This window comes from Salminus brasiliensis, chromosome 16, assembly GCF_030463535.1.
Source record: "Salminus brasiliensis chromosome 16, fSalBra1.hap2, whole genome shotgun sequence".
Taxonomy (NCBI): Eukaryota; Metazoa; Chordata; class Actinopteri; order Characiformes; family Bryconidae; genus Salminus; species Salminus brasiliensis.
Genome location: NC_132893.1, coordinates 4,875,677 through 5,120,774, shown reverse-complemented (window position 1 = coordinate 5,120,774; position 245,098 = coordinate 4,875,677). Strand labels below are relative to the sequence as shown.

The 245,098-nt window shown below is 43.5% G+C and overlaps 1 protein-coding gene across 3 annotated transcripts; it reads right to left on the bottom strand.

The window, feature by feature from the left end:
* Positions 1-3,754: 3,754 nt before the first annotated feature.
* sez6a (seizure related 6 homolog a) lies at positions 3,755-207,675 on the bottom strand. Of its 3 annotated transcripts, XR_011977612.1 has the most exons (18): positions 207,326-207,675; positions 113,097-113,789; positions 111,105-111,238; positions 69,217-69,409; positions 48,322-48,507; positions 42,916-43,084; positions 41,670-41,836; positions 40,379-40,573; positions 40,069-40,207; positions 24,999-25,195; positions 24,228-24,422; positions 19,925-20,116; positions 16,527-16,721; positions 15,272-15,307; positions 13,842-13,950; positions 12,592-12,691; positions 7,634-7,711; positions 3,755-4,283 (listed from the first exon to the last, which is right to left on the bottom strand). XR_011977612.1 is itself a non-coding variant. In XM_072658151.1 (17 exons), exons 1-17 carry the CDS (start codon positions 207,408-207,410, stop codon positions 4,254-4,256), a joined length of 3,015 nt encoding a protein of 1,004 aa, XP_072514252.1. In that variant the 5' UTR covers positions 207,411-207,675; the 3' UTR covers positions 3,755-4,253. The 3 variants fall into 3 exon arrangements, 2 of the variants coding, with proteins under 2 accessions (XP_072514252.1, XP_072514251.1); XM_072658151.1 differs by lacking the exon at positions 7,634-7,711; XM_072658150.1 differs by lacking the exons at positions 3,755-4,283; positions 7,634-7,711 and having other exon boundaries at positions 7,719-12,691.
* Between the last annotated feature and the right edge of the window lie 37,423 nt (positions 207,676-245,098).

Genomic DNA, 245,098 nt, shown 5'->3' with positions numbered 1-245,098 from the left:
ATTCGGTTTATTGAATCGGACCATTAGAACGAATCGGTTCGTTAAGGTGATTCGACCTCCCAGTCTCTGCTTCGCTCGCTTTGGCGCAAAACTTGCGTGGAACCGCCTTTCTGCACATGCGCGGTGGGCCAGCCGCCTCGGAGCCATCTTGGAGGAGCTTCGGTGCTGCCTGCGTTCAGGAGGCATTTTCTGAGCTGCTGTGGCTCCGTGGCAGCGCCGCTCTTCGCCGGGTTGAAGCCCGGCTCTAGGGTGTTGTTTATCCGGGCAGTTTGGGCTGCAGTACTCCTCGCTGTAGCGCTGCGGTGTGTTTGAGCTGCAGTGGACCGTTACTCCCTCTCTTATTGTGCAGTAACGGTCCTCTGGTTCACGGTCGAGGGCGCTGTCGTTTAATATCCCACCTTACTGTGGATGTCTGAGCATACATGCACTGTTACAGCGAGTAGCTGAATGAATAATGAATAAATGAACCCTCATTTATCACTCAGGTATCTGTGGCTGTTTGCAAAGTGCCTGAAAGTCTGTTGTAGCAGCTAGTTAATATTGCAATAATTTCCCAAAACAATAACAATAATAATCCCATTATTTCATATTTTTGTATAATTTATATTAATTTACAACACTTTTTTTGCACCTAAAATAAATTAATAACTTACATTTTAATAACTTAATAAATTAATAACTTAATAAACTGTAAAATGGTATTACAGTATTGGTAAATTACTGGTAAAATGACTAAATTATGCACAGTGTGTCTGAGTTTTAATGCATTATTAGGGAATTAATAATAAAAAGACATTCAAGTCATAAAGTAAGTTTGGTTTGGTTAGGCCTTCTGCCATGCTTAAGGCCCTGCAGGCCCCAGACCTCTTTTACATCTACACAAGTCTAATGCTGCCTTTAAGTCATGTTATATTTATAACATGTGCATAAATTGTATGATGCACTATATGCCAACATGCTTGATTGACTGCTTGATTGATTGAGTTTCCCTACCAGTAAACATGGATTTCATTCACCATCTTCTTTTTTCCAATACCATTTAATCTATAGGATTTTAAATTTATTTATTTATTTACGTATGTTAGTATATGAGTCAGTGTGTCACATGGTTCATCACAATGCATAGCAACATCATCCAAACACATTTTATATATTTTATTTACATTCTGCAGATCAGGCCAGTCCTTTCCACGCTTTCCTCAGGTCAGCTTCACGGTGTCTTGCAATTCAGTAAAGTGAGCATGAAAGCTTCATTAAGGTGGGTGGTCTTCAAATGTTACTTATTAGTTATTCTAACCTATAATATGAGTAATCAATGCTGGATGTTGACTTGTGTTTGAAGTTCTTTGATCATATTTGTCTTTATTATGATGTTGCTATACCACATCAGCCCTCTGGAGGGCAGTCTATGAGAGGCAACCAAGCAATCTCTGCTTTGTAGTAGTGTGCACTTCTCCCAGAGGTTATACAGCAGGTATAACATCTCCATTAACTCAGGACACACAGTATTGGACAGAATAGTGTGTTTTCTGAAGTTTGCTGACACAGCCTATTTATTCATTTATTTATTTATTACCAATTTCTGCCAAATGCTGCTGTGCAAAACTATAAATTCAATGATTTTCCTTACTCAGCATGTACTGAGCAGCTCTCTGTCCAACTAAACACGATTCATTTAGCTGTAGTCTTGATAAATGCAGTGTCTTTTAAAGAGACTATCCGGCCTAAATTAAAAATCCATCCCTGCCTCTGTTATAAGCTCGTTTTCACCTTAAACACTAGAAAACCCCCTTCTGTTGATGTATTTTCCAGGTGGGAGGAACCTTAGAAGCGCTTTACTGGTCAACGCTGGAGGACGGGCTGTTTGACCCCTGTGTTTTTACTTCATGCCTATCAGCTATGCTATGCTACCCAAGTTTGCTGCAAGTTAGCTGCGAGAGCATTCATACGGTCAGGTACTGATGTTGGATGATTAGTTCTGGATCACAAATGCCACCATAACTCATCCCAAAGGTCCTGGGTGGAGCTCCATCCCCCCAGAGAACTCAGCTCCACAGCTCCACAGCTCCACTGCTCCACAGCCCAGTTCATACACTTCTAGCTGAGGCTTGGCTTTGGGCATGGTGACCTTAGACTCTTCAAAATAAAGGGAGGGTAGGGGATTCCCTGGGTACTGTAGTCAAATAATATAAAACAGTGAATGCTATCAGTTCAAGCCTGCACTATTGAATATTACACAACACAATAAATACAATTTCACTGCTGTCCAATGAAAAACATGTATCTTCATTTTTTTGTCCATTTTAAGTTTTTTTTCCCCACATGGTTTGAACCCTGTAGCTGCTTCTGTACACTGTGTGAATAATTCTGGACAAATGGACAATGGAGAGATCAGAAGATTTTTACCCTTTCCTGTAAAATCAATCATTCTGGAGATACATGTTTTTTAAGTTGGACAGCGACGATATTTAAAGCTATTTTAAGGCCGAACTGCTCCTTTAAGGACTGACTACTTCAGTACTACTGTAATCCCAGAACGGCAAATTGTGACTAGGGGTGGCTGGATCCCACAACCTTCTGCTGATACTGATAGCAAGCCAATACAATCCAAGGCCGATTTTGCGGGATTTATTTAAATTGTTTTTTGAGATCTTGACATAAATTGGTCTCTTATAAATTTTTATAATAATAATAATAGTCACACCATGTTATTTGTAGGACATTATATGCTAATTACATACATCTGAATTTCAGATATTTGAGAAATATTAACAGTACAAGTTTATCACACCTTATTTCACACCTGCAATTGTAGTGATTTCTTGTAAAGACTATAAAGGCATGGTTGGATAGGGTCAGTCCTGCTGCTTGTTATAGTATGTATATGAGTCTGTAAGTTACACTTATCCTGAGTTATGAGGCCTAGAATAACAGCATGTAGGCTTGAAGCATGCATTTGCGCAATAGTTTAGTGTAGAAATGGATTTACGTATTGTGTGTGGGCATGAACACCACAAAAAGGACGACCAAGGGAATCCAGGGAAGTTCCAAAACTCGAATTTATTATCGTCCACACCAAAAAAAGAGAAAAGAAAGTGTAAAAAAAAAGAATAGAAACATTACTAAAAAGTAAACCAGTACATCAGGACATCAGACCACCATTCCTCGCTCATCAGATACTGCAGTCCCTTATGAATATACATCTATCCCTGGCTTCTCAGCAGCACAAGGCCGCCTGTACCACCCTGTCCTCTCACAGGTCTCTTTCCTTCTCCTTTTGAGCCTGTAACCCCAACCCTAATCCATATCTATTTCTTTATGCATAACCGGTACGTGAGCACAGTTGAACTTTACTAAACCATAAATCTCTGTCCCCCTCAGGTACCCCCCCACCCCCCCACACTAATAGTCAGCTGAGGGCACTTCAACTACTATAAGGCAGGAAGCAGATTGGGCCACCACTCCTACCGGGAGTTCCCCGCGAGGCGAGATCAGGCAGGTGAACCCAGTAGTAAAAGTAGCATCTAAAGGGGCAGGCCTTCTGCTGACCTCTTCACATTTAGGGTCACATTCCCCTTGATATCTGATCCAGTGAGTTTAGCCAGCATCGGACCAATACCGACATTGAGTATCGGATCAGCGCACCTCTAACTGTGACTGATTTCTTACGATAGCAATAAAATCTCACCCCTACTTACCCGGCCTACTCCGCATCCCCTCACGGGTTATTTGCACACAAAGGACACAAAGCGTCTAGGTTTTGAACGGTCAGTTTATTTACAAAGTGTTTAGGAAAGAGAACCCCCATGCAGACATTCAGCGGCACCAATGTCGTAAATAGACTGAGTAACGATGGTATTAACACTGGTCTCAGAGTGTCGCTGTGGCGTAGTTAGATAACTCTGGGCACTCATTCACTCTCGAGTCCAAAGCACATCCCATCTCCTGTGGATACAGACCTGGAAAAGCACTCTGATACTGTCCCTCTGTCTGTACTGTCTGTACTCTCACGCTTTGTGCTCGTTGAAAAAAAAAAAAGAAGAAGAAGAAGACATTGCTGAAGCGCTACAAAAATAACGTTATATTGTCCACCATGTTTCCAGTTTTTGCAGAAGTCCTCTGGAGGAACAAATTTACTGTACAAGAGCTCAGCGGAGGGAGGGGACCGAGAAGCGTTGGGGAAAGAGGAAGGAGGAAGAGCTGTCATTGAAGAGGAGAAGTGTAGAACACAGACAGCCACTGCTGAACAGTCTCTAAATGGACACCTCATATTGTCTCGTGTCCTGCAACGATAAACACATTCGTCAAAGACTTCATCATCAAGGCTAAAGTAAAGATAAGTAAAGTGGGCCTACTTGAACTGCACTGTATGTCCAAAAGTTTGTAGACACCTGCTCATTACATTAATAAGTGTTAATAAGGAGTTTGTCCGTCTTCGCTGCAGTAAGGTTCTCTCCTCCTCTAAGAAGGATTTACACTAGATGTTAAAACATTGCTGTGCTCTGGCACTCCATTGTAAAGATACACAGAGAACACAGCTCCACTGCTGGAGAGCTTTATAACCCTTTAGCGAAGGCTTAGCATTGGGGCATGGTGACCTTAGGCTTTTAAAACAGTAGTACCTTTGGTTCGCTAAATAAGCTTCCAGTGAGGGTGCTTTGGAGACCCATCCAGTTCTCAATCAGTACTCAGGGACCCCCAGATAGTCCACATTTTTGCTTGAAGCACAAATCTGGACCAATTCTGAGGATCGCCAGGAACACAATATTTGAGCACACACAACAGCTTTAGAGAACAGTTTAAGGAACCTCCACATAATGCAAAGGTTCTAAGAAGAACCCTTAACCTGCTGTAGAACCTTAACGTTATATCAGTGGACCTTAACGTGGCTTAATTTACTAAGACAGCGTTTACACCTGGTCACTTAATGTGACTATTATCTGGACTCATCTGGTACTCAAATGCATCTTTGGTGAGTCAGACTGAAATCTGATTGCTGTGTGGGAGGGAACATGCACATGGTTGTACTGGGAGGGGTTTTGGGTGTGAATATTGTCCGATACACTGTTTACACGACTCAAATGCATCTCAGATCAGATTCCTTGGAGAAGCCTTTCATTTGAGTGATCGGATTTGTGTCTGGTTTTAATGTGTCGGGTGCGTTTTTACACCTGCATTTTTAAGTGCTTGGCCTTATCCAGATATAACCCTGATACCTGAGATGAATAAAGTGACCAGGTGTAAACTCAGTCTAAGTGTGTCTGGATGCTTTTGGACATGCAGGGTATGTCTGTTTCAGATTGATCAAACAATCTGTACAGTAAGTACAGCAACTCTGACAAACTCAGTCAAAACAATAGGCCTTATTCACCACTAGTCACCGCTTCTTAAGAATTTTCTTACATTTGTCCTAATAACAGTCGAATAACGTCCTAATAACATCCTAATAACAGTCGAATAACGTCCTAATAACAGTCGAATAACGCCCTAATAACAATGGAATAACGTCCTAATAACAGTCGAATAACAGCCTAACAACATCGTAATAATCGAATAACGTCCTAATAACAAAATAAAAGTCTAGGTCAGATTCATGGTGTGTTTTTTAAGCACAGAATTGTTCACAGCCCTGCTCTGATGGATCCTCATAAATTGAACAAGTCATAAATAAGAAAGCATTGCTGAATGTCAGAATCTTTGTAAAAAAAAAAGAAAAAAAAAGTGTGTTTTAATAAGAAATTCTTAAAAACGGTTGGTGAATGAGGCCAACAATTTTCTATTACGATGCTTTTCTCTGGTAGATACAAAGTGAAGAGCCTAATGATGATTTCACAAAATATGTTAGAAATCTCACTGAAATTGGTTATTAAACTTAAACCCATCTGTTGCTCAAGTTGACTTTATTAAAACAAACAGCTTAAACACATAATCTGCTGTTCAAAAGTTTGGAATCAGTGTCTTCATAAAAAGAAAGAACCCACATGTCTATGTCTTGTATTTCAAAAGTGCTGATCATGTTTTGAGGCAGAAAATGTTAAAATAGATAATTACATGATAAAATACATGAAATATAATTACATACATATATTTATTATATATTTAGACATTTCTGTTATGTTGAGTCTGGAATATTCCATAACAATCACTTTAAATAATTTAAAAAAATTATATAAAAAAAAAATTGTTGTTCCTAATCCAGTGGTTCCTGGCTTTTACCCCCAATGCCGTAATTTAGGAATGCCTCAGTGCCTCAGTTTGCACTGCTTTGCCTGTAGTTACCGATTACTAATAAAAGATAAAAGATAATAAATAGAACATAAGGGGTTAATATGACTAGTGATTCCAAACTTTTGAATGGTAATGTATTTGATAGAAGCAGGTCTCGCATGTAATGAATGTGTAATATTAATCCGACGCATCACATGACTTCTAACATAAAGCCACGGCCACACTTTTTTTGTCTGTGAATTCCTGCATACAGAATCCCACACATTTCAATAAGATTCTCCAGGATGGGCAAATTACACATATACGACCTCCGGGTGAATAATTTAGGCTGCAAACTTTCGCATCAAATTCAATGTTGGTGAATTTGACACATGAATTTGCCCCCCGACCAATAGCGCTGCAGCTCTGGATGTGTGGCCTATGACACGCTCGGTGCTGTCTCTGCTCTGTCTGAGCCAACATGGAGGAAGCGCTGATTGTTACGATTTCAAAAACATTCGATTTTCTACAGCTCTTTTCGTGCAGATTAGAAAATACAGTGCAGGCGAGGGACGGCATGGTACTCAGTCAGTTGGGGGGGTGGGATTAGAGGGTAATTCTCTTTCCTTCTGGGGTTTTTAATAGCTCTGATAGAGCGTTAGCTGGTTTGTGAAACTACTGAACCTCAATAGAGGGCTGTTTACGCCAATGATTTACGGCCCCACTCACAGGCACGTCCAAAAGGCAGTGTGATCGTGGCTTAAGGTGGGTGCAAACAAACAAACAAACAAACAAATAAACAAATACAGAAAAAATTCCCTGATGAAAAGTAACAGAGTGCAAAAAAATTAAGACATAAAAATGAATGAAAATGAAAACTTGACTTGCTAGAATAATAATAAAAAGATTATTATTGGTATGTTTTTGTTGTAAATACACAACCCATCAAAAGCATGAGGTCTTTGGCCTTGCCTTCTCGGCCTTGAGTAACGTTTGATTTGTACTGTTACTTTACAATAAAAGATTCAGGACACAGAGCCGAGATTGGTGACAGTCTAAGTCCAGTGTTTGTTAGGAGTGCTAGCCTAGCATATCTAAACTAAAGAGGCAAACTTCAGATACCGAACCCGTCTAGACTGGTCGACTACATCTGAGATCAGTGATCAACCAGGTTCATCTGATGTTTGACCCAACTATTCCTTTAAATTACTGCAAACCGACAAAGAAAACAAGCTTAATAAAAAAAAAAAAAATCACAAATTCCAAGTGTCCCCAAACTTTTGATGGGCAGTATTGCAGACAGTTGTAGTGCACGTTTTGTAATGGACAGAAGCGACTGGAGGACACGGTCATGCGGTGGCCGGTGGTGATCAGACAGGGATGCCGTGCCTTAGTGCCGTCATGCGCCTCCATCAGGAAGCCTCACCTCATTGCTCTTCTGATGGTGCGGTCACACAGGGACAGACACACAGAGCCGTTAGTTATTATGGAAGGCCAGTCGCGACTGATGGAGGAGGGAGTATGGGAGTGGGGAAGGGTGCGGGGTCCGGCCAATGGTGGTCCATGACGGTAGCGTAGATGCAAAGAGAGATTAAGACACATCATGGGAAATCTTCAGTTCTCATAGTTCATGGTCCACAGCCGTGCGTTTACAGCGGGACCACGAGCAGTGCGGTAGACCCCACTCAACTCTGTTGGCCTGTCCCAGCGTTCACACATGCGTTTGGTGTCCCTGGGGTGTTCAGGGGCCTCCTATTTCCCATGGACACTCTAAGTAATCTACTGTCCGTGAATTCCCATGCATTTTCATAATATTCGTCTGGACGAGTAAATTTGCCCGACCAATAGCGCTGCAGCTCTGGCTGTGTGACCTCTATGTCATACTCTGTACTAGCAGGACCTCCACCCAAACAGCTCATTTAAATTCAGTAATCAGCTCTCTGTCTAGCATGCTGTCACTGATTAATCATATTTCTTTACATTTTTAAAAAATATCCTTTTTTAAACTCCTTTTACGCACCAGGGAGGCAGAGCTCTGATGCAGGTTTCCAATAAATATCTAAATAAATATCTAAATAAATAAATAAAATCTATTGAGTATATTCTTTGCTCTCTGTCGTTCATAAACGTGATTTACAGTTAACAGTTAGTTCCGACCACGCAAGCCGATCGGTCTGGAAGCGTTGCTGTTGTTTCACAATCGCTGTATCACTCCGCTGATCAAATAGTGCTAAGAACCCAAGAAGGAACGTAGCTAAATGCCCTGAGCTAAAGGAAACACTATAATAACAACAATAAATAAGACGAGAAAACACAATAACAACAAAACAGTGGTGGTTCAGCGGTTGGAGCGCCGGGATGTCGATAACAGGGTTGTGGGTTTGATTCCCAGGCTCGGCAAGCTGCCACTGTTGGGCCCTTGAGCAAGGCCCTTTACCCTCTGTGCTCCCCGGGCACTGGAGTTGGCTGCCCACCGTTCTGTGTGTGTGTACTCACTGGCCCTAACTCACTAGTGTGTGTGTGAGTGTGTGTTCACTACCACAGATGGGCTAAATGCGGAGGACACATTTTGCTGTGCAGTGACAAATACGTGCACCTTTACAAACGGACAAGAAAATACACTACAGGTCGGCCTGTGTACAGAGCTGAGGAAGGTTACGCGAGTGGAGCATCAAGCTGCTTGTTAAGGAACTAGAATTTGGCGGAAGGATATGTTAACATTACACATATTAGCTAAATTCTTCACAACCATGCTGTCAGTTCAGGATAACACACTCTGTCTCCTGTCCTATTGTTTCAATATATTGGGATAACCTGTTAGCTGACTCTTAAACATAAAAGACATTTAGGCCACACCCACTTCTGAATAGAGCTACAGACACTAAGCAAATACAGATAGGGATAACGGCACTCTGTTAGACCCCTAAGAGCTACATTTTCACACACTTGCAGCCGCAATGAGCCCTCACACACTTTTTAGACTTTTGGAAATGGGTCCACCTGAATAAAAAACACCATCCGCAGGAGTGGACTTTAGGACAGGCCTTTTCTTTTTACCTCCTGAGCTGACAATGAACATTTATCCAGTGAATACCAGATTATTGCTGACACGATTAATAGACTCATCACCTGTACTTTAATGAAAAAGATTGTAATGATTAAAATACACATTCTGCAATGATAACTTGCCATGGTTTTACGGGGCTAACACATACGCATCTGTGATACAGTGGGACGCAGTGCAAAATAATATGTGCATGTGAGCGTCTGAGCAGTAGGGGTTTATTTGTTGAAGAATATGCAGAATAGAATCAAGAGAAGATAAACAGATAAACAGGGCGTAGCGGTTTGATGGGTGGGGGTGTGTGTTAGCTTAACCACTTCCAATCCTCTCCAGTAGGAGGCCAGTGTTTCCAGTTCTAATCAGTCCTTCTTTGGTGGAGCTTAGCAGATCCATACAGTGTCCGGAGTTCACTGAGAAGATCAGCACCCAAACCTGTGCTCTTACATTTACATTTACATTCATGGCATTTATCTGACGCTCTTATTCAGAGCGACCTACAAGGTAACTCGTATTACAGAGGTGGGCCAATGCAGTGTTAGGAGTCTTGCCCAAGGACTCTTATTGGTGTAGCGCAGCACAGTCACCCAGATCGGGAATTGAACCCCAGTCCCCCACATGGTATGGTAGCTCACTGGCTGGTAGTGGTGTAACCAGTTGCTCCACACCAACCACAGGGTGTGCTCTTCTGTCAACAGCACACCCTGACCACTGATTTTATCTGCATCTTCATTTAACCTCACTGCTGAGACTAAGGGTGTAAAGTCTTTGGTAACGCTTCACTGTTGCAATGCGAAGAGCCACTACTACACTATACCTACACCTACATAAGCCTTTCACTGACAACTGATATGAACATACTGTACATAAACATAGCTTATACAGGTTCGTTCTAATCAGCATCAGGACACTTTCTGGCCTGACATCACAAGACATCACGACGGACGAAACTGCCCTTCTGACAATGGGCACTTTACTTAATAAGCCTTTATTAATCCCTTATGCAGCCTACGTCCCGCCGGTGGGCCGGAAGTGTTATTACAAACCTCTATTAGCAGAGAACAGCCCCACCAGTTTGTGAGGAAGACCCTGTAGTTACTGAGTAATGAGTAATACACCTCAGTGTGTGATAAGCCTTGCTGTGTTGAGGGGCCCATGTTAATGTATGGTTAAAGTCAGTTGTTATAAAAGGCTTATGTAGGCAAATGCTGCCCTACAGTAGTTTTACGTTTTACTGCACGTGTTAATGATAGTGTCTTTTTAAAGGATCAGCTCATAGTTGAGCTCTGTCCAGTAAAATATCTGCATGGTTTGTTATTAATCATTTAAATCTATTTGTATTATATGTATTTATTTATTGGTTTAGATTGTATTGTTAACAGAATAATCATCCAATCAATCATCAGACTAACTAATGACTGTATTACTGTCTGTCACAGCCCTAAACTAAATAATCTATAAGTTCCTATAACTGATTGAAACATATTGAAACTGCACTTTTCATAGAAAGCTGTAACTTATAGAAATATTATGGAAATTAACACAAACATGCACATCATCACACCCCACTGCCCTGTTTTAAAGGAATCTTTTGACGAGAAATGAGATGAACATGCTTGATCACTGACCCCAGACGCAGTCGACCAGCCTAGACATGTTACATAGGCTAACATTGCTAAAACACACTGGACTTAGACTGTCACCAATCTCAATTTACTTCCTTAGTTTTATTTGTTTGTCAAATTTTTCCCTTTTTGTCCCTTTTTTATTTGGAACTGCCAGTTTACCCACCCGTTCGTAGCTCTATCTAGCACCAGCAATGCTCCCGACACAAGGAGGGTAAGAACTTAACGCATGTCTTCTCGGATATGTGCAAAGTCAGCCACCGCCTCTATTTACAGGAGTGAGATTGAGTCCAGTGTTTGCTAGCAATATTAGCCTAGCATCTTCCATTCTGAACCGTTGTTCAGGGCTGTGGGATGTGAAATGATGTATTATAATTTTATTAATCCAGTTTTCTCTTAAATTTTTAAATTAAAGGTTTATCCATCAAGTTTTATGAAATTATTTTCTAAAAATGTTTGACGCAGCTTTTTGATAAATAAAAAATTAAAAATTTAAATTTGACCAATTTCACAGTCAATTGTTGTAATTGCCAGAACGAAATTGGGATAAAAAAGGTAAACAAATGTACAAACAAATAAAACAAAGGAAATAAATTCAGATTGGTGACAGTCTTAGCCTAGCATCTCTTGTATTCAACTAAAGAAAGGGTGGTCCAGCGGACTGGTTCGGATCCCAGTCATGCTGCTAGCCATCAGCAGCCGAGGCCAGAGAGAGCACAATTGGACTTGCTCTCTCCAGGGTGGGTAGATGTCGACCCGCACCCCCCCCCCCACTTTGGTGCGGTGCTGCCTCTGCAGGCTGGTGCGTTGGAGCTGAGTATGCCCGGTGGTGTTGCTTTGGCGGCAGTTTGTAAAATTAGTGACTTGCCAGTGTGTGCTAGTCCGCCCTCAATAGGGAGATTATGTACAGGTTAGGTAATTGGTGGTCCAAATTGGGGAGAAAATGGGTGAAAAATAGGAAAAAATGAACCAGTATTGGGTGATCGACAGCATCTGGGTTCAGTGATCAATCATGTTAATTTCATTTTTCGTCAAACTATTCCTTTAAAATCCACAATCATGAAATGAACACAAACACTGAATGATATGACTCATGGAAAAGGTTTAAAAGACCACAAGGATCTGAATAATGGCTGCGTTACAGGCTGGGACTGAACAGAGAGGATGGGTTTGTTCTGCTGTCTGAAAAACGTGGTAAAGAAGGGCAGATTTTAAACTTTCGCTCCCTTATGCACTCTTGTTGCACACTTGGAGGAGGACCACAAGGTTTAAGGTGCTGTTTCGGACACCAAATATCAAAATATCAAATATCACCACAATCGTGGTTCAATGTTGTTCTTGACTCCAGCCTTCAGACTAAGAGTACTGCCATGAGAAATACTGAGGAAACATTCACCAGAGGAATCCAGCCCCTTCATCAGACCTCAGAGTGACAGCTTAGTAGCTTCACAGACCACCCAGTCTCCAGTTCAGACAGAACAGGGAACGTCTTCTTAATTAGAGCTGAACTGATCAGTAAAGTGATGAAGGTGAGGAATCTCGGATGGGGATGGAAGTGAAATGAAGTATGTCTCCCTCTGCTGCTCATGCGATGGTAGGGCAGGCGAGGGAAGTGGAGCTGGAGGTGAAGAACAGTCAGGAAAGGACCACGGTGTTCTGGGAGTCCACGTCTCGGAGGTTCAGGGCGTCCATACTTACTCCGGTCTCGTAGATGGGGTTGTCAAAAGCGGACTCCTCTGTCATGTTGTCGTATGGAGGTAAAGACGAGGTGGGCAGGTGAAGGGTCTTCCCCTGGAGTCTACAGCAGAACAGAAAGGTCGAAGTTTACGTTTGGCCTTTATTGCCTGATACTTACACCACTGTTCAAAAGTTTGAAACAATAATAGAAACCAGTGACTTAATGGATAACATCAAGAATTATAGTTGAATAGAGCTATAGAATTTCTACATTATATGTATGTTATCTGCTGACTGCTTTGACAATCAAGAATTATAGTTCTAATGCAGTGAATTTCTACATTACCTCATATCTACAGTCCTAACTTCAGTATATCATTTATCTTTTTATTTTATTTTATAAAACTATTTTATATGATTTCATATGGATTAATATATATATTATTGATTAAGTAATTTGAGCTATAAAATTAAAATATCTTATTTGTATTTTTAATTTATAGATTTTTTATAAAATTTTATTTTAATTTATTTTAATTGTATAGCTTAAATCACTTAATTAATAATACATATTCATATTTAATAATATATATAAAATAATATAAAATACAGTTTTATCAAATAAAATAAAATGATAAATGAAACTGAAATTAGGACTGTAGAAATGAGGTAATGTAGAAATTCACTGCATTAGAACTATAATTCTTGATTGTCAAAGCAGTCAGCAGATAACATACAGTTAGTTTTTTTACTTATTTTACTTACATATTAAACTAAATAAATATAAAAAAAAACATTTGGCATCTATTAAATAATATAAAACTATGTTCAAAAATAAAACTATTTGCACTCTGCCCAGATAAATGGCTGTACATTTGATTTTTCATTTTCTTAGATGCCCCGTTTTAAGCTATATATCGTCACTGCCTTGTATCTCAAAAATGTCAACTTCACAGAGAAGGAAAAGACCATTATAGAACTTTATAAATTCTTCATAAGTTATTATTAAGTCATTTTGGAGCATTTCTATTGTTCTGTTTACCATGAAACTTTTAAAAAAGAACAACTGCCAGATTCACATTTTGTCAAAAAAGGTGAAAAAATGTGGAAAAATGGCCAAAATGGAGATACAAAGCTTTTTGTGGGACAGGAGCAATATCTAACACTCCCAACAAGAAAAGTGATTCCAAACTGTTCAACTGGAGCAAACGTTCAGGAACAGATAGCTATAATGCCTTCGAGAAAGAAACCGCTGCGGTGAGGCTACTCACTTTGAGAAGTAGAGGTAAATGCCCAAGATTACCAGTAACACCACCGCAACAGGAACCATGATGGCGATGGCAATTTTGGTGCCCTCAGCCCCAGCGTCCGAGCTGACCACTAGATGAAAACAACAGACGTGTAAGAACTGTAATTCTACACAGATCAGGGGTCAGATCCTAGTTCTGTGGACCCCACAGCTTAACCTGTTGTGTTTCTTTGGTTTCTGGGTTGCTTTGCGTTTACGTCCACCTCAGGTCTCCAAGTCCAATTAGTCAAGTGTTTTCCACCTCTGGCTTCTCTGAGCCAGTGATGGTCTGTGGTAATGGACAGTGTGACACAGATGCAGCACATGAAGACTAGTTAATAAATCAGGTGTAGGTTAGATTTCCTTTGTTTTTTAAAAAAAAAAAGCCTTGTCTTAAACTTGTCCCAACTATTACATGCTAGAATTATTAATCAAATTCTAATATTATTAAACCTACACCTGCACTATATGAGGCAGTAGCAGTAATTCTAAGTTAAGTCTTGAAATTATGTATTATATTTCTATTAATCCAGTTTTCTCTTAGATTTTAAATAAAAGGTTTATCCAGACAAGTTTTATGAAATTATTTTCTATTTTTTTTAATGCAGCTTTTTGCTAAATAAAATAAAACACATTAAAATTTGTCACAGTAAATCAATGTAATTGCCAGAATGAATTTGGGACAAAAATGTACAAACAAATAAAACAAAAGAAAATAAATTCTGATTGGAGACAGTCTAAGTCCAGTGTTGGTTAGCAATGTTAGCCTAGCATCTCTGTAGGCCCTGATTAATAATTCTAGCATGTAATAGTTGGGACTAGAAGTTTAAGACTAGGCTTTTTTTAAACAAAGGATATATGAGGCAGTAGCAGTAATTCTAATAAGTGAAACCTCTGAACCGTCTCCCAAAACACGCCTGTGAGCCAGAATCATTTGATTAAGTCTTAAAATAATGTATTATATTTATATTAATCAAGTTTTTTTAATGAAAGGTTTATGAAATTATTTTAGATTTTTTTTTTGATGCAGCTTTTTGCTAAATAAAATAAAGTATATTCAAATCTGTCACAGTCAATTGGTGTAATTGACAGAATGAAATTGGGATAAAAAGAAACAAAAATGTACAAACAAATAAAACAAAAGACATAAATTCCGACTGGAGACAGTCTAAGTCCAGTGTTGGTTAGCAATGTTAGCCTAGCATCTCTGTAGGCCCTGATTAATAATTCTAGCATGTAATAGTAGGGACTAGAAGTTTAAGACTAGGCTTTTATTTTTTAAACAAAGGATATATGAGGCAGTAGCAGTAATTCTAATAACTGAAACCTCTAAACTAGCTGAACCGTCTCCCAAAACACGCCTGTGAGCCAGAATCATTTGATGAAGTCTTCCATTGTGAAAGATAACCTTACCGTCCAATCTGCGCTCATTAACATCTCCCCCGGCAGCTACGAAGGAGAAAAGGCAATTTTTAGAAGTGTAATTGAAACACCGGAAGCATATAAAACCAGCCTGAAAAATGAATTACTAGCTAAAATCAGTCTCTGCGTGGAAAATAAGATGATTTAGAACGCTGACAAGACTTAAGGCACTTAAAATAATGGAGACTATTAAAAGAGGCCTTTTGATTAAGTGTTCTCATTTCCCCCCAAACGGCCTCTCAGCAGCAGCGTGGTCTAAACGGTGCTATTCAATTTGCGACAGCTTTAAGCAGGAAACATCAGTTGAATCAGCTTTCGATTAAACTAATGACTTCAATTAAAAATGTAAGAGCTGAGATAGCTTGATAAAAACAGCAGTTAAAAACTTCCAGTTAAAAAAAAAGTGCTCTTCCCTCCAGCTTATTAGCATGAACTGCTTCCTGTGAGCGCTTTAGCCTTTTTAATGTCCTGGCCATGTCTGAATCTCAGCCTCACACTGTTTGACTTTTAATCTCGCTGGCCACTTTATTAGAAACCCTTCCCTTAGACCTCCAACCTGCTGGTGTAGAGATTGTGTCAGCTGTCCAGTAGCCCATCATCAGCGGTCAATCTCTGACCACAAACCCACTGTTGGCTGCACCTACTTTTAACCTACAGTATATGCCCAGAAGTTAGTGGACACCCCATGTAATTCACCCACTGCTGACACCCAGTCCCTGTAGAGAAGTACTGGCAGCAGAATAGAACTCTCTACAGCAGATCATCATGAAACTATTGGCACCATAAGGCCTAATGAGGCTTCAGGCTAGAGGAGTATAAAGCCCCCCAGCATTGAGCTGTGGAGCAGTGGGAGAACTGTGTGTGTGGTGGGTGGTGCTCCATACTCTCAATACTTTTGGGATGAGTTGGGGAGGATGAAGATGATGATGAGGTAAGATGGTGATCGTCCAACATCCTGACTTCACTAACACACTATTGTTGCTGAATGCAATCAAATCCTCACAGCAGTGCTCCCCAAAAATCTAGTAGAAAGCCTTTTTCTTCCCTGGACAGTAGAGACAGTTCCTCCAACAAAAGCAGGGTCAACCCTTTCAATACTCTTTATTTCAAAAGAAACAATAAAAGATCAGGTGTCCCAATACTTTTGTCAATGAATGATGTCATGGATTTAATACTACACCTCTATGCTGACCAATATAAATAAATATGAGGTAGGTATTTCGAAAAGGGTGGACCTAGTTCCTACCCCGGCATGCAGGGGGCTGCCCGCTCCACTGAGAAGGATGTCCCGGAAGGCAGCGGATGGTGGCCTCCCCCTGGAGCTGATAGCCAGGGCGGCAGGTGAAGGTCAGCGTGTCCCCAGCCTGGAAGAAGGCTTTCTCTGAGTTCTGGATGGCAGTAGACGGAGCACCGGGGTTACTGCAGGGTTCGTACCGCTCAGCTGGAAAACACATAGGACATACAGGACATACTAGTGAGTTTAGCCCAAGAGCAGCCTGATGCAAAATGGGCCCCAACAATCCTACAACATCATCACAGGAGTGTAGTGTAGATGTTCTCTGGCACATCTCTTAAGCAGATGAACATGAACCTACTGGCACCATGCAGCCTAATGTCAGGTGTGGGCTAGAGGGGTATCACACACCCCCCAGCAGCATTTAGCTGTGGAGCAGTGGGAGAACTGTGTTCTCTGGAATGATGGTGTTGATGCTCCATCCAGTACTTTTGGGATGAGTTGGGGAGTTGGGGATGATGAGATGGGATGGTGATCATCATCCAACATCCTGACCTCACTAACACTTGTCGCTGAATGCAATCATATCCTCACAGCAACGCTTCTCCAAAATCTAGTAGAAAGCTTTGTTCTCCCTGGACAGTAGAAACAGTTCCTCCAACAAAAGCAGGGTCAACTCTTTTAACACCCTCAATTTCAGAAGAAACATTGAATGAGCAGGTGTCCCAATACTTTTGTCCATACAGTGTACATAATTGTGTTGTAGCTAAAGGTGCCACCAAGGGTTCTTTGAACGATGTCACAGATGAAAAGCGTATGTGGAGGTCTTCTGCACACTCACCCACATCTTGTAAAGGTTTAAAGAAGCTCCACAAACTATAAACCTCTACATCTCGTAGAGGTTCTTCAAACTTTTAGAAGGTTCTTCACATTCAGGCATTCACATCTCGTTTGACAGACCCTCCATATTGCGGTGCTGGCCTACAGCTTGTGGAGGGTCTTTAAACTTTTAAAACTTCAGGAACTTCAGCAATCTGCTGGCCTACTGATGGAGTCCAGAGCCCTCTCTTGTTTGCTGGTCTACTACTTTTGGTCTCGCTGGACTAGATTTTACGGTGATGTTAGTTGATTTACCACGTGACGGCTCCTGCCAGCGTTTACACCAGCTCAGAAACAATTGGGGACTCTTTCAGGGTCCCAAGACCCCCGTTTACGGGTGTGTTCATCCTCGTCATGCTTTGGTAGGATTGAAATGAACCCTGGTGCGACTGCTCTGTTAGTGTGGCTCATTAGAGAAAGTGTGAAAGCTGCCTTTCTGGCTCCCTTTAGTGCTCACCAAGCACGAGTCTCGGCCCGTTTCTGAAGGAACTCTGGTTCGGTTCATATATAGGCGGTCCTGTGGCTAGAGCTGAGCACGGTCGGGTCTCTGGGTGGACCTGCCCATGTTCCTGAGCTTTAACTCCGGGGGCTGTGTCCCAAACCACACACTACTACTGTGAGTTGGGATGCTGCCACGTACATCGTACATCGGACATCGCTCTTTGGCAATAAAGAAAACAGCATGTGTACGTTATTAAATATGTGGTTTAATACTGATATGAAGACAACATTATTTAATTAGACAGGTTTAAGGATCCAGTGTTATTGCATAGATCACACAGGACCTGCGGACAAGCCCACCTTATGCAGACCTCTACCTGCAGCCATACGTCACCTTTTACCCTAATTTTGATTTGACTGCAAATATATCAGTGTGAACACTCATGAGTCTATTATTATTTTAATCAGAAGATCAAATGTTAATCAATGTTTTTTATAATCCTGTTTAAAAATGTCCACTGAAATCCACTAGGTGGCGATAGAGGGTTGCAATATAAACCTCTGCAGGCTGTGATTTGCATTTCTCTGCTGAGCGATAATTATAAAAATTATATGATTTTACTGTTACAATTATTTAAGGAGATCAGCAGTGTGTGTGTGTGTGTGTGTGTGTGTGTATGTGTGCACTCTTCTGATGTCCAATAACATAAAACATTCTGGTTGCTAAGGAATGGATAAAGTAATTCCCAGCACCTTCCCAGATTTCATGTAATAATTAAGAGACTGGGGAGTTATAAAAATGATCAAACTATATAGAAGAATATTATTTAAAAAAAAATGCATTTCTAAAATTGGTGCTGGAGATGATTCTGAAAAGACTGAAAAAGCTGCAGAACATCAAGCTTTCAAATTAATCAGTAATGGCTGTAAACAGATGAACAGTAAATTATAGATCATTATATAATATTACTAAAGGTTATATAATATTAAACTACAAATAGCTTTACTGTTGCTTCCAAGAAAGTTGAGATATTGAATAAAACATCTGAAACATACCTGTTGATGTCTAGTTGTTATTCTGTACATTTATACATTAGTTATTATTCTATATATATAGAATAAACACTATTAACAGTCCTACAGAAAGTGGTGGTGGTTCTCCATCACTGTGTTCATCTTTAGAACATTTCCAAAGTTCTCATCATGGAGTCTAGTATTATTTAGAGTTCTCATCCTATCAACACCTGGTTTGGTAAATCCTTTATATATATATATATATATATATATATATATATATATATATATATATATATATATATATACACACATATACACACACACAAATTGTGCACATTCACAATAGCCATGTTGCAGAACATGCAATTTTTTGCACAAAGTTTTTGTTCTAATTTGCAATGGCATAATTACCAAATACCAAATCTACCAAAATCTAATGTAAATATAATTTACTGTACTTTCTAATCTTGGATACACAGAGCACATTATTGTTATGCTGATATGTTGAATTCTGGTGAAATCTGTTAACAAATCCTGCATTTTTGCAATATATATTTTGCAGAAAAAAGATTTTTTTCCAATATCTAATTTTCCTAATTATATATACACAGTCATCACTGTCACACTAAAACCTTATATCCCAAAACTGGAAACTTTACAGTAGATGAAAAAAATCTTTCAATGGACTAATATTTATTGCTTCAACCATTTTGGAGCATTTCTATTATTCTATTTATCATATAAATTTAATTCTGTAATGTAAAGAACAAATGCCACATTCACATTATGACAAAAAGCAAAATACAGAAAAACAGGAAAAATGGAAACATGCATAGAAGCATTTTACTTAAATATATATATATATATATATATATATATATATATATATATATATATATATATATATATTACTATTATTATATATATATTACTATTATTATATATATACTACTATTATTATATATAAAAGCCAGATACAGAAGAGATATTACCTGCGTCAACAGTTTGTTTGTGTGTGTTTGTGTGTGTGTGTGTGTGTGTGTGTGTGTGTGAGACCCCTTTTCTGTACTTACGGACACACTTCGGCAGCCTCTCACTCCACTTGGGGTCGGCAGTGTCGCGGCTGTAGCAGGTGAGCACTCCTGGGCCGGACAGCGAGTAGCCCTTATTGCACGCATACTGAACACTGGAGCCCACTGTGAAGCGGGACCCCGTGACCACCCTGCGCCCATGTTCCACCAAACCAGGGTCCTGACAAGTCATCACTGCAGATTCATACACACACACACACACACACACACACACACACAGACAAGTAAATTTAGACATGCTGATCACGTGTTCGTGACCTCGGTCAAATATGCATAAGTCATTTAACCCCTTAAACTATAAAGGGTCATTTACACTGAAGGCCTTTGACTGGGGTGATTCTAGTGTGTTAGACATGGATGAAATATGCACCATGTCCAAAGGTCTGTGGACACCCTTCCTCATCAGTGAATTCAGCTGCATTCAGCTGCACCCACTGCTGGCACACGTGTTCCCACACATGTGCCCACACAGCTTGTACTGTAAAATCTCTGGAGGAGAGCAGTGCCAATAGAATGGGGCACGCTGGAGCAGTTTGAGGTCACCGTGCCCAATGCCAAGTGTCAGCTAGAAGGGTATAAAGGCAGTGGAGCAATGGAGCTGTGTTCTCTGGAGTGAAGGAGCTCCATCCAATACTTTTGGGATTTGGGATTGAGTTGGAATGGCAGAACTACTTGGAATGGCTACCACAACCATGCTTAACAGCTGGTCCAGCTTTCTTTTGGTTAAATGCTTCACCTTTTTTTCTTCTAATGAGTCCACACTCCGGTTCCTCGCTCTCAGAACTACTATATAACATTACTAAATCATTTATAGTAGCTGTTCCATGAAAGGCTTTATGATTAATAACTGAGTGTGTCTGAAGTGTAATAACGGGGTTAATTAAACTCAAAGGCCGCCCTTCGTCAGAATCTGAAAGAAAACTCTCTGTAAACTCTGTGACCCTTCCGTACCTTCTAGAAGGTGCGTAATGTGGGGGAATTGTTGCTGTCCACTCTCAGAGCAGCCCACAGGACACAATATGCCCCACATTAAAAATGAACAGGCTGGATATTGAGCCCTTCCAGCTGTTGCATCAGACAGTTTATGAAGAATAAGGGAGAGTTGCTGTAAACACAGGTTTCTTACTGTGCTCTCTGAAGGTCAATCTAGATGGAAGCACATTCTTTATTATGAATGCTTTTAATTAGTATGTGAAAGAATGTTCCTCTAAACTGACCATGATGAGAAACCACTGTTTACAGGAAATAAATCAAGGTGAAAAGTAAAACCAAGTGAAAGTAAAACCGGATCTTATCTGGTCAGGCTGGAGAAGCATTTTAGTGACTGGTCAATGTAGATCCAGATACTATCCAGATACAAAACACATGTTAATGGCAGGTATAAACAGGCCCTTGGTGTCACAGGTGCAATCAAACTTCGAGAGGGATTCTCAACCCAAAGTACGCCAAGTTTGGACTAGCGCACTTGGTAGTTCAGAACTTGGCAAGTTCGACATGCGAGTACAAACTCCAGAGGACGGGAAGAACAAGTACTGTCATTCTGGAATTGGAATAGTAGCTAGGTGTATAGTGCATTCTGGGATATTTGGCTGTGCCAAGTCTACACAAGTCACCTTCAGATGGATCATTCGTATCGTGGGTAGAACGAGAACACACTCTGGACTGTACTTAGCTGGATGCAGAGATGGAGACAAATTCTCAATTCAAAGTAAAGTTTGGACTAGTGTACTAGGTAGTGCACACTTGGCAAGGTCAACTAGCGACTTTAAAATCTTAAGTATGGAAGGACATTATATGGTCATTCTGCATTAGGAAAAGCAAGCAAGATCTCACATTTCTGTAAACATCAGAGCAGATTTTCAGGTTGGGTCTATCCTGATAAATGATCTGCATGCTTAGTACATATAAAAGTATGGGAGGGGAGGATGCTGTATGGTCACTCTGCAACTGGAACAGCATGGTGGTGCAAAATGCATTCTAGGATATTTGACTGTCCCTAGTCCACACAAGTCACCTCCCAAAAATATGCATCTTCGATAACATGGGCAGAACAAGAACACATCTGGGCATTTTCACTGTACTTGGCTAGATGCAGACTTTTGAATGGAACAGTACATGGACAGTGGACAGTTCTACAAGTTCACGAGAACACAAGTACAGATAAGAATATAGATTGCGAATGGGCCACGACAAAGCCAAGACAAACAGACAGGGCCTACGTACACAGAGCATAGACAAGAAACAGCTGGGAGCAATGATGAGGGGGTGTGGGTACAGACAAAACGCAGGTGAGGGGAATAGTGAGGGTGCTAGTGAGATTACACTTCTCTTATATCAAAGTATGTATGTGACAGATATTCCCTCGGACGTTCATTTGAGATGCTTATCTGTGCGTTGAATACTCACTGATTTCACGTATCTGTTGTTTTTATTAGTGTGCGATGATCGCTCAGCCACATTTATCACATCAAGAGCCAACAGACACAGTGTGATTTTGATGGAGCACATACATTAACGGCAGTTCTGATGCTGCAGCCGTCTAGCTAAGTGCCAGGCATTAATGTACAATTTCTCAGTAAAGGGAGAGTCTTTTACGAGAATAATTCACCACAAACGCTGCCGCTGAAACACTGCACGACTGCAGATGCGCCTCCACAAAGCCCACGGAGAGATAATTTAATCACCATTTAATGACATCTCTCATTAAACTGAATGCCTTTTGAAATGACTGTGATCTGAATGGTGTATGAGTAAGAGCCATATACACAAGAGTGCTTTACAATGACTACTGTATGGCTGCTTGGAACGCTTGTGAGTCAGGAAGCGTGAACTGGATGCTCCATTTATCAGCTAGTTAGAGAGAGCTGCTGTGGGTATTGTGCCGTTGTTATATTACGGGACATCAAAAAAATCTACACACGTTCCATCATTGTCACCCAAACCTTCGGAAGGTCTTGTGCAGCCCATACCTTGCTGGATCTGAGCCGTTCTGGTGGCACGAGGGGGACCTATGCGATATTAGGCAGGTGTTTTTTGTATTTTCTCCATAGTTTAGCTGAGCTAATTAACCCACCCACTCACTAGGACCCTCCCCACATCACTCACAATGCTCCCTAGGAGGGTGAGGACACTTTCCAAACTGCCGCCAATACCAGTGCAGCATTACTAGGCAGCCTATGCACTCGAAGGAAATCCGCCAGATCACCGGCTCTGATACATCAGCCAAAAGACGTGTGAGCTAGCCAGCATCACAATCATAGTGATGAGGGGAGAGAGCCCTCGCTCTACCCACCCAGAGACAGCATGGCCATGTCTGCTGCTCTCAGGCCCCGGCTGCTGATGGCGAAGCTGCATGACCAGGATTCAAACTTGCAACCCTTGGGCCACAGTGTCCGCGTCTTAGTCTACTGAACCACCCGGAGCACCGGCAGGTGGTTTTAATGTTATGGCTTTTAAATGAGTGATGATTTATTGATGCATTACTAAGATGCATTGTAACTTCATATAACTTATATATCAACTACAATACCCATAATGCCATGGACAGGAACTGCAGCCACAACACAGCAGACATCCTTGGTGGTCTAGAGTAGTGGGATTGTGGTAAGTAGGTGGATGTTTGCTTTTGATGGAGTCTCTACTGTCCAGTTGCATTGCTGTGAGGATTTGATTGCATTCAGTGACAAGAACTTTAGTGAGTTCAGGACACTGACCTCACCACCCCGCCTTATCGCCAACTACCCAACTCATCCCAGACGTATTGAATAGAGAATTACCATTTTCGAGAACACAGATCCACTGCTCTGCTGCTCAATGCTGGGAGGCTTTGTACCCCTCTAGCCCACGCCTGGCATTAGGCAGCATGGTGCCAATATGTTCATGTTTACCTGCTTCAGAGAGTCCTATTCTATTGGCAGTACTTCTCTACAAGGATTAGACAAGCTGTGTGTGTGTGTGAATTTGCAAATCTGTGTCAGCAATGGTTGCAACCTAAAGTAGTTGACTGCATTTATTGGAAGGGGTGTCCACAAACATTTGGACATATCTAAAAGTGAAGGCCCTGAAATCAGTATAGGTAAAATCGCCATCGGCTGCAAGATTTGTTGTGTATCAGCATCAGTAAGGCCCAAATAAACAGATATTGCAGGCAGCCTTTCCCTTGTCCATCAGAGGACAGAAACCGATTAAAGGTTAATGTGCATCAATCAGATGGGTTACAGTCCCTCACTGTTGAAAAGTGCTGGTTGTGTTCCTCAGGAATTCCTGACTGACCGTCACCACTGACCTTTCTCACAGCTGGGCACGTCCCCGCTCCACGTGAGATCCCACTGACACATGAGGATTTCAGAGCCCACCACCTGGAAGCCCGGATAGCACTGGTACGTCACCACCGTCCCATGGATCAAGTCGGGATGGGACGTGCTCTTCCAGCCATTGGAAATCTCTGGCAGCTCGGAGCACGTGTCATTCCGGGCCACCTCTGTGGACAGAAGCGGGGGTTAGCATTATGCTAATCAGGCTATTTTCGAATTGATTGACTGTCTGGTCAATTTTAACCGGATCGTTAGAACAGGGCTGAACAGTACTAGCAATTTCACAGTTGGCCACTGACCGCGCTGACCCGCGCTGAGTGCCAAAAGCCCGGTGCAGCCGAGTGGACAGGCACGGAAAGGAGGCATGGCACTGAGGTGACACAGCGTGCACCATTTTGCATGTAAACGAGTCCACAGCCAGAGAGCACGGTGCCATCCTTTCACAGTGATTGTTCACAGTGCTACGTGCCAAGGTGGGGCACTGCCAAGCAGGCTGGCAGGACCAGCGCTAGCTGTGACACCAGCGGCCGAGGGGGGCCACCGCTCAGCCAGTGTGACATGTTTGGGCAAAACAAGCCACAATGGGAATGTCATTACCATCATGAGGCTTCTGAGAAAAAAATGAACTGTGCATCTACTCACCTGTTAAAAAATGAATTAGCGCCCCCTTCCTGCCCTTTTTATACTACGCCGGTTCATAACTCGGAATGTCAATGGCGAACATTTCGGAAAGAGCTACCTACCAAAGAAATGCACCACAAAGCCGTTGTTGTAGCCGTAGATGTTAGTGGCTGGATCGGACTGGAACTGGATGGTCACGTCAGCCATGGAGGTGTAGAGTCTGAATTTGGGGAGGGCACCACTGTACTGGCCCAGGATGTTGGCTGTGAGGTCATCGCCGTCGTAAAACGTCAAGACGTCATTCTTACCGAGGTGAAGGCTACGAGAGGAGAGGCAAAACCATTGTTATGTAGGGTGACCATCACACAGTGACCGTCACCTTTATTGGTAACCCCTGCTTTGTCCTTACATTCACTGACCGCTTATGTACTGGACAATTTCAGACTGTAGGCCATCCTGATTAGATTTTGGATTTATTAGCCATCCTGCATTGGTCAGTTCCTGACTACAGGAGCACTGTAGATGTTAGATCCGATATGGACTACAGATCCAGTGTCAGTGTTATTATTTGGGAGGTGGACAATTTTCATCTGACTTGGACAAGTTTACGACATGTGCCGACAGGGCGCGGAGACGAAGGCCAAGAAACTGACCTTTGATAACTACTGATAATAAAGTGGGAACTGCTACACAACAGTATATCCCACAACAACCTACAATATGATCCATGCTGAGCTGAGCCTAAAAAACATCAGTAAATGAGCTGCAGCTGAAACTGATGATATACTGTGTACGATGTTTAGTCTGTGGCTCCGCCCCTTCAGTCTGTTTACTGTATATTCCCATCTGAACGTTAGACCTCCCCCTATCGCATGATGTTCCCAGCCTCAGAGGTTTTTGCCAGTGGAGTGCTGAGGCCTTGCTGGGATGAGCAGCAGTTAGACCGTAGGGCCGGTGTAGAGCTGATAAAGCTCTGAAAGTGCTTTATGACATGAAAACAAAACAAAACAAGTGAATTAGGTGAGAAAGTTCACTTTTCCGGTCTGCTTTGATGTCAGCGATACCTCCTTTCCAGCTATCCTGTCCCAGTGAGATCTGCACGAGAACACTGGGCGGGAATTCTTTGTGCTGGATCTAAATCCAGAGCCAAATCGAGGAGCGGCAACTTGAAATAAACACTGAATAATTCAAATTTTCTCCAGCTAATGAATATGTAGAGTTCCGCGCATGTATTTGCGTAATGGGAATAAAATGATCCATTTATGATAATGCTCCATTTTAGCCCCATTTGACTAGCTTACTCTCACCAAGAACGCAGCAGTAGCTTCAGGCAAGCTCTCCAGTCATTAACCAGCCTGTGTGGAATCGGCTCTATTTGGCGTGGTCTGTCGAGTCTCCGGGGCAAGCCTGGTCAGAGCCGATATATTCACACCGCCCTAGTTCAGAGTCATTTGCATTTTGATGAACTGCTTCAGAAGTTGAGGCTATTTGAACTGTTTACTTTTAAGAGCGGCCCACGTTTGCTCAGATAAACAGACGCGGCCATCTCGTAATGCAGAAGAGGGCGTCTGAGGGCCTGCATTTGGTGCCCCTTTCTACCACTTTTGAATAATTGGCGTTCAGCGGTTTCCCCGCAGTTATAAATGAACACTGTGTTTATTTGAACCTGCAGGGGAAATGATAATAGGCAGTGGCAGAAATAGAAAGCTCAGGGACTGCGTGAATTCATGATTTGGGTGGTGATAATTGATCCATCCATCCTCCACCCAAAATTCGTTCAGCTGTAGAAGAAGCTTTAGGGAATGCTGGCAAAAGATCCAGTTCATTGTAATATATCATATTTGTTTGTTTTTTTAAAAAAGAGGACACTGGGGACACGCAGGCTTCCATCGAGGATGGGATGTTGTGGCTAAGGGGCTTTGTGTAGTACTAAGTTGTAGAACCGCTGGCAGTGGGCGGGTGTGAGGGTGGTCGTGAGTTATAGATCTCGAAACCAGGCAACTGTGTTAATGAATAAACTGTATTAATTAATAAACATGTACTTATTTAGCAAAAATAATTAAATAGCATATATGATCAAATATCTCCTATCATGTCAAATAATGTGTTTTAAAATAATGAAAATAATTAAATATAAGTATTAATAAGTAAAATAACTACTTTTATGACCTGATACATAACATTATTAATATTTTATCTAAAAAATAAACAATACATCAACAAAAATAAACATGAATACACTAATAAAATAAAATCTTTGAAGTTCCCAGTTCCATTGGACACTGTTTAGTGTGATTGCCTTGGTGCTGTGGTGGGAGCCAGTTTCACCGATGGTTGACGTAGATTCAGGTACATATAGACCAATCAGGGTGGTGAGAAGGCGGGACCTTATTCAATTGTTGGAAAAGTCGTTTTTACAAGACGAGTGAACAAGAAAGCCACCACAAACTCGAATTTACGAGTGGGACAGTCAGACCTTTCTACAAGCCCTGACTTTCTGAGTTGGGGGCATGTCCAATGATTGAGCAGGTGTCCCAATACTTTTGTCCATGTAGTGTACACATATACACAGCTGTGCATGTGCTATAAAGTTCTTATGTAGGAAGCCTTCAAATGGTGGCAATATGTAGTACCTTACCATCCTACCTAGAAACACCTACACTGGAGTAATCCAGAGTAATCCATCAAACCACTGCTTTGTATTTTTTTTTTACAGCAGCACTCAACATTATTCAGCTTCTACAGAAACAATTTGTGAATTTTTCCAAGAAAACTCTCTTCCTCCAAGTTCTGGAGTCCTGGGGACGCCCATCCCTCAAAATCCAAACACCCTCGCCCATGTAAATGCAGTCGGGGCACAGCGTGAACGGTGGCACGGATTTGAGGGGCGCGTGATTGATGGGTACAAGAGGATTGAGCTTTTCTGCTGCTATCAGTTCTCTCCAAAGTGCTCTTCAGGTTCGCTGGTGGTGAATATTAATATGGGCCATCCTCTGCCTCTCCTGATGCCTGTCACAGCGTGCCTGTTCTGGAGTGCCGTCCGAGAGCTTTTCCCCTGCTTATCTCGTCATTTGGTTTAGAGGGTTTTTTTTTTTTCACCCCCTCCTCTCCTCCTCTCCTCCTCTCCTCCTCCCCTCCTCTCCTCCACCCGGCCTGAATAAATGTCACTGTTGTGTAAATGCTCAGCGCGTCCCTGGCCGGGTCTCCCTGACCTCACCCCCCTGGTAAAGGTTAATGCACTCCAGAGTCGGGCCCATGGGTGGACAGTTCAAGCTGTGCTCGGCTTTGTCATATCACAAAGAATCAAAGCTGACCTAGCCAGGCTCCGCCCACTTTTGTAGCTTGGACAATAGTTTCCAGAACTCTGGACAGCTCCCCATTTCTGCTCATCTAATAAGAAACTGTGATAGCATATAGCGTTAGCATACAGCATCAAACCACAGCAGCGCAGTGCTACACGGTAGCGTAGCATTTTAAGCTGTGAACTAGAGATGTAATCCTTCACACGGTTTATCATTTGACTTGCTACTGAACAAAGGAGGGCCTGAAAACGGGCCTTATATCAAAACCCTAGTAGAAATAGCCTTCAGTAACTTCAGTGTGTTATTCTAAGCCATTTCTACTGGCCAGATTTAAACAGTCAAAAATTGAAAAAGATTGAAAACAGCACAAATGGACAAAAGTAAGGGGACACCTGCTCACACTTTGTTTCTTCTGGAATAAATGATATTAATAATGAGAATAAATGAGTTTGTCCTGCTTTTGTTGGAGTAAAAAGCTCTACTCTTCTCTACTGTCCAGGGAATAAAGCTTTCAACATTTTGGAACAGCACTGCTGTGAGGATTTGATTCCAATTAACGACAAGAGCGTTAGTGAGGTCAGGATGTGGGATAATGATGATCACCAACCCACCTTATCATCCACAACTCCCCAACTCATCCCAAAAGTACTGAATGGAGCAGCAAACCTTCATTTCAGAGCATGAAGAGAAAGGGACATAATCAAAGTCATCAAAATAAAACTAAATTATAATAGTAGTAATAAAGAAAAATGAAAAATATATCAAATATTTATCATAGTTATTTTTTGCCCGCCATGGAGGACTGTATAGACTTTTTATGTATTTACAGAAACAACAGAAATGATGTCCATTTACTACAGGAGTAACATGTATATAAGTATAAGTATAGGGGTCTGCATAGACAGATGAACACACATGAACAAGGGAACAGAAACTATATTAAGGGTTAGATATTTATATACATTGCATGTGTAATATGTATTGCTCTCATTGCGTGTGCTAGTGGTAGTGTGCTGTGGGGTGGAGGAATTCTAGTGTGTGGATTTGGGATTCTGGTACTCATTACTGAAGCAGCTCTGTGAGGAGCTTCTACATGGGTTTGGTGAAGTCCAGATTAGTAGATGTCCAGTGAGTGATGGACATGCTATTTTTTGACTTCCAAGTCATGAGAATAGTCTTTTTGGTGATAATCGGCTACAATGTAGCCTTCCACTAAAGTCCTGCTGAAATTCGGAAACACACATTCACTCAAATCCAAACTCCTCCAGGCTTGAAACTGTACCTGTAATGACAGTAAATGCAGCAGATATGGTCTGGCTGCCAAACCTCAGACTAAGCCTGCAGTAACGAGGCTTTTCAGGGGCGAATCACTCAGCCGATGTCATCCTGCATGTGCTACATGCGCGAGTCTGACGAAGCTACGCATGTTTGTGAATACTTTTTCTAATCATTTGGATCGAATGGGCTTAAGCAGGTCTAATTAAACGGGAGGCTGCCCTCAGGGCAGCAGCACTGGAGTGGATCTGCGTGTCTTGGTCTGCTGCCTACACGTCAGTCGACACATTTGGGCTTAACTAACTCTCCGAGCTCCCCCCGGAATACGAATGACATGCGAAAGAGAAGCCAGAGAGAAAGAGAGAGAGAGAGAGGAGAAGGAATGGAGTAAATGGCGAGACTGAGCCAGCGATCCCTGCAGCGAAGGGAACGGAAAACAAATCTATCCCTGTCCTCCAGCTCTCAGTACCTAGGCCATGTTTTGTTGACAATGAAAGTAAAGAGTCTTCGCCTAGAGGGTCCATAGATATCAACAACCTTGTTTTTTGGGGGGTAGAAGAACATTGAAGAGATGTGCTTGGGTTGAAAATCAACAAAACCACTGCTGAGAGGTAGGAAAGTGAGAGAGAAGTGCAAAGAAATGGCCTGTGTCTCCTCCACGATCATCGGAATAACACTCAGTGGCCAGTTTATTAGAAACCCAAAGATTACAGCTCATCTTCTAGTGCACAGTTTGTGGTAGCAACCATCTAGCCCTTTAACAATGGTCGGTTTCTGACCACACAGAGCTGCTCTAGGCTCTCAACTTGGAAGTGACAGACCCAAATATGAGAATACAGACAGTGCAGAAAATGACTCAGCATATCGTAATTATCAAACCACACCATGATCTCCAAAACTGCTTCTCCAACTTCACAGGAGGAGGAAAAACTTTCAATGGAAGTCAATGTACAAAGATTTTATTCCAATTTGGAGGCCAATTTGGAGCATTTCTATTGGTCCATTCATCCAATAGAATATGGACATTTCATTGGACAGCAGTGATATTAGCTGTTCTCGCACCCTATCTGGACGACCTTAGAGCACTTTGTAGGAGAGGTCGTCAACATAGACATCTCAGATGCTTTCCCAACAATGCTTGGGAAAAATGGGGAGCCACTGCCAACCACCGCCTGCCATTGGCTGTGTTTAATAGGTAGGAAATGCTGACCCACTCAGACAGGCACCCAGTCATGCCTGTACAGAAGTTTAGTAATCTAGCCTTCTGTTTTATTGCGTGAAAATGCTAATAGCTAATGACAACACAGGGCCTGGCTCGTAATTTCTGTTGTAGTTCGTCCCAAATGTGTTCGATGGACAGTTGATGGTGGACCAACTGACATCCAATTAAGGCCGACACACACCGACTGTGCTTCGTCGCACCTAAACAAATGTCAAAAATGATTGTTTTTTTTGCCGCAGACAAAACTATATCATAACAGTAATATATTATCGACTTCTGACTTGAACTTAACATGAAATGCGAGAATACAAGTACTTTAAAGGAAACTTCTCTTGGGGCAGCCTGGTTCTGTACAGCTTCTTGACGTCACGTGATGCTTGCAAGGAACTTGGATGAGGAGAAGTCGATCAACAAAGCAGGGAAATACCCAGAACTATACGCCGTTAGTCACAGCTTGAACTTGAACTTGAGCTACTGTATAAAATGTTCATTGGTGCTCTCCCTCAGTGCGACGTGGTCCGTCCGTGACGGCCTTGACAGAACCACGCTGGAATTCGGTCCCATTCTTTCGCTAATGTGGGTAAAGACAGAGTGCAAGGCTAGGGACTCGATTTTATACACCTGTGGCAGTGCCACTGAATGAAACACCTGAATTCAATGATTAAGAGGTGCGTCCCAATACTTTTGTCCACATAGTGTATTTATACATAGTGGCAATTTTCACTAACACTGAGCTTTAAGTGACGTGTGAACATCTCTGGAGTGTCCTGATCTCCCACTCTAGCCACAAGCTAATATCATATCCCCTGGCTAACACGCTAGCCCCAAGCTAACATGCCAGCTATAGTACAATCCATTGCGATACAATATGAATGTGATTCAATTCAATACAACACACTGTATTCTTACATCCCTACAGACACCTTATAGCACCCCTGCCCCGACCACACTCCACAGCACAGCACCGACTACAGGCGATCCATTTTCCGAACTTGTGAAGCGCTAATTAAAGCCAGTGTGGTTTCCAAATCGAACTGTGGTAGAGCTATATTTGGACCAAACAGGTAAAGGTTGCCGCTGTATAAACCTGCCACCGCAAAAGTGGCCCAGCTCAGTACTCCAGAACCTGTCGGAGAGCAGCTCTCTCAGCACTGCTTAGACCCCTTCCTTAATACTTGCTGAAACATCATAGAACTGGAAAGAGTACTTTGCTCGGTACGATGGCCCTCTCCAGATGTCCCTAAAGGACTCCAATACCAGGCTCGGCCTTGCCCGAACAAGCTTTTAAAGGGATTGAATGAGGTCCTGAACAATAAAAAAATGAGTCTTTTCTGCTGATTTAACTCTCTTGCTTTTTAATTAGAAAAGTTAAGTATCGGTTTTTGAAATGCCAAAGTGTTGGCCTGCCTCCCAGCCAGCGCAGGGCTTTAAAAATGAGGGCTTATTAATCACCACAGCCCACGAAAATCTATTGCCCTCAGGGGCATAGCTCACTCCCACCCGGCCCGGGCCTGGGGCTTACTGCCAGCCCAGAGCCTGGCCAAAGAAGACAGATGGCAGCAAAGGAGTTTTAGGCTCTTTTTAGTAGCGGAGGCAGCACAGTTACAACAATCTCCGTCTCTCCTGTCGTTTCATGGTTTCTCAAGCATCGGCTGAGAAAAGTAAAGCTATGTAAAGCTTTGGGAGAGACAGTTACATTGACTGTGTGGTATTTCTCACATCATCATCATTATAAAGCTAAACGTCTCATTATCTGCCGATTCAAACAATCGAATATCAGCTCAACTTCAAGCAGTTGTTTCTCAGGGCTCTATAAGAGGGTGTCCCCTCAAATACATACATATACTGTAGATCTTGTGCTGCTCCACTGACACAGCCTGCAGCAAAACTCAGACCAGATATCCCATTGAATCCCAGTGGCATACAATAATGTGTCAACAACACAGCTCCAACCTGCCAAGGCATGGACTCTATAGCAAGTCGGTACGATGGCCCTCTCTAGATGTCAGCCTGCAAAGACATGGACCTCTGATGTGACCTGTGCATCCTGCACCAAGGATGTTACAGCAGATCCATAAATCCATCCTGCAAGTTGTGAAAGTTGTGGATCCTCCAGGGAACTTTTTTCCCCACAGACACTCAATCGTATTAAGATCTGGGGAATTTGGAGGGCAGAGCAACACCTTGAAGTCTTTGCCAGGGTCCTCAAACTGCTGTCAAATGCACAGAGTGTGGAAGGGTGCGCTATCCTGCTGGAGGAGACCTTTGCCATCAAGGAATCTGTGGAAACATTCATCTGGGGCAATGGGACTGAATGATACACTTCTGAAGTCAGTGATTACGAGGAGTGTCCCAATACTTTTGTCCATATAGTAGTCATTTCCAGTTGTCTTCCTAAAGATTTCAAGTATTTTTGGAACAACAGGAAACTGTCTGTGCCAAAATACGGGCTATCTGGTCACCCTACCGATTCAGCTGACCAGTCTGGACAAAACTATGAGTGGTACTAAGACCCAGACTACTTACAATCTGGCCCGATCCAAATTCATTCAACCCTATTCATCACCAAATTATCACATCAGGTTCCGCACCCCCCAACCAACCCCGCACCCACCAACTCCAGCTGCCCAGGTGTTAAGCCGAGCACCTGCATGCTTGGCCGGCGAGGCTGCGTCTTAATGAGCGCCGGGCCGGCCCTCCTGTTTATGCTAAATCAATTAATCAGCCGTCATTATGCACACTGGTCCTGAGTAATTGCGGGCTGGCGAGCGCTGCATAATGATAATGGGAGAGCGAAAGCGTTCTCATTAGTGGGGAGAAGTGGGCGACCACCCCTGTAATGAGCCCACCAGCACATAGACCCCCCCGCCCCCCCCCCCCTTCCCTCCAGCTGTGTCTTCTTTCACAGCTCTTATTCACTGGGGACAAGAAGGCTCGGGTGGGCTGCTTCCGTAGCCCCACATAGAGGTTTTTTTTTTGGAGGAAAATGGAGCAGGTAGGGGCTTACGCTGAAACACTAGAGATATACAGGGTGTGCTGCTGTTTCTGAGTCTACATGGCAAAATACCAGTGCACTGCAATACCTCTGAGTTTCCCAAAAACCAGCAATCTGAGCTCCAAGAGCACTTGGGGCGAAGTGCAGTGCCGAGTATTGTGGTCTACGTACTGACTTTTGTATTTGGCAGCATTCGTGAAGCTGTACCCCCTCGGTGTCGGTGTGGTGAATGATGGAGGAAAGGGAGGAGACGGGGTGGAGGTGGGTGCAGCGTTTGTTCGACACTGAGCTGAACTGGGAAGTGGGGGTATATAAGGGGCTTGAGGACCAGGAGGAGGAGTCCGTGGCGTAGGCCTCCCACCAGACTTTAGTTGTGTCATTAACTTCACTTATTATACCAGTTCTGAAATCTGATTGGCTGATCAACAAATTAATTAAAATCCATACAAAGAATAATAAAAAGTATTTTTATTATTATTATTATTATATTGTAGTTTAATACTATTTTGAAAGGCAATACAACTATGAATGGATTGGAATGTGACTTCAATTATTATTATTTTATTTGAATTATTATAATTAATGGGTGTTCAAACCTCTGCATATGACTATACTATATACGCACAAACATTGGACAAAAGTATTGAGACACACCTCCTAATCATTAAACTCAGCTGTTTCATTCATTCCTATTGCCAGAGCTGTATAACATCCAGCCCCTAGTCATGAAGGTGTCTACCTTTCCACACATTAGTAAAAGACTGGGTGCTTCTGAAGAGCTCACTGAATCCCAGCGTGGTTCTGTAATAGGAGCCAGTATTAGAATTCAGTTTGTGAAATTTCCTGACCACTAAGTGTTATCCATCGATAACACTGGGATGAAGTAGAAAGATAGCGAGCCAGTCCCTTTCGTCCAACATCAGTGTCCGACCTCACAAATGCTCTTCTGGACGAATGAGCGGAAATTCCCCACATACACTCTCCAAAATCTTGTAAAAAGCCTCCCAAGAAGAGTGGAAGCTGTTAGAGCTTCAAATGGGGGACCACCTCCGTATTTGTGCATATTGATTTAGAACAGGATGTCCTAAAAGCTTTTGTAGGTGTAATGTGTAGGCGTCCCAATACTTTAAAAATTTTATTTATTTGTTTAGTGTGAAGCTCGATCGACAAGATAAGATGCTTATGGGACATCCAGCCCTGTTTGGTTAGTGTTTTTAAGAACTAGGTAACAAATAAAGTGTGAGGCTTTGGGAAACTCACCCCTGTATGAGCGGAAAAGGCGTTTTTATGGCGGTTTGAATTTGATGAGAGGTAAAGAACCCTGCCCTTCATATTTCTGCCTTGTTGTTGTCATTGTCCTGTCAGCTGCAGACTGGACTCTGTCCACCCTGAATGCAAATCAAGTGTAAATTTACACACATTATGTAACTATGTAACCTATGTAATTAATTATGTGTTGTACACCAACACACACACACTCACACATTGGAACAGAGGGGCAGGCAACACTCCGTCTCTGTGAAACCACTTCACTGCAAAGGAATACAGATGAATCCACCCATGCTCCGCCCACAAGCATGTCCATTTGTAGCTACTGGACAAATGTTTGTCCAATCTTAAAGAGGCCATACGATGAGTTTATTCAGCATTTACATACTTTTTTACTGTATAAACATAAATATTACAATTAATTTACCACCCTGTTATTTAGCAACATAATGAATCAATGAATCAAAGAATCAATTAGGGATAAAGAGCAGTCCGAAAACGATCATATAAAAATGAATGATAAAATCTTGCAGCCAGTGTTGCATATCCTGCCTGCCACAGGCTCGTTTGGGGGTGGTGTGTGCGCCCACTGGGGGATTTCTGAAGAAACATGGCCCAGAGACAAAAACCCTGACCTCGCTCCGTCTGCTCCAACGATCTGCTCATCCTGAGCTTTCTGGGAATCTGCTGTAGCAGCACAGATGAGCATTGAGGAATGTGTGTGTGTGTCTTTGTGTGTGTGTGTGTGTGTGTATTCATATGTGACACGGAGCAGAGCTCCAGAATCGAACGCTGTCATTAATGCTCACATGGTGGCCCATCCACAGGATGAATGGCAGATGAACTCCGACAGCTTTCAGCACAAAGCACCCGAGGTGGCGGCGCATCCACATAATGACAGAGCCGTGAGCGCGGAAAATAAATGCAAATGGAAAAAACACATCTTAATCAGAGGACCCGAATTATTCCGTCATTTGTGACAAAAAGAAAGTCTGAAATGCTTCATGTCTTTATGAACTATTCCAAATAATGTCTCAATTAACCAAAAAAAAAAAAAAAAACTAACAAGAAAAACAGGCAAAAGTGTAAACCCAAGTGTAAACTGCTCTGTACTCACACACACACACACACACACACACAATCACACTTTTACTGAATTATCTTTCCCTTTTAAAATAGACGTTATTAAAGCATCCCAACAGTTATTTGAGCGGTCATTGTGCCAAATAGCTCTAAAGAACCCCTAAAGAACCACTTTTCTCTTCAGATTTCAGCCATTTACAGAAGATCAGCTCACAGTTTTTGCAAAACTACACTGCAGATTCATACTGGATTAAATCATTCCACAGTTACTGCTGTCAGATTGTAAATACCTACACACTACAGATTCATAGTGGATTACAAACACTGCATAGTTAATTCAGTACAAGTTGTAGATTCAAACTGGATTAAAATCACCACACACTCTACAGATTCATACCGGTTTAACTTATTACTGTCAGATGGTAAACACCTCCACACCTCACATTCATACTGGATACTGGATCACTTCACATTTCATACTACCTCAGACTGTAGAAACAACACACTACACAGATTCATACTGGAATGAATGTACTCCACAGTTATTACCGTCAAGCTGTGGACACAATACACGTTGTAGATTCATACTGGATTAAAAGCATTTCACAGTTCTTATGGTTTCAGACTGCTAAAACAACACACTGTAGATTCATTCTGGATAGAATCACTCCACAATTCTAACAGTCTGTCTCAGACTGTTGAAACTGTAGACTAAATGTAGATTATTACCATTTCAGACTGTAAAAACTACACACACTGCAAATTCATACTTGATTCATACTGGTTTAACTTATTACTCTCAGATGGTAAAAACCTACACACTACACATTCATACTGGATTAAAATCGCTCCAGAGTTCTTACTATTTCAGACAGTAGAAACTACCCACACTGCAGATTCATACTGGATTAATCCTACTGGATTCATACTGGATTACAGTCTTTACAATCACACTGTAAAAACAACATAGGTTGTAGATTTAAACTGGATTACTCCACAGTTCTTACCCTTACAGACTGCTGAAACAACACACTGTAGATTCATACTGGTTAGAATCCCTCCACAGTTCTTACTGTCGCAGACTGTTGAAACAACACCCACTGTAAACTCATACTGGAATAAAATCCACAATTATTACCATCTCACACTGTAAAAAATACACACACTGCAGATTCATACTGGATAGAATCACTCAACAGTTCTTACTGTCCTAGACTGTGGAAACAACAACCACTGTAAACTCATACTGGAATAAAATCTCACCACAGTTAATACCATCTCAGACTGTAAAAACTACACACACTGCAAATTCATACTGGATTCATACTGGTTTAACTTATTACTGTCAGATGGTAAAAACCTACAAACTTCATATTCATACTGGATTAAAATCCCACCACAGTTCTTACTACCTCAGACTGTAGAAACTCCACACACTGCAGATTCATACTGGATTCATACTGGCCAGATGGTAAAAAGCTACACACTTTACATTCATACTGGTTAGAATCACTCCACAGTTCTTACCATCATAAACTGTAGAAACTCCACACACTGCAGATTCATACTGGATTACAATCAAGTCTGTTATTATCTGCATAGTGGTCTGTCTACTGGTAAAACTACTCCACTTCTAGTAGGCCTTTCGAACGACCTCCTGCCTCCAAACTTAACTGACTAACTCTTCACTGATGGTTCTTCAGACCACGGTAGAAGAACTCTCTCTCTTTTTAAAGCCTGGAGCTTATTCATCACAAGTCGACCATCTATCATCTCCGAGTGCGCTGTGATGCTGTTAGCACATAAAGTGATCTTTCATCCTCGGCCGTTCGGACTTTCCTCAGCCAGTTTTGGTCGTTAGCCTCTAAAATGGAGCTCAGATGCTGGTCAAATTTCAGCAGCTTTAATGATTCCAGTCACTGAGCGGCTCTATATATATGTGTGTGTGTGGGTGGTTCCTTAAGGCTCTGTGCCTTTCACTCCATCATCTAATTGCTTCTGCTGCAGACCCCCCCGCCGCCCCCCCCCCACACACATACACCACTCTGCAGTGCTGAAAGCCAATAGTAAGGTCATCAGCTGTACTGAAAAGCCAAACACGCTTAATAGGTAAAAAATAAGTGTAACAAATGAGGGCTGTGCTGGAGAGCTACGTACAGTGGAAGAGTGAGGCACAGGAAATGTAACAGGACACACACACACTCACACACACACATGCAGTTTCATTAGCAGCCATTAGACAAGCCTCCTGACAGAGAGATCAAGCTTGTTAGCGCAGAATGAACAAGGCTGAAAGTGGCAGAGTCTACGCTGGGTCTTCACTGCCAGGGCAAATTGTCTTCAAACACGCATAGACACAAATAGACATACACACACACACATAGACACACGCACTGGAGGAAGACCGCAGTGAACGTCCAGCTTCCAGTGTGTGCTGCAGTCCCTGTAAACCTTCTCAACCCAAAGAAATACCAACTGACCTGCCCATGCTTCACCTACTAGTGCTCACTATTGTGGCTGCTGTTGACATACTGGACATACTGTACATGCAAATACTGAAGATCACCACGGCCAGATCCAAAGAGCTCTTTGAGGCCTTCAGAAAGAAGGTTGTAGATGCAGATGAGTCTGGAAAGGGGTTTAATGTCCGCAAAGTGAAACAACTGACCAACACATACAGGTCAGGCCGTCCTAGAAGTTCAACCCAAGAGCCGACCTCAAGTTTTGTGAAGAAGTCTCCAGCAATGTAAAAATGACATCACGGGACCTAAAGGTAGGTAGCTCTTGCAGCCACAGTTGATGTCAAAGTACAGCATCTGCCGTTAGAAGGAGACCAAACTGACCACAACTGATGGGTCAGAACATCTCCAAAACAAGGGGCCTTGGTATGCAGTGGTCAGTACCTACCAAAACTGCTCCAAAAAAGTGACAGGTGACAGGATCATGGGCACCTATGGCTCATTTATGTGATCCATGGAGGTCCTACCTCACAACCTACAGGACTTAAAGGACCTGCTGCTAATGCTGGACTTGGTGCCAGATACCTCAGGGGTCCTGTGGAGTCCATGCCTCAAATGGTCAGATCTGCTGTTTGGATACCTACACAACATCAGGCAGGCGGTACTAATTGTATGGCTGATCTGGGTATGTACTAAATATAAGTAAGTATCAGTTGTGGTACAGTCTAAAGTTAAGTCTAGGGCTAGGCTTAATCCCTTGTCTGGGAAACCAACACTAAATGTCCAAATGTTTGTGGACACCCATTGCTGACACAGCTGTATATGTACATGCGCACACATGGCGTGTCTAGTCCCAGTAGACAAGTACTGCCAATAGAATAGGACTCTCTGGAGCAGATAAGCATGAACCTATTGGCACCATTCTGCCTAATGCCAGGCGTGGGAGCTGTGGAGCAGTGGAAGAACTGTGTTCTCTGGAATGATGCTGGTGCTCCATCCAGTACTTTTGGCTTGGATGAGTTGGGGAGTTGGGTATGATGAAGTGAGGTGGTGATCATCCCACATCACTAACCCTCTTGTCGCTGAACGCACTCCAACAATAGCAGGATAGGCTCTTTTTAACACCCTTGATTTTGAAAGAAACAATTAATGAGCAGGTGTCCCAATACTTTTGTCCATTTAGTTTGTGCCATGTATTTGAAAAGGGCCAACTTGAATAACGTTGGCATTTATGTCACACGTTTTTCTTCGGTGAGTCTAGAGCCTAGAGCTTTTCTGGACTCACTGGGCGCAAGACAGGAATTCCCACTGGACAGGACACCAGTCCATTTACTGGGTCCAAGGTATAACATTACTTGCAAATGCAAGCAAACCTATAAACCTATCTGCATTTTGAATGGCTAGCCCTGTATATTGTCTCCACCTACACCTTCCTGTGATGGAGGTAATATAGCTAATACCTTAATAGTGGTCAATAAATAGAGGTGCAAATTAGGTGTACCTAATAAACTGGAGGCTAGAGCGCAGATGATTCCCGAATCTCATTGGTTAATTTGTCCTGAATTTCTCTCTGAATCTTTCACTCACACTTGGATGTCCAGCATGATCCTCTTGTCCTCCTCCACGTGGATGCCCCAGATGCAGTCCTGTCCTTTGTCGTAGGCCTCGGGCCAGTTTGGGGACAGAACGACTCCAGCTGAATCTGTCATTTCTCCGCTGCACACAGCTGCAAACACACACAGTACAATCAATGGGAATACTGCTCATGCCATGTACACACTGGTTGGTTGGTGTAGCGTAATCCCCAACGAACCCAAGCTGGCGTCACATGACGTGTTTATAAGAACTCTGTATTTCTATTTACACAATAACAACATGTAAGGTGGTGGGCACTCACCCCGGCAGGCCGGCTCTGTCTCGTTCCACTGTGGGTTCTCAGGGTCCACACACTCAATGGTGACCGAGCCCTGCTCCAGAGTGTATCCCGGCTCGCAGGAGAACTCCACCACCGTGCCCAGTCCATACGACAGGTCACTGCTGGAGAAGTTGCCATACTTCACGAAGGGCTTGTAGCATGTGCCCACTGCGAAGGCTGAAAAACACACAGCGCAAACAAGGCCTCAAATCCCAGACCCTAACAATCTCTGGTAAATTAGACTTCTTGGCTACTCACAATTAGATTATGAGGTTGTGGTGCCACCAAATCTGCTTTTCTGCACTAATTGTGTCCTAGATCTGATATGAGATATGTCAAATTAGATATGAGCCAGCAGTCTTCTGTGTTTGCTTGTGATCGGATTTGGGGGCATGGTGCACATTAATATGCTATAATAATATACAAATAATAATAATAATAATAAGAAGAAGAAGAATATGTAGAATGCTTTCACACTACAAGACAAATTTGGTCATATGCATCTTTGAATGTGATTTAAGTGATCGGATTACCACCCTGTTACACTTTAAAGGTAAAGGTGCACGTATTTGTCACTGTACTATTTACAGCGAAATGTGTCCTCTGCATTTAACCCATCGGTGGTAGTGAACACACACACACTAGTGAACTAGGGGCAGTGAGTACACACACACCCAGAACGGTGGGCAGCCAACTCCAGTGCCCAGGGAGCAGAGAGGGTAAAGGGCCTTGCTCAAGGGCCAAACAGTGGCAGCTTGCTGAGCCTGGGAATCGAACCCACAACCCTGTTATCGATAAACTTCCAAGCAGAGAGGGTTAAGGGCTTTGCTCAAGGAACATGGGTTTTGAACCAACAACCCTGTGATCAACAACCTCTGAGCAGAGAGGGCCTTGGAACATAGAAAGTTCAGAGTCTTCCTGCTTAAAAGACATGGGGATTTGACCCAAAACCATGTGATCAATCACCTCCAAGCAAATAGAGTTAGGGACCTTGCTCAAGGCACATGAGTTTTGAACCCACAACCCTGTGACAAACAATCTCTGAGCAGAAAGGGCCTCTGAGCATTGAAAGTTAAGGATTTGCTTAAGAGACATGGGGATTGAACCCACAACCCTGTGACCAATAATCCAGTTAGCCACCACTGCCCACCAAGACTTGGGATGACTCTGCTGTAACTTCCAGAGTCCACCAGAGCCCTGTCCAAGTTCTTGTAACCTGCCACCCAGAGTGTAGTCAGTTTGGTGGTCCACAGGGTACCTCCAAGCTCCGTACCTTCATATCGGACGGCGATACCAGTACAGGTCCCCGTCTCGTCCGTGGTGAACTCCACAAACAGGTACCTGCCCGTGCTGACCACTCCCTCGTTGGGAAGATACTCCACTTCATAGGAGTCGTACACGGGCGGCGAATCGATGTTGTTGCCGTTCTTGATCAGGAGCCTGCAAAAAAGAGAAAGGACGAAACAGGAGAAAACGGCGTCAGAGTGAGCTCGGAATTGTTCGAGACAACTAAAGGGAAGATAAAAAAAAACGCAGAGGCTTTTAAGTCGTGCTTTCGTCGGCGGAGGAAGGCTCAGTGGAGGAGCGGCTTCATTAAAGAGCCATTTGTTAGCGCAGCCTTGAGACACGGCAGTTACAGTACAAAAATGTAATTAAATCTCCACTTCCCATATCTCTGCCGCGGCCTCTGTAGTCGCTCCATTAATTTGCATGTGGGGATGCTCTTAATTATGCAGAATGACACGGAGTGGCTTGGATTCCACAGATGGAGCATAGGAGGCTTTGAGGCACTTCTCTGTTCTATGTGTGTGCGCGCTCAAGTGTGCGAGTGCGAGGTTCGGGGCTGTACCCTTGGCAGAGGCGCGTGCCAACAGAATGCGTCCTACGATTGGGCGCTGTCCAGGTTAATGAGCTAACAGCCAGGGATCTGTCGTGTAATTAGGCTGCCTTCACAAGCTCCCGTCGCCCGCTTGCAAAGTCGGAAATCACGAAGTCGTCGGAATCATGGCTGGCTGGTTAGGAATAGCTCTCTTGGAATAGCTCGTGGTGCATGGAAGTGACAAGGCATGAACCTCGAACACATCCGGTAGAACCAAAATAGAGCTGGAAACGGGCCAATTCCAAAACCCCTATACTGTTACGTATCAGTCTCCACACGATTTTTCACTTCAGGAGGATACGATGTTGTTGATACTGAAGAGCAGCTCATCATCACCTCCAGACTCCCTCAAGTTATGGGAATACGGGTTGCTACAGGAACCAGGCCTCGAGACCATGGGGAACAATGGGGACCCATGACAGGCTAAAAGCTAACACTGGCTGATGCTAGCTTTTACCTTTATCTCCTCTCTCCTGAACTACCTCAGGTGAACCAACCTGGAGCTAAACACACATTAGAAGAGAAAGCACTGCCTTATTATTTGTTATAAGACTCGAGGAGGCCACTCCGGGGAAGAGGGTCAGGGCTAGGCTAAAAGCTAACCAGCTACAATCTCATCAGCAGTGAATGCGGCACTTACCTGTCGTCATCCTCGGCCAGAGCCACTTTCTCAAAGTGGACGTGCAGCCTGTGGCCCTCAGGGGCCTCCAGCACCCAGTGGCAGGTGAGGTTGTTGCTGTAGTTGCCTGGAAAGCCGGGCGAGACGATGCGCCCCAACGTGGCGTTTTTCACCATCCCTCCGCAAGCGGCTGACAACAGGGGATGCACCAGAGAGAGTGAGCGAGAGAGAGAGACAGAGGGAGGCGGGCGTGCGAGCAGGGGACGGAGGGAGAAAAATGAGGGGAGAAAGAGGGCGAGAATGAAAGGTTAGTGAGCTATAGATTGCAAGTGGGAGATAATGGAAAATAACAGTAACCAAGCACTGCAGTGTCCCATCGGACAATAGAGGCAATCCGAGGAGAGCAAAAAAAAAAAAAATGGCTGGAGATAAAGAGATGGAGCTGCGTGTTGGTTTGTGCGTGTTGGTGTACGAGGGAAGAGGAAGACAGCGAGATAAAGACTGTAATTGTGGGGTCTATATCTGCATGAGTGTTTGGGAGTAGGTGTGTGCGCTTATGGTTGCCGACTTTGCGTAGAATCACAGTGCTCAATACCAGAGCTGTACCAGAGCAACGCTGAAACAAGCCGGTGGTGATGGTGAAGGTCCAATGTCCAACTCTTCAAATATTAAAGGGGCACTCTGGCCAAAATTTCACATTCATTAATTAATGTCAATGTTTACCTGCTGTAAACATACCTACCCACCTGTCTACCTCCTCCAGTGGTACCACAGTAGCCTCTAAAACATCATTTATCCTGTGAAAGACGGGAAAACCCCATTTCTGATGATGTATCTTAAAGCTGGAAGTAGTTTCTGGAGACGTCATATAGCTAACGTTAGCGCTGGTAAACCTAATGCCACGTCAGTATTTATTGAGCTACACTAGCGGTCAGGGATTCTTTATCACCGTAAAGGTGGTCTCCCAATGATTATATGAGATATTCGACTGCTAGCTGGCTAAAGCAGATAGCTAATGTTAGCACTAGCAGACCAATATCATGTCTGTATTTATTAGCCACTACGTTAGCGGCTATCCTAGCATTGAGGATTTCTTTATCACCATTAAAGCTTCTACAGTGGTTGTAGAAAACATTTAACTGTTAGCTGGCTAATACAGATAGCTAATGTTAGTGCTAGTAGACCAAATATCATGTCTGTATTTATTAGCCTCTATATTAGCGGCTACGGTAGCCGTAAGGATTTCTTTATCACTGTAAAAGTGGTTCCCAATGATTGTATGAGAAATTTGACTGTTAGCTGGCTAATGCAGATGGCTAATGTTAGCACTAGTAGACCAAATATCATGTCTGTATTATTAGCCTCTATATTAGCGGCTACACTAGCGGTCAGGATTTCTTGATCACCGTAAAGGTGGTTTCCAATGATTGTATGAGATATTCAACTGCTAGCTGGCTAATTTAGATAGCTAATGTTAGTGCTAGTAAACCAGATATCACATCTGTATTTATTAGCCTCTACATTAGCGGCTATCCTAGCCGTCAGGATTTCTTTATCACCGTAAAGGTGGTTCCCAATGGTTGTATGAGATATTTGACTGCTACCAGGCTAATGCAGATGGCTAATGTTAGTGCTAGTAGACCAAATATCATGTCTGTATTATTAGCCTCTATATTAGCGGCTACACTAGCGGTCAGGATTTCTTTATCACCGTAAAGGTGGTTCCCAATGATTATATGAGAAATTTGACTGTTAGCTGGCTAATTTAGATAGCTAATGTTAGTGCTAGTAGACCAAATATCATGTCTGTATTATTAGCCTCTATATTAGCGGCTACACTAGCGGTCAGGATTTCTTTATCACTGTAAAAGTGGTTCCCAATGATTATATGAGATATTCGACTGCTAGCTGGCTAATGCAGATAGCTAATGTTAGCACTAGCAGACCAAATATCATGTCTGTATTTATTAGCCTCTATGTAAGCGGCTACACTAGCGGTCAGGATTTCTTTATCACCATTAAAGCTTCTACAGTTATTGTGGGAAACATTTAACTATTAGCTGGCTAATGCAGATGGCTAATGTTAGTGCTAGTAAACCAAATATCACATCTGTATTTATTAGCCTCTACATTAGCGGCTACACTAGCCGTCAGGATTTCTTGATCACCGTAAAGGTGGTTCCCAATGGTTGTATGAGATATTTGACTGCTACCAGGCTAATGCAGATGGCTAATGTTAGCGCTAGTAGACCAAATATCATGTCTGTATTATTACCCTCTATATTAGCGGCTACACTAGCGGTCAGGATTTCTTGATCACTGTAAAAGTGGTTCCCAATGATTGCATGAGATATTTGACTGCTACCAGGCTAATGCAGATGGCTAATGTTAGCGCTAGTAGACCAAATATCACGTCTGTATTTATTAGCCTCTATGTTAGTGGCTACACTAGCGGTCAGGATTTCTTTATCACCATTAAAGCTTCTACAGTTATTGTGGGAAACATTTAACTATTAGCTGGCTAATGCAGAAGGCTACTGTTAGTGCTAGTAAACCAAATATCACATCTGTATTTATTAGCCTCTATGTTAGCGGCTATCCTAGCCGTCAGGATTTCTTTATCACCGTGAAGGGGGTTGCCAATGGTTGTATGAGATTTGACTGCTAGCTGGCTAACGTTAATGCTAGTAGACCAAATATCACGTCTGTATTTATTAGCCTCTACGTTAGCGGCTACATTAGTGGTCAGGATTTCTTCATCATCTTGAAGGGGGTTCCCAATGGTTTAATTATTTGACTGCTAGCTGGCTAATGCAGATAGCTAATGTTAATGGTAGGAAAAACATTAGCAGCTACACTAGCGGTAATTATTTCGTTATCACCATAAAGATGGTTCCCAACGGTTGTATGAGGTATTCGACTGCTAGCTGGCTAATACAGATGGTTAATGTTAGCACTAGTAAACCAAATATCACATCTGTATTTATTAGCCTCTACGTTAGCGGCTACATTAGCAGTCAGGATTTCTTCTAAGAATCACCTTAAAGGGGGTTCCCAGTGCTTTTATTATTTGACTGCTAGCTGGCTAATGCAGATAGCTAACGCTAATGGTAGTTGTCAGTATTTCTTTATCATCATCAGGGGGCTTCCCAATGTTAGCATGACATATCTAAATGCAGACGGCAATGGTTGTATGATGCAGTTTTGCAGTGCCTGCTACGTAACACGGTAAACTGAGTCACTTACCATGTTTTAGTACTGAAACAGCATTTAATGTTTGATGCTTTGTGCAGCACTAGTCGGTACATATTGCCATATGAAAGGATGTGTGTCCAAGAGCGAGAGCATTCAAGCCAGCAAGGTTTGAAGCTGTGTGTTTGGAGGGCTGGTGCCGTATCATTTCTCTGCAGCTGCAGGGAACCCAACTGTCCAGCCGGCTCCAGGCCAGAGCGCCTTAATTAAGCTGCGGATGTCAATGTGCTGGTTAAGCTCTGTCAAGCGGCCAAGCGGCCTTCACGCCAGGCACAGAACAAAACGTCTACCAGCTTCGGTCACACCATATTTTTGGAGGTGGAGATTTTGAAGGTGCGCTGTAGCTTATCTGCTAATGGTTTCTGTTATAAGAGAGATTTCAGCCCCACTTCATTTGGGAAAGCCCCCTATAGACTATATCGTTCGCTGTCCAATCTTTTTTTGTCTGTTTTTAGTTTTCTCATGCTTTGAACCCTATAGCTGCTTCTGTAGAAATGATCTAAATGACTTCATTACAGTGGAGGTGAATGGAAGCAGGGTTCTCTGTGACTACAACACAAATATAGCCACATAGCCATTCACTATCCAAACTGACCAGTGAACCTATACACATCTTCTGAGGTTTATTGGTAATGTTGAATAGGGTCCCCAACTCCTCATCCAAAGCTCATCCAAAAAGTACTGGATGGAGCAACAACCATGATTCCACTGCTCCAGAGCTCAATGCTGGGGGGGCTTCATAACTCTCTAGCCCATACCTGGCATTAGGAGGCATGGTGCCAGTAGGTTCATGTTAATCTGCTCCAGAAAGTCCTAATCTATTGGCAGTACTTCTCTGCATTTGCACATCTGTGCCAGCAACGGGTGCAACGTAAATGTAAAAGCTGAATGCATTCATTAGAAGGGGTGTCAACAAACATTTGAACAAAAAGGCATGATGACCGGACATACATTTAAAGGTGCTTGCGAATGTTTGTTAAGTGTGGACAATAATAAGCAACGTTTAGGCCACTGTAGTTCACAATTAATCTTCATTACGAATGCCGACACCAAGATATCAATTAGCACATTAACAGATGGTCCGAAGAACAGAGATTTATGATGGGTCATCAATCCAGACAAAAGATAATCACCCATGATTTATCGCTGGAGGATGAGTCTGATTGCGGGCATGTACATGTACAGGTGTTACTAAGGGGAAGCTAAAACAGACAGGGGAGGATTTACTAGAAGCTAAAAGGGATTCTTTCTTTGGAGCTTATGCCATAGAAGAAACACCCCATATCACCTCCACCAGCCTGGACTGTTGACACAAGGCAGGGTGGGTCCATGGGCTCATGCTGTTGGCACCTAATTCTGATCCTACCACCTGTGAGCCTCAGCAGAAATCCAGATTACTCAGACCAGGATACGTTTCTCCAGTCTGCACATGTCCAGTTATGCTGAGCCTGTGCCTCAGCACTGCAGCCTCAGCTTTCTGTTCTTGGCTGAGAGAAGTAGCCCATTCACCTCAAGAGTTGCCGTGTATCTAGTTAAGCCAGTAGGTAAGCCAGGTTTCTTTACTCTTAACAGACCAATGAGACTGAGTCATCATCCTGTAGTTTGCGTAATGCCCATCTGAGCAATTTTGGCTTTCTGCACCCCCTATAGGCAACCGCAGTCTTTTTTTCCAGGTCCATGAGGTCATCGAATCTGTTTCTTTTGGCTTTCATGTTTCATGGTCTCGACTGGTAAAGGGTGACCGGTTGCAGCTGAGGCTTTGGAACGGTCTTCCACTGGACTTTTTAGTTCTGCTCCTTTTGCCTTGGCTCTCAAAACAAGACTGAGAACCGGACCGAACTCAAGGACTGCTGGTAGTTAATATATAGGCCCGTGCCTCAGCACTGCAGCCTCAGCTTTCTGTTCTTGGCTGAAAGGAGTAGCCCGTTCGCCTCAAGGGTTGACATGTACGTGTGTTACTGCTGATCCGTATTTGCACGATTTTTATGCATTACACTGCTGCTACACCATTGGCTGACTGGAATGGCATATATGAACAAAGCTCTCTTCTAATCCCAGACCATACAGATCGGAGAGTGAAGGATTTAAACCAAAGTCTTATTTGACGAGTCAACGGACGCTAGGTTGTCCCTGCTAAGGGCCCTTTAAGAGTGTCGGGAGATGGGTTCTACTTACCCAGGCATTTGGGCTCTTTGCCGCTCCAGTAGGGCATGGTGGCGTTGCGGCAGGTGAGGGAAGGAGGGCCCTGAAGCTGGTAGCCGGTCAGGCAGAAGAAATAGGCCTCTCCCCCTGCATGGAGACTGCTGACTGAGACTTCACCATTAGCCGGGGTCTGTGGGAAGGCGCAGCTCAAAACGAAGGCTGAGGAAAAGAGAGAGAGAGAGCAGAGAGAGGAAGGATGGTGTGGGGTAAGTTCACATGCTGAGAAGAGTCGCTAAAGTTGTTTTCTTTATACTTCTCATAATAGACCAATGAGATCGTGTCATCATCCTGTAGTTGGCGTAATGCCCATGTGAGCACCTCTGGCTTTCTGCACCCCCTATAGGCAACCACAGTCTTTTTCCAGGTTCCTGAGGTCATCAAATCCATGAACTCAAGGAGGTTTGATGTGAGTGAGTGACGACTAGCAATGCTGGACAAGCATTGTGGTCAGCGATGTTGATCAAGGCCCGTAGCCAGCTCTAGTATGCTAAACCTTTTTATGCTACAGTGCACTACAGTGTATTTGTCGCCACACTAATGACCAATGCACCTGAAAAGGGGGTTAAAATGGAACACCTACACACATGGACAAAATTGTTGGTACCCCTCGGTTAATGAAAGAAAAACCCACAATGGTCACTGAAATAACTTGAATCTGACAAAAGTAATAATAAATAAAAATTCTCTGAAAATTAACCAATGAAAATCCGACATGTGACCAAAGGGACATGTTAAATCAAGGTGTGTCCACTAATTAGCATCACAGCTGTCTACAATCTTGTAATCAGTCAGTGGGCCTATATACAGGGCTACAGATCACTGTGCTGTTTGGTGACATGGCAAATTTGGAGCCAATCAGCCGGATCCCTACGTCCTTTCACCCAACGGTTCTGTGGCTCCTAGTAAGGTTAGCTAACCATGCAGAGAAAACTGGTGCCGAACTGAAAAGCCACCTGAAGTGAGGTAGAAGTTCACCTCAGGTAGAAGAGAGTGGAGATATGAGGTTTTAAAAGACTTCTATATAAGCTGAAGTATCAACTGAAGCTTTTTACTCCAGTAAAAGTGTAAAAGTACTGGTTTCAGAACCACTTCAAGTAGAAAAGCAAAAGTAATAGAAGAAAAAACAAAGGCCAGAAGCTTAGGCCGCATCACAGGGGTCTATAGTGCACTACCCCCCCCCCCCTCCCTCACCAAAAACCCATTTCTCTAAAAGCCATAATGAGGAGAATGTTCTATTAAAGTGTTGATGTTGAAAAATGTTGGGCTGCACTAGGCTCCTGTTTCAGCTGCAGATCTGCCCATTGAAAATGAAGCATTTCAGTAATATCAGCTCTATTAAAGGAGCGTCTCTGTGCTCTACTGAGCATCAACATGAGCTTCATGGAGGAAAATATGAGGAGTCGTTGTCTAGAAGTTTTGTAATTCTGCAGAAAGTCAGACTTCAGAGGCGTGTGATCAATAAGCTTTATTGGAATGTAAATGTGGGGCTTAGTCGGGACGTTTCACTGCAGGTCTCTTGAGTCTCTGCCACGGACACAGTCTTCATACTAGACTACAGACGTCTGCATAAGTCTATATGTGCGATGGATTCCTTACAAACCAATATGTTTTTTTGGGTTTTTTTTGATGACGAGCCAGAATGAAAACTAACGGAAATGAAATAGGAGTAAAGAGGCTGTTTTTAAAATGTAAATAGTAGAAAGTTCCGATAATTGAGTGAAAATGTAAGAAGTAGAAAATGAAATAAGTCGTCTGGAAATTAAATAATTACTCCAGTAAAGTATAGATAACCAACATTTCTACTTAAGTAAGATAACAAAGTATTTGTACTCCTCTGGTTTTCTTCCAGTTCTGCTCCAGAGGCCATTCACTGCGGACTGCCCGTCAGGCTGATGCATATACACTGCTTGGCAAAACAAATGGGCTCAAGCCTCTTGCAGAGTCACTGACCGCCCGCCGAACTGAGAACCTGCTTGTACAAACTTGTTTGGGACAGTTGCGCCACTCGGGACCCAACAAGGTCATTTTCAACGAACACCACAATACATCACCTTTTTAATGGAAACAGGCTTTTAGACAAGACACAGGGGGTTTGGTCAAATGTAACCTCTGAAATTGCACTTATGTTCATTTTCATGGTTAATGGTTCAGGTAACCTTCTTAACTGGTCACCCCCCACTGGTGCAAAGTGCTGGTAGAGTGCCTGTAACTAGCACCTCTGAAAGCACATGCACTGCTTTCTATCCTTTTGTTGCTTTTTCCTCTCCTTCATCTGGAAATCATTACAATTCATGGAAGAAATACACAGACCCACTGCAGTTAAGCTTTATTTTAAGTCCTGGTGGTCACTTAATGCCAGCGTTACGGAATATAATGATTGCCCATCATAATTAAGTTTGCTCTGGCTGTCTGGAACAGGAAAAGGTCACGGCAAGTTAAGATCCTGCTGCATATTAATGCAGGGTAATGAGTGCAGTGGGGCTATTTGGGGAGAATGGAGAGACTAATTGGGCCAGTCTACATTTCCCATTAGCCTTCACGTCCGACTGTTTTGAGAGTGTGTTCGAGTCAGCCCCTGTCCATCACACTGGAGAACAAACACACTATTCCTTAAGGAGCAAGGCCAAAAAAAAGCAAGACATGAGTAATACAGTGTGTATGTGTGGGCGTCTAGTACCGCTGTATTCGGGATGGGGTCAAGCATGGTGGGTAAATCTAGCGGTTCTGTCAGGCCTTTGATGTGTTTTCTTCCAGTCCTGCTCCAGAGGCCATTCGCTGCGGTCTGACTGTCAGGCTGTTGTATATACACTGCATGGCAAGACAAATGGGCTCAAGCCTCTTGCAGTGTCACTGACCGCCCGCCGAACTGAGGACCTGCTTCGAACGGCTTGTGCAAACCATTAGCAGCGAGGGTGATGGAGAGACGTGACCTTGGCTGTGACGGCGGCCATAAAACAGGACCCCCGCCTGCCCTCTCTGACTGTCCCGTCACAGGAAGATGGACAGAACACACGGGAGGGCCCAGTGGGATTCATGCTCCCAGGAGGGCAAAATCACTATCCATGCAACAATGGAGGCGGCCATCTTTGTTTACTTTGTGTTAATACGTCCAGTGGGTCGGCGTACACGGGGTACACTCCCGTAGACCCATCTTCACCCAGAGAAATGGCTCAGGAATGCAGCTCTGATGAAGCGGACACATTGGGTGCTATTGAGGCTCCTGGCTAAATTAGCTTTTAGGCAAATGACTTACCTGACTGTCTCACAAAGAGCCTCTTTACCGAGATCCTCAGCCCTCGGCCTGGCCAAGAGACGTTATGATTGGGACTTGGTTATTAATTATATTATACATTATAAAGACTTTGCCTTTTGGTCCTGGAGGCACATTACCCCACACATTTCAGTGTTTTCCCTGCTCCCAGCTCACCTGATTAACCTAATCAGCTCGTTAACCAGCCCTCTCAGAGTGGCAGGCGTGTGTTAAAGCAGGGAGTCCACTAAAATGTGCAGGGCAGTGTGCCTCCAGGTCCAGGGTTGAGAAGCTGTGCTCTAAATAGCTCTAAATGACCATAAACAGCCTGTTTGAATGTTGGGTTAGCTCAGCTAGCCACTTCATGGTCCTTTATGACCAGTGTCCACAGCAGTAGCCTACTTCAGACTGCATTCACTTTTAACACGATACGACCGTAAACGACCGGACATTCAAACACAGAGGTGGTTCCCCTGTTTATATACAGAGCGCTTTATATACAGTTCAGTATTACCTCCGTTGCCCAAATGAGGCTTGTGGCTTTCTGTTTAGTCCCCTCTTTGGTTTATCCCCCTCGTTATTCTCCTGCTCAGCTCCCTGCTCCTCCCAGTCTCAGGTTTCGTTTTGGTTCGGCATCTGATTTGTCACGTTTTGGTTCTGTTCATGGTTTAGCCCACGTTTGCTGCACTTCGCTTTTCGTATCCCTTTGTTTTGTATTTGGTTTTAGTTAATAAAGTGTCTTTCTTTGATTCCATCTCTGCGAGTGTTCATCCCTTCTTGTCTGGCTGTACCTGCCATGTCAGCGATATCAAACAATAATGTACATTTTGTACGTTAATTCTTAAAGTAGCATTGTCTTAAATATAATAAATCAACAAAATAATCAACACATTTTACGTCATTTTGCAGAAAAAAGTAAAAAATACCATAAAAAAACAAACCATGAAGCCATGAAAACAACGTACAACCCAACATGCACTTGAAAGCACCATAACTAATGCCTGAGACTTGTTTACTGATAGTTTAGAGGTGCTCAAAATGAAGTCATTTACAATACTTGATAGTGGTACATTCCAAAATAGGCAAAATAGTAACCCACCAAATGGGTGACTGAATTCTGGTCACTATTTTACCACTATTTTACCATAAACATTACATATAAAAACCTCTAAAGGTACCTATAGGTCCACTGGTGGGTATGAATAGTTATTAAAATGGCTATACTATACTACACCACCACTGTGAAAAACAGAGTGGGTAATATATGGCTGTAATTCACCATTTCATTAAACACACTGATTTTTTTCCCCCTCCGAGATCACATTATACTGAAATATTGAAAACAATAAACAGGAATTCCACTTTAACCAGTGTACTACAGCCCCTATGCCCCTATGCTTTTTCTTAGGGGAGATTCATACGGGCAAAGGTACGTGTGGCTAAGCGAGTGGCGCACAATTAGGCCGCTGCTACATGAAAACAGCTTAAGCATCTCAAAGCCTACTGGAACGCAGTCATCACTACCTCTTAACCCCCCACCCCCCGTCTCCTCGCCGCTGTGCAGGAAAAATCCACATTAAAGCCTGCCAGCTTCACAGCCTGCTGCATGGCCGACACCAGGCATTAAAGGAGAGTGCACTTCAGGAAGCAGTTTCAGCCCCCCACCCCTATCCCTGCCAGAAGCAGTTTGGAATGGGAGCTTGGAGCGGGAGAAGCTCCCACAAGGCAATCAAGCTTAGTAAGGACAACAGACAGCAACACGCTGAACGTGTGTTTCTATGATGGCTGGGGATATTATTCCAGTGGACGGATGCTTTTATGGGTTGGAGCTGTGTGTATCTCTCTGCTAATAACTAATGTAGCGCTGCTCCTCTTCCAAATATAGCTTCTCAATAGTTCTATGCTACCATTTGGAGCAGGGTGCAGGAGTTTGGGGGTAGTATCTGTGCACCCAGGCCTATTTGCATTAGTTTAAAGGGCCTATATATTATCCTATAGACAATACTAGTATACTATACTATAGAAAACTAAAATCCACCATTCCAACATATAAGATATATGCAAATTAGCTCTGTTCTGATTAGTTGCCATGTATCATATCTCATTCAAAAGGTAGTCTAGACTGAAACACGGCGAGGCAAGACTTTTAGACTTTCTCTAATTTAATTCGGCCAAGATTTAAAAAAAAAAAGGACATATGGAAATTCATTTTTGTGACATCACAAAAGCATAGAAATTCAAAACGGACTGTTTCTCAGTATAGTTTCCACAAATTAACTCAACGGATATGAATGAAACACTCTAAAACTGATGTTTACACACTAAATAAATGGTTACATAGTGCATTTATTTTCTCCATATGGACCCTTTAAAGGTTTCTATTTCTACACAGCAATCCAGTGCTCTCCAAACTTGCTCCTGAAGAGCCATCTTGCCACAACCTTTGTATCCATCCCTAATCCACTCGACCTTATCCAACTAAATGTTTTAAACTCAACCCTCAGAACTTCTTCTTTGATTAATGGGGTGCTTGATTTGGGCTAGAGCTGAAACTTGCAGGAAGGCAGCTCTCCATGAAGTAGTGTTCAAGGATGACTAACACAAACGGTGCATCAGATGGGCTACAGTCTTCAACCATACCTAAGAGCTACAAGGCAGGGTTCCTAATAAAGTGAACAGCCAGTGTAGACGCTAGGTTTGGTGACCTGTATTGACCTTTTGCTCATAATGTCAAGAGTTAGTGCAGTAATGGTGCAGATCTAGACACTGAGCCATTCAATGAGCTTCCAAGCTCCTTCTTCAGCCCCCCCCCTCAGTCAGTTATTGCCATTTCATCTTTATTAGTCCATCAGCCCCATCTGAGCCCGGGCTGCGTGCACAAGCGCTGGAGGCGAGCCTTAATGTTGAGCCAATCTCACGAGAATTAAATAACAGGCGGTTGCTGTCTCCATTTCCTCGGTAAGTCATGGTGCTTCGCAGCCCATAAAGCCTGATTGTCTTGCAATTACTAATAATGACTCTGCAGCAAGCGCAGTCGGCCAGATTAGTTGCCGGTGGGGTTGCAGGCAACAGATGCCAGCGTGTTCTAATACGCCTGCCGCAGGACTGGATAATAATCTCTACGCAGTTCCAAGACTGATGGAAGACTTCGGCTAAGACCTGGGGTCTCCTTGAGTACGTTTTTTCACAAGTTGAAGGCTTATAAAGATCTCATTTGTCTTCTTTGCGACTTCACCAGAAAGCCCTCCGTTTATAATAAGGGAACAGTTCCACAACAACAATCAAATTCACGCACTTTGCTAACTTAGCCCAAATGTGGTCCATTGGTTTAAATGTGTTTGGTGTGCAAGGATTTGATTCATGAGTTTCGCACCAAAGCTAGGAGGCTAATGTTGCTAAAGAAGCTAAGTGAGTCCTTAGAGAGACCCTAGAATTTCTTTCAAGGCTTAATTCAACAGCTACTTAATGAGAATATGGAAGCAATACTAAGCTAACCCTAGTTGACTGAAGCAGACACTGTTATCTGGTACAAGGGCACCTGTAAAACTGCCCAAAGCTAATGCTAGGCAGGCCGAAGCAACCACTGATGCTGTACCTCTGGTGTATGGGAGCCTCTGGAGGGGCTAAAAGCTAACACTAGGCCAGTACATGCAGGTATCCAGCACAAGGACGCCTTGGAGGCCTAAAATAGCTTAAAGCTAACGCTTGACCAACCAGCTACAGCCCCCCCTGCTGAAAAATCCAGCTCAAGACCAGCTTGTGCTTGCAGCTGGTTTCAGATGGTCTAAGATGGTCTTTGATGGTCAAGATAATTGAAAAGCTGGTCATCCAGTTGAAATCATGCTCTAGGCTGGTAAGTTAGCTGGTTTTCCAGTCCAGATCGTTGATGCCAGTCAAACATGGTTAAGCTTGTTCATACTGGTAGTCTAGTGTGTTCAGGGGAATCATGCTTGTAGACCATCATGCTTGCTAAGTCAACCATATAGCCATATATATCAACCACAGATCTTTAGCTAGCTAACGACACACTGGCCAGCTATAGTCTGATGACTGTGAACCATGTGATTTGAATCATCAACCAGAACAGGCTGGAAACCAAGGTTTACTGTTCATGTCCTGCCAGGCCCTCCTTGTTTGGAAAAGATGGGCTTGGGTCCACTCTCCTTTTCTCCCCAGCATTTATTGAGCCCTTGACCATTAGAATTGAGTGTTTAACCCCGGCCCATAAACATCAATACATCACGGCCGAGTTGTATTACAGCTCGCTCTCCGATTTAATCTCTTCTCCCAGGGACGACGCTATTGATCTTTGCTGGTGTGCAATGTTTTACTGGGCAGCCGGGGAGACGGCCTCGCAGGAGGTGTAAATCAGGAGCCTGAATAGAGTGAGGAAAGCAGGCCGGGGGTCTTCCTGTAAACGTGGCGGACCTCTGAGCGCTAGGAGAATGCAATCCCAACACACACACACACACTGATAGTGCATCCAAATGGAGCTGTGGACCTGGAGGTAAATGGCGGGGAAGACTTCTGATGAACTGCTGCTGAGGTGGGAGTTTGGAAGGGCCCTGTGTGACTGTGTGTATATTAGGGGTGTAGGACTAAGCCTTTATGTATGTACTCTGCTTTGGCTCCTGTATTTGAGTAGTGTAAAAATATCTGTATCTGTGTTATACTTTATTAAAGATTTAAAACCAAATAATTGGGCGTGGCCTAAATCTGAAGATTGCATTTAAAGCATAAATAAACTCAGAATATGTATTTTCTGTTATCTACCAGAAAATAAATTACTTGTTTAGTTTAGCTTTTGATAATTAACATTTCCCTTCAGGTAAAGGTTGCCGATTCAGGAGTTCCTGGACATATGTCTCTGCTTGGACATGATCATTGAGGTTTGTGGACAGTGAAGCGGATGGATTCCAGTGTCAGGGTGCAGGGAGCCAGGGAACCTAGCATCACCAAGTTGGTCAACCAGCATGACCAGCAAATTAAAAATGATCAACCAACATGGCCAACATTACCAACAAAACCAAGCTGGTCTACCAGCATGACCAGCATCACCAGGAAAACCAAACTGGTCAACCAGCATGACCAGAATAACCAAACTGGTCAAACCAGCATAACCAAGCTGGTTGGCCAGTATTACCAGCAAGACCAAGCTGGTCTACCAGAATGACCAGAAAAACCAAACTGGTCAACCAGCATGACCAGCATCACCAGGATAACCAAACTGGTCAAACCAGCATAACCAGAATAATCAATCTGGTCAAACCAGCATAACCAAGCTGGTTGGCCAGTATTACCAGCAAGACCAAGCTGGTTGGCCAGCATTACCATCAAACCAAGCTGTTCTACCAGAATGACCAGCAAAACCAAACTGGTCAAACCAGCATAACCAGAATAACCAAACTGGTCAAACCAGCATAACCAAGCTGGTTGGCCAGTATTACCAGCAAGACCAAGCTGTTCTACCAGAATGACCAGCAAAACCAAACTGATTGAGTAGCATCACCAACAAAATCAAGCTGGTCACCCAGCATCACCAGCAATGTCAAGCTAGCTATACATTTACATTTACATTTACGGCATTTAGCAGACGCTCTTATCCAGAGCGACTTACAAAGTGCTTTGCTATTTACCCAAGAAAACCTCAGCTAGTTAGAATAGACTAATACAAAAGATACCTCCAAGCTTAGACATTACTAAACACAATACAATAAGGCGACCATAGAACTATACGTCCAAGTACTCTCTGAAGAGGTGGGTCTTCAGTCTGCGTTTGAAGACAGCGAGCGACTCGGCCGTTCGGACATCCAGGGGCAGCTCGTTCCACCACTTTGGTGCCAGGACAGAAAAAAGCCTGGACGCTTGTCTTCCGCGGATTTTGAGGGATGGTGGGTCGAGCCGAGCCGTACTTGAAGCTCTTGGTGCAGATCGGCTTTTGACCATTGCCATCAGATACGGAGGAGCTGGTCCGTTCTTGGCTTTGTAGGCCAGCGTCAGGGTTTTAAATCTGATGCGGGCAGCTACAGGAAGCCAGTGGAGAGAACGCAGCAGTGGAGTGACATGGCTGAATTTTGGGACATTGAAGACGACCCGTGCCGCTGCATTCTGGATGAGTTGCAGGGGCCTGATGGTGCGCAGAGGGAGACCAGCCAGAAGAGAGTTGCAGTAGTCAAGTCTGGAAGTGACGAGAGACTGAACAAGCACCTGGGTGGCCTCTCTAGAGAGGAAGGGTCGAAGCTATACTTCCAGCATAGGGTATGTTTTCGCTTGCTACCAGCAAAAACTGGGTTTTTCAGCAGGGGTATGTGTGTGAATGGTGTGTGAAGGGGTGTGAAGTCCATTTGCTGCTGTGATCCCTGTCCAGAGTAGTCTGCTGAGGATGTCCCTTTACAAGCCATTTAAAAGCTACATTTGAATACATTCACGCACAACGACGCGGCAGCTGGGCTTCACCGTACGCCACTATGGACAGAGGCTAATGCGCTTACTGTTTATAAAATGTCACAGTAACGTCATATGATCTTCATGTCAATGTGATGTCGGGAACACCCTCATCTGGACAGCCCTGATCAGTGCTGTTATCATGTGAGCTCTGACAGCGTCATATACCAACATCCTCAGTCGTGCCAGCCTGGAGAGAAGCTGGCAGATACTTACTGAGATACTTATTCAGAGGACGGCCGGCGAGCGAAAATAACAGCTTCTTTTTAAACAGTGAAGTCAGTGGGCTTTTTTTTTTTTTTTTTTTTTTAATCATTCAGCAAACACATCACAGATGTATCAAAGCTTGATGTATTTGTTAGAGTCAGCATGTATTTCATGCTCGGCTCTGAGCTCATTCCACGGTAATAGCTTGCTGTCAAACCCATCTCTGCTCTAGGCCTCGTCTGTGGCGTGCTGCAGTCTCAAGCTGCTTGAACGTCTGCAAGCATTCATGATAGACATTAAAGAAATATTTTGCGAGAAAAAAAAAAAACACAAAAATTTAGGATTTGGTTTCTTTAACAGTTAAAGGAAGTGTATTTCCCTATCATTTAGCATCGGAATCATCACACAGTCGCCTCAAATCACAGTTCAGCCTGGTTTATGTGGTTTGGACACTATAGCCCCAATCGTACAGATTAGCGTCTAAAAAATATGACCGTTAAAAAAAAACGTAAAAACGTAAAAAAAACTCTGCATAAATGACCAATATTTGAGTGACTACTAAACGTACACGCTGCCATCACCTCCAAAACATGTTAGTCATTTTAGAAAATGAGCAGCTACCTGTTAATAACACGTACCTAGGCTATAAGCTACGCTACACAATGGCCATGTAGTTAGCAAGAGGCTAATTGTTTGGGTATTTTATTAATATTCCGTTAGTTAGCGGGGATGTTTGAGTCTGAGTCGAGTCTCGGGTCTTTTGTACAGAAGTCTAGTTTAGTCTCGTCATTAACTGCAGGCACAAAACCTCCTTAACACCTCATTGAAACCTGTCAGGCTTGAGGGAAGAAGGAACGAAGGGTACGGTTAATGGAGCGGTTAGCGAGCTAATCTGCAGTTTGCTAGCAAAGGTGAAATCTTATTAGTCAAATTTTAGTCAAAAATGTCTGCGTTTTTGTCTGATAGCTCCATTAGCCTCCAGCACAAAACTACAGAAGCTAAACGTAAATTAGGGACTTTTAAATCTCAAAGCTATTTTTTATGCTAACTGAACATGCAATGCTTGCTTTGTTAGCCATGTTAAACTAACTATGTTAAACGCAAAACTAAAGAAGCTAAACTTAGAGATTTTCAGTAAAGCTATTTGTATTCTGTAGCTTTTTAAGCACAAAACTACAGAAGCGTAAACGTAAATTAGAGCTTTTTTATGCTAACTTAACATGCAATGTTTTCTGTTTCCCATTTCTGCTTGTTAGCTATGTTCGTCTATGTTAGCGCAAAAACTACACAAGCTAAACGTAGAGATTTTTAGCAAAGCTATTTTTTTATGCTAACTTAACATGCAATGCTGTTCGTCCCCCTTCTCTGCTGGTTAGCTATGTTAGCGCAAAAGTACAGAAGCTAAACTTAAATTAGAGATTTTTTGAAAAGCTTTTTTATGCTAACTGACAATGCCACACTGTTTGTCCCTCATTTCTGCTTGTTAGCTGTGTTAGCATATGTTAGCACAAAACGACAATAGCTAAACTTAAATTAGAGATTTTTGCAAAGCTATTTTTATGCTAACTTAACATGTGATGCTTTCTGCTCCCCATTTCTGCTTGTTAGCTATGTTAGCCTATGTTAGCGCAAAAACTACAGAAGCTAAACTTAAATTAGAGATTTTTTGAAAAGCCTTTTTTATGCTAACTTAACATGCAACACTGTTTGTCCCTCATTTCTGCTTGTTAGCTATGTTAGCATATGTTAGCACAAAACGACAATAGCTAAACTTAAATTAGAGATTTTTTGAAAAGCTTTTTTTATGCTAACTTAACATGCAACGCTGTTTGTACCCCATTTCTGCATGTTAGCAACATTAGCCTCCAGCGCAAAACTTCAGAAGCTAAACTTAAATGAAGAGAGTTTTTTTGGCAACACTGAATTTTTAAAAATAAAATAATAATAAAATAATAATAAATAAAGGTTTTTGTACTAACTTAACATGCAATGCTTATGCTCCCCATTTCTGCTTGTTAGCTAAACAACTACAATGCTAGCATGCTGCTCTCACAACACTTTTTCTAAAGCCCCTTCGGATTAGACAATTAGCCGACGCCGATGTCCCAGATTATCTGAAGCGTTTTCAATAAATCGGCCACACCTGGTGCAATCGAATGGCTGAAAATCTGCACGAGCGACGTGGGCAGAAACGCAGAGGCGGCTCAAGGTTAAAAGGTTGCAGCTTTTTAAATGCTGTAATGCAGCGGCTGGGGTTTGATGACAGTAAGCAGGTGAACGGGCTTAAATTCTATAAGCTTACGGTGGATTTAAAACGGGGAGATCAGCGCAATTGTATGAACCGAATTTAATTTTGCGAACTGTGTGAAAGCCGCTTGTTGTCGGACTGAAAGGAGTGGTGACATGCTCTGCGTAGTGTTTGCGACAGACTACGGAGAGTAAAATTGCTTCGCACAACAGGGATTTCTTTCATTATTAATCTCCTGTGAGGTTTTTTAGAAGCTAATCAAAACCAATTAGATGGTATTATGTATGTGTGTGTGTGTGTGTGTGTGTGTGTGTGTGTGTGTGGGCCTGAGAAGTGTATTACTACTAAAAGGAGAACACTACTGGACTACAAGCCATGCAAAGTGTGCTGTCAGTCAGCGACTGTGACTTATCCTTCTGTCTGAAAGGATAAATATGATATCTTTATATAAGAAATTTGCTCCTATCGTGCAGTGTAAGCTAATAAATATAAGAAACAGACAGTAGTTAATGCATGCATACCTGGCTTTGTAGGCTATTTCCATGGCTTTCTTTAATGGCTGGAGCTAAAAGCTTTAATGCTACGCCTACAACCTAACCTGACCTAATCTAATCTTAAAGGAGTACTTCACTAATTTTCAACCGAGGTCATATCTGCTGTACTGCTATCATACGGTCAATTACCACAGACAATCATTTTAACACATTTACTGGTATTCAGAAAAGACTCAAAACCCCAATGACTTCAGACATACTTATAATCGAAGTCAATGGGCAGTCGCTGAACTATATAACGCAATTTCCAAACTTCAGCGATGTCAGTGTCACAGTACTGGTGTTAGGATAAGATGAAGATGAAATTTTGAAGACTTGAGCAACACAACCAGGCAGAAACCTGCAAAAAAAACTCTATGCTGGTAATATAACCCCTCTGAAAAAGCTCATCCCAATTCAGCAGCAAGTGCACTCATAAAAATAAAGGGTAAAAAAGGTTCTTTGAGCGTGATGCCATAGAAGAACCACTTTTGGTTCTCAGCCCTGACGCTGGAGGCCCACAGCTATGTATTTAGTGCTTTTTTTATTTACCTGATCCAACAAGTCAGCTGATTAACAGGCCATTTTGAGTTAAAGTGGGTGAGATTGAGCAGGACAACAATGTGCAAGGCAGTGGGCCTCAAGGACCAGGGTTGAGAAACACCTCCCTAAAGAACCATGTAAGGTTTTGTGTATATCAGAATATTTAAAGGTTCTCCATAAAAATGTACAAAAATGGTTCTTCCAAGAGCCAAATGTGGTTCTTCTCAGATGGTGGTTCTTTTTCTTTTTGTAGGACCTTGATTTTTAAAGGTGCAGGTTTTGAAATTGAGGTGGGATTCATCAAGTTACCAACCTCGATTAGGTTGAAAAGTCCTTAAATATTCCATCATTAGGAACCAAAGGTACGTATTTGAGATCTGTTCCTCAATACATGCTTTGAAAAACAAAACAGTTGCAGCCAGATGTCCCCAAAATGTCCAAATGTTCTTGTTTTCTGTCCTAGGGACATGTGGTCGTGGACAAAGGGTTAAATACACACATCTACAAAACACACAGCAACGACTCAGCAGGCCCAGCTCTTCATTTCTCCAGGAGCAGCTGATATACAGGCATTAATTAGTTGTGAGATCCTCTCTGCTGAGCGGGCTGTGTGTGTGTGTGTGTGTGTGTGTGTGTGGTCCTACGCTTGTCCTGTCACATTTTTCACAAATCATTATGAGGCTGAGGTGTGACTGAGTGCGACAAATCTGAACTCCAATTACGACGGCCCTTCAAACAGCCTGGAGATACTAGACGTGATCAAAGGAGATTAGAAGTCCTTCAGCTTGGCTGACCTGAGCGATGGGTTCTGACTTCCCTTGCTTGCTCTCATAATCACCATCTGATTACACTATCAGTATCTGTATCAAGAGATATGGGAAACGGGGGTGCTGAAGGGGCTGCAACACCCCCATTTTCAGGATTTCAGGAGTTCTACCAGTGCAAGGAACAACGTGAGCACAGTACAGAGCTTTGATATCAGTCATATCATATCATATATTATGACCACCTACCTAACAGGGGGAATAACCAGCCTCGGCTCGGATAACACTTTTAAACAAAGATCGAGCATGTAGCATGTACCCCATCGCCTCCTGTAGCGCCCTACCCGTTCAGAAGCATGCATAGCCAATGCAACAAACCTTAGGCCAAATCCCCACCAGAGCAATGACCTTCACCCACTTTTCGTATGGATGCTTTGTTTAACAGCAGTGCAGTAAAAGGCTTTTACACAGCAATGATATTTAATATCAATCAGAGTGAAAGCATGAGGTCAGGGAAGGGAACAGAGCTCCACACCGGAGCAGCGTTAGCACATTACTGGAGCTTTTACAGTCTCGGCCATTATAATAAACAATAAGCAAAAATGAAAATGAGCTGCATTTTTGCCAGAATAGAAACATGACCATTCTTAACTATTCTGGAACAGAGGTGTTCTCTTGAAATCTGCCACCATAACCAGGTAATAACCTTGTTCTCTTCTTCTATAGCCTGTGGGGAGCCATCTGTAACTTCTAGGACTGCAGAGAGGGCTTCCTCATTTCTGAGAACGATGCTGAGAAAATGCATGTATTATTTTCTGCTCTTTTTCATTTACCAGCCTGGTTAGACTGCTCCACAATAGGCCTGCTAAGAAGGAGTCTAAAGCTACAGTAGATCACATGTGACCTACAACATACACGAGAAAAGCAGCCAGTGTTCTGGTAAACAAACAAATGCTAAGGCCAGGTTACCTCAGCTAACAATGTTGCTATCCTAGCCCTGTACAGCTGATAGGGTACCGGGTGAAGGGTGCTAGCATCTCAGAAACCGCTTACTTGGTGGGATGTTCTAGAGCCGCCATTGCATTACATTAGTGCTTATTAGCCTAATAAGCTATCCTAGCTAACCCCTCCTCTCTGGCTGGTCTTCCTTTGCGCACCATCAGGCGTTCTCTCTTCACTACCTTCCTGTAGCAGCCAAGAATGGATCAGCCAGCTCCTCCGTACTTGAGGGCGATGGTCAAAAGCCGATCTGTACCAAGAGCCCAGCCCAGTCCAGCTTCAAGTGCGGCTCGGCTTGACCCGCCATCCTTTAAGATCTACGGAAGACGAGCGCCCAGACTTTTTTCTGTCCTGCACCGAAGTGGTGGAAGGAACTTCCACTGGGTGTCTGAACGCTTGCTGTCTTCAAACCCAGACTGAAGACCCTCCTCTTCCGAGAGTACTTGGGTGAAGTGTAGTGTAGAGTATTATGGTCTCCATATTGACTTGTGTTAGTAGTGTCTGAGATTAGAGGTATCTTTAAATTCTAGTCTATTCAAACTAGCTAAGGGTATTTTCTGAGTAAACAGTGAAGCACTTTGGTAAGTCGCTCTGGAGAAGAGCATCGGCTAAATGCCATAAATGTAAATGTGGCCCAGTTCACAGTGGGGGGAAAGATGCCATGGTTTACAAAGCTAGTATCCCAGTCTTGTTACACTTCAGCTCATCTCTTTTGTCACATTTCCTCATTTTCCTGCAGTGTTGGTCGGCCTGCTACCACTGCTACGTCTCCAACATTATGGTGCCCTGCAATCCGGTAATGCACACTTTATGCCAATGTGAGTTTCCTTTAATGCAAGTTCAAAGCTGTGAAGAGCGAGCAGAAAGCAAAACGAGGCCTTTCCCCCAAACATTAAGGAGGGCTGTACTGTAGCTGTACTTTCCTGAGTGTTTCGCTTCAAAGGTGTGTAAGGTAAAGCAGCTTGAATTATGCATATTCCCGTGCTAAGAAAAGTGAAAAGCTGAGGCAGCCTCCTTCTTGGTTTGTTACCCAGGAGCTTTTTCTGAAAAGGCCTTGTTTGCCTTGACTCTCCAGTCGTTCCTCACAGATGCATAAATCTTTTAGGCCTCGTCTGTCCCTGAAGAATTACACGACCAGCATGCACTTCGCTGAATTCTCCGCAGAGATTTCTACTAATAGCATGTACTCACAGTTCAGGTCTGAACGGAGAAAGGAGGAGGCGGCACCTGGAGCTGAACTCCTGATTTCTATCTCTTGCTATTAATGCTGGTGAATGTGCTGTAGAGAATAAGAAGATTCCACGTCACAGTCTGTGGTGGTTCGATCAGGGCTTTTGAAGCTGTGGATTCTTTACACTGTGCATCTACTTAAGTGATCTGCGGGTACGTTTACATCGGGCACAACCTCGGTCTGAGGCTCGGACTCACACCCTGTGACTCAAAACTCAATTTAGCAACTCAAGACTGGACTCGGGACTGAACTGAGTCAAGACTCAACTTGGACTCACACCCTAAGACTCAAGACTCAATCTAGACTTGCAGTCACAGATTTAAGACTCGGCTGAATACTCAGACTCCCAGCTAAAGACTCAAGATTTAAATGTGACTTGCACCTTAGAGATTCAAAACTGAACTCAGACTCAGATTTATAGCTAAAGACTCAAGATTTGACTGAGACATGCACCTCAGAGACTGAAGACCTGATTCAGACTTGCATGACAGAGACTAAAGATTTGAACTTGCTCTCAGAGACTCAAGACTTGACTAAAGACTTGACTTAGATGCACACCCCAAAGACTCCAGACTTGACTCAGACTTGCATTTAGATACTGAAAATTAAATTTAGACTCCCACCCACAGATTTAAGACTCAAGACTGAACTCAAACTCACACCTAAAGACTCAATATTTGACTGAGACATTCACCTTAGAGACTCAAGACTGAACTCAGACTCACACCTAATGTCTCAAGATTTGACTGAGACATTTACCTCAGAGTCTCAAGACTGAACTCGGTCAAATCTTGAGTCTTTAGGTGTGAGTCTGAGACATTCACCTTAGAGACTCAAGACTGAACTCAGACTCACACCTAAAGACTCAAGATTTGACTGAGACATGCACCTCAGAGACTGAAGGCTCGCAGCCTGAGTCAAGTCTTGAATGTCAAGTGTAGACTTGCTCCTCCTGCTTTGGGCCCCCAAAAAGCTAGAACCCACCTTGAGAATGGAACTAGAGTACAGTTGGGATCTTTATAGAATTAAAGACTTGAAAGGATTAAAAAGACAGTTCATCATAGTGTACTAGACTTATCTTAATCTTAACAGATAGATCTGGTTATGTGGAGCTTACAGCATCATTACATTTCATTTATGAGGACTCGCTGCAGTCTTGTTGCAGGCTTTCATCACAACACCCTTGACATTTAGAAAGGCATGCATTTCCACTCAAACACAGGATTGGTTCACACTTGTCAGGCAGTATGGAAAGTCGTTAAAAGATAAGCTAAAAGGCAGTTCAATTACAGCCCTTGGTGCCTCTGGGCCACATTTCAGCACTGCAGTCTGGCCAGCTTACTGATGACTGTATATTAATACAATCTACATCTTTATGTAGACCCTTTCTCTGTGGGTTCTCTGCTTATGAATGTCTTGCTTTTGTACCACATGCATTAATAGCCCATTGTACTGTGATGCACAGTTTATCAGCTACCCTCTGCCCCATTCATCATTAGTCAGTTTTTGTCTTGAAACCCTGAAACTTCAGACTCAGCACACACCCCCAGAAGTGCACCTCTTGGCTTGGACTCGCACCCCAGAGACTCTAGACTTAACTCGGACTTGCAGCTTAGGAATTTAGCTCGCACTTGAACCCCAGAGAATTAAGACTTGACTCAAGATTTGCCCAGAGACTCAAGACTCGACTCAGACTTGCACTCAAAGACATGAAACTACATTTAGAGTCATATTCACAGATTTAAGACTTAAGATTTGACTCAGACTCACACACCGAGACAAAACTCAGACTACACACCAGTGTTGCACCTCAGAGGTTTAATGCTCAACTCAGACTCGCACCAAGACTTATACTCCGAGATGCAAAACTCAACTCAAGATGCATTAGATGCCTACACAGATTTAGCGCTTGACTCAAGACTCAACTCAGACTCGCGCCACAGACACTCAAGACATATCTTGGAGTCACACTTTATAGACTTATGATTCGACTCAGTCTTGCACTCAGAGACTCCAGGCTAAATTTAGACTCAGATAAGATTTGACTCAGACTAACACTGAGACTCCAAGACTGAACTCAGACTTGCACCTCAGGGGTTTAAGGCTCAACTCAGACTCGCACCAAGACTTATACTCAGAGATGCAAAACTCAACTCAAGATGCATTAGACACATACACACAGATTTAGGACTCGACTCAAGACTCAACTCAGACTCGCACCACAGACACTCAAGACTCAGGTCAAACTCACATTCAGAGACTCAAGACTCGACTCAGACTTGCACTCAGAGACTCCAAGCTAAATTTAGACTCACACCCACAGATTTAACACTCAAGATTTGACTCAGATTCTAACACAGAAACTCCAAGACTCAATTAAGACTCACATTCAGAGACTCAAGACTTGACTCAGACTTGCACCTCCGAGACTTAAGGCTCAATTCAGACTCACACCTCAGAGAATTATGACGTGACTCAGATTCACACCCAGAGACAAAGACAACTGTGTCCAAAAACTGCTTCTGTTTCTGCTCCATTCTCCAGTTTGACTTCTTGCAAATTTCCACCAGGAACACTCAGATCTCAGAGACAAAGACTCAAGTCGGACTCAGGTGTCTTTTGTACAACTCCAGGCTAAGGGATGGCCAAAGCAAACTGTGCGACTCAAGGCTTGACTCAGGGCCCTTGAGACTAAAGATTTGACTCAGACTCAGGGATGACCTGCAAGACGACAGCTCTAAAATGTGATGGCAAACAAAAACTGTGCACCGACAGATGGACAGTCTCCAATTCTACCCCAGAGAGGTGGAGCTATAACGTAGGGGCCTCTATTAAAGTAGCAGGTGAGCGAATACCATCCACTATATATTTATACTACATTCACAACCCCACCATAAACAGACTTTCTAGTGTCTAAAGAGTTTCTGCTCCGACACAATAAAGATTAAATGACAAAATACGAGCCAAGACATACGATGAATACCTTATAATAGCAGGCCTTGGATATCAGTATTCACCAGCGTTCTATTTTAGACCTACGGCAGCCGGAGAAGTCATCGGAATTGAAGAGCGCACAAGCACAAGTCATTTCTGTGTAATGGTGGCACCTTGTTATCAGAGAATAAAGACACTGTATCAAGAGAGCGGAAAGAGCGAGAACAGCAGAGCGAGCATACTAGAGAGAGAGAGAGCAAGAGCGAACGACATGGAGTGTATGTGTGTGTGAGCGAGAGAGAGGCATATTATTCAACAGGCACATTAGAGGCGTGTAAGAACGCGGGCTTGTCATACTTCATTAGTTTCGGAAACAAAAGAATTTAGTCATGCGCCGGGTTATTTCGTTCCCCTTGCTTTTCACCTCTCTCTCTCTCTCTCTCTCTCTCTCTCTCTCTCTCTCTCTTTTTCTCTACACGAAGCTCCTGTGAGGTGAGGAACGCCACAGCCCGGGGTGCTCCCTCCCTCTGATCGCTCTGGAATCGTCTATTAGCACAGTTCTTCTCCCATGTCATTACAACCAGGAATGACGGGCCGCAGACACGATCCGATCACGCTTACAAGGGATGAGAGCCATCAGCATGAAGCCACTGAGCAGCGAATCAGATGAGGAAGGCTTTGAGTCTCTGTCCAGTGACAGCAGTCCTCAGTCGGGTCTCTCCAAGGAACGTGCAGAAACAATTCGCTTGGCGTCCCTCCGTTAAACTTCCTAAAACCCCAAGGCTCTGAATGGGGGCCCACACTCTAGATTCCTCACGACTAACTTACATATATCATCAGGTTCTGAAATCTGATTGGCTGAGCCACAGATGTTCAGAGCCACTATGTCGTGTGTATACATATTATCGTACGTTTTTCACTTTTTGACAGAATATGAATCTGGCAGTTGCTCTTTACATCGTGTTAAAATGTTATGATGAACGGACCAATAGAAATGCTCCAAAATGACTTAAATAAAAATCTTTTTACATTGACTTCCATTGAAAGCTAAGAAGGTTTTTTCCTTCTCCTGTAAAGTTGATATACCATCACACGTGGACAGTGTTTAGTGCAGGTGTGAACAGGTCTGATGTGATGGCTATTCGGCTGAGTCTGAACATCTCCAAAAGGTATCTCAAGGCAGGTCTTGGGGTGTGTTTCCAGCATGCAGTGGTTGGTACCTACCAAAAGTGCTCCAAGGAAGGACAACCAGGTGAACCGAGGGCAGGGACAGGGGTACCAAAGGCTCAGTGATGCTTACGGAGGCCCCACCTCACATCTTACAGGGCTTAAAGGATCATGGTGCCTTTAGAGGTTTTGTGGAGTCCCCATGCCTGGATTTATGTTCTACTTCGGTAAAGTGGGCATAAGAACGCTTACAAGAACTGTGTAATGCTACGTAACCTGAGTCATATCTGAGGAAAATTCTGTAATATCACTGTATCTCCTCACCCCACATGCTTCTTTTCTTTTTAGTGAGGGTTCTGTACCCCTCAGCGTGTCCAGAAAAGCATGTGTAAAGCGTATTCGTCAGGACTGTCTCAAAGTGAAAATTCTACTTCCCAACTGTAGGGGGAGCCCAGGAGCAAGGAATATCCTCGCCTAGTCAGGGATAAGCTTCCCTCTGATTGCTGGATACACTGGATACAGTGCAGTGGAGCACCTGCGTGTGTTACCTCTGTAGCGCAGCAGCAGGGAGCCGGGCGCTTGCTGCTTCCTGCTACTGAAGTGGATGGAGATCTGGTTGCTGGAGCTGCGCACCACCAGCCCTCTAGTGAGCACGGACTCGTTGGCCAGGATGGACGGCTGCAGCCCACCTAAATCCTCCAGGACCACCTCCTCCCCCTCCGCCAGCGTCACGTTCAGGACCTGCAGAGGGACAAAAAAACAACACAATCGGGTCAATGTCTGTTATTGCCAATGTCACACTGACTGAGGACTCTGCAGTTCAACTGTACAAACTGTATTTATTCAAGTGAATAAATAGAGGTCTAGAGTAGTTTATTAGAACGTAGAACGTAGCCAAAGAACATACCATTTTTGGCTCCCCAAAAAAGCTCTCAATGGATGGGTTTCAATGGATGGGAAGAACCTCTCCCAGAACTCCACAGGCAAGCCAAGAACCATTCAGGAACTTTGATAAAGAAGCTCCACCATAATGGTATATAAAAATTACTATATCTAGAACCATGACAAGTCAAAGAACCTTTGTTGTTTAAGGGTTTCCCTGGAACTGTCCACCCAAGCCAAGCACCATTTAGGAACCTGCATATTGCACACTCAGCACATCTTAAAAATTAGTTCTTCAAGGGTTCTTTGGTGAAGGAAATTACTATATCTAGAACCATGACAAGTCAAAGAACCTTTGTTGTTTAAGGGTTTCCACAGAACTGTACAACCAAGCCAAGAACCATTCAGGAACCAGTGTTTTGCACACTCAGCAGCTCCACCATGCGGGTGTATGCTCTTAAAAATTAGTCCTTCAAGGGTTCTTTGGTGAAGGAAATGACTATATATCTAGAACCATGACAAATAAAATAACCTTTGTTGTTTAAGGGTTTCCCCAGAACTGTATGCCCAGGCCAAGCATCATTCAGGAACCAGTGTTTTGCACACTCAGCAGCTCCACCATGCGGGTGTATGCTCTTAAAAATTAGTTCTTCAATGGTTCTTTGGTGAAGGAAATGACTATATATCTAGAACCATGAGAAATAATGTTTGTTGTTTAAGGATTTCTCTTGAACTGTACACCCAAGTCAGGAACCATTCAAGAACCTGCATAATGCACACTCAACACATCTTAAAAATTAGTTCATCAAGGGTTCTTTGGTGAAGTAAATGGCCATATCTAGAACCATGACAAGTCAAAGAACCTTTATTGCTTAAGAGTTTCCTCAGAACTGTACACACACAAAAGCCTGCTGGCATGAAGTGCACAGTCCCTACAGCTCACAATGGCCAATGTAAGTAAACACGGCAGGCGTCTGTTATTAAGTGGACGTTGCTAAGGGTATAATCTGTCGTGGAACATGCTTACACTGCTCTCTACCCAACCTTGCGGGCACCTCTGAGCTCAGTACATGTCAAAGTGGGAGAGGAGGGTGAGTCATACGCCACTGATTGACCCTGGATGCAATTTGCGTGCTCTCGTTCGTCCTGAAATGTGACAAATGAATTTGACATCGCTCCTCACTCCTGCCTGCCTCATCAGCCAGTCTACCATTCCACTAACACTGAAGACGGGTGAGGAAACTGCGTCGGTTATTCTGTCTGTACCAAGGGTGAAAGTGCCAGCTGGTAAAAGGTCTGGCCTTGCGCATCCTCTGTCTCATGCTTTCAACCTTTAGCATTAACGTGACTGAAGTCCGGTGAGTCGGTTTGACGGACAGCTTGTGTTTCATCTCAATGCTGGGCGTTGGAGGTGTTGGATGTAAGGAGGGTAGCACTGGAGGACGCTCAGTCTACCAGATCGTAGAGATTTTGAGACATTTTGTCCCACTGTTTTTGGAAGCACCCCCCTGTAACCAAAGAGTGACATTCCCACACCCTTCTCCAAGTGTTCTTCAGCAAGGTCAAAGGTCCAATAAGGAACCATGAGCCACTGAATGCTTAAAAGGCTCTTTGCGGGGGCTGCACTTAGCTCAGTAGCTCAGCATATTCTCTGCCATTATGGCCCATGGGTTGCAAGTTCGTGGATTGAATCTCAAGCCATGCTGCTTTGCCATCAGTGGCCAGAGTCTGGGAGCGCACAATTGGCTATGCTTTCTCCGGGTCAGTGGATGGCGCTCCGAGTGTGCCAGCTGCCCATTAATGTTTGAGCCAACCTGACGAGAAGAAAACTGGGATGACTAGACGACTGGGTCAGAACCAGAATCTCTGAAAACATCTGGCAGATCTGCTGTTGGAGGTCCCACCTCACAACTTACAGGACTTGCTTAGAGCATCTTCTGCTAATGTCTTAGGGCCAGATACCACAGGAGGACCCCTTTAGAGGTCTTGTGGAGTCCATGCCTTGACGGGACAGATCTGTTTTGGTGTCCCACACAACACGAGGCAGGTGGTTTTAATCTTATGGCTGATCATTGTATTAAATGGTTCCATGTAGCTGGATTTCATGGTTATTACAAAAAGCTATTTTACAAACTATCAAGCAAGAGGCTTCAGTTATTGAGAAAGCACCAGAGAAAGGTCATTGCTGTAATCACTGCGACGTCCAGTGTCTCGGAGGAGTAGATTTATCCTATGGGAGTTCCATTACAGAGTCGAATCTGCAGGTGGTGTAAGGGCAGGACCCTCCTTTGGCTCCGTCTCTCAGGGCTAATGAAAGCGAGAGTGAGCGAGGCCTTTCAGTCCAGTGGCAATCTTTAGGGGCCGAAGTACTAATGCGAATTTGGCCAGGCCGATGACCTGTGGTCCGGTCTTATAGAAACAAGGCGACCGCACTGTTCAGAGAGGGGGAGCTGAGGCGGAGGTTCAGTGTGTGTGTGTGTGTGTTATTATATGTGTGTGCAATGTGTGTTATGTGTGGTTTCAGGAGTAAATAAAGATGCAGGGTTAAATGCCATCCTCCTACGACACATTTGGCTGGCAACCTTGTTCTCAGTGACATTGCCAGCGCATGAAGCTACAGGCCTACTCTGGACACGTTTGTCAAGACTTAATAAGTGTAGTATATTTATTGGCTATGCAGATATTCATAGGCCTGAAGGAATGGTATGGAGTTGAGGAATAATATAGTGAGGCCCATGGGGTAGAGTGGAATCCATTCCCAGGCCTAATTTGATAAACTGTACATGAACTGAACGGACATAAGATGTTGTTTAGATCGGACATACTTTTGGGTGTATGTAGCTGAGATGATAAGGGGTCCAGCTGTGTCTGCAGCACGTATACCACGTAAGTAATGGTGGGGGCTAATGATTATTCCTGGATGAAATGCAGACATCCTGCATATGGGAACAGTACAACAACATATGACGTATAGTAGGGTATAAAACACGAGGTGTTCCTTTGTCTAAGAGAGAGAGAGCAGAGGGGCACCCAGAATTGGCAGGCTCTCTCCACACTGTACTTTTGATTGGAATAAAATGCTTCATTGTTGCAACTGAAAGACGGTGGTCACGAGTCTCCTTTCCAAAAGAAGTCCTCCGAAGAAGAGTATCACGACATAAGCGATCCCAATACAATGCAATACTTCACCTCCTTCCAGTGCTTTCTCAGTTCTGATCAGGTTCAGGCTGGGACAAGGTCACGGCTTTTTCACTTATATTTAACACCTTTACTCACATTATATTAGCCTTCTTGTTCTGAAAATACTGTTTGATAAGCGTCGCCAGGGCTCACCTCTGTTTCTGTTTTGGCCTGGAAAGTGGCATTTCAACAGGGCCATTAGGTAGGCTCTCATTATTCAACTCAGTGACTGACAAAGGAATCCATTACACACACACACACACACACACACACACACACACACACACACACACAGCATTCTGTAGTCATTATCCACTTTTCTCACAGTGACAACTCATGCAAATGCCCTACAAGGGTATTTCTAACAATGGAAATTGTGCCCCAGTTCTTTTAACTGAATTTAGGAATTTTGTGACTGCACTGCAGCAGTACAAAGCAAGCGTTTGGGCACCCCTAGAGATCTGAGGCATTGAGACCTTAATTCCCTTGTTAGAGCTATGGCTTGTTCACAGCTATCTCCATTAAGGTTTATGGTGGAGTTGGAAAACCCTCCATAAACCTCGTTCCTGACAATCGGCATCCATGGCCTCCTCTAAGCAGCTGAAAACAGTCAACACCCAAGAAGCAGGAGAAGACTGTAAGCAGACGGCGTTGTGGTTTAGCTGTTCTTTAACAGGAATGATGGAGGTCAAGCTGAGGTCTGGATAAGAAGGATCACTGGTTCGAATCCTGGTTAATGCTGCCTGCCATCAGCAGCCGGAACCTGAGAGAGCACAACTGCAAGATTGCTCTCTCTCTCTTCAGTGTGATGGTGGCCAGCACAGGCTTTTGCTAGATGGGCCTTTTGGGCTTGCCGGGCTTTCCTCTGATGGTGGCGTTGCACCAACGGCAGTTCGAAAAGAGGCGGTGGTTGGTTGTGCATGTGTCTGGCCTTATCCTCCCAATGTCGGGAGCGTTAAGTGTGATGGGGTGGGTTGGGTAATTGGTTATCTGAAATTGGGGAGGAAAATTAAGCAAAAATGAAAATATATGGCTTTAAAAAGAGACAGGAAGACTATCTGGGAGTGAAAGAGGGAGGAAAATGAAGGAGACTTGTGTGTTTCAGTCTTGTCTTTCGAAGCTATGTGATTTGGCCTGGCACAGGTAGGCAGAAATCATCAACACAAGGTGAATATCTTGTTTTGTTCGCCTTACAGACAAAATCTCATTCATATTTCAGCCCTTGTTCCCTTGTTAGAGCTATGGCTTGTTCACAGCTATCGCCATTAAGGTGATGTACTTTTCCAAGCCTCTGGAAAACTCCTCCACAAACCTCACCCCAGACAATCAGCAGCCATGGCCTCCTCTAAGCAGCTGAAAACAGTCAACACCCATGAAGCAGGAGAAGACTGTAAGCAGACAGCATTGTGGTTTAGCTGTTCTTTAACAGGAATGATGGAGGTCAAGCCGAGGTCTGGATGGGATTCAACCTGGCACAGGTAGGCAGAAATCATCAACACAAGGTGTACATCTCGTTTTGTTTGCCATACAGACAAAACCTCATTCATATTTCAGCCACCACCACCACCACCACCACCCCTCGCTGGTGGGACTGCATTCTGCCACTGTACTTCAAGCGAGTGGGTGTTCAAGAGGTGGATTAGTGGTCTGGGCGCTCCTCCTGGGCTTGTGGGACCCTTCCCCCTAAACAGGGCCCAATCTGGCTGTAGTACTTCAGCAAATCCAGAGAACTCGTCTGGGGCTTAATTTTCATCTGTCTAAGCTGATCTAATCAGGTTGTGTTTTCTAATCGTGTTTTTGTGATAATGAAGTTTCAACCAAAGGCCGCTCTCGTTCCCCAGGAACCAGAGTCGGAGGAAACAGTAAATGAGGAAATACACAGTGGATATAGTTCACCTCACCGTCGTTTGTTGATCGCAGTCAAATTGTTGATTCTTTAGGAAGTGATTCAGTGCGCTAATGAATATTTCATGAATATTAATGAACTGCTCCCAATAAATTCCACTGGATTCCACTGATGCAATTGTTTATTAGTAAAAAAAGAACAACAACACTGTAACTGAAGAAGCTATTTACACAGAACTGGAATAAAGCCAATAAAACAACACCAAGCTTTTTCAACAAGAGCCAAAAAAAAACCCCAATGAAACTCATGCCAATCATTGTGTTTCAATCTGGCATCTTTAACTGCATCCTCAAAAACAAAAAGTGATGCCTACGATACCACAGAAAATATACTCTAAAGAGCCCAGCAGGAGCCAAATACCAATGAAAAACTTTTAATAAAAGTTCTGCAGCCTTTCTTCACAAATTGCCTCACTTTGCTTAGATGTTCCTTTAAAAATGTCTTTCTTTGGATGACTCTTTTCACAATCCTACAAGCAGTCCTCTTGCACTGGTTTCCCTGGTCTCCCTGACCTCAGATTGACCTCTACTGTCCCTGTTAACCGCCATTTCTTAATTATGTCACAAACTGAGGAGACGGCTACCAGAAGACACACTTCACACATCTTCTACCATCTGTCTTCTCCTGCTTTGTGGACATCAGTTATGGTAATGTTCAGAGTGCCGGGGAGTGCCGAAGAGCCCATGGCTGCTGACTGTTGGGACGAAGTTTGAGGAGTGGGGCATTCTGGACACCAATGAGAAAAGCTTGAGATCTGCTTCTGCCCTGACAGACCGCTGACAGATCTCTGAGATGTAGAGGAGAGCTTTCTAAGAAATGAGGAGATCCACGTACACTTGATGAAGCCACCTGTGAGACATTGGTTTGATCAAAGTGAGAAAACTCAAGGGATCTCACATTGTCTTGAGTCTCAAACTGTGTCCAGGAGAAATGATGAGACTATTTGAGGATCTTAACTTCAGTATTTCCTTTGCAGATCAGTTCGTCTGCTACGGTGGGCCATAGGCTGCTTAAGGGGTTGAGAAGAAATTTCACCACAATCACCAGTGTTTTCTTTTGTGGGATTTGTTCAATTTTATGAAGACAATTGGATCCACCATTACAAGATTAGCAGAGATTCAAACAATGTCTAATAATTAATTTAGAATTAATAAATAAACTGTTTAACAATTAGAAATTTCTCATTTTAGCCCATTTCTTTTACCCAGTTTCTGAGGCCAATTTACATTTACATTTAAGGCATTTAGCAGACGCTCTTATCCAGAGCGACTTACAAAAGTGCTTCACTATTTACCCAAGAAAAACCTCGGCTAGTTTGAATAGACTAAAATTCAAAGATACCTCTAAGTTTAGACTCTACTAAACACAAGTCAGGAGGAGACCATAGTACTCTGCTATTTGCCCAAGTACTCTCAGAAGAGGAGGGTCTTCAGTTTGGGTTTGAAGACAGCTGGTTGGGGAAGTTGGGACTGTTCGGACACCCAGGGGAAGTTCGTTCCACCACTTTGGTGCAGGACAGAAAAAAGCCTGAACGCTCGTCATCCGTGGATCTTAAAGGATGGCGGGTCGAGCCGAGCCGTACTTAAAGCTCTTGGTGCGGATCGGCTTTTGACCATTGCCATCAAGTACAGAGGGGCTGGTCCATTCTTGGCTTTGTAGGCCAGCGTTAAAGTTTTGAATCTGATGCGGGCAGCAGCTATGGGAAGCCAGGGAAGCACTAGCACATCTCCTCCAACACATACAAAGCCAGCCGCCACCTGTTTTCAACTGTTGCTGATGCAGCATCGCTAGGTAGCCAACACACTCTGAGGATAGCATGACTCTCCAGCTCCGATACAATAGCTAACAGAAGTCCCGTGCTGACCATCACTCTAGCAGTGATGTGGAGGGGAAGTGCCATCGACCCACCCCTGAGAGAGCAAGGCCAATTGTGCCCTCTCCGACTCCGGCTGCTGATGGCAAGCAGCATGACCCAGGACTCGAACCAGTGATAGAAAGCTATTAGTAAATGAGGCCCAGTGATTTATTCTATTATTTATTTCTCAAAACAAGCGAAATGATCTGACTAGAATGCGTTTTCTACAGAATAAGTGAGAAACGTCTGGAAATAACAGGAAATATTAAAAATTCGACCACATATAAGATGACTTCACTCACCTAGAGATCATTTTTTCATCAAGGCTTTTTCGTAAAATGCGGGAGTACTGACCTCTGATCTCCCAAAAAAGAACAGCGATCTATTCGGGGTGATTTCATATCTACGGCCTGTGGAAGCTGCCCTGTCTGCCGCTTTTCTGCCGAGTCGTCCTGGGGAAAGACGAAGGCTCTTACAGACGATATGTGTGTGGGATAAAAAAACAGGAGGGAAAAAAAGCAAGTGCATTACTGCCGTCTCCGGCTCAGCGTGGGCAGACATTTGAATTTCATAAACATGCTTTAGAGGGTCATCCAGACGAGGCGAAACAGGCCAGAGAAGCGCTCCGAGTGGCATTCGTCTCAGGAGTCGAAAGGCTGGAGGGCGGGTAGGAGAGAAAATGCTGTCTTTGTTAGGGCCCCAGATGTCCCTCCGTTGCTACGGGAGGGGGAAAGCGACTTAACCAAAGAGCCGTTCATCACCTGAGTGTGATGAGGAGCTCAGGCTGAGAGGGCTGAAATCCCCATCTCGCAGCTTGGGGAAGGGGAATCCTGCGGTCTGAGTGCTGCTCGGGAGCGAGAGAACCCCTATTATTTTCGCCTGGGTGTCCACATTCAATTACAGTAGAGTTATAGGCTTTAGACGCTGCTCCAGAGGAGCGAGCCGGTCGCAAGGAGAGCCATCTTAGGACACGAGATGGTCTGAGGACGACAGCGGTGATGAGAAGTGTGTGTAATACTGTGGCGATGCATCAAATCGACTGGATTTAAGGGAGAACGGCATTTCCGCGGGGAGGAAATATCTTTCTTGCAACAGACTGATTGGCAAAAGGAAGTAAAACTCAAAGATAGAAATAATTTTATGGTGGAATTGATTTTTTATGTGGGCATATCTGATCTCACTGAACTGAATGCCATACCAGCAGTCAAATGTAATTTTCTGGGATTACCTTACTTGGATGGTCCATTGTAGAAGCCTTGTAAATGCTCACCTGATATTCAACTGAAGGCCTAATAAACGCAACTGAACACCCTTTTAGGGTTAGGCTTAAGGTTAGATCTTAGACTTAGGATAAAGTTAGGGTTAGGATTTAGGGCTGATTCAAGGGTAAGGTTAGGGTATCAGGGTTAGGTGCGAGATTCCATTCAATAGACAGTGATTCACATTCAACATTCAGTTCAGTTGCATTTAATAGGCTTTCGGTTGAATGTTAGTTGAATATCAGGTTAGCATCTACAAGGCTTCTACAATGGACCATCCATGTAATACCAATTTTCTTTGTCAGAATTAGAACACCCCAGATAATGTAGCTACTCAAAACCATGGCCAAACTAAAGTCAAAATTGGAGTATTCCGTATTCATACCCTTTGTAGAAACCCCTTGATAGCAATTGCATTTACTTCTAAGTCCTCTTGGATACAAGTTTCTACAAGCTTTGCACACCTGGATTTGGGTAGTTCATTCCATTCTTCATTGCAGATCCTCTTAAACTTCATCAGATTGGATGGAGAACATGTGTGAATTTCCCCAGATGTTTGAGGTCTGACCTGGATGGACCACTCAAGGACATTAAGAGACTACTGAGAATCTTCTCTGGTGGTATTTGGAAGTGAATGTTCATGAATGATTCTGTATTTGGTTGCAACCATCTGTTCTTCAATCAGTTGTTACTGAAGAATGAGAAGCATCCTCATAGAATGATGCTACCACCACCATGTTTCACTGGATGGATAATGTTAGCCAGGTGATAAGCTGCTCTGTAAGTACACACTCACCCATCACTCTTAACCCACTCAAACCACATCCAGGTCTACATTAAGGTGGTGTAGACATGCTAATATGGTTTAGGGTGCAGTATGGAATTTATTTCCATTGTTGTCTGGCTATTTTCAACCGAGGGTCCACTCTCATTGGTTGGGACTTCAGGAGCAGAACTGAAGGCCTAAAGCTTCACAGACAGAATTAGGAACTCACAGTGAGATCAACCAATCAGTGGAATCAACTTCATAAAAAAATACTCTGGACCTTCTGGAAGTTCTAGACACACCAATCTCCCATCTCCATTACCAAGGCCCTTATTGCCCAAAAGATAAATTTGGCTTACCCAAGGAAGGTTCAATGTTTTGGCCAGCTTCTTTCATTTCAAACTTCTTGAGGTCACTGTGGTCTTCAGTCCTGACCTATGTCCTGCAATACTCTTATAGGGAAGATCCATAGGGAGGTTGTTGAACTTCATGGATTAGTTTGATTAGTTTTTGTCCTGGGGGTCCTTCAAGGTATAGTTGTGTACCTTCCAAAACTGGGTTTTGAAACTACTGAAGGCCACAGGCATTATTTATCATGAAGGCTAATGTATTTTTCTTCAGGATTCTCTCATCGTGCTAACTTGAAGTTTTTTTTTTAACTTCAGAGTAGTTTTTTGAGGTTTGACGCATTACATAAAAACATGAATTTAAAATTGATGATGTAATCATGGACGTCAACCAGTATCTGCAATGATGCGAGGTATGGCCTTGAGCATGGGTGTGTTTCCACACATCAGAGAATCTAAATATAGCGCCTCAGATAAAGTGAAAAAGGCATGAAAGGGTGTGAATACAAGGACACTGCAGCAGAAGGTAAAGTATAAACATCCATCTCAAACAGCTCACTGATACACGTAGCCCTGACAGACGCATCGAAGGACGGTCCGACCCCCCATGGGCTTGTCATCTGTCCCCCTAAACTCTGCAGCCTGGCACTGCGGTCCAGGACAAGTGTTCACCTTTTCAGTGTTCAAGAATCAAAGCATCGTAACCTTCCACTATTTTCACTCAATTTGAACTTTATTCAAAAACGTGCCTTTGTGAACATTTAATAGTAATTGGATCAAGAGAAATGGTCCGAAATGGCCTGGATTCAAAAGTTCCGCACAGATTTATCTCATTTATGGTGCACCCATTGCCCCACCCACTACTCTTAACGCACTTAAACCACATCCAGTTCTACATTAAGGTGGTTTAGACATGCTAATATGGTTTAGGGTGCAGTATGACCAACTATGAGCTGAGTAAAATGTCCCTGTCAATCCCTCTCAGTGCTTCACTTGGTGATTTTTTCAATGGTTGAGCCAACACCTAGACTGCTGCGCCACTCCAAGGAGTCCAAGAGTCCAAGAAAGCCTTCATAGAAGGCCTCATGATTGAACCCTAAAGGGAAAATTGTCCAGGCTGGATTTTATTTCCATTGTTGTCTAGGTATCTTCAACCGAGGGACCACTCTCATTGGTTGGGACTTCAGGAGAAGAACTGAAGGCCTATAGCTTCAAATTAACCACAGACAGAATTAGGAACTCACACTGGGATCAACCAATCGGTGGGACCAACTTCATAAAATACACTCTGGACCTTCTGGAAGTTCTAGATACACCAATAGCTGTGAATCCCAGCTCTGTGCTTCTTTACTGTCTGTGTTTAAAATGACACCCAGAAAGCATTGAAGTGCATGGCCGTTGTTAGCTTTATGCTAACACACTGCCAGAACTCCATGGTAGGGCTACCAGAAACTAGCATTACCGTACATCTGGCTTTTATCCTCTTTTTTGAACAGACTTTTGACGTCTATAGCCTTAAAAGAAGGCCTAGGTCTAACAGTCTTGGTCTGCCACTGGGTTCTAATGGTGTAGCCGGCACACTTGACCTGTGGTGGCCCACCGAGTCTTAACAAAGCTTAAGACTAGCACATTTCTGATGACTGTTAACAAAGCATGCTGGGTTAAGACTATCAGCTAAAATGCCACGAGGTGTAGAGGAAAAAAGGCTGCAATATTTCCAGCACAATGAGGATGAAATAACCTTTAAATGAGGCAAATTGGCAGCCCTGTGCTACTCTGCATTTTGTAGAAACATGATAATTGAAGTCAAATCCGACAGGCTTGTATATGAGCGATGAGTGGGCTGGAGTGTGGAAATGGGCTTGGAGGCTTTCCAGCTGAGGAGAACAATGACAAGAGAGGCAAAGTGGAAGTGTCTGAGTTGGGTATAAGCAGGAGGGGATGGGGGAGAGGCGGATGATGAGGCTCTGGAAAGGAGAGAAAGAGAGAAATCATTTAACCGCCCCTCCTCGGTCATTGCCTGGGGGGTCAGGGTAAATGTAAGCCAAAAGCCAGGAGGCCTGTGTTAATCGACACGCCTGCACAAAGATGCCTGAACGAAAAAAGGCCTCTGTATATTTTTTTTAATAGTGGGTTCTGAGTGGTTCAGTTGGCCCAGAGCAATACTGCTTTGCCATCAGCAGCCAGAGTCAAAGAGCGCACAATTGGTCGTGCTCTCTCCAGGTGGGCAGATGGTGCTCTTTCCCCTCATCATTCTTATGCGATGTTGGCCAGCACAGGTGACTGTTAGCTGGTGCGGTGGAGCTGGGGGTCCGGCGCTTTCCTCTGAGCGTGTCGGCTACATTGGCGGCAGTTTAAGAAACAAGCAATGATTGACTTCGTATTGCTAGTGCTAGGGGGAGCCACAAGCGGGTGAGTTAATTGGCAGTACCAAATTGGGAGATACACAAATTGATATACAATAAAAGAGCACAGATAAAGTCTCACTATTAAGGCTCAGTTTTCTGAGTCAAGTAAACAAACATTAAAACATGTACAAATGACATTAAAATGTAATCCTTTTGGTCCAAAGAAGTAAACGTAAAGTACAAAAGGTCTCACAAGGAAACTAGAAGGAGCTGGTAAAAAGAAATGGCACCACATTCTAATATAAAATTATTTCTCACAAATTTGATTGACATTTGAGACATGAAATATGAGAGTTCTGAAAATATTTGAATGCTCATTAGGTAGGCAGAGACCCAACGTGACTTGCCACCAAATTTCAGCCATTTCTGTTAAACCAAATAAACTAAATGTGGCCATTTTCCAATTCTCCCTGTGATACTAGGCCAATTAGGCTAATGACTAAATGAACCTCTGCAGACATGAAGCTGGTGTTGTTTCCATCATTCAAATTCTAATCAAAAATGTTTTCTTTCTCTTTGACAGCTGGATCTTTTGGTAGCCCTGACTATTAAAAAAACCTCAACTACGTCTCTTTTACAGAACCACACAAATACACACCCACACTCAGACCTACCCAACCATGCTACTGCCACAGGGACGAAATAATAAATCCCCTGGGCACGAAGCTCCACGCTTCTTATTCAAATTTCTCATTCCACCTTAAATGGGACAGCGGTTTCACCCACATACCTGTATGGCACTAGAATAAAACTGCTGGGGCATTTAAAGGTGTCAAAGAATGCATTTACTGAGTATAATAAATGATCTTTGAGGAATAACTAGTAAGTGTGTGAAAATGCTCGGATATTGTTTAACAAGCCTATTTACCACCCTGTTATTTTACCTCAGAATGAAACACACTGATTTTCCTTGAGAAAGAAAAATAAGATCTGCTTTTATTAGCTGGTTTATGGTACTAGCGACGGCTCACAGAACCCATATAGCTCAGAATGAAACATACTGATTTTCCTCAAAAAAACTTTAATTAGCCATTATCAGCTGGTTGATGGTACTAGTCCAGTTTACTGGTACCGGTACTAGCTTTCTCCTTGGTGTGGATCCCTGTTTGCCTCTGCTGCTTTTTCATTGTCGTTTGCCTCATTTGAGCTTCCTAAGAGCTACATATGACCAGCACAGGAAATTCTGCAGTTACAAGTTCTGGTTCCTGTAGCAACCCATATTCCCACAACTAGCAAGTAGAGTCTGGAGGTGATGATCTGCTCTCTAGTGTCAACATCATCATATTCTCTGAAAGTCGACGGCGCATTTCATCAGACTGCTTTCAATAGTGGGCTGGCCTTGTACATTTTTTTTTTGGGGGGGGGGGTGAATATTACGAATCAAGACTGTGATGTAACAGTTGCGGGGTTTTGGAATTGGCCCGGTGAAGCAACAACAGTGCGTCAGCTATGGCCAAGGAATACACAGTTTTCCAGGCGTGGGCTAGAGGGATATAAGCCACCCCCAGCATTAAGCTGTGGAGCAGTGGTCTCTGGAATGACCGATGGTGCTTTATCCAAGACTTTTGGGATGAGTTGGGGAGTTGGGATGAGGTGGGGTGTCCCACAAAAATCTTCTTCCCTGGACAGTAGAGACAGTTACTCCAACAAAAGCAGGATAAACCTTTTTTTAAATACCCTAGATTATGGAAGAAACATTGAACGTCCCAATAATTTTGTCCAAATAGCGTATGCTTGAAATCATGAACCGTTCATTTCCGTCCCCACACTCAAACTAATTGACAGTGACCGCCTCCCTCTCCTGTCTCGACACCTCTCTGGAAGTCTCATGCCATGAAAAATATTCAGTTTTAAGGTACTTTTAAGGTGGGACGGGAAATTCGAATTAAAATCAGGCAGGAAATAAGACGCCAAATTCAGTCTTGTGGTGTCGGGGACGTATGCTTTGGACGTTTATGTCTTGGGCTTTTTAAAAGATTTTCTAAAGTTGGGGCCGAGATGTGAGTCATGTGGAATTCTAAGAGAAGCTATCTGAATGTATTACTGTACAAAACTCCAGCAGCTTTACTCAGAGTCCCGCTACATGAGAGCAAAGCTGCGGAAAGAGAGGACAGAGAGTGACATTTTCATTACAGCAAAGTCAAGCGCTTCCCTCGCTAACCTTTTCGCCGCTTTGGGGTTGTGTCACTGCCCGGGAGAAAAAGTGAAAGCCGAGGGCCTGTGGGCCTGCTCTGAGCTCCAGTGAAACACACAGATGAAAACAGACCAAATATTGGTTTGAAAAATGTCAGCCAATATAACGTTGCTGTCAGGGGTGTTTAAAGGCCGCTTGATGTACTGGGACACACACTGAAGCTGTACCCCTCTGTTTGCCTAATTATTAGCTAATAATGATCTGTTATACTAATAATTATTATTATTTTTATTATTATTATTATTATTATAGTGTTTTGATAGCCGTTGCATCATCAGTTCACATTAGCTAGAAAACCCAGACTCTTTTACTGTGATATTGGCAATACCAGGATGCTAATTTTGCAAGCTGATCCAGCTAGCATCAACAAAGCTATGCTAACGTAACTGAAGCCTTTCGCTAGTTTAACGGATGTCTTTGCTTTAGCGCTCTGGTATATATTTCTGTTAGCTTCTTTGGTTATGTAGTGTATATGAAGTGGCTATAAGACAAATTGCTCTTAAGGCGTGGGCTAGATGGTGGCCATTTTGCTAGCTATTTGCCTAGTTTGCTAACTAGCCACATACCTTGGATTGTGGACGTATTGAGAAGGTGATGCAGTGTGCCAAAGTGGTTGATTAGATGGCCCTAGGACCTCTAGAACCCCAGCATTTCTCACCCTGGTCTGGTATGTTTAAGTACACTGCATGTCCAAATGTTTGTGGACACCCTTTGTAATGAATGCATTTAGCTGCGTTTAATTCACACCCATGTAACATCTCACACAGATGTGCAAATGCACGCATACACACACACACACGTAAATTGCTCGTCTAGTCCCATTATAGATGTGCTGCCAGTAGAAAACAGAACAGGACTCTCTGGAGCAGACCAACAGGGGTATAAAGCCCCCCAGCATTGACCTGTGTTCTCTGGGATGATGGATGGTGGTGCTCTATCCTGTACTTTATGGATAAATTGGGATCATCGTCAATGGGATCATCATCGCTAACACTCTTTTTGCTGAATGCAATCAAATCCTCACAGCAAGTCTCCAAAGCCTCCTTCCCTGGACAGTAGAGACAGATTCCAACAAAAGCAGGAGAAACTTTTTTTTTCCAAAGATCCTTGATTTCGGAAGCAACATTGAACAAGCAGGCGTCCCAATACTTTTGTCCACATAGTGTATGCTATGAATCGTGAACCGCTCATCACCGCCCCTACGCTCAAACTAATCTCGACTGTCGACTTTGACTGTGACAGCCTCCCTCACCTGTCTCGACGCCTCTTTGGAAGTCTCATAAACCAGCCCAGTTTCCAGCTTAGCACTTGGAATCATCTCCAGATCTCCAGGTGATGGCGACGAGATGGTATTCCAAGGTATTCAGTGAGGGGAAAAAAGGACACCCACAGAAATGGATTCAATCAAGTCGGAATTCTATCAAATTCCACCCATAGCTGCCATCAGTCGACAGCCTGAAGGTCCCTCACGTCCTTCAGCTGCTACCTTCAACCGACGAGCGAACAGCCTTTAGTGAACACTTGACGACACTGTGTTACTGCAGCTCCGGCAGACCTTGGCCCACTCACAGAAAAACTGTGACGAACTGACAAGAAAGGGGTGGAAAAAACGATGTGGATGTGGAAAAAACAATTACGCCTCAAGGTGCATGTGAGAGAGAGCGCGAGAGCGAGAGAGAGAGAGAGAGTATGCTCATCGGAGTGTGGGCTATATTAGGAAACGCGGGGGCTCACGCCGGGGCTTTCTAAGTGTCAGTGATATGTGGATAATCACTAGAGCGGTGTGTGTCTCGATGGCCAGGTAGAGTGCATAAAAGGGGGGGAAAAGCCCGGGCCTTATCGCGCCACACACAGATAGGGATTGCCACGCTCCTCTGGCCTCAGCCAGGAGTGTCCCTCTGCCTCAGGGCAGATACTGGCTATCTGTCCACTGCTCCAGCAATCCGACTGCTCTAAAGCGCTTCGCTTGCCGCCGATGACTGATGCCTGGAACCCGCGGAGCGTCTTGTTTGGGGAAGTCGATCTGAAGATTCTGCTCATCTGAATCCTATCAGTGTGAGCAGTGCTACGCTCCAGACAAGCTAGCTGCAGGCATGGTTTCAGCTCTGATATACGGCACCTCTAAACCCTGATGAACCCCATGGCAACAGTTCTATGTTGTAAACAAAATTCATAGCGGAGGAAACGGCTGACACGGGGCTCTTTTGCCATATGCTTGATCATAAACTGCGGCGAGGAAATACGCAGAAAGAAAAAAGGCAAATGGTGAACAACCGCCACGACTCTAATTAGCAGCTAAAACATAAACATTTGCTCACGTCCACTACGCAGCACGCAGCCACAGACCTCGGCCCATCTGTCGCCATGTTGAGGAAGACCAGGGCTTCACTCACTGTCCACTTAGGAACTCCAAGCTACAGTCAGTGTTCATTGAGCTAACAAATACCTTATAGGTCCAGTATATAGATCAGAGATCAAGACTCGAGTCAGGGACTTGGACACAATGTAGACTCGGTGGCAACTCAGACCTTGTTCACACCTGGTCCCTTCATGCGTCTTGAGTATCAGGATTAGATCTGGATCAGGCCAAGCCTCATAAAACTGTGAGTGTACACTACTTTATTCAGATTCATCCTTATCTGACTCGTGACTTGATTCTGACTCATTTTTACCTGGCTTGTGACATGACTCAATTCTACGCTTAACTGACTACACCAGACTCGACTCAGACTCAACCTTACCTGACTTGCAACTTGACTTAGACTTGTTTTTCACTGACTTATGTAATTATGTAATTGTGCTTAATTTGTTCTTAACTGACTTACAATTTGTCTGGAGGCTCAAAACTTAACTCAGACTCACCCTTATCCGACTCGTGACTTGATTCAGACTCACTTTTACCGGACTTGTGACATGAATCAATTCTACGCTTAACTGACTACGCAAGACTCAACTCAGACTCATCCATATAACTGACCCATCACTTGAATCAGACTTGCCCTTAACTGACTTCTGAATTGATGTGACTCAGCAACAACTAGCTCGTGAACTGACTTAGGCTCACCCTAAACCCGTGACTCAGACTCGTCCCTAAATGGACAGGTTACTTAATTCTGACTTGCCTTAAATAAGTTACGACTTGACTCAGACTTGACAAGTGACTCACGTCAGACCTGCTCTTGACTGAATCGCGACTCGACTCCTTAAATTGTCCTTAACTGACATACAATTTGTCTGGAGGTTCAGCTCAACTAGCTTGTGACTCAATTCAGACTGTTCTTAAGTTACGTCATGACTTAACTCAGACTTATGACTCATCTCAGACCTGCCCTTAACTGACTCATGACTCGACTCAGGCTCATCCTTAACTGACTCATAATGCTAATCACATTTACCCTTTTTTGAATAGTGAATCAACGGGCACACTCCATGACTCAGTCCCATCCGTGACTGATTCGTGATTTGGACTTGATTTTCAGCCTGAGAAATGGACAAAATGGACAAAACTGACTCGTTAGGACAAGCAGATCGGAACGAAGGCAGTAAACGAACGTAACTTTTCCTTTTTCATTATGAGGGTTACCCTAGAGACTTGACCTCAAGTCAACCAAGGGGGGTAGGGGTTTCTAATAACACGGCCAGAGATGTTTCAAATTTGCTGTCATTCGCTAGCTTAAATGGTGGAAGCATCCGTTTCTACTCCGCTAAGAATAAACTGATTCTGGCAAGCCTTTTTTTCCCCCCAAATGGGCCTGGAAGAGTCAATTCATATATGTGTATAGAAAGCATCATCATAACAATAAGACAACACTTTCCGTGAGTAAACAAGAGAAAAGCCATCTAAACCGCCACAATAGTAAAGCTAGACTCCTGGGAGATGTTGCCCACATACAATAATTGCTTTTTGACAGTCGCAATGGGTAGAGCGCGCTCACCCATCATGCATTATTCCCAGGTGTCCAAACATCATTTCACATGCTAACCGTGCTCCCTTTGCCGCTCGCCCTATTTCTGCATCCCATTACTTCCTGCCACTTTCCATAGTGGCGGTGAAAACAATGGAAACAGGCTGGAAGGGCAAAACTAATTCGCCGATGAACCCATTCACACGTGCCCCTGTATCCCCACTTATCTGGTTTTAGCATTCACGGCCCTTCATTATCAGCCAGATACCTGCATGCTGTTCAGCAAAAGCTGGCACCCCCCACCTCTAAAAAAAACAACAACAGTGAATGGGATGAGCACTCATTCAGCATTACTCACCCATATGAAATTTATGAATATGTTTTTTGCACAAAACCCGCTCTGGAAGGGACACAAAATGACACAAAATGACCATCGATGTGGCCACAAGATCCTTGAGGAACGTTTGGAGGTTCTTCAATATGAAACTGTGGAGGAACCTTTGAGGAACCCTCAAGAAACCATAAGCGATTCCTCCACAGTTTAAAAACTGAAGAACCTTCAAAACGTTCCTCTTGAAATTCTTGGCCTTCCAACACTGCAGTGAGATAAATTCAAGAAGTTCCTCATAGCTGGATCCAAATATAGTAGCCTGAAGATCCTCTAGGAACCTTCATTCAAACAGATTCACACTAAGGAATCCCAAAAGTTCTTACAGGCCCTGAGGCACTTTGAGGAACGTTTGGAGTTTTGGAACCTGGTTCCTACAACTCAAAGGACTTTTTAGGCTCTCAAGCATTGACTACTGCAACCTTCTCCTGCCTGGTCTTGGCCTATGCATCCATCAGTCCCTTGCTCCAGACCACGGTGGTCCACATTCAGGACATGCGGTCATCATGGAGCTGAGTGCTAGTGTTTACGGAAAAGATTTGGGAGACTATCCGCAGGCCCAGCGCTGCAGCTAATGAAGCTAACTTCAGACACCATACATGTCTCGGCTGATCAGCTATATCTGGGGTTAGTGTGAGCATTTGCGCAAATCTCCTGCGGAGCTCTTCCTTAAAGAATCTATGGAAGGGTCAGCGGAAACAGAATTTATGTTTTTCCTCCTTTAGAAGAACATTTTTACAAGAACTTACAAGCGAGCAGATATTCATGCTAGTCTACAAGCTAATCCTAGCTGATCTAGGGAAGCACCGCTTGGAGAAGGGCCCTAAAAGATATCCCTACTAAAATTTGTCTGGAGGCTAACAACTTCACTCCAACCCTTATCTGACTTGTGACTTGATTTGGACTCACTTTTACCTGACTTGTGACATGACTCAAATCTAGGCTTAACCAACGCAAGACTTGACTCAGACTCATCCATATAACTGACCGATGACTCAAATCAGACTTGCCCTTAACTGACTTCCAAATTGATGTGACTCAGCAATAACTAGCTTGTGAATTTATTTAAGCTCACCCTCAACTTGTGACTCAGACTCGTCCCTAACAGACACGTTACTTGATTCTAACTTGCCTTAAATAAGTCACGACTTGACTCAGACTTGACATAGGACTCGTCTCAGAGCTGCCCTTGACTGAATAGCGACTCGACTCAGGCTCGTCCTTATAACTGACTCATGACTAGACTTGAATTTGACATGAACTGACTCATGGTTCCACTCTGACTCGTTCTTTCACTGGAGTCTGAGTCTGATCCATACCTGAATTGCGGCTCGATTCTGACTCATCCTTATAACTGACTCATGATGCTAATCACATTTACCTTTTTCTGACTAGAGAATCGACGTGGACACTCCATGACTGGGCCAAAGGCTAAACCTAGAGGACCAGCTGCAATGTGATGCTATGCTATGCTAGGCTATTCTATGCTGTACTATGCTATGCTACGTGGATGAATATTCTTTCAGCTTGTCCTTGAAGTCCATGCTCTTTCTGGCCGACACCTCTGCTGAATGCCTGCTAATCGCACCTAAATTCTGGCTCAAGAGGCGAGTACATCGCTGCCCGGTCGCATAAAACACACAGTAGCTGTGTCCAAATTCAGGGGCTGCATCCTTCGAAGGACGCCGGTATAGGAAGGCGTATACTGCGAAGGCCGAACCGGCCTTGACTGTGGCTGTTCTCATAAAATGCCGCTCCTGTCACCACTAAATTGGTTCACAGCTAGTGTCTAGGCCTGGGCTGCACTGGCCCAATGCAACCACAACTCTTTGTACAAGCAACCAATAAAACGTCTGAGCGCGACTCGGTTGTGCGAGTCAGAAGTGCTGACGTCCACGAACCCGGCTAAGTCTGTGTGAAGCTAGCATCCTGAGGGTCTTTCATAAGGGCCAGGGGAATGGTGATTAATATGATTTATTCATGCTCTACCTCGCGATGCAATGACTGGCCGTGCCTGACGGTGAGAATTTCCTTTTATCGACCTTTCAGTTTTCCCTGCAGGCCGGTGTTTTTGCTCCGGAGCAGGGGTTAACCCACTAAAGCCACAGTTATTTGTCACTCGTAGCTCACTGAGATAAGCAGCCTAAACGCTCAGTCCACACCACAGGCGGCTTTGTGACTTCAGACACCCATTCGAAAGCCTGGAATCACTTCCATGTTGACACCATGTTGATATTTACACTATATGGTCAAAAGTATTGGGACACCTGCTCATTCATTGTTTCTTCCCAAATCAAGGGGATTAAGGATTTGATTGCATTCAGTGACACTCATCTCCAACTACCCAACTCATCCCAAAAGTACTGGATGAAGCACCATCCATCATTCCAGAGAACATAATTCCAGTTAGTTCCACTGCTCCACAGCTCAATGCTGGGCAGGGGGGGCTTTATACCCCTCTCTAGCCCATGTGTGGCATTAGGCATGATGGTGCTAATCCATTAGCAATACTCACTCTCCACAGGGAGTCTCAAAGATGCTGAATGCATTCATCAGAAGGGGTGTCCACAAACATTTGGACATATAGCGCATATATTCAAGGACAACTTGTGGACACACTGAGCTTGTTTATATTAACATGCATTTCTTGCCATAGACCTCTGCTTGTGAAGTTCCAACCAATGGGGGAGCTTGTATCCACCCAGATAGCACTGAGAACCGAGAGCCCTGATTGGAGAGTTTCACAAACGGACCTCTTCTTTTTAATCATTTTAATAATGCAATAAAAATAGTACTGTAAGCCTGATTCTGATGAATAGTAATGAAGTACATTTAGAGATGTCTTTGTTTAATTCCTAGAAATCCCTGGATCTTCTCTGAAGGCCTAGAAGGCCCTTAGGATTCCATACTGGTAAAATGAATGAATTTATTAATTTATTACAGATATTTTTTTCTTGTTTTTTTTTTTATGTAATTGTTTTCAGAATGTAGTCACTCCCTATCACAAAATGCTTCCAGCACTGGGTAGGTGAAGGTATAGCTAGCATGTGCTTCCTGCTAGTCAAGTAAAGCTTGAATTTTGTAAAAATGCGGCTCAACATGCTTGGAGGAGACCACTAACTAGCAGTTGTGTAATACCAGCTAAGAGATGCCCGCATTGGCTAGCATCAGACCATGATAGTAATGGGGGAGAGGGAGGGCCAATAATCCCAATTAACTGCATAAATTTATGTGACCAATCCCGATTAACTTTTTTTGTAAGATGTTAGATTGAAAGAAGGCATGGTCCAATGTCCAATAACCCATATACATTTCAAAGTTTCCAACAGCAGTTCAGTATTTTCTTCAATCCCCAGCAGAATGTAACTTCAATGTACATGAAATTAACGTAGAAACTCATTAATTACGGCCGAGTTCTGTGGGAAAACGGTCGTAGCAGCTCTCCTCGACGGAAAAATAGGGTCTGCTGCATTTTCACAATGCCTTCCATGAGGCAAATGAAATTCCTGGCAATCGGACAATGGAAGGCACATCCTTAAGATGCCACTCGACCCCACATCGCCCACTGCCAATTTGCCCTGGGATTTACTTTCGCATTCATTTGAATACATGCATGCAGGATCCCGAAAGCATTTTTCAAAGGCCGTCTGCTTTTCACCTCTTCATCACGCCTCCCGATGTCCTTGCCACAATCACTCTCCATGATGGGAAATACTGTTCCGCAGACACTTCTCTCAATTTCAACCCCCCCAACCCCCCCAACCCCCTATACTCCTCCTTTATGACGCCTATCTGGGCCGAGGAGCAATTAATGTCACCTGAAAGCAATCCTCCGGGGCGGGCGGGGGAAAGCCGTGGAAAAACTCATTTCGTCGCTGGTGCCGGGACCCTGAAAGGCTCATCAGGATCAGACGGCCCTCCTTTATGTCCTGCTAGGCTGCCCGAGGGCTCCGGCAGCGAAAGCTTCTCCCAATCTCATCTCATCTCGGGGTTCATTATGGGCCGTGTGCCTCTCTGAGCCGCCGCTAAAATAGGCCCAATCCTCGCCCCACGGCCCCATCAATCCATATACATACTCACCACTCAGCGTGCCGGAACAGGCCGGTGCCAGACACATTATTCACAGCCGTGGGGCAGTCCACTGACCCGGTAGCTGAGGGTAACTTAAGGGCCAGATATGGTCCATCACCCAGCGAGTCTGATAACAAAATGCACCAAAGTATTTAAGCTGGTAATAAGGCAGCACTGAATCTGCTTCTGGCAAAGTGATTTAACCCTTAAAAATGCCACAGTGACAGTCTGAGGGGACAACGCAGGGTAAACTCATCAGATCCTGATTAACTGCATAAAATCATGTGATTAAGCCTGAATGTCCGAAGAGAATAACGCCTATAATCCCAATTAACTGTCCTGTGCCAAAATGTATGTGATCAATCCCAATTAACTGCACACAATAATTTGATTAATCCTGATTAACTACTACAGTGTGATTAATTGTGATAAACAGCATCAAATGATATGATTGATCTCGATTAATTGGAAAAAATAATACAATTAATCGCGATTATCTGCACAAAATTATGTGATTAATCCTGGGTAACTGCATAAAGTAATGTGATTGAAACTGATTATCTGCAAAGAATAATGCAAATAATCCTGATTAACCTCACAAACTAATAACTGCATGAACTCATGTGATTAATTGTGATTATCTGCGCAAAGTAATGTGAGCAACTGCACCAAAATATTGGCTTCAGCCTAATTAACTGCATGAAATGTGATTAATTGCAATGATCTGCATAAAAAATGATTGATCCTGATCATCTGCACATAAAAAGATAATGAAATAATCATAATTACCTGCACAAAATGATTAATCATTATGATTATCTGACAAAAATTGTGATTAAAACAATCAGTTTCTTTTGTGACTTTTGTGACTGATCCTGATTAACTGCACAAAATAATACAGTTAATCCTGATTATCTGCACAAAGTAATGTTAATTCCAATTAATGATACAACATCATGTGATTAATTCCTATTAAATGCATCAAATAATGTGATTAATCCTGATTATTAACTGTGATTAACTGCATACAATAATGTCATTAATCTGCACAAATAACTTGACTGATTCCAATCAACCGCACAAAGCAATGTTCTTAGCAACTGTAATTATCTGCACAACATAATGTGAGCAGTCCTGATTAACTGCATTAATTGCAATAAATTGCATGAAACAGTCTAATTGGTCCCGAATATTTGTATTAAAAATGCAACTAATCATAATAACTTACACAGAATAATACAATTGATCATAATTACCTGCAGAAAATGTGATTAATTGCAATCAGCTGCAGAAAATGTGATTGACCTCAATTAATGACACAAAAGCATGTGATTACTTCCAAATGAACTGCATGAAGTAATGTGATTAATTGTGATTAATGCATTTAACAGCAAATAAAATATTGTGATTAATCCTGATCAAACTGCATAAAAGAGTACAGCGTGATCAATAGGAACATGTGAATAATTGGATGTGATTAATGTGATTAATCATAAATTACTGTTGGACAGCCAACATTTTAATATCATATATATTGGTCTCTTATAGCTCTTTGAAACAAGCCAAAAAAGGATGCTAATGCGGCATCCTTTTGCAACATTTTTGTTATGTATTATATTACATTTATTAGTATATATGTTATTTTATTATTTATATCATATTTATAATATGGATTTCTGTCAGGATTTGCTGGACTGCATTCAATAACAAAAAACAGTCCAAAGTACAAACCCAACCCTGTCTGCACAGTTTGCAAATTGAATATATATAGTAATAATTCATAACTATAATTTATTATTTATTATTTTATATTATTAACAGCATAACAAAACTAACAAAGGCTCTGAAAGGCTTAAACTGGACTACATACCAGTGTTAGTAGTGTGACACCCATACTGCATCGTCCTGAGCTGAAGGCCGATCGGATATTGTTTGGGGGCGGAGGGGGGGGGGTGCACCTTAAGCGAGAGGTTTCTAAATAAGGTGGTCAGGGGGTGTATCTAAACTGGAGAAACATATGAAACCCATTTAGAGAACCTAATCAGAGACATTCACTGCTTGCAGGCATTGCTCCTCATGCAAACACTCATTGATCTCCTCACTCATGACTTCCTTCAATTGGATTTGGGCCTCAGAGTGGACACAAATCCATTTATTTGCTGATCCAGAACAGATGGAGTTTTGGTAGCTTTAGCGATTCTACCTGACCGTCCAGGAGATCGAGATGGACCGGTTCTGTATTCCTGCTTCTTCGTCTGGCCAACTGAAATTGTAGTTATTTGAATGTGTATTTCAATGCCAGCGGTCACTTATCGCAGGCGGCCCAGTGGAGAACCGCTCATGTGCTGCTGAGGCTTGCAATCAATGGCAAAAGGATTCGGTTTCTTTTGTGAGAAAAAAGCAGATTTCCAAATGAAAGCGCTCAGAATCGATATAGCAATTCTTCCTGCATGTGAAAGAGTCAGCGTGACGGCTACAGACAGCGCTGATTAACATGGCCATTGATTAGGCAGGCGGGGGCGTCATGCCTTTAGATAGGCCAGGGAAACAGCAGAAGTCGACGTGAAAGTCAGGCGTGAGCTTTGAAGAGTTAAACTGTTCACAGTGCCCTATCTGCCGATCCATGCAGCCCTCGCTCGGCCTTTAAATTAAACATCTGCATTTCCTGAATGCAGATGTTCACAGAGGGCGGGTGGAAGTGCTTTCCAGGCGTTGTTCTGAGGCGAGTTTCCCCAAATAAACCAACAAACTGACCGAGGACCTGAGAAAAGAACGAGTCAGTTCACACCGTAACTGTGTTGACTCCACCCCCTGAAACAGAACAAGCATCAAGCCGACGCCCATAACATTGGTTTCCCTCCGGCAGAAATACAGCGTCCTTATTCGTTTGCATTAGACAAACATTTTAATAAGTTGAAAACAGAGTTATTAAACCGATTCTGAAATCTTGGCTGGGGATGTTGACATCTATATTAATGCCATAAATGAATTAATATGAATTATTCAGGAGGTGTACTGTTATTTTATATTTGTTTGACAATGCTAAATTAATTGGCTATTATTATTCCTCCATTTTCATGCAAACCCTTTTCCCCCAGAATTAGCGCCCCCTGGATTTTAGGTGTGAATGACGATCAGGCCGGAACACTGAAGCACTCCTGAGAACTGAGGTATGAGTGGGCAGGTGTAAACGGTGGTAGGCGGAGACATGCTGGGCAAAATGACAATATTTTATTTTATCGTGATCAATTAAGTAAGTGAAGAAGCGTAAGGTTTATTACGAAAGACAATATTTACAATGTAATATCATAAGTCTATTTTAATAAAGTGATGGAGGTTCAGTTTTCCATGATAGGGACTCTTTCATTTATGGTTAATGTAGTTTTTCATAAGTTATATTTTATAATAAATTATTATTTAATTATATTATTACATGAATTATATTATACCAATAAGATATAACTAAATATAATCATTAACGTATAAATGTATTCATTATGTAAGTTACACATATGCATTTACTACATTTGTGTCATGTCTGCCTTTGTTTGGTTTTGTCATCTGCTCCCAAGCACATGGCTCTGTTTGTGTCTGGTCTGCCCTAGCCACGCCTGTCCATTAGTGTTTCCACCAGTGTCTGCTTTGTAGTCCCAGGTGTTCCTCGTGTGTCTCTTGTTAGTGTCTGTATAAGTACCCCTTTGTTTCAGTCGTCCCTTGTCTGGTCTTGTGCATGTTGGTGTGCAAGTGTTCCTGTGTTCGTGTGCCAGTTCATGGTTTGTTGATTTTGTCTGTTTCTGGGATTTTGGTGTTTATTTTGGCTAAATGCTAAACGTCTGTTTTCTTGTGTTTTGTTTTCTTGGAGTAAAACATCCTGCGAGTACGTCCGCCTCTGTCCTGTGGCAAACCGTGACAATTTGGCAGAACTTTTACACACAAGTAATTTATAGAAGTTTATTTAATATTGTATAAGGATAATATAATTCTAGTAATAATATAATTATATAATTAATCCTAAAATATAGCTAATGAAATTTTAATTGAATTGAAAAATTGATTTGAATAGTGTGGTGTGTGTGCCCAGCCAGGAAATTGTACCCTAGTTCTGCCATGGGAAGTTTGGTGTTGCTAACCCCTACGCCACGCTAGAAAGGTTCAATCGACAGTACAAACAATTGATAAATGTTTAATAAGAAATAACAGTACAAATAATCATTTTATAAAATGAAGATTCATGGTGCCTTTGTTGTTGTATGCACTATGATACTGTTGGATGCACTGCAAACATTCCTAACTGAAACTCGTCAATAACAGACAACTGAGGTGTGAAATATATTCCCACGCCTTCTGTTCTTGCTCAGAATGTTCATTTGAGAACCAAATTTTTATTAGTAAATAAAAGGTACATTAAAAATGTCAGAATGACACACAATCTCCTCATCCGCAGACAAACCTGCTGAATTACGTTCTCCTAATTAAAAATCACGCTTGCTAATTGCTACAGGTGCAACTTGTAATTGTTCTATCACGAAGAAGAGCAAGATGTCTTGAGTTTAATTGGACGCCGCCTCTCAATAATAGGTCCCAGGGTGTTTGTCAGAGCTAGTCCAGGAAATCAATGCCTACATCGATCCAGAGATAGAGAAAGAGAGAAGCCAGTGGGAGAGACAAAGAGAACGAGAGACAAGGAGAGAGGGGAAAAGGCAAGAGAGGCGAGCAGATTGGTGCTAAGGGCCCGGGCTAATCACGGCCCGATTGTAAGCTGATATCGATGTACCTTGACCTGAAAATCGGCCAGCGTGACGGAAGCCCGTTGACATTTCGACGGCCCTGTTTTCCGATTCGAGCTGCCTCCCGGACCCTGGAAAATGCGAGTCCGCCGAAGGAAGCCTTTGTGTCCCTGAGTGAAATTGACCGTGTGCAGTTTCCCAAACTTTGTAGAAGCTTTCTTTGCACTTCCTGTGCAATCATCACCCTGGCTACACTGTGTGTGGAGAGGAGTAGAGCTGAGACACAGACGTCAACCCGCTTAATGGAGGCTCTTCGGAATGTCGCCTTGTAGAACGATGTGCATTGAGACAGAAAAACGTCAGACGGATGGGCAGCTGAATCCGGAAAAACTTTGGCTGCCCAAATGGAAATGTAATGGAAATGGGGACGTTGTAAGAGAAGGTAAACACAAGGTTACCTTTAAGGTGTTTTGATTGGTCCGTTCATTGGTGGACCATTACTGTAAGAGCTTTAGGCCTTCAATTTGGACCATCAATGTCAAAACACGGTCCAACATTGAGAGAATAAACCATCACTTCCTGAAGTCGATGTATTGGAAGCCGGAAAATAATCAAGCATAATAATCTGAGCCACTTCAACAAGAACCAAACTAGACGACTGGGTCAGAACATCTCCAAAACATCAGGCAGGTCTTGTGGCGTTTTCAGTGGCGTTCAGTTCAGCAAAGCCCATGCTAAGCCTCCTTGAGTTGTTGTGTTTGTGCTTGGGCCCCTTTTGAAACCAGCGTGGTTGGTCTGGGCTCTTAAGGTCAGCAGGGGATTCGATGTTTGAGGCAGAGTGTGCTTGAACGTGGCTAAAGTGTAAAGGTTCACCTCGGTGGACGGGTTCAACGGTAATTAAAGCCGAGCAACATGAAAAATCCTAAATGGCAAACCTTTCGCCCAGCGTCACATCTCCGTGCCCTTTTGCCGGGCAGGCCTGACTGCCTGTGGCCCCGACTGCGGAGAGATAATGAGGGCTTGGCGGACCCCCGGAGAGGAGCGAGGCCCACGGGCTGTGCCTCCAATTACATTTCGACAGGAGACCCACTCCTGCTGCTAGTGGCTAGCGTAGCATTTCCGCTCTGTAGGCCTCACGCCAGGCTCAGTCGGAGCAAACTCGGCCGTGCAATGCGACAAGTGGTCAGTTATCGGACTTGAGAAAAGGTGTGCATGCCCGAAATCAATACGAAGGTCAGACAGGAGATGCCTTGACAGTCTCTGTGAGACTACAGGTAGCAGTTGTGCTTTGAGTAAACGGCAGGTTACATTGGGAATGTGTCGAACCAGTGAATACTGAATTTGCGGCCTCCTTTTTAGCATGTTAGATACGAGGCAAACGGGAATGCCATGTTTACCATGAGTTTTACTGCTGTTTCATTGCTCATTCGAAAGGGTGTGAGCACCAGTACAGAACCATTGGGGATGCTCCGGCACATACAGTAGATCTGCTGCCTAAATGGCTGATTATATATTACGGATATGCAGCAGATGCAATTAGCATGCATGCATGCATCGTACTAAAGCTGAAAGCAGCTGTTAGATCATTACCGAAGTGCGACTCTGACTCCCTATAAAACTCTCGGGCCCTAAGCCCTACGACCCTCTTTGAGGTCTACACCTCTCTGAAGTTGTCGAAATCAGGGCGGGCCCAAGCCTTTATGGGGCCCTTTTCATTTGGGGCCCACCATACCGCCACCTCAGCACCAGATGCTTCATCATTCCATAGGGTACACTGTGTGTGTAACATACTCACTATCATTAGCATTATTTTTAATTAGCATATGTTGCTTTTACCTGTGTAATACCATTTACTTTTATTATTCAATGTTAATTTTTTAAATACATATATTTATATCATGATATCTTGTTGCTCTTGGGGGCCCCCTGGTGGCATTGAGGCCCTAAGCGGCTGCATAATTCGAGTATGCCTTGGGCCAGCTCTTTTATATGTCACTGCTGCCTGCTTTGGAAAGGTACATGTCCCACCCATCCCACCTAGTTCCTACGCCAATGCCTGCAAACATCTTTGTCTCATCTGTCCATAGTACGCTCCTCTACAGGCCTCTTTGTCCATCGTGGTCAGCTGCAAACTTCTTCCTTGGACGGCAGGCTCCTAGTCCTTGACCGTAGTCCACTGTAGACACTGGTGTTCCAGGAGGTTCCAGTTCATGGTTCCTAAACTGTTCATAACCTTCTGAATCAATTTCCTCTCCCCAGTTTGTAGTCAATCATGATCACTAGCAGGATGTTACGAGGCCTTGTCCATGGTATGTTGGAACTTGCAGCACCACTTATAATCAGCTGAAAATACCCACCATAGACATACCCGAAGATTCAAATAGTGTCCCTCCAGAAGTTTTGACATCCTTGATTGGCTAAAATCTGAAAATTATTAGCATATTTTTGAAATATTTACACATGTTTATGTATATGTATATGTATCGGTCTGCAGGTGCTCCTATATTGCCGTTCAAGCCTAAAGCTTAATATAAACTGGTCCCAACTGGTTTAAACTGTTATTTGGAATACCAACATGTACTCTACTGTGTTGTTGGGCTCAACAGCGATCCATCCAGATTAGCAAAGATCCAACGGTCCTTGGACAACGATGTGTAGCTAGGAACGTCCAGCTAACTGGGGCTCGTATCACACCCGTTTAGAGGAGAGTCGAGTGAATGGTCTTAGGAGAGTTTCCCACTGTTTTCAGGCTCACTTAATAGACTGGCTCATCCAGGTTTACTAGCTTTCCGTCTTACTTGAACTTAGCATGTCGCTAAATTTGCAAACTTTGCAGAATTCGCAACTACAGAGGGCTTATTTTTGTTTTCCCCATCTGTTTTCATAGCCTGACTTCACCACTCAGTGATCTGCCACACGTTTCAGTGCCTGGATTCCAGATGTTCCAGCAAATCCATTAGCTTCTGTAAAATGTAGCTCCAAATTCCTGCTGAATCTGTCTGTTCAGTCAGTCGTACATCAGCTCTTTCCCGCTAACGCTGCCGCTCGGTACTCAGTGGGCTTGGCTGCCACCTGTGACGTCGCGTGATTCTGTAAGTTATGTGGAGTAACTGTTTCATAAACAATCGATATTAATCAATATGCCAGCACAATCTGCTTAAGTGAGGCAGCATTGAGTCCATATTAATCTCCAACCAAGTGGATTTGAACCCTCAATTACACGAGGCCTTCTGCAAAGGTGAGGGCGAAAGATAGCGGTGATGCAATCACGCCATAAAACGGAGCTTTCGCTAAATCTAATCTAATCTAATTAGACTATACGGGCCATGCAAGGGCACCCTTCAGCAGCGTGGCACATCATCACTGGCTAATATTCAATCAAGCCTTATCAGCCAGAGCCCTGAGAGAAGAGAGGATCACAAGAGGAGGGGGGGTTTGGTGGCTGGTGGTCAGCCCAACCCCCTCCCTCTAGTTTCATCTGATGGGCAGTGATAAATGAACTGCTCCTCCTAGCGCACGCCTCTTGTATTCAGAGTGTGTGTTTACTGAGCAGCGCGGAGAAGAGGGAATTAATGAAGGTCAAGCAAAGAGGTGATTACTCCACAAACAAGTCCAGTGATGTACACATCCCCCCGACTAATTCACTTAACACCCCAACCCCACTCAGATTAAACGTGTCCCACAGCCTGCAACAGACAACAGTGATTTTATTACCCTGAGTCTCTTTTTTATTAGCCTTTTATTACTCATGTCTCCTGAGTCTTCTGGTAAAACTCAAAATATGGATCCAAAAACACGCCAAAAACTGCTTTTACGACGGGGATCCTAGAGCTATGGTCTCCTACCCTGCTGCTGGACTGAGTGGCAAAGCGATTATTAGGAAAAACGGGCAAACCAGGGATGAAACCAGAGATGATCTGCTCAAGTCCAAGGCAGTTGGACTCGACAGCGAGCCATCCAGATTACCAAAGAACTAATGGTCCATGGAAAGCGATGTGTAGCAAGGAACGTCCAGCTAACTGAGGCTCGAATCACATCTGCTTAGAGTTTTCAGGCTTGTTTAGTAGACTGGCTCATCCAGGTTTACTAGCTTACCTTCTAAGTTTGGCATAATCAGCGAGAGTCCCGATGTCGCAAGACCTGGGCTGACCACAAGAGCCCATAAGCAGACCACAAGACATCAAGAAGTCGCCAACAATCCTAAAATGACATTACGGGAACTACGAGTAGCTCTTGTAGCCACGGTTGATGTCAAAGTACAGCATCTACTGTCAGAAAGAGGACACACAATGGAAAGAGTGGAAGGAGGAAGCCCTTGCTGTCAAATCTTTCTGTATGCATTTATATAGGCCCGATAAGATAGGCGTTTCTAATAAAGTGGTACAAGGTAGGAGTTTCAGGCCTGGGCAGGCCAGCGGTCAGTCCATTGATTTTACATGCAGCTGCCAAGAGTTGAGGAATTACACCTTGCCTTCACATCAGTGTGCTCCACACAGCTCGAGTTCTCTTTGGAGTGGTGCGGGTCTGGCTCTCGGTGGGGTGCGGCGAGGCTGAGAGACTTCTGTGAATGGGCCACCAGGAATGAGAACACTTCTAATAATTAGAAATGAAAGGTGAACAGCGTGAGGTCAACCTTCACAGGTCTGTGCTTTAGCTATTCGTTCCTAAGGGCAACAGGACGCACAGGAAGTTGCCAAGCTGCTGCCCCCCTGCTGTGATGTTTTAGACGACTGGGTCAGCTCATATCTCCAATAAGGGTGTTCCTGGCATGCAGTGGTCAGTACATACCAAAAGTGCTCCAAGGAAGGACAAGCGGTGAACCGACAGGGTCACGGGCACCCCATGGAAGCCCCACCTTGCAACTTCCAGGACTTAAAGGACCTCCTGCTAACCTTTCAGAGACACTTTCAGAGGTCTTATGGAGTCCATGCTCCATGTATCTGGGACCAGGTCTTTAGTAGATCCTGGAAGTCCTGTAAGTTGGGAGGTGGGGCCTCCATGGGTTGCATCAATAATGTGCCTCTGGTGCCCATGGCCCTCTTTTGGACCACCGCACTTGGATCACTGCATACTGGGAACACCCCACAAGACCATCCTGATGTTTTGGAGATGTTTTGATCCAGTTGTCTAGAACATCCCAGTTTGTTTTTTGTCAAAGTGGCTCAGATTCTTATGCTTGCCCATTTTCCCTTTGTCCACAGTTCACCTTCAAGAACTGACTGTTTGTTTGCTGCCTAAGCAGACAACTGGTGATCCGACAGGGTCATGGGCACCCCATGGACGCCCCATCTTGCAACTTCCAGGACTTAAAGGACCTCCTGCTAACCTTAGACACTTTCAGAGGTCTTGTGGAGGCCATGCCTTAATAGGTCCTGCACTACATTAGGCAGATGGTTTTAACGGTATAGGCATGGGCTAGATTGCAGCAGTGGGCCCTTGAGCGGATGAAGCTCCATCCAGTATCTTTGAGATGATTTGGAGTACCAGAACTAATCGCACAACATCAGCACCCGACTTCACTGATTCTCTAGTGATGCTGTATGCCATCAAATCTTTACAGCAATGTTCCAACAGCTAGCATTAGGCTGTTATTTCAGTGAAGGGGAGGCAAACCCACTACTATTATCCTTGATGGTGTCTACAAACTTTTCACAAAGGTCCAGAAGCCAGGCTCCAATACAGCCAGTGATAATCCATGTGAAATCCAGACAGATCACAAGCCTAATCTGATTGGTTCCCCCTAAAATCCAAAAGGACAGGCCGAGCAAAAGCAGACCAGGAAGGATTAAAAACAGCTCAGTACAGCAACACACTCTAACAACAGAACCACAGAGAGTTCAAGACTTGCACACAGCAGGCAGTCAGGCTAATGAGCTGCAGGTGACGCTCATGATCAGGGGTGGCCGGGGCACGGCCCAGTGAGAGCGAAGAACACCTGCTGCTTAATCATCTCAGGTGCCTCCATCAGTCCTTCCATGTGAACATAGTGTGAAATCACATGCTGTCATTCTACATACATCAATCAGCCATAACATTAGTGCCACCTGCCTTTGAGTACTGAGTAGTTACCCGCTGTGCCATCACAACAGATCTGACCAATAGTATAATACATCCACCCCTTGACAGGAGCCACTGTAGATGAAGATAACCAGTGTTTTCCACATCACCTGTAAGTGGTACTAATGTTGTGGCTGATTGGTGTATATAATGATGCAGTACTGTACTGTAACTCGATAAAGTGTAACACAGGACGTTTTCACATTGGGCGTCCTGAATACACAAGTCTGCACCCAGGGCCAATTCTGGGCCTATTTGGGGGGAGGGGCTTATTAACACACAGAAGAATGCCTTTCGAACCTTGGATAGATTTGATCCATGACTTCATAGTTGAACAGATTCACCTTTTTGAGAGTAATCGGACGGATCTTTCTCAAGATTACCCGTGAAAAGCAGAACACACTCTACACTGGTGGCACTCACACTGCGAGAGCTAGCCGGGCTAGTACAGCCTCCGCACTGGGGGGTTAGTTCACAAAGTAAGCGAGAAGAGCCCACTGCCCTCATGCCCTCATGGCTTTGTTCTTTAGGTCTTTGTTCTGACCTCACAACAGTTACTAGAAAATCTACTATTACAATAAAGCTATTATTACCATATTACTGTTTGTGGGCGGAGCCTGAAGTAGTCACTGGTCTTCAGAGCTGTAGCTGCCACTACTTTCTTTCTGCTTCACCGTGGCTGCCTGCTGATGAGCAGTGAGGGCCTGAGTGCTTAAGCCAAGAAACTAAGATGAAGAGATCGAGGGTTGGATTCTCCAAAGTCAGACCTATTGCAGGGTGTTTGCATGTGTGTGTGTGTGTGTGAAAGAGAGAGAGAGAGAGAGAGAGAGAGAGAGAGACATAGAGAGAGAAAGAGACTCTGTTCTCACAATGCAGAGCTTCATTAATCCTAACTACAACCCCAAACCCCTGAGGAGTCAGCAGGGAAAAAAAACAACATACATATTCAAACAAACAGTCTCTCACCGCAGACTTATCTTCCCCCTCCAGAGCGGAGTCGAGCAGACTTCACATTTCGAAGTCACTCGCAGTAAATTGGCTGCTCTGAGAATTAGAAATGCCAGCGAATGAGGGAGTGCGCACAATTAATTTTGGGACAGTTTGGCAAGAAGGGCAGAAAACCAATCATAACACGGCCATTTGCATGTTTCGTCAACTTAGGGCCTTCCCCGAGGAGACGTCCTCCACTAAACTTCTCATCATCTGCTTCTTTTTTCTTCCCTCTGATAAACTGCTCTGTTTATAAAGGAGCCGAACACTGCTTCCAGACTAACACGGACCCGGCATCTACAGTCTGAAAGATACCATTTATGCACATATTTATCTTGAGCCTCTTGACACCTGGAGCTACTAGGATTTCTTACTCTAGCAGTCATACTTTGGGCCATATTTTAAAAAGGACAGGCCGTGAGATCGAAGCTGCCTGTTTACTTGCTGCCTAATATATACACCCTTTGACAGGAGCCACTGTAGATGAAGATAACCAGTAAGTGGTACTAATGTTGTGGCTGATTGGTGTATATAATGAAACTGTACTGTACTGTAACTCGATAAAGTGTAACATAGGACGTTTTTACATAGGTCGTCCTGAATGCACAAGTCTGCACCCAGGGCCAATTCTGGGGCTATTTGGGGGGAGGGGCTTAATATCACGCAGAAGAATGCCTTTCAAACCGTGGATCAATTTGGCAGTTTCAAATGTCACCTTTCTGAGCCTAAGCTCATCCATTTACTGCTTCTCCTTATGTTCCTTGGATGCTAAGCACTCAAGCAGAGTCATGGAGTCATGCCGTGCACCATGCAGCTTAAAGTTAGGGCGTGTCTGTGTTTCTTTGTGAAGTTTCTTAATGAATCATGGGTGTGTTTGCTTTGGGTGTATCGTTCAATAATCAACCAATCAGTGTGTCGCGCGCCACTCCCTTTAAGAGCCAGGTGCGGTCTGTCTGACTTTTGCAGGTTGCTATTTCAGTGGTGTAAAGCGTGGGGGGGTGTACGAGCGTCGGGCTGCTGCTGCACGCGCCTGTGTTGACAATTCACTGCCAAGATAGCAACGAAAGTTCGACTGTTGACATCTGCCTAGGTTGTTTTCGGTGGTCAGTGGTGCTCCTGTGTTTTCCGTTGCCAAGATACATAGCAACATGCAAGAAATTGACCTGAACTCACCGAGACCAACATATAGATCTATTTGCAGGCACCTTGCTATTTAAACGATGCAGAAGGAAGGGGTAAAAATGGACTGTTGGAGTGATGAGTGTCTTGCCTTGTCTCCTAAAAGTCCAATCCAACCCCATTAAAAGTCATCATATTTGACAACAGAAGCTGCTTGCATAAAGTCTATGGCCTAGCCTGCCAGCCTTTACACTGGTGTACTGCTTTTACGATTGGACAGGAATCTGTCTGATGTGTCGGAGTTCTGTTCTCAGTCTATTAGTGAGCTCCCACAGCGCCCCCACCCTGTAGCTCTTTAAACTGCACATGGGGGAATGAGCTTATTTGACCTTGTGGAAGACAAGGGCCTCATTCATCAGTATCTTCTCAAGAATTGGTTGATATTTGTTTTTGTTCTTGGGAAAAGTCCTGATAAGAATGATTCACAGTTCTGCTTTGATTCTGTTGACCTGGTTAATTAAACAAATCCCAAATAATAATAACAATCAAAAACTGAATCTTAAGACATTTCTTCTTAAGAACAGTTGAAGAATTAAATCCATGGTTCGATGTGGAGCCCAGTGTAGTTTTTTACACATGGCATCTCACTGATTGTGGGTTAGGACTTTCTCAGACATCAGACAAAACAGTTTCAGGTCTCAGAAAACTCAAAAACACAGTCAAGCAAAAGGCTTCAGGCTAAACAGCCATGTCCAAAACATGGCTGGGTTGTAAAGCTAGCGTGACACAGTTCTGCTCTTTATTACTGGACTGATTGTGGGATTCCAGCTTCCCCAGTCCCAGTTTAACCCAGTTCAGTGCTGCTATTTTCTACATGGTTACCTGAATACCCCCTTCAGGAACAGGCCTAATGTATGCACGTTAGCAACCAACAAGGAACGAGAAGAATGAACCTTCTCCTCCACTTGCAGACCTACAGCTACAGCTCAGAAGCAGCTCACACTAAATGAACGAACTTTTTAGCCCCCCACCCCCCCACCCAAGTTCAACTCCAGAAGACAAGGGTGAGCAACCAGCCTGGAAACAAGCGAGCTGTTCTGGAGAAGAGCACGAGCCTCACATATGAATATAAGTTGGTGGCACTGAAGCTATTTCAATCAGAATCCCCCATCCACACGGCAGCTTCCCATTCAGCAGCTCCCCTTTCATGTGGAAGCTCCACGAGTCTGTCACGTCGCGGCTGCTGGAGAAAACGAAATGCATGATTCAGCGTGGAGGCCTGGCAGAGTGTGTTTCTCCGAGGATCTGACACAAGCTCGTGTCCTGTCTGAGAGCAGCCACAGAGGGGGACCTCGCTGTGGGCCTCTTGACATGGGCTTACAAAGAACGGCAGATAAGAAGGTTCTGGAAATGAGAGGACGTCCTCGCTCCAACCCGTGTCCCCGAAGAGCGCTTCACAGAGAAAATGGATCCGTTTGATCTTCACGCAGCGTGAGGGATCTTAAAGAACGAATCCCATCAACGTCTCAGTGTGCGTGTGTGTGTGTGTGTGTGTAGGGTGCAGTGTATGTGTATGCTAGTGTCTATTTTCTGAGTATTATATGGGTATCTTGTGGTTTTGCACCGTATAGTTGCGGATTTCCAGAATTTGAGGGAACTTGATATGCATAAGAATTGCTAAGCTACTGACAAATAGCATGTAGCATTGCATATCGTAAGCACTATGAAGTATGTAGCTTAATACACTTAATAGTGTAATAAGGTATTACAAATGATCAACCTAAAAATTTAATTATTATTATTTAATTTGTATTATTTAATTTAATTTTTTATAATATTGAGTTTTTAAATATTTAGTTATAATGTAGTAATTGTGTATTAAATATAAGATGTTGTATTTCTGAGTGTAATTACACTACTGGGAAATGATTACAATATTAAGTGTAAACTGCAGTCTTAATTTTTCCAATGTCCATCAACAAATAAATCCCTGGTCAAGTCTACGCATTCATTTTAACTGGTCATCATTAAGTAAATCATTAAGGGAAGGCTTACGTTCAGGACCAAAAGTTTTTCATTTTTCATATTATATAATAATAATAATAATAATAATAATAATAATACATAATAATAATACATAATATATTTTTGCCATTGTCTGTCACTGTAATCCATAGTGTAATCTGCATATATACATATTTTAGCACAAATACATTGCTTAAGCAGAATGCTATGTTAATGAAAACCATCCCACAACCCCTCACCCCCCAAAGAAATATCTAAAAATGTACACCAGTGTTTTTATATAATTTCAATAATTTCAAAAGAAATGCCACTATTTTCCATTTAACTGTTTTATTATAACTTTTTTGAAAACTATTTTTAAGTTTATGTATTTTTTAATTAAATATCAGTTTATAAGTAAATTCTTAAAAAGTAGACTTGTAGTATATTGATATTATTAATATATATGTTTTACTACAACATTTCTTTCTAGGAAGCTTACTTAATTTTAAGCAAACTGTTCAATTTCTCAAAATACATTTTAAATCTGTTTTTAGAAAAGGAATTGAGGAAAAAAATGAGAAAAACATAAATAAAAAAATAACACCTAAAAATAGCCTTGACCTAGTAACCTTAGATATTTTTACTTGTTTTTTTAGATGGTTCATTTAAATATTAGTCAATTCCACTAAATAGTATGTTAATATAATACAGGATCTCGTCCGTTCATTAGCAGTCCAGAGAAGAATTGACCACATTGAGGTTTTTTTGACCCTTAGATTGTGAAAGTTGATAGTTTTGTCCTTAATATATTGTATAATATAATATATTGTATAATAAATACATAATACATAATATATTGTATAATGAAATATACAATATACAGTCATTGTAAACTTCTACAATAATTGTAAGAAAATATATTTTCATAAAAGTAAAAATCTCAAAATTATATATTGCAAAGATCTATTACTATGCGTTTGCTTGCTAGTTAGCTTTCTCGCTCCAGTTTGCTTTTTCCCAATAGGTTCCTTTCACTTGACAGTCATCTTTTGCACACCAGTTAGCTCACACTTGCTTTTGCTAGTTCATCTTCACCTACTAGTAAGTTCTAGTAGCTTGCAAGTAGGGTTGCAAAATTCTGGGAATTTTCAAAGTTGTGTTATTTACCATGGAAATTAACATGATTAAAACCTGTTAATTCCCATAATTACCCATTTATTCCAATTGTATATTTATTTGTATTGTTATGCCTTCATGTCTGCTGTTGACAAAAAAACAGTACATTGATGAGATTTCTTTAAATTATCCAATATTTCCAACCAATTCCAATTAATTCCCATAAATACTCAAAATTTCCATGGAACATTTACATTTTGGAATATTTCCAAAGTTCCCAAGCTAAGGTTCCCATGGAAAGTTACCAGTAATTTACTGAAAACCCTACTTTGCAACCCTGCTTGCAAGTTTGCTGAAGAAAGTGAGACTGCTCAGATGGGAACATGCAGCTGTAATTAAAGCTATGCGAGGGACCAGCACCATCAGCCCTGCGACCGGAGTGGATACATTTGTGCTAGCATGCTCAGCTTGCATCAATACGGGAGAAACTCTAGCCTGCTTTGCACATCCATACAGTGCGCCCACAGTACCACACAAATTGGACTAATTGGAACGCAACCATGGATTCAGGTTTCCTGAGGCTTTAAACTAATTCATTCCGTACGCAGCAGACGGCCAACGTGAGGCGTATGTAACGTCGGCCCTCGTCGTTTCAAAATTCCCCCTCAAACCCGTGCTTATGGAATAACACAGGAGAATGTCGATGTTCCTCAGCGTGATGACTTAATTCCTATCTGTCTCTGTCTCAGACTCCTGCCCCTCGTTTTCTTCTCAATGGGATTTAAATCCTATTTTGTGCCATCGCAATTGATCAAGCCAAAATTAGATGTCTAGGTGCTTGTTCTGCCGGTGCTGCTCAATATTATCGCATCGACTGCGGTTGGGCTCTCGACAAGAGAGATAACAAGTTCCACATGATTGCATAAAACCTACAACGGTTTCCATCAAAAGCTTCGCTGCATTTCCATTTCCTCGGAGCCTCCGAGTGAGGCCTTTGTGGCACAGTGCGTTCATCTCCCCTCCGCTCCAGTAATGAAGTTAGACATTTTTAAAACCATTTCAAGGGAAATGTAGATTTTCCCTTTCTCTTTTGAAGTCGTCTTAAGCCCAAGGAACTGAGCTGAGAAGTATTTACTCACACAACAAAGCCGCTGATTCTGAAAGCGGCGCGAAGCTTCCCTCTGGTGCTCTTGTGTTTAAGCAGGATCTCGTCCCTTCATTAGCAGTCCAGAGAAGAACTGACCACATTGTGTGTGTTGAGACTTTCTAAGAAGCTTTTTTTGACTCTTAGATTGAGAAAGTTGATAGTTTTGTTTTTGTTAAGCAGTAGAAAATGCTAAATGCTAATGCTAAAAAAAGTGGGGGGTCATTCAACTGTGCATGGACAGGTCATGTCTACAAATTTGACTGTTTTCTAGGTATCTAGAGGTCACAGTAAAGGCAACAGGTCAATGTGTATGGATTCAGCCTTGTTGTTGTGTTGTTCAATCCAGGCTAGTTTTAAATACATAAAACAATATAATGTCTTTAATTACAATTATCAAAATAATCATTTTATTAGGTAAACAACTATCCAAAGTTGTTACTGTTTTCTAAGCATTTTGGTGTATTTGTAAAAAAAAAAAAAAAAAAAAGAAGGTTGTTCACAGTGGTTAACAGTCTAAAAATCCATGTCCATGCACTTCTGAAATGAACTAGTGCCAGAATATATCACTTTGTCTGCAACTGAATTTATCAATGTAATAAAAGCCAACTGATTTACATATATGCACCTATTCAGCCTATAGCTGTTTAGCTTCACCCATTCACACTAAAGTTATAAGGCCTGTTTTAGTCCAGGCAAAATACATAATAACAAAGTGGTCATAAGATCAAAACAGAGGTCATTTACTCTGAGGCTGAAATACATGGAACCTTGCTGTGAACTTTTATTTATTTATTTAAATAGGTAAACAACTGTGTAACTACAAATCATTAGCTTCCTATGTATTTTGTATCAAAGTAAAAAGTCAATGTGCACAAGATCTTCATTTAAGACCTCATTATCTGTTATAAAAGGGGGTGGGCACTTTAAAAACACTGCCCATCATATGTGTTTCACTGGCTCTGTAATGGCATGCAGTGCTTGGTCCCTGGGGATTGCCATTATTTAATTTATAGACTCTCACAGTGGTTAAGAGTCTATGCACTTCTGAAATGAACTAGTGTTTATATAAATTCCTTTGTCTGAAGTTATAAAGGCAATGTCATACAAGCCAACAGATTTACATATACATATATAAGCCTATAGCTGTTAAGCCTGGCTAGTCCGGGATACTTTTGAAATACGGCAAAATACATAATAGTGGCCATCCAATCAGAGGACAGGTAATTTATTCTGAGACTAAAATACATAGAAAGGTGCTGTGGAATTTTCATTTGTTTAACTAGATAAACAACTGAGAACTACAAATCCAACTGTCCAAACTACAAATGTCCAAAACTGGTACTATTTGCTAATACACGTTTAATGTATTTACATTTACATTTACATTTACGGCATTTAGCAGACGCTCTTATCCAGAGCGACTTACAAAAGTGCTTTGCTATTTACTCAAGAAAAACCTTAGCTAGTTAGAATAGACTAATAGATAAATTTGTAAATAATGTATAAAATATAGTCAATATTTACAAAATCTTCATTTGAGACCTTACTATTTGATATAAAAATGGAGTGGGCATTCCAAAAATACTGCCCATTGTGTTCTACTGGCTCTGTACTGGCGTGCAGTGCTTGGTCCCCGGCGATTGCCACTAATTCATTTGTAGACTATGGCTAAGCTTTCACAGTAAAAAGACATTCTGCAAGTGCACATACTTCCGAAATGATTAGCCTAGTGCTTAAATATATCACTTTGGCTGGGCCTGCAGCTGACATACTGTGAGATATCTATGGAGCTTATGAAATTTGAGAGCATTTATTTGGCCCCTGAACAGGAACTGTGGCCCCTAGCAGTCATAGACTCACCACTGGCGCAAAGCGACTTGAGTTCACTGATAGACTACATTAGAGATAATTGCAAAACTGCATAAATTTGCCTGAGCATTTACTTAAAGTACAAAAGCTGATCTAGATGAAGACCAGTAATTAATACAAAGTGCTCAAATCTCAAAAGCTCAACTGATTGTGTTGGTTTAGGTCATCAAACAGTCGTTCAGGCCAACTGAGGATGGATATGAATGTTAAGGACGATGCTCAACCTTCTCTGAAATGACTGACCTGAATTTCAATCCCATATCCAAGGTAGACTGTAATCAGGTAGGTGCAGTCCACGGTGGAATCATAGGAGTCCTCAGCCCTGGGTGGCATCTCAATGTAGCCCTCAGCATCTGTGAAGTTCATGCTGCACTGGCCTAGAAAAGAAGGAGACACTTTGACAAAAAGAAAGAAAGAAGGAAAGAAAGAAAGGCTAAAAGTGAGACCGTTCCGAGCGCTCGTCCCTGTTTTGACACTTTATTTTTATTTCGCTGGGTCTCCAGCTCCTCGTTAGCCCTGAAGGCTACTCCATTTTCACAAAGCACCTCAGTGTAGCAAAAGGTCAGGCGAAGCAATCAGCCAAAAGTCGCTCCGCCACAGGACCCCTCAGTAGATGACTTGGAAACACATTACAGGCAACTTTCCACTTATAGTAGCTGGTTAAAGGTCAATTTTTATACTGACACCAAAGTTACTTGAAGACCCGAAAACTCCAAAGCTTAAAGGTGTAATTCCACCAATTTTCATTTTTTAAATGTCTGCACAATTCAGATGTCGAGAGGAAAGTCTTTTAAAGTAGGGTCTGATGTTAATTAGTTCACTGTAGACAAACTTAACTACCTTGACTGCTTTACACTGGTAGTGCTAGATCCCAGGGGCCTCAATGCCAAAACATGAAGCCATTTTTAAATACTATAATTTACTACTATAATTATTTACTACTATACTATATATTTTTACTACTATAATGTATAATATATCTATAATTTACAATTATAATTTGCTACTATACTTACTTACTATCCTATATCATATTTTTACTACAGTAATTTACATTTATAATTTACTACTGTAATTATTTGCCACTATACTATCTAATATTTTTGCTGCTATAATTTATCATTATAATTTACTACCATAATTATTTACTACTATACTATATAATTTTTTACTACCATGATGTATAATATATATATAATTTAAAATTATAATTTGCTACTATACTTACTTACTATACTATATCATATTTTTACTACAGTAATTTACATTTATAATTAACTACTGTAATTATTTGCCACTATACTATATAATATTTTTACTACTATGATTTATAATTATAATTTACTAACATAATTATTTACTACTATACTATATAATATTTTACTACTAAAACCAGTGAACCTACATGTGTCTTGTGTTGAGTTTAATATGTAATAATATTAATGATGTAAAATAGTATAAATCAAAATAGTAAATAAAAAAATCTAATCTAAGCTCATCTAATCAGGACTAAAATCTAATCATAATTTAAATGAAATAAAATAAACAACTGTCCAACTGGTTTCTAGGTTTTTTGTTTTTTTTTTCACTTTTCTTGCTCAGAGTAGAGTCAAAAGGTCAGTGTGTACAAAATGGTCATTTGAGACATCAACATCTGAAAAAAAAGGGGTACTCTAAAAACCCTGCCCATCATTTGTGTTCTACTGGTTCTGCAGCAGCATGCAGTGCTTGGTCCCCGGTGATTGTAGCTAATTTATTTATAGACTGTGGCTACGTTCCTACAGTTGTGAACAGTCTATACATGTATAAGCACTTTTGAAATGAACTAATGTTTAAATATATCACTTTGTCTGCAGCTGAATGTGAAATGGCAACATCATGAAAGCAAACTCATTTACATATGGCCACCAATTCAGTCATATGTCTTAATTATGCAGAAAAATGTATAATAGAGCTCTAGATTTATTGTAAAGAGGCAAAATATCAACTGTTGTAGGCTAAATATGCCTATACACTACTTGTCCAAAGATTTGTGGACACCCCTTCTAATGGATGTACTCAGTTAATTTAAGTTGCACCCATTGTCACTGACAAACTCTGTTTTAAATACCCTTGATTTCAGAAGAAACAGTGAATGAGCAGGTGTCCCAATACTTTTGTCCATATCGTGTATATGAAAAAGTCAAAAAGGGAGAAAAGTGATGTACAATGCTAATACAGTGTACGTATACGTACCTTCTGTTCTGATGATAGTTGTGGTATGGATGGTGCTCGTCATGGTTTCTTCATCCACCTCAGTGATGTTACCCACAGTGCTCTTCCCTGCCGGCCTCAGAGTTTCTTTCTGCGTGAAAGCTGGAGCCGGCGATGAAGCGTTGTCCTTGGAAGACGTTCTATGCTCAGAAAGATCAGCCTTTGTTGGAACTACAGCCGGTTTTCGTTCAGAGCTTGGCTGGGTGGTGGCTGGAACCACTGGAGTTGTAAGAGCTTGGGAAGTGACCTCCAACTTGTCCATGGTCCTTCCTCTTCCCTTGGTGGGTCTCTTTTGAGGCATGGACACCAGCTTCCCAGGCATGGTGGGACTGGCTGTGGTGATGGCCGTGGTGGCGATATCGGAGAAGGCCGGGGCGTCTTCATGAGGAATCACATGAGTTGCTAAATCTCCGGGCTCCAGGTAAGGTGATGGGGCCGTGGGTTGAGCTGCCAATCCACCATCCTCTCGGAAGAACTGCTGGTCTCCTTGGAAGTCCTTAGTGAGCAGGGCTTCATGGAGCAGTAGGCCTCTCAGGTTGGGCCGGTGGTCAGGAAAGCTCGGCGTGAGGGCCGTGGTGACCTCGCGGACCTCAAAGTCGTGTTTCGAAGTGAACGGATTGAGTTCGCGCTCTGAATCTGACTCTCCCCCTCTATCGCTCAGCCCAGTGCCATCACCTGAAAGTAATGGAGAAACAGAGGGGTCAATGACACGTACTTATTATTAGGCACGATCTGATCCTTCATACAGTTCATACTACAGTAAAATGCAGGTCTGGTCTTCTGCCTACTGTTTAAAATGGTCATTAAGGTCTATGACACTGTTTGATTGACCACCTTCGTGACTGGGCTACCAGTTACAAAATGCTGGACTGCCAATACAATAGGACCCTCTGGAGCAGATAAACATGAACCTACTGCCACCATGACTAATGAAAGTCCCCCAGCAGCATCTGGAATGATGGATGGTGGAGCTCCATCCAATACTTTTGGGAAGAGTTCGGGAGTTAGGGATGATGAGGTGGGGTGGTGATCATCCGACATCCCGCCCTCGCTAACACTCTTGTCGCTCAATGCAATCAATCAAATCCTCACAGCAGTGCTTCTCCAAAATCTAGTAGAAACCCTTCTTCCCTGGGCAGCAGAGACAGTTACTCCAACAAAAGCAGGATAAGCTTTTTTAAAAATACCCTTAATTTCGGAAGAAACAATGAAAGAGCAGGTGTCTCAATACTTTTGTCCATCTGATCAAAGCCCATTTGCTTCTGCTGAGACGTCCCGTTTCGTCCCAATCAGACTCTCAGTCTCTCCAACAAATGACCCGTGACCAGTTTCGAGTGTTTGAAAAACAGTCTGAAAAGCCCAATTCCAGCGAGCAGCCTTTGAGACGTAACATGATTGGATATGATTTAAAAGGAGGGCTAATAGCCGTGGCTAATAAGCAGGGCGGGCGCAGCTAAGGCAGCGGCAAACGCAGACGAATTGCCGCGAGGTGTCTCGTCTCGTCGGAAGGTCTGATGCGCGAGAGCGGTAGGGAGAAACCTTTAGGGAGCGATTGCTCATTTTGAAAAGCCTGCCCTCCTCCCACGTTCCATTAGAGAAAGCAAAGAATTTAGCGTGAATGAGTCATGATTAGAGATTACAATAAGTGCACGTCGGAAAGCAATTACGCTTCCCACCTGCAGCGGCTGGGATGCAATCAGAAAGCCCTCAGGATGAAGATGCTACCATACGGTACGAGACGCTCTTAAGACGAAGCTCTCACCAACCCTGTCGAAAAAACTTGCTTCTCGCTCACTTCATTCTCTGGCTCTTTTGAATTGGACAGCGGGTTTGTTCATAAAGACGCTGTACGTCGCTAACGGGCCTATAGTTTATCGAGTGGCGCTGCACTCATCGGCTCTTCTGCGTCTTCTCAGACACTCCATCTTGCTTTGGAGCTTTTAGGCTACTCCATAGAGTATCAAAGCAACCAAGAAATACTATTAAAGATATTAAAGATTAGGAATGTCCTAATCCCGATCCGATCCGATCTCTTAATGCTGACTATGGACCGATACCGATCTGATCTTTGTGTTTCTATAAGTATTCCAGCCCCACAACTTGGGTAAGAAGTTCTAATCCACAATAGCAAACACCAGTAAAATTCCTATTTTTAGTATCAGATGCTATAATCAGACTCTAATCTGATCTACTTTGTTGGGAGCAACTTTATTAACGAGTATAGTGTTTAATATCTTACAGTCCAGTCTGAATGACCTACTTGACCATTCAACCAGTTCCCAGTTCCTTTAGCTACAGCTCTGCAGTCTGATCACGTAGTGTGTGTGTGTGTGTGTGTGTGTTTGTGTGTGTGTGTGTGTGTTAGCATTAGCATTAGCATTGGCCTTCTCCTCGGTTCTGAATGTGCCGTGGTTCTCATGCTGCTAGAACAGAGCATTTCCACCATAGTAAAGACAGTCCACTTTAAAGACGGGTTGGGAGGAACGTTAGGACTTCCCAAATGGAGATAATGGAATAACATAACATGGCCGTTGCACAACTAGCTAGCTACAACCAAACTGGGTGGGGTTTTTTGGCAGCGCAGAGAAAAAAAGGACAAAAAATATCCTCTTCTTCTGATATGTTACCCGACACACTCTTTACCTGCTGCTCTGTGAGCCGTTTGCTGTTGCCGCGTCACGTTTACAGCGGCTCTGAGCTAACTTTCCGTTCCACCTTAAATAACGCAGCAGTTCTGCTCTGCTGTTGATGTGTGCACACTGTAACTGCGGCACTATTTAAGGTGGAATGGAGAGTTAGCATTAGGAGCCAATTTTAGCTTTGGCCTCAATGCCAAAACATGAAGCCATTTTTAAATACTATAATTTACCACTATAATTATTTACTACTATACTATATAATTTTTACTACTATAATGTATAATATATCTATAATTTACAATTATAATTTGCTACTATACTTACTTACTATCCTATATCATATTTTTACTACAGTAATTTAAATTTATAATTAACTATTGTAATTATTTGCCACTATACTATGTAATATTTTTACTACTATGATTTATAATTATAATTTACTAACATAATTATTTACAACTATACTATATAACATTTTACTACTAAAACCAGTGAACCTACATGTGTCTTGTGTTGAGTTTAATATGTAATAATATTAATGATGTAAAATAGTATAAATCAAAATAGTAAATAAAAAAAATCTAATCTAAGCTCATCTAATCAGGACTAAAATCTAATCATAATTTAAATGAAATAAAATAAACAACTGTCCAACTGGTTTCTAGGTTGTTGTTTTTTTTTCACTTTTCTTGCTCAGAGTAGAGTCAAAAGGTCAGTGTGTACAAAATGGTCATTTGAGACATCAACATCTGAAAAAAAAGGGGTACTCTAAAAACCCTGCCCATCGTTTGTGTTCTACTGGTTCTGCAGCAGCATGCAGTGCTTGGTCCCCGGTGATTGTAGCTAATTTATTTATAGACCGTGGCTACGTTCCTACAGTTGTGAACAGTCTATACATGTATAAGCACTTTTGAAATGAACTAATGTTTAAATACACACTCTTTACCTGCTGCTCTGTGAGCCGTTTGCTGTGCCGCGTCACGTTTACAGCGAGGCTCTGAGCTAACTTTCCGTTCCACCTTAAATATTGCAGCAGTTCTGCTCTGCTGTTGATGTGTGCACACGGTAACTGCGGCACTATTTAAGGTGGAATGGAGAGTTAGCATTAGGAGCCAATTTTAGCTTTTGTTTCGACTGCTAACTGGTAACATCGCCGCGTTTATCAGTTCAAATAAAGCTCTGTTAAGTTTTCCTCACTGAAATAAAGTCACAGGTGAACTCTGTCTAGGGTCGTTTCGTCCATAGCAGCTAAGGAGCATTAAAAACATCCATTAAAAATGCCTGGGTCGGCCCCTGATTCCCGTTCACTGGGATAAAGGATGCAAATTTTACGACGGAGCCCTAGTAAAGGTAGTGCTAGACGACCAGCTACTATTTCTTCAGCTAGCAACACCACACCACACCTTGAGGACACGGAGAGGACAGTAACACCATCTTGTAGGACTTTAGATTAAAAAATAATGACAGTGTTCTTCTAATAGCTATGCTATGCTAGGCTATGCTACGCTACGCTATGCTGCTCCTTTGAATTTAACAAGCCCTCTGTTAAAGGAAACTCATACTCGCATATTTTATTCTGTAGTAAAAATCCATTACTTCGTATCACTTCAATGTGAACATGTGAGCTAAACTGTGATTGGCTGAATGGGTGATCATATGTAAATGTGCTCGTGGTTGTGACATCAAAACCATGACAGATTCAAAACTGCTTGTTTTTCCCCATACATGGCCTGGGGTGGGGTATGGAGAGGGTCGGCGTAGCACTAGGGTGCAGCGATATGGCCATTCATGTGAAAGGGCCATTATATGGGGCCTTTAAGATGTTTACCTTTCTGCAGTTATTTAGTTGTTTGTTTGTTTGTTTATTTGTGTTTTGTTGCACAAATTCTTCAAAGGTTAAGGGGACGAAACAGGAGGCGGTGTGTTTCCATCGCCGCTGTTCCAGGGTTTGAAAGACACGTGGCGAGGATGTCTTTGAGGCCGCGCTGACACTCCATTATGCACAGCCTTTCATCTCCTCCGTATTAATCTCCATTACCAGGCCTCTGAAAAGTTCTCTGATAGAGGAGTAATGACAGTCTTCACTTCGTGTCAGATCTGAATGTCGCGACAATTGTTCATTATGAGAAACAAGCTCAGCAATCACGCTTGGGGAGAGAGCGTCGGGTACGGAGATAGCCGACCCTGACGTACGCTCGAGCGAGGGCGACGGGGTGGGGATGGGAGGGGGGGGGGTAGTGGAGATTAGGGGCGTGCTGCTGCAGCTGGGATAAGCTGAAAGAGAGGGAGATGTTAAGTATCATTTCAGGCCTTTTCTCTCCTGGTTTATCTGAGCACAAAAAAAAATCCACACTTGCATGTACGGCACTGTAGCATCATAAGAACGCCGCCTCATAAGCACAGTGGGATAATTACAGCCTAAAAGTTCTATGATTTAAAAAAAAATGACTTTCCAAAGTTCCTTATCTGGGCAGGAATTGTTTATTACTCAGTAAAATGCTAATGCGCGTTCATACAGAAAGTCGTGGTTTTTCATCACCGTTGTTCATTAGAACATCTCCAAAGTTCTTCTCATGGGAGGCCAGAGTTACAGGCTATAGTATTATAGCTCTCATCCAACACCTGATTTGGTAAATCAGTGCTTAAAGCCTCTAGGAGTTTTCTTTTTAATTAGGTTAATTTGGCTCCTCAGGGCCCCCAGTGTAAATGTCCGAAGTCTTCTCAAGATCTTCCCAAACTCTGATAAACGTCTGTCGTATTTCACCAGTATTGCTCACCAGTATTGCCGCCAAGAGTGGGTCTGTGGTCAGATTGGCTACGGTCTCTAAGTGTATACTAACAAAGTGGAGCAACAGGAAGGAGGAAGGATCCAGGTTCCCAGCTCTGATACATCAGCTGGTAGACGTGCCCGTGCCAGCCAGCATCACACTGGAGTGTGATATGTGGACCGAGAGAGCGCCACCTACCCACCTGGAGAGAGCAAGGATGAGTTGTGCACTCTCAGGCTCCGGCTGCTGATGGCAGGCAGCATGTCCCGGGATTTGAGCGATCCTCTGGTCATAAGGAAAGGTATTTCTAATGAAGTGGCCATGGACTGGCCTGCCTGTGGTACTTTTCTGAGTTCTAAAGTTCTAAAAAAAAAACAGCAATGTGGAGAAACCAATGTACACCAGCGATAAATTAGACCACGGCCTTCCAGCTCTGATGAAATCCTGAGATTAGCCTTGCATCACTATGAACATCAGCAATACGGCTCTTTTCCAAACTGTTGACAGGTGCTTTTTGACTACTGGAGGATGAGCTGCGCTTCATCGAATCGTCAGGCTTATTTAATCTTCCTCGAGTGTAGTGCGCAGACACCCTGGTTTCAAATGAAGATGTCAAGTCTGACTTTGAGATCCTGGTAATGTTTCACAGAGACGGCCTAAAAAAAAAACAAAAGAAACCCCTTTGTTTTTGTTGTTCCTGATCAAAAAGTAGCTGGAGCACCCCAGGGAGCCAATCATACTGGTTTCGCTGAAAACAACATCTGCAGCTCGCTCTCATCAACCAGGCAGCGGCTTCGTTGGAGAGACTGGAGAGCAGAGCACAGCGTGGAATTACAATGGAAGGCCTCACGCTTGGCATAGGAGCTCATCTAAATGCAATTCCTACACGTTTATTAATGCATTTAAATTATTAGTGTGGGCTGCTGTAGACAAAGGCAAGGGAATGCATGCATTCTCTCGCAACCAAAAAAAAAGAAAAGAAAGAAAATGCTAATCTCCACTTACGGAATGCTTTCAGCCCTCCCTCCGGAGCTTCCGGCTGTGTGTTTACTAAATTGGTGTTAACATGCCTGGAGCAAACATGTTGGCGAACAGTGCAGAGGAAGGCCCTGGATTCACTCTACTCAAACCGTCGTGGGCAGACAGTTCTCAGCTCTAAAACTGGAATGATCGACGTTCTTGTTAGATCTGTAAAGACCCTTTAACCTGGGAATGACTGGATTAGCAGGGTGGCTTGGTGGTTAGAGCGCTGGGTTGTGGGTTCCATACCCACGTCTGCTTAGGGTGCTACTGTTGGGTCATTGAGCCTTAACCTTCTCTGCCCCAGGAGCAGTGTAACATGGCTGACGAAGAGAAGAACTTCAATATACTGTACAAGTAGAATGTCAATAAAGGTACATTATAAGGACAAAAGTATTGGGACACCTGTTCACTCATTGTTTCTTCTGGAATCAAGGGTATTGAGAAGTTGTATTGTCTTTGCTATCCAGGGAGGAAGGCATGCTACTAGATTTAGGAGCTGAATGTGACAAGAGCATTGGTGAGGTCAGGATGATGGATGAGCATCACCCTACATCATCCCAAAAAAATGGAAGGTACACCAACCATCATTCCACAGGACACAGTTCCACTGCTCCTCAGCAATTTGCAGGGGGGGCTTACACCCCTCTAGCCTTGCCTGGTTTTAGGAGCTGTTGGGTGTCAATGCTGAAGATGTCACGGCCTGTTTATTGGTACTTTCACTGTACCGTTTGTTGGCTGGATATATCCAAGTGACTCAAGTCTAGAACATTATTGAAAAAGAATCCTAGTAAAAGCCCAGGATTCATTTGTCAATGGATGGAGGTCCACCTCCTCAAAAGCAAATGAGCGCCACAGCTAGCGGTTAGAAACTCTATGCTAAAGATGCTGAAACAAGAAGGTTCCTAGACGGTTCTTGGCTTGAATGTTGAGTTCTAGAGAAAGATCTTAAATGGGAAGTTTCTTCACGCTTGAACATCCTACTCTATCAAATTCCGTCACTGCGTATCTTCGAGCTAGCACTTTTTCTATGGAGCAGGGCGACTGTTCCAGTGTTTACCTGTTATCGGCACTGGTTCAGCAACGTTCCCTCAAATACTACAGCCCAGCCATGCTGGTGAGTGTTGCCTCAGGTTCAAATGGAAAAACCTGGGAAGTTTCTGGAGCCTGGCTCAGTGCTCCGAGCTCCGACTCGCTCTTATTTGCCTGTTCAAACAGACGGTGATCCCTAGTGTGTTCTGACACCTTAATTAGTGCATGTTTGCTGGGTGACAGTGTGTTCTAACGAGGCGTGGGCAGACATAACACCGCAGACAGGAAGAGATAAAAGTACACCGTTGACACAGACAGCAAATGAGTGAGATCTCCCAGAGTGAGAGCTCTTTTTGAAGCTCCGACACCCAGGGAGGGAGGCAGAGAGAGCCTCAGACCAAAGTAGGTAGCGGAGCTCTCCAGAGGAGAGGGACACGTTTGTCATGGAGTTCTAGAAATGTCTGATTGGGTGGTCGAGCCGGAAAAGGGAATGGAGCTCTTTCCTGGTGGACATCATGCCATTGGTTAATGATCAGGGGTTAAATGGGGCTGGGAACGATCTGGACCAATGACCTTCTAGGTCGGTGGTTCTCAAATCAGCCCTCTGGGCTCTCCAGATGGTCAGACATGGCTTCTGGGCCCTGGAATGGTTTGAGATCTTCTGCAGAAGATTTTAACCATCCTGAAAGGCCAGACCAGACACAGGATCCTATAAGAGTTATATAATACCTGATGTCTAAAAGCATGTTGTACCTCCTGCAATTGCACACAGTGCCCCTCAACTCCATAATAGCATGTTCAACCACTGTGATTGGAGTCATCAGGGCTCGGCAATATGGTAAAAATACTATATCACGATATTTAAAGACTTTTTTTTTTATAGATACACAATATTTATAACGATATATGTAATCACAGACTAAAAACATCAATAATGACAAATCCTTAAGAAAACTACAATTCAGAGACTCCTATCCTCAATATGCTTAGAAAAGCATATTGTTATCATGGTAACAAAAATGATTACAATGCAATAAAATATTTTCATTTTGCCCTGCTTTAAGTATGCCAATACTAATGTACAGTAGTTTTATGAGCCGGAGGCAAAGCAATTATTACCAGGACTGTAACTGCTGGCTGGAACTTTTGTTTTTCATTAATTTATTGTCTAAAAGCTCCTACTCCTATCACAATTCCTATCAGCACAAACTCCTTTTAGCCAATCATTATCTATATCTTCTTTGTGACCCATTTTCCACACATCCAACAAGATACTCACTGCACTGTGCCAACTATTCTCAAAGTCTGAGTCCCGTTACACATCCCACAGGTATTTTAAGCACAATTCTCTTTATACAGTTGCTACCAACTTTAACACGCAAGGTGACATTTTTTTTTTGTCCGGGGGTCTTCTATGTATTTAAATTGTGTTAAAGGAACAGCAGTTTTAAAAAAAAAATGTTATTAATGTAAAACAACCAAGGAAAAGTACAAAATGACAAAGAAGAGCGAAGGAAACATCATGGGAGCTGAAATCGACGGCTTTTGTTCCTGTTTTTTTTTTTTTTTTTTAGTCCCGTTACACATCCCACAGGTATACAAAAAGCACAATCCTCTTTATGCAGTTACTACCAACTTAAACAACTAAACAACTTTGTCCGGGGGTCTTCTATGTATTTCAATTCTGTTAAAGGAACCGCAGACCGTTTTTTTTATCTTATTAATGTAAAACGACCAATGAAAAGTACAAAATGAGGAAGAGGAGCAAAGGAAACATCATGGGAGCTGAAATCGATGGCTTTTGTTCCTGTTTTTCTCCAACCTTTAATTACTAAACACAGTTTTAGCCAGGAGTTCTAACAAGTGCAGCTTTACCAAGCCTCAATTAAAACGTTACACTCGTGTTATCTCAGCATGGACTGATTGCGAGGCCATTTCGGCTGTATTGATCAAGTGCTTACTCGCCTTCTCTTTCTAACAAATACCATTTAATTCTGTTCGTCCACAGAACAAACGTCCACGCTCTCGCGCACCCTTTGTCTGCATCGATCCCAGAATCCACCCCCCACCCCTCCAAGCTTTCTCTCTTTCTTCTTCCCGGCCTGAGAAACACATTTAGAGAGCTTGATAAAAAAAATACCCCAAAAAACACAACAACTATCTGTCACATCCCGTCTCACGTAGACGTTCGGAATGGCAGCGTCTTCCATTCGTCTTCCATTCTCCTCCAAATCACATTTAACGTGATGGCACGCTCCGTAATGAAAGTTTGATCGGGCCATTCAGGCAACAGAATCAACTATTTCTTTACAAAGCCAGCCAGGCTGATGGAGGCTTGACACGCCACGTTACTCTAGATATACATAGACAGCCTAAACTACAGACTACAGACCAATCATTAATCTCCAGCCTTGACAGAAGCAATTCAGAGGTCTTTTTGATGTGCTGATGGGGAGGAACGTTTCCTCATAGCCTTATTCTGTCACAATAAGAGGAGCGCCGGCTGTTCTGAAAAGGCAAACTAAACACACTTGACATCTCCAGTGATTTCCAGTTGAATAGCAGGCGCTGCGGCACGTTTCCAAAAGGAATTTCATTACGTCTTCGTCTCCAGAACCGCACTGGGGGAGGCCAAGAAAAGGGAGCGGGGGGAAAAAAGGAAATTTGGCAAATCAAAATAATGAATTATTCCCTCTCATTTCGACCCAGCGCATTCTTGTCTTCATCTGCGTTCCTTCACTTGCAGAAGCCCTCGCCCTATTATTTAGCAAAGCGAATATTTCCATTTTCAAAGGATTACAGTCTCTTCAGCTTTAAACAGACCGTATTGTTGGGTGCTGTGTAGGATCTGAGTGCTTTGCGGAACCCGACGTGTTGACTGAGTCGGCTGTGCACAGCTCGGGGGAAGTAAAAACGAACAGGTCAAAGCTCAATGGCTAATGAACTCAATGAGAGCATGTTTAACACTTTCCAGTTAATAAAACGGGGGTACTGCACCCTGCCCAGCACCCCTGAAACCTGGAATGGTTCTTGTTAATGAGCTGATTAGATGAATCAGGTGAACTCCAGGACCAGGGTTGAGAAATACCCCAAACATCTAGCTAACATTAGCTAAAGTAGTTAACATCCATCCAACATCAGCTAGAATAGTTAACATCCAGCTAACATCAGCTAAAGTAGTTGACATCTAGCTAACATCAGCTAGAGTAGTTAACATCCAACTAACATCAGCTAGAGTAGCTAACATCCCGCTAACATCAACCAGAGTACTCAACAGCCACCCAACATCAACTAGAGCAGTTAACATCTAGCTAACATCAGCTAGAGTACTCAACATCCAACCAACATCAGCTAGAGCATTTACCATCCAGCTAACATCAGCTAGAGTAGCTAACATCCAGCCAACATCAGCTAGAGAAGTTAACATCCAACTAACATCAGCTAGAGTAGTTAACATCCAACTAACATCAGCTAGAGTAGCTAACATCCAACTAACATCAGCTAGAGTAGTTAACATCCCCCCCAACTTCAGATATAGTTAACATCCAGCTAACATCAACCAGAGTACTCAACAGCCACCCAACATCAATTAGAGCAGTTAAGATCTGTTGGTGTGGCGCAACAGATAACACCACCACCTACCATTGCGTTACAACAACACAATGTGGGAGACCAGGGTTCGATTCCCGGTCTGGGTGACTATGCTGCGCTACACCAATAAGAGTCCCTGGGCAAGACTCCTAACACTACATTGGCCCTCCTCTGTAATACGAGTAACCTTGTAAGTCTGCTGGTCTGCTAAATGCCATAAATGTAAATGTAAATGTAAACATCTAGCCAACATCAGCTAGAGTAGCTAACGTCCAGCTAATATCAGGCCTGGTCACACACTGTAAGTTATTATGTATGCAGTATAATGCCTTATACTTGTATTTACACTGCATTAAATGTGTGTACTGTGGTAAGCTTTGGTGTTGATTGCATCACCCGTGTTTATCTTGCTCTTCCGGCACTAAAGACGTGACTTAGTTGAACTTTTACTATTTGCATCAAAGCATGAGTCCAGAGAGCAGCTGAGGGATTTTACTAGCAGGCTTATATTTCTGCATCAGGCCCATGTACTTGGGTCCTTTTACAATCCCTAATGGAGTCAGAGGGGTTTTATTTGATCCCCCGCTCCTTATCCTTTCCCTCCTGGGAGGGCTCAGCAGTTTTTGCCCGCACTTGGAAATGACTCGGGGATGAGGAGAGTGAACGAGCCCCAGTCTCTGCAGACCTGCTCAAACGAGGGACAGAGGAAAGCAGCCGGTATCCACTACATAAGCTGCTGGTCCAGTGGCAGCTTGCTTAAACCTGTCTGAAAATATTGGTCTTGAGATAAGCACTTAGGGGATCAATTAAGCTAAGCTGAGAGTTAGTTAGAGTAGTTAACAGCAGATTAGACTTTGCTGGACCTCCATTGACTGGATAATATCGCAGATGGCATTTTAAGAATGGGGAGTTTGGGACCAACATATCTGCTTTTTAATGTGAAAAAGGTTCTGTGGCATAAACTCTAAGACCTCTATTATGCTTCACATACCATTTCATGTGACCCTTCTTGGTGCCTTGCCCTCAGAGCCGTAAGACTCCGACCACAGATTTACTAGTTTTTAGATGTGAAGGGCCCAGGATCTCATCAACATGGTTTGCGGCTAACACTGCGGTAGCATTGCTGGACAAGGCTTAAGAGTATTGTCCTTTGAGTGCTCATGGTTCTATACAGAACCACTGAATCCTTGAAGAACCCCCTATTAAATGATAGAACTATGAAATGCAGGAATACATAATACATACTACATCTTATTCCTATCACATTTTGGGTTCACAAAAATGGGTTCTCGGGGGTTCTTTAGCAATAGAACCGTGACAAGTCACAGAACCCCCTTTTCAGTACCATGAAGAATCCCTCAGACAGTTTGCATAGAAACTCATCTAGTTTGCATTGCTTTTCATATAATTACTGAATTGTAATCCTTGAAAGCCTTGGAGTTTAAAAGGCTATGGTCTAAAACCCAATTTGCCCTTAAGGATTCCGTTCCACTTAATACTTGTGCTTGAATACTTAAAAGGAACCTCGGCTAGTGAGACTTCCTGACCTTATTATGGTGCTTCTACTGTAGACTATTAAACTACACTAAAAAAATCCCACCTTTTTTTGGAGCTGGATCTGTCAGCAGGGCAGTCTCGTTCATGCTGGAACTGAGCAGACATGCTAACAATGAGAGATCACATGCTGTAAAGTACCCAGAAGTTTCAATGGATTCCAGTGGGAGAGAACCAGTACTAATTAAATACATGCAGTACATTTCTTCAGACAAAGTCAAGTCAAGTTTAGCCATTCGATGCTTCTTACTGCTGGCTTCCAGTGGCTTCCAGACAGAACATATGACAGACAAGGACCTGCATGAAAGTTTGACCAAGCTGGTCGACCAGCATGAGCAGCATCACCAAGCTGGTTGATGAGCATGACCAACATGGCCAGCATTACCAAGCTGGGCGACCAGCATGAGCAGCATCACCAAGCTGGTTGATGAGCATGAGCAGCATCACCAAGCCGGTTTATGAGCATGACCAACATGGCCAGCATTACCAAGCTGGGCGACCAGCATGACCAGTAAGACCAATCTGCATGACTAGTAAGACCAAGCTGGTGACATGACCAGCATGACTAAGCAGATCGACCAGCATGGCCAGCATCACCAAGCTGGATGACCAGCATGACCAGTATCACCCAATGCAGATTACATGCTAAGCACAGGGCTGCCAGTCTTTGCTTTGGTCACCAGTAAAGGCTTGCATATCAGAACCCCCATACGACTGTCAAGACCTGCATGAGGATATAGCTGGGTGAAGAGGGCGGTGGTGCACTGTTCCACTGTGCAGCATTGCTTACGCAAACCACCTTCAGCTACTTTCACACAGCAGGAAAAGGCCGGCTGTTCACAAAGTGGCTGTTCACACCGGGCTTCACACATGCACAGGTAAGCTTTGACGGCCTCTTTGCACATTACAGGTAAAGATTCTAAGTGTGTCCAGTTCCACCCATTAGCTAGGATTCCTTTATTATGCAATGCTAGCAACCCTGGGATCATAATGGCTCTGAGATACGTGAAGCCTGACAGCCACACATTTTTCAAACCACTGCTAACTCAACGTCGTTGAAGCTTAATATGCTTGGAAGAGAACGCTAACTGCCAATTCTGTTGGTTGCCCCAGTGCAACCTTATTGATGTCATCTACCTGATTCGCAGAGTCAGTGACACGCCACTGATATGAGGCTACAAATGGTGAGTGCTTGGGAAATCACCCAGATCAGCCTAAAAAAAATGCAGACCAGCCATTGTCTGGATTCCTTTCTATGCGATGCCTCTTGTGCTGTTGTTTACCTTTCAGCTTATTTTTCCCCACAAAAAAGGGGCAATTTGCCCTTATCTGCATCACGGGCTACAGGATAAAGGCACTTGACTCCAAAGCTGATAGATACGCTCCTGTTGAAAGACAGCCTGGCTGACATTCGATCAGTGTGTTTCCCAGTCAAATATGTATCACAGTCAGACTTAAGCAGCGGCGGGTGTAATAGCGGTGTCCGATCTTTCACTCAAGCCGCCATTTGAATGAGGGGCCTAATTGGCTGGTGTCGAAGCCTGTCGAGAAATGGAGATAACTAAGCTTCAGGGTTGGGGATATGTTAACGCAAAGGTATATAAAAAAGGAGGAATCGGTGCAGTTTCTCCACCAGTTAAACTAATAAATGTGCACCTCAGTGGTTTCATTAAGGGTAGGTCTAAAAAGCAGCTCAACACCTCGCATAGTCTGAAGGTGAAAAAAGATGGATTTTGTCTTTGATTTAACTTTTAAATGATAAAATGATAAATTTACTCTTCAAAATCACCCCCTGGCACTTGTTAGCGGAGCTAGTGGTCCATATAGCCCTATGAAGATCACATCCTAAGCACTGGGCTGCCAGTCTTTGCTGGGGTCACCATAGACAGAACATATGACAGACAAGGACCTGCATGAACGTTTGACCAAGCTGGTTGATGAACATGACCAGAATCACCAAGCTCTGCGACCAGCATGACCAGAATCACCAAGCTGGTTGATGAGCATGACCAGAATCACCAAGCTGGTTGATGAGCATGACCAGAATCACCAAGCTGGGCGACCAGCATGACCAGTAAGACTGAGCTACATGACTGGTAAGACCAAGCTGGTGACAATCATGATCAGCATGACTAAGCAGATTGACCAGCATGGCCAGCATCACCAAGCTGGTTGATGAGCATGAGCAGCATAACCAAGCTGGACAACCAGCATGACCAGTAAGACCAATCTGCATAACTGGTAAGACCAAGCTGGTGACATGACCAGCACAACTAAGCAGATTGACCAGTATGGCCAGCATCACCAAGCTGGACGACCAGCATGACCAGTATCACCCAATGCAGATCACATGCTAAGCACAGGGCTGCCAGTCCTTGCTGGGGTCACCAGTAAAGGTTTGCATATCAGAACCCCCATACGACTGTCAAGACCTGCATGAGGATTTAGCTGGGTGAAGAGGGCAGTGGTGCACTGTTCCACTGTGCAGCATTGCTTACACAAACCACCTTCAGCTACTTTCACACAGCAGGAAAAGGCCGGCTGTTCACCCGACGTTCACGTCAACAGTTCACGTTCCTAGACTGACATGCATGTGCAAAAGAGCAGATGTTTTTGGATGATATTTTTGCATGCTGTAGTAGCGCCCTCCTGTGGTCACGTTTGGCCGTTTCTTGCGAACTTTCTTCAAACACTGAGCGGTTGCTGTGATCTGTGGCTTCTAATTTAGTCTGAACAGTCTGATTATTTCTGAGGTCTGTTACCTCGGTATCCCGCCACCTGAAAAAACCTCCCTCACTGCTGTCTGTCGTCCATTTCCTTCCTTGTCCTCAGCAAATGTGGAGTTGGATTGACGTAAAAGCTGCATTCATTCCGATCTGGCTGTTGCTCAGACAAGTCGCGTTGCTGCGTATATATAGATATGTATCGGATTTTAATACCACATATGAAAGTGGACAAAATTGGAACTGAACAGATATGACGGAAAAGATCGGATTTGGGCCACTTGTACCTGCGGTGTGAACGTAGCCTTAACGATGAGTCCTAAATTTGTCGCAAAACTTTAACGTATTCCAATGATACTTGGAAGCTGAGCATTGTTGGTGGTTCAGCAGGGAAGGATGCTCAGCAGGTGTCTCTTGGTACTGTTACTGGTTAAACTGGGATCCTAACATCAAATAATAATGAAAAGGTAAAAGCCTGCGGGCCTACTCTGCCCACAGTGCCCAGTCAGAACATTGCTTCTGGTCATAAGTAAGCTAACGGCTTAGATGAGGTAGCAGTTAAAGTAAATAGCTAAAGTATCTCAACGTAGTTTGAAAAGAGTGAGTATTTAAAGTAATCATATTTACTTTAGAATCGCTGTCATTATTAAGACTGTTTTTACATGGATTCAGGTGCATTAGCTCTGCGGTAGCCATGCTCACTTACTTGTGAGCATGTTGTGTTAGCCTTGAGCGGTACGAAATGAAGGACGTGTTGCGGATCACAGTCAGCACTATAGGTGACAATCTCGCAGTGATGTGTTTGAATGGGAGGCTGTACGTCGACGATACTGCGGAGGAAAAAAAAAGCCGAAACGAAACGGTATAATCTCGGATTATCGCTTCACAAAGCCAGTTCCAGAGCGTTTGTTTGGATACGGCAGTCGCCTGGTTGAATGCGATGGATTTGAAATGCCCCCTCTTGCAGAGAGGGAAGAATAGTGTGGCAATTAGGCTTTTCTGTTGCTCTTTAGCGAGCTGTAATCCTGGTGTGCCTTTGTTTCAATTGATTCCTCTCAGCTTGTGCCAAGGCGCTTAATGCGTCTCTGTAACCATGGTGGCTGCGTGCATTTCAGGAAAAAAAAAAAAAAAGGCCTGGGAGACGGAGTTAAAAAAACAAAAAAGAGAAGGAATAGAAAAGAGGATGCTACGACTCCAGACTCGTGTAGAGGCCTCCGTCTGAAATGCTTCAGGGCATACTTTGGGTATAATACTGTTACATGCTAATGAATTTGTTTATCAGGTCTGCGGATGAGCAGCCGAATGGGAATTTTCTTCAATATACGGCGGTTGGGAGACCCACCACACTAGCTGAATATCAATGCCCTCATCAATGGGCACTTTTTACGTGAAGAGAGCACTAATCCTCCGGCCAGGCCCGGGCTGGATTGAAGCCTCTAAGTGACATTAAACTCCCAATATCCAGGGCTTCATTATCTTATTATCCTCAAGAGGCGACAGAACGACCGAATCAATAGACATCTTCTACTCGTTTGCAGTGTTCTGGGTATGTTAGGCAGCTCTGTAATGGACATATGGGTGGTCTAGGAGAACCTTCCAAGTAGTTCGGTACCTTTTTGTAGACGTTCTTTACTTTACAAAACCTCAAAAAGGTCCTATCACCATCCACTGAAGGGTTCTTCGTTTTACAGTGGGTTGGTCGTGTTGTGTTAAATCAGGTTATCATGGTACAGCTGGATGAATGCAAATGATAGCAGTTGGGATACCACCTAGGGGTTCCACAGCAACTGCTTAGCAACGCCATAGCAACCAACTAGCATTTTTTTCAGAAGCCTTCCATAAAAGGAAAACCAGCGTGGTTCATGCTGTGGCAAAATAACAGGGTGGTAAATAGATTTGATAAAGGCTATCTGAGCATTTTACATCCCGACCAAAGTCACATACACTGTGCTCTGACCAAAGTTGATCAACTTCGCTAAAGCTAAGGCTTGTTGTATGTCAGAAATACCAAATTTTTATGAATATAATGGATATCCTAAACCTATATGATAGCAAAGACCAACAACCACCTCCTCCGACACGTCCACAGCCAGCCATTATCTCTTCTTCTCTCCCGGGATTCAAACCAGCAATCCTCTGCTTATTCTGGTGTTGGACCACAAGTTTTGAGGGTTTGGTACCTAACTGTAGTGGAAGGTTATTTGTGGCCCTTGCTGAGTGTGGTTGGTCTAATAGGCCACATTAACGCAGGAGCATTTTGCATGTGGTACCGTTTACGACTAGTTACCATCTCGGCTCCACTCAGATGCTTTAAAATGCACTTGATTGAGCTAATGCACTTCTTGGGCATTGACGAGCTTCTTCTAGACCTGCTCCTCCAGTGGGTTCCATTTATGAAATATGGTTGGTATGGTCCCCACTACCTGATGGACTGGTGCTCGATTCCATTAGACTCTGCGAGACTCCTAATCCTACATTCAGCTGCCTCTGTAGCATGATGCTATAAATATGCTGTTCTGCAGGAGATTCTGGACCATTGCTATTAGTCCATTGACCAGGAAATGTTCGGTGCAGCTAGAGACAGCTCTGTGGCACAGATTCAAGAAGCAGCTGGAAAAGTCGCAGAGACACAGGTTAACGACTCATTCAGCAGGCTTCATTTTATTCACCTACAGAAAATGCACACACACACATACACACACCCGCCTCAGCCTCATTAACTTACCCTCCTAACTGTATTACTGTTATTATGGACATTCCATCACACTGGCTTTGTACTAGCCCAGCCTTAACCCCAATGAGCTCCTAATCAAAGAGCCTCACCTGCAGCGGAGCCAAGAGGATAATTACGATATCACGCATTACACTGGCTCATCAGAAGACACAATGGGCCATCTGATGATACACGCTGCACTTTCTTCATTGAAAGGGCATGTCATGCTTGCACATACTCCATACTCAATGTACGTTGAGCGTGGGGAGATGGGGGATGGGTTTGGTGGAATGGGGGGAATTGCAATAGGAAAAGAATTGAGCGAAATTAGCTGCATTTCACCCTGAGTGGCTGTCAGCCGGCAAATCTTCAATACCCTGCACACAGAGGGTCTCTAGAGTGATTGGCAATAAAGAGACGTCGTTAGCTTCAATAGCTCCCTTTCTGCACCTGTAGTGAGGTGCACATAATCTGGATCAATTTGCTGGTTCCTTAGCCAGAGAAAGGGAGGGGGGGAGAGGGAGGGTGATATCATTATTAATGAGAGATTACTGAGCGGCTTCTCCCAGCCCTGTCAGGAAGCTGTACTGAAGCCAGTGGAGCAGAAATGGAAAGTTCCAGACAGGGGTGAAAGGGCATGGGTTCATCAAACACTATACTGCATACTACTTAAATGGGCTGCATGAAGCATTGGTGAAGGTGCTAGGCTTCAGAAGTGTGGAATCAATGTTTTCAATGACATATGCAAGACTCAAGACTCTTTAGACTTGCAATCTAAAGACTTAAGATTTAACTTTATTTCACAAAGCGACTCAAAACATTACCCACTAATTAATGACTTTACTTGGGCTTATAAAGAGACTCAAGACTCCTCAGACTCGCACCACAAAGACTCAATATTTTACCTCAAGATTTAACTCAGTTTGGAAGCACACGCTAAAGACTTGAGACTCAACTCAGACTCACACCCCAAAGACTCAATATTTTACTCAGACTCACACTCTAAAGACTCAAGATTTAAGTCAGACTCACACAGAGACTCGAGAATAAATTTGGACTCACACTAAAAACTCAGACTCACACAGAGAGTCAATAATCAATTCAGACTCGCACCCCAAAGACTCAATATTTTACTCAGACTCACACAGAGAGTCAAGAATCCATTCAGACTCGCACCCCAAAGACTCAATATTTTACTCAGACTCTAGACACTCTAAAGTCTCAATATTTAACTCAGACTCACACAGAGACTCAAGATTCAATTTGGAATCACACTAAAGAATCAATTCAGACTCGCACCCCAAAGACTCAATATTTTACTCAGACTCTTGGATCAATGGAAAAAGGTCGCTTGGAGGTGTACGACCTGGCCCTGCTCCTCCGCGGCATGAGAATAAACAGAGCTGACTGAAGGTCTGTTCTCCTTTACACAGACTCACACATACACCACAAACAGAAGGCAGTGGAGCAGATGAGATACTGTAAGCAGTGTGTATCTGTCTGGCCTTGTTATCTTACAGTGGAGCTAGACTACATCATGCCAGACACCCTCTCTACCACCTCCCTCTCCCTCAACCCTGCTCTGTTTATCACACCATCACAGGCACTCATCTGATGCTGGAAAGCCAGATGCTGCCTCATGGTGAGGCAAACTCAGACTTATACCCCAGAAAACTCAAAACTTGACTCTGACTCATGTCCCAAAGATTCACAAATTCAACTCAGACTCACACAGAGATTTGAGAATTGACTTGGTCTTGTTCCCCAATTACTCAAGACTCACAAAGAGACTCAAGAAATACCTCAGACTCACACAGAGATTCAACTCTAGACTCAACTTATCCTCACAGAGAAAAGACACGAGCTCAACACAGGCTCACACAGAGTCTCAAGTCACACTTTGGACTTTTGGAATTTGGACTTGACTCAGTTTACGGTTCCAGTTCATCCCACAGACTCAAGACTCAACTTAGATTGACACCCAACTTAATATAAAACAGAGGCTCAAGACTCACTCCTGAAGGCTCAAGACCTAACTTAGGCTAACAAAGAGACTTAAGTCACACCTCAAACTCGGACCCTAAAGCCTAAACCCTTTAACTCAGGCCCACAAAAAGATCCAATACACCACTTGGACTTAACTCAGACTCACAACCCAAAGACTCAAGAATCAATTCAGACTCACAACCCAAAGACTCAAGAATCAATTCAGACTCACAACCCAAAGACTCAAGAATCAATTTGGACTCACACCCTAAAGACACAAGACTCTACTTATACTTCCGCACAGACTCAAAAATCAATTTGGACTCACAACCTAGACTTAAGACTTAAGTCAGACTCTCAAAGACTCAAGAATCAGTTTGGACTCACATTCTAAAGAATTAAGTCTTAACTCATACTTCCACAGAGACTCAAGAATCAATTCAAACTCAAAATCTAAAGACTCAAAGCTCAGCTTAGACTCACACACAGTCTCAAAACTCAACTCAGACTCACACAGAGACTCAAGAATCAATTTAGGCTCACACCCTAAAGACACAAGACTCAACTCAGACTCTCACAGACTCAAGACTCAACTCAGACTCTCACAGACTCAAGAATCAACTCAGACTCTCACAGACTCAAGAATCAATTCAGACTCTCACAGAGACTCAAACCTCAACTCAGACTCACACAGAGACTCAAGAATCAATTTGGACTCACACCCTAAAGACACAAGACTCAACTCAGACTCTCACAGACTCAAGAATCAACTCAGACTCTCACAGACTCAAGAATCAACTCAGACTCTCACAGAGACTCAAACCTCAACTCAGACTCTCACAGACTCAAGAATCAATTCAGACTCTCACAGACTCAAGAATCAACTCAGACTCTCACAGACTCAAGAATCAATTCATACTCACACACAGTCTCAGAACTCAACTCCGACTACTACAGACTCAAAACCTGACTCGTGGGAAACCGCGTTCATCTGTTTGTTTGCTTTAGGCAAAGCTTTCAAGCACAGCTACCACTGAAACAGTAGTGGGAAAAAAGAGTCCACAACAGTGCGTATCCTTCCCCTGCAAAACAAAAGTGTAGGCTCTTCCTTGCTTAGCAAACTGCGCCTCAGGGACGAGTACAGACATAATTTATGTGGCTTCCGAACAGACTGGCTGATTTATCTGCAAGAAAAATATTTGATGAAGCTCCACTGCAGAAGCCTGCTTGTCCAGTGGATAAAAACCACCAGCCAGAGAGAGAGAGAAGGAAGCGAGGTCGGTGTGTGTTGTGGAGTGGGGGAGGTGTGTGTGTGTGTGTGCATGGTGTGATGCACAAGCATTTTAATAGTCTGGATGCATGTAACAGCGAAATTGCTTTTATACGCTTTGGCAGGTAGATGTCAGGGAGCAGCGCCTGGCGAGGCCCTGTGAGTACACACGTCTGAAAACATAAACGCCGCAAACAAGCATGCTACCTGCCTGACGGGGGCTGCAGGAAACGCAATATTAGAGCTGACACTGATGGATGAAGCACCCCGCTCGAGGCCCACGGTCCCACTCTTGGGATGGGATGGGGAAGAAGCTCGCTGCTGATGGCCCGCGTCGCACCACTCCGATCGCAGCGGGGAACACACACTTACTCACAGTGGGCTGAGATTCAGGAGTTCGCTTCAGGAGGAGAAGGCCTGTTCGGACGGTGAGCATCGGAGTTTCGAAAAGAAGCGCCATTAAAGACAGAGGAAACGTCTCAGCCAATTACGTCACAGCTGCACTTTACACTAAAATATAACCAATAAAATACATTTAACCAATCGTATTACTTTGCCTCGTGTGAATTCAGGACGTTTGAGCTTCATTTAAACACAAAAATCATTAATACAATTATTTTTTTATTAATATATATTACATTATATTAGAATTATATAATTATATTTTTAAATATTAATAAACAATTATTTTCTTGTGAGGAAAAAGGTACCCTATGCCCTAATAGCTGGTATTTCCCCCTTGTCCTATAATGATCTACCAGTCTCTGACATCAACTGGGAGAGATTTGTTTCCTACTCCTCCATGCAGAAATCTTGTCAGCTGTGTGACATTTCAGCTTTCATTTTTAGACAGATGGCCTCACATTTTCCTCAAGTGCCCTGGAATACAGTGTTGGAGAGCTCTCCAGGCCCTACTACAGCAAAGCAGCCCCAAATCTTCACCCTGTACACTGCTGACTTCATGTACAGCTCACCGACCTGTCACCTCCAGAAGTTCTCTGATGACTCAGCGATCGTCGGCCTCATATCCAATGAGGAGGACAGCGAGTACAGAGAACTTATTCAGGACTTTGTGGACTGGTGTCTGCAGAACCATCTGCAGATAAACGCTGGAAAAACCAAAGAACTGGTGGTGGATTTCCGCAGGTGCAGACACCCCCCTCCATCAGTGAACATCCGGGGTATGAACATCGAGAGTGTGGACTCTTATAAATACCTGGGTGTTCATCTGAACAACAAACTGGACTGGTCAGTCAACACTGCAGCTCTCTACAAGAAAGGCCAGAGCAGACTCTACCTGCTGAGGAGATTGAGGTCCTTTGGAGTGCAGGGAGCGCTCCTGAGGACGTTCTTCGACACAGTGGTGGCATCTGCCATCTTTTATGGAGTGGTCTGCTGGGGCAGTAGCATCTCGACGGCAGATAAGAAGAGACTGGACAAACTCATAAAGAGGGCCGGCTCTGTCCTGGGGTGCTTCTTAGACCCAGTGCAGGTGGTGGGAGACAGGAGGATGACAACCAAGCTGGCATCCATGCTGGAGAACAGCTCCCACCCCATGCATGAGACTCTGGCAGCACTGGGCAGCTCCTTTAGCGACAGGCTGCTTCACCCCAAGTGTGTGAAGGAGCGGTATCGCAGGTCCTTCCTTCCTGCTGCCGTCAGACTACACAACCAGCACTGCTCCCAGCGGACCACATACACACACACTTAACCACATACACACACACTTAACTACACACACATGTTCATGTTCAGGGAATACTATGTGCAATATCCCACCCCCATGTGCAATTAAGAGTCTTTTGCTGTAAATAATATTGTTTATTGCTTTTTTAATTCTTATCTATATTGTGTGTATATAGTGTAAATTATTTATTTATCTAAATTTTTGTAACTGCGTGTCCTGCTATCCCTTTCTGCTGTTACACTGTGAATTTCCCCACTGCGGGACTAATAAAGGACTATCTTATCTTATCTTATCTTATCTTAAATCAGGCCATTTCCACCTCCATGCTTCATAGCTGACATGGGTTCTTTCTTAAATGCTGTGTCTGGTTTAAGCCAAACATGTCCTCTGTTACTGTGCCCAAAGCACATTGTTCCAGACGTCCTGGTCTGGGTCTAGGTCTGGGTCTAGGTCTAGGTATTCTCTGGAAAACTCTGAAAAGAAAAATCTAAATTAAGTGTGGACTCTTTCTAATGGTAGATGCTGTACTTTGACTTCAGCTAATGACTTTTGAGCTTCCTGTAGGTCCCATGATGACAGTAGGATTGTTGGTCTTGTCGTCTTGTGGTCTGCTGTTGGACTGAACCTGCTAGGACGGCCTGACCTGGACATGTTGGCTGTTGATGCACTTGTGAATGATTTAGTGGACAGTCTAATAGCAGCTGCTTTCTAATAGTTCTGAGATCTTTTTAAACCCCTTCCCAGACTCCTCTGCATCTACAACCTTCTTTCTGAAGGCCTCAGAGAGCTCTTTGGATCTGACCATGGTGATCTTCTTCACCACTCACCTCAATCAACCATCAAGAGCAGACCAGACTAAACGTCTGAGGTTTAAATAAGACAGACTCCCCCAGATTAATCCTCTCGAACCATGTTGTGATCATCTGCAGCTGATTCTAATGTTCGGCATTTGAAGTCGTAATAAATGTTGGGGTGTCCTTACTTTTTAATGGCTGCCTGTGAGTGAGCAGGTTCTGTTGTTGAACAGTGGCACTGCTGTGCTGAGCCAAGCTGAGATTAAGCTTTGGATACAAATTGGGTCCTGACAGACTGCAGCCCCCCTTTAATGGGGAAATATGGAAGCCCCTGGGAGGAGAGGCAGCCGGATGGGTTTATGGGGGGGCTTGCGTGGCCATCCGTCTCCTTTCCCCGCCACTGTACACACCTTAATCAAGGAAATTAGCTCCAACATGATGGTTACTTTGCGCTACTGTGGTACAGCTTTATGTTTTGTTAGCCATGTTGGTCATGTCTGGTAAAATGATGAAATGTTTTCTGGGAATTTATGCAAATCATGGAAGCTGATCTGCAAAAACAGATGTTTTTAATTAATTGTTTTTGTGGTTCATAAACAATTAGTGTCCATTTATTTGCCTATCCAGTCTACAGAGGTTTAGCCCCGCCAACTCACATGGAAGTAATAAGCAGTGATTTCAATTAGAACCAATTGCGACCAATTAAAAGAAAGATTGTTTACATATTTACATAAAAATCTATTGGTATCTCCAAAATGGCAACTTTACAGGAGAAGGAAAAAATCCTTCATAAGTTTCAATGGAAGTCCAGGTAAAAAAAACATTCTAAGTCATTTCAGAGAGTTCAATGTAAAGAACAGCTGCCAGATTCACATTATGTCAAAACGTAAAAAACAACAAAAATAGAGATACAAGGTTTTGCATATTGCCACAGCAGCAAAAACAACCGGTTTAAGTCTAAGGGGTGTTGGAAAAGGGCCATGCAAGCAAGATTTATGGCTCTGAGTGGTCCAACGGATTAAGACGCTGCCACTATGCTTCGAAGATCACTGGTTTGAATCCCATTGCCATCAGCAGCCAGAGCATGAGAGAGCACAATAGGATCGCAGGTTCAAATCCCAGGTCATGCTGCTTGTCATCAGCAGCCAGAGCCTGAGAGAGAGTACGGAATTTTATGCATAAAAACACACAAGTTTAATAAGTGGACCTAATTTGGGTCATTTAATGCATGCTAATTAGTGGCTTACATTGCTTAATACCTGATTTAGCTTCATAGCTCCAGCCCAAAACGAATTGCACTTCAGACACCAAACCAGTGTTTTGGCTGGGTGCAAATTGGGGGGGGGGTGGTTTTTCATTCAACTTTATTCAGCAAAGTCACAAAGAAACCCACAGAACAAATCTCATTTTTCAAAATGCAATCTCACCAACAATCATCTGTGAAGTGTTTTATGGAGCTCAAATACAGCAAACCGACAGTATTGAATTCTTCCACGCCAAGCTGACTCAACATAATCATAACACAATCCACTACAGTTCAGACAAGATGAAATACAATACCTCAAAAACAGCCAAATCAATTCAACAAAGTTTACAGGGGAGCTGTTTTGGATGGAAAAGATATTGGAAACGCCACTGGAACACAGCTAGCATTACAAGACAATACACCACAAGACTGGCCCTAGCCTTCTACTCAGGGCCCTAAACCAGGCAACACCTGAACTTTGTCTACATCCCAAATGTCTGCACACCCTCAACTCCCCGTACATCATAACATCAGGAGCGTGGACCATTTCAGATTCCCCCATGTTAGGACGCCCCATGTAAAAAAATACTTTCAATAAAAATACGCCAATAATCCCAAGTCATGCTGTGTCACCATCAGAAGCCGGAGCCTGATACAGCACAACTGGCCACACTCTCTCTGGCTGGGTAGATGGCACTCTCTCCCCTCCTGACTCCCATTGTGATGCTATCCGGCATGGACGTCTGTTGGCTGATGTATCCGGCGCTTTCCTCCTAGCGCGTTGGCTGCCTAGTAATGCTACATTGGTGGCAGTTTAAAAAGAGACTGACTGACTTCATATGTATTGAAGGAGGCATGTGCTTGTCCTCACCCTCAGAGTTATGGACACCATTACTCTGCATAACTTCATGAGGGTTCACTGTAGCATGCAGCCAACAGAAAGCCGCTCTTACAGCCTTCAACACTATGTCAGCCAGCGGCCAAGCATCAGATAAAATAGAACTGGGTACCTAATGAAATGTAGCGTGTGGGGAACGACTACACACAGATGGTGAGTAAGGTGGGCAAGACACCCCCAGTGTGGAAATAGATGGTGCCAGGAGCAAACGGGAACGAGTTTTACTAATCAAGGTTGCAGCGGCCAAACTTAATTACACAATTAACATAAATTCGTATCTTTACCAAGCCTGGAAATGCTCTCTCATGCCCTGAACTGTCAGTGGCCAGTAAAGTAGCAAACTAATCATCATTACCATAGTAATAAAAACAAAAATGTTTTGGACATGGGTTTGAAAAGTATCGTAGGCCACATTGTTAGTAGCTTGCTTATAGAGGCTAGGGGTTACTCCCACCTCCCTCAGAGAACTTAAACGTAGTGTGTAGAAGCACAGACAGCCAAGGCCAGTTTATCAGTCCAAAGGCTGGATGTTAAATGCTAGTAAAAGCAGTCGAACAGTGATTGCAGTGATGTTGGTTTAATCCTGTGTCACATGTCCATACCAATAAAGTATTTGGACAGTTTGAAACTATTCTAATGATGTGCACATTCGCAGTAACCCTCCGGAGGATGCTCAGTGAAAAGTACCGTAGGCCATATTGTTAGTAGCTTGCTTATAGAGGCTACAGTGGTGGCAGGTGCTGTGTGTTGAGGTGGGAGGTGTGCCAGCATGGAGGTGTGCACTGTAGAAAAGGTTTGCGCCATCATTTTAGAGGTTTCAGACTGTCTGTCGTAACCTCCCACCTCCCACAGAGAACTTAAACTGGCCTCGGCTGTCTGTGCTTCCACGCACCAAGCTCATCAGTGCAAAAACTACATGCTAAAAGCTAGTAAAAGCAGTCATACAGTGGTGTTGGTTTAATCCTGTGTCATATTTCCATGCTAATAAAGTATTTGGACAGTCTAGTGATACTATTGCACTGACAGTCTAGTGATACACCAGCACTGACCACACAAGTGCTGAGCTACATGCTAAAATGCCGAAGTATGTGTGTGCTACAGAACCCCAGTGAGCTTGTTCTACTGAGAGGGAACTGGAGAAGGTGCTGGAGTAGAACTGTCTTCACACAACTTGACATGTGTTAAAATCAGTGTGTGCAGGTCTAACTCGCCCCCCTTCACTCTCTCTCTCTCTCTCTCTTCCCTTCTCCCTCTCAGAGATAAGACTCCTCTCGTCTCTCTAAAGAGGGAGAGAGAGAGAGATTTAGAGCAAAAGAGCTCAGCGCGGGTCAAACAGAGATATACGGCTGACTATTAGCGAAGCCTTTCTGGAAGGGTTCACACTCTCCTGCAGATTCTAGCCAGGAAACTCACACGGTTTATGGATACCAGGCATTATTTTTGCACTTCTTCCTTCTCGGACGCACAGTGTGAAATGCACTGTTCCGGTAAAATAAAGAAGACATGAAGAAGAAGATACAGTAGGGGTGGTGAGCGGAACCCAGAGGTGTCAAGTAATGGAGTACAAATACTTAGTTGTCTTACTTAAGAAGAAAGTTTGGATACTGGAGTTTACTGAAATGATTTTTCAGACGACTTTAAAATAGCTTTTAAAAATAGCCTCGTTACTCCTATTATATTTCTGCTTGTTTACATTTTGGCTCTTTATCGTTCCATAAATAAATAAATAAATAAATAAATCAGTCAACATGACCCTATCCTGATAAATCGCTTCATCCAGAAACTACCATTCACGCCATTCGGACACCCTATTGGTTTGTAAGGAATCCATCGCACATATAGACTTATGCAGACGTCTGTAGTCTAGTATGAAGACTGTGTCTGTGCCAGAGACTTGGAGTGAAACTGCAGTGAAACGTCCCGACTAAGCCCCACATTTACATTCCAATAAAGCTTATTGATCACACGCCTCTGAAGTCTGACTTTCTGCAGAATTACAAAACTTCTAGACAACGACTCCTCATATTTTCCCTCCATGAAGCTCATGTTAATGCTCAGTAGAGCACAGAAACGCTCCTTTAATAGAGCTGATATTACTGAAATGCTTCATTTTCAATGGGCAGATCTGCAGCTAAAACAGGAGCCTAGTGCAGCCCAACATTTTTAACATCAACACTTTAATAGAACATTCTCCTCATTATGACTTTTAGAGAAATGGGTTTTTGGGGAGGGGGTGGGGGTGTAGTGCACTATAGACCCTTGGCCTAAACTTTCGGCCTTTGTTTTCTTTCCATTACTTTTACTTTTCTACTTGAAGTCGTTCTGAAACCAGTACTTTTACACTTTTACTGGAGTAAAAAGCTTCAGTTGATACTTATATAGAAGTCTTTTAAAACCTAGTACCTCCACTATCTTCTATCTGAGTAATGAATGTGAATACCAGGGGTTTTGATGTTAGCAATACAAATATAGCCATAATTTTATTTACCATCCAAAATGACATATGTGATGCTAGTAAAATATCATGAACTGTTTTGTGAGCTTGCTTTTAACAGCATTTAAATATTTGGGACGTCTGGACCATTCAGACCATACAAGTTTCTCCAGAGCAGAGCATTTTCTGCAATTTCCTTTGAGATCAATAAAGTACTATTTAAGCAGTGTTATCGCGAAGAACATCATGCCTGTGATGACTGCTCTTCTTCTATAGTCTTCCATACATCATTTTTTACAAATTAAAAAAAATGTAAGATACAAAATAAACCAAAAAAAGCCGTAATTTTATACCGAACATTCTTCAATACAGTCAATTCCTTCCGCCAAAAAGTAGTTCCACCTAATAGGAATTATTGCCGATCCAAAACACTATGACTGACCAAGTGGAAGCTTGTAACACCTTAAAAAAGCCTATGGACCACCAGTGGGCTTCTATTAGGGTGGTCCAGCGTATCGCTGGTTCGAGTCCCGGTCAAGCTGCTAGCCATTGGCAGCCGAGGCCCTGAGAACTAGCCTTGCTCTCTCCGGGGTGGGTAGATGACGCTCCCCCAACATCGCTTCATTGCGGTACTGGCCGTCACTGGCGCCTGCAGACAAACAGCTTCAGCACAACCTACATAAACTCCTTTCAGCATTAGCTAGCGTTAGTTTCACTAAAACGTGGGCCAGTCCGCTTGCTGGTTACACCGTGCACAGGAAGGTCATCGTGCTAGTGGGGAAACCCCCCTCATGTGTGGAGATCTGCATAAGAGCAGTAGCCAGAACTAGCTGAAAGCTCAGTAATGGTTACTACTGATTTTAGTAAGGGGTCAGTCTGTGCTGCAGCCTACCAGCAGAGGGCGATGGCAGCGAGGCACTTTTACTCAAGGGAACTCCAATTCCCAGAACTCGTAGGGGTAATCAGTGCCAATCAGACACACCTGGTGGTCACAGCATTTAAGACTGTGGTAAACGGCACTTCTCTGTCACACTTTTGTAGAGGGGTGACCGGTACGGTACACAGAAGTGAAAGAAGGTGAAAAGTTTGAGGGGAGGAAAGTGCGGATGAGCTCTCAGCTCAGTATTTACTTAGTTGGTTTCCTGTAGTTGTTTTAGTGCTAACTGTCCTCAGTCTGAGCTTACGCCATCTTGGTGTCCCCATTGTTTGGTTTTCCCGCCCTTTTTCATTTTATTATTCTGAGGGGTGCAGTTCCACCTATTACCTGTGCTTGCTGGTGGCACACTTGGGTTCACTCCCTGACCGTCCCTTAGCAGTTAGTCCGATTTTATAAGTGAGTTAAAATGTTGGTTTGGAAAGTTCAGTTTGGTTGTTTCCCCGTTCATGGACATCAGAGCCTGGTCTGGTGTGACTGAAAACAAACAAGCAGACTTTCCGATAAGGACTTCGGAGGCATACGGTTTTAGTGTGGCAAAAAAGCTGTGCTATCACACACATTTGCACAGTTCAAATACTCCTCAACCAATCAGAACCCTTCATCTGAACTGGGACGTTGGATTTTCCGAGTTCCAAGTGGGACGCCTCCACAAGTCCCGAGATTTCTTGCTCGGAAATTTGGGAGAGTCTCGCCAACCCGGAGCTCAAAATCCAAGATGGCTGTGCTGCACATGCAACAGTTTATCAGCAGACTTGCATACATTACTGGTATCGCTAACAATGCTAACATGCGACCATGCTAACGGTGCTAACCTGGGATTTAAAAAGTGGGGTATATTCTGAGTAGATTAGCTTGTAAACAACGGTATCAAAGGATCGACAAACCAGTTGTGGTAAACTCCGAAGTCTTTAGCTAACTAGCTAAATGACGTACAATTATCGGAATATGTCAACTGGGGGTGGAGTCATTCCCAGCTCCGACGTCAGACTTCCGAGGTAAAGAAAATGCAGCATAATTCTAATGACATTTGTGAACACTGGAGCTAGCGTTAGTTTCGGTCATTGTTCCAGTCACTAAAATGCCCCGCCCTTCAACAAAAAAGGTCAATCCGCTTGCTAGTTACACCGTGCACAGGAAGGTCATCCTGCTAGTGGGGAAACCCCCCTCATGTGTGGAGATCTGCGTAAGAGCAGTAGCCAGAACTAGCTGAAAGCTCATTAATGGTTACTACTGATGAGGTTTTCGTAAGGGGTCACTCTGTGCTGCTGCATACCAGCAGAGGGCGATGGCAGCGAGGCACTGTTACCCAAGGGAACTCTAATTCCCAGAACTCCTAGGGGTAATCAGTGCCAACCAGACACACCTGCCATTCTGAAGGAGTTTGTCTACATTTGAAACGTTTTAATCAGGCCAATAATCTCATTGGCTGTTAGCGAAGAGACCAGGCGTTGTGTATGTGCTTCCTTCTCTGGTGAACAGAGAGAATTGCCCTGCGAAATAAAAGAAAAGTAAGCCAGCGAAGAAAATGGAAATGGCTTTATGAACGTGATTTAAAACTTTATCAACAGAACGTTTTATGAATTGCAAATAAGCCCCGGTGAGCCGCGCGCCTGACCACCGACACACATTTACTGAATAACAATCCCCATACCTGCGTAGGCGGCGCGCAGCAACAAATATCATTATACAATTATCAACAAACCGTCCCAAACAGAGGCCGAGTCTTACGTAAGCCGCATTAGCATATGGGGTTTTGTTGATTTGAGTGAGATCCTCTGAACCCTGAGAGGCTCCTGGTTTAATTGCTGACAGCTTGCGGGATACAGTGCGGTGAGCAACATGCAGTAATTAGCAAAGGAGTTGGGGGGGGGCAACATAATACTGCTTTAAAATGCAGTCCTGCCCACGCACAGGGCACGGCGGAGGCCACTGCGTTTCTGTAATGCTAAAAAAAAAAAAAAAAAAGTTATTTACAAAATGCTAAAGAGAGCTTGTGGCTAGGTATAGTATCCTCCCTGTATTTTGAGAAGCTACAGCAGATGCTTTTCTAGATGCTCACCTGAAGACAACTTGAGGGGAATTCCACTGGTTGGTAAATTTCGGCCTGGACGTAAACACCGTCCGTCAGGGTGGGGTTTGCTGTGAAGTGATGGATGGTAGAGACATGCGCTCACCCTGATTTCTTTACGGTAGTGGTGGTGACCGTGACTACGAAACAGATATAGGCAATTACTGGCCAAGATTACCAGTGAAGCTCCCACCACCATGTGTCCTCCAGGTTTTATATACTCACTGGCCAGTGGGAAAAACCTGGATCTCCAGAATGGTTCATTTGCAGGAGAAGGCAAAAATGGTCTTAACTTAAGATGCCCCCCCCCCCCCCCCCGCCCCCACAATGTCTTGTTCTCTTTTGTCTGAGGATAAATAAAGCAAATCTCAATATTGTTGCACTGGTTTCTGAAAGCCTTCCCCTGAATCTCAGTAACGTAATATTACAGAAAGTTAAATTCTATTTTTTTTTTTTTTTACTTTTTTACTCAAATAATTGCATATTTTTTCAGAAAATTATTGCAACAAGCAAATATTACTGAACACTTGACTAGTTTTTTTGTAAAATAAAGATTATTATTATTATTATTATTATTATTATTATTGCTATTTCTTTATTTTAAATAAATGCTTTAAGATTAGGAAAAATATAGACATTAGAAAGTTAATTTTTGTAGCTAAAAATCAAATGGTTAATTTATTTGTACATATTAACATTTTTTATTTATTTATTTATTTAAAATAAATGGTTTAAGATTTGGAAAAATATAGACTTTAGAAAGTTAGTTTTTGTAGCTAAAAATCAAATGGTTAATTTGTTTTGTTTGTTTGTTTTATTTATTCATTCATTCTGACACATGCACCATGCCGGGGGAGCGCCATCTACCCATCTGGATAGAGAAAGGCCAATTGTGCTTATTCAGGCAGGCAGCATGACCTGGGACTTGAGTCATCGTGGCAGAGCCTTGGTCCACTTGACCACTTGGAGCCCACATCAATCAGACGGCTACAGTTAAAAGTGTAGCAACCTCATTTCACTCGTACAGAATTTAGCCTTTTCAGCCCTCATCCCAGAGCAAACGCAGCATTACGGCCCCCAGCACTAAAAATCTTCTGCTCTACAGGCTCGGCTCTTAAAGTTCCAAACAGTGAGGAGGCAGTGTCTGGACCCCCTACCTGTAATACCTAGCGTTTCAATTCAGTGAGAGAGAGCTGTGAACCCTGGCCTACAACAAGTTGAATTTCATGGGTTTTGCTGTGATTCGTGTCGGACCCAAACCTTTACAAGACGTCAAACACCTGTAGGCTCTTTCAGTCTCCCAGCTTGTGCTGACGAACGGTGGCGACGCACAACAGGAAAACAGCGCATGCACGATGAGCAGCTCTGGAAACCCGGCTCTAAACAGCAAGTGGCAGGTAATATGGGGACAGGTGAGGCGAAGTGCTTTTCATGAGCTTCGTTCCTGACAGCCTGGCAGGCAAGGCCTCCGAAAATGGCGCAAAGTGTGAGGGAGCCGTTCGCTTCAACCTCGCACGCCCCCGCGCTGTCAGTCAGTCTGCCTGGGCAGAATGCAAACGAGCCCTGAGGGGACAGTAACGCGAGACCCCGGCGGCGACAAGCCACGCTGGCAGGGGAGGAAGCGCTGCGTGCCGTGAATCAACTCTCTTCAGTAGAGTGGAGCAAAGCAAAGCCAGGAAGTCATTTTCTCACAGAGGGTGGGTTTTTGAGAAGGGGGGGGGTGTTCAGCACGTGCCGATCAGAAGAGTTGGGTTCTGCATACAATAATACAACTCTTAATGGTTAGAGTGGTTGAAAAGCTGCTACTACTATGCTGGGTAACCAGCTTGGCACCAGACCAGCTTAGCGTATGGAGTTTTTCATGGATTAGATGGTCAGATGGACAAAGCTTTTGGTCAAGCTGCTCATACTGGTTGATGAACATGGTCATGCTGTTTGACCAACATTTTCATGATGGCCAAGTTGGTCAACCAGCATGGTCATGATGGTCAATCCTGCATGATGATTTGTCAAACAGCATGGTCATGATGGTCAATCCTGCTTGGTAATTGGTCAACAGCATGGTCATGATGGTCAATCCTGCTTGATGGTTGGTCAAACCACATGGTCATGATGGTCAATCCTGCTTGATGCTTGGTCATGGTCAATCCTGCTTGATGCTTGGTCAGGTTGGTCAAATGGAACACTCATGCTGGTCATGATGGTCTACCACCTTTTGTTTAAGTGTTCAACCAGCAAGGTCATACTCTCTGACCATTTGGGTTATGCTGGTCAACTTGTGTGCCCATGCTGTTCAACCAACATTGTAATGATCATACGAGACCACCTTGGTCGTACTGGTCTGCCAGTTTAACCAGCTTGACCAGCTTGGGCTTGCGAGGCAGGTTAATCCCTGCACTACTGTGATTCACACTGAAATGCTCCTGCTGTTAGATCTGATGAAGATCGTCCAGCCCTGCTTCTCAGAGGATGCAGAACTAGGGGGGAGTGGAGGGGCATTTCAGGCAGCGGGGGGGCACTGCGTTAGAACCTCAGCACATGCAGCTCTTGTGGAAATAACCGTGGCAAGGCTGTGCGGGGCTGGACTGCGGCACGCTGGGAGTCGGCTCTCCAGACAGTAACGGAATAGCGCTTCGCTCTCCGGTCACGGCAGGGGGGGCCAGAGATCACGTCCAGGGGAAATAATAAAGATGATCGGTGGCCGCGGCTTCTCCACAGCCGTGCTGGAGATGTCAGGCCATCCTGAGAAAACAACATGATTACAAGGCCGGCGAGGCTGTGTAAACTAGTCAGAAGAAGAGCAGCTGGCTGGTTTTATTTATTTATTTATTTATTTATTTATCTTGACCTCCTTTCTCTTGTGCATGCTCTCTGAGAGAGCCTCTGGGGGATTCTCAAACACTTCTCAAAGTGTGTTCAGCTCAGGAGGTGCCCAGGGAGCCTTGCCTCTGACCCCTGGCTTTTCCAAATAAGCAGCAAAGGAAGGAAGAGAAAAAAAACCACCTTTTTTTTGTTTTTTTTTATTTAATTAAATTTTACTGCACCTGCAGTTGTTTCCTCCACCGCTCCGTTCATATTCACAGTATAATTACAGCAGAGCAATCTTTCCATTAATTCTCCACACTGAGAGATGAACACAGTTCAACATGAGTACACACACAATCTGTCGCAGCGCGCTGATTGCACTTGATTCTTAATTACAGCGCTCGGCGCGCCCCAGCAAAGTTCATGCCTAATGCGCTGGAGTGGTCTTCGCTCCATTCTCCTAATGAAACCGGTTGGCACACGGCACCGCTCAGAACACGGTCTTGATTCAGGGCCTTCGCTCGCCGGCTCTCCCTCTCTTCGAGGGTCTTCTTTTGGAAATGACAGAGTCGTAGAACAGAGACAGACCCACAGAACATGTGGTTCTCTCACATGTTTTATTGATCCGGATAGAATAGCAGGGGCCTAACGCAACGGCGACCTTCAGAGGCCGCGTTCCTAAGAAAGTGGCCAGCGTCCACTTCACAGTGCTTGTAAAACGGCTGTCTGACTAACGCAGCTAGTCCGAGTGAGCGATCGATCCCATGACCGGCGTCCCATAACTTTTTCGTCAGCTGCCCGTCTGCCGCTGAGTCCTGGTGCGCCCGGAACGTCCAGCTGACTCTTGGAATGCTAGTATCCACCTTGCACGCTGGCTAATATACCTCGCTTTCATCAGCACTGCGCGGCTGAGCAGAACAGAGGGGCTCGGGAAGTTGCCTCAGCTTCTAGAATGTGATTTAGACTGACAGTGGCACCATCAAAGGCATGGAGGGAGCCTGAATAATTCATAGGATTTAAAAAGGACAAAAGGCTGGGGAGGAGGGGGGGGGGGAGTGAAGTGACAACTTGTCAAAGGAAGATAAAGCCGGGGAACGAGAGAGACGGCAGAGGGAGGAATGAAAGGCGGCGTGCAAACAGAGGGAGGGTAAACACGCACTGCTTCCGCTCCGCAGGAGGAGCCGCTTTATTTGTTTATCTCTTTACCTGTTTATTTCTTTCGCTTTCGGCTCAAAGGCGCAATGTGATTAAAATGTTCCCTGGACATCGCCTAGCGCGGGCTGTCTGTCAGAACAGACTGAGGTGTGTGTGTGTGTGTGTGTGTGTGTGTGTGTGTGTGTGTGTGTGTGTGTGTGTGTGTGTGTGTGTTTAGGAGAGAAGCAGCTGAAGGTGAGTGTGCAGTTTAGGGGTTGACGGAGAAACATCGAGGTGTTTGGTTTCAGAGATGAGAAGACCTGCTATTATATACACTGAATGTCCAAATATTTGTGGACACCCCTAATAAATATTATTTAAATTTAAATTATTTATTATTTAAATATAAATAAAAGGGGCAGTGGTGGCTCAGCGGTTCGAGTGCCAGGCCATCGATAACAGGGTTGTGGGTTCAATTCCCGGGCTCGGCAAGCTGCCGCTGTTGGGCCCTTGAGCAAGGCCCTTTACCCTCTCTGCTTCCTGGGTGCTGGAGTTGGCTGCCCACCGCTCTGTGTGTGTGTGTGTGTGTGTGTGTGTGTGTGTGTGTGTGTGTGTGTGTGTGTGTGTGTGTGTTCACTACCACAGATGGGTTAAATGCGGATTTGCACATTTCACTGTACAGTGACAAATACGTGCACCTTTACCTTAAATGCTTTCACCTACTTTAAGTTGCATCCTTTGCTGAGAGAGAGAGAGAGAGAGAGAGAGAGAGAGAGAGAGAGAGAGAGAGACACACACACACACACACACACACACAGCTTGTCTAGTTCCTGTAGAGCACAACTGTCATCTCTGGAGTGATTGAGCATGTGTCCCAATACTTTTGTCCAGTGTTCTTATTTGTTTTTGCTGCTCTCCTACACACACACACACGGCCCCGAAACATACTTCACGCAAGGATGCGGACGCTGACACCCTTAAACCACACATAGTGGGTTTCACGCATTGAGCTGCATTGAGCTGCATTGAGCTGCATTGAGCGTTCCCACAAGGGGGCGCTGTCTTATACCGCTAATCTGCTCTCCGAAGACTGCATTTCTTGGCTGCTACACCTTAATGTACACTTCTCTGTCTTCTACGGTATCTCCCAAAGAATCTGAATCTGAAGCCCCTTTCTCAGTCTTCTGAACGCTGCCCTTACATAAAGCGCTACCATTTCACACAACACACCCTGGCATCGTACCTAACGCCTGCCTTCGCAGACAGAGCGCGTCCTGTTTGTGCCTGAAGCCTGGTTCTGAAGCCTTATGACCAAAACACGGCCTGACTCAACCTGAGAGATGAATCAGTCCGGTCCCCGCTTTAATATTCACTCCGTCACTCTCCACAGATGCCAGGGGGCGTCAAGGCTGGTGACGCGTGACCCAAAACAACCCTAACATCCGTGACCGCGGGAGTGACCAGCGGGCTCCTCGCCACAAATCCTCTGCTTGACCTTCTTGCACTCGGTGCTTACATTTAACAACCCCGTCACGTCACATCACGCGAAGCGAGACACAAAAATCTCCCTCCTTTCCTCCCCCAAACTCTCGTTGTCTCCCGAATACACGTGAGGGCCGCGCCGCTGAGCGCAGAGGTATTGACCGCCCTGACATGAGGCTCATTGATTGCGAATCTCCTTACACTGTCTGTAGGCTCTAACAAGAGAGGTGTTATTAAAGGCACGGAGCCGCGGCGAGCATCTGAGATTTCATTTTCTGATTTTTTTTTTTTCTTTTTTTTTTTGCCTTTCAGTAAAGCCTTGACAGGGGAAGGTGAGAGCAAATTATATGGTCTGTTTGTTGGCTTTAGAATATAGCCACATATTTGGCTATGGGAAGTGGGCGAAAAACTCCTTGCTTATGTTTTCCATGCTTTTTACTCCTTTATGCAGAATCAACCAAGTACACATCTGCTTGCTATTCACCCAGAGAAAAGGACTAGGACACAGCAATGAAGCCGACGTATAGAAATGATGAAAAGGCCTTGGTTGGATTGCATAATGTCAGCCTTCAGTTCATCTCATCAAAGAAAGAATGAGGCGAGAACATAAGCACATTCGTTTTCATACATATTAAAAGACCTTAAAGGGACCTAGAATGGAAAACTGCGCAATAAGGAGAGTTCGGTAGCAGGAATGACGAACCGTGACCTTTCGTGAAGAAGTACAGGGCTGTGAAATGGCCCAATCCCCAAATCTCTAAACTGTTACATCACAGGCGTGACTTGCTATATTTACACCTCCAACATTTTACATACACTCAACCCACTAGCCAAAGCCATTCAAGGCTAAACGTAACAACTGCGTCACAATATCCGTATGGAAGCTAACTCAAAAAGGCTATAAAAAGGTATTGCTAGCTTACCGTGGAACGTGGGCTTGGCTAGGCTAGTCCTGGGTGGGTCTGTTCATGTTGTCCGTGGTGTTATTGGGACCAAGTTGGGCTTCCCAAGTAAGCCTCAATATTACAGCCATCCTTAAGTTAATCTCATGGCTCCCATCTAGGCCCATTGTGCGGTATAACCCCTTCTGGTCCCATCACTGACCCTGGTGGACATCCATATGTGGGGCCAACTTTCTGGTGACCAGTTGGGCTACCCGTATAGGCCTCACATGGGCATTTTATCTGCGGTGAAGCAGCACGCAAAGGCTTTTAAATTGACCCTGAAGATCAAATTACTAAAAACTAAAACATGGAGCTTTGGGACAAAGTCAAGCTCATTCTCCTGGTTCAGTGCCCTGTTCAAAGCTCTAACCATGGGGTGGGTATTGCACCCACAGCTCTCTAACCTCCAGGTGGAGAGGATGTCTGAGCAGAGAGGGTTGAGGGCCTTGCTCAAAGACCCAACATTGACTGTTTAGCAGACATGGGTATTGATCCCAGAACCTTGTGATTGAAATATCCCGCACAATAACCACTGAACCACAACTGCCAACCAAGGTACCAGACCACCAGAGAACCCAGAGACCCTCCATCTGTTCAAACCCTGGTGAGAAAACAGCATGACCAGCTCAGCAAAGATCTTGAGCAGCATGGGGCATGTCTTGGACCCATAGACATTCAACTGAAAGCCTTTTAAATAGACCCTGAAGATCAAATTGTTGCTGCTAACTAAAACATGGAGCTTTGGTACAAAGTTAAGATCATTTTCCTGGTTCTTTCTATTAGTTTAGCCCTGTTTTTGTCTGGTGAAAATGTATTTCGCTTTCATTTAGGTTTTTAATAAAAAGGTCTTCCCGTGTCAGATCCATGTAGGTCCTGCAGCGCAGCGTTTCTCTGGAGCCAATATTAGCTGAAACCAGACTGCCAAGGTAGGGGGATTGAAGCTGACTTAACAATACCTGCTGTTCTCCCGCTGGTGCCATTAAAAATGTACAGGGGCCTGCATAGAGAATCGAGGCTGCTCTAGCGGGCGCAGGCTCTGCAGGGAGGCTGTACAGAATGGCCTAAAAACAGTGTGAAATGCCGCGAAACACCATGAGACAAGAGCCGGGGGGAGAGCCTGGGTCGCAGGGCCTGCCTGCTAAATGTCAGCGATGTTTGCCCCGCCGTCCTCCACCTCCAGTCCGCTTTCAGGAGGGTAAATAAACCTGTTTTCCCGAGCAAACGTCCATCTGAGGCAAAATACCAGCTCTGTTTGTCAGGGGTCACTGGAGAGTGCTTAAAAGTCACTGACATTTTCCTTTCTTTAAAAAAAAAAGAAAAGGGGGAAAAAAGGCTGTCCTAAACGTCAGGGACTGGGTTGTCCTCATGGCCGAGTGTCCACTATCTGTAGCTCTGCACCACACTCTGATTTCACTATTGTTCCAAATCGGAACAAGGCACCATGTGGTGATCTTAAAGATGACCAGAGGCAAAGGTGAGAGGTCACGCATTCCAAAACTTGCAGAGAAAAAGGATGTCTGATCAAGAATTTGATAGATTTGGAACTTGTGCACCTCCGGAGCAGTGAGGGTTCAGTGCCCTGTTCAAGGGTCTGACAATGGGGTGGGTATTAAACCGACAACCATATGATCAATAACCAAGGGCTCTAACCTCTAGGTAGAGAGGACCTCTAAGCAGATAGGATTAAGGGCCTTGCTCAAGAACCCAACAATGACCATTTTAGCAGACATGGGTATTGAACCCACAACCTTGTGATAAATCAACCAGCACAAAAAACACTAAACCACCACTGCCAATTAAGGTTCCAGACCACCAAAGAACCCAGAGACCCTCCATCTGTCCAAAGCCAGCTGAAAAAACAGCATGGCCAGCTCAGCTAAGATCTTGACCAGCATGGGGCATGTTTTCGTATGAGTTTGATGGTTTAGCAGCATGGTCTGCAAGCATGACCAACCTAAGCAAGCTAATTGCTATTAATTTGACTCTGTCCCAATTCTGATGACTAAAAAAGCATAAACTTCAACAATCCCACTCTCAAAACGCAACAGCTTTCACATGAGATCAGTGTGGTGCTCAAGCTCAACACCATCATCATAAGCCTGGAGCCTAGAACCCATGCAGCCTTCATCCCTCTCTTTCGTGCTAACTCCTCCGATTTAAAACAGGATTAGCCTCGGGAAGGTCTAGGTGCCCAGCAGTCTTTCAGGTCAGGTGCAGGGGAGTGCATGAGCTCAGGCAGCGGGTAAGGCCGTCACCGAGATGGAGACGAGCTCAGTATGCCTCGGCTTCCCGCCGCTGCTCGCACCGCAGGGGAGTGATGACATGCGGCGCGTTAATGCGCGAGAGCTCGGAGCCATGCTCGCTTCAAGGTCACCTTCACACGTGAGTGAAAAAGGGAACATTTACACAACTCCTACGCTGTCGGGATTACTGGTAGGACTTCGCCAGCACACACTGCGTTCACAATGTGCTCTTCTGGTAGATCGCAGTGTTAGCCGGCGAATGTCTTGGATCAGATATGGGGGAGTCTGAAGATTGCGTTAACGTTTAATATAACGTATAAAGGCAACTGCCATGTTTCCCGATGTTTCTTTTAAGGTCTAAGCGATATGATTGCACAGAAATATGGTACTGATAATTCTTGAATCTGTAGACTCCGCCCTTTCCATTGCATCATTATACCAGATCGTACGTGACTCACATCTGGAGTTAAAGTCTGTGAGGACAAGTCGAGATGATCCTGCCTCTCATCTAAAATTGGTAGATTCTTGCATTTGTCTATATTGATATTGAAACTGACCAATGATCACCTGTCTTCTGCCTTTTTATTCAGACATTCCACCACATGTGTGAAGCTAAGACTCTGGTTTCAAACCCATTTCAAGCACCAAAACAATTCCTCCACCTGAGTAAAGGCAGGTTTGCACAGAAAATATGACGAATTTCTAAAATCTGCCTTCAGTTTCAGGTTTAAGGTCAGATTATCGCTTCACACAGTGCTCTAGGTCACATAGGGTCTCACTATACTGAGCGCTGAGACTGATATATAAAACATCTGGGCCTTATCAAATATGCAAAAGGGATCATGCACAAAATTGAGTTCTATGGTTGTGTGGCTTGTGAAAAAAAATTAAGGTTTGCTTTTATTGGCTGGTTTACGGCATTGCAATGGCACAGAGAAGCTTATAGCATAGTTTTTAACACCATATTCTTATTCCAGAGTCTTGACGGATAGTGCTGCTGTCCTCTCATTGTGTCCTCTCAGCGCAATGTGCTGTCAGCAAGCTGCAGAGATTGTAGCTAGTTAGCTTTTAGCCTTGTCCTCAGCCACTTGTTGCTTTCTTGTGTCTTACTGGTAAACAAATTAGCCAGTGTTTTCTCTTCTGATGAGCGTTTAGCTTCGGTTTGGTTCATTTGGGAAAGTTCAGTTTGTTTTGAAGAGGGTGAATGATATCCCTTGAGTCAATTACGATGAACAAGCCAAGAATCCACACTTTCTTGGAATCAATACTTACCGGATCGGGCATACTTTCCACACAGGTGCAGGATGGCCTGAGGTTCGACCTCTCAGCAACACCAGGAACGTTGTCTTTTTATCAGCTACGAACTCATGTTTAGCAATTCTGAATACCGCACATGGGAAAACCCCAAAGATTTTTTCGTTTTCAGTGCAGACAGGCCTGCGTCCAGACGTGTAAACGAAGTGGAGATACTTCTGACACGTTTCTGAGACCAGCAGGCCTAATTTGTTGCCAGGGAAAGGTCAGTGCAACCATAAACAACTGCTGTTGGAGCAGAAATGCTGATTAGAAGCTTCCAGATGAGATCAGCACTCAACTCTGACACTTTCAATATCCTGCCTTCTGCCTCCACATCTCCTCATCGGCACAAGGACAGAAAACATCTCAACACACAGAGGGATCACTGGTTGCCACCACAAAGCTTTCGGCCTCTTTCTTCTCTCTCTGTTTTTTTTTTTCATATCTCTGCGTGAAGCATGTAATACATCTCCCGTACTGTCCTTCACCACTGATCAGCCTTGCGTACATGCTGTAATACATTCCGGACTGTCAGTAACCTAAGAGCGCAACGACGGCTGCAAGAAACTGAATTTTCCCACTGCCAACGGATCCTGTAGAAAGACCTTAAAAGGCCCTGCTAGTCTTGTTAGCAAGTACAGGTCTTGTTAGTATGTTGATCTGCTCTCAGAAATCAGCAATACATATGATGGCTATTCGTCTGGTTCTTGAAAAGACGTAAAACTGCAAGAAAGACGGGGAAATCAAGAGTTCACTGACCGCTGCCTGCCGACAAAAGAAAGAAGGAATCAATAATGGCAGATTGTCATTCTGCATTCTTTTAATTAACGACAAAGAAAGAAAAGTAGAGCATATTCAGAACTGCTAAGCCAGCAGCCGTGCCTAGCATTCACAATTTTCCTCAGACATGCCTCTGCACATCTGTGGAAGAATCCAGCATTGATTTTTCTAAGCAAATTCCATCTGAAAACAAGGTTCTGAAAGAAATCAAAGTTCCCGTGAAAGAACACTCTAATTACGGTAAAAAGAAGAAGCTTTTGTCGAGGGTCAGGAAAGATCAACCTTTTTTCAAAGTCCAAATAAAACGCTTCAGCTTTGGCTGAAACTCCGTAAAGCCATACAAATGATGCCAAGACTGAGTCCAGGGTCCAGGAACTCAAAAAGGGCAGCATGGTGGGTCAGATACCACATGTATGCACAGTGTCTGGGAAGTAAGTCGAGAGTGAAATTGACTGACCCCAGTGTGTTGAGTGAGTGGGTTTTTTCAGCCAAACCTCTTCTTGGTAAAATCAGATGAGGGATGACCAAGTGTGACCTTTCGGAGGACGTCGTGCTCATAAACTCATGAAGTGTTTTTTTTTCCCTGCTTGCAGTTTCTAAAGCTCAGGCCACAGTAATGCCAAACAACCTGAAAAGATCCCTCAGACAAAGTAGCCCACAATCACTGTTTGTGTTGGACTTCGAGAACATGTGCCCAGAGTGGTAGGCAGCCTCTGCTGCAGCGCCCAGGGGAGCAGAGAGAGTTAAGCGCCTTGCTTAAGGCCCCAACAGTGGGAGCTTGGCAGACCCATGTCATCAATAACCCACTGCTCTAACCACTGAGCCACCACTGCCAACTTACTGCCCTACAAGTGAGCCACCTCTGCCACCATTGAGCCACCAATGCCCCAGTACTAACCTTCTAGACCAGGTGGAATGTAAGCAGTTTGACCAATGGCGAATGTAGTTCAATGGGTGAGGTAGATGCAGGTACTTGTAGACCAATGGTTGTGGTAAGAAGGCTGGATCATAAGCAGTTTGACCAATGGTTTATGTAGATGCAGATGCATGTTGACCAATAGTAGTGGTGAGAAGGCAGGTTATAAGCAGTTTGACCAATAGTTGAGGTAGATGCTGGTGCATACAGAACAGTTATGTCGATAAGAAGGCGGGACTTAAACAGTGTGATCAATGGTTGATGTAGATGCAGGTATTCGTCGACCAATAGTAGTGGTGAGAAGGCAAGACATAAGCAGTTTGACTAGTGGTTGATGTAGATGCAGGTGCATATCGACTAATAGTAGGGGTAAAAAGGCGGGACATATGCAGTTTGGCTAGTGGTTGATGTAGATGCAGGCACATGTCGACCAATAGTGGTGGTGAGAAGGCGGGACATAAGCAGTTTGACCAATAGTTGATGTAGATGCTGGTACTTGTAGACCAACAGTGACAGTAAAAAGGCGGGACATAAGCAGTTTGACCAATAGTTGATGTAGATGCTGGTACTTGTAGACCAACACTGGTGGTGAGAAGGAGGGGCTTAAACAGACAGTAAATCCACAGACAGCATGTGTGGCCAGCATGTTGAAACCTTTCACACTCCAAAAAGAGGACATGTCCAGGACAAAAAAGGACATCCGGTCATCCTATATTAATATAAGAAGTTCAGATTGAAACATCTCAAAGCGTCATTCTGTCTGATGTGCTTTCAAAGAGCATCTGGAAACAAAGCCTAACCACTACAGCGTATTTCCCATTCACACTAATGAGGGGAACACACTGTGGAGAGAAGCCTAATAAAAGGCCGCCGACATCACCCTGATCGATCCTTTCCTCAGGCTTGACCTTCACCATCTAAAGTTCAGGCGCAACATGGACCTTGAGCACCATGGACTGTGCCCAAATACTCAAATACTCCGCAAGCAAATCTTCCACGTCTTACTGTGACCTCTCATTCCTCCTATCAGGAGAGTATTCACATAAAACCAGCAGGAGAGATACAGTACTTTATAAACCTGCCCGGCCGAGAGAGAATCGACTGTAGTTTTTAATTACCATCTCCTCTCATCTCATCCGCTAATCCTCAGCTACTGAAGGTTTAACCGGGGGGGAGGGGGGGTGAATGGATCCGGGTCTGGATATATCTAGCACAAGACAAAGACTGAAATGAGATGTTCTCATAAATTGAGTTTGAGCCTCTAATCTCTGGAAGCGCTGTGGGCAGCTGGCTGTGCTCTGTTCCAAAATGCAGCTGACCTGCCACTGACCTGGATGGATGCATGAGATGAGATAGGACAGCTGGGCATTCTCCAGGAGGGCATTAGCACCTCATTCTGAATTTGCGACCAAAGTATGACAGAAGTAGTGTAAGATGAGCATTTAGTTTAGTGGATGCGTTGGCCAGAGCGTCTTCTAGTATGTTCCTAAACGAGTCCTGACCTCACTAATGGTTTTTAAATCTAGTAGAAAGCCTTCTTCCCTGGACACTTATTCCAACAAATGGAGGATTAAACCTTATTTTAACAGCTTTGATTGAACGAGCAGGTGTCCCAATACTTTCGCCCATATAGTGTATTAGCATAGAAGCACACTGAATATCGTCTCTTGTCTGATTGAGCAGAATGAATTATTTCACACTAAGGAAAACTTTCAAAGTTTCAGGGGCTCCGAGTGGCTCAGTGGTTTAATGCTCTGCCACTCTGGCCCCGGGTTTGAATCTCAAGCCATGCTGCTTTGTCATCAGTGGCCTGAGTCTGAGAGAGCACAATTGCCTGTGTTCCCTCCAGGTGGGGAGATGGTGCTCTCTCCCTTCATGACACTTGACTGGCACAGGTGTCTGTTAGCTGTTTTGGTGGTTGCTTTCCCTGCATGTTTGAAAAAGGTGGTGGCTGGATTTGACTGCATTGCGCTAGACGTGTTTTAAGCCCTCACCCTCCTGGTGGTGGAAGCATTGCTAATGCTAGGGGGAACAACAACATAGGAAGTTAACTTGCAGTACCAAATTGGGAGATATTTTTCTCTCTAATTTTGGTTGTTGTTTTTGATTTAATCTGTAGCAGTTGTTCTTTACATTGTGTCAAAAATCCATGATGAGTGGACCAATAGAAATGCTCCAAAACTACACAGTTGACGTCCATTGAAAGTTTAGATGTGTTTTTTTTTTTTTTTTTTTTTTTTTCCCTATACTGTAAAGTTGCCCTTTTTGAGTTGCACCAAACACAGGTTTGGTGGAAAAGTGACCATTTCAAACGGTGAGAACTCGACTCCAATAACTATTTGAAAGCTAAGCGACTTGGTTAGATTTGTCTTTCTCTATAAGAACATTTTGTGTATTGATGTTTTTTGGAACACAGGCCTCTGCTAGAAGAATAGTATTGTAGGGTAAGCGTACCTATTAAACTCACCAAAATCTACATTCAGACACTTTTAGAGACAAGACATTGATTCCTGCAGCAAAAATGGCATTAAAATGAAATATTAATCTCTCATACAACAATTAAACTTTTAATGTTTGTCATTTAATGTATATCTCGAAAAGCAAAAAAAGTCTGGCTTTGCCTAATGGGTACATTTGCTTACATAGCTCACACTGAGTGTGTGTATATATATATATATATTAAATTATATATATATATATATATATATATATATATATATATATATATATATATATATATATATATTTAATTATATAAAATTAAATAAATTATATATGTATATATATAATTACTCAGTTTTTAAATTTTGGGAGAATCAATCTTTTTTGCACTGAATTTTAATGCAAGTTAAAAAAAAGAATACCTTCCGCATTATTCAACAGATTTAATCACTGTAGCTCACATTCATTCATCTTAAGGCTGGAAAAATACAGGATTCATTTATTATTTATTTAAGAAGGTGAATGCAAGTTAGTGAATGCAGTATTTATTTCATCTATTAATCTGAGCTTATTAGATTCTTTTATGGCACTGTCTCAGTTTGTCATGAGACAGGCGGACATACTCACAGGATAATTGTTTTAATTCAAGAAAACCGAAACAAACAAAAACCAAACAAGCAAAGCTTACCAAAGAAACACAAAAATCCCATAAACAGGCCAAATCTATAAACCGTGAACTGCCATGGCCGTGACCCTGACCGCACCAGGACCATCTTCTTACATACATGCACAAGACCAGACAAGGGGCGACTGAATCAAAGGGGTACTTCTACAGACACTAACAAGAGACTCACGAGGAAGACCTGGGATTAACAAGGGGGCGTGGCTACAAAGGAGACACTGGTGGAAACACTAATGGACAGGCATGTCTGGGGCAGACCAGACACAAACAGAGCCATGTGCTTGGGAGCACATGGCAAAACCAAACAAAGGCAGGCATGACGACAGGGGCAGGCATGACGACAGGGGCAGGCATGACGGGCACATCATCTGTTTTAGAATGTAATTAATGGGTTCAGCACATGGACACACAAAACTGGTCATTTATTGATTACTCGTTTATTTTCTGATTAAGGAATCACTTTCTTATTCCCCTTTTCACACCCAGAACCTGGCACTTCCTAACATTGCTGTACTGCTAATATATGGGCTTTGCGTCAATCACACCTAGGATGGCTTTTAAGGCGACATTTGCTGAAAAAATCCTGTAAAAAAAATGAGACATCCTCAGCATGAATGGGCAACAGCTCGTGTTTTTTCCTGAGTCGCGTATGAAACGCACTCTCGCAGCATTTCTCTTTCACAAAACCTGAAAACAGCCCCAAAAACAAAAGCCTTGCAGAGGCATCTCGCTTTCTGCCGGCTAGGCCGGGGTGCTCTGCTGTACAGCAGCTCTGCACGCATGAAAGAGCAGTTTTTATTACTTCTCTAGACTGATCTGCCACTAGAATTATATATAATGCACCGTATGGCATTTTCCACTGGCAAGAACTGAAAGCTTGAGAACCTGATAAATCAGTCTAACAGGGATTTGGACTCTGACTTGTGTTCGCACTTACTGCCTTTCCTGTTTATTACCCTTTAATTCTGTGGTAAAAGGCAAGCAGGCTGATAGAGTACACTAACGGTCATCTCTAATGCCCTCCAGCAACACTCCACTTTGCTAGAGTCACCTCAGTTCAAAGCTGAGCTGTCCGCTGAGCTGTCCGCATCCTCACCCAGAGCACCAAAAACATTAGGGCATAATGAAAGACATATTACCAGGCTATCATAATCATGCTGAAGGCATATAAGAACATAATTACACCTATACAGATACACTACATGTCCAAATATTTATGGACACCCCTTTTAACGAATGCATTCAGCTACTTAAACATGCACCCAGTGCTGACACTCACTAGAGCAGATCAACATGAACCTATAGGCACTAATATAGGCCTGACTAATGCCAGACGTGGGCTATAGAGGGGTATAAAGGCCCCTGGCCTTGAGCTGTGGAGTGGTGTTCTCTGGAATAGTGGTTGGTGCTCCATCCATTACTTTTAGGATGTATTAGGGAGTTGGGAATGATGGGGTGGAGTAGTGATCCTCATCATCATCATTATCATCATCATCCAGCATCCTGACCTCACTAACGCTCTTGTCACTGACTGCAATCAAATCCTCACTGCAATGTTTCTTCAAAATCTAGTAGAAGGTCTTCTTCCCTGGACAGTAGAGTTACAGTTACAGTATAGACAGTTACTTGATTCTTGAAAAAAACAAAACAATGAACGAGCAGGTGTCCCAATACTTTCGTCATTTCATCTCTTGTCTGATTGAGTACAATTAACTGTTTAGTCTCTTAACTAACATACACTGGATGTGTTAAAATGTGGTTGTCCATACTGTGTAATGTTTTTTTTTAATTATTATTATTATTATAAATAAGGCCATATTATGCATAGAAATAATTTTACGCTTTACATAACACGCCTCTACATTTTTCAAATCTTCCTAATGGTATATGTGTGTGTTGCAAAAATAAAACCAGTACGCTTGTAATCACCCATCTGTGGTGTATATTCAAGATTTATTGGTGCATAAAACAATTTAATTAGCACCTCCTGCAAGTCCTGCTGTTGGTACAGTAACGCTGTTAGCAGAAAGTTTCCGACTGCTGTAGCAACACTACGCAACACGGCGGACGGGAGCCCTGTCGTAAAAGTGTTCAGTTACAGCCTTGTTTCCATACATCATAAATAATTCTATAAATCCTCCCCGTCAGGCCAGAGGCGTTTTTAAACAGGAAATAGGGCCCAAGTCAAACTGCTGAGGCAGTAAATTCTGCCGCCACCGGCCACTGTGCAAACTCCATAAAGGTGCGTGACTGAGCGCGACGGCTGCCCTGTCGTCGTACAAAACTTCAATCTGTTCCCCATAAAGGCGCTTTCATATTTCACCACCTCCGAGCCAACGGAGCCGCCAGCCAGGCTCTGTTAGAATGCCCTGCTAAGCATTCAGAGCCGGCCGCTCACTTAATTCTCTGCATAAATATTCATTGACATATTGGATCTGCCAAAACCTTATCTGTAGTCATGTACTCTAAAATTACCTGCAGGCACATTTTCACCCCGATGCAAAGAGTATATAACTCGGGACTCTCTCCGCTCGGGGTCCTCATTTTCAGCTCGAGCGAGAGGAGGTGCAGAGGTTTAGGTGATGCTGAGGCCAATGTTGGCTGAACACTGATAATGATGAGTTATTCGCATGGGTTTATTTTTAAAGCCTGTATACACACACACACACACACAGAGGAGTGTGTAGTCTTGTCTCTGTGGAGTGTTTCCACTGACTTCAATTACAGATGCTAAGTTGCTCTGTGCTCCAGCACTAACCTTAGTCTCAGGAATCAGAGGCCAGGCTAAAAAAGTATGAACAAGCACAAGAAAGAAAATAAGAAGTAATATCTTCATGATCTGGATTTGAAATTTTTCATCTTAAAATACATTTATTTCTAATTTTACCTGTTTTTCTCCCCAATTTAGATCTACCTATTTATTTATTTATTTATTTATTTATTTATTATTATTATGATTCATTTTAAATGTAACTAATTTAGATCTACCGATTTAATGTATTATTATTATTATTATTATTATTATTATTATTATTATTATATTTACCAATTTAGATGGCCAATTACCCAACCTGTGCGTATTCTTTAATCCACCACCCCCCTCCATCATAAGCAACGCCCACAACACTAGTAAGGGCGAGACCAACCCAGGCCCTCTCCGACACATGCCCAGCCAGCCACACCTCTTTTTCGGACTGCCGCCGATGCGACGTCACTGGAGGAAAGCACCATATACCTGCCTCTGACGCACTGGCTAGCAGACACCAGCACCTTACTAGAGTGACGTAGGGGAAGAGCACCATCTCCCTACCCTAGAGAGAGCGAGGCCAATTGCGCGCTCTCTCGAGGTCCCAGCTGCCGAAGGCTAGCAGCGTGATCGGGATTCGAACCAGCGATCCTCTGATCATCTGCTGGACAACCCAATCAATCTGAACCTTAATCGCAACCTAAAGGTAATTAAATACTTTAAAAACTAAAAACTTTCGTAGGGGGCAGTTTGTCCCCACTATGGCCCAATTTCCCTACAAATAGCCAATTGCTTTAAAAAGCTGCCATGGTTTTAGAGAGCTCAAAAATACTACCTCTTTATAAAAATCGACATTTTCCCTAGACTTTAAAACATGTGCCTGCAGTGTTCTGTTCAAATGTTCAAAAAAACAAACACTAAAGTCTCTCAGTCTGACATGCTCATAAATGCCTAAAAAAATGTGTATTCTCAAAATGTCCTCACAATATAGCGTTCAAAATGTCCCAACAACATTAAACTGTTTAAAACATTTTGTTTTCAAATGGTCAAAGTTCACAAAATCGCCAAAACATGAAAATGTGCCCACAAAGTAAACGTTTAAAAAAAGTCCCCACAATGTCAAAATGTGTAAAAACAAAAAAGCTTCACTGTGTACAAAATATTTCCAAATTCCAAATGTTTATATGTCCTATGTCCAATGTCCTAACAATATGAACATGTGCTAAAAATATCCCCACAACATGCAAATGTTTTTAAAATGTCACCAGTGTCAACATGCTCAAAAATGTTCAGCATTTCTAGTGTTCAGAAATGTCCCTCCAATGTCAGAGTTCAGATGTCTAACAAACAAAAAGTCCTAACAATATTGATGTGTGCTAAAAATATCCCCACCACATGCAAATGTTTTAAAAATGTCACCAGTGTCAACATGCTCAAAAAGGATTTAACATTTCTAGAGTTCAAAATGCCCATATAATAGCAATATACAAAAATGTCCCCACAAAGTCAATGTGTGCCATAAATGTCCCCACAATATGAACATGTTTAAACGTGTTGCCACAATGTCGGAGTTCTGCCCTAAGCAGATTTTCATGTGGGGCCCCCATACTACCACCTCAATACCATTTTTTTATTTTTATTCAATGTTGTTTTTAAAATATTTGTTTTTTTTTATTATACCTCGATGCTCTTGTGGGCCACCTGGTGGTGTCGGTCCCTAAGCGGCCGCATAATTCGAGTATGCCTTGGGCCGGCTCTGTGCTTCAGAAAGCCAGAGCCGCAGCCATCCTCCTGACAATTTAAGAGGCCTCATCTCCAGACATAAGCAAGCTTTATTTTTTTATTTAGCCACACTAATCCACTTTGGATCCTACCAAGGCAGGCGGTTGGACGTGGATCAGTCCTAATCGCTAGTCTTAATGCCACTTGGAGTTTGAGTCCAATCTTTCTGCCTTCGTCTTATTGAGGGCCAGACGTCCAAGTCTGAGTGCATTATCCCAGCGGAGCGGCGCAAGGTTCTGTCTAATGAACACATCTGTTCCAAGCATTCGATCCACTCGTTGTCGCGAGTGTTGTCGTGCGCAAGCTCCGGCAAACCCAATACCGAGGCGGCTGAGAATATGATTATGCGCGCTAATTGAATTGCGCCGTGTGAGTGCACGTCTGCTTCTTTCCCCCAAGCCACCAGGGCAATCACTTCAGAGACGCTGCCTTTAATTTCACAGCCCATGCTCGGTATGAGCGGCAAAGAAGATTAATGCCAGTCACAATGTGTGGCCAGTCCGCTTCCCTCGCCTCGGACTCATTTAACCCTTAGAAGTTGTGTTCGTTTTTTTTGCCCATGATAATAAAAGCATAATTGTACAATATAATTATTTCCCATTAAATATTTTACTTTGAAAGCAGTGCAAAAATGACAGAAGAAACAATCATGATTCATGTTCATTTGGTTCATGTGTTTCACCTGGGACTGGGGGGCGCCGGGAATTGAACCTATTGGAGCCTTCAGGACGCCCTGTGGTTCCTCTTTGGTCTGTTTAGGTGTGTTTAGGTCAGCTCAGGCGATTCACCCTAATTCAGGAGGAAGTTTTCTTGGTTATTCGTGTGTCAAGTGAGGCTCGCTCACTTCAAGTTTGGACACTTAAGTCACCCATGCCCCAGCAAGGCGACCCCCAGCAAGGCGAGCTGGAGAACCTTGTCGTTTTGTCGGTTCTCCAGCTTTCCTTGTCTAGTTATTGAGCGCTGCTCTAGTGCCCGCTCAGCTCCCAACTCCTCCCAGGCCCAGGTCTGTTATGTTCACCCTTTGTTTTGTCACATTGTGGATGTAGATCCCAAAAAATGGGAGTTCTGGGAGAGCCCTATACGACTTCCAAGAACCTGCAGGAAGTCGGTATAGAGTCGAGAGGGGTGGTGCACTGTTCCACTGTGCAGCATTGCTCGCATAAACATAATGCAATCAATTTAGCCCAATATTTTTAACAACTTAATACAAATGTATTTTGAATTGAATGTATTACAGAAATAGTCATTATTACATTTTAATTGCTATTTAATAACATTTAAAACATTTAAAACATTTAAACATTTAATAACTACCTAATGACACCTGAATTGTCTAATTAAATGAAAACGAATAGCCCTGGACTCCTAAAGGTTAACCCCTTAACACCCCTAGCTGTATTATTCAGTTACTGCAGGGACATCTGTAGAAGCTGGTGGGGCTGTTCTCTGGTAATGCAACACTTCCAGCCTGCCGTTGAGCCGTAGGATTGTTTAAGGGGTTAATAGAGCCACTATTTTACCCCAAGTTTTTAATGTCTATGACCTCAATTTCACCTCCCAAAACACACTGCTTGTCAAATTTGCTAGATCCACCCAAATGGGCTTGCTCTTCTCTGCTTGCTTTTCATTTTCTGTATCCCTGCTGGCTACTGTACAGCGAGACCAACTGCCCCGCTCCTCTCGAATGGAGGGAAAAGACAGCTTTCTTCAAAGCATATTGGCAAGAGAAGCGGTTTCATCATGACTGGAAAATGAGGATTTATTTCTCTGTGATCCTGAATGAGAGAGAGAGAGAGAGGGAGAGAGTCTTCTGGGACTTCGCCTTTCTGAAATAGAATTATCAACTCAGAAAAACAGGTGAAGTCAAAGGAAGTGGGTTTGATTTATAGCCGCGGTTCTTAACGCTGGTCCCCGAGTACCACTGTCCCGCACAGTTTCACCTGCTATCCACACACCTGATATTAACAGCTAATAAACTAATCGACAGGTCCATCCTGAGGTGAACAGGGTGAAAAAAAGGAAACTTATGGGTCACCTCTTCTATTAAACCCTTGTGTTGTCTTGTGGTGAAAAATTACCCAATCTTTTATCAGCATTTTAGAAATTCAGACTTTTCCTAGACTGACTCCAACATTACAGAAAGTGAAACATTTGCTTTTATTTATACTTCTATAAATATACTTTACTTCCAGGGTACATAGATTGTCATTGGATAATTTTTGACCCTTAGGAAAAGGGGAGTATACTGAATTTTAAGATTACGCAAAGATTCCGTTAAAGGGTCATAATTTGAAATGTGTTGGTTTTACTTACACCACAACAACTACAGCAGTCCCCAATTTGTTGAGGCACTATTTGGTTCCACCATCCTCCAGTCTCTGACCACACAGCTGGTGGACCACTCTTCACCCAGCAGTGACACTGACCCCAGAAACACAATCATACCTGTCCCACACACACTCCAATGCCACTGCTATTTCAGGGTCACTGCAGTACTGAGAGTGGTCCACCCTTCAAATATCGCTAAATGTAAGAGAAAGCATTACATGACCAAAATAAGAAGAGATGGACTGTGCAAAAAGGTCTTCTCCCAGACATCTGGCCTACAGAATACCTCAAAGGCAATTCTACTCTACATATGTTCCACTAATTATGTTTTATTTGAGTGAGCATCTGCATGTTCAACTTGACATCTCCCGCATTGAACTGCAGGGGAGTGATGCAACTCAGGCAGGGAGGCTTCACCGTAAACCGTGCTCGAGGGCCAGCCTCGTTACAACAATCAGACATACAAATTCCTGCTGCGTGCTGGAGTGGAATTTGAATCAGATATTAGATTTTGATTGAGACCAGAATATAAAAAGAGCATATTTAACCTGACTTGACCCACCAAATACAAGTTAAGAATCTGACACTGTTCCAATTCTGTCTGAACTTGACAGAAACTGTACAAACGTAATGGTGATTCTGTCTGCTCTGTCGACTACATACTAAAGAAAATCTATCCAAATCTTACTGTATAAAAAAAACCAGATGTCAACTGTATCCTGGCATAATTCTATCCAAACCCAACTCTAGCCCACCAACAAAGTTCTGTCCAAACCCAACTCTTGCCGATCAAAATTCTGTCCAAGCCCAACACCAGCCCAAACTAAATTTTATCCAAACCCAACTCCAGTCCATCAAAATTCTCTCCAAACTCAACGCCAGCCCATCAAAATTCTCTCCAAACTCAACGCCAGCTCATCAAAATTCTGTCCAAACCCAACGCCAGCCCAAACTAAATTCTGTCCAAACCCAACAACAGCCCATCAAAATTCTGTCCAAACCCAACTCCAGCCCAACAAAATCTTCTCCAAACCCAACATCAGCCCATAAAAATTCTGCCCAAACCCAATGTCAGCCCATCAAAATTCTCTCCAAACCCAACACCAGCCCAAACCAAATTCTCTTTAAACCCAACTCCAGCCCATCAAAACTCTGTCCATACCCAACTCCAGCCCATCAAAATTTGGTCTAAACCCAACTCTAGCCCAGCAACACTGCCCAAACCCAATCAGATACTAAAATTCCACCCCAACTTCAGAGGATCCCAGTAAAACATAATCTAATACTGACTATTACTCAACCAAATACCAGCCTGACTGACTGTATCTGAGAAAGCTCTGTCTGAACCTGACTGCAGCCCAACAAACTAAGAAGCAGACATCCCCAATGGTAGCCCAACAAACAAAGGTCTGTCTAAACCCAACTCCAGCCAGACCCCAGTGTGACAAATCATTGAGAAACGATATCTGACCCCTAACTAAACCCTGAGAACAGTCAGGTACAATTGGCTTCAGACAGATATTTCTACCTCTACCTAAAAGTGGTCCTCCCCAGGAGCTGGAGGGTGGGGTGGTGGGTTGCTTTGGGCGTTTTGATGAATGGCCTTGTCTGAATCCATCCATAATGCAGATGGTTCTGGGTGGGGAGGCCTAAGTCCCCCTGGTGGGGCTGTGCTAGCGGATGTTAGCACAGATGTTGACAGTGAGGAGGTTGGCGGGGGAGAATGACAGGCTGTGGAGTGATCAGTGACAGCTTGGGGCAAACTCAGCTCTCAGTGGTGGACTGGAGCTAATGGGCGTCTATGGAGGAAAACTCAAAGGATGTCGAACACTATAGTAACTGACACTGTCTGCTGAGTGAAGATGAGCTTGTATAAATTAATGAAATACATGTACCGCAACCATCAGCATTATTGGTACCCTTGCTTCTTCCTCTTAGTGAGCTGCTACAGAAAATAGACAGTTGCTTTCAGTCAGAAAAATGACTGGTGGGCAAATATTCCTATTCATTTAAATGTAAATCTTTATATAAATGTGAATATAGGTCTCTGTTTTTTTACTGTTTCCACAATGTGAATGTTCCAAAATTCTGTCTAATCCCAAATAAAGTCCATCAGAATTCTGTCCAAGCTATCTATAGCCTACCAAATTTCTGTCTAATCCCAAGTCTAGCCCGAATTCTGTCAAAACACCTAACTCCACCATATCAAAATTCTGTCCAAGCCCAACTCCAGCTCAACAAATTACTGTATAAAATACCAACTTCATCCCAGCAGAATTTTGTCCAAGCCCAACTTCAGCCCAACAAATTTCTGTCTAATCCCAACTCCAACCCGAACTCTGTCAAAAACCCAACTCCATCCCAACCAATATCTGGCCAAGCCCCACTCCACCTCAACAAATTACTGCATACAATCCCCACTACAGCCCATCAAAATTCTGTCCAAGCCCAACTATAACTTAACAAATTACTGTATAAAATCCCAACTTCAGCCCAACACAATTCTGTCTAAACCAACTTCAGCCAAATACAATTTTGTCCAAGCCCAACTGTAGTTAAAAATCAGTCTAATCCCGACTACAGCCCATTAATATTCTATCCAAGCCCAACTTCTGCCCATGAATTCTGTCCAAAACCAGCTCCAGCCCATTAGAATTCTATTCAAGCCCAACTCCAGCCCATCAAAATTCTGTCTAAAGCCAACTCCAGCCCGAATTCTGACAAAACCCAACTCCAGCCCGAATTCTGATAAAACCCAGCTCCAGCCCGAATTCTGATAAAACCCAACTCCAGCCCGAATTCTGATAAAACCCAACTCCAGACCGAATTCTGATAAAAACCCAACTCCAGACCGAATTCTGATAAAAACCCAACTCCAGACTGAATTCTGATAAAACCCAACTCCAGCCCGAATTCTGACAAAACCCAACTCCAGCCCGAATTCTGATAAAACCCAACTCCAGCCCGAATTCTGATAAAACCCAACTCCAGCCCGAATTCTGATAAAAACCCAACTCCAGCCCGAATTCTGATAAAACCCAACTCCAGACCGAATTCTGTTCAAGCCCAACTCCAGCCCGAATTCTGATAAAAACCCAACTCCAGACCGAATTCTGTTCAAGCCCAACTCCAGACTGAATTCTGTTCAAGCCCAACTCCAGACCGAATTCTGATAAAACCCAACTCCAGACTGAATTCTGTTCAAGCCCACTCCAGCCCATCAAAATTCTGTCTAAAACCGAATGTTTTGTCATTTATGTTACATGAGAATGTCATGAATATTGGCCCAAAATATAAAAGCTTATAATATAAATGACTTATATCTTCTGACTTTTTCTGATATCTACTGATTTTCCTGAGATTCGTGCCTGATAGTGACGGTATATGTAGGTACACAGCGCAGTGTGTTGCTCTAATGTCTGCTTTTGAAATAAAAGCTTCATACACACATGTTCCAAGACCAGTTCTAAAACACTGCTGATCGCTGTAGCGCTGTAGGCCTCTAGACAGTAGCAGTAAAATATATACTGGAGTATAAAAAAAAAGGGGGGGGGGGCCAAAGTGCTTTAGCAGTCGCTGCACGGTGGACAGGCTGCCCTCCCGCTATATTGAAGATTATGTCTCCTCGCTCCAGGTGCGAGGTGCGTGATTGACTGTTGACCCATGCTTTAATGTGGTCCAGTGTCACCCGGTGCATGACCCTGCTGTTGGCAGCGCTCCCACCTCATCACACCGTGCCCCAGACGCAGCTGAATAAAACATGTGTGCCCATTTAATCAAGAGAGGGCATCTAAAGCGTGCACACGGGCTGCGCTCACCGACGGCACACGCCTTCAAAATAAAACCTTTTAGAAGTCTAAAGCTTTTACATTTACATATGCTTCCGCTTTAGGCTTAATACTCAAAGGATTATATGTAGCTGTAGTTATTACACAGGCAAGTAATCATACACGAGCAATAGCAAGGCACTGCTGACTATTGCATATTTAATTCCAGTGCAATATGTTGTGTGTATATTCCAGCCAGAACCAGACCCTCCGATATTCCAACCAGAACCAGACCCTCCGATAATCCAAACCCGAACCAGACCCTCCGATATTTAAACCCGAACCAGACCCTTAAATATTCGAACCCAAATCAGACCCCCGATATTTGAACCAGAACCAGACCCTCCGATAATCCAAACCCGAACCAGACCCTCCGATATTTAAACCCGAACCAGACCCTTAAATATTCAAACCCAAATCAGACCCCCGATATTTGAACCAGAACCAGACCCTCCGATAATCCAAACCCGAACCAGACCCTCCGATATTTAAACCCGAACCAGACCCTTAAATATTCGAACCCAAATCAGACCCCCGATATTTGAACCCGAACGAGACCCTCCGATAGTCCAACCCCAACCAGACCCTCCAATTTTTGAACCTGAACCAGACCCTCCGATAGTCCAACCCCAACCAGACCCTCCGATAGTCCAACCCCAACCAGACCCTCCGATAGTTCAACCAGTTAAACAATATCCGGACTGACCTCAAACACACACACTTAAAGAACCACAGTAAATTTTGATGCATGTAGCAACATTTAAAATGATTTTATACAACAGGAAGTTGTATTGGTTGGGAAGTGTTCTGACTGCTCAGGGCATTTGCGTTACTTCTTAGTTCATTGTATGATTTATAACAGTCAACAACCATAATGCAGTTTCAAACCTTGTTTCTTTAATTCTAAAATGTATTCATTTATTATCTATTATTAATATTAACAATTAAATAATTATATATTAATTCAACTTCAACAATTTATGCAGAGGTAACAGAGCTGACCAGAATGATGACCAGTGATGATAAAAAATATTTTAATAAGTACTCAAATTACATGTTACACAGAAAATAAATATTTGTGTATGTAATATTTCAATGATTTCATAACTGTCAATAGAGCAAACCAAAAAAATGAGAAATTAGAATTTAATGTTTGAATCGGGAGCCAAAGACAATCAATAATTTGCGGGGAATTTCACGCATTCTTAATAGTGAACAATAGGGAATAAGAATATTTATATAATAGAATAGTGATATATATATATAGAATGGAATATATATATATATATATATATATATATATATATATATATATATATATATATATATATATATATATATATATATAATTGTTGTTCAAAACAGAATTAAAAAAGACTTATCTGGGACCCACCCCCAAAAAGGACCACTCATTTATGAGTTAATAAGATATAATATAATACATAATATCATTATTTTACTGCAGTCTATATACTCGTAATTTAATCTAAATGAAATGAATCAATAATGTCTACATTCTGCTCATAATCTGTAGCTGCAGTATGGATTAAAGATTGAATCTGAACTCTCGTTATAGTTTCTCCATTCGTTTGAATGAGCAAAAAGACAGAAATGAGAAACAAAAGGTGTGTGCAGCGTGGGCCCTCGAGGAGAGTTAATAACGGTGCCAGGGGGACGTGAGGGCCAGGTCAGTTCATAATAATCAGAGGCTTTTTATTCATACTGGCTCTTAATTAGCCTGAAATATTCTGAGCAGTGGACCACGGAGGGGGTCATACCTCAGGACTCACGTGACCCTCTAGCCGTCTTGCTGATGCGTCTTTGAGGACTATCATTTTACTGCCATGAGGGAGCGAGTGATGGAGAGAGCGAACGAGAGAGAGAGAGAGAGAGAGAGAGAAAACAGCCAGGGGCACCAGAAGATATTTTGATTCAGGGATGATTTAAACTGCAGAGTGTTACTGTCCTGCGAAAACCCTGTATCTCCAGTTTTGCTGTTTTTCACTGGCAGTTGTTCTTTACATTGGTATAAAATTGCACGATAAATGGACCAATAGAAATGCTTTAAAATGACCTGTATAAACATCTTTTCTGAACTTTGCAGAAATAAAGAATTTTTGTAAAAATATTTTGTTGCTGTTACACACAAAAAAAAATCTGGCACTTGTTTTTTACATTGTGTCGAACTTTAATGACGAATGGACCAATAGAAATCCTCCAAAATGAGTTGAAATAAATATAAAATAAATTAGGGAATAAATCTTCCAATCACACTGACTTCAATTGAAAGTTAGGAAGGGTTTTTGCTTCTCCTGCTTTACCAGTGGATATTCGTCAGGGACCCCCCACCAGAAGCTTTAAAAAAACAATGAAACACATATCTGGTGTGTATTATAGAAAGGGTTCGTTTATTTGACATATATCTTGTTTTATTAGCATATGATTATTTTTCATACCTTTTATTATATATATTTTGCATCTAATATGGTTTATTTTTTTTCTTATTACAAATGTTTTTAATTTAATCTCTGTTACTATGTTACTACAATTAATATTAATTTTGTCATAATTAAATGTTTATTAACTATTTGATTTGTTTGTTCTCTTCTGTGAATAAAAACCTGCTATGTAAAGTTAAAATGTGTGTGTGTGTGTGTGTGTGTGTGTGTGTGTATATATATATATATATATATATATATATATATATATATATATATATATATATATATATATAAATATGTGTTTTAAACACTTCGCTGGAAGCAATATATATATATATAAATTCCAATAAAAATACAAACACCACACAGACATCTTAATACTATGCCCAGATCATTCATATTATTTTTTATTATTATTATTTTTAGCACTAACATATAGCAATAACATATTTCTGTTGCTGCAGTCCCGTCGGCCCCTCGCCCTCCTTCCTCATGTCCCCCTGGAGACGGAAGCGCTCCGTCAGGCCTGCTTGTGTTTCATTTTACACGTTCTCAAGCTTTTCTGTGCTTCAAACCCGGCTGACCGGCCTATTTTTATCTCCGCGGCCCGCAGAACTGAACCATCATCAGCTGTTTAAACTTATCCGACGGCCTTGGATGACACTTCGTATTTTTCTATATTTTTTTTATTCCTCACCGGCAGCTCAGTCAGAGCAGTCGACAGAAAAATTGCAAGCATTGCCTCCAGCGAAGTGTTTAAAACAGCAGCAGCAGCAGTGTACTACATCAAAACCTATGTCTTATGTCCAATGTCGGGGCTCCGAGCACCAGATTACAGCAATACCAGACCCCGCCCTGTCCCCACAGACGGCGGCAGCATTGTCCGGGCCAGGCTGTGTCAGGCCTCTCAGGAAGGCGTGATGAGGCGAAGGAGCGGGTGTTCCAGACCGCCAAGCGCCACCTTAACGGCTTCTGGCGGCCGCCGGCCCCCACGGAGGGATGCAGGTCACGCTCGGGTAAGCCGGAAGATAGAAGCCAGCGATCCACAGGCGCTGCCTTTCTCACTTTTACTTATTGGGATTTCTCAGAGTTCATACATTCCCTTGATTGCGCGTTATCTCGCCGGCTTTGGGCCGCGGCTGGCACTTCACAAGGTCTCGAGAATTCTGCAACGACTTTGAAAGAATGAAATCTGTCAGGGACACAATCTGGCACGGCAATCTCGGCGGTGTCAGCCGCGCTAACCTGACGCAACCTAGTGCCAACCGCGAAAGACACAGCGAAAAAAACACAAAACATTCAGTCAACTGACGGAATCCAAAATGAGCACCTTGAAGTCGGGACGCTCGTCAGTCTTGCTGAAGATTTTGTTATTTTTCAGTGGGTTTTTGTCTTTTTTATGTTTCGCTCTCTGCAGTCAGATATAGTCAATAAAGAGCTCACTGCTCCCCTTTCTTTCCCCCGCAAAGCTTCCTAAATTGTTCTTGAATTAAACATACAGTTCTAGGGAAAAAAACTTACAACCAATGAAAAGCGACTTTAAGAGACTGCTTAAAGGCCCCGCATCAGTCGATGCCGTATGTAAATATTGTTATGGTGACCTGGCAGCAAAAACAGCTAAGTTTGCATTCGTTAGCATTGTGACGTCACAAAAAAACCAATGCAATCACGTCCACCTGCCCCTCGGCCTACAGCAGTGTAGCCCCGCCCACTCGCGCGGAAGTTATAAGGGGTGTTTCAGCCTAGACTGCTACATTTCACATAATGTCCACTCAGAACTCAGGCTATTTACACATCTAGTCATCAACACACACTCAGTACTGAAGTTCTGGAGTTACAGTAAGGGTGTGCTGAGTTCCCAGTCAGATGCTTTATATGGCTTCATTATTCACTATTTGGTTGATATATTTGAGATCTACCTTCATAAGGGCTTTCATAAGAACTACAAACATTTTATGAAGCAATACCTGAGGATTTATCAGTTGTTTCACATGAGTATACAGATGTACAAAGACAGGTGAATCAGCTTTTTGTCACTTTGGAACACTTTAGCAAAAAATGTTTGTCAGGTACTCACCACTGGAAGCTTTTAAAAGCAAGTTCAAACAAATGTGTTACATTTGTATATCAAAGGATTGGTTAGTTTATTATATATATATATATATATATATATATATATATATATATATATATATATATATATATATATATATATTGTACAGTATATTGGAATGTGCTTTTTAATGACTGTTGATGGCCGTTTAAGCCTTTACCCTGTTAATGAAGTTCTTTGCAAGTTGCCGACAGAGTATCTTGTAAATTTTGTATTTCTTTATTTTGTCATACCTTTAAAATATCTATTTTGATGTAGATAATTTAATTTGTTAATAATTTGTCTTTTGTCATTTGACAATTTTTGTCATTTTTGTCTTTTGTTCTTTTCTCTTTGCTTGCCTTGCTGCTGTATTGTTCTGCATTCGGCGTATCAAAAGTGCTATATTTATATATCTTTATATATGTGTGTGTGTGTGTGTGTGTGTGTGTATATATATATATATATATATATATATATATAAGCTTAAACGTATTAATGGCACCATTGAATAGCGTACATTTCATATTTACTGTTGTTTGATGTACAAGTATTAAGTATGTGACTTTAGTTGGGGTGAAAATGCTCCAATGTATTTTGTACAAGCCTATTTACCACCCTGTTATCTTGCTTCCGGGACAGTGGGGGCTGGCCCACGCATCCCTCGCCTCCTCACCACCACAGTGGTGATAGCCATAACTCACAGTCTGAAACACATTTGACTCATTCAGGATTTCCATTTCATGAACCTAAATTAAAACGAAACGACTAAATGTGATGAATCAAATAAGTCAAATAAGTTGAATGAATCCTGTCCAAGGGCCACTTTAAGTCCCTTCGGTGCAAGCAAGGTGGCAAACGATGAAGGAGACGAGTTAAAGTACGACTCAGATGTTTGTTCGAGTGAAGCTACACAGCTTGCGGGCCTGATGGAATGATTTCTGCGCTGTGTTCGCTGGGCTTAATCCTTTCTGTAAGCACACTGGTGTCTGTCAGGAACACGGCTATTTTTTTAAATGAAGGACACCCTCTGCTTTTGGCAAGGCTGCCTTTTATTTGCGGCGCGGATGAATTTCCAAGCAGCAGAATGGTGGTGAAGGAGAGGATGAAGCCATACAATCCTGAAATTCTCTCTAAGCTGCATCTGTTTAAGAGTGAATGATGTCAGACTGCTGTTGTACCTCAGGTTGTCACAGATCGCTGGTCTCCACAGCGGCCCGGGCTGCCATCTGCAGCGCCATGTTGTGGGCGCAGTAATTATCTCGTATTCGATTGTTTGTCCACAAATTAAATACGTGAGGCAGATGAATAATGTAGCGCCCACCGAGACACGCAGCTTGCTTTGCATCAGAGCAAATGTGCATGATGGGACCGGCACACTGACAAATGCAGCATTCCTCAAGGCCTTTTCTTGCTCCTCCAGGTCACTCATGCCAGCTCCAGCGGTGAGATCTGGAGATGGGTTTGATATGTGCTGGATTACTGTGTAAGGAGGTCTGTAAGAGTGTGGTGAGCAGTCTCGCCATGGCCATTTTGAAGGGACCCGCAAATTGCTAGTCTAGTGTGCCCGCGGCTTGAGGCTGAATATTGCCTCAAGGCTAAGTAGCATGTTTACCTTAAAATAGCAGCTGATGAGAGCCCTGCTAAACCAAGCTGCAGCCAATGGACTCGATACTGCCTGTGGAGTCGTCAGGTGGAGAGAGATGTGTGCTAGGAGATGGCTAGAAATATATATTTCCTCCATGATCTGAGGCCTGGCCTGGTTCATTTGAGAATAACATGTATTACTGTGTATCACTCAGCTTGTCCAGAAATGCATGTGTAAAGTGTATCCATTGAAGCAAGATTTTGGCATCCAGCACTGGTCAATAAAATCATTTCGAGACACAGTGCAGAGCATTTTTATCCAGCTGCAACAAGCGACAAATGTCTTTGTTGCTCTCTCAGGCCCGAGTCCAAAGGCCTACTCATGTCCACCCCTGACCAGCACCTGACCAGGCCGGGCTGCTCTAATGCTGAGAGCTGCTGTGGGAATAGGCTTTGATATTGTCTGCCCACTGCCCTTGAAGTAATCTCCAGCCTGTCTCACTGCTGTCCACTTGCTCACTTTGCTGTCAAGTCCAAACCCTCATAATGCTCTTTCCTCAGCCCCCATCCCACTCCCTCTCTCCGCTCCCCCTGATGGCAGAATCAGAGGGGGATCCGGAGAGGTAGAGGGAGTAACTTTGATCTTCAGGCCTCCTTCAGAGTCTAATCCCTAAGATCAAGGGCCCCATTTGTCTCCAAATTTTGCCGAAACTGGCGAGAAGGGCCACAGAGAGAGAGAGAGAGAGAGAGAGCAAATACACTGAAACCTCCTTCACCACTCTCCTTTCGGCCGAAGCCTAGTGGACGCATCCCGGTTTATCACAGCACTGTGCACAACACCAGCCTCCTGGAAGTATTCCGGCTCCTACAGAAAGCTGTCTGAAAGGGTTCTTTTTTGGTGGTGTAAAGCAGTGGTTCTCAAACCTGTCCTCTGGAACCACCAGAGTTCAAACACATAGGAATAGAGCAAAAATGTGGACCGTCTGGGGGTTCCTGAGGATCAGTCTGAGAATCACTGCCATCAACAGATGGTTCTTTTGAAACGGCTTCTGTAAATGAGTTGTGTGACTGCAGAGAACATTAAGAACTTTAAAGAATCTCCACATAGTGTAAAAGTTCTAGGATTCCTAAATGAAGGCAATTTTCAAGCAGTTAAAGATTCTTCAGGGATCCAGAAATTATTGTTTTACAGCATTGCTCAACAAATCCTTGGTGGCATCTTTTTTTAAGAGATGTAATTCTCGGATTTACATAAAAATAAAATTGAGCCAGAGCTCTATCAGCTCTACTATAGCTGGTAATCAATTCAGAATGGCCTTGTTCACACTTAAAAAAACAATTATAATAATAATAAATGGCTGCTAAAAAAAACAAAAAACCCTCAAAATTAAAGTCCAATGTCCTTTAAAATTAAAATGTAAAAATAAGTGAAAAAAAGATTATGATTTATTATCTGATTATTTACTGATTTCTTTTTATTATTACAATGAAATTACAAATCAAAAAGCTTAAATTGTTAGTATGGACATAAACCTTGATATAACTAGCCACGTCTTTCAGGTAATTTGTGTAATGTTTACATTCATTTGAATGTAATCTAAAAATCTGAACAAATGTATTTTTTTATGAATGTATTTTGGGAATAATAATAATGATCATTATTAATAATAATATTGTTAATATCTGCTTTTGTGTACAATTAATAAATATATTTAAAGTAGTTTTCCATAAGATTATTATTATTATTATTATTATTATTATTTTTACAGCTGACTGTTGATGTTTGACTGTTCTGAAATTGTTTCCTGAGAGTTTCTTTCACACTCTTCGTGACCATTGTTAAACATCTACTACGCTGGTCCTACGACCCAGGGAGTGCGAGCTCAAAGCCCAAGCCGTTCCACGTTGCCATCAGCAGCCGGAGACTGAGAGAGCACAACTGGTCAAGTTCTCTCTCGGGATGGGTGGATGAAAAGAGGCAGTGTCTGGCTTTGCATCTAATGGAAGATCACTGCTACTGCTAGGGGGAGCTACGAACAGGTGGGTCAACTGACAGTACCAAAAATAGGGTGAAAAATCTAATCAAACATAACTTTTAAAGTAATATAAACAAAATACAAAAAGCAAACAAGCCTGTAGAGTTAAACAGAGCGCCCTCAGCTCCAGCCTCCAGCTCACATTCCTGCCCATTCTGCCAACCCACTGCAGACCCACAGACAGTCGTCTTCAGAGGTTCAGAGTGGTGGGCTTGACAGATTTCTCCTCTGTGTTCTAACACACACTCTCTCTCTCACACACACACACACACACACACACACTCTCACACATAGCTGCAGTGTATGCCTGAGGTCCAACGTCTTCTGTCTTTCATCATCAAAACCACTTTTCTCACTTTCCTCACCGCGCGAGAGAGAGGGAGTCGTGTGGAACGGGTGCCGCTAATGACGGAGACTGGATCCCCCCCTGCGCCTTGTTAACTTTCTCAAGTTTTTCTGCGATTTATTTACCCGCTCCCGCTGGGGCCCGTTTGGGGAGAACTCTCCCACGGATTACCATGGAAACAAACTTTTAAGACCCGTCCCAGAGGATCTCCTCAATCGATGCGATGAATAATGAATATGCGGATTTTTTTTCTTTTTTATACATAATTTTTTTCCCCCAGAGACTTTGCTGCCTTGTCTGTCTGGGTCAGCGCAGGAGGAAGGAACGTCTGAAGAGATTAGATATGAATTGTGCTGAATGCTAATTGGATACGTAGTGCGTACTCTCGCGAGGCCGGGCTCCTGCTGCTGCTGCGGCTGCTGCTGCGTAGTTTAAAATGTATAATAACATGTAAACAGCTTAAAAGGTCAAGTCGGAGCAATAATACAGCTCGGATGAGGGATAGCGGAGCGAGTGTTGGGCGGAAATTGGTCAGAGAGAGCGAGTTTGAGGAGTAAGAGAATAGCCTTCATACAAAAGACGGCTCTGCAATCACGAAAAACTGGTGACCTTAACTCGGGCCACAAACTTGGGAACACCTTGTACCTCTTATTGCCTCTTGAAAGACGTGGTATAATGATCTGAAGAACATGACGTGCGGAAAAAAAAAATGAAAAGAACATACCCCTTCCCTTTCTCAGCCTAGGCCCCCCCAGGCATGGACAAGAGGAGGTTAATTGGGTCATCCAGGGAAGGGCAACGGACGGGCGGCGATTACAAGAGGACACTACGCCCTGCTATGTCCTTGGCAACGTGGATTTGCAGGGTTTCTAAAGTAGCGAAAGTTCCAGGCTGTTTGGCAAAATTACAGGCATTTACAAATCGGTCAAAATGACCAGGGCAGGGCAGGGCACCCCCCACCCCCTTCTGCCCCTCGCTCTCCTGGTCTCAGAACAAATGTGTACTTGCAGCCATCTCCTAGCACACATCTCTCTCCTCCTGCAAGGCAGCGGCAGTCGACTCGACAGGCACTATTGAGTCCATTGGCTACAGCTTGATTTAGCAGGGCTCTCATCAGCCACCCTTGTGTGCGCGCAATCAGCGGGGCCCAAGCACAGGCATTCACAGGCATTCACAGGCCCCAGAGCAAGCCCTCCTGCCGCTCGCGCCCGAACATGAGCTCATGAAACTTTAATGGTCAGTTCGCCCTCAGACAAAGCGGCGCAGATGTCAATTATTCCTCATTCAAGCCCGAGCCATGTCTGCAGCCCTTCGCGAAACCCTGTTAGGAACTGGCCTAGTAGAAATTTCCATCCGTCAGTGTTCTGCCTTCAGTGTTCTGCACAGAGCCCTTCATTAATCCTGAGGTGGTTGAACGCAATCAAATCCTCACAACAATAGTGGAAAACCTTTGCAGAGGTTGAGCTGAGGAGAAGCGGTCACTGCTGCCAAGAAGAACAAACTCCCTGTTATAGAAGAAGCTCTGGGCGAGCAGGCGTTTGTGACTACATTCTATGGACAAAAGTATTGGGACACTTCTTAATTCCTCCTTGAATTCGGGTGTTTGGTTGAGTCCCATTGCCACAGCTGTATAAACTCAAGCACCTAGCCATGCAGTCTGGCTTTCCACACAAATTAGTGAAGGAATGGATGGTTCTAAGAAGCTCACTAAACTCCAGCGTGGTTCTGTTCAGGATAGGATCAGCTGGTGAAATTTATTTCGGTTTAGGAGGAACCAAAGAGAGCAGCTCAGCCACCGAGTGTTGGATCACGTAAAGTTACAGAGCGGGGTGCTGACCCAATAACTGCAGAGCTCCAGACCTGCTGCTGCTAGAGCTACAAAGGGGGACCTTTTAACTGGGATCGCATAAAAGCGCCTGTAGGTGTCCCAATACTTTTGTCCTTATGGTGTATGTTAGTATAGCAAGCCTGGCGAATGAAAAGAGCACTGAAATGAAGTGAAAGACCTTTTAATTCTCCTTCAGTGCTTCACATTTAGCTCGTTTCTCTCTGTTCTGCAGGTTCAGCACCTGCGCTGCTTTGTCGTTGCTCACACCGCCCACTCTGGAGCTACAGCATTGTCTTTTATTAGAGCTAAATGATCCGAAATAGAGAAGAGCAGCACATTCCAAAATTAGCACAGTACATGCTTACAGAGGCGGCTTGATTTACTGAGAAGTTCCACAGGCCTATGGATTATAGAAAGGGGAGGGTAGACGCTTCCATGCATTATGACCCTGAGGTATCGTGCAGCAACCTAATGATGATGATGATGATGATCAAATAGTTCAGGATATTACATCAAGATGATTAGCTATAAATAGCTGCAGATGCATCTGAGTGGACGAGACTTCTGCTTCTTTCTCAGATGCGCTGGATTAGCCGGTGGGGATTAGAAGTGGTTACGCAATCTTCTCGGAAGGCTGCTTGGCCTTCCCTGATTAGAGCAGCAGAACGGAAACTTCTTCATCTAAGTCACACAACCTCCTAATCACGATTACCTCACAGTGCTATGACCTGAGTGGCCCTGTCACTCTGACAGGGCTGGAAAACAACACAACACAGCGCTCAATACTGGAGCAACGATACAATATTGTCATTTCTGAGGGTTACAAGAAAAGGTTAAGGGTCAAGGGCCTTGCTCAAGGACCCAATAGTGGCAGCTTAGCAGATGTGGGCGTCGAACCCATAACCTTGTGGCCAATAACCCAGTCCTCTACCCACCTCTGAGCCCCCCGATGCACTAATCTGGAAATGACAAAAGTATTGGGACACCTGCTCATTCGTTGTTTCATCCAAAATCAAGGTTACTAGAACCTGCTTTTGCTAGAAGAACCGTCTCTACCTAGATTTTGAAGCATTGCTGTGAGGATTTGATTGCATTCATAACAGTTGGATGATCACCACCTTACCTCATCTCCAACTCGCCAACTCCTCCCAAATGTGCTGGATGGAGTCTTTCGTTCGTTCTAGAGAACGCAGTTCCACTGCATCACAGCTCAATGCCCTCCAGCCCATGCCTGGCATTAGGCACCGTGCCAATATGCTCATGCTTATCTGCTCTAGAGAATCCAATTTTACTGGCATCTACACATTATGGACAAAAGTATTGGGACACCTGTGCCCCTAACATTTGTGTCAACAATGGGTGCAACTTCAAATAGCTGAGTGTCCACATCAGTAACACAGTAATAACAACAAAACTAAACCAGGGGTGCAGCTGCGCCCCTCAAAATTCTGCATGTGCCCCATTACAACAAGTAGTCTAGAAACAAATGGTGGAGGAATAGTGGAATCGGAGAAGACAGCAGCTCTAAGACAGTGGAGCTCTTTATTTCCGCTGGGAACGTTCTCGCCCGTCCTGTAAAACACCTTTTTCAGCATTCAGAAATTCCTAAGAGCTGAATGCTGAGGAGCAGCGGTCAGACACTGAGCCCACTCCACAGGACTGGGGAAAAAGCTCTGAAAGCCCTGACAGCCCCGTTCTCCGTGACCAGTTTGGAGATGGGATAAACCTCCACCCGTAATAACAGCGGGTGGCTAATCCACTTTGCTTGGCAGGCGCGATCCCGTGTAAGGCCCAATCTGCTTGTTCCAGGAGAGAGAAGCCCTTTCCTGCGCCTGGAGCCTCACTCCCAAAACACAGGCCGGCTTATAGGTCCACCCTTGAAGGAGAAGGCTAATCAAGCTGGGAGAATTGAGAATTCCACTGTGTTTCTGGACAACGTCCTTCTTATTAGCAATGGTCTGCACAGCGTTTTTTACAGCGTGGACAAAATGAATAACCCATTCTGCAATTACAGGTGTCCAGGTTAGCTTTGGACTTTTTTTTTTTACTTTTTTTTTATTAAGCAAATAAAATAAAAGTAATAAGAGTAAATAAAATGGACATACACCGATCAGCCATAACATTAACACCACCCACCTCTTCTCTAACAGATATCTGTGGTATCTGGCACCCAGACTTGTCTAAGGCCTCACCACTATGCCTCGACAATCGCTGGTTCAGATCCTGGCTCATGCTGCCTGCCATCAGCAGCCGGGGCCTAAGAGAGCACAACTGGAGTCTGGTGGTTGCCTGGTAACGCTGCATCGGCGGCAGTTTGAAAAAAGGGCGATGGCTGGTTGCGCATGTGACAGAGGACGCATGGCATGTGAGTGTCAGTCCTCACCCTCCCAATGTTGGGGGCAGCATTGCACACGATGGGAGACAGTACTAACGAGCGGGTTGGGTAATTGGCCCAACCCACTCCTGGGGAGGAAAACAGTCCACAATGAGGGGCGAGGACGTCCGAGCCCAACTGTAGGTCACTCATTTAGTCCACTAAGCCACGTTCAACTTTGCCACGGGGTCCGCATGTTAAGCATGGTGGTGGTAGCATCATGACATGGGACTGTTCTGCTGCCACTGAAACTGGTATATTGCAGTGGTGGATGGAATGGACCCTCCGAATTCACTCCAGCGATTCCTGGAGTTGTAATTGAAGTCAGCTTGAGCAGTCCTAGCACATGTCCCCATGCCCGAACTTGGCATGACTCGAATGTTAAGAGGACACACAAAAAAAAACCCGACTCCACAAAACCAGACTCACCAGAATCTTTCACCTTCTCCTTGAAATCTACACGCTCTCTATGTCTCTCTAACCGAGCCAAGAAACAAATAACAAGAGCCGTCTGGTGCCTGGCCAAGCCGAATCCCTGCATCCCTGGCGGCCCAAAAAAAAACAACAACACACACACACACACACACACATAGTTCTGTCAAACTCAGTTAGCTGCCACCGCAGCGGCGGGAGAAGCTTTCTCCCATAGCAACACCAGAGTTTTCTGCATCAAGCCGCGCCTCAGTTGCCCCATCAATCCACAGCGGCGCAAAGGTAAACAGCCTCCCGAACAGAGGCTTCAGACTGTTTGATTACACTGGCAGCATGGAGCGGGGTAGCTCTCGGGGAGGGCAGCGGAGGGGGTCTCTCTTCATTAACCGGAGGTAATTGCATTGGAGCAACACGGCTCACTTGAGTAGGGACATCTCCGCGCATCTCAAATGCCTGGCGTGCCCCTGGGTCCCGGGCGGGAAGTGTCGGTCCGTGACGGGAGGGCTTCAAGTTTCTTTTTTGCGCCGTGGGCAATAGGGGGAAAAGTCGTGTCACACCTGTGTGATGAAGGGCAGGACAAAGTCAGAGCCTCGAGCTGACAGCTGCGTGTCCAGCTGACTGGAATGTGCACCAGAACACAGATCATACAGCCATAACATTAAAACCCAACGGTCTAATATTCCACCTGAATGTAACCCTGCTACTAAAGACTAAAGGCCGTGGCGGCTGAAACGTACACTTAGCTACGTTTAAAGGCTCGTTTATGTTCTACGATAAATGTGGATAAAGATCGGACATGGATTCGGATACGTACTGAACCTTCTGTCCGTACTCTGTGTCCACTACGTCTGTATTTGTGCAATTCTTTGAAAGCTTACTGATATGGACAGACCTGAGCAGTACACTGGAAATCATGGTACCCACAGTTTGGCTGCGTGACGAAGCGTTCACAAGCTTACATTAGCATGTTTTGCTAACGTTAGCAACAAATCAGGCTATTTGCATAGCTGTGCGTTTAATAAGCAATCTGCGACGAGGGAATGTACCCTATGTCTAATCATAACTTGACTAACTAAAAAGCTAGCTAGCATATTAGCTCATGAAGCTAGCTGTCCAATGAAACAACTGTACTTTTTACCCTTTCCCCTAAAAACCTGAGCGTCCATCTCCACCCTCCGGAGATGTGGTAGCCAAAGCACTTAGTCGCAATACCGCTTGTTGATGCTAAAAACCCAGGGGGGGTTCAACATGGCATCTGTTTATGGATTAAGTTCTGCCTTTCAAAAAAAATGAGCCAATCAGCTTGCTGATTACACAGTCAGCGGAGCATCCTTCCCTCCTACTCTCAATGTGGAGATCAGCACAAGCACATTAGCTGGAACAATCCATTAAGTCACGTTTTTGAGCCTATTTAGGCCGAACGCTTTAAACTATTGCAGAATAGTTTATTCATTTTTGTCCGATTTTATCAGTGATTTAAAATATAGTTATAAAAAGATAATCTGACCTTCAGTGTCCAGTATTTCATCCTCTCCCAATTTATACAGATACAAGCCCGGTCTTGCATAACTGGAAATAACTGCCTGGTGGCCACCGAGGCCTATGAGGCATTACTAAACAGTAACTGCATGCAAAGCAATGCAAACTGGCAGAGCTGTTCCTAAGTTAGTTCCTAACAGTGGGGAGAAAAGCCAGGAACCCCCTGGTGGTGCTGAGGAGTTTAAGAGGCTCAAATGAAGTCTTACCAAACTAACTGGTGAGGCGTAGAGCTGCGACAGCGAGCAAGGAAAGTTCACCTGCTTAAAAGGTGCTTACGCTGGCCAATCAGCCATACACATAATCCTGACGGCACATACGCAGCGTATCCCCGCCTGCGTTATCTCCACTGCTCTTTTTTAGTTTGTGGCCCTGAAAGGCCTCCAGAACTATGCAGAGATGCTGCACATGCAAAGAAATCTGCTGCAGCTCATGAAGCTGCCGCCGTCCCAAACCATCGTAAGTCTCTGTCCTTGTATTACTTAATCAGAGGGATGATAAGGAACCAACCAGCAGGTCCAGCTGCTGCACACCACACCACAGCCACTATCTGTCTCCACACACACAGACACACACTCGTACTCACACACACCTATCACACGGTGTCGACTGTGTTCAGATAAAACACCCAAGAACAGCTTCAAAGAGAACAACACAAACTCTGCAAGTGCCAAACAGCGATATGTGCACCGGACATGAGCGTGGAAAGCCAGCGCTGCTCCGAGAGCATCCTAAGGTGAACTCTGACACGGAATCCGCAGAAACAGCTCTCACCTGTCTCGGGAATGATGCTGCCATTTTAACTGCAGATACAGGTGCGAGAGCTATACCATAGAAGAACCACTAATGGCTCCCTTTTGCTGTGAAATGCAACACTATAAAAACTATGGTGTTGCCAAGTGGTTGAGAGGTGGTTGCTATAGTGTTGCTAGGTGGTTTCTTTTGATATCACAGGTGTTTTTTGATGCTGCTTATTGGTTGCAAGGGTGTTTCTAGGCAGTTGCTGGTGGTAGCTATCCCAGGTGGTAGCTATGGTGTCTCAGGTGGTTGCTGGGGTCTCCCATGTGGTTTTTTGGGTGTTACTAGTGTATTTGAATTATTGTAAGTTTTAAAGGGTGCGCATATGTTTGCACCCTGTTTATTTTAGCTTGGTAATCAGTAGTTGTCACCATAATCAGAACTTATCCCAAAGCTCAGTAGCTTGGTTACCAACTATTGTCTTGAAATGGCTGAATACACCATAATAATAACACCTGTAACAGTGAGTAAAATATGATGGTGTTTCCAATCCAAATGTGCCCAAACGAGTCAAATGTGCTGGTCAGTGCAAAGGATTTCACCATCAGTGTTGTATCTCTGGCCGTCCTGTCCACCACATGGGCTCGGAATTCTGCTCTGGCCTCTAGGGTGGGCTAGTGTATGGGGAGCCAAAACAGGGCAAAGCCAGGCTAAGGGAGGTGTGGCTAGAATGAACCCCTTATCCCATGGCTTGGTTACCAATTATTAGCACGTTAGGCTAACCATCAGCTAAAGACCTAATAAAAACAGTGTTTTTTTGGGCATAACGTGCAATAAAACCAATCAGCGTGTCGCTCACCGTTCCCTTTAAGAGCCACGTGCGGTCTGTTTGACTTTGGCGGATTGCTATTTCAGTGGTGTAGGGGTGTGTTGGGGGTGTACAAGCGCTGGGCTGCGCGCGCCTGTGTTGACAATTCACTGCCAAGATAGCAACGAACGTCTGATTGCTGACGTCTGCGTAGTGGTGCTCCACTGTACGCCAGAAATTGATCTGAACACACCTCATTTCGAGACCACCTCGGCCATCGGCCATGCTATGTAAACGACTCCTGCACAGGAAGGCGTGTTGGTGGGTTGTAAGATGGCAATAAGCATTGCAAAGCGCCTTGCCCAGGGTGTAAAACAGGGCCCCAGGTGTGTTTGGACACCAGCCCTCCAGGACTGTAACTGAGGAGCCTGAGCAGAGGGCAGCCAGGAAAAGGTCTCCAGGTCCCCTAGTATTCTAATGAAGGAGTTAGCTGGTTATCTCATGCCCTATGAGAGCCCACACAGACGCAAAACAAGCAAGAGTGGCTGTAGAACACTTCTCACTGCTGGTTGACTGAAGGGTGCATTCAAAATTGGAGCATCCTGAGAGGCTCTCTTGCTGCAGCAGCTCCTCCGAGTATTGAGGTAAAGAGGCGGCACAGAGTGCTAGCGGCAAGCTTTTACTTAGAGTCAAATGTGCCGGTCAGTGAAAAGGATTCCATCAGTAGTGTTGTATCTCTGGCCGTCCTGTCCACCACATGGGCTTGGAATGGGCTGCTCACCGCTAGTGTTAAAGTATCTACATTTAGCATGTGGTTTAGGATAGACCTTATTCTCAGTCCAACTTGAAACATGCAGCTGGGGCAACTGGCCTCTAGGGTGGGCTAGCGCATGGGGAGCCAAAACAGAGAACCAACCCAAAAGCAAAAATCAAAACCTTCAGAAACCTTTACCTTGTAGCTCTACCTTACCTACACTGTATGGCTAGAGGCTGTAGCCCATATATTGATGCCCAATAGGCGTTAGCTGTCCACCTAGCTCTTCCTCAGTGGTTCGTTTGTGGTTTCTGACCACAAAGAAATGAAGTGTCTGTGCACTGCAGAGATAACTGAAGACAGCTGCGAGTGAAGTTTTAGTCTGGTGAAGTAATGGTGTGTCTGTAGGTTGCAGTCACTGTGTCCTCTACTGTCCGGCAGCAGCGTGATGAGCGCCGGGGCGCCTCAGTGACTGACAGGAGGAGAGAGTTTTTTGGACACCACTTCTCTCTAAAATATGACAGGCTAAAGCCCAAAGAGCACTGATGTGCACATTTCTGGCATTTCAGCTCTTAAGAATGTGGGATGCTCCACTCTGCGGCTGTTTTCACACTCGCCCGTTCGCAAAAGCCCACACCGGAGTGGCGATGCTGTCTTTATCTTTATATCTCACGTTGCAAGTTCCAGCACAAGTGGACGTTCACTTGTTGCTCAGGAATTTCTCAGGGATACGACCCATTTTAGAAGGTCAAAAATTCCCTAGTTTTATTATTTTAACTTTCACTAGACCGTCTTACAAATTCCCGGACAACCCTTCTAACAAAAAGTGACCTTTTGTTTGAGGTGATTCATGGTTCCGCTGTTTGGTCCGTTCACACTTCCTTTGGATCTGCAATTACCCGGTCTGTACGTATAAATTGCCCCATCCGGCTCCGATGCATCGGCCAGCAGACGCCAACCAACGAATCTGAAAGGATGCGCCGCATACCCGGCTCCGATGCATCGGCCCGCAGACGCCAACCAACAAATCTGGAGGGAAGCGCCACATACACGGCTCCGATGCGTCGGCCAGCATCGCACTGGAGCGCTGTGGGTAGAGAGCGCCATCTACCCACCCTGGAGAGAGCAAGGCCAATTGTGCTGTCTCTGGGACCACCTTCCAATGGTTCTTAAAAAATTAACCCAACTGGATAAACAAGTACAGGTGGATCGCTCACACCTGCCAAAACAAATGAATAAAATAAAGATGCTAAAATCAACCCTATCAGCAATGTCATGGAAGAACCACTTTTGGTTCCTTCAAAAACAGTACCAAATCCAAATGGGTGGAGTGTTCACACCTGCCAAAACAAACTGAATTAAAAAAAAAAAGTCCACATTGGTCCACATGTAGGTATAAAAACAGGCCTCAGATCTTAGAAAGTGTTCGATATCATAGAAAACAAAAATTCAGTATGTACCCAAGTACAGGTGGAGTGTTCACACCTGTTAAAATAAACTGAATTAAACTGAACTGATTCCTTAAAAAAACCCTTATAATCCTTATTTGAAGAATTTAAAGACAAAAGGTTTTTTATGTTTATTTAAGGAACATTTTCAACCTTATCCACATTCCTAAGTGAGATGTTTGAGTGTGAAGAGCCTCCACACGATGGCAATGGTTTCTCTAAGAACCCAAGAACCCGAGAACCCGAGAACTGTACATCAATGCCGATAATGAGTCCGGACCTTCATCTCGAAGAGTTCCAGGACAGAGAACATAGGAAATAAATGCACCTAGATATGAACATGAAAAGCACTCATCCGAGCTGATTGTCCTTCAGCTACATCAGTACGTCAATCCGCATTTTATCACTGATAAAATACTGACCCCAGGGAACGTTCCTACTGAGCAATTCAGCAAGCGAGGATATGAAGCTTTTTAATATAGCCATTAAACTTCTCTCCTTGTGACGAATCCTAAACCTTGCCGGCCTGATCCTGATCCAGACACGAGGACACATTATGTTCGCCACATATGCAAACTTTCACTGATTCGTAAAATTAAATTCTCCCATAGTCGGGGACCAACGCTGGGCTGGGGTTTGATGTTTTTTTTGGCCGTTAGCTCTGCTGCAGTTATTGCATCCTCTAACCCACTTCTTATTACTGGCACAAAATTAGTCGCCGCTTGAATGACAGCTAAGTGTTGGGGAAGGATTTCCTAGAAGAGCACCTGTCAGTTCAGGAATGAGCTGGACGACAGGGATTTGGGAGCTTTGATGTCATGAGATTGGATTTCCAGTCATGGCTGAAAGACATGGAAGAAAAAAAAAAACGACCCTTAGTTCCTAATCATTGGTTTCTTTTGGACCCTCGGCCCACCATGAACATTCTGCTTTGGCCCCCAGAAAAATACTCAAGTTTGGGAACCATCAACCATAACATTAACACCACTGATAGGTAAACAGACAGCTATTCAAGGCGAAGGGTGAAAAGCAGGCAAAATGGCAAGTAGAAGCATCCAAAGAGCCAAACTGGGATGTTCTAGACGACTGGGTCAGAACATCTCCACAACATCATGCAGGTCTTGTGATGTGATCCCGGTATGCAGCGGTCAGTACCTTCTAAAAGTGCTCCAAGAAAGGATCAATGGTCAAAAGCCGATCCGCACCAAGAGCCCTTCGAGCTTCAAGTGCAGCTCGGCTCGACCCGCCATCCCTTAAAATCTACGGAAGACGAGCGTTCAAGTGGTGGAACGAACTTCCCCTGGGAGTCGCTCGCTGTCTTCAAACCCAGACTGAAGACCCTCCTCTTCTGAGAGTACTTGGGCGAATAGTAGAGTACTATGGTCTCCATATTGACTTGTGTTTAGTAGAGTCTAAGATTAGAGGTATCTTTAAATTCTAGTCTATTCAAACTAGCTGAGGGTATTTTCTGGGTAAACAGTGAAGCACTGTTGTAAGTCGCTCTGGAGAAGAGCATCTGCTAAATGTCTTAAATGTAAATGTAAAGGATAACCGGTGAATCAGCAACAGGGCCATGAGCATCCAAGGCTCACTGATTCTCATGGAGGCCCTGCCAACCTCACAACTTACAGGGTTTAAAGGACCTACTGCTAATGTCTTGCTGACAGATACCACAGGACACCTTCAGAGGTCTTGTGGAGTCCATGCCTCGACGGACCAGATCTGTTGTGGCAGCACAAGGGGGACCTTTTCAATATCAGGCAGGTGATGCTAATGTTACGGCTGATCTGTGTATCTGTGCATGATGTACTGTTTACGCCTCTGTGTACACATGAACTCTCCTTGACCCCATTGAGGCATTAACCATTATTACAATGGTTAATGCCTCCATTCACTGCACTGCCAGTCTTGGCCAGTCAAGCCCATGCTATTTATTAGCTTTGTGTTGATCATGAACCCTCCTGGATACTCCTCAATGTCCAATTCAGCACTTAATGTTGATGTGTAACCTTGCTAGACTCTTTTACTGACCTGTCTGACCCACTAATGGGAATAAAGCTGTATGTCATGAAGACTATATATAAGGAAAATCAGAAAATTGACCAAAGATCTCCAGCAAAGGTCGCTGTCAAAAATACAAAGGCATTTTTCCCCACAAAGCTGTTGCTTTTCTTTTACCAAGATCAGTCTGGTCCGAGGTGAGACTCTTACAAAACAGCGTAATGCTGCAGGGCTCCAAACGTGGCTCAGCCAATTAGATTTCAGAAAAGGAATTATTCTATTTATTGAAGTTTTGACACTGTTATTGTGCTATAAGCTACACGTTTAGGCTACGCTAAGCAGATCTTCAAATAAGATCATGCAGATAAGATAATCCAACAGTCTATTTTCACTCCTTCCGCCTGCGTCGTTTAAATAGCAGTGGTGCTCATGAATATATCTACGCCGATGGGCACAGTGGCCTTGAAATGAGGCTGTTCAGGCCAATTTCTGGCATATTGCTATAGGACCGTGTCGGGATCAGGCCAAACCACGTAAAAAATGCGAGTGTAAACATACCCAAGCATGCATTTACACCAGCTACCAATCCAATCACTCCAACCTCTGTGATGTAAACCAGCCAATCAAAGTAGGGCTTCTTTTTCATGAACCCACTGTAAAAGGAAAATCAGGGTTTCATTAATAACAGGGCTGTAAAACCATATCTGAGAATTTTTGCCCAGACCGAAGGTCCATACTTACCTTTTACACATCAAACAACAATGTAAATACTGAATAAATATATTGTTTATATAAAATCTTAATTACAGAAGCATCCATTAAAAGTCACAAGTGCTTCTTTTATGGCCTCTGCAGTCTAATGCGCTGCCACTAAGGCCTGGGGGTAGCAAGTCAGCCATCAGCAGCCAGAGTCAGGGGGAGCACAATTGGCCATTCTCTCTCAGGGTGGGTAGATGGCGCGCTCTCCCCTCATCACTCTTAAGCGATGTCGGCCGGCATAGCGTTTGTTATCTGGTGTGGCGAAGCCGGGTACCCAGTGCTTTCTCTGAGCGCGTCGGCTGCCTGGCATTGCATCGGAGGAGACATGTGTTAAGGCCTTACCCTGCTAGTGTCGGGAGCATTGCTAGTGCAAGGGGGAGCTACGAATGGGTGGGTTAATTGCCAGCACCAAATTGGGAGAAATATTGATATTTTTGGTTCTTGTCCACTTTTATTTATGAACATGTAGAATCAACAACTTTTGGCTAAAAGGTGAAAACAATCATTTATTTGGTGATATTTTAAAGGATAGTCTTTCAGGAAACTCAAAGGAACTACAAAATGAAATGTCACACGCAGTGCAGGAGGATTAGGAGGTCGATTGGCTTAAATGTGGCATTTTAAAAGTCAAAATGTCAACCATTAATCTGCCTTCTAAATATCCCAATTTCATGCTTGTTTGGCTGCAGGTGGCCAGCATGTAAAGAGGCCAGTGTTTTTCCAGGCCTTTTTATGGGTAATAACGGAGCACATCCTACCCACCAAAGAAAAAAGCCATATTTATCAGGATGGTGGAAGAGGTGTTTTCGAGGGTCGGCGTACTGCCGGCGTACTGCCCTTCGCCCCGGCTTTGCTGCACACAGAAAACAGACTTGGCGTTTAGTTAACGGACTTTCTGACCGCTTGTACAGGGTCACAAATGTTATTTTGAGGATTTGGGGCCAAGTCCATGGCCCCAACACTACAAGTATGTGTAGTGTGTAGTGTTTCAGAGAAGACTGTATGACTGCAGGACAGGAGAGAGCTCTTTGCATTTTACTAAACTTTAGTTATTTCATTAAATTCATAAATGAACTACATCAATCAATCAATCAATCAATCAATGCAAGAACTAGCATCTTAATGAGAAGCTACCTGAGCTGATCTCCCATTAGCTTTGAATGAGGTGCATGCATACCAAGGCCTTGCAGGATTTAACAGATTTTGACTTCAGCTACTTTAAGTTGCACCCATTGCTGACACAGATGTGCAAATGCGCACACACACACACACACAGGCTGTCTAGTCCCTGTGGAGAAGAACCACCAAAATAATCAGACTCTCTGGGGCAGATCAACATGAATCTATTGGCACCATGTATCCTAATGCCAGGCGTGGCCTATAGAGGGGCATTGAGCTGTGGAGCAGTGGAAGAACTGTGTTCTCTGGAGTGATGGATGTTGGTGCTCCATCCAGTACTTTTGGGATGAGTTGGGGATGATGAGGTGGGGTGGTGATCCTCCAACATCACCCTGACCAATGAATAAGCAGGCGTCCCAATACTTTTGTGCAGTTATTGTGTTTTACAGCTTTTATAAATGAGTTAAAAATGTTTTAAAATTAGGAAAACATACATTTGCTCTGGTGTGTCTGATAGTGAATGTTTAGATCTGGCACTGTCCCAGTCTTGTGGACTACCTTGACTGATGTGGATGCCTGAACCAATTCCTGCGGAAAAACTGATTCTCACGCTTGTTCAGTCTCCGGCTGGGGTAGCCGGTTTGTCCATTGGTGAGCAGCAGACAGTCACACATCAAGCTCTCTACCAACTGGCCAACCAGTCTCTATTTGCCTACTTTATTGACAGATCCCCCCAACTTCTTTAACACTACAAGGCTTGATTACACACTAAGGCATATTACTCAGTAATTACAGGAACTTTAGGAACTAGTGGGGCTATTTCTTGGTAGTAGAAGACCCATGACAAGCGTCTTTAGTACTCAGTAGAGCTCCCTACTGCTGTTATGACCTGCTGCAAACATGATGCACAGCCAGACATCAGCTTCTGGCAGCGTTCCTATGGAATCCTAGCCCATTCCTCATGGGCAGTGGCCTCAGTTCACCAGTTCGCCAGGGAAGCAAAGCAGCCCCAGAGCATCACCAAGCCACTTTCTGATCCATAGGCCTGAAAAGTTCCAGTTTAGCTTCTTTGCTCCACAGAACAGAATCCCAAAACTTTGGTGGCTTATTGTATGGGTTTTGAACAGATTGGAGACCACTTCTCTTGTGCTCTTGGGTCAGTGGAGGTGTACAGGCCTGGAGTCCTTCAGTGCTTAGTGTGTGCCTTACTCCGCAAACTGAAGCCTTCGCGCCTGCTGTCACCAAGTCTTATGCAGGTCTTTTTTTTGCAGTCACTCCAGGGTTATTTGTCCACCTGCCTCCTCAGGAATCTGGTGGCAGCTAGTGAAAGCTTGTAAGGTGCCAAACAGGGTCAGGCGCTCGCAGGGGTAAAATGTAAAGGAGGCTTTACTGGAATAATCACAGTCCAAGTTCGTAATCAATACACAGTCCAAGGTCAAGGGCATAAGGCAGATAAAAGGCAAAAGCACAAACATCACACGGAGCAATGAATCTAAAAATGGTCAGGGCAAAAAACGTGATCCACAATACAGGTAAAGGGTCGTAATCAGAACACAGGCAAATAATCCAAAGGGCAAAGACGCTCAGTAGATCTCCAGAATGGGATACAATACCTCGCAACATGCCTAGTCTAAAGCCTGGGCTTAAATACTAATCCAAGCTAAGGTGCTAGTCCTCAGAATTCTGGAGAGCGAGAACATGGATAGGAGCTTGAAGTCACATGAGGAGTCATGTGATCTCCCGGAGAATTCTGGGAGATTGAGTCCGACAGATGTGTGACACACGTCCAGGTGCTGAATTAGTTGTTATTGTTCTATCAGTTGAGATATTTAAAATGGTCTTGTGTGATTGGTTTATTGCAAACAGCAAAATGTTCATTTTACTAATTTACCTAATCTCCTGTTTGCAATAGGGGGGGGTCATCATTTCCACTGTACGAATAACAGTCTCCTAAAAGCACAGTAGCCTCACTATCATTAGATAAAAGGCTAAAATATATAACTGAAAACTTTTTGAAGGGTCGTGTTGGAAGCACTGACCCTACAAAATGAATAAAATCCACACAAACACCTCGAACAGGCACTGTTTGCTTTACCGAGACATAGTTGAAATTCAGCATGCTTGGGGCTTCCAGCACTTTCTGTACACTGATGAATAACCCTCATCTGAGGAAAAGTAAGTCGGCGCAGGTATTAATGGCATTGCTTTTCAAAACACACTCTGTCAACATCATGCTGACCAATTAAAGGGCCTGGACTACTTGGAGCACAAGAAGAACGAAGGTACCTTGCCCTATCCATCTCTGTTCCTGTGTATGTGTGCGCGTGTGTGTATGTGTGTGTTTTGTAGTTTGACTTGTCCTGTAGCAGAAATGTAGAAATGTGTCTCCTGCAGCTTTTGGCTTTAGCAGAAAGTGGGGCGTTTCTTGCTTTACGTTGCCAGAAAGTTACCTTTAATTTTAGCCCTAAAGGCCTGTGTGTAAGACCGTACTGCTATTCCTCCCCCTTAAACAATATGTTACATATTTAGTTTTATAAGAGTTACTGAATAATTTAGTCATTACTGAATCGTTTGTAACAGTTACTGAATCATTTATAGCAGTTACCCAAGCATGTATAGTCACTACTGAATCATTTTGACTGCAGTATTGACTGAATCATTTGTAATTTTTGTTGATTCTTATAGAGCAGTTACTGAATCATTTGTAGCCGTTACTAAATCGTTTATAACAGATACCGATTCATTTAAAGTCATTACTGAATCGTTTATAACAGTTCCTGAATCACTTATAGCAATTACCCAATTGTTCATAGTCACTTCTAAATCATTTATAGCAGTATTGACTGAATCATTTGTAGTTTTTGCTGATTTATATAGAGCAGTTACTGAATCATTTGTAGTTTTTGTTGATTCTTATAGAGCAGTTACTGAATCATTTGTAACCGTTACTAAATAGTTTATAACAGATACATATTCATAAGTCATTACTGAATTGTTTATAACAGTTACTGAATCATTTATAGCAGTTGCCCGATCTTTTATAGTCACTAATGAATCACTTGTAGCAGTTACTAAATCATTAATAGTCATTACTGAATCATTTATAGCAGTATTGACTGAATCGTTTGTAGTTTTTGCTGATTCTTTTGCAGCAGTCACTGAATCATTTGTAGCAGTTACTAAATAATTTATAACAGATACTGAATCAATTATAGTCATTACTTAACCAATTATAGCATTTACTGTATCATTTATAACATACTTAATCATTTATAGTTGTTACTGAATCATATACAGTGATTACGAAATAATTTGTAACAAACTGACTCATTCATAGCCATTACTGAATCATTTAAAGAATTTACTCAGTCGTTTATACCTATTGCTGAATTTTTAAGAGCATTAACTAAATCACTTAAATCAGTTACTGATTGATTTATAGTCATTACTGAATCATGTACAACATACTGACTCATTTAAAGTATTTACTGAATCATTTATAGCAGTTACTAAATAGTTTATAGCAAATATTGAATCGTTTATAGCAAATACTGATTTGTTTATAATAGTTACTAAATTGTTTATAGCACATACTGAATTGTTCATAACAAATACTGAATTGTTTATAATAGTTACTAAATTGTTGATAGCAGATACTAAATCATTTATAGCAGATACTGAATTGTTTATAGCAGTTACTGAATCATTTAAAGTATTTACTGAATCATTTATCGCAGTTACTAAATTGTTTATAGCAGATACTGAATCGTTTATAGCAGATACTGAATCATTTATAGTCATTACTGAATCATTTAAAGTATTTACTGAATCATTTATCGCATTTACTAAATTTTTATAGCAGATACTGAATCGTTTATAGCAGATACTGAATCGTTTATAGCAGATACTGAATCATGTGTAGTGAAAAATAAGCCCATGGTTTAAGAGGCTAAAACTGATTTAAATGCGGGACATGAATCTGATCAAAGGCCTGTCCTGAAATGCGCAGTGTCACTTTAGTTTCAGCCGTGTTTTTGGTCTGAAATTAAGGATTTCAGGATAACCGGGGGGATTTCAGCAGCGTCCTTGCCTTTCATCTTTGCTCTCCAGCTGAAAGGTGCATTAGATGACTGGCTGTTGCGCGAGCGCATTTATGCTTGATGCAGCAAGTGCAGGTCAGTAACAAAGCTTTGATGTCCACTCTGAGCTCTCAGCGGCCGGGCGCTCTCAATCGCTGTGAATCAGGCTCTGGAGTAGGCTGGGTTTCAGCAACCGGCTGGCTAAACAAGCCAGTGGAAGACGGCCGCCGCTGTTTAATTCTATTAGTCTCCTTTTGTTAGCTGTTTTTGTCCTTGTTATTCACAATTGCCCTCCGACAATCTCCCTACACCATCATTATCTCAGTGCTGCTACTTAGAATATGTTTACGCTGCCTGATGAATTCAATTACATCTCTTTTTTTTTTTGCCTACAGGGGAAATTGCTGAGGGGGAGGCTGCACCCGCCTGGAGGTCAAACCCTGCCAGTGAATACCAAAGTGGGCTCCTCCAAATCCATTAACCGGCCTGTTTACCTGTGGCCTTTCACGCAGCGTGCCGGCTGATGGGCAGTCCGCGGGCTGCAGGCCCAGATGAAGAGCCTTTTAGATGGGGTTTGGCATTTCGCAGGCGAGCGGGCAGAGCTGGAGCCGCCCCACCGCTTAATCGGGGCTGAGACGTAGCATTCCAGCAGACGCCGGTTACTGAGGTGTGTATGCAACCTGGCAGATGCAGGGGGACGCCATGGAGGGTGACTGCCCATACAGAAACCTCATATATGGCAATAAATAGATTTAAATATCTGACCTATTTTAGAATACATGGAAATCCCTATACTGTACATATATCCTATATGTTCCTCTCCCATATTGACATATATGTGTTTATATGACAACATATACACTGAAAATTAAAACCTCGTATCTCCATTTTTGACGTTTTTCACTTTCGTGCATTTTCTGAATCCGGCACCTATACTTTACATTATGTCAAAATTTCCTGAACAACGGACCAATAGAAATGCTCCAAAATGACTTGGAATAACATGTTTTGACATTGACTTCCATTGAAAGTTATGAAGGTTTTTGTCCTTCTCCTGGAAACTTTGTTTGCTGGTTTGGAGATATACAGCCATATCGGGAAAATTATGACCACCCCTGGTTGGGAATGATGGACAGAACTATCAGCTCTCCTCGCCATATAGGGGCACTGTGTAGTGCTATAGTTCCAGGCTGTAGTCCATCTACAGCTTCTCTGGATACTCTTTTATCAGCCTCCGTTCACCCTGGCTGTTCCTCAGTGCTCAGGACATGACCACCACAGGACTGACCACCACAGAGCAGGCAGTATTTGGGTGATGTGTCTCTCTCAGCACTGTAGTGATCCTGACTGTACAGACAGAGACAAGACAGCTTTTGACCATTGCCGTCAAGAATGGAGGACCTGGTCCAGTCTTGGCTTTGTTGGCCAGCGTCAGGGTGTTGAATCGGATGCGGGCAGCAGCTACAGGAACCCAGTGAAGAGAGAACGCAGCAGAGGAGGAGCTGAACATGGCTGAACTTAGAAACGATGAAGACGACCCGTGCTGTAGCATTCTTGATTAACTGCAGGGGCCTGATGGTGAGCAAAAGGAGGCCAGCCAGAAGAGAGCTGCAGTGATCAAGCCCTGAAGTGACGAGAGACTGAACGAGCACCTGGGTGGCCTCTCTACAGAGGAAAGGTCAAATTCTTTGGATGTTGAAAAGGAGAAATCTGCATGACCGAGACAGATTTGCATGTCTTGAGGACGCTAACTGATTATCTATGCCTATACCAAGGCTTATATATATATGTATGGCCCTATATCAATACATTTTGTATAGGTGGTCTGGGATTTACATGTTCTGTCCAGCCCTGAACCTTAATCAGTAAAGCCCCCACCCCCGACATTATCCTTGTAAACTTTCCTTCTACTCCTGTAAAAGGTCCTGTCATATGTATAACAATAATAATTTGGCTGCTGCAGTGTTAGCTTCTATGTTCAATGCCATAAATATAAGGTAATTACAGAGACCAGCTGTCTCTATAGACACTATTTAACCTCAGTGTGCCTCGTCCAGATGGTCCACCATACATGCAGGAATTAGCCCTGGGGCTGTACAGTCTTCATATGCAGTGATGTCAGCTAACTAGCTAACTGCTGCTGCTATCCAAACTATGCCCAGAAGGTTATGGGACCCCCAGCAGTGAATTAGCCCCAGCACCACAGCCTTCCTATGGGATGCTGATTAATTAGGCAAACCATGACTGACTACTGGTTCGAGAAAGTTAAACCCAGGGAAATGAGTAGGGGCAATGCTAAATGCTAAAAGCTAATTACAGTGTTTTGTGAAAGAAACACTTCTCAGGACAAATAACAAGGGTCTATTACTCGTAGGTGAGTCTGGCTTCACCTCTGGTCTCTACTGAGCATATGCTGATATGCAGTTTTGGCTTCATTTCTATAGAACAGAAGGGAATGGAGCCATGGCGTCCATGATTTCTAGAGCACTGTTGTAGTGGTGCATGTTAGCTAGCTAATTTAGCTACTGAAAGCTAATGTTAAAGCTATGGTAATGGATTAAGATTAGGTAGCCAGTAGATGAAGTGAAACTCTTAGCGTAAGGTTACTTTACACAAAGGAAGCCCAATACTGATATTTTCTCTAGATTTGCTTACTAAGCTAATTCACTAGCTTAAATACTATCTTTCATTAGCCAAATAAGCTAGGGTATCAGGGATCTGTGCTAAACTAAAAGCTAACACTCGCTTCCTCCAAAACAAACTGGACCACTCAAACTGAACCAAACTCTGGTTCAAGAAAGTTAAACCCAGGGAAACGAGTAGAGGCTAGAGAATGCTAAATGCTAAAAGCTAACAGGCTACAATTCCAACACATCACTCTAAAAGAACAAATAGAGGACTGCAGAACTGTTGAGAAAGACCGGATATGGAATAATTACAATGTTTTGTGAAAGAAACAAACAGAAACACTTCTCAGGACAAGTAACAGGGTGGTAAACAGGCTTGTAAAACCACATTTGAGCATGTAGCATTTCACATGACCCTGCCTGGTAAAGGACTCCAGCCCTGCCGTCAAGCCTTGAGATGTAGGCCGCATATGTACTAGTGTTTAGATCTGAAGGGCCGGGGACCCCATGAACATGGCCTGTGAGGCCAGCAGTCGGTGCGGCAGCAATGCTAGGTGATATGTTATCGCTACAGACTTTGACACATACGTACATTAATACCACAATATGTCTTCGCACTGTGATGATATTTCAAGCAAGGAGACTCAACTAAATGTAGTCCTCAGACCGTCAGTACCAGAAAATGTCTTTTCTAGGCCAAAAAAGGGTCAGTTCTGCGCATTTCAGCAAGGCTCTTCAGTCAGTAAAGGAAATTGTGACTCCTTGGCTGACCAGCTTTCGTTGTCTTGGGGATTTCAAACCCCCAAAAATGGCACCGGTCACTCAGTGGCCATCTCAGTTATACGGTCCTAGAGCGGCCACGGCTCTAGCGGAGACAGTGTTGACAGATATTATTATGTAAGCTTTTCTCAAGAGGCCCAGAGCGTCCGGCCTTGCCCCTGACAGTCTGACCTGAAACAAAGATGTGCTACATGGTCAGGTGCCCCCCCCCCCCTCTCTCCTATTCTCTTCAAGTGGGCAGATCAGTGATACAACAGTCTCACTGGATGACCAGCACCGACCAAACCTGAGCCAGAGGTGTAACTGTTTCTCTCTCCAACCTCTAAAAAACGTACTTTTCTCCTCACATCCAGATGTCAGATCCAGCTTCCCCTCAGGAACGACGTTAAGCCCTGAAGTGATTGCCTGTAAGTGATGGCTTCATGCCCAGCTGTGAATTTTTTCTACCCTCTGTTCCATGACATGTGGAGTGACTTCTATATGAGAGTCTGTCTCTCCATAAGAGCCTCTAATGCTCTTCAGTGGGATGGAAAAAAAAGTGAGAGGGAGTGAGGACAGGCACAATCATGGGCTGGAGAGGGCTAGAGGAACCGCCTCAACAGTGGAGCCATTCAGCACTAATCCGTTAGCGACTCCCAAAGACGAGCGGTCCCCGGCTATGAAAGCCGGACTTAAATGAGAGGAGAAGCAGGAGGAGAGCTTACTACAACAAGCACTCCATTCAGAATGACCGGACCATTGTCCTTCCATATATACCAAAAGCAACCGGGCCTTGACAGCCTACGACAAGCTACGACAGCCTACGACAAGCTACGACAGCCTACTACTACATGTTCAGAGACAAACTGACAACATGTCAATGTCATATATGCTAACCTTATGACCGCTGACCTTCAGTAAGGTATTACCACAGTTTCTGAGGTGCTTGGGCTGTTCTTCCAGCATGAAGAAGAGATTAGCTATCTGGCTAACTACGCTTAGCTTAATAGCTAAATGTGCTGTTATTGCTAGTTACTGCCTTTATTTATACTTGTCTGTTTTTTTTAGAGCAATGACTGTCTTTTAAAGGTCTAGCGCCTCTGCTGGCCATGGTGGCAATGCCAGGTGAGACTGGTGGCTGGCACCTTAGAGATGCTAACGGGCAGGACCTGCATTGTGCCCTTTCTCTTCATTACGTAGAGGAGCTGAGTTGTAGTTGAGCTGTCAGGCAACTAGCTAGTTATGCTTGCGCATTGCCAAAAGTTTGTGGACACAGCTCTATAAGCCAAATATATTTAAAGGACCAATCAATCTTTTGGACCAATCATTTTTTGTGTAAAAGTTTTGGCAGCCCACATTTGACCACACACCTATGCCATAGCAACACCTTAGTGACCATCTAGCAACGGTTTAGCAATAGAGCTGCTGTCCTTGTCTTTCATTATCTTTTAGCTATATTAGCCTCCTAGCTTCAGTGAAACTACACTAAAACACCAAACATGTCTTTGCCGAGTGTTTATACAGTAAATAATGGTAAATCTGAGTCCAGCAGAGTCCAGTCCGCTGCTTGACCACTCTAACACACAAACTAAACTTGCTAACTACTGAGCTGAGTCAGGTGTGCAGGGAAATTGCCAAACTGTGCTGGACCCCAGCCCTTCCACGACTGGACAGGAATTAATGACCCCTGCGCTAGCGACTAGCGTGCCTGGCAATAAATGGCAAGCCCGAAAGGAGCAGCCCTCAGCTGGCCCCTCTCCTCCACCCGGGAGGCTGCGAAAGAGCTTCCGACAGGCGCCAGGACGGGCACGAATAAGGGCATTCTGCCATGATCGCTCTCATTTACAGGCGACAAGCTGAAGGAAATCGAGGCTAATTATGACGGCGCTCAGCTGCTGAATAGCCCTTGATGAAGTTAATCACCGGTATTCCAAAAAACAGGTGTCGGAGCACTTTCCGAGCCCTCCTCCGGAATGAGACATTCAAGGCCGGGGGGAGATGGGGTTCAGTGGCGCATGTGCCGACTCTGCCCCAAAATTCTCCATGCGCTCTTCACCCTCTCAGAGCGAAGCGCAGATGCCAGAGAGATAATGACACGTGGAACAATTACAACAATCTGCTAATAGGGCTCAATGGAGAAGTTCCAGTTGCGCAGAGAGAGTGCGGTTGTCGCTCGTACGAGTGGGTGAGCGTGTCCCATTTACTGAACAAGCTTTACAATCAGGGGAAATCAGCATTCAGCTCGAGTAGGCAGAAAGGAAAGCTAAGAGAACCGTTCTAAAAGCGGGAATAGCTCATCCGTACATGCTGGAGATGGCTTTATTTGGTTGCTGGGCCGAGGTTTTGTGGTGGAGGTTGGAATCTGGGTAAGGAGGACCTGACTGATCCTACATCAGCCTCGAATGAACAGCTTGTACTCAAACCCACTGGGGATCAGGCTTTGTTCCACCTCGGAAACCACAGGGCCTGGCCTGCACTTCTAAAACAAAGGTTCTTCAAAGGTTCTTGGCTCTTTACATTCTGTAGAGAAAAAGAGTGACACATAAGGTTCTTTGTGAAGTAGGATAGTGGAACCATTTTTGGTTCCCTACACTGTAAAAATAATAAAGCTGCTCCAAATGGTTCTTTGAGTGATGCCATAGAAGAACCACCTTTGGTTCCCTAAAGAACCAAAGATGTGTGAGCATGAAGAACCTTCTTAAAAGACCCAAAAAAGGTTCTTTATTAATATTAATTTAGAAGTCGCTTCTCTATTACAAACAATGGTTCTTAATGGAACCAAAGGTGGTTCTTCTATGGCATCGCTCAAAGAACCTTTAGTAGAAGCTTTTTTCAGAGTACCAGAGTGCACAGGAGTGTCAGGAACCTTTCAAAGGTTCGAAGAACCTTCACATAAAGCAAAGACCCTTTATAAAGAAAGATCTTCTTAGAACCTTTACATTATGTGGAGCCTCTTTCAACGCTGGAGAAGTTCTTTCACAGTTTAAAAACTTATCATTTTTTATTTTGAAGAGTGTGGTTCTAGTAAAAAGTTCTTTCATCTGACCTTCTCAAAACATTCTTCACACTTGGGTCTCAAAAGTAGATCTTTGGGAACCCCAAGGTGGTCCACCTACTGTGTTGCAAGTAGGACTCGAAAGTTTGGAGGTCCCACACAACAGCTTTGAGACCCACTACTTTTGAGAACAACCGATGTATCGCCCTCATGAACCCGACTTAGCGTCTTTATTTGGGTGGATGAGCAGCAGTTGGTGTGGAGCTCTGGATAGCACCACTACCTGCTAGTGGGAGCCTGGGGTTTGATTCCATTAGGAGTCCCTGAGCAAGACTCCTAACACTGAGCTGGCCTATGTGGGTCTAAACGCTAATGCGTTTGTACAAATACCTATGTCCTAGAACCAATACCCTGCTCCTGGAGAGCTACCTTCCAGCAGACTCTAATCCAGCCCTAATTTACTCCACCTGATCCTGAACCTTGGCTGAATGGGGTGTGCTAGATGGATTGGGTTGGAGGTAAAGCCTGCAGGAAGGTAGCTTTCCAGAAAAGGGGGGTTGAAGACCACTGATGTATAGGTTCAGGTTCTACGTTTCACGATGAAGAACCATTTTTAATAGTGTTGCTCGAACACCACGCAGGATTGTGTGAAATCAGCCCATCAGACCTCTTTTGACCTCATTAGTCTGACAGGCTGCTTTTCCTGCCTGTTCTTCCTTTAGCATCATCGATTTCTGTCTAATGACTGACAGGCTGCACTGATCAGTCTCATAAGAGCAGAATTTACATTCACTCTTCAGCAAACGCATGCGACGTCTGAGGAGTGCTGCGTCTGGCAACCGGAGCCCAGTGCCTGTAATTTGGAGTTGTTGGGTTTGTGATTGCTCTGAAGTGCAGTAAGTAATACGTCCATAGAGCAGGAAAACACACTTTCCCTCTTGTTTGCTCGTATATGGTGATAATAAAACAATGCTGTCAGATGAACTCCACACAAGAGCGTTAATGGCGGCTTCTGAGGTATCAGGTGTCTTCTGCTTTGTGGTCATATAGCCTATATATATATATTAATATGTGTGTGTGTGTGTGTGTGTATATATATATATATATATATATATATATATATATATATATATATATATAATATATGTGTGTGTGTGTGTGTGTGTGTGTGTGTATATATATATATATATATACACACACACACACACACACACAGGTGGTAATAATGTAATGGCTGATCGGTATGTATCGATATGTATGTATGTGTGTGTGTGTGTGTGTGTGTGTGTGTGTATATACACACTATATGACCTGAATAGCGCATGAATAGCTCTTGCAGGTGTATTTATATAATAGCTGATCAGCATACATACATATAATATGTGTGTGTGTGTGTGTGTGTGTGTGTGTTTGTGTGTGTATATATGCTATAACATATAACCACTGCCACAACAGATCGGCCTATTCAAGGCATGGACTCCAGAGCAAGACCTGTGTATCTGCCACCAACATTAGCAGCAGATTCCTTCTGTAAGTCTTGTATTTTGTGAGGTGGGGCCTCCATGGATTGCATCAATGAACCTTAGGTGACCATGACCCTGGCGCTGGGTTCACTGGTTGTCCTTCCAGGAAAACACCCCTCAAGACCTGCCTGATGTTTTGGTGATGTTCTGACCCAGTTTGCTTCTTCTCAAATTGTCTCGGGTTCTTACGCCGGCCCATTTTCCTTCTTTTAACACCTTTATCACATCATATGTAGAGCCCAACCTCTTAACAGATGCCTGTAGAGGAAGATAATCGAGGTCTTTTTTTTACTTCACCTGTCAGTGGTGTTAATGCTATGGCTGATCTGTGTATATGTCCAGTCCTTCATGGTACATGTTCATGTGTGGCCATATATAAGTTTTCTGTATAGTCTTCAACACAGCTTCTGGAGCATCTTCACAGGGGTCTCAGAGAAACGTTAAATATCACGACGGACACATAACTGCGACTTACTGCAACTTAGTTTAGCCTGTTGCCGTTGGCAACTAGAGAGTGATTGACCCATGAGAGCTTGGAAATGACATGAAAATGCGATGCTGTTGGTTTTAATCATTGCTTTGTTGATGATGTTTCTCCAGAAATGCAGGGTGACCTCACTGAGTAAAACTCACACCTCGCCCATTGATTCCTGGCATCATCATCTGCATGCCGGTGTGTTTTCCTCCTCCTCAGTTGCCATCAGTGAGTTCGCCTTGGGTCTACACCTACATCCCATACAGTTCTTAAAGGCCTGTCCTTGGTGGTGTTGGCTGTAAGATTGAGGAAACCCCTTGCCAGCTGCTGAATGTGCTCCTGTGCCGGCTGGGTACTGTAGTGAGTCCTCTTTGCACTCATGCAGGATTTAAGAGTATATTCCACTTTTAGCTATTAAAAGTGTTACAACCTGGTCTTGGGACATAACAGGACCGGGAGCTTGTCCGGGATGTGAACCCATAAGAGGAAAGGAAGAAGGCTCCTTGTGTAAATGCAGGCACAGATTACTGCTGCATTAAGCTGGTTCATATGAAGCTACAGCCACACATATACCTGTACCCTCATACACCCCATCTGCTTCACTATAACCGGCTACAAAACAGCAGTACTGAAAGACTCCTAAGCAGTGTCTGAAATCAGCATAATTGAAAATCAGTAGTACTGAAAAACCATTTAGCAGTTCTGAAAATAAGTAGTACTGAGAATCTTAAGAAGTGCTGAAAAATGAGTAGTACAAAAAATAAAAAATATTAGTATTGAAAAAATATATAACAGTGCTAAACAATCAGTAGTACTGAAAAATATTAAGCAGAGCTGAAAATCAGCAGATTTTAAAAAATACTTAAGTCTTCCTTAAAATAAGTAGTACTGAAAATCTTAAGAAGTTCTGAAAAATTAGTAGTACAAAAATATATGAAAAATAGTAGTACTGAAAACATAGAGCAGTGCTAAACAATCAGTAGTTCTGAAAAGTATTAAGAAGTGCTGATAATTAGTAGTACTGAAAAATATTAAGCAGAGCTGAAAATCAGCAGTTTTTAAAAAATACTTAAGTCTTACTTAAAATAAGTAGTACTGAAAATCTGCTGAAAAGTGCTGAAAATTAGTAGTACAAAAAATATATCAAACAAATATTAGTATTGAAAACATCTACAGCAGTGCTGAACAATCAGTAGTTCTAAAACATATTAAGCAGAGCTGAAAATCAGCAGTTTTTAAAAACTATTTTATATTTTAAGTCGTGCTTAGAATAAGTAGCACTAAAAATCTTTAAAAGTGCTGAAAAATTAGCAGTACTTAATATTAAAATATTAAGCAGTCCTAAAAATCAGTAGTACTGAACAAATCTAAAGCAGTGCTGAACAATCCGTAGTTCTGAAAAATATTAAGCGGAGCTAAAAAATCTGACACAGTGCTAAAAAAAATCAGTAGTATAAGTAATAAAAATAATTTATTAAAGGTTTTAATTAAATGATTTTAATTGTTATTAAAACACTTTACCAGTGTTTACCCTGTTACCAGTACTGGTAGAGATGGGCAGATTGGAACACAGCCGGTCAGTCAGTGAGTGAGTGAGTGAGTGAGTCAGTGAGTGAGTGAGTCAGTGAGTCAGTGAGTCAGTGAGTGAGTGAGTGAGTCAGTGAGTGAGTGAGTGAGTCAGTGAGTCAGTGAGTGAGTGAGTGAGTCAGTGAGTGAGTGAGTGAGTCAGTGAGTGAGTGAGTGAGTGAGTGAGTGAGTGAGTCAGTGAGTGAGTGAGTCAGTGAGTGAGTCAGTGAGTGAGTGAGTCAGTGAGTGAGTGAGTGAGTGAGTGAGTCAGTGGCACTGACTCTTCTTGCTCAGGCAAAACAGTCTCTATGAAACTGTCCACCTCAGAGCCCAGCTGTGTCCCGGAGCGCACGCGCTAATCTTCTGCAGCTCGCGCGGATTAAAGTCTCAGTGCTCACTCGGACTCACAGTGCACGAGAATACAAAACACACACACACACACTCCTCCTTATGGTGGGTGTAATGTGGGGTTGTAAACGCTCGTGCTTTAAAGCTACTCATTGCAATTGTTTTGTTTTATGATGCATAAAAGTAATGAGATTTTCCATCTCAGCGGGAGCTCGCGCGGATAAGTAATGGATATAAATATATAAAGAAAGGTAAATAACTGTTAACTGCTCAGCACGGAGGGAGGAGTACCAGGCAGGCTACAGGCTACAGCGGAAGTGGGAGGAGGTGTGATTATGATAATGTGCTTATTTATGCAGCAGACTGTAGTTTGCATGAAGAAAGTGAGGCACGCCCGCAAGTCCTAGATGGTCCTAATGTTTTGCATTGGCTAGTTGTGTCCTTTAGGCTATTACACGAGGTTCTAGATAACTCCGCGAGCTCTTAAACGACATTTCCTGCGAACTTCTCACTCTGGTGGTCACGCATGGAGTCTGCAAAGTCGCTGTTCACGTCGCCACGCGCTTTCCAAGCCCAATGCAACCTCACGAAAGCCAGCGCGAGTCGTCTCGAGCCCAAAAAGTTAAAGCGCACACTCTTTCCTGTTAGTCCCCCCCCCCCCCCCCCCCCGACCCCCAAGCCCCCCACAGCCGCACACCGGCGCTCCTTACTCCCGCTACTCGCGCGCGCTACAGAAAGGGGTGAAATACAGCATAGAGACTTCTTTCTCCTACCTTGGCCCCGCGCGCTCGTCGCTGTAGCCGCGAGAACACACAGCAGAAGCAGTCCGTGCACCCGCTCGCCGGCTCGCGCACACATGGCTGCTGGAGTCGTCCCTCCGGCTCGCGCAGTAAAGAAAAAAAACCCTCCTCGTCGGTCTGAGGAACTGTCCAGCTCTCAGCCTCCAGCTGATCAGACTGGAGAGGGAAGTGTCCGCGGGAAGCCCTCCGCGCGCGCCGGGGAGCCGTGCAGGTGCAGGTCTGTCTGAACGCCGAGCTGTGCGCGAGCTGACAGCCGTGCTGTGCGAGGCGGCGCGCGCAGTGAGCGGATTTGCTCTTCAGCGCTGAAGACAAACGTGGGCGCTTGGATTCAGCACCGCGGACAGCTCCTAGCGTCAGCAGAGGGAACAACTTCAGCGGGGCTGGAGACACACACACACACACACACTCACTCACTCACTCACGTGCGCACACACACACACACGCAAGCACGCACTGACTGTGCTAAAACAACAACAACCACAAAACACTATTGTCAAGAAACTGCTGAAAACTCATCTGTCTGTAAAAATGATGATAAACACAAAAATATGAAATTAAAATGTGTTGCTAAAAATAGCTTCAACAGTTCTGAAAAAATACAATTATAAAAATGATCTAACATAAACCAACAAAAAAAATAACAATAGGTCTAAATCTTTCTTAAATAGAAAACTGAAAATGTTAATGAGTGCTGAAAAAAATGTCGATGAAGCACAGAAAACAGTAATTAACTGGGGAAACAAATCAGTAGTGAAAGCAAACAGAATCAGCAAATATAATTTCATAAATATAATGAATCAGTAGTATTAAACATGTTAGAATTTGTAATACAATGTTAGAAGCACTTAGAATTCAGTAGAATATAAAACAAAAACTATTGAAAAAAATTGGAAGTGCTTCAAATCAGTAGTATTGCTCTAACAGTGCTGAATAAATCAGTAGTATTGCTCTAACAGTGCTGAATAAATCAGTAGTATTACTCTAACAGTAGTGCTGAATAAATCAGTAGTATTGCTCTAACAGTAGTGCTGAATAAATCAGTAGTATTACTCTAACAGTGCTGAATAAATCAGTAGTATTGCTCTAACAGTAGTGCTGAATAAATCAGTAGTATTGCTCTAACAGTAGTGCTGAATAAATCAGTAGTATTGCTCTAACAGTAGTGCTGAATAAATCAGTAGTATTACTCTAACAGTGCTGAATAAATCAGTAGTATTGCTCTAACAGCGCTGAATAAATCAGTAGTATTGCTCTAACAGTGCTGAATAAATCAGTAGTATTGCTCTAACAGTGCTGAATAAATCAGTAGTATTACTCTAACAGTGCTGAATAAATCAGTAGTATTGCTCTAACAGCGCTGAATAAATCAGTAGTATTGCTCTAACAGTGCTTAATAAACCAGTAGTATTGCTCTAACAGCGCTGAATAAATCAGTAGTATTACTCTAACAGTGCTGAATAAATCAGTAGTATTACTCTAACAGTGCTGAATAAATCAGTAGTATTACTCTAACAGTGCTGAATAAATCAGTAGTATTGCTCTAACAGCGCTGAATAAATCAGTAGTATTGCTCTAACAGTGCTGAATAAATCAGTAGTATTGCTCTAACAGTGCTGAATAAATCAGTAGTATTGCTCTAACAGTGCTGAATAAATCAGTAGTATTGCTCTAACAGCGCTGAATAAATCAGTAGTATTGCTCTAACAGTGCTGAATAAATCAGTAGTATTGCTCTAACAGTGCTGAATAAATCAGTAGTATTGCTCTAACAGTGCTTAATAAACCAGTAGTATTGCTCTAACAGTGCTTAATAAACCAGTAGTATTGCTCTAACAGTGCTTAATAAACCAGTAGTATTGAAAATCTTAAGCAATGCTGAATAAATCAGTATTATAAAATAAATCTTAATAAGCACTGAAATCTTTAGTTTTACTATATTATTTAGAAGTGCCTAAAAATCAGTAGTATTGAAGGGTTATTTAAAAGTGTCTTGAAATCTGTTAGTATTGACAACAATTATAAGAAACACTTATAAGCAGTATAGAAACTTTAGACAAGCTTATAACTCAGTAGCATTGAGAAAAAATGTAAGTAATAAGTGCTTAAAATAAGTAGCAAAAATAAAGTGCTGAAATATTTAGGAGGTGCTAAAAAAACAGTAGAATAAAAAATCTTTAACCCTACCCGAAGTACATAAAAATCAGTAGTGTTGAATTTGTGAGCATCTTAAGCATCGTAAGCATCTTAGGCAGGGCCGCCAATTACTTCAGCATTGCTGAATAAAATCAGTAGTGCTGAAAAAGTCCTCAGCACAGCGAATAGAGAGCTGAAGGAACGCTGACCAAATTCCCACAGTGCTGAAAGAAATGTGAAACGCCGGCAGTTTCGGTACCATCCACAAAGTGGGTGTTTATTGAGCGTTGCTTCATTCGTGCACACGTTAATGAGGTCGTGGGATCTTCAGTGGATAATTTGCAGATCAAGTGTGTGGAGATCTTCTACTCACCACTCATTAATGAGAGCTTTTACAACAAGGATGCTCAGAGTTCAGGAACAGCTTTAATGGCACAGGAGCAGCAACCCTGAACCAATACGTATATATCTTACACACTCTTACACACACACACACACACACACAATGCAACTTGATGAGGCCATATAAGCCTTTTGGTCCATTACCCCCCATTCCCTTTGACGATTAAGCATGATTAGACTCTCCAAACATAACCTGTTAACGATGATCATCCCGGTTCGCTCTTAGTGTTGTTAATGGAAAATCTGCCCCGATAATGAAAATCACCACCATGAAATGGAATGACCAGTGTCTGAAAGCAGCCTAATGAAGTTATTATCAGCTCCAGAGCTGCCAGATCATTTTGGCGGCTATATTGTTTTAAAAGACAGCTGGAAGCTCATTTGTTGGACAGTTAGGGTCCTTAAATTCCCCACAAAGAGGCCAACGGAAAGCTAAAGCTTGTGGTATAATGGGGCGGTAGATCCTATTGACTGCATAAAGAGGCCCTTCCTGATAAAGTGACATTAGTCTGACATAGCGTCTTTATGAGCTATTCAGAAAAACCCACTAACCATTACTGGTCAGTGGGCTATGTATGTGTGGTTCAGCAAGGTTCATTGGGAAAAAAGGGAGAATTGGCTCATTTCCAGACAGAAAAGAATGTAGAAACACTTTATTGGAAGTTTGGCAATATAGAAATGTCATAGCACATGAATAAGCATTAATTAACACTTTATGCAGCAAAACTAAATGAGTGTTTATGAACAGATAACACAAGGTGATGTCAGAGGCCTTGAACAGTGTAGTTCCAGGTTATGAAACTTATACATCATGCTTATAAGCTCTATTAATTGGCAATGATGCTTTATAATACTGTTATAACTGGAGCACATGCTAATTATTTTTAGCTTAACGAGCGATATATCAATGCAGTATCATTTATGGTGTAAATACAGGCATATTGCTTCTTACAACTGTTATTCAGTGCGTATGTGTTATGCATGTGTTATGAATGCCCTATGCCACCCATATGGAGATGGCAATGTAGGGACTTCAAATACATGAAATGTCCATGTTGGCCCCACATATGGATGCCCACCAGGGTCAGTGATGGGACCAGGATGGGTTAAACATGGGCCCTATCAGGGTTGTACACTGCATACAGGGCCTAGATGGGACCCATGTGAGATTAAGGTGGGCAAGCGCACTGGGTGCCAGTGAAAACGCATGTATGAGCCCACTTAGAGCTCATGCCCACCTGGAACCCACCTAAAACCCACCTATACCACCCATGTGTGCCCCACAAGAGCATGTTGGCTGGGATTGCCATTTACGGGTGTTGAATAAATATAGCTACATTGCATGTCCAAATGTTTGTGGACCCCCCTCCTTCTAATGAATGCATTCAGCTACTTTAAGTTGCGCCCTTTACTGCAGACACAGATGTGCAAATGCACGCACACACACACACACACACACAGCTTGTCTAGTCCCTGTAGAGAAGAGAAGGACTCTCTGGAGCAGATTAACATGAACCTATTGGTACCATGCTGCCTAATGCCAGGGTGGGCTTATAGAGGGGTATAAAGCCCCCCAGCATTGAGCTGTGGAGCAATGGAAGAACTGTGTTCTCTGGAATGATGGTTGGTGCAGCATCCAGTACTTCTGGGCTTGGAGTTGGGGATGATGGGGAGGTGGTGATCGACATCCAACATCCTGACCTCACAAACAGTCTTGTTAGCTGAATACAATCAAATCCTCACAGCAATGCTCAGTCCAAAATCTAGTATACATTCTTCTTCCCTGGACAGTAGAAACAGTTACTCCAACAAAGGCAGCACATACTTTTTTTTAATACCCTTGATTTCAGAAGAAGCAACGAATAAGGTGTCCCAATACTTTTGTCAATAAAAGCCTATATCAGATTCGTGTATGAGCAGGTAGCATTAAAATTAAGTGTGCTTTCTTGTTACCAGACCCGAAATGTGAACCAACCCCCATGCCCTTCTTTAGCTGCCAAGCCTATTTGTCTCAATAAGCTCGCGTCATGGCCTCATCGAGCTCTATTAAATCACCCTATCTCTCTCTCTCTCTCTCTCTCTCTCAATACATTTCCATTCGCAACGCTGGATGGATTGCTCGATGCTTCCTGATGAAGTCATTCTGGCTGCACACACCATCTGGCAGAACAAGGGAATTGAATACTATTACTCCAAACCAAAAACACCATCAATTTGCACCTCAGCTCGTCGGGCATCGCTGATGGACTTGCGGCGCATTAGCTGTGTTTGTGGACTTCTGTATGCTTTTTGATCGACTCCTCAATTACGTGGTGTTTCTGCATGGCGTCAGCCGGGTGTATTAATAGAACCGTCACTGTGGGCGTAATGGCACGGCTATTCATAACAGCTAGTGCCTATAGACAGGCAAAGGCGCAAAAAAACGAAGCCAACAAGACAAGATCGAGATAAGGCAGTTCACGGCAGTTTACAGGCACATGCAGTTGACCTGCCCCTTGCTCCTCCCACTGTTATGAGGTTGGACAAGCTCTACAGACAGTTGGCAAAAGTCCCATTCAACCTAATGGAAAGACTGTATTGGTGGGTGGAGCATGGATCGGCCCACCATTGTTTTGTTGCGACTGCTGATTAGCAGCATTGGCAGAAATCCCTTTCAGCCTAATGAAAAAATGTAGCGCACAAATCAGTGTAATGGTGGGGTCTCCTTCTACTCTCAGAACTCTCAAATCTTCGTGGCATAGATTTACATAGAGGGTGAAGACCGGCACACATCTCCTGCATGAAGGTCCCGTGGAATAAGGCCTACTATGACCAGAGGATCGGTAGTTCGAATCCCAGTCATGCTGCAAGCCATCGGCAGCTGGAACTTGAAAGAGCACAATTGGCCTTGCTCTCTCCAGGGTGGGTGGATGGCACCTCCAAGGAGTCGCCAGCCCACCAGCCAGCACCACTTTTTCCAAACTGCCGCAGATGCAACATCACCAGGCAACCAACATGCTTGGTTCTCGGAACCTATTGGCACCATGCTGCCTAATGCCAGGCGTGGGCTAGAGAGGGGTATACAATCCCCCCCAGGCATTGAGCTGTGGAGCAGTGGAAGAATGGTGTTCTCTGGAATGATGTTCTTTGAAGACCGGCACACACCTCCTCCATGATGGTCCTGTGGAATAAGGCCTACTATGACCAGAAGATCACTAGTTCGAATCCCAGTCATGCTGCAAGCCATCGGCAGCCGGAACCCAAAAGAGCACAATTGGCCTTGCTCTCTCCAGGGTGGGTGAATGGCACCTTCAAGCCAAGGTGTCGCCTGCCCGCCAGCCTGCCAGCCAGCACCACTTTCTCCAAACTGCCGCAGATGTAATGCCACCATGCAACCAACATGCTCGGTGGACAGAGTGCTGGCCACCACCGCACTGGATTGATGTAGGATGAAAGTGCCATCCACCCACCCTGGGCCAATGGCTAACAGCATGACAGTGACAGTCCTCTTGTTATAGTGACAGCACCTTATTCCACTGGAACACTCGGGGCCCGATTCTGGTCCATCATGCAATTTTCTGCAGATTTTTTTTAGAGGAGCTTTCATGCTGAGAATCTCAGTCCAGTTCTACTACATCCCAAAGAGTTGCACCACTGGATTTAGATCTAGCGACTGTGAACCCGATTCCATGTTCCTGAAACCAGTTTGAGACTGGTTTTGCTTTATGACATGCTGCTTTATCATGCTGGAAGCAGCCTTTAGAACATAAACCAGGTAAACTGTCGTCATGAAGAGACGCTTATGATTCTTTCACGCAGTTCTAGAAATGCTCCGCAGGGTTCCTTAGGCTGAAGGAGCTCCACAGAATTGAAAAAAATATTCTATAGGTTTATTCTAGATTTGCCAACAGTTGTCACCGAAGAATGCACTCGAGTCCATTCACAAGGAGCTCTGCAGATTTGCAAGCGATGAAGATGAGTTTCTTTCGAACCAATAAACGATGCTCTGTCCGTTATTGGAAACGGAGAGAATTCATTCCAGCATGGCTCTCCCTCGGCAGAAGACACAGATGAGTAGATACAGTCTCGGCGCATTCACTGGAGAATTCCACTCGTATTGGGTTCACTACAAGAATGACCTTCATATACTGCCAAACACCTGCTCCCCACCTGACCAGCCCACTGTAGGTGCGTGTCTCTAAATTTAAACTATCAGTAAATCTCCAAAGGATAGGAAAGATGCCAAACCCAGTTCTATTCCTGATGAAACAGATTTCAATCATGATTAACCATATGTGTGAATCCCGGCCTGTGTGCACTTTCCCATATGCTTTCATACAGACCCGGCTGTGTGGTAGTTGTCGGTCAGCCTTTACAGAGACAGAGCTGAATTTTAAAGCATGTATATTTGCCATTGACCTCACTGTGTACAAATCAGGCCTTACTGTTTACCTGAACCTTACACTCTCAAAAATAAAAGGTCCTACAAGGGGTTCTTTGAGTGTCGCCATAGAAGAACCACTTTTAGCTCCAATCATCTCACCAGATCTGATGAGTTAGGAGAACTTTTGAGTAAACATAGTTAAGTTATCTAAAATTAAAAAAGACTTTTCATAATATAAAGGTGCTCTAACATCTGACAGCCCTTTCCTAGAACCTTTTCATTGTATGAAGCTTCTTCAACACTTCAACTCTTCAAACACCTCAATTTTCAAAAACGGTTCTCTAAAGAACCCTCATTGGGAGGGTTTTGCGGAACCAAAAAGGAGTCCTCTATGGTTTTGTGGAAGAACTTCTTCTCTGACTTCTTCATTTTACAGTGAATATTAAATATTGAGGGACTCCGTCGAAGAATGACAGACCGACAGGGCTCGCAAAGTCATGAAAAGTGCAAAGTGACGCTGAAACTAGCACATTTATATGCATCAGCCCACCAGTGAGGAAAAAACGAACAGGTGTGTGGACAGGTGTCAGCATTCGGGGGGAGGTGGAGCCCTAGGAGTGTGTTGACGAGGACACGCTCACGATGCTCATGTTTGATAGATGAGCATTAGCAGAGGATAGCTGGCAGCCGTCTCTCGGATTGGCGCCATGCACTTATTATTTGAGTGCACTGTGACAGGCAGGGGGCTCACTAGGGGTTGGACGATACACTCACGCCACGATACGATGCATTACGCTATATCAGGCTCATAATACTGTACACAAATGCAGCAGCATAATTAGGCCAAACTGTTCAACTTAACACCATCAGAATTTACCCAGAAAAGAGTCCTTGGAACCTCCTTCAGATGTTTCTGAGTTAGGCCTCGACTTCCCCTCTCCTCGTTCCCCTCCATCTGTCCTTCCCCTCGTCCAGACAGAGGCATCCCACAGTCCCGCTGACCTTGGCCGCCCACGGCTGTCAGGCTGTCCTCTGCTGTCGACTCGTCCCATAGCTGTGGGCCGGATCAGCCTGGCTGTGTGCTGCAGTCTTTATCTCAACACTCAGGACCGAGTCCGAGACAGCAGCCCCCCGACCCTGACAGCTGTCAACAGTCCCTCATCCACACCAGCGCCTGCCAGCCCGCCCTGCCCGAGGAGATACTGGCATGTTCTCTGGCATGAGTCTTTCTTTCGGGTGGAAGCGCGCGTATAGCGCTGACGGATAGCAGCTAATTATGATGGAAGTTAGCAGTGCAGAAAGGAGGTTTGATGGGCCGTTGATGTACACAATTAAGCATGTGTAAGTGTCTTCTAAATGATAGCTCTGAACGTCTAACTTTAAGTACCACTCTGTCTGGTTTGGGCTCTGCTTTTTTTTTAATCCTTTAAATTCTAGGCTTCTCATATTAGTCATCAAACTGACTGCTAATTATTATGTTATGATGCTAGGAGGAGTTAAGTGTCTTACAGAGTGACTAAAAGCCCTGCACCTAATACCTGGTTTTGTAGATCGAGCCCAGCCTATTCCCTTCAATCATATTCTAATCACCCACCACGTAGCAAGCTATTCACAGGGGTCATCAGGTAGGCACCTCCCATCGTCAGTCAGTGTGCCGCTGAAATAAGCATCACACCGGCCTACCTGGTAACTAAGGCCGTACCCAGCCTCACTGGCATCTCTAATGCATGCCAAGAGCCACCAGGTACATGTGGACTCTACATGCTACAAAAACAAGAACCATACACCATACACACCTACAACACATCAAAGGACCTCCACACTGGCCTCCCTGGTGACTAAGGCCGTACCTAGCCTCACTTTTACACTTACATAAGACTTCCATGTAACAGTCCACATGAAGGGGATATTATAATGCCTTTCTAAAGCCTTTATTACGTCTTATTAAGCCAGTAGTTAAAAACTGGCTGCTTATTACTACACAGTTAAGCAGTAACTACGGCGAATGAGTCAATCAAGCATTTTCCAGAGCACTTGTATCTGTGTTTTATACACTGCCATTTTAGGTACCCATTATTATGGTGTCTTGCTCAAGGGCTCAACAGTGGCAGCTTAGTGGATGTGGGTATTGAACCCACAACCGTGTGATTAATGACCCAGCATTCTAAGCACTGAGCAGCCAGAGCCCCTAATCTAGTAAGTAGTAGCCAGTTAATTGGCAATTACAGTTTAATAACACGGCTTAATAAAGGCACAACAGGGCCATTATAATGCCCTTCCGTATGACTTCTGATATCATAAAAAATGATGATGTAAATGATGAAGCAAGGTATCTCAGGCACTGCTTAATAATGCAGTTATGGGCCCCCAGTATGTTAGCAGTTATTGCCTTTATTCAGCTAATATGGCACCATAGCATGACTACTGACCCTGTGCTCCAACCCAAGCTGGGATATGTGAAAAGATCATTTCTGTTGTGCAATAAAAGTATATATTTTTTTGCAGAATTAATAAGTGTGGTCCTTAAAACCTCAACCCCTTGAACCCTAGGTTTATTATTCAGATATTAATCCTAATGCAGGAATTCCATTGGGAATTATTTGGTAACTGTTTGTGTGGAGTCCCACAGGGTTCTATTTTGGGGCCTATAACACTGACATTGACTAATATGACAGTGGTGTACAGCTATGAGAGTGGTGTATTGTGGTCTTATATACAGGCAGATATCAAAATGTATAATTAATGCATTCTTAGGCACCTATAAAGTATCATGGATTTGTCCTACACAGATTTACAGTACAATTTACTCACTATACCCAAATTCACAGAGACCCTTAGGTGTGGCCCTTTAAACCTGAACGCCTTGAACCCTAGGTTTATTATTCAGCTATTGATCCAATCGCAGAAACCATTGGCAATTAGACAGTAACAGGTTGGTTTAACATTTCTTTTGGAGTCCCACAGGGTTCTATTTTGGGGCCTATGAAACTTGACATTGATTGGGACAGTACTGTACAGTTATAAGAGTGATGAATTGTGAGCTTAAATATCGGGTATGAGGGGTTAAATGAGAGCAAATTAAGGGTCAATTAAAGAGTCAATTTGTCCGAGGGACAAATATCAACAACTTTCAGGTCTGAATGTCTGTTTTGTGGGTTTTTCTACTGGAAATGGGTAACAGAATACATCCATATGATGTAAATATGCATGCAGTTGGTGTAAAAAGCATGAAAGCAGCATTTGTGTGTCTATATGTCTCCGTGATCACGGCTTGGAGGAGGACTTTGTCCAGATGCTCTTAGCAAAGCAGCCTAACTGTTGAAGCGAAGCAGCCTTGGGCCTAACGCACAGCAACTGGAGTGGAAGTATTTAAGGGCAGTTCGACATGCATGCTGGCGTGCGTTGTGACCAATGCCGGACATGAGTCACGCACCCAAATGCAGCCTGCGGGTATCTGTGTCACACAGCTAATCCCTCATTCATGGTTGGGCCTTCTTCGCTCTATTTGACCACAGGCCTGCTCCATGGTTCAAGCACAGACTAAAACTGAATATGAACAATATGACTTCACTGGCTTTAATAATATGGTTCATCATGTATGACATTAATAACGATTAGGTACTGTCCCTTTAATAGAACTGGAGGCTTTAACCAGCGGTCAACTGTGGCTATTAGAGCTAGGTTTTCAGTGCGTTCCTCCACGATACAGCTACATCTGCTAGCGCCCTGATGGGATTCCAGCAGTATTCCAGGCCTAGGCTAACCCTGTTGAATTTTCTATAAGACATAAGCATATACACCCATCAGCCATAACATTAGTACCATCTGCCTAATACTGCAGGCATCCTGTGGTCTCTGGAACCAAGACTAACGTCAGCAGCAGATCTGCTGACTTTAAGTCCTGTAAGTTGTGAGGTTGAACCTTCACGAGCATCAATGAGCCCTAGGTGCCCATGACCCTGCCACCGGTTCACCGGTTGTCCTTTTTTTTCAAACACTTTTGGTAGATACTGACCACTGCATACCAGATACACCCCTGATGTTTTGGACATATTCTGACCCAGACGTCTAGTCATCCCTTGCTTCCTAATATGTAGATTTTTTGCTTCACCAGTCTGTGGTACCAAGGTTATGGCAGTTTAACAGTATCTCCTGCAGTCGGTTGCTGCCGCTGGCTGATTGCCACTTCCACCAACTGACCGAAACCTGGTTAGGCTAGTGTTGCTGTACCTAGAGCTTCCATAAAGGCCCAGAATAAAGCTTTTTTTTTTATTCAGTATATGTAAATGATCTGTGTTCTGATTTGCAGACGTGCTCAACATGAAATCCAGCATATTTTCATTTAGGAACTGCTCTGAACTTTTTTCTCCTTATTGTTCCCTGTCCTTCCCCTGCTCTCCTGCCTTCCAGGCCGCCAAACGCAGTGGATTTCCGGGTCGGTCCTGAACTTGCCTTGTTTAGCTGGCAAACGCAGCCATTTCGGCCTTGATTACTACCGGGTATGTTTCATTTACCTGAAAAATCAACTTTCTGTGAAAGTTTAGATCAGACATAAATCACGAATTTTCTAGAACTATGTCTTACAAATAAAATAAATAAAAAATATATATTTTATGTTGTGTTGGACTGACTTGGGAGCAGTGGTGGTCAGCGGTTAGAGCTCCGGGCTATTGATGACAGGGTTGTGGGTCTGATACCTGGGCTTGTAAAGCTGCGTCTAACTTGCTGATGTTTGACTTAACCCCTTAAAAAGCCTATAGCCTGATAGCCCTAGCAGTTTGCACAGAAGTATGTGTAGATACTGAGCAATACACCTGAGTGTGTAATAAGCCTTACTGCGTTAAGGGGTTAAACTCCAGTGAAGGCCGGTGAAGTCCATTTAGGTCCACCATGAAGCTGTAAGTGTAAATTTAGATTTATGGAAGCTATTCATGCGCCTGCTTTCCTCAGCCCAATTATATGTGCACTTCTCGGCGCTCAGGGCAATCCGGCATGTAGAGCACGATTCAGCATCTCTCTTATCACCTCAACTATCAGAGAGAGCACACACTTATACACACACACACACACACACACACACACAAACTTATACACACACACAAACCTCCCGCCTTGCCCTCATGCTGTTTCTCTAATATAATATGCGAAATGCATCGTTTTGCTTTCACTCGTTTCTTTTATTACAGTGAGCAGGCGTGCCGAAAAGCCACAGAAATAGAAGTGTTGGGGTAAGAGCGATCGGAATCACTTTAGGTTCAGGCATGCGCAGGGAATTTGGCTTGGTGAATTTGCTGCTTATATAAACGGGGAACAGCTGGGAAAGGGAAATAGTCATGTTTAAAACACAAATACATAAATAAATGCAATAATGCAAAAACCTCAGATAGGAGAGAACAGTCTTGTTCAGAGCTGGTTAGCAGTTCATAGCTGTGTGTTAGTGCTGCGTCTCAGTTTGGTAAATAATAAAGTAAAATACTGAGAGATTTTACATCATTCCTTCACTAGCTGGGTCTGTCCCAGTCACACAGTGCCCACCAGCCATTTCCTCCCCATGCACCCCCAGTTATGGGTGGTCGGGGCATTGCCGAGGTTGGAACTCATGACCTCCTGATGTTATTGTGGACAATTAGACAGCAGATGACTTAGCAGGAAGCTGGTTTGGCTTTTTAAGTTAATTGAACAACAGGAAGTGCTTTTCTTTTAACAAAATGTAAAGCTTTGATGTTAATTAACTCTAAACGAAGAAAGTTTAGATCAGACATAAATCACACATCTTCTAGAAGTAAATCTTACAAATAAAATGAATAAATAAATAAATAAATAAAAATGTAATATTGTATGTTGTGTTGGACTGACTTGGGGGCAGTGGTGGTCAGCGGTTAGAGCTCCAGGCTATTGATGACAGGGTTGGAAGTGATGTTGGAAGAGAGAGAGAGGGAGAGCCAGCTACCCAATTTTTGCTTTCTCAGGCTCCGGCTGCTGATGGCAGGCAGCATGACCTGGCAGGCAGCACGAACTAGAGATCCTCAGGTCATAGTAGCAGCGTCGTAGTCCGCTGGACCCCAAAATTCTTGATAGGGTAAAATAATAGGGTGGTAAATACACTTGTTGAACAATATCTAAGCCTTACTATTTAAGCATCAGGGAATTTAAACGTATCTGAATATTCATAAGAAAAATGCATTTTTGGCACCTATAAAGTCTCATGGTTCTCTATGGAACCATCACCTTTTTTCCGGATTTGTTCTACGCATACACTTAGTCCTCGGGTGAACTGTGCCAGGATGACATCAGCCCCAAATTCACAGAGACAGCTCTTGCAGCACCCGAGAACCAGCCCGGCCGAGACCACGCAGTCGGAAAAGCGCTCGCCGCTGTGCATTATTCATGAGTTCTGACTTATTCATTGGACAAGGCCAGACGTTAACCTGTGCTCTTAGAAGAACAAGCATTAATATTCAGCAGGGAGGAATGTGAATTGAGACATGACCAGAAATAAACACTGTCACTTGAACTTGTCTGCTAATGTGGACTCACTATTGATTGGTTGGACTTTCACGGGAGCCGTTTGGGTGGATGTTATTGAACCACCCACAAAACCTCAAGCAGTCCAGAGCGACTCCACATTAGCAGACACCTTCAAGACAAAGCAGACTTGGCAAGTTTTCATTAGAACAGCTCAAATTCATCATGCCCTCGGCCTATGATCCACCACAGTGGTTCCCGTCCATGGTCTTGGAACACCTTCTGCCTTTCACATGTTAGTGTTCACCCTGTTCCCAACTCCCACCTGATCCAGAGTTGAAAGTAGGGACGCACTGATCCGATACTAGGATCGGATATCTATCGGCCCCGATACTAACAACATTAGCTGGCTCAGGTATCGGATAATTAGTCTGATCCAAGGGGCCAATCCATTTTTACGAAACTCGATTCTCGCACCACCGGTACTCACAACTCAGGATCAGAGTAAACTACAGATGTGATTCATTGAACAACAGGAAGTGCTTTTCTTTTTACAGAATGTAAACTTTTGATGTTAATTAACTTTAAATGAACAAAGTTTAGATCAGACATAAATCACACATTTTCTAGAAGTAAATCTTACAAAAAAATAAATAAATAAAAATGTAATATTGTATATTGTGTTTGACTGACTTGGGGGCAAGGTGGCTCAGCGGTTAGAGCTCCAGGCTATTGATGACTGGGTTGTGGGTTCATAAATTCATAAACTTTACACATTGGTCGATATTAATATTAACATGTACTAAATTGCTATATCTTTGTTACTAAAATAAACAATTGTGCAGGACCTTGACACAACATTTAAATTCAAATAAAAAAGTATTAAAATATATTAAAATACATGATACACCATTAAAATACATATTACACCAACAAATTAAAGTGAAAGGATCGGTTCCATGGATCGGCCTAATTATCCAATACCTGATCCACCTAATTTTGTTAATATTGGGACCGATATCCGATCCTAATATCAGATATCAGATCGGTGCATCTCATATATATATATACATATATATATATAAAGCCGATCCCGGCTTTTTCAGTTCCGATACTGGTACCGATACATAAACCTTGCATATTGGTCGATACCCGATACCCGATACCCGATACAAAATTAGCTGGCTTGGGTATCGCATAATTAGTCTGATCCAAGGAACCGATCCATTTTACGAAACCCGATTCTCGCACCGCCGGTATTCTAGGCGTCACAACTCAGGATCAGAGTAGCCTACAGATGTGATTCACAGATAGCAAACAGAATAAAAGTCCTGAGCCCAGACAACACTGTGCTGAGGTCCAGCACAATTATTATATTTATATTTCAGTGACCAATCATTTATAGCTGCGTTTATTTGTTATAGTTTGTTTTACAAAGCTAGTAAAGTAATGTTTAAATCAATCATGATGCCTTAAGTCTCTACCATATGGTGAGATGTATGGTTTATTAATTCAACCATGGTATCAGATTGGTATCGAGTGTCATCCGATACACAAAGTTCATGTAACGGTATCAGTATCTGTATTGGAACAGGAAAACATGGATCCGGGCATCCCTAGTTTAAAGTGGTGTGTTAGACCAGTAGTTCCCAACCCTGTTCCCGGAGGACCCCCTGCCCAGCATATTATAGTGTTTTTCTTATCTAACACACCACATCTGTAATGATCAGCTGATTAGCTGTTTGGAGAAAGATAAGCAATAAAATGTGCAGGACAGGGGGGTCCTCCAGGACCTGGGTTGACCACTGAAATGTGTGGACAAGTGAGAATATGTGAGGAACTTGTGGTCTACCACACTATAAGTTCTCTAGTAATCTAGGCCAAATCTATGATGCACACTTTATTAATGAATGTGCTTCTAGCCAGTGATGTAATGTTTAGTATGGATGTAATGTTTAGCACAGATTTGGACACAGGTTTACAAACTGGAGTTAAACAGTAGTGAAAGTGTCTGCAACCCAGAAGCTTGTTTTTCCACTGTTGCGCTATTATACCGCACTGCGAGTTCCGAGGGACTGATCTTTCATGGCTGGCAGATGGTGACTGTGGAGTTTTAGCAGAAGGAGAGCGGCATACTGAGTCACACACACACGAATACGTTGGAGAAGTTCCACCTCTACGTGTTGACTCAGCCCTCCTACGACCGCCAACTGAAAACTTGTGTGTGCATGGTTATATTATTATATATATATATTATATATATATATATATATATATATATATATATATATATATATGCACACACAAGTATATATATATATATTTATGTATATGCACAGATCCGGCTTTTTCAGTCCCGATACCGATCTAATACCATTGTTGAATTAATAAACCATATACCTCACAAAATATAACAAATTAACACATTCAAAAGATGTATTTTAATATAACTTTAATATTAACATGTACTAAATTGCTATGTGTTTGTCACTAAAATAAACAATTGTGCAGGACCTTGACACGACATTCAAATTCAAAATAAAAAAAGTATTAAAATATATTAAAATACATAATTCCCCATTAAAATACATATTACACCAACAAATTAAAGTGAAAGGATCGGATATCGGTCCCAATAAAATTAGCTGGATTGGCCTAATTTTCCGATACCCAATCCAGCTTATTTTATTGGGACCGATATCCAATCCTAATATCAGATATCAGATCTATGCATCTCATATATATATATATATATATATATATATATATATATATATATACACTCAGTAAGCAATCTATTAGGAGAACTGCACTAATACTGGGTAAACATCTCAAAACAGCCTCAGATGCTCCACAGTGGTGCGTTGATTGCTCTCTACCACTCGCCGTGGAGTCGTCGACCCCCTCTGGCATCAGTGGGCAACATTGGGCACCACTGTTATGTCATTGGGAGGCACTCAATGTGTGAGAAGTCCCCAAAGTTAGCGGCTACCGAGATCCAAAAACCTCCCTTCGCCCGGTACCCTATACCCTGTTATCTTATGGACATCAGGTTAATCACGTCCTGTCCTTTGCCCATGACGATGGTTTTGCACTCTGCTACTACTCTTGCAACTGACCGGTGTGCCCGCCTATTAATTGCTACCACATGATTGTCTGTACAGGTCTTCCAAATAGTGAGGGTAGACAGTATGTGTGTGTATCTGTGGAGCTCATTACAGCCCCAGAATGGTTTAAAAAAGCAAACGACGGTGGTGGTGGGGGGGTGGTGGGGGCTGAACACACCATTGTTTTTTTTATCACCCACACACACACTTGCTTTCAAACTCGGGGCCCGAACGGAGCACATTCCCAAGAGTTTTGCCATTTGTTGTGTGCCACTGGTTTGCAGAGGGGCCTGCAGATACTATCAAGAGAGGCGAATAATGGAGAGCGTTCTGGCTGGAGTTAATTATGCCTGAGCGCTCTGGCTCAGTGCACCGAGCTGTGAGATTGATGATTCGGTAAATGCGTGCAAAACCACCAATTTACAGGAACAACAGTAAATACAAAAAAAAAAAAAAAAAAAAAAAAAAAAAGCACAACAAAAACGATACCGGCCTCCTTATGAATAAAACAAAACTGCTAAGTCGCCAGCTTTGTTCTCATCCACTTGATATGCAATCGAGAGATGGTATCCGACTCTTTTCACTGCAAATCTGCACAGATGAATATTCATGAGATCTGGACTTCCACAGTCCAAGTCAGGTATGCAGTAAAATCGGCAGGTATGCCCAGCATGATGACAGAAATGGGAGCTAAAGTGACACGATAGGAATTTCACAAAGGCCTCACTGAGGCCTACACAGGCTGCTGCATTGTCTCCGTCTGGCTATGTGTGTGTGTGTGTGGGCTGCTGGAGGATATAGGGGCCGGGAACGGTCTGTTTCTCGGTAGATGCGTAAAAAAGGGTGAGAAAATAACAGTAATCTAATCCTGTGATACGCCCGGCCTGCTAGAACAATACACCGAGCAGCTCAACAAAGCGCTTACAGAAAACATCATGACAGCATAATGGATCCTGTTCAGATCGCTTCACCAGACTGATTATATCGCAGGCTGCTGGTTGCGGGTTACTGCCTGGCCATCGTTGCTATTGTAGACCCTTCTTCCCCAGGAACAAGAAGGTCTTCTCCGAAAGTGAACGGAATTACACTGTCTGGCCACTTTATTAGAAACCAGGGCGGCACTACAGATTCATGGATAAAAGCGCTTAAACCTTTACCTGGAGGGTGTGCACATGTGTGTGTGGGGGGGTCTAGGCAGGCTTCCATCAGTACAAAATAGCAACAGATAAGACTGATCTGAATGATCTCCATCAACTTCCAACAGTTGACCAGTTGACCACTTCAGCTCTCATGGCTCCAGCATAGCGAATGTTTTGGTTGTTGGAGTCTGTTTGATGGTTTAGCTGATCTGTCCGCATCACCAACCTGAGCAAGCAGTGTAATCAAGCCTGTTGACCAGCATGAGCTCTATGAACCTGCTAATTGACCTGTCCTGCATCCAAGACCTAGCCGTGCTAGAATAGAGTAGAAGCTTCAGTGTCTCCTGTAGGGCCTAAACCTTTATAGTGGACCTTTATTGGTAGGCTGACCTATGAGGTTGAAGCAGGATATAAAGTAGGCAGTGAGTGGAAGTTAAACATGTCTAATACATTGGACAGTTACACTTTTGCTAGTATGTCCCACGCCCTTAAAGACCGGAATGGGGCGAACTCAGAGGACTTTTCAGGCTGGAGTTCAGAGTGGCTTCTAGGTCAGTGTTGGACTATCTCTCAAAATTCCTTTTAAACCTGCTGAATTTCCAAATGTCCAAAAGCTGCCTTATGGGTCATTGGGTCATTGGGCTGGCATCATGTCCATGCTGATCAACCAGCATGACCATAATGAGCCAGTTGGGCATATTTCCTCAGGACTGGGTATTTTCTTGGGTAGTTTAGCCTCTGGGTTTGTCTGTTGTTGGGTTATTACCAAGTCCTAGGTGATTGTTGGGTGGTTTAGCCACAAGTTAACCAGTGGACTAATTGTCTCCAGCTTAGTATTTCAAGGTTAAAAGGTCAGGCTTTTTCAAAAGTCAAACATTTTCATTATGGAGACCAACAACATCATATGGAGGCCTTTTAAATCAACACACTGACGCACTAGGCTTCAATATCTGAATCGTGCTTGAACCTCACTGCTTGCTGCTCCAATGTTGTTGCTGGTCTTTCCAGCAAAGGACAAACAGGTTAGCACTTTTTGTTCATAAGTGAGGATAAATGGACTGAGGTTTTATACTTAACTATAACCTGAGTTAACCAGAAACCTAGAGCTGGGTTGCCAAAGCAACCACATTTAAGTTATTATTAACCTCAAACAACAGTAGTTTGAATGAGTGCATAATTTTAACCAAAAATGATTAAGAGGAGCATTGTGAGAGGACCCAGAGTGGCTCAGCACTATGGCCCAAGGGGTCATGGGTTCGAATCCCAAGCCATGCTGATTTGCCATCAGTGGCCAGAGTCTGAGAGTGCACAACTGACCGCGCTCCCTCCGGATGGCTAGATGCCGCTCCATAGCACCCCATAGTGACCCAGCACATAGAGCTTATCATTCTTAAAGCGATGGTGGCTACCACAGGTGTCTGGCAGCTGGTTAGCGGGAGACCCGGCTGCCCGGCGATGGCGCATTTGCACCATCCACGACAGTTCTGGGAAAAAGTCATGGCTGGCTTTGCGTGTATCAGAGGAGGCATGTGTGTAAAGTCTGCGAGCATGCGTGCTTGTGCTACTGGGAGCTACGAATGAGTTAATTAGCAGTGCCAAGCATTTCACCAAAAAAAAGAAGAGCATTGTGAGGTCATTACAGATTGACCAGATTGCTCAAAAAAAAACAAAAAAAGCACCCACCATCAATGCTGCGTCCAGTGTCTTTTGGTTCCAGTCAAATCTTTACCATGCTACAGTGATGCTTCTGTCCTCTAACACTGAAACATTATCACAGTGCTACTCTGACCTCGTCATGTGCTCCAGCAGTTGAGTCCTCTTGTTATTTTTGGCAGGGTGGTAGGCAGTGAAGGAAGCTCTCTCTGTCTCTCTCTCTCTCTCTCTCCCCGCTATAACGAAGCAGCCACAGTCCTGCTTGGAGCGCCTAGTCCCAGCTCTAGTTAGCCCTGTCACTCTGCGCTCCCCTGTAGACCTGACTGACGGGCCAGCCTCTCCTCTCTCACTCTCTCTCTCGCTCTCACCCCTCACACACAGCTGCTCCACTCTCTCCGCAGTGTTCCCTCGCCGGGCTAAAGGTCCTGCTTATTCACAAAGTGCCAGGCAATCGATATGCGGCAGGATGTTTAAGTTAATCTATGTGGAGAGGAGAAGTTACGCATAGGAAGATCAGTGGAGTTGCGGGATCTGGCAGTGTGTGTGTAGGCGATGAAGGGATAAGGGAGACAGAGCGGCTTATCGGACAGCTTAGCATGGAGCTGGAGCTGGAGCAGGAGCAGGAGCAGGAGCAGGAGCTGGAGCAGGAGCTGGAGCTGAAGTTGGGGCCATGCTCTGGAGATAATTATGCGTGACCTTTTAAAGGCCTAATTCTCTGTCCACTAAAGATCCACTGAATTAGAACTGATCTGATCTGAACTGATCTTCTGTTTTCACACTCTGGTCACTTCATGGGCTGGAACTGTAATCTGGCTACGTTTTTATTGCACCACATTTTAAAAACTGATGGCTAATTCTGGCTAAATGCTGCGTGTTGGATCATTTGTAGGCTGTTTTCTCAGGACTGGGAACTCAATGTTTGGGTGGTTTAGCCACTGGGTTAGTGTGTGGGTCACAGTGACAACCCATCCAATGGTCAGTGGTCTCTAGCTTAGTATACCAAGGTCAAAGGATCAGCCTATACTGTCAGTCTATAATATCTGTCTGTCTGTCTGTCTATTTATCTGTCTGTCTGTCTATATCTCTCTGTCTGTCAATCTATCTATATGTCTGTCTGCCTGTCTGTCTGTATGTATGTATGTCTGTATGTCTATCTATCTATGTGTCTGTCTGCCTGTGTATCTGTCTATCTGTCTGTTTGTCTGTCTATCTGTCAATCTGTCTGTCTGCCTGTCTGTCTGTATGTCTGTATGTCTATCTATCTATCTATCCGTCTGTCTATCTGTGTGTCTGTCTGCCTGTGTATCTGTCTATCTGTCTGTCTGTCTGTCTGCCTGTCTATATGTATGTATGTATGACTGTCTGTCTGTCTGTCTATTTCTCTCTCTCTCTGTCTGTCTGTCTATCTATCTATCTATATATCTGTCTGTTTGTCTGTCTGTCTATCTATCTATCTATATATCTGTCTGTTTGTCTGTCTGTCTATCTATCTATCTGGAATGGGAGTGTGCGTTCCCAAAAATGTGTTGGCTCTGTGGTCAGATACTGACCACTGATAAAAGGCTAGAGGATGAATTCTCAAATTAACAGCTTTAGCAGATGGACAACTGTCTCTAACAGCACACCAGCAAGATACAAGGTGATGGTTTCTAATTAAGTGCTCTCTCCTGCAGCCAAATAAAGATCACACAATATGAAAAGGACACACACACACACACTCACTCTCTCTCTCTCTCTCACACACACACACACACACACAAACATACACACATACACACTCAATGTAGAAAAGTGCTATTGGCCATGGGCTCAGCTGCAGAATGTGACAATTGTCGCACTGTTCAGGTGGATAACCGATGACCTCTCAAAACTTCAGCTACAGCAGACTGTCCGGTCTCACTCCGAGCAGATGGAGAACTCTGACGGACTCTGCTGAGCCACCATGTGCGATTTTCGCTTTCCAACATAATTAAACAATGTTTTTGCACTTGCCAAATTCTTGTTTCTAATTTTTAAATCCTGGAATACATTTAAAAACACCCCTAGAGAGGCTCTGGATGAGCAAGCACTGGCCACTTTATTAGAAACCCATACCTTGTAGCTCCGCTATGCTGGTGTATGGTCAGAGACTCTACTCAACCCATGGAAGAACAGTGTGTTGAGGTCTAGAAAACAACGTCCAAGACAACGGTCAGGGCTTGTAGGATTGCTTACCCCTGTCTGACTGCAGAAGACCTTCAGGAAGAGCAGAGTTTGGACAATTGTATTACCACAAGCAAAAAACAAGGAAATTTAATTATTTTGAAATTAGTTTTTTTTTATTTTGTTGGTTGATTTTTTTATTTTATTTGGTACAGCCAATTAACCCCTCGACACTAGGATGTCTCCTCCGATACATGTAAACATGTATCTCCTCCGATACTAATGTGGCACCGCAGGGCAGCCAATGCGCTCTGGGCTCCGGATCCCGAGCTCCACCACACCAGCTAACAGACGCCTGTCCCGACCAACAGAGCAACGACCATCACAGAGTAATGAGGGAGGAGAGCGCCATCTGCCCACCTGGAGAGAGCACGGGCAATTGTTCTCTCTCTGACTCCGGCCACAGATGGCTTGGGAATCGAACTTGCGATTAACTCTTTTATTTGAAACAATTGGGGATTTTTTTCAGCAACAAAAGTGGGATGAAATCTTTCATTAAAAATTAAGTGTTATTAATCAATTATATTTTATGTTATATGTTAATATAGTTGTACGTTATTTAATTAACAAACCCTTAAACAATTCTACGGGATGTTTTGATGGTTGGAAACACCTTTATTTATCTAAAAAAAGTATTTATAGGAGACAGTCACACAAGCTTTTTTTGCATTAATTGACCATGTTTGTATTTATTATGGCATTGTTTTGGTTTCATTGTCTTGTAAATATTATAAAAAAAAACATCTCATAGATCTTTTGAGCTATAATTAAAGCTATAATTTTTTTTTTTTTGCAGTGATTAGATTAAAAATGATATCTATATTAGGTTCTTTATGATACTTGGCAGTATTCCAAAGAAAATGAAAACCTGAATATCCTTATTTATTTGTGTATATTAGCGTTATCTGTGCACATGAATTTTATTCTGAAATGTGAGCTCTTTATGAGCAAAGAGGCAGAGCAGCCCCTCCCTTCTCGTTTTTCCTTATATGGCAAACCAGCTGCTGACTGACAACTGACAACCACCCCAAACACACACACACACACACACACACACAGACACACACTTTTCTCAATACATAATTGGCACAGAAGTGTCGGTTCTTATGACGTCCCTACTCTGGAGCAGTGGTGCACTGTTCTACTGTGCAGCGACACCTGCTACTGCTGTATCAGTACCACTGCTGTTCTGAGAATGGTTCACCATCCAAATAGTGTCTGGATAACAGTGACCTCGTGATCAGAAATTGACCAATGATGAATGGATTGTGAAACAAACTGAAAGTTACTGGGAGCACAAACAATTGTTTGGATTCTGGTGTGCCGAGACGGTGGACAAAGCCTTACTAGGCCCAGAAGACAGGCCCATTAAGACAGTGGGTACCTAACCAATGATATCCAACGAATATATTTCCTAAGACTATCTGCACTCGTTTACTCTATGCACTGATGCAGAGCAGTGATGTGGAAGCCCCCTTGGCAATGTGGAGGACTAAGCCAGTCGGCTGCTCTGCCTATAGCTGGCGCCTGCCCTGCATATCATCATAATTACAACCAATTATATTAATTACTGTGTAGGTCAGTCACGTCGCCAGTTCTTTACAGTACACAGCCACGGGTGATTTACTCACTGGCCTGCACTTATGCTGGCTACAGAATGCAATGTGGGGGCTAAACTCTACCGATAGCGTAACCCCAACACTGCCCACAGAAAACACTGGCTGAATTCTGATTGGTTCTGCCACAGGAACTTAGTGTTTACTCCTAATCTGCAGAACCGCTGAACATCAGCTCTCAGCAGAAGTTTGGGCAAGCAGTGCTGCTCACTGGAACCGTGCACCACCCTGAAGGCTTGCTTGGTCTTCCAGATCTCATCTTGAACTCCACAACACCATAGCAATCACCTGAATATACCATAGCAACCATGTGGCAACACTTTAGCACCTATCTAGCAATCACTTAGCAACACTATAGCAATCACCTGGAATACCACAGTAATCACTTAGAAACACCATAGCAAACCCCAAGCAACCACATAGGAACTCTTACCTTTAGCACCTACCTAGCAACCACCTGGAGTATCACAGCGACCACGTAGCAACACCAAAGCAAACCTGTAGCAACCACATGGAAACCACACCATACCAACTGCCTAGCAACTCTTTACCAACAATCTAGCAATCACTTAGAAACACCACAGCAACCACTTAGCAGCAGCATAGCATCCATCTAGCAGCACCAAAACAAACCTGTAGCAACCACATGGAAACACCATAGCAACCACATAGGAACTCTTTAGCACCTATCTATCAATCACTTAGCAATACCATAGCAACCACCTGGAATATCACAGCGACCATGTAGCAACACCAAAGCAAACCTGTAGCAACCAGATGGAAACACCATAGCAACTGCCTAGCAACTCTTTACCAACAATTTAGTCATCACTTATCAACAGCATAGCAATCACCTGGAATACTACAGCAACCACTTTGCAGCAGCATAGCATCCGTCTAGCAGCACCAAAGCAAATCTTTAGCAACCACATGGAAAGAACATAGCAACCACCTAGCTACCCCATAGCAACCACCTAGTAACACATGAAAAAAAAACACTGTAACCACCTAGCTACCCCATGACAACTACCTAGTAACACATGGAAAAAACCATTGTAACCACCTAGCTACCCCATAGCAACCACTGAGTAACACTATAGCTTTCACATCCTATATGTTAAACACTATAGCAACCATTTGCTGTATTTCTTTATGTATTTATTTTTGCCCGATTAAAGAGTTCCTTGCAATGGTGGTCAACCTTTTGCAGAGAGTTTGATGTAGACCCTTTAAAGGCAGACGTGGTTCTAGATAGTGCCAAAAATGGTTCTACATTTACTGCATTTGGTTCATGCTCATGTTACAGAGGCAGGTGGACACAGCGTTAGGAGCTGGGATATCGAACCCTACTCTGCCACAGGAAGGAACGGTGTTATTACCCTCTACATCACACCAGCTGCTTGGTTCCGCTGCTGCTGCTGTACTGAGTTAAAGAACCCTTCCTGTTTACAGTGTATGCTTTCAGTGAGTTGCTGGGATCCCTTTGAGGTTCAGTTAGAGAACCTGGTCGTTACTGCTGGTTGTTATACCTTTTCTGATGGATATGAATGATAGCTTTAGCTCGGGCGGTAATAAATAAACAAGACATAGACCGTATTCAGAGCGTGGCCCTGGACCGCAGAGTGCTGTATAGTTAGTGGTAGCCTCAGAATGGCCCAGAGAGTGCATATAAAGAGTGGTTACTCACATACAAAGAGAAGATAGATAGAGGCAAGAGCACTGGTATCTTTCTGCAGCATGTTCGGAGGCGTCCCCAGTGTTACCAAAGCCTCAGGGGGTTCCTGTACGAGAGGCGAGAGAGAGGGGAGTGTGTAAATCTCACTGTGCACCGATAGGCTGCTTAACTGTATTTCATCTATTGAGTGAAGACCTTTGTGAATGGGACTGATAGATAGAAGCAGTGGCCCTCCAGGAGGAGGCTCAGGACGCGACGGCAATTACTCACAGAGACGCCTCAGCAGACGGCCATATTTACGCGCAGGGGGTCTGAGGGGTCCCTGATGAATGGTCCCGTCGGCCCAGCAGAGCATTGCACATGCATTACAGCCAGCTGTGTGGAAAAAAACAGCGGCCCTACATGCCTACGGAGAACATCCATCACCCTGACCACTCAATTCCGTGCCAGGCGAGCCGAGGCCCTGGGCTAACACGGCCCGCAAGAGTCTGCAGCATTAAAACTGCAACAAAGCTCTGCCTCTTACACACAGCATCCATGAAGAGGACCCCTGTGTAAATCACAAGACCAGAGAGGAGCCCACACAGACATGCTGCAGAGACGATGATGTGAGCCCTAGTCTTAACAAGGATCTGGCCCCTCGAAGAAAAGACCTCATCAACTCCTTCTTCCTCATAGGCAGGAGGGGTGCCGCATCGGCGAGCTGAAGGCATGCGCTTTGTATGACGAGACCTCTGGATATAAATTATGTGTTATTTTTCTCCTCCAGTCATGGATTCAAGCAGCTAGCTGAGGTTGGCCACTTTAGCAGAAACATCTACTGTATAGGTGCACTTTTGAGGTTCGCAATTACCCACTGTAGCCCATCTGCTGATGCACAATTCATCAGTCACCCCTCTACCCCATTCGTCAACAGAACAGGACCACCATATGATATGGAGTAGATGTTCTTTGGGTGGTGGACCTCACAGCAGTGACCCTCTCATAGTAGCGGCAAGGCACCATCCAGTGTACTTGCACAAGCCTGCCTCATACTGTATAGGTCCTCCTCATACGACCCCTCTGACTCATTAAGGCCAGGGGTTCTGCCAGAGATTTTGGGCCCCATGAAAAGATTACACCGGGCCCCACAACTCCAACAATTTTGCTCCAGAAGTACTCAATTAATACATTTTAGGGCTCCCGTCAGTCACAGGCCCTTAAAAAGCGTCCCTGTAGGTGTCCTGTAGTAAAAAGCAGACACCTTTAAGTTCTGGACGTTGCAAGGTTGGACCTTCATGGATCACATCAGTGAACCTTGGGTGCCCATAATCCATTGTCCTTGCTTGAAGTGCTTGAGGTAGGTACTGACCACTGCATACCAGGAACGCCTCACAAGACCTGCCTGATGTTTTGGAGATGTTCTGACCCAGTCGGCTAGCCATCACAGTTTCAGAGTGTTAAACTAGGGGCCCCCCGAGTGGTCCAGCCCCCAGCGATAGTCGCTAGTAATCAGAGGATTGCTGGTTCGAATCCCGGTCATGCTGCTAGCCATCGGCAGCCGAGCCCCGAGAGAGCACAGTTGGCCTTGCTCTCTCCAGGGTGGGTAGATGGCGCTGTCCCCCCTTAACGCTTCGCTGACGACGGGTATGCACCGCTTCCCTCCGCAATGGTTGCTCGTTGAGTTCGGAAAAATGGAGGCTTGACTGTGCATGTGTCAGAGGGTGGGAGACTACTAATTATACAGGCCCAGGCCAGGCCTTATAAGCCAGTAATCAATACTGTTCACCTGTGACCTTTTGCAGTTGCAGTTACATTGATAGCCCTCTATGAATGATCTTGCTGACCACTTTTCAATCAAAGCATTAGAATAGCAATGGCCATGTAGTACTACGCTATCATTGACCTTGCTGGACATTGCTATGGTAGCAATGCAGTTTTGAAGCTGAAGGAAAAAGGAACCCCACTCCATTCTATCTCACACTCCACCTGCAATGAATGCTCTGCTTTAAATGCCCTGAAATGTGAATATCACGTCCTACAGCGTCAGAAGAGCTCTGTTCGCACAGCTGATGAAGGACTTTGGGGACATCGCACTGTGTCTCATAGGGACAGATATGGCCGTATTTTCCTCGGTGATGTGTTTTGTTCTGTCGAGCAGGGACATTTCTGGAGTCTCGGGGGTGGAGGGGAGCGTGGTGAAGGATTGGGAGAATGTTCAGCCTTTGACCAACACTCCCGCCGCACTGCACAAAGCAGCCAGCAGCCTGCTTATTACTGCAGAGCTTGGGGCCAACTCTGTACCCTAGCATATTAAAACACATGGAACTGAAACACACACACACACACACAATGTTTATATTAGGGGTCACACAACCTTCTTCCATCTCTCCGAGGTCCTGTTCTGATGCTCCCTTGTCCATTGTAGGAGCTTTCAATGGAAGACAAGGTCCAGTATGGTAACTTGTATGGGCACCCTTACATCATTGGCTTGGCAAGTCACAGAGGTGCAATGTAGAGTATCTCCAGCAGCCATCACAGGAAGCCACAGAGCCTCACAGGGCCAGCCTGGGAAACCCTCAAGCCGGGATGTAGAGTCACTCCAGTAGCCTGGGAAACCTCTGAGCTGTATGATGTCCTCAGTGGCCGGCACAGGCAGCCACAGAGCCACAATGTTGAATCACTTCAATGGCAGGTCCGTAAATCCTCCCTGCCACGATGTAGAGTCACTCTGGTAGCTGGCACAGGGAGCCACAGAGCCACGAAGTAGAGTCAGTTTGGTGGTAGGATGTAAAGTGGCTCCAGCAGCCAGCCTGGGAAACCCTTAAGCCACAATGTACAGGCCCAGCATGGGAAGCTCTGTAGAGCCGCTATGTAGAGCTGCTCTGGCAGCCAGTTTGGGAAACTTCTGAGCTTTCATGTAAAATCACTCCAGCAGCAGATCTGGGAGACCCTCATGCCATAATGTAGAGACACTTCGGTGGCTGGCATGGAAGCCTCTGAGCCATGATGTAGAGTCACTTTAGCAGCAGTTAATGGAAAAAACACCAAGCTGCAATGTTGCTTTGCTCCCAATGTTTGCTTTGCCGTCGAGCCTCCAAGACATGATGTATAGCCTCCCCAAGGGCTGGCACGGGAAACCTCTGAGTTACGATGTAGAGTTGCTCGGGTGGCCGACCCAGCAAGCCTATGGGGCTACCTGAATTGTCAGTTGTTTGCATTCTGATGATTCTCGAGATGGTGGAGTGGTACGTGTTGGGTGTTGCATGGCAAAATAGTCCCCAGGGAAACCTACTAATTCACAACTAATCATCAACATTACCTATGAAACTCAGAAGACGTGTGTGGGTTCCCTGGTGAGTTTGGATGTATTTGTGTAGTCATAGCGACCTCAGGCTTCTTTCCTCAACACCGTATTCTTATGAAACCTAAAAATTACTGCTGGCTCCACAGTCTTAGCCTGAACTGTATGTATTCAGTCAGACAGTGTGGGCGTTCCTTTAACATATTCACAGATACAATGTACAGCGAGTCTGCAGAACATCTATTGTTAAGTATAGCGGTTCTCTAAAGTGACTGGTTTGCTCCACACAGCCTCATAGGCAGTCCTTGAACTGCTGAACTTGAGCTTGGAGCTGTGTGTTTATATAATTTGCTGCAGACTGAAGGGGGTCAAAGGCCCGGTGCTCTGGGTGAGTCAATTTCCCATGAATTCCATAATGGAAGTGTGTTACCTGCTCGCAAAATCAAACATGTTCTATTTGTCGAAGCCGCACAGCTGCTAAATGTCAGGTTTAAAAAAGGAAAATGGCAAAGCAGCAGAAAACAAACTCAATCCATCAATACCTCGAGTGGAGCTGGCGAGATAAGGTGAGGAGGGGAAAAAAACAGAGAGCCTTTTTTTCCATTTTTTTCCAAAACTGAAAATTCTTTCAACGCAGTGTAAATGCCATGACGTCTAAGACTGCATGTCACTCACAAAACACTTACAGTATTCAGAACCCAATCGCCGCAGGCCTCTGAAGCAGGTTAGTACGAGCGAGCGGTGTGCAGAGGGGAAAAGGGGGTTAGCCTGATGGACGCTTGCTAAATCTGACTGCCCTTGTGCTGCACTGCCTCTCTGTCTGTGTGCAGCTGGCGAAGATTAATGTGTGTTACTGGAAGGAGAAGGTTCTGGTCAGTTGTGGCACGGACACACACTTTCTCTAATTCTCAGAGTCATAAAGTGTAGAGGGATACAGTACTGTGTGTGTACTTACCCCAAATCCCCACATATGAATTCATACTGGATTCACTGCATATTTGCACTGGATATATACTGGGTTACATTCAGTCTAGCCTACTGTCAGACTGCAGATTCATACTGGATTAAAAACACCCCACAATTATTAGTGTCAGACTGTAAAAATCACACACTGCTAATTCATACTGGATTCAAAACAGCCTAGTTATTGTCAGGCTGTAAAAACTAAACACACTACAAATCCAGACTGGATAAACATTACACCTAGACTGAAATAACACTGCAGATTCATACTGGATCAACATTAACCCTAGAGTAATAAAATACACACACTGCTAATTCATACTGGATTTAGAAAAGCCTACAATTATGAATACTGTAAAAACTACACAACCTTTACTCCAGGTTAATGTAGGCTATACAAACTTTACACACTACTTATTCATACTGGATTAAACCCTACAATTATTAGTGTGAGATTATAAAAAACTACAAACAGGGCAGATTTATACTGGATTCACTGCATATTTGGAGGAAATATTACATTTACTCCAGTTTCTTCTGCACCCTGGATTAAATTCATTCCACAATTAATATTGCAAATTCCTACTGGATTAAATTAAGAGACTATAAAAAGGTACACTTTGCAGATTCAAACTGGATAGAAATGACCCCTAGACTGAATAACATACACACACTGTAGATTCACTCCACTACTATAACTACACACACTATATATTCATACTGGATTACATTCATTCCACAATTATGATTGACAGACTGTAAAACTAAACACACTACAAATTCAGACTGGATAAACATTACCCCTAGACTGAAAATAAAATTCAGATTCATACTGGATTAAATCAGTCAGACTATAAAAACTAAACACACTGCAATCCACTCCACTACTATAACCCCTAACATTACCCCTAGACTGAAAAAAAAAACTGCAGATTCATACTGGATAAAAAAACACTCCACAATTATAAGTGTCAGGCTGTGAAAATCCACATACTGCAAATTCATACTGGATTAAATTCAGACCACAGTTATTGTCAGGCTGTAAAAAACTACACCTACTACATATTCATACTGGATCAATATTAACCCTAGAGTTAAAAAAAATACACACGCTGCAAACTCATACTGGATTAAATTCAGCCCACAGTTATTGTGAGGCTGTAATAACTACACACACTACATATTCATACTGGATCAACATTAACCCTAGACTGAAAAGTACTGCAGATTCATACTGGATAAAAACACTCCACAATTATAAGTGTCAGGCTGTAAAAATCCACACACTGCAAATTCATGCTGGATTAAATTCAGTATCATTCAGTAAATTCAGTAAATTTAACTCAACTGATAAAAACACTCTACAATTATTAGTGTCATATCGTAAAACTGACATGCATTGCAGATTCATACTGGATGAATTTTATTCCACAATTATTTACACAAGCAAAATGTAACAGGTCACTGCTCTATTAGCTCTTAGAATTTTTTAATTTTTTTTTGTTTATTTCTGGAATTTTTTTTAAGATTTAAGAGTATTACACTGGTCTTCACACTTTCCCCCAGACAGCTCCTTACATTCAGCAGTTCTTTACAAACTGCTAATGTACCACACTGAGGGTGACTCAGAGCGCACAGCGCTGGATTACAGACTGTACATTCAGACGGAGCCTCAGCCTGAAAGCTTGTTTAGAAAGGCTTTTTATTTAACCTTTCATGTTCCATGTGGATACAATAAGCTTTGACCTTCCAGACTTAATGTCCTTTCCTCCACTGTTCAGCCTTCTCCTCTCTGTGTAATATTATAATGCTGGACTGAGTGCTCTCTCTTCCCTGTTCTATACTGACAGGAATGCAGTACAGGGGTTAAAGGGTGTTATCCGTAATTGAATGGACAGAAGTTCATTTTTGGCTTCTGCAGTTTCATTTGTCTGACATTCCAGGTTGTCCAGGTCTCTAGCACTGCTGGAGCTGGATTAGCTTTACCAGGTAAAGTTTCATAATGTTTGAAGATTCATACTGGACTAATTTCCACTGCTCTTACTGTCAGGCTGTAAACTACCCACACTGTAGATTCATACTGGATAACATTCTCTCTACTGTTATTAATCTCAGACTGTATGGAATGATACATAGTACAGAATTCATACTGGATTAAAACCCCTTTCTAATTATTGTGATCAGACTGTATAACTGCACATACAGCAGATTCATACTGGATTACATTCTTGCCATTGTTATTACCATCAGACTGTAAAAATTATACAGTGCAGAATTCATACTGGATTTAAATTTATTTCAAATTATTATGATCAGACTGTAAAACTGCACACACCACAGATTCATACTGGATAATATTCTCTCTACTGTTATTGAACACAGACTGTATGAAATGGTACACAGTGCAGAATTCATACTGGATTAAAATCCTTTCTATTTATCATGAACAGACCGTATAACTGCATACACAACTGATTCATATTGGATTACTTTCACTCCACTGTTATTACTCTCAAAATGTATAAAATGATAAACAGTGCAGAATTCATACTGAATTACACTCTCACCACTGTTATTACCGTCAGACTGTATGAAATGGTAGACAGTACAGAATTCATACTGGATTACAATCCTTTCTATGTATCATTGTATACTGCATACACATCTGATTCATACTGGATTACATTTACTCTGCTGTTATTACTCTCATAATATATGAAATGGGACACAGTGCAGAATTCATACTGGATTCAAATGACTTTCTAATTATTATGATCGAACTTTAAAACTGCACACACAGCAGATTCATACTGGATCACAGTCACTTCATATTTATTACTATCAGACTGAGAAACTGCATGCTGCAGATTCATACTGGATTAAAACTCCTTTCTATTTATCATGAACAGACCGTATAAGTGCACACACATCTGATTCATACTGGATTAATTTCACTCCACTGTTATTACTCTCAGAATGAATGAAATTTTACAGTGCAGAATTCATACTGGATTAAAATTAATTTCAAATTATTATGATCAGACTGTATAACTGCATACACATCTGATTCATACTGAATTGCAGTCACTTTATATTTATTACTATCACACTGAGAAACTACATGCAGATTCATACTGGATTACAGTCATGTCATATTTATTACAATCAGACAGACCAACCCGAACCAAACTACTAGTTTATTAGAAAACAAAACAAATGAATTTAGTGGAATTTTCTGTTACGCAATTAATCAGAGTCATGTAAAAGCTTTTGTTGCTTACAGCCTCTCTGGAGTGGCTGGAACAAAGTGATCTGGCAGTTTGCCTCCGTTTACAAATGCAGGCCGGGTCAGCTAAAACACCGGTCAGCACTAAATTCTGCAGTCAAGTGCAGTAAGTGCCAACCTTTGTTCATCAAAACCTTCCTTTGCCCCATCAGATCTGCTCCCACACAGGTCGTTAGACAGACCCTGACTCAGACGAGCCGACTGACAGGACAGACGAGCGCATTCTGTCAGTGTGCCCAGCCGGCGGCCGGCCATTGTGGAGTGCAGCATGTATATGACTGCTCGTTGCACTCCAGGTGCTCTCCATCTGTTTAAAAAGAAGTAGCTTATAATGAATTCAAAAACGGACGGTTAGCATAATGCAAATGAGCTCATGCTAACTGGCTCCCAAAGCTTTCATTAATCATTGGCCAGGTTAGCATTTTGGATAAACCATTAATCAACAGAGCCCTTCATGGTAGATGGTCAAGAGGACCATTATTATCAATCATTTCACACACAGAGCGAAGGCAGAAAGAGGCTATTATCAACAGAAGCTACAGTACATTTTCTACAAAAGCCAGGGTGGCCAAGCCTTCAGATGTAGCTCTGGGGCTCATTAAAATGGGTGAAGCCTGCAGCAATAAAAAATCCATTAAAGAAATATGGTTTTAATAAAATAAAAATAAAAAGAATAATAATTAAAATAAAATAGAGTCTGAGACAAGATCAAGACTGGGAACAAGAATTGTAGTAGTTGAGACCAGGCCAGCTAAGTCAAGGCCAAGACCGGTAGTGGCCGAGTCCATGAAAATACACAAATACACATTAAAGACATTTAAACATGTCTTTATCATAATAAAAAAAAAAAGAAAATAAATTAAATTGATTAGTTTGATCATTTGCATGATAAATAGATTAATGAATAATATTATATTTTACTTAATATATTTTGTAAAAAAAATAACTTAAATAATAATAATCAAATCATAAACTTAAATAATATATTCTTATAAACTATTAATACAAATGAAATTTAATTAAAATATGATTTTATTAATATTATTATTATTAATAATATTATTATTATAGTCTTACTCAAACTAATTCAGTCTCCACATGAAGTCCACGGAACATAAACCAACAACATCTGTTCCATCCATTCCCCTCAGAAACAGAAACCATCCAGTTCAGCCATCGGAAACAGGAACAGTTCGATCCTGGACGCGAATGGACCCCATTGGTGTAGTGAGTGATGGGTGAAGGGGAGGAGACAGGTTGGAGGTGGGTGCTATGTTTGCTCAACAAGGAGGAGCTGTTGGGCAGCGGTGGCTCAGTGGTCTGAGCGCTGGCTGCCCACTGCTCCGGGCACATATGCTCACTGTCCAATGTGTGTGTGTTCGATCACTGCATGGATGAGTTCAAGGCGGAGGCCGAATTTCAGCTGTGTTCAACACTAATGGTAAATATGGTTGTCTTGTCTGGAGTTGAACTGAAAAGAAGGGGCATCTAAGGGTGTGAGGGCCAGGGGGAGGAGTCAGGGGCGTGGTCTTTATGTCATAACTCTAGGTGTCAGAATGTCACAATGGACTTTGACATCCATTAGGAAAGTCCCTTCTCATCTGTCTAGTCTACTTATTGATTGATTGATTGATTGATTGAGTGACTGATTGTTGAGCTGTTATTTCGAGGTGAGTGTATTTATAGCTCTATTATTCTATCATTCTGAACGCCTCCTAATTTTTTGAGTCTGGAGGCCAGTCCCTGAAGTTTAGCCTCCCCGCAAGCCCAAGAAAGACTCCTGCACTGCAGTTGCACGGAATTGGCAACCCTAACAACAGTGTCCATGTCCTTGTGCTGTTGTCACATGAGACCATCACTTCGTCCTGGACCACCGTCCGACACATAAGACACACTAATCTCTATCTGTAGCATTAAGCTGATTACCACAGTCAATCATTTCAACATGCTCGCATCTGCCCAGCGTGTTTCAGGCCGATGAGTGTTCAGGGAAATGTCTGAAACCCCTGGTGTTGTTAAAGGTCTCTTTTGGAACCAAAAGAGGTTCTTCTATGGTATCACAGCACCTTTTCCCAGCATCAGCAGTGTCCAACTTCCCTAAAATGTACGCTACATGTCCCAATGTTTGTGGACACCCCTTCTAATGAATGCATTCAGCAACTGTAGGTTGCACTCATTGCTGACACGAATGTGCAAAGGTGCACACACAGCTTATCTAGTCCCTGTAGAGATTGACTGCCATTAGAATAGGACTCTCTGGAGCAGATAAACCTGATGAACCTATTGGCACCATGCTGCCTAATGCCAGCCGTGGGCCTGGAGAGGTGAACCCCTCGCCCAGCATTGAGCTGTGGAGCAGTGGAACTAACTATGATCTCTGGAATGATGGATGGTTGGTGCGCCGTCCAATACTTTCGGGATGAGTTGGGGATGGTGAGGTGGGGTGGTGATCATCTAAGATCCTGACCTTATTAACGCTCTTGTGGCTGAATGCAATCCTCAGCAATGCTAGGATAGTCTAGTAATAGAAAGCCTCCAACAAAAGCAGACGGAACGATGAATGTGCAGGTGTCCAAATACTTTTGTCCGTTTTTGTAGCGTATTTTTAAGTTGTATTATACGCTTAAATATTATGAATATCCGGTCTTAGAGCTGCTGCCCCAGCCCGGGACAAGCTGACCAGTTCAAATATGGCTTCTGTCCATCCGGAGTGCAATGCCCCGAATGAGTTCCATCTGTTCTCTAGTTGTCCCAATGCCTTTAGTCATTAAACAAGTAATTAATTTCTGCTCTTAATCAGATTTAAGTGCCAAACTCGTACAACTCCAGGGTTACCAGTGCTGCAGTACTGGAGGACAGCCAGGGTTGTTCAGCCTGTCCTGCATTGTTCCAAAACTGATCCCACCAATGAACTGTTCTTTTTCTTTACTGTTCAGGTTCCGTTCTGAAAGACAGGGTAAAGCATCAGTGGAGAAGAGACTGCGGTGAAAGATGCTCCTCCAACGCTCTTGAATGTGGAGGTTTTGGGGACGAAAATAAAGAGGAAAGTGCTCTTCCTCCAGATTTCTCTCCGCCTGCCCTCAGACTCTGACAGTGAACACTCTTCGCTAATATAACTCAATCCCCTCGGGCCGCTGCTGACCTTAGCTTACCTCTGTAAAATGTACATCCTGAGGGGAGAGAGAAAAGTCACTCAGTAAGAACAGAACAGAACAGAACACATAGCTGGAATGCGGCCTTCAGAAAAACGCATATATCTATACGCACAAATCAGCCATAACATTAGTACCACTGATGGGTGACTCTTCTACTGCGGTGGCTACATCTGTCGAGGGCTGGATCTGAATGGCCAGTTTTTGAAGGTGGTGTGTTGTGAATGGCAGGAAAGCGTAAGAATCTGAGACGCTTTGTCAAGAACCCTACTGCGATGTTCTAGACGACTGGGTCAGATCATCTGCAAAACATCAGGCAGGGTATTCTCGGTATGCAGTGGTCAGCACCTATCAAAAGCGCTTCAAGGAAAGAACCAGTAAACCTGATCTCCAGGATGGCTTCAGAGGTCTTGTAGAGTCCATGTCTTGAATGGTCAGATCTGCTGTGGTTTAGACATTAGGTGGTACTAATGTTATGGCTGTTATATTATTGGGAAGAGCTAAGATGACCCAAGAATCTCAGAGCCAGAGAATTTACTCCTGGCATTTACTCCCAGCTTTTTGGTGATCGGATCAGGTTTGGATTTCAGTTGTCTGCATTAAAAGAATGAACCTAATGGTTGGAGTGGGCTGGGGGGGGGGGGGGGGGGTAAAGCCCCCCAGTATTAAGATGTGGAGCAGTGGAAGAACTGTGTTCTATGGAATGATGGTGGTGGAGCTCTATCCAGTACTTTTAGGATGAGTTGGGGAGTTGTGGATGATAAGGTGGGGTGGTGTTCATCATCCAACATCTTGACCACAGTAACAATCTTGTGGCTGAATGCAATCAAATCCTCACAGCAATGCTCCTCCAAAATCTAGTAGGGGGCCGCCTTCTTCCCTGGACAGTAGAGACGCCATACAAAAAGCAGGACAACCTACCTTGATTTTGGTTGTTTAAATATCATTGCTGTAATATTCTGAGATGGTTGCTATGGTGCTGCTGGGTGGTTGCACCATGGATCAACTCTTTATTTAACATCCTTGATTTCTCAAAAACACTATAAATGCACAGGTGTCCCAATACTTTTGTCCATACATTGTTTGTGTGTTTTGAGGCTGTGGATTTTCTGTTACAGAGGGAACATTACAGGGAAACACGCCGGACATACGGTCTGTAGTAGTAATCAGCCATATGCTGCAGATGTAAAGACAGAGATTGGGGGGGGGGGAGGAGGTTGGCGTGTCCTTCATAAATGTCCTTTTTTACCTCTATTTGAGTTCCCGGGTCACAGCTTTGTGTTACAAGAGAAATCCTTTGCGATCTCAGTCTTGGAATGGTGCCCTCGTTTGATCTTTGACCTTTTAAAAAAATGACCAGCATAAATAGTCTCCTCAGAGGACAATAGCATGAAATCTCCAACAGATCAGGAACATTCATCTGCGACACACACAGGACAAGTTTCTCAGCAAAGGACAGCAGCCAGGGTCAAAAGAAGCCAGGACAGGACCGCAGAAAAGGAATTCGCTACCGCTACCATTGCAAAATTTATCTAGGTGAACTTTACACCTGCAAATTTGGGATTAAGGTAGGCGTAGGGCTGTGTATTGGCAAAAACCTGGCGATACTATGCGTATACAGGGGTTACGATTCGATATATCGCAAAATATCGCGATACTGAAGAAATATGATACAACACAATTGTCAGTATAAAAAACACACCATCAAAATAAACGTTTACTGTTTATCCAATCATAACAGTGGGATCTGAGGACAGAGTACAACACTGCCATCTAGTGGTCAGGGTTTAAACACACCGCGAAATGAACTACGGTCTCCAACCAATGTTTAAACGTGCACTATTCACTAAGAATTGATGCTGCCTGCCATCAGCAGCTGGAGCCTGAGGGAGCACAGCTGGCCTTGCTCTCTCTCTGGGTGGGTAGATGGCTGTCTCTCTCTCCCCACGTTACTCCAGTGTTATGCCGGCCGGCCGGCACTGGCGTCTTCTAGCCGATGCATTAGAGCCGCATACCCAGTGCTTTCCTCAGAGTGTGTTGGCCGCCCAGTTTGAAAAGAGGCAGTGGCTAGTTTTGCATGTATCGGAGGCAGCAATTGATGCTGGCCGGCGCAGGAGTCTGCACAGGCGGCCTGGCACTTTCCTCCTGGTGTTTGGACGAGGATGAGGCATGTGTCAGTCCTCAGCATTACATGTGATGGGGGAGGGTACTGACCAGTGGGTTGGGTGATTGGCTACCTAGTGGGGGGGAAATTGGTTAAATATTAAATTGGGTAACACATTTTAATACAATACCTTGATATAGCAAT

Bases quoted from the DNA above. Each gene is read 5' to 3' on its own strand.
- sez6a (XM_072658150.1), bottom strand. From the start codon at position 207,410: ATGTGTGCGCGAGCCGGCGAGCGGGTGCACGGACTGCTTCTGCTGTGT. The intron at 40,208-40,378 runs GTGAGTGCCCAC...GTGTGTTTGCAG, and splicing joins GACAGAGCCGGCCTGCCGGG to CTGTGTGCAGCGGAGAAATG. The intron at 12,692-13,841 runs GTGAGTAGCCTC...GTTCTGCTGTAG, and splicing joins ATTTACCTCTACTTCTCAAA to ACTCCAGGGGAAGACCCTTC.